At 46.0% G+C, this 288,358-nt stretch overlaps 7 protein-coding genes across 7 annotated transcripts; 4 read left to right on the top strand and 3 right to left on the bottom strand.

The window, feature by feature from the left end:
• The first annotated feature begins 52,785 nt into the window (after positions 1-52,785).
• Positions 52,786-87,531, top strand: LOC120844504 (kelch-like protein 42). Its single transcript, XM_040216308.1, has 3 exons — positions 52,786-52,939; positions 79,954-80,137; positions 87,318-87,531. Exons 1-3 carry the CDS (start codon positions 52,786-52,788, stop codon positions 87,529-87,531), a joined length of 552 nt encoding a protein of 183 aa, XP_040072242.1.
• Positions 87,532-91,207: 3,676 nt separating this feature from the next.
• LOC115330542 lies at positions 91,208-123,600 on the top strand. The gene is made up of 2 exons (XM_029992401.3): positions 91,208-91,360; positions 123,369-123,600. The coding sequence occupies exons 1-2, from the start codon at positions 91,222-91,224 to the stop codon at positions 123,581-123,583; spliced, it is 354 nt and encodes a 117-aa protein (XP_029848261.2). The 5' UTR covers positions 91,208-91,221; the 3' UTR covers positions 123,584-123,600.
• An 8,739-nt stretch (positions 123,601-132,339) lies between these two features.
• Positions 132,340-208,219, bottom strand: LOC8034379 (fasciculation and elongation protein zeta-2). The gene is made up of 8 exons (XM_029992402.4): positions 207,804-208,219; positions 177,304-177,412; positions 165,227-165,376; positions 161,485-161,590; positions 150,906-151,153; positions 148,107-148,182; positions 141,996-142,061; positions 132,340-138,967 (listed from the first exon to the last, which is right to left on the bottom strand). Exons 1-8 carry the CDS (start codon positions 208,139-208,141, stop codon positions 138,951-138,953), a joined length of 1,110 nt encoding a protein of 369 aa, XP_029848262.1. The 5' UTR covers positions 208,142-208,219; the 3' UTR covers positions 132,340-138,950.
• On the top strand, positions 155,338-157,344 carry LOC121837552 (tigger transposable element-derived protein 6-like). The gene has a single exon (XM_042293174.1). The coding sequence runs from the start codon at positions 155,672-155,674 to the stop codon at positions 157,208-157,210; it is 1,539 nt and encodes a 512-aa protein (XP_042149108.1). The 5' UTR covers positions 155,338-155,671; the 3' UTR covers positions 157,211-157,344.
• Positions 172,323-174,330, bottom strand: LOC121837553 (tigger transposable element-derived protein 6-like). The gene has a single exon (XM_042293175.1). The coding sequence runs from the start codon at positions 173,994-173,996 to the stop codon at positions 172,458-172,460; it is 1,539 nt and encodes a 512-aa protein (XP_042149109.1). The 5' UTR covers positions 173,997-174,330; the 3' UTR covers positions 172,323-172,457.
• A 32,652-nt stretch (positions 208,220-240,871) lies between the features above and the next one.
• On the top strand, positions 240,872-254,870 carry LOC115330541 (CB1 cannabinoid receptor-interacting protein 1). Its single transcript, XM_029992400.4, has 4 exons — positions 240,872-241,016; positions 246,938-247,035; positions 249,574-249,718; positions 252,213-254,870. The coding sequence occupies exons 1-4, from the start codon at positions 240,933-240,935 to the stop codon at positions 252,375-252,377; spliced, it is 492 nt and encodes a 163-aa protein (XP_029848260.2). The 5' UTR covers positions 240,872-240,932; the 3' UTR covers positions 252,378-254,870.
• A 9,832-nt stretch (positions 254,871-264,702) lies between these two features.
• On the bottom strand, positions 264,703-288,061 carry LOC8043350. The gene is made up of 2 exons (XM_029992403.4): positions 287,980-288,061; positions 264,703-266,172 (listed from the first exon to the last, which is right to left on the bottom strand). The coding sequence occupies exons 1-2, from the start codon at positions 288,059-288,061 to the stop codon at positions 264,821-264,823; spliced, it is 1,434 nt and encodes a 477-aa protein (XP_029848263.4). The 3' UTR covers positions 264,703-264,820.
• Between the last annotated feature and the right edge of the window lie 297 nt (positions 288,062-288,358).

Raw genomic sequence — 288,358 nt, 5'->3', positions numbered from 1 at the left:
GAATGTCTTGGCGCGGCCTATCAGGTGTATGCTTGTCACTCCCGCAGCACTTATCTCACATTATCAAACATTTTTTAAGCGAGTTCTTCTGCCCGAATATCCCCATTTGTCGTCACCTTTTTGAGTGCATTGCAAGCAGACTTGTACAGCACTCATTACAAGGAATCATCACTTGTAAATCAATCACTTTTTGGAATATTTTTGCGTTCTTATGATTACGCGTTTATGATGTAGTAATCTTACCAGCAGTGTGATTAGTTTTGGAAGCAATAAAATTGCTCGTAACCGTTACTATTTGTTGTCCTCCCCTTCCTAATCGGCTCTTTGTTTGCACGACCTTCTTCACGCGGGATCCCCGAACCAGTCTTCGATAGGGGGACGGCCTCTTAAAATGGTGGGGTTTGAGGGTGGCTAGCTTGTAACCCGATAATTCAAATTCAATAATGAGCAGTACAAAATGCCCGTTTTGAAACAGGCAGAAAGTTGTGTTTCTTTCAAATTTGAAGTAATCGGAAAAGTAACGGTTACTTATTCAGGTAACGGTCGCGGTTACTTTTCGTCTGAAGTAATCAAGGGATCTAATTAAATAGTTTTAACCACTAGTATAGTAATTGCAATCGATTACTCTTCTGGAGTAATGCATACAATACTTCTAGCAAACAGAGCCTTTTAGTTCCGAAAGGCGGTGAAAACCAAACTTAAAAATTAAAACTTGCAAAAAAAAAAAAAATATATATATATATATATATTCGCCTCTTCTTCCTTTTGTTAGTTCATTCATATTCACTGATGTGATGAACCATATTTTAGGCAAATCAATGACCGTCAATATTTCGCAAGAGGTCATGACTCTAAGCTCCAACCATATGCGGCACACACAACTGAGACGCGACATACACTCTAAAAAAAGTATGTGGGTCGACTTTCACGCACAACACTTGGAGAGCCAATCAGCGCAACTTAAGGAGCCAGCTCAGCAAATGACGATGCCGACACATATGTTTAGACCGAAAAATGCAGTCTGAGTTGTGAGATTAAGCAATGCAAGCGTGATGTTTTGCATTGCTTAATGTCACAACTCAGACTGTGTTTTTTGGTCTAAACATATGTTTCGGCATCGTCATTCGCTGAGCGGCCTCCTTAAGTTGCGCTGATTGGCTCTCCAAGTGTTGTGCGTGAAAGTCGACCCACATACTTTTTTTAGAGTGTACACTCCGAGAAGTTTGGGGCGACTACTTCCGCGCAAAGCCCTTGGGACAGCCAATCGCAGCAATCTACGAACGGAGCTCGGCAAGTGAAGAGGCTGAAATAATGTTCTGATCCAAAGACAGCCTGTACTGTGACGCTGAGCATGATTTTCTTGTGATTACGTCATGATTATAGTGTGGCAGCGTAGATTGTTATTTTTTCTAGGTGTAAAATATTTTCATTCCGGTTATTCCCGGAGCTCCCTCGGCAGATCTGAGCTCATGGCACTCCTAATGCATTACAAAAAAGTAGACGCACTAGATTTATTTTAGTGTCTACCAATGCTTTTGAGTGCTCTCGTGCAGAGCTGCTAAAGCTACTCGTGAAAAGTAATTAGGGTATACCTGAGCCGAAATGTAATTAAGTTGAAGGTAGAGTTACACACCTAAAATTGTAACTCGTTAAAGTTGCTGTTTTAAAAAATGCAACTAAGTTACATCGCACGTCCCTCAACCGAAACGCACAGAGGTTCAAAGCTGGCAGGCAGGTGAAAAGGAGGCATCCTTAAGCATTAGCAATGCGGCGGCTTCCATTTTACTAGGAGATGGAGGCACACCAAGATAGCCCGAATAAGCTGGTCCCTTTATAACACGTATAAAAAGGACAAGGCGCACGCCGACGCCGAGTGCCAAACGGCCGAACTAAACCAGAAACGTATAGTCACCGGCAAAACAGCCTCTCGAAAGAAGTCAACAAGATGGTTCGACACGTTTGACTCGCTGCAATTACTCTGTCACGGAAACGCGCCACAACAATAGACGGCTTTGGTATTGCGTATGCGGAGAGCAAATCGTCTGGTTCGTTTGCAAGGGTTGCTGTGACGTCAGAATGACGCCCAGTTCTGATTGGCTCTGATTGAAGGACAGTGGGTAGAGCTCAAAGCAAGCTGCCTTGAGGTCTACCCACTATCCTTCAGCCAGAGCCAATCAGAACTTGGCGTCATTCTGACTTCACAGCAACCCCTACAAAAGAAGCAGACGAACTTGCGCTCCGCATAGGAGCAAACGAGAGTACTGTGCGTTTGCGTTAGCATTGCGTGCTCCACGCTGCGCATGCGCGTCGTCGCCATGCGCCAATTCAAAACCGTAGTTCTGGATCCGCGCCCGCGCGCGCAGTGTGGAACGCGCAACGCTAACGCAGACGCACAGTTCTTTCTTTCGCTCGTATACGCACGCAATACTGTAACTCACTAATGGTTAACGCTAACGCTGCACGTACTGCGAGATGTTCACGAGGAACGTGACAAAAACCTCGCTCGCCTCATTGGAAGCGCTTTTTGTCGGGTGGCAGCGTGCGCCGCCCAGCTATGGTGCCTGGCGTCATTGCAACCCTTGCAAAGGACTGGTGAGTTTAGCGCGTCTAAAAAAGTGGTCCTTCGAGTTCCGCCTGATGGCGTCATAGAAGTGTCATGCTGTCGCCACTCGCGATCCTGGCGGCGTCCCAACAGCTGTGGTGGATGTGGCAGGTGACTGTTCTGCTGCAGTTCGCTCTCCAATGGGACAGTCCAGGGAAGCTTTGGCAGTCAGAAGTTGGGACGCCGTGACGACAGCGACACTCGCGTTCACTCGTGCTTTTCGCCAGCATTTCTACGCCCAACCGCCAGGGTCGCGACATGCAACAGCATGACACTTCGGCTTCTGTGACGTCATTTGTTGCCATTTTGGGACCACTTTTGATGTATAAGCAACATAGGACGCTAAACATCCTAGTCGGAGACGCGCTCCAGGCACCATAGCCTAGCGTAGCCTGACCTGGGTTGTGATTCCGCACGCTGTTACCTGGCTAAATTGAAAGACTTCCGTGAACGACGACGCCTTCACGCGAGGAGCGCGTTAAAATTTTCGGAAAGTAACTTTACCCAAGCAAAGTTACGAGTTAGGCAAAAATGTAACTAAGTTGCAGGTATAGTTACATTTTATTGTAACTCGAAAAGTATTTCGTTACAAAAATTGTAACCAATTACTGCAACCTAAATACTCGTAATTCATTTCTTCACAGCTTTAGAATGATGACACAAAACGCAATTTCACTTATGGTACTTATAAAAATGTCCCCGACTTCACTTTCGTGCAGAAGACGGAGACGGACAGTCACCGCTATTGGTTGATTGATTGATTGATTCATTCATTCATTCATTGACAGCCCGTCTTCCGGAGGAAAGTGAAGTCACAGACCTTATTAGAGTGTACCCATCAATTTACAGAATACTTTACTGGGACAATACATTCTACGCGGCTAATTTACATCAGACAGCGCGTCTAGGGCACCGAGAAATGGACAGAGACGGGAAGACTTATTGGTAAATCGAACAGCAAGATCTCCAGTTCCTTTACTTTTAAGGGTCATCAGTGCAGCGGTGCATCCATGGCGGACAAATTCAAGTCTCACTTGTTTTTAAATTCTAGTACAGCATTAGATCTACAGTGTTCAATGCAATTCAAGAACATGTGTATTTTGCCCACAGTCTCAATCGTTGTATTTTTGATCCCATGTAGCGAAACTGAAATATTATCATTTCTTAGTTCCCTAGCGAGTAATACTGTATATGTAGCCGAGGACGATGGTATCAAAGCCGAACCTCTAAAAGTTGCTGCAGGCTTATTTGGTTCCCCTTTATATAAACCATTGTGGCATATATGACTGATACACGTATAGTGCTTAATCTAGCGGAACGTTTACAGACCGCACTTTTAAAGATTGCTAGGGTAGTTGTTCTACATAACGGAGGCACTTATTGTGATAACATTAAAGGGCAACTCAACTCCATTTTTACAATTTTCGGGTTATGATATGTTTAGTCGAAGTCGGCGACCCTGAATCGCGAGATATAATTTGTTTTTCAGTAGTGTGTGTAGTTTTGTAGATATCGCGAATCCAAGTATCGCTTCGGCGGCACGGCGAAACCGAAACAACTGCATGGCTGAAGTAGCTTGGCAACACTGATATTAGTGGCGCGTCATCGACTTGACCTATACTCCGTTTCACCTTACGTTGCACCGCAGACAAGGCTAGAAGCGCGAGCTCAGAGCGTTGGGAGCTACTTTTAAAGCACGAGAGCTTGTGCCGCCGAGATGTGCCCTAGGGCAAGGAGCCCGCGCTTGTAGCCTTTCCTGCGGTACATCATAAGGTGAAACAGAGTATAGCTCTCGTCCCGCGCTTGCACAGACAATGTCGGCTCAGTCGCACGTGGAGTTTCAAAATACAAGGTAAGTTGCACGTTTCCTTTTTTACCGCTTCACTTTGTCAATATGCAGCAAATGTAGTAAGTTTCAGTGTGTATTTATAAATTTGCCGGCCGAAAAGCGAATCCGACTGCTATAAGTATGACGCGGTCAGTGCCGGCGCAGCATGACTGTGTTTGTTGCTCGCGTACCGAGAGAAAAAGAAATAATAGGAGATAGATGGACAGTTGTATCCATAAGCGGTCTAAGTCGTTAAAGCTAAGATGCCTTTATGTGCACGCTAGTTAGATCAGCCGGGACCTGCTGCGTCCGGCCGAACGTGCTGGAGCAGCCGGCGGACGGTACGCGAACAGCAACGGCACTGCATCGTTCCTCAAAGCCGCATGTTTCGTGGAGAAGCCCGCAATAATCAGCGGCCGCAGATCCCGTGTGTACTGAAGTAAAGTGCTGGAAGCGAGCTTCGCGTTGGAGCTCGGATTCAATGGTCTTCCGAAGTCTATCCGGCGAACGGCACCGACCCACACATTGTGCCTCTTCCGGTCTCTTGGGAACTGGTGGAACCGCAGCTCCGGGTTGCGCACCGGATTGTTGGTGCAACCCGCAGCACTACAAGTCGTGCTCGACATTGCCCAATGCGAGTCCGGCGAGTCTCTCCGGCTCCACGACACGCGAGTGAGCGAGCAGCACTACTTCGCTTTTTTCCGCGCTGTCGCGGAAGCAATGCTGAACTTAAATGAACTGCCTGGACGCTAATAAAAATAGGAGAACACAGGATAACGCGATAAGCACCTCTTGCCGTCAGCAGAATCGCAGAATGCCACGGGAAACGAAGCGCCCGCAGCGTCCGTACGAGAGCATAGGACTAAACGTACGTCATTGCCCAGTGTTGCTTCACGAGCTCACCCGATGCCAGCGTTGCTTACCCGCTTTCGGGCCGCTAGCCGAGACGGGAGAACCTTTTTAATATTGGTTTTAATCGGTAATGCCGCGTCGATTTGACGTGATATTTTGGGTTTGACCGTATTTTGACCCCCTAAAGCGATATTAGTCATTTCGATAGGGTCGACTTTTTGAGTGGAGTTGCCCTTTAACATTTACAGGCCCATATCTGTCCTTCCACTGATTTCTGAGCTGCTTGAACATGTCATAAAAAAACTCGGCTCAATAATTTGTTGACAAAAACAAACGTGTATTTCTAAATTCCTTCGACTCCATAAAAAACAAACTTTTGTTTTATAAGATCCAATATGAAATTACAGGCGCTGCGCTAGATTTGAACCCCAGCTGTTTATCAAGTCGTAGCAATATACATGCCAAACGACTACCGTTTCAAGCTTGAAACAATCACCCACGGGGTTCCACAAGGATCAATTTTCGAACCAATTTTTGTTTTATCATCTATATAAAAAGCATTATAAATATTCATCAAACTCCTGATAATTTGTATGCGGACGATACAAGCCTGCTCTTTTCTAAAAACAATTTGCATGATCTTGAAACTGCTGTTAACTTGTGGTTAAATGACCTATCATCCTGGCTCGGTTCAAATCAGCTACAGTTGAATGTTTCCAAAACTAATACGTAATATTTAAGCCGCAAAACAAACTCAATGACTGCGATATTTTCTTAAAATTTCGAAATTGCAGAATTGAGCGTGTCAGGCCTGTCTACAAATTTTTAGGTGTTATTTTTGAAGGACTTATCATGTACCCTCCACATAAATAAGATTCAGGCCAACAGTTCTCCATCCATTGGCATCTTATACAAACGTAGATTATTGATTCCAAGCTAGGTAATGCTTTAGTTAAATCACGCGTTCGTACATTTTTATCTTCATTATGGTTTATTAGATTGGGGTTTTACAACTGAAACAAATTTAAAAAAGGCGCTTTATAATGCAAAAAAAAGGTAGTACACTGCATTGAAAATCTCAATCCCGTAGACCATTCTGCTCCGTACTTTTAAAATTTACTTAACATAAACAGATGGTTCCATGCAAAGCTTTAGAGTTGTATATGGAATGACGTAATTAGGGACCAAGCATTATTTTTTTAGATGAAACTCCAGAGTATTACTGAATATAATACGAGACATGGATCTTATAAAATACCACGTTTATGAACAACCTACGAGTACTTAAAATTCGCATTTTTAATACCTCACTCTTTTAAACAATCATCCAGATAATATGAAAAAATACGAATTAGTGTTTCTAATACTAGCTTCAAAAAAGACATGTAAAGAGAAAACTACTGACTTTTGCGACAAAATAAATAGCTTTCCAATTTATTACCACGTAGCATTCTGTTCAGGATCGTCAATGTATTTTAGTGCTTTTCTTCAATCTAGCCACTGTATAAATACGACGTCTAATTTTCTTTTTTGTGTGTGAATGTTATAATAACATTAGTAGGCTGTTGGTTTCTACCAAAGTTTTCTTTTTATGTTTATTACTTGTGTTCAGTTTTCTACTGACACCTGACGCAATGTGTTAGCGTGACTGGGCCTCGTCAGGCAGTATGTATCTGCTTTTCGCCCTGTTCTGTGGAGACCTTCTGCCCAAATTAATAACAAACATACAAGCAAATACTTTCTCTACGGGCGTGGACAAGCCGCGTCCGAGTTAACGCATGCTCACCACGCTGTCCACACGCGTTTTCGTGCTGAGCCGAGGAAGAGGGCTCCCGCCGACGAACCGAGATACCGGATTCACCGAGGCAGCAGAGACGGCTGTCTCCGCTGCCTCGAAGGTTGTCCCCAACGGTAGATGGCGGCAGCCACCCTTCCCAGTTCGAAAGGGAAAACATTGTGGCTTCGCACGTCCAGCTCTTCTAACTATGCACAAGCGTAGTAAGCAATGTTGGGTAAGTTACTTTTAAAAAAGTAATTCGTTACAGTTACAGTTACTTTCAGAAAGAAGTAGCGAAGTTACCGTTACAATTACCGCAACAAAAGAGTAACTCGTGACAGTTACAGTTACTTTTAAAAAGTAACCACGTTACTTTTCAGTTATTTCTCTAGAAGACAAAAACATTTAGGAAAAACCAGAAAACACCCCTCACCAAGTTTTATTGCGTAACATTAAAAAGTATGCTTTTTACTCCATAGTGTAGCCTAGCAGTTGCTTCTGTTTCCCTTGTTTGAAGGCGAACACGAAACATGCGCAGTGCGGAGTAATGGCGCTAATCAAGACAAGAAAAAATATGCGCAGTACCCTCTGCGTCTATTGTTGTTTCACAATTGATACACCCGATTAAAAAGCGTTTGCACAAAAAAAAAATAAAAACCTCAACATGGATAGTGCTTGAAGTTACTATGATGCAAGTGTTCAGTCACAAAGTACAATCGCGTCCGTAAAGATAACTACCGTAGATTTTTTTTTTTTTCATCAAGTCTACACGTGGCTATATTCGGGTTGTCACTCGCGAGAATGAACGGATTCACAAGTTTGTGAAAAGGACAACTTGACATTTAAAATGTCGGAACAGACAATTTGGAAAGTGCAAGAAATAGCTAGATTGTACGCGTTCAATGATATATTATTAAAAAAAACTATAAAGCAACGACAGAAGTAACGTCGTTACTTTCATCGTTACCTCAGAAAAAATAATAGAACTACAGTTACAAGTTACATTTTGAAAAGGTAACTCGTTACAGTTAGCAGTTACAAAAAAGTAACGAAGTTACAGTAACGCGTTACTAGTATCGCGTTACTACTCATGACTGGTAGTAAGTATGCAAAAGAATGGCAGAGTAAGACGTACTCCCTTTTAAAGTATTCGAATTTACTTTGCCATTCAGATCCTCTCGAGAACCCGGCTCTCCGGAGACGCTGAACTGAAGCCTGAAAAACTGGAGCCACCAGACGAAACGGCGCCGCCGATGGAAGCCAAGTCGGAGGCCCAAACCATGGTTGAAGCCTTTCCTAGGATCGCCGCTTTCATGCTTCCAGATACCAAGGCGCCCACCAAGGGCAACGTGTCCTCGCCGGAAATCCAGTCCGACCTCCCTGGAACGAAGACACCGGTGCCCGACCTCGTGGCACTGTCGCCGCCCGTACCCACCTTCCTGGACGTCATCCTTCGACAGTACAGGTACGGTGCCTCCATCGCGTTTCCGCCTGGTGCCTCGAGCATCGTATTCCGCCCGTGCGCATCAAAAGGGGCCCGGAAGTAGCAGCAATTGAAGTCATAAGAGGCGGGGTCATGCTGTTGCGATCATGGCAGTCGGTAAATCAAGTTTCGGCAAAAAGCACGAGCGACCGTGAGTGTCGCTGTCGTCGTGGCGTCCCAACCCCTGGCTGCCGAAGATTCCGTGGACCGTTAAGCCGGAGAACGTCCTTAGCGAACAGGCGGCGTCTGCCACGTCCACTAGCGCTGCTGTGACACCGCCAGGTTCGCGACTGGCGACAGTACGACAAAAGCGCTGGGCGGATTTTATAAACAAGTACCGCCAAGCTGGTGCGTTCTGGGACGCACTTGAGCCAAAAATGGCGGAGCGTCGCCGCCAATCTAGTTTGGAGCGGCCGCGCGACGCCGGCATCTAGAGTAGACAAACGGCGGCGCGTCATCGGCCGCAACAGCAGATTAATGGGAGCGCGCGCGTCTGCATGTGGGATGTGCCATGAGCCAAAAATGGAGACGCGACGCCGGCATTTAAAAAAGCGCCCGCGGCACGACCAAACGACGGTGCATGGTACTTGGATAAGTTAAAATATTCAGCGCTTTACGGCATCAAATTTTTATGACGTCGTTGGGTGGGAATCGAGGGACCGCTTTTTTCAACGGGGTAAACACACCAGTAGGAGACGCGTTCCGGTCACTATGGTACAGGTATCCAGAAATTACCCAGTAACTTTAAGAGTCACTCACACCTTACAAAACGCAGGGCGTGGCGAGTCCTGGCAATCTTATTATCGCTGCGCAGACAACGATAATACGGCATTATCCAGTGAGAACTCAGAAGAAACAAATACGAAGCAAGACGTGTGAACACAATAGACCACAGCCTGCGTTTCCAAAAGGAATTTTCACAAGGGGACGGGGGGTGGGGGGGGGGGGTGATGCGTGACGTCATTGATCGCGGCGGAAACTGCGGGACTTCCTCCCCGACTAAAGCAATCGCAACAACGGCGGGGAGCCGAGAGGGATGTCAGTGTGATCACACGTTTGTAGCGGTCGCACTTGACAAACGGTGCTCGCATGCGCCTTGACGAGAGTAGAAAAATGGAGGCGAATACATGTGACGGCGATACGCGATGATGGCGGCAGCGCTGTTAGATACAGAAGACGGCGAACTGCTTCCTGATACAGGAGAGGTGCTTCTTGCATGGGTGGATGTTACACAAAGGACGTGGAATCAAAGACCACTTGAGCTAGAAGCGGCTCGAGGACGGCGTTGATGAATGTCGAAGGCTCTTTCGGGTGCCTCGGACGAGATGCAAAACAGCGCAAGCCACAGCATGTTAGGCGACCCCAATGCCGCCGCCGGTATCTCGCTGAGCAAAATCTGTCGAATTGCCAGACACGCGAACGAAACACCGCTAATTGCAAAAAAAAATATCCCACGTCCTTTGTGCAGCCCGAGTTTGATGCAGCCCGAGAAGAAGCTCCCTCAACCCCCTGGGTCGTCTACGTCATGTGCGCTTTGCGCAGAAGCGTGATGTTTTCACTACATGATGCCCATCCCGGGGAGCGAATGGTAATATTTCTCCCCCGTGTGACTACCCATTAAACGGGTACTGCAACAAAGTTCTATCGCCTATTGTCTAAATGTTAACCATGTTCTGGCCACACGCTCCACAGAGAAACCAATTTTTTGTTCAGAGGGACACCAAAACATTATTTTAATCGAATAAATAACTGACCAGGTTGCACCTGGTGGATGTTCCCAAAGCTACTTCGTATGTCGCTCTGTCTCCCTTCCCTCGAGGTGCTACAGCTCCACAACACCTCTCTTCCCGAGGTTTTGAGTGTGTCTGTTTAAAGGGGCCCTGCAATGACTTTTTGACTGGTTTTTAATTTGCACTGAACCTGAGCGTACTGAACGTAGTAACTTAATCCAACTTTTCTTTTCTCAAATTTCGCTTTATTTTAAAAGTTATAGGCAAATTAAAATTACAAAAACAAGCAAAAAATAACCTCCTTCATGACGTCCTTGGTCACTTGAGTGGTCGTGAACTAGAGGAGGGGTAGTGAGCTCATCGAGCGCACACGGCTGCCGCACTCCGTGTCGACGGCTCGAGAGGGCGCCACTAAAGCACGTGTCGGATAGGCTGTATGAAGCGGGCGGCCAGGGCAGCTCGTATTGCATTTGCAGCGCGACTAAACACTAATTCGGCCTAACATTTCATTGGCCACAAACGACAGCAAACACGGGGTAAAGATCAGTTCAGAACGGGAGCCACTTCGCGCTGACGCACCGCCAAATGGCCAAATCGCCAACAGGGCCCGCGCCGAAGGCCTTTGGAACGCTCGGAACCGGTCGGATTCTTGAGCCGGTATACGACCACAGCGCCGCCGCGTACATCCGGGACCTTTCTACGCTCCTCGTTTGTCGTAGCCTCATCCCACTAGCCTTTTCTAGTATGCGCCGTTTCTTTTCCGCCGCTTGGTGGCGGGTATGTCGACGGGTCATTTCTCGTTTCCGTACTTTCTAAACTGCATTTCTTTCTTTTCTGATCTAAAATAGTGAACAAAAACTACTTTCATACATAATTTAAACGGTTCGCGGCACGTATATTTTGTATCTCGACTAAAAAAAAGCTCTTAGCGGCTTTGACCTGTGACAAGCCCAGGACCAAAGACGTCACATTTTGCGTTCTTTCGGTATCGCGGGTCGCCCTCGTCGGTGGAAGAGGCTTCCGCGTCGTCCGGTTAAAATATGACGCACTAATATTTAGTTACTCTCTCCGTGCCCGCTGGCTTGCCCCAACCCCAAGAGACGTGGAGACCGCAAAAAAGGTAGACGCTTAAATATGATTGCAGGGCCCCCTTCCGCGAGTTCTCGCCGTGATGGAAGATAGTGCACCGTAAACACTTGCTGCTGAAAAACGTTCCCGGTGTGGGTGCAATAGTCCTGCTGGACTAGGGTGAGGAGCTGGGGTGGGGGGCGCTGGCTGACTGGCTGGCTAAGGAAGCGGGGGCTGGACGTGATTTTCCGTTTGGGGACTAGGTGTCTGCGTTTCAAAGGAAGGCCGCGGCGTGAGCGATCGGGACAGCCTCGTAGCTCCCGATGACAGATGGACAGGCGTAGGAGGCAGCCGGCGTCCCGGCTCCGGTGAAGGTGGGTGGGGGGAGGGGGGGGGGGGTGCTGGTATAGGAATGCTGCACCCCTACTGATCGAATAGACTGTAGCTGCTGTGTTCTTGACTCAGGGTTCCGTCTAAGGCCCTGGGGACCTCCCTGGGCAAGTAGTCCCTGTAGAGCTTGTGCCAAGGCGTCCTGCATTGTAGCTCTTTGCTGGCGGAGCGCACCGAGGATGACTTGTTGGCGCTCTGCACGATCCTCTTCCAAAGTGGCGCGAAGAGCGTCAGTCTGTTGGCTAATAGCATGCGATATGATCTCGTGGATCTCATCGTCGGAGCATTGACTCTGATTGGCGGGTGCCTTGGGGGCCATGGAATTGAGCGCGCCTTCCACAAGTTTGAATTGGGTCTACTCAGTTCTAGACTGAACTCTTCCTGGTTTAGGCTCCGACTCTTAACAAATAGTGCGGTACGCGGAACACTGTAACGGTTTGCTAAAAGTCCCTCAGCGACATGTTGCAGGCAGATAGGATCACGTTCGTCGCGGCTATTAAATAATCACTCCGCGTGTCACAAACGTGAAATATAAGTCAGCAAGCAGTTCGTTCGTATACGGAAGGACTGTGGAGCTTGATTGACGTCTGCTATGACAACCACGCAGATGTCCTCGCGAAAGACCGAGTGCACATTGCTTCTGTAAAATAGTGCGCATTGAAAATGCGTAATAAAAGAATGGAAATTTTAAATAAAGACTCCGGAAGTCAGGAGGAATTGCGACGCTGCGGTCATGCTCCACGGATGCGCTCGCGCTGCGATCGTTGAGCTTCTTCGCGTGGCTCGTATCGAGCCTACGAAAATGGCTGTGACATAGAGTGCCTTCATTCACACGCGCGCTTTTGCTTGAGTGGTGACATTTCAGCCATTTTTCCGCCCAATCGTTTTTTGTATGCATTTTGAAGTGCGCTCATTCAGGTGTCACTCAGCTCGAGCGCGTAGCTTTGGCTAATGCATAGACGTCATCGCAGACACTTCGCAAGAACTTTTGAAGGGAACGTTATGGAAGAAAAGGAGCTTCTAAAACAACCCTCAAGTCACGCACCGAGCAGAGCCGTGTATTGGTACCGAGTGCACAAGAGCGTCACGTGCTGGCACATTCAGGGCAACAATGGATGTCTTCACCCTGAGACAGACAGACATCTATGGTCCGTTGCAACCTAAAAACGAAGGGCGAGGGTAAGGCGGGCGGGGGAGGAGGAAGCAAAGCTGTATGTTGGGCTAGTTGGTATTGGTCTTGGGTTGCCAAAGGCATGGTAGCGCTTTTTTGGACGAGGACAAAAGAAAGAAAGGCACATTGATACTTTAGACCCATGTTGTTGTAAAAAAAACTATCTCCAAACTCCGGTCTAAAAACATGCTTTTCGTGCAAGGCTCGTCAAATTATGAGGCGCTGGAGAAATGCAGCCTTCTGTGTTAAGTCCTTATTTCGAACTCTTTTTGTTCGCCTTCCGCCCATTGAAAAGCATGCGGGAAGGGCCTTAGAACGCACCTGGTATCGCTGCGCCGCAGCGTTCTTCCGCATCAAAAAGTTCGTCTGCTTTCCTCGCCGTCCCCATGGCAACGAACACCGAAGGAATAGAAGCACGCACGGTACCGCCGCGTGAAGCTAGCAACAGCTGACGCCATTTTACGAACGCCGTCCGCTAGCCAAAGCCGAACGCGGTGTGTCAGATCAACCGCCTCCGCCGGTGCGCCGCCAGCAAAGACGACGAAGCTGAGACACGCCGACGGCGATCGAGCAAGCAACAACACCACGGGACGACTGCAACGGCGGCATTTATTTGGATCAAAGGCCGCCTTCGCCGGTGCGCCGCTAGCAAAGACGACGAAGCTGAGGCACGCCAACGGCGAATGGGCGAGCAACAGCACCGCGGGACGACTGCAACTGCGGCATTTATTTGGATCAAAGGCGCGAAATACGCAAGAACAATTTTTATTTGAATCATAACACCCGATATCCAAGTTGGGGACCACATACCTTTGCTGGGTCATTCGAGTGAACTTTTTACAGAGACACGGGGTGCCGCATTCAAAACACAGCTCCGTTTGCAAAATATGGGGGCCCTGAAAAGGACTGTTTAGACCGCTACCAGAACCTATAACTGACGTAACGAGCACTTGACGAGCGGTTGGCGCATAAGTCGTCTTTATGCATTTTTTTTTTATTTTTTTATACGTGGTGCACAGTAATCCCGCCCCATATTTTTATGGCGTCAGGAACGAAGCAAAACATTTCGAAACGTTGGGACAATTTTTTGACTTTTTGGTTGGCGTATTTCTTTATTCTTTACAGGAACGAAGCAGCATAGAAAGAGTACCCTTCAAACGACAATAATAATAATAATTAAAAACTGCCGGATCTCCGCTGGAGACTCCGAGGCACAGTGGAGTAGTCGTCACTATAAAAAATCTAAAGAAACAAAATAAATAGCCTAACGGTCGTCGGCTGCGTCATAAGGCCTCGCCAAGTGCGGAGTATAACGGTCTTGGCATACGGTATGTATTGTGCATTTGTTATTTTCTTTTCTTTTCTACCACGTCAAATTCTGACGCCAAGACTCTCTACCTCCTCCGTTCCAACGCGTTGTTTGTTAATATTTTAACAAATCAGCTTCAAATAAGGGTCGTGGCACCCTGTAGAGTAAGAAAAATAATAAAAAAGGAATATTCCAAGTAGCCAGAGCAGCACGGCTGCTCTGGCCGCTCTGGCCAGAGCAGCTCCTCTCATCAAAGACGCCGTCCGAAACTCCAACGGCTCCCTTCTTATTTTTTTTATTTTTATTTTTATTCACTTTGTTACTTCATTTTGTTGTTGGGTTCGACTGCTCCCTTCTCTGTGACGATGCCGTCCGTAGACATACGTTTGGCGTTGTTTTTTTGTTTTTTTTGTCACGCGATGGTGTGGTTTGACCGATCAACCAATGAGTTTGTTAGAATTGTGTCACGAGGTATAAAATGGCGGATGAAATAAATATAATAAATGCAAAGAAGCGCGCAGTTCCCCTTCGGCGCTTTATTCTTCCAGAGTCGAGCATCGCAGTGCCATGGCGTTCAACTTGTGCCGTCTTCTTTGCGCCATGAAAGACCCTCTTGAAGCAATTAATTTGCTTCAGCGCGTTGGCCTGCTCCTGGCTCCTGGGTTTTCGTGCGTGTCCAGAGTGCGAAGCTGCGATGACAAGCTGCAAGTCCGCGCTAGATCTGCGGATGGCTACACGGGTGGGGGGGTGCGGTGTGTGGATGACTCGAGAGGCGCCCAAGAGGAAGCCGGTCAAAGTTCAGTGCCGGGGTGAGGTCTCGGTACGGAGCGGTTCCTTCTTCGAAGGATCGCACGCACCTGACGCTTCTCCAACTCATGAAAATCATCCTCCGGATGCCAGAACCTACCGTGCGCCGTCATTCAGCGGGAGGCTGATATCGCAAGTAAGACAATAACTGATTGGGCGAGCCTTTGTCGGGAGGTTGTGGTAAATGCCGTCTTTAAGCATTCAGACATGATTGGTGGCGAAGGCGTGACTGTAGAACTAGACGAGAGTATGTTCGGTCGGCGCAAGTACCATCGCGGGTATTTAAGGCCTGGCCAGTTGGTTTTCGGCGGTGTGCCGCGTTGCAGCGGGTGCTGCTTTCTCGTTCCCGTGGCGACCCGTGACGCTAAAACCGTGCAAAGGCTAATAGCCGAGTGGGTCCGCCCTGGAACAAGAATAATCACCGATTGTTGGGCTGGCTATCGCAAGCTTGCAGATGACGCTCGCTTCACGTACCTCACCGTTAACCACAAGCTGCACTTTGTCGACGCGAACACTGGTGCGCACACCAATACGGTGGATTGCACCTGGGCCCACCTCAAAAACTCTCTTCCATCTGGACGGCGCGAGAGCCACCATTTCACTGGTCACCTTGCAAGGTTCATGTTTTGAAGGAGAGACAAGGCGCGCGGAAACACTAATAGATTCCAGTCGTTCGTCGCTGCGGCCGCCAAAATCTAGAGCCCCGACGCAGACAGGGCGAGGATTCTGACGGCCCCGGTGACTTCGAGTGATCCGCTGCGCTCGTCACCTGCCTGCATGCATAAAGACGACTTATGAGCCAACCGCTCGTCAAGTGCTCGTTACGTCAGTTATAGGTTCTGGTAGCGGTCTAAACGGTCCTTTTCAGGGCCCCCATATTTTGCAAACGGAGCTGTGTTTTGAATGCGGCACCCCGTGTCTCTGTAAAAAGTTCACAGGAAAGACCCAGCAAAGGTATGTGGTCCCCAACTTGGATATCGGGTGTTATGATTCAAATAAAAATTGTTCTTGCTTATTTCGCGCCTTTGATCCGAATAAATGCCGCAGTTGCAGTCGTCCCGCGGTGCTGTTGCTCGCCCATTCGCCGTCGGCGTGCCTCAGCTCCGTCGTCTTTGCTAGCGGCGCACCGGCGAAGGCGGCCTTTGATCCGAATAAATGCCGCCGCTGCAGTCGTCCCGCGGTGTTGTTGCTTGCTCGATCGCCGTCGGCGTGCCTCAGCTTCGTCGTCTTTGCTAGCCGCGCACCGGCGGAGGCGGTTGATCTGACACACCGCGTTCGGCTTTGGCTAGCAGACGGCGTTCGTAAAATGGCGTCAGCTGTTGCTGGCTTCACGCGGCGGTACCGTGCGTGCTTCTATTCATTCGGCGTTCGTTGCCATGGTGACGGCGAGGAAAGCAGACGAACTTTTTGATGCGGAAGAACGCTGCGGCGCAGCGATACCAGGTGCGTTCGAAGGCCCATCCCGCATGCTTTTCAATGGGCGGAAGGCGAACAAAAAGAGTTCGAAATAAGGACTTAACGCAGAATGCTGCATTTCTCCAGCGCCTCATTATTTGACGAGCCTTGCACGAAAAGCATGTTTTTTTGGCCATCCCGCGTCCTGTTTTTTTTACCCGTAACATGGGTCTAAAGTATCAAACTGCCGAAAGAAAGACAAGACAGACACGAGCGCTGGCTGCAACTATTTAATCAACATGGAAATGAGTCATATATACACGCTTCGATCCTATCAATCAACCAACCCCAGGCCTAGCTGCCACTTGCATGAACTGCACCTCCTTATCGAAGAGGTCGATAGATGCAACGCTGACACACCCCAGCCCTGCCCTTTTTATTTCGTCTGCTTCGATAATCTCTCTAACAGTTCTATTTTTATGTCTAGCGAGTACGGAGCATGAGTCAAACAAAAGTTTGCACCCGCAGTCATGGCAATGCATTGAAAGGTGGCCATCCCGATAGTTTTTGATGTTTAGACTATGTTCTCGGAGCCTATCGTTCAGGCATCTCCCAGTCTGACCCACATATTTCTTACCGCATGTTAAGGGAATCTGATATACAACACCCTCAACACAAACGACAAACGGATTTCTGTGCCTAATCAAACAACCCAATGAGGCTTTGCGGAAAGGGTTCGCCAAATGACTCAGCCTGGCTAGCTTCTCTGGCGCAGAAAAGACCACCTTAGTGTTTATGCGACTTGCTATTTTCTTTAGGTTATGCGCCGTCTTGTGCATATAAGGCACGACTGCAATCCTTGGTTTACTCCTGGCCTCTTCTGGACGGGTGTTGCCCTTAGCTCGAAGCCTCTTAAGGATCACCTCAGCTACCGACACCAGTACAGCCTCCGGGTAACCAGCCGCCAACAGACGTTCAGACTGCTCCTGGACACTCAAATGTGTCACATGGTGACATGACTTATGAATGGCGTTCTTGAAGCACAAATTAACCATCCCTCTCTTAACCAGTTTTGAGTGGGACGAATTAAAAGGCAGCAGGGGCTTGTTGGCTCTAGGTTGATACATCCAACATACATGATTCTCGACGAAAGTAAGCCTGATGTCGAGGAAACGAATGGCACCATCTACGGGCACTTCATGTGTAAGTTTCAGGGGATGAAGGGCATCACTAAACATAGTTAAAAGACTATCCACCACCGAATGGAAATGTGTCGAGTCACAGTTAAGAAATACTAAAAAATCATCAACAAATCTAAAACACTTCCTTACGCTAAAATCGCTCAGGCAGTCCGAAAGGACTCTGTCATGATACGCTAAAAAAATGTCACTTAAAATTGTCGCTAGACATGAGCCGATACAAATACCTTCCTTTTGAAGGTACGTGTCTTTGTTCCATTCCGCGAAAGTACACTTAAAATAAAACGAGAGTAGATCTAAAAAGTCATCCACCGTCACGCCCACAGCGTTTTGAAAAGCCACAACCCCATACCCCTGAATACAATCCTCAACGCAACTTCGTAGTTTATCATATGGTAAGGAGTAATAAAGATCTTTAATGTCCAATGAACATGCTAAAAAACCTACGTCAGCGTTCATCTTCAAAAAATCCACTACCTCGTCAGAGCCCCTGACTAAAAACGGGTCGTCAATGGTAAGGATCTTTAGTTTTTCTTGCAACCACAAGGCAATTGACTTTTGCCAAGTGCCATGCTCAGAAACTATGACCCTCAAAGGCCAGTCTTCCTTCTGTGTTTTCACACTGAACATAATCTGTAAACAACCACTTCTGCTATTTTCAACGCTTTTAGCCAAGCGGGTCAGGTTTAACCTATTACAAAGACGCTTCCCCTCTCCCTTCAGTTTTTTCAGAGGCACATTCTGCCGTAGATTGAACACAGAGGTGATGGCCTCGAGGGCTTTCCCTCCGAATTCCCCTTCCATTAAAACAACAAAACCCCCTTCTTTATCACCTCCGTGTTCAATCTACGGCAGGATGTGCCTCTGAAAAAACTGAAGGGAGAGGGGAAGCGTCTTTGTAATAGGTCAAACCTGACCCGCTTGGCTAAAAACGTTGAAAATAGCAGAAGTGGTTGTTTACAGATTATGTTCAGTGTGAAAACACATAAGGAAGACTGGCCTTTGAGGGTCATAGTTTCTGAGCATGGCACTTGGCAAAAGTCGATTGCCTTGTGGCTGCAAGAAAAACTAAAGATCCTTACCATTGACGACCCGTTTTTAGTCAGGGGCTCTGACGAGGTAGTGGATTTTTTGAAGATGAACGCGGACGTAGGTTTTTTAGCATGTTCAGTGGACATTAAAGATCTTTATTACTCCTTACCACATGACAAACTACGAAGTTGCGTTGAGGATTGTATTCAGGGGTATGGGGTTGTGGCTTTTCAAAACGCTGTGGGCGTGACGGTGGCTGACTTTTTAGATCTAATCTCGTTTTATCTTAAGTCTACTTTCGCGGAATGGAACAAAGACACGTACCTTCAAAAGGAAGGTATTTGTATCGGCTCATGTCTAGCGCCAATTTTAAGTGACATTTTTTTAGCGTATCACGACAGAGTCCTTTCGGACTGCCTGAACGATTTTAACGTAAGGAAGTGTTTTAGATTTGTTGATAATTTTTTAGTATTTTTTTAAACTGCGACTCGACACATTTCCATTCGGTGGTGGATAGTCTTTTAACTATGTTTAGTGATGCCCTTCATCCCCTGAAACTTACACGTGAAGTGCCCGTAGATGGTGTCATTCGTTTCCTCGACATCAGGCTTACTTTCGTCGAGAATCATATATGTTGGATGTATCAACCTAGAGCCAACAAGCCACTGCTGCCTTTTAATTCGTCCCAGTCAAAACTGGTTAAGAGAGGGATTGTTAATTTGTGCTTCAAGAACGCCCTTCATAAGTCATGTCACCATGTGCCACATTTGAGTGTCCAGGAGCAGTCTGAACGTCTGTTGGCGGCTGGTTACCCGGAGGCTGTACTGGTGTCAGTAGCTGAGGTGATCCTTAAGAGGCTTCGAGCTAAGGGCAACACCCGTCCAGAAGAGGCCAGGAGTAAACAAAGGATTGCGGTCGTGCCTTATATGCACGAGACGGCGCATAACCTAAAGAAAATAGCAAGCCGCATAAACACTAAGGTGGTCTTTTCTGCGCCAGAGAAGCTAGCCAGGCTGAGTCATTTGACGAACCCTTTCCGCAAAGCCTCGCTGGGTTGTGTGATTAGGCACAGAAATCCGTTAGTCGTTTGTGTTGAGGGTGTTGTATATCAGATTCCCTTAACATGCGGTAAGAAATATGTAGGTCAGACTGGGAGATGCCTGAACGATAGGCTCCGAGAACATAGTCTAAACATCAAAAACTATCGGGATGGCCACCTTTCAATGCATTGCCATGACTGCGGGTGCAAACCTTTGTTTGACTCATGCTCCGTACTCGCTAGACATAAAAATAGAACTGTTATAGAGATTATCGAAGCAGACGAAATAAAAAGGGCAGGGCTGGGGTGTGTCAGCGTGGCATCTATCGACCTTTTCGATAAGGAGGTGCCGTACATGCAAGTGGCGGCTAGGCCTGGGGTTGGTTGATTGATAGGATCGAAGCGTGTATATATGCCTCATTTCCATGTTGATTAAATAGTTGCAGTCAGCGCTGGTGTCTGTCTTGTCTTTCTTTCTTTTGTCCTCGTCCATAAAAGCGTTACCATGCCTTTGGAAACCCAAGACCAAAGGAGGAAGCAGACGGAGCGCTGGAGAAGAGAGGTGGAAACATCCTTCTCTCTTTAGCGTTCCGTCTGCTTCCTCCTCCCCGGCCCGTCTTACCCTCGCCCTCCGTTCTTAGGTTGCAACGCACTATAGGCACCCTATTGTAAAAGAACTTTCGGCGCACCACCGGCGCAGCGTCTAAGGTTGGGTTGTGCTGAAAGAGGGTTAAAAACTTCCCAATAGGACAAACACACCTTCACAGCGCCCTACCCCCCTACCAGCAATTTTATCAGTTTCCAATAACCTAAAGGAAGTACAGATGTGTCGACGGCCACGCGCACTGCTGCTCGAATTTTATTCGAACCCGATATTACTTACTATACGATGTACTGCGATTTCCGAACAAACATTTCTTCATAAAACAATTTCTTTTAGCGATGACCTTGTTCACTGATTTAAAGGGGTACGGAAGCGAAATTTCAGCACCTATTCCTTTGTGTTGACGTGGTCTCCTTTATGACAGCAAGTCACGAGCACCAGTCTTTTGACCGTAAACGCAAAAAAAAGCAATCTTAAAAGGGATACAACGACTTCCCAATACCACCTGGTAGTTAGGGAGTCGAGCTTCGTGTGAATGTCTCATGTCACGATCCCATCAGGAGCAGCGCCACGGCGCGGCGTGTCCGATGGAGGCGCCCGGGAACGAGCGGCGCCTGGCACACCTCTCAGTTCTAGTACACTACCGTACCTAGGATATTCCTATTTGGCGGGACTGTGACGCGTTGACGATAAAGCTGGCGCCACCTAGTGACGACGATTGTCCTTGCGGTACCCTTGGCTGTGCATGGGCCTGTGACGTAGCGAGCGTGACGTCACGGGCATTTATCCCGAAACACATCGCGCTGCCTCAGTGGCTGATCTTAAAGCGCTCGCCAGAATCCTTCGGTTGAAACGAAAAATTTAACCATCCGCTGAAAATACAAACGTGTGATTATCATTTGCGGATGTTATGGACCATATTTCACCCGTCTCGAAGTGTTGCGAGGATGTTTCAAGTTTTGATTGTGTACCATTCTAATGATCATCGGTTTTGCAGGAATGGAGAATTTTTTGTATTTTTACAGTAATCTGACTTTCTTCACCTTGTTTATATAGACCATTACATTTAGCACTCTCTGGGCGGCACCATTTTGTTCGACAGCAGCGCCCTCTCCATACGCCCGGGAAGTTCAGCGGGTTCGGCGGGGTAAAACGAGAGAGAGGGCACGTGCCCGACTCCGCTGGTAGACGACAAACCGAGAGGTTGCCATTCTCCATCTTTGGGCTGTGCCGGCGGGCTGTACGGAACATCAAACTCTCGCTCGTGGCTGCCGTTGTGAAGCGGTTCGCGTTCTTAGAATAATTATGGCTACTCCAATATCAGCCTGTTACTCTCTGTTGTTCTTTTTCGGTAAATGATCACTCGCATATCTTTTTTCCGTTACTTAAGTAGCAGTTGAGTCAGCTGGCAGTACTACCCTCAAATATTGCGTGTACTGCGGCAGGAGAGCACGCTTTTATTTAATATTTCAGACTTCCATTCATGATCGCTAGAGGCCTAGACCGGTACGAACTTTGTATAGTAAAAAAGGTACAGCAACCGGATTTACTTTTCGCCGCAGAGACCGGACAATCTGACACAGTTTTCCCTATTTTTTTTTTCTTTTTATTTGCACGCAGGTAACAGCGCAATAGACTACTTCCATAAAGCCCTGCATGCAACACGGCGCGCGTTGCACTCTGGGAACTAGTTGGCCAGGGAGGAGAGTGGCATGGTTTCGGTTTCGATCGACACGTCGACAAGAGATTATACGCAGAGCGTGGACAATAGACCCTTTCCGAAATTCAGTCTGGCCACTTTGATCACTATCATCATCATCTGAAAAATGGCATATGTGCCATCCCAATGGCGGCTTTCTATTTACTGACGAAGGAACATGTTGAAGATACTCCTAAGTTGAGGATTCGAGGCCTATACGTTCTAGACGTTAGCACGTTGCGAAACCGGAATTGAATGCAAGCGCTGCGTAAGTGTTCAGTTCTCTAATTCGAGCCCAGTGAACCTGTTAGTGGCACAAAATCAACTTCGAAACCCCTTGACTTATAAAACTTTATCAAGGCGTCTGTCTGGGTTGGCGCTTTGTTGCATCGTTGTGGGAATCGACACTGGAAGAGATGATCCAGAAAAACCTGTATAGCGAAAAGTTCATTCTTATCTGCCGTTGACATGCAAAAGTGACGGTGCCCGATAAAATACTGCAGGCTACGGGTTCATTGCCGCCATTCGTATGGCAAAAGTTAAACCGCCATTTCAGCCACCAGATGGCACTGAATTTCGGAAAGGGTCTATTAACGGCCGTTATCTCATGTTTTCTAATCCCGAGAGCGTCATTTGTGGTCTCTAAACTAACCTAAACGGCCAGACCTCGAAGCTTTAGCACAAGCCCGAGACGTATAGCTTGTTTTAATACATGCTTGTTGTATTTTTGTACTTGAGCCTTTCTGTTAGCGTTTCGAGGTATGTGGGCGAGCCAGTGCTGGGAATCTTGACGCTGCGAAGCTCGGGGATCTTGCTTGTGTACGAATTAACAAGCTGTAGCAACCAATAAGCATGCATACATCGAGCTCGCGCCTTTACATTAGTGTTGTTGATCAGGAAGTTTGTTTGTTTCGTGCCTCCATAGACGAAATATTACTTTTTGCAATTACTGTTTTCTTAATACGCCTGTGTACGCGAGGTAAAACTCGGAGGCGCCATTGAAAAGCTCAATTATAACACACCTCTTATCTCTTATCTGTACGGACCCGCAGCACTGCACGAAGCGAAGGGCCCCACCCACTTGCATTTCACTAATATTCAACATCGCGTATGCGCGTAAAGTTATCCTGCAATCATATAAGCACATTCGCACATACAAACAGTTTTAAGAAAGCAAAAGTCGAGCACTTGTGTGAAAAATGTCGCACCATTCGCCAGATGTACGCCGGACGGGCATGAACCCCTATGCGGTGCGCCAAACGAACGAAATTATTCAAGGTGCATTTGACGGTTGCTAATGGCCATAATATTTATTATGTGATTGCTTTCTTCCTGCCTGAGTATGCCGATATAATTTCAGACACAACGTTCAGGTACAGATCTTTGGCGTCAGTAAAAGCTCGTCCAAAAAGGCTTAGCGAGGAGTAGGGGACGCTTGTTAGGGCCTCCGTTGTAGCTAGCCGATCTCAGCGTTTGCGAAAACTTAATCTTCTATCAGCATAAAGTTTGAGTGGGAGATATATGATGACACGAGGAAGACATTATAGTAACTTTGGTGCAGTATTGAGGTCGAATTTATTGCGTTTCCTTAAAAGTTCATGCGTTAACGCTGGGCTCAACTTTGATACTCCTGTGAGGATGCGGCTTGCTTTTCGCCCAATGAAGTAAAAAGAAGCGGACGTTTGGCAAACAAAATACGTGTAATGCTCCAGGTGACCGAATTTCACTTGTAGTTCACTGATACTAGACGGGATTACTGACACGAGCTCAAAGATGCACTCGTGGGGTGAGGGGACTAAGCCACGTCTTACTACGTTTGCATTCGCACGCACAATATCCGGTGTTTCGGGAACCAAGGAAAGTACCCGGTCTTAGTTTTTGTATTGCTCGAGAATGAGTGTATTGTACATTCGTAAAAAAAGTCAGATAATCGAAAACGCAAGCAGCGCGTTCGGTCGCGGCGTGATAGCACGAGATGAATCTGCTCAGTCGAAACCGAAACTGAGTGGCCAACTAGTTCCCAGAGTGCACTGCGTGGCATTTTGCCGCAATGGGGCGCGTCGGTTTTGGAAGAAGTCCATTGGACCCTGTTAGTACTTTTATCTGGCATAGTATTACACGATAACTGGCATACCAAAATCTGCGCATCTGCGCTTGAAATTTCCAAAATGGCGCGATTTTAAACAGTTTGTACGCCAGCCGGATGCTAGGTACAGCCCACTCGGCGGAGCAGACGACATTCGGGTGAGAGGGGGAGGGCATTTTTTTTTTGTCTCTATGACCCTCTCTGCTATGACCCTAATGGAGCGGTCTATACCAAACAAATGTTTGGGATGTGAGAATAACAGAAGCTCAGTTTTATTACAATTAACGAGACGTTTTGTGGAGTGTTTGCTTTAAGGGAAAACAACGTTTTTAGTGTTATAGAACTTTTCGTTTTTTTAGAACGCACCTCTTAGGCGCCCGTTTCCGACTTGAGCGGCGTCGGCGTAACCGCAGGATCCCCCCCCCCCTCCCCTCCCGAGAACCTCGGGAGTGTCTCGGGTTTCTTCGGGAGGACCTCGGGTTCCTTCGGGAGGACCTCGGGTTCCTTCGGGAGGACCTCGGGAGGACCTCGGGTATCTTCAGGAGGACATCGGAAGGACCTCGGGTTTCTTCAGGAGGACCTCAGAAGGACCTCGGGTTCCTTCAGGAGGACTTCGGGTTCCTTCGGAAGGACCTCGGGAGGACCTCGGGTTTCTTCGGGAGGACCTCGAGAGGACGTCGAATACCTTCGGGAAGACCTCGGAAGGACCTCGAGTTCATTCGGGAGGACCTCGGGAGGACCTCAGGTGCCTTCGTGGAGGGAGAGGGGTCACGTGACACGCCCCCCCGGTCAACGTGACCCCCCCTCCCAAGGTACCCGCCCCCCCCCCCCGAAATCACGTGACCCCCCCCCCCCCCCCTGAGTACCCTTCCCTCCTCCTCAAGAGCTGCGCTCTAATTCGACGTTACAGGGAGTTGTAAACGACTTTCACTTTTAAAGCGCAGCTCTTAGGCGCCCGTTTACGGCTTGAGCAGCGTCGCCGTCGGCGTCGGCGTAACCATGAGGTCACGTGACCCCCCCAGGTCACTCGACCCCAAGGTCACGTGATCCCCCATGTCACGTGACACCCCCCCCCCCCCCCCCCCCCCCGGTCACGCGACACCCCCAGGTCTGAGGGTCGTCACGTAACCACCCCCCACCCCCCGAGATCACGTGACCCCCGTGAGGGAAAGAGGAGAAAGGAGGGGAGCAGGGAGGATGAGCAGGGGGGACGAATCCGAATTTTCATTGCTCCGAAAAATGATTTTAAAATACTTACCTCTTGTCCCTCGGCCGGCTTCGAACCGGAACCCTTTCGTTCAGGAGTAGCAGGCAGGATCACGAGGGAGGAGGGGTATACCCTCCCCTCAGTACCCTTCCCTCCTCCTCCTCAAGAGCTGCGCTCCAATTCGGCGTTACAGGGAGTTGTAAACAGCTTTCATTTTTTACCGATAATTAAAGTATTTTTAAACTGTTCATTTACCAAAAACTTGGGTTCTTGACGAATAATATAAGCCCTGTTTTTTAACGGATAGCCTTCTCTTATTTCGACCAAACAGAACCGTTTCCTTATTCTGACCAAAATTTTCCGGATATTTACTGTTATATTACAAACATTCTTGTTATTTTTACAGACTACAGTTCTCAGGCAAAAAGTAACGAATTAATTTTATCTAATTTGTCCCCCTAAAATAACAAAATGAAAGTCGTTTACAACTCCCTCTAACGCCGAATCGGAGCGCAGCTCTTGAGGAGGAGGAGGGGAGAGTACTGAGGGCAGGGTACATTCCTCCTCCCACCTCCTCCCTCGTGACCTCCCCAGGTCACGTGACCTCACAGTTACACCGACGGCGACGCCGCTCAAGCCGGAGACAGGCGCCTAAGAGCTGCGCTCTAAAGTTTACAGTTCTCAGGCACAAAGTAATGAAATCATTTTATTTAATTTGTCGCACTAAAATAAACAATCATTTAACCTAACCTCCCCTCCTCGCCTACAATGAATTCCAATGCCTGCCGCCTCTGCAGGCACCTGAAGCCCCACTGCCTACGAGAACTTCTGCCCTACCAGATCACGTGTCTGCTGAACATGAAAAACCTCGAGACTTGCTGGTAAGCGGCGTCCATACTCATTTTCCAATGTAGGCTGCCTCGTGCAGTCGTTAAACTTCGTTTCATCGTACGTCGAACCATGGCCGAGGGAAGGAGCCGATGGAGCCAGTCAAAAGGCGCTAGCTTGGCCATGCCGGAAAAGACAGGAAAACACTTCACATGGCGTCATTATGTCACATGACGTCACGGTGCTACGTAACCACGGAGTGTCATGTGATATGTCATGGAGTCACATTATTAATAATATCATTAGTTTATTTCACGTTGCTATTTTTCTAAAATTGGCGGAGGCTGAGGAGATTGAGAGGATGGATGAATTAAACGCTCTATCCTGGATCTCATCAACCTCCATGGATATAGAGAATATCCCAACATCTATCAGTAGTTCTAATCTTTGTTTAGATCTCTGTAAACGATGTATGTATCGTTGAAACGTTGTGCTATACTCTCTATTTTTCTATACACTGTACTACGGAATTCTTATTTTGGGCACGACAACAATATGAAATAACAATATTTTTAAGTCTGTAAACAAAAAGCTTTACGCATACTCGAAAGTTATAGAAGTGACGCGAGTGAATTGCGCACTCATCCACACTTTATTGAATACGATATCTTAAGAGCAAATTAAATATATTACTTTAAATTATTTCAGTTCATTTGTAAATGAAAGTTTATCAACGGCGAAACAGAAACATCATCGTACCAGTTGCATCACGTTAGAATAAGGACACCCTATATCCGAACTAATTACGGAAGGCAGAGTTTAAAATATCAAATAATTACCTTATTAAACAATGAACTCGATATGAATTATAAAAAATCTTTCCCAATATTTAAAAAAAAGAGTGCAGGGCATAGCTTATAGGCCGCAATATGCACTCTGAGTAAACCTAACTTACTTTACATTGTATACAAATGTCAGCAATGATTATTTGTTTTGTAGTCTACGTTATGTTCATTTTCAGTGCTAGTTCCTGCATTTTACGTGCGTAAATTGTATATGGCACACCTTGTTATATACTTCGTAATATCGTCTAGTTTCTGAGCACCTTTTTTATTGTTGTTTTTGTTCTTGTGGTGGCGTTCGGCGGAACACTGTTTTGTATATTGAACTCTAAGGGACCAGTGCCTCGTCAGGCTTCACAGCCTTTTGCACTAGCGCTTCTTTCGGTCACTGTGCGATAGAAAACAACACCAATAAAAATATATACTGTATATTACGACTTCTCCAACATTCTCGCTTTGGCCCTCATGTAGTCTATCGCTAGATGCCTTTGAGTTAAAGACCGGTGAAAAACAAAATATTGTCGCCTAAGGTCACGTGACACCAACTCATGGCATTATGCCGTTACGAGTCTCTGTGACCTCTCGGTGGCGCTGGAGTTAATTTGTGTCCCGTGATGTCACAGACCTTCGTGATGGTTCTTCGCGAAGGTTTCTAGTGACGGTTTGTAATGATTCTAGTGAAAAAGCCATTTGTATGAGAAATTTCTTTTGTCCAACAAACAGATATGAATCATACAAGGGATATAAGAATATATAAGAACCATATAAAACTATATAAAAACTATATAATATATATATGTAATAATAACATATAAGAACCGTATAAGAAACTTCTCATAAGTTCCTTATATAGTTCTTAAATGTTTTTTTATATATCTTATTAAGTTTTTATATGGTTCGTACATGTCTTCTTTGATTCCAATGTGTGTTTTGGACACAGAAATTTCTCATACACATGAGATTTTTCAATAGGGGACGGACCCATGATTATATAGTGTCCCTCGACGATTCCCCGTGTGACCGGATAGCGCTGTTCTTTCCTCAGCGAGATTCCCGTCTTTATGGCCGCCCTGGTGTGGCTCAACGTGGACTACGCGAACCGCTCGGCGCACGCAGCGGAGGTGATGAGCTGCGTCCGCTTCACACACATGACGAGCGAGGAACTGGTGCACTGCTTCTTCCCGCCGCTCAGGCCCGAAGTCATCGAGATACCGGCAGTCCGGAAGCATCTCACGGCAGGCTGCATGTGAGTGAGCGCCTTCTGACCCCACTCAAAGTACAGTCGCGATGGAAGGCCGGTTTAAGAATGTCCGACTGAGAGTGTTCGGCTGCGTTGCAGACTCTCGTGACCGTCGTTGAACAAGCGGCTTGCTAGAGCGTACATCATGGCTGCCTGATATAAGGGGAGTTCACGAGAAAAGAGAGCGACGTTTTTAACGCGATAATCGTTAAAGGGATGTTGAACCGAAATCTGGATTCCCCCAGACACGCGGCAAAAGCGTGCAACGGGATGCTACAAACACCAATACATCACTCACACAGCGATATCTCGAACGGATGACCGTATTTTTCAAGAAAAGGAGGCGCATTTGGCAGGAATGTTGACGTCATATTTCTCCGAGAAAGAGAGGGAACGGCCTCGCGTCTTCTCCGCCTCGCGGCCTTAAGGCAGCGAAGCGAAGAGAGGAGGAAACTAGGTATCTTGACGTCACGCGCCTCGTCGGCCTGGTTCAGTCTCGACTTCTTTTTTCCAAAAATACGGCCGTCCATTCGAGATATCGCTTTTCGAGTAGTGTTTCAGGGATTGTAGCGTCCCGCCTACATCTCCAGCATTGTTTGTTTTGTTTTTTTTTAAATCCAGATTGCGGTTCAGCATTCCTTTAAGTGTCATAGAAAAGCCGGCGTCGGCGTTGGTGTCGTTGTGACGGGAAACTCCTGATTGGTCGATAGGGTCATGACGTCACAGCCACATGATCTCGCGCAAAAATTTCAAGCAACCCACAATGCTCACGAGAAACGTGGCGTCACGCGTGGAATGAAAGTGATTAAATACGTGGCATGTAATGCGAATTAAAGGTCGCCGCATGTCTCAAATGATGTCACATATATAGTAATCCATGCCATAAAATTATTATAGTTTACGCCAGAGGTTCAACTGGCGCTAGTGTCTCTGCGACTTCCGTGATACAAATTGAAGCAGACAGCAATCAGTCTACTTTTGCGGCGCTCCTGTGCGTTCCTATGTGAAGACGCGCGTGCATTTTGTCCATTCGCCGGAAAATAACACGGAACACTTTGATTACCTGGGTCGTACCGATAATATCCAATTTGATTAGCATTGTAAAAGTGTAATTGCATTAGTTAGCGCATGTTTCTTCACCAGTGAACGATGTTTAACTTCGCTACATTTCAGTCCCAAACCTGTGTTCCGAAGCAGGTGTGTAAAAACAAGCGACGATCCAGAGCAAATTTACAATTGAAAGGAATATAGGGTGTGTTGAATGCTGGCCAGTATTCCGGTGACGCTTATATATTGATTATATGCCAGTCCTGTGACTATATGAAAATGACCTCGTCGTGCATGAGCGGATAAAAACATTCAAAACTTAAGAATAAAGTGCATCGGCTACGAAAGATGTCTTTACGTATTGTTTTCTCTGCCGGGCAGCTTTTATCGGGCACTTGTTCTCAGAGATTTCGAGCGTGCGGGTGATATTTCGAACGTCGAACTCGCGCTGAGCAGAAAGAATGAAGCGCTACTTACTTATTTAAAATCGGAATATATTACGTGGCCTTCAATTAATTTTAATCTTACGTGCACGGGGAGTTACTGATCCAGTGTTACTGTGTAGTTCTTACCGTCTCCCTTAATTTCCAGATGTCCTTCGTTCGTTTCGCATGTATATACCTCATGCTTGAAAAGCGCCGACGTCGTGTTCGCGCTAACGGTGTCCGACAGTGCACATAAATACACATACGAAGCGGTTTTCGTACCGTTTTTAATGCGATGAATTTGAAAGAAAAATGCGGTAACTGACTAGTTATTTCGTCGGCCTGACTGAGAAATGTTCCAAGCTACTTAGTACGTACGAGTTATTCGGGATATTTGCTCTTATGATCGAGCGCAGGGAGAAAATTCACTCACTTTTTCCCATACAAATGTATTACCGGAAGTCAATTTTCGACTGGTTACTGCCTGCTTCAATCTGCGTGAGCACACTAGCGCCACTTGAACCTCTAGCGTACATTATAATAACTATGATCCATGCGTCTTAAAGAAATATATGAAGAATTTTATGGGGGATTCCAATTTACCACCCTTATGCTGCGAGCCAGACACGCTACTGACTAGGGCATGTCGTCCGCACTTCCTGTTCACTAGAAGGAAGAGCTTGAGAAACGAATGAGAAGGCGATGCGAACGGGGCCCGATGGCGCTATCGAGTTCCACTCTTAAAGGCGAAGCTTTAGCGTCCTTTAAGTTTCCGGCCCGGGTAAATAAACTGCGCATCGCAGAAAGCTCGATTTCTTTGAGAATGCAACGGTAGCGAATGTAATAGAACGCCAAAGTTTGAGAACAAGACGTCACCCGGATCAAAAGATAATTGAGAAAAACCGAAAAACGAAATATCTCCAAGAGCCAACGTCCAACTAAGCCCTTCAAAACAAAAACAGAAAATGACATTGTGGGCGCCAGTATCATCTATTAAAAAAAAAAACACTTTCCAGCAAGAAAGAAAACATATATTTTCTTTTTTGCTCACAAGTGTTTTTCACTGATATCAATTCCACAAGTGTTCACAATGTCAGTTTTTCTTTGAACGACATTAGGCTTAGGTGGACGACGGCTCACAGAGAACTTTCGTTTTTCTCGTTCATATTTTGATCCAGGTAACGTCGTGTTCTCAAGCTTCCACGTTCTATCCAAACCGTAAGTGTCACATTCTCACGTTTTGAGCTTACTTCAAGGCATATGCGTTCATTTACCAGGACCAAAAGACACGGTTCTCTCTTCTCGGGAACTGCCTGTATGTTACCTAGCCTTTTCTTGAGCCTGCTTACGACAAAGGGAACACTGGCGCCATCTAGCAGGCAGTCCTGGAACAATCCTGAGCGGCGCAAATATTTACGCACCATAATTTCAGCGGGGGCTCGAAATAATGCGGACAATGTCGTAAGTGACCATTCCTCCTTGACAGAGCTAAGAATTCATCTCGCAAAAACTGCAAAAATGTTTAGTCTAGGAGAATCGGTGGGCGAGTATGGTATAGCGCACACCAGGTGAAGCGAAAGCTCGCGCTGCAGAACCCAGGGATTCTGGGTTCCATCTCCACCCCCTGCCTGTCTTAATTTGGATGAGCATCGTACCGGCGTGTGGTCGTGTATAAATATACCGCGTGCTGGACGTTGAAGGCCTTAAGCTAACTGTGGTACTGCACTGGAAAAACACATGGCACATCTTGGAGCTAATCGATTTCCCACTGTGTAAACCTACATGTGACACAATTAGCCTAGTGATATTTACCTCAATCGGAAGTGCTTCAGTAGCACCCGATAGATTGCGGCAGTGTGCCAGTGTGTTTTCTCGTAAGGGACAGGTTACCAAAAGTTGCAACGCAGATGAGCACACTCAAACGGAAATGTGTGAACCAGCTTTCACTGTTCCAGCAAGGCGGTGATTTCTTCTTCTTTCGGGTCCTCTATGAAAGCTCGATCATACACTGGCAATCAAGTAACTTTTTTTGTGCTATGGATCTGGGGGTAGAGATAGAGTGAAGTCTAACCCTCAGAGTTGCTGCTTTACATTACTTTAAAAAAATAAAAAAGGCTGCAACTTGCGCTACGCGCCCTTTTGACGTGAGAGTAGTCGACCCTTCGGAGATAAACGTAAACCGCTTGACAGCGTTAGCGCGAACGCAGTGATCAAAGCATGTGCAACTTTCAACGTGTGTAGGTTTATTGAAGAAACGTTGAAGTTTACCGACAAAATTCATGCCCCGGAGAGGCACATCCCAGAAAACTAGTACTTTCGAATGCAGCCTTTTAGTTTCCAGAGAAAAACAAGAACACACTGCCTCCCGTTTATTTGCGCAAACTGTGTCGTGCTTTCTACGTGCTCTCCCGATATACTGGGTCCGATAACGAAATTAAAACCCTTTTTAGAGCACAGCTCTTAGGGGCCCGTTTCCGGCTTGAGCGGCGTCGCCGTCGCCGTCGGCGTCGGCGTAACGGCGAGGTCACGTGACCCCCCCAAGGTCACGTGGCCCCTCAAGGTCACGCGACCCCCTAAGGCCAGGTGACCTCCCTGAGGTCACATGACCCCCTGAAGTCACGTGACCCCCCGAGGTCACGTGAACCCCTGAGGTCACGTGACCCCCTTAAGTCACGTGACCTCCTTGAAATCGCGTGACCACCCTGAGGTCACGTGACCACTCTGAGGTCATGTGACTCCCTCCCCAAAGTCACGTGACCTCCTGACGTCACACGACCCCCCGGGGGCCACGTGACCTCAAGGAGTCACCTATCCCTCAGTACGCTTCCATCCACCTCCCAAGAGCTGCGCTCTAACCGGCGTTACAGGGAATTGTAAACGGCTTTCATTTTTTTATCCGTATAATAAACTACGCATTGCAGAAGTATGAAACTTCGTGCGAACTTGGCGTTGGCGGTGGTGGCACAATATAAACTTCAAGAGCGTGGCGTTAACCAGATAAAAATAAATAAAAGGACAGGCAATGCAAGGAGACTCAAGCCCAATAATAAAAACCAAACTAAACCCTTGTGTTTGTTTCTTTGTTTGATTGATTTTAAAGAGGCGCGCACTTTCTGCGATAGTCTATTAATTGTCATAACTCATTCTATAGACTCTAAGCATCCTAAACGAACAAAAAACATTACATTCATGCGTGACCGATTTCTTTATTACAATCGCTATCGAATGGTCGACACCAGATGACGCCATCGGATGAGGAATAGCACAGCCCTAACCTCTACCGTGCGCCATCTGGGGTCAGCGATAGTCCTGAAGTAATCGATCTTTTGATGCCGATTTTATATAGAGAAATCAGCCACGCATGACTGCAATGTTCGTTGTTTTATGTTTATTGTCCACGGGTTGTTATGACCATAAATAGACCATCTCAGAAAGTGATTTGGAGCCCATTTAAGCTGTTGGTGACTCAGCGGAGCGCAAGTCGTCTGCGTCTTGCGCAGGAGTTCGGTGACGTCAGAACGACGACGCAGAGCTCTGATTTGCTCTGATTGAAAGGATAGTGGGTAGACTTCAATGCTAGATACCTTGAGGTCTACCCACTATATTTTTTTTTTTTTTTTCAATCAGCCAATAAGAGCTCGGTGTTCTGACATCATGGCAACCCCTGTGCAGGAAGCAGACGAACTTGCGCTCTTATTAGTACGGCTTTATGGGGTCCTACGAGTAACGGTGGCGTATGTGCGTTCCTACGAACGACGTGCTGCAGCTACCTCGTAGCCCGACTGGAAGAGTGCTGCTACCTGTTCCCCGAGTACGAAACTAAGCCCCGAGAATACAAGGGGCGTCACCTGTGTCACCTCTGGGTGAGTCGGTCTCTTTCACCCTATATATCTCGCGCATCACTATAAGTATGCGCGACGTCCTGCCGTGGCCACCCTGATTACGTTGCCTGGGACGCGTAGCACAGTCATGTGTTTACCGCGACTAAGAAAGTGGTCCTTCGATTTCCGCCTGATGACGTCATAGAAGTGAAATGCTGTCGCCGGTTGCGATCTTGGCGGTGTCCCAGCAGCGGTGGTGGATGTGGGCGACGCCTGTTCCGCCGCGGGTCGCTCTCCGGTGTGGAAGTCCACGGAAGCTTCGGCAGCCAGAAGTCGGGACACCGTGACGACAGCGACACTCGCGTTCGCTCGTGCTTTTCGCCAGCGTTTCTATAACCAACCGCCAGGATCGGGACACGCGAAAGCAGGGCAGTCCGGCTCCTGTCACGTCGTTGGTTGCCACCTCGGAACCATTTTTGACATATTACAAGCATAGGAGGCTAATCGCGACTCCAGCGACCTATAGGGAACGCCACTATCGGGCAAATAGGCCGGTCGAATCCAGGTCGTGCAGTGCCATGTGCCAGCTCAGCGCACAACGCTGGGGCACCAGCAAGTAAGCATTGAACTCAAAATAGTTCGCCCCGCTTTTCATCCTCCACGGTTCGAACCTGCGGCGATGTGTTGGGGTAAGCGAACTTCCAGAGGCTTGACTTTCTTCGAGGAAACGAGGAAAGGACTGCCCTTGGTCCTTCCAGGGTGCTGATCAACGTTGATAAATGCAGAATGTCTGGCTCACGCGGTTCCATAGGTCGCGTGCAGAGCAACCTGGATCACAAAGCGATACTACGGTTACGACACGGTCACCGGTAGAACTGTTCTGTCGCGCAAACCACCGACAACATGTAAACCCGGAAGCCAGAAAAGACGAGCAGAAATCGCGAAGGGACCTGTTCCGGCCAGTTCAGTGTTTTTCCGCTAGGTGCCGCTCGTTTTGCTGGAGTCGCGAAAACACACCAGTCGAAGAAGCGCTCCAGGCACCATATACACTGATGTTTTGACCAGAATCGTTTGCTTACGAAAGTTCCGAAAATAAATGTACACGACTGTGTCGCTATGTCGGGGTTTGAAATTTTGTCAACGCCTTATCAAGAAGTATCGTAATCATTTAGGTGTTTTTTTTTAAGTTACTATCCTGTTTTACAACTTAAGTTTCAACGCTGCCTCGCAAGTTATCGACAATAATATCCCGATTGCAAGTTAGTAACGTAACTGCTCAAAGTTGTACAAAGGATGTCTTCCTCGCTTTTTTCGGCGCTAATCTTGTTTCAGGAAACAAAACAAGCTTTTAGATAACTTTTATTTCCAGACTGTATTCAAAATATAAATATATAAAAATGCGTGTCATAGAGCACACAAATGGGGCTCTCAGAACTGGACTTTTTCAAGTATTGTTACGCACCAGATTGTTCTATGTTCAAGGCTTCCGCTTCAAGATGCCGTTCCTCATATTTCCACCAATTATCAGGACGCCTACCCACCAAAGTCAGCGATGGCGAAGCCATGCAACGGTTGCAGTGCCCTCTCGGAGAACTTTCAATGAATACTGCAATCAGATATGCTGAAATGGTCACGCAATCACAGGGGCTAAACATTTTCCTTCAGACAGCTTCAGACATTGAGACAGCGTGAACACTGGTGCGCGAAACGGCTCAACTATCTCATTGGCTAGACTGGTTAATGAAAGAAGATGATCAATGTCTCCTAAGCTTCCCGGGACAGTATACAGACAGCAGCGTTTGAAAGTGTATTGACGAAAACAGCGCACCGTCTACAATGTAAAAATAACTTCTAGTAAAGAAGGAAAAATGTAAGCTCCCTTAATGACTGTCAATACGTAGCTACCTAAAAGCGCCTAACCTCCTCAAGCTAGTAGTTACACTTAGTCAAGAAGAGAACGAAACGAACAAAAAGAGACGCGGTTAAATCCCCATATTCTTTTAACAAAATATTGCAGCATTAATGCATATCTCGCTCGGTAAAAAATGAATGTTAAAATCTTTATTTAACACAGGAACAATTTTAGACTGAATCCACAAGTAGATCCCGGGAGAACAATACCTATGGTCACCACAGCAGCAGGACAACTTTGGGGTTGGTGTCTCACTGTCATTGGCTGGCCCCAACGATCATGTGACCATAGCTGCAAGCAGTGGCGTTTTCGTAAGCAATCGCGGCATAATTGTCGGTAGACGAACGATTGCGCCAACATTTACAGACACACGCAAAAAAAAAAAAAGATTAAATCCTAGAACGCTTCTTTTTACCGAGAATTCTTCGATCAATGTGTCCATCCGTCCGTCCGTACCATTTGTCGCTGAATTTTGAGGATACATTTACATCACCTGATGTCATGGTGTGGCGTTACACCATGGCCTGAAGCCGTAAAGTCAGGTCACAAGACGTCGATGTCCCCAAAAAATTTAATAAACAACAGATTCTTCTTCACTATTCGAAACCACCGCTTGATGTCTTCTAACAATCGTAAACGATTGCTTTCATTTTATGTATGATGGTTATATTCGGAACTAAATGTTCCCCTTTCTACGTGTATGTCGATTCTGTCAGGTATGACCCAAGTGGCTGCAGCTTAGTTCTAGGAGCCGACGATGGCCCCTGGGTGCACTGCTAACCGTGTCTTGTTATGTTCTTCTGCGTCCCTCTTGCGCTTCGAGACAGCGTCTCCCGAACGCCCTGGAAGCGGAGGCGGACCTACTGCTGCACCTGAACATCCAGCGGGAGACGTACCTGCAGAGGCGCGTCCTGGGACCCGCAGCGGCCGACACGGAGCAGTTCAAGGTCACCCGGTTGTACGCCATCGCCAAGGGCCTCGTGCAACGGCACCGCTTCCTCGTGCTCCACTACCACGACCCGGTGAGGAGGGTCGACAAGCCTCCGATTCTAACCTAACCTAACCTAACCTAACCTGACCTAACCTAACCTAACCTAACCTAACATATCCCAACCTATCCTATCCTAACCTAACCTAACCTAACCTAACCTAACCTAACATATCCTAACCTATCCTATCCTAACCTAACCTAACCTAACCTAACCTAACACGGAACCTAATGTAACTTACCTGTATGCAGTCTTGTACATGTTATTCGACATAAGGAATCGATTACGATTACAACAGTTTTCGTTTAATTATTTGATTAGATTACTTGATTTTATTTTAGACGAAAAGTATTTGATCGTTAATTGAAAAGGCATAATTTACTTCTCCGATTACTTCAGATATTCAAAACGATAGATTTTATGCCGTTTTGAAAACGGTTTGTCTGTATTGTGCTTTTCATTATTGGTTTAGAATCCCCGAATTATGAACCATTATGCCCTTCATCAAATAAGTTTGGTAAACCAAGCTCCTCTCGGAGATTTCGTTTGAGTATTCCTTGATAGAAAACTTATCGAACAAAGGGCGCCATTAAAACAGGAAGGGGAAAAACCAAGGGTCGCGAGCAATTTTAATATTTCCAAAAGTAATCAGAGTACTGTTTCGATTTCATTCTAATAGTTATAATCAAATTATTACAAAGTTACTCCGAAAAGTTATCAAATACAAGTAGTTTTATTAGATATAAGGAGTATTATACAAGTCTGCCTTTAATTTGTAAGATGTAAGATGATGTAAAATCAAATAAAATTTTAGATTTTATTTTATCTAACCTAACCTAACATAACCTAACCTTAAGCCTAGCCTAACCTAACCTAATTAAATCTAACGCATTTTTAAGCTTGCCTAGCCTGACCTAACCTTAAACCAAGCCTAACCTGACCTAATTTAACCTAAACTTAACCTATCCTGGCCAGACCTGATCTGACCTAACCTAGCCCAACCTTAAACCCATCCCGAACAATTTTAAACCTAACCTAACCTAACCTGAGCTAACTAAACACTGGGTTCTTTGGCGATACTCCACAGTTACCCTCAACTTCCTGCTTTCAATTCCTTGGCAAATGGCAATCTGTTAACTTAAAAATGTACCAATAGTTCACAGTACTTTACTGTTCCTTTTTTCTTTTTTTTTTCTAATTGTTGACTTTGCTTTAAAATTCATTCACCACACCAATAGACATGGAGGAACTAGTCACTGAAATAAATGCCAAAACATTTTCTTACATTTTTTTTTATTTTTATGTTTCTTTTAAATTTTATTTTAGTGCTTACCACTTATTTTTTAATTGAATGTTTCTCTGGGCATAACTACAAAAGTGGCGGCAGGAGTAGGCACAGGTTCACTCTTTGTGCAGAAGAACTTGTTTTCAAGCGATTACCAAGACCGAGTAGCTTACGTTTAGGGTTTAGTAAGGTTAAATGAGATCAGGTAAGGCTAGGTTAAAGGAAGGCGTGAAATTGATGCTTTTGAAGCTCATTTCATCACTCGCTCAGCGGAACTCAAAGATGGTACCTGCCAGTGCTGTCGCGCCACGAAATATTATGGGAACATTTGAATGTTGATATTGGCATTGCCTTCATTTGCCAGTTTGGCAATAGGCAATTGGAATTTAAAAATACCATATGGCAATCCAGGAAGAGTAAAGCTTGAAAATTCTGAACGTAAGGTTGGTCTGGGTAGCTGAAACAAATTGTCGCATTATTGATAAGGAGACCGAACTATAGGGGGCGCTTTGTACAGCTTGTCTTCCCCACAGCTCGGTGTTTACCCAACACAAGGCCTGTGTACTGGATTCTTTACACAACGTAAAAAGCGTTAACAGTAAACGGAGTGACGTTGGCGACACGCGACAAGCCTGATCTCTGTTGACAGCGGTCGGCGGAAGATGCGAACTTGACCCACTTCGGCCTTGCTTTTTAGCAAGAGCTGGTCAGATGCATGGTGCATGCTGCATTGTTCAACCAGACCGGAGTGGCTACAAAAGAGCCCCTCCTCCTCGGGCAATGGGAGAGCAAGACTGTTTGAATGCCTCGTTCATATGCCCCTAGTACAAAACAGATGTTGAGGTTATTCCACTCCTCTTAGCTAAGACATTCGTATATCTGTGCCACCACATTGAAACCTCGCCATTTTTTCTGGGGCGCTTGCAACAAAAAAAAGTGTTATTATTATTATTATTATATTATTACTATTACTAATATTGTGCATGTGAAAACATGGAAGGTCCAATAGGAGCTATTCAAACACTTTGCTTGGTGTACACTGTGCACTTCAAATATATTTTGAGTGGGCTCAAATGTACTCTCGTTATTATAGCTGTAAATGGGCTTTTTTCTCGTGTAGTTCCCTGTGCGCATAAAGGCCAACACACTGTTTACGAACAAGCCCACACAACGCGTGAGCAGACGCGCAGTTCCCGCTCAGCGTGAAGGCACTGCGCGTGGGCAGAAACCAGATTCGCGTCAAGTAGACAATCTGCGCATGCGCCCTGCCCATAGCAGAACCACCGCAGGGGCGTGACATCAGCGTCACGTGTCGGTGTAGAGAGGGTATTTCATCAACGTCTGAAAACAATATTGTTTTTGTTTTTGTTTTTTGTTTTAAGGAAACTCGAAATGGACAGATGATTCCTTCGGCACAGCGTGGTTGACCGCGGCGGACGTCAGTGCACGAATGAGAATCGATAATTCGCAGTATAAAAAATTTTAAGTCCACACGTCAATGTATAGCATTGTGCCTTCTCCGGCACATTTCAAGATCTGCCGCCGGTCATCCACATACGCTGAAGCATTTTTAGAAGTTGCAAAACACAATTTGACTGCGCGCTCTGCCATGGCGAAGTGGGGGTGATAGAGTTAGCCACACCGAAACTAAAGCGAAACGGGGGGGGGGGGGGGGGGGGGGGGGGAAGGAGAGAGAGAGAGGGAGGGAGGGAGGGAGGGGAGGGGGAGAAGCGCCGAGAGTAATGTTGTTAACACATAGAATTGCACGCCACGGGATATTTTTTTTTATGTGATATCTCGATAACATATCCGGCTCATGTGCGCAAACTATGATCACCAAAAACAGCAGCAATGTAAATTGAAGCCGAGGCTCTCGCCCGCTAGTGCATAATGAAAATAAGAATCCCAAACTGCGGAACCACCGAGACGGCACGCCTTTTCGTGCAAGATTTACCTGTTTTGGCCTCGGTCCCCATAAAACATTCAGCCCGGTCGCACACTTCGGCTCGTAAAGACTACCTCCATTCCCGAGGCTACACTAACGCGGATTTTCTTGCTTTATCTTTGGAAAGAGCAATAGGGGGACCTCAGCTCGGAGCACGTGTAGCGAAAGATCAAGCTGCAGGATCCAGGGATCCTGGGTTCAATTCCCACCTTTGCCCGTTTCTGCTTGGATGAGCATCGTACCGGCGTGCGGTCGTGTGTCACTCCTGCGTGGCGCACGTTAAAGACCCCCAGGCTAGCAGTTGTACTGGAGTGACTAAATGACTCGGGTACAGCTGAGACACCAGACGACCATTAAAGATGACTAACTTCTGACTGTATAAACATCCATACAACACAATTATTACATCTTCGGTTAAAATCAGTTTTTTGGTAAGGGAATTCCTTTAAAAATTAATTCGTTACAGCGTCAGCTATTTTCAGAGAGGAAAAAAAATGTAGCGAGGTTACTGTCACGCTTACCACAACCGAAACTAACTCGTTACTGTTACAGTTACATTAAACAATGTAATGGCGTTGCTTCTTAGTTCGTTTTCAATAAAATGTCCGTTAAAAAGACGACGAAGGCGATTTCTGAATAGTTTTTAATGCTGTTTTACGACTCTTTAAGGACCTGGCGATATGCTCAATCTTTTCATGCAGCTCTATGAAGCTTATTATTTTGTATAAAATATATCAACAAAACAGGAAACTGACTTCTGGCTTTTTCGCCATACAAACTCTCTTAAAACGGAGGTGACGTCAAGAGTGAACTTTCGGTTTCGGTAGAATTTAGTGGTCATGAGCGGTTTGACAGCGTTGTACCGTGTTGCGATTGCGAGTAACCAGGACATTCCTGCTTGATATGCCGCTTGCCAAGCTGCTCCTTGAATTGGTCGCCACGCTTCACGCGTAGCAAGAATGACTCGTAGACTCTAGGGCGACTCAACGCAGTTAAACGCATTCAAACGCAACTGTGTGTATGAACTGTTTTTTCGACATCGTTCATTGCCAATCGCGTTACAAGCGGCGCTTTCGCATTACGAAGAACAATAATTTTCGCGACTCGCTGTTGCGTATGAAACATAACACTGTGATAGGCTTAACGCGGATGCCATCAAATTTACTAACCCAAGACATGACACAACTATGGTCATGCTCGAGGACGCTCGGCATAAAAGGGGCAGCATCTTGGGGCGTTTACCAATGACCTCGTGCCCGCATATTCAGGCACACTTCAGTACACCACAGACGCGAAAAGGTCTCGTTGAATAAAAGGATCGATAGATCTACAAGAAAGCTCGCGGATGGATAGACAAGGTCTGATAGAAGCTTTTTGACATGGACCCGGAGATGTACCGGAAACTTCAACGCGTCAGGCCTGGAACAGATATCGCAGCTCCCTTCACGCGGGGAACCAGGAATCGCGCGACAAAACAAACAAAACTGCAGAAAACCCAGGTTGGATTCCCGCGGGTGCCGGGCGATCTCTTTTCAAGGATTTGGCAACGTCGATGACGGACGCCCTGCACCGCAGCAGCAACATCAACAACTACAAGTACAACAAGTACAGCATCGACTACCATAGTCCGTTCACCCTTAAGCTGAGACTGCCGCCAACACCACAAGCACGAGAGCTCGAGGTCGCTGCTTTGAAGCGTTCTTCCGTGGAACGAGCACTCGCGCTAGAAATGCATGTCGCAAAGCGAGGAGCTGGGACTGGCTCGTGCTTGTAGCTTTGGCTGCAATCTAAGCTTAAGGGTGAACAGAGTACACAACGTCAACAACGGACGCCATCTGCAGTGGTGGGAAGAACCCCATAACAGCTCTCGCTGTAAAATCTTTTTTTTTTTTTTTTTTTTTTTTTTTTTTGACAATGCACGATTGAAAACGAGGACGAGAGGACTCCGTTTATTGACCAATCGACCGTGACAATTGATGTCACGGTCGACGTGACTCATAAACTGGGTTTTTGTTTCCCAGTCTCGGGCGTCGCTGTCATCAGGGCAAATCTGATTATTACTGTATTTGTTAAATTAATTTCTGCTGCGTGAAAGCGCAGTTTCAGGTTTAACTTTGTCAACATTACCTGGAAGACACCTGACATCTATTTCAATCGTTAAAGTGAACTTTCAAATTGTCTTTATGGTCCCTTTAAAATATTGTTTTTCGGATCACATTAACAGGTGGCTATACCCGCGTTGTGACTCGTGAAGAAATACGTATTCGCAAATTGACGCAAAGTGAACACGACACCCGGAATGTTGGAACACATCAACTGGAAAGGGAAAGAAATGGCAAGATTCTACTCGTTAAATTATACATTATTAATTAAGAGACAGTAAAACTAACAACAAAAGTAACGTCGTTACTTTAAACCTTACTTTAAAAGAAAATAGATAACTGCAGTTACAAGTTACGTTTCGAAAAGTAACACTTACAACTAAAAGTTAGCAAAAAGTAGCGAAGTCACAGTAACCCGTTACTCCCTAAATCTGGCCAAAATCGTATATACCGACTAAAAGTAGCTGTATTTTGGGTGCTGAATACCTGACAAAGCCTGCTTGCGGAAAACGTCTCGGTATCCGGTAATAGCGGCCGTCTTGGCGAGGAAATATAAACTGTAGCGGACTCCTAGTCTGGCTTTCACTGAGCTTGAGATTAGGTGTCTATCCAACAGAAGGCCCGGGGACTAGGTTCATTTTGCCACCTCTAATCGAGCGCGGGCCACAGTTTGAGCACGACTGCTGCGTCACTGTTCGTGTTCAATTGGTGCTTTGTTGACTGGACACGAGAGGCTGCCGCAGCATTCGGCCAGTTCAGCCCCGCGCGGAGTCAGAAGCACACACATACAAAATAATTCATTATGTTGCTGTCACCATGGCTTTAGTTCTCAATTCAGCTGCCAGAGAAACCACGGTTCTCAAATAGGGAGGTATCCACGGGACGCCATATCGACCGACGTTGTTCGCAGCGCATGTTCAGAACCTGCTTTCATTTATGTTCTGTCAAGAACATGCACGGCCTTTTGATTGCGAGCAATTTGAGGTCAGGCACGTTCAACGTGCATTCCTCCCAATCAGGATCGTCGTTCTTGTCAGACGAGGGACCAAAGCTAGTTTTTTCAGCATAGGCTGCGAACAGCGAACAATGATACGGCGTCCTGTGAATCGCCCTTAAAACCATTATCGCTATCCGTGTAAGGAGCATAGGGTGTGGGGAGTATTGACGATGACAAACTGATGGTGATGATGGTCATGATTATGATGATTATTATTTTTTTACCACTGCGAATCTAATGACGTTGCGACATCAGCCGATAATAGAACATCGAAGAGCAGACCACGAATTGCGTAAAAATAAAACCCTGCGATTCTTCAATAGTTCACTGAATCTTTTTATTGCTCCGCAGGCAATAGGATTACGGCATTGGCTGACAAGAACACCGAAAGAAAGATCATGTAGTGATACTCGTAAACGGACAAAGCCACGACCTGCGTTCTTAAGCTTGTGTACAAGCACGGTATCCGTCCCCTGCTGGACAAGGTGAACATTATTCAGCAGTTTCCCCAACCACAAACAACAAAGAAACTACGTGAGTTTTTAGGGCTCATTAACTTTTATCGACGATTCCTTCCAAACTGCTCTAGAACTCTCCAGCCACTCAACCGTTTTCTCACTAAAGATCCCAAGCAATCCATTCCACTCGAGTGGAACGAATCTGCACTCAACGCCTTCGAGACAATCAAGAAACAACTTGCCGAAGTCACAACTTTGGCCCATCAGAAACCTAACGCACCACTCTCCCTTGTCACTGACGCCTCCGATGGAACAGTTGGTGCCGTACTCCAACAGTTTACCGACTCCGGGTGGCAACCACTCTCCTTTTTCTCAAAGCAAATGGCACCCACCGAAACCCGGTATAGTACATTCGGGTGTATACTTTTAGCAATCTACCTGGGCGTTAAACACTTCCGCCATTTTCCGGAAGGACGTCAATTTGTTATCCTGACAGACCACGAACCCCTAACATATGCCCTAACATCAAACAGCTCCTCTTACACAGCAAGGGAAGTCCGACAGATGGCTTACATCTCGGAATACACTAGTGACATCCGTTTCATCAACGGCAAAGAAAACACCGTCGCCGACGCGCTATCCCAAATCGGTGTCAACACCTTTACAACTTAAAAGACAGCTATCAATTTCCAGGAATTGGCCGCCGCCCAACAGCTCGACGAGAAACTTCAGCACCTTCGCTCTTCGTCAACATCGCTGGTCCTCGAAGACATTGCAATTCCTGAATGCAACAAAACACTTCTCTGCGACACCTCCACTGGCCATCCTCGACCTTACGTGCCGACACCGTTTCGACAAGTCGTCTTTGACACCCTTCACTCACTCTCCCACCCAGGGATACGTGCGTCACAAAGCCTCATCTCAGCTCGATTCGTATGGCCAAGGATGAAGTCATACATTAGAAACTTCCCACGAGCATGCCAACAGTGCCAGCGAGCCAAAATCCATCGCCACACAGTGACACCCGTAGGCACATCCAACTTCCCGGTGCCCGATTCAACAACGTACACCTAGATATCGTGGAACCGCTGCCTCCGTCTCACGACTGTCGTTACCTGCTGACGTGCGTGGACAGGTTCACTCGCTGGCCAGAGGCAATGCCTATGAAAGACATGACCGCGGAGACTTTCGCCCACACATTTATTACCATGTGGGCGAGCCATTTTGGTGTGCCGGCGACGATAACAACCGATAGAGCAGACAGTTCGAAAGTCTTCTCTTCCAAAAACTGTCAACTCTTCTCGGTGCACACCACATCCGAACAACGGCATACCATCCCTCCTCCAACGGGCTCGTGGAAAGGTTTCACCGACAGATGAAAGCGGCACTCAGAGCGCACACGTCACTAAGCCCATGGACAGAAGTCCTACCAATGGTGCTGCTGGGCATCCGCACTGCATTGCGAGACGAACTGCGGCTCCCAGAGAAGCGCGAAAGAAGTGAAAGAAGTGCCCGCGCGATCATGGCCTCTCTCGGCGCTCGAGACAAGACAGACATCGAGGAACAACGGCACCCGCAAGATCGGCTCGTCACGTCTCAGATTTAGAATAATGTAAATAGTGTAAATAAATTAGTTGAAGCTTAATACACTTCAAATTGGTGACCCGGACGTGATCGCGCAAGCACTTCTTTCACTTCTTTCGCGCTTCGCTGGGAGCCGCTACAAGCTGTTTCTGACGTCGCTGACGACTTAAGAAACGGAGGAGGGGCTTCATTCTATGTTCACGCTCCGTGATTCGTTCCTCGGCCTTCTTATCAGATAATGTTGCAATCTCATTGGCTGCGAAGCAACGGTAAGACTCTTGGGACTAGGCATGACATGGTAATATTCAAAGTGCAAGCCTAATCGCTGGCAGCCTCGCCAGTGCGAAGTGTCACTGACAAGTGCGACGTAGGATCCGGGGCCTTGACTTCTAGTCGCACAGATTTTGCTTTTTCGGCTACGCCTCTTTACCCATAGTGCGAGGCTCGTGAAACAATAGAGCACTACTTTTTTTTAACTCTCTATTGATATTGCGCGCCAGCGCCACGATTATTTTGTGCAGCTATTCTCAGAACTGTGTATACCGCTCAACTATACCCAACTATACGCGATTACATCGCAGCGTGCGAACGCTTACGTTATTAGGGCTTTTGAATTTCGAGGCAAAATATTTATACGAAGCAATACCTAGTACAGATAAGTGACTTCCATTTTTAACGTGAAACGTTCTTTGGCTAGATGTTCGACATTTCGTGAAGCCCAGATAAAAGCGTGGCCGCAAGGCTCAACGCTGAATGGTTGACGGGTGGGAGCGGAGGAGAGAGGTGCTCGACGCTGATTGGTTAAAAGGGAGGTCGTGTAACCAGAGGGGTAGGCGAGGGCGAGTTTGACCGCCTATGCACAGTGAGGGAGAGGAGCTCGAAAAGTATAAAACACGCTGGAATATCGCCAGGCTTATCAGGTCCTATTCGCGGTAGAATCGCTTCATTTTAGAAACAATTCTCAAGTGTACACATGGTACGCGTTAAACTTGTTGATGAAGAGCAACCTGAAGTTAGGCGTCTAGCGTTTGGAAATTCAGAGTATCACAAAACGTTTGTGCTATAACGTTTCACCTATTCAACACAATTGCCTAGCAATTTTCCATCAAATTTTGTTTTCATATCAATTGCCTTTTTTTTTTTTAAGTATGCACCAACAACTCAAGGGCCACAATAACAACACATTCAAGTGCAGCTCATAGAGTAGACACGAGCACTGCCTGAATACTGAGCTTGGGCTAGTGGCAGTCACTGCCTGGACGAGCATTCGGGACGTGGTTCGTGTCAAATCGCCGCAATGTGGGGAAGAACCGAACCGTAACGTTGTCTGGCCTTCAGCATGTTCCATGTGCCTTGCCAACACCAGCGCGTGGTTATGATAAACATTTACGGCACCTAATCGCTAGCAAGTCAGGTGATCGTTCATTCTGCCTGTTGACATCTGAGGGGGTGAACGGAGCTCGTTCTTCTCTATATCTTTTTTATTTGTCCCTTTGATTGCATGAAATGAGAAACAAACGAATGTTTCGTGGGTTATGAACGGCAAAGATTAATTCTCTGAGGTATGTATTTAACGTCCACAGACGTTTGCACCGCATCTTTACGCTGCCAGTGATTATAATCAATATAAACAGGAAAGAAAGAGAGATAGTGAAAAAGAGTCGCTTGGCGATAGTTGGGCAGTTTCAGTTGCAACAATGCATCTATGCTTTTTCCACTCAGGCTGCATTACCGATGAGACGCAACACCGGTCCCACTCTCCGATCGTTAATTATAAAAAGGCCCATCACTTTACTCTTTTCACTGCCACTTCTCAAAGAGCGAACGCTACTGCCCCTTCAAGCCAATCGGAGCGACGGAGGCGAACAATGTGACAGCCCTTACCAAATACCTTACAGGAGTGAGAACGTAAATCATCAGCTAAAGAAGAAGGGGACGAGGAACGCTTCTCTTACTCGAATTCTCTTTCACGTGTCCCCAGACGTCGGTTTCGTCGCTTTCCGAGACTTAACCTGCCACTCCAAATGTTCAGCTTTCGTGGCTTCGACAGCACTGCGTGCAACTTAGACTCCGTTCCCCCTTAAGCTGAGACCACGCTGAAAGCTACGTGCCCGCCGGACCAATCAGCCGCCTCCCCTCTTATCACCTGACCCGGCTCTCCGCGCGTGGGTATGGCTGGGAGCGTGATGAAGTGGCGAAAGAGAGGCGTATGGCTGGTCTAACGAGGACGTAGCTTCCACCGCAGTCTCGGCTTAGTGGTGAACGGAGTAGAGATAGTCGGTAACTATACTGTGCCACACGTGACTTTGACCGCGTTGCGCTCAAATATATACCTTTTTTTTTACCCTATATCGCGTGGACGCTACCACCTTGATATCACGTGACGCTGCCACATTAGGTTGCTTCAACTTGTCGCTCCACCTCTCCCCTTCCCCGCGCCTTGGCGGATGCATAGTATTCGTGTTTCCGGTAGCGTTTCATCGCATCTCCCCTCCAACGCCCTGACTCGTTCACTGGGACCGTAGCCTTCTCCGTTGGCGAAATTTCGGAAAGACGGAATATAGTTTCTTTTGTAGTCCATTATTGGGAAAATGCGCTGAAATATTTCTGAGTGCCAACTAGCAAGTGGACAGGTGCTTTAAGTTGGACACTCGGCGACGAAGTCGGCGAAATCGGCCACTGACGCGAATGACCAATGCCAAGATCGAGTTTTACGCGGAGAAACCACCGCAGTTGGCGATTTTGCCAACTGTCTTGCAGAGTGTCCAACTTGGAGCACCTCTTCCCTAAACGCGATTTAGTGAGCGAATTCCCCACCCCCAGGAGAGTCCGCTTCATTAAGATAATGCATGATTTTGTTTCCTCTTTTGCGTTAACTTAAAGCACTCACTCGTAATTGGGCCGAATGCCGACTTAGCGGCGATTCCTCGCGCACCTCAAGAACTGCCCTCATTCACTGTTCTACCTGCTCCAAACATTTCACTATTAGACTCCGTTCCCCCTAAGCCTATACTGCGATGGGAGGAGCTACGTGCACCCGCCGGACAGGTCGGCCGCCTTCGCTTCGTCACCTGACCCGTCTCTCTGTGCGTGGGTATGGGCGGAAACGTGAACACGTGGCAAAAGAGACGATATATGACTGGTCCAACTAGAACCTAGTTTCCACCGCAGTTCAAGGGTGAACGTAACAAGCGCCGTCTCGACAAGGTTTTCGAGAGCTGTCATATTTCGTTGCATTCTGTCTCCAAACACGAGCTTCTTCCGTGTTTTTCGGTGTAAATCCCGATGCGTTCTTCGATTTGAGACAATGTTCGCGCACCAGTAACCGTAATGTTATATTAGATTACTGTTATCATTCACTTTTTGAATGAACCGTTGTTGTTGTTTTCCCCGTGACGTTTTACTCTGCTGTCCTTTTCAATCAGAATGTTCAAGGCCCGAGTCTCTGAATTAAAATTAACTGTCGGGCTAGTTGGTAATTTATTACAAAATTATAGCGCAAAATACTGCGTCAGGAAGGAACAATGGGGCAGGACAGAGCGCAATGTTAAGTCCATGGTTAGAAGTCTATGGTAAGAGTAAGAAACAAACACTCCGGGGAACGCCTTAAACCTATCTACAGGCAATGGCAACTTCAAAACGCGCTGCGTGGCGGATTCCGAACATCTTATTATCGCTCCATGGCCCATGAGAATGCAGCATTTTCCGATAAGAACGACTAAGGACCAATCAAGAAACAGGAAGTATGTAGGTAATATGCAACGCCCTGCATTTCTTAAACAGTCAGTGACTATAGCTTTTTGTTGTTGCCGTAGTTGCTTTTTCTCTCCTGATCATCATCCTTTTCAATTCTGGAACGGCGTCAAGTTCTGCGCAGTTTCAAACCCGCTCTACATTAATATATTTGAAATGTGATGAAAATATAAGAACGCGAAATTGCCTGTCGTTCTAATGGAAGCCATGAGTCTAGCAGTGTATAGATGTCAGCATCGTTGGGCGTCTGTTGGCATGTGGGGTGTAATAAAAAAGCGTGATCGCATGGAACCTAATATCTAGACAAGAAATAACTCTCAAATTTGCGTTTCATCCGGAAACAATTGACCCGGGAGAGATGTAGGCGGGACATATACGGTATGGAGCCTCTGCTTTCGGCGCCTTGAGCAATTCGGAGTTCCTTTGAATAGCGTCTCGCTGGGGTATATTTTTTTAAATTTCTTTTTGGATAATTATAATGCGACCTTCTAGCAGACTCAACTGACCTCGGGTCTTAGAAGGAATCTAACTCGCCATAGAAACCCGCAAACCTCAAAGATTACATAATTGCGCCACGAAAGAACCTTTTTTTTTTTTTTTAATCGTGAATTACGTAATTGGTCGATATCTATACGATCTTTTGGGAGTATTCTCAGGAACCTCGAGCGCAAACGTCCATTGTATTACAAGGTTCAGAAGAACGGGCTGAAGCAAAATCAATCAAAGTCTCAGTTTATAGGAGCACATAATGTAAAGAAAGATCCATTGGCGGATCCCTAAGGAATACGTTGGCATGCATGACCTTTGGAAACTCTAACGCTGACCCCTTCACTTTTACTGTTTTTGCTTTCTTTTTTGCTTCCTCTTTTTGGCTGCGCTGCGTTACGGGATCAGTGTTAGTGTTTACCAAAAGTAGGACGTGTGCGGCATTTCGCAAGGGCTAATGCATTCCCTAAAGGTCCGCCAATAAATTCTTCTTTATATTTTTTGTCGCCTACTTAGACCATCTCTAACACTTGGTTCAAACTCCATTTTGTGGAACAAACCGGGTCCTACGTGCTCCGCACACCCGCAAGTTCAGACTCGCCCCAGCATCCGCGCGCTCATTGGCTTCCGCCCTGTGACGTCACCTCCCTCTCTCCCTTCTCCTTCACTACTCTCCCCCTCTCCACGTGGCGCGTTTCTCTTTCCACTGTTTTTCCACAGACGGACGGCGTCAGCTTTTCCCCGTCATGTGGGTACTAATGCTAACGCATTAATATGGAAGTAAAACTGCAAGTTGACTTTATGCGTGGAATTTGATGTTTTCAGAGTTAATTTGTATATCTTCTAATTCGGGAGTGTTTTCTATTCTTTCCTGGGTTTAATTTCTTACATTGATTCGGTGTAGTATTTTGCTGTCGATCTTCAGTGTCTAATAATAAAGAAGAAATCGGTGATTATCGCGATTTTGGTTGAGCGGAAACAGGGGATGAGGATGGGAGGTCCCAATAACAAGCGCGTGACCCCAGTACTCGGAAAACTTCCCCCAGTCCCGATAGGGGAATGATAGGGGGAGTGGTTCCGGGATAGAAGCAGCCTGGTGGAAAGGTCAGTGGGGTCTGTGTTCGGGGTCAACCCCAACTAAAGCCGTAGAAATGTTTAGGTAGAGATTTTCATCTCGTGAAGCTGGTAAGTCTCGGGTTTTTCTTTTTCAAGAGCAGCTCTTGTTCGTGTTTCTTTCTTTTTCTTTTCCCCGGTTTTATGAGAAAACGGGCCTGGGGTTTAGCGGTGTTTACTCCAAAACCACGGAACCTCCAAAACGCCTATCAACATCCATCGGCGTCAAAAAATACATATGTGGGACCTGAAAAATGCCAATAAGCAACGGTCACGTCAAAAGTATAAATTGTTTAAAAATAAAAAAGGATAAACATTTGTCACTGTCAAAAATCGGTTAAAGCAAAAATGCAGATAAAGGGGCCGTTGGCGTCAAAAATGCAACATCGTGTAAAAACGAAAAACACCTATAAACAACCACTAGTGTCGAAAAATACAAAATCGGTTAAAATCGAAAAACATCATAAACAACCGTTCGTTTCAGCAACACAAAAATGGGTTAAGCCACAAAAACATATATAAACAACCGCTGGTGTCGAAAAATACAAAGTCGGCTAAAACCGGAATACACCGATTTCTGGATGTTTTTGCCCCTGCTAGAACTGCGTTCCTAGAAACCCTCTCCTGTTCCCAAAATTGCGACTGTTTACTATCGTGTATCTTAAAACCTGATTAAATCTCCAATGGCGAGAAAATATACTTAGGCCATCTATCGGGAAGCCGTGGAACGTTTCCAGTTTTCGTATCTTTCTTCTTTTTTTTCCTTTTTTTTTTTTTCGCGCATCATTTTTTTTTTTTTTAACTTTTGGCAATGTTAATAACCGGCCCTTTCTCATAGCTATTAAGTCCATTTGATCTCGCAAATGCTGCGAAACCTTAGCTCCAGTGAAATGCAGCTCCAGGGCAACCTCATAGATGGCGCCAGCTGCCAGCGTGTCATTGTGTTCAGAACCATATATTGGGAGAGTTTGGCCAATGGGCGGAGCGAAAGCCGCCGCCAGCGCCGAATACTGTCCCCGCGGTTAAAGCGTAAACTAAAAGGGTGACACAGCGTCGACCAATCAGCAGACTGCAACGTCACAATATTGAAAACGACATTTAAAGCGTGAAAGAGAAGCGTTCAATCTCGGCATCACGGTGACAGTTTGCTCTGGGCCGGCCTGGTAGAACAGCGAACAGCGACTGTCTGGAGAAAAAAAAAAACAGTGTAAAGACTGGAGCGCGCGAGCGTCTCAAGACGCGAATTGAGTCCCGCTCAGCTCGTGCGCTGGCTTCGGCAGTGCTTTCTTTCCCCCAATCTCAGCTGAGACGCTGCTTCTAGCAAGTCAGCCTTGGTATGGAGCGCTCGTTCGCTCATTCTGCCGTTGAATACGGGCGTGACGAAAACCTCGCATGCGCCAGGTTTTCAGTCACCGAGAGTTTTACCTTTTCATTCTAGCGACGCTAAGACGGCTTAAATTAGTCGTGTCGCATATTTAGAGCTCACGACGACCGCTAAGGCTGTTTCGAAACTTGTGGTTGGGTCCAAGATGCTCGCCTATTCAAACCAATGTATGGCCAAACTCTAACAATAAACGGCTCTGATTGTGTTCTCTTTTTACGTAAGAGATTACAATAACTTGGTCCTAAGAAAACGAAAGTGTATGAACAAAGTTTAAGACTTTAGCTTTTAGAATCTACATTATTTTTTCACCGACAATAGGGAGTTTTAGAATAGCGCACGCTAAAGCTTTGCGTGATCAAAGAATAGCGTCGTCGCCACTGCGCATGCTCCGAACGCAAACCAGGTTTTGCGCTTTGCCTGCGCAACTTTAGCGTGCGCTATTTCTCGGAAATAGCGTGCGTTCGTAAAGAGTCTTTGCGCTTCTCCAGTGAGGATTCGTGATGGCAAGTTGGCTAAAGCCAAGACGAGCAGTTAAAAAAATGGCGACTTCCAGAATTACGTCGGCGGCTGCTTTGGCGGCCTCGTGAGTGCGACGTCGTCGGCATCCTCAAGACTACGATTTTTAATACGGGACGACATTGCACTCGCTTTCGCAACGATAACAGGCAACTTGATGTTTGCGACGCGCGAACATTCTTCGGCGAAGGTACGATGTGCGAAGGTCAGTACACGAGACCTCTCTTGCCGAGGCGACGCAAACGGACACGACCGGTCAACCGCTCGCGTCGCATTCTCATCTTTAAACAAATCTAGAATGCTACTCTGAACCAAAAAGCTTGTTTGGTTGTTGTTTTTTTTTTTTGTTTTTTGTTTTTTCAAAAGGTACAGCATTTCGTGCGTGAAATAAAATTCCTGTCTGTATCATCTGGTGGCGTCGCAAGCCGAGCTGCTTGGGCTTTTGCGTCGCGACGTAGAAACGCTATATCTAAAACTCTCTTGCGTCGCGCGCGCTAATACAAGCGCTAAATTTAGCGCTAGCGTGCGCTAAAATTGCGTACCTTATTCTAAAACTCCCTAATCACCGTTTTAAGTGTCTGTCCAATACAAATCACCGAAATACACTGACGTTGTAAAAAAAAAAATTGTAAACGCCAAAAAACCTTTGCCGATTTTTTTAATATAAACATCGCAAAATCTATGGCCTAATTATAACTTTCCTTTTTACGTGACAATGTTCCCTCCCAAAACAAGGACCCGCGCGAACCGGCCACAAAGGCTTGCCTTCGGAAGTTCGGCATGCGGCGCTACTCGGTGCAGAAGAAGCTCAACTGGACTCAGTCGCCGTGGAGACAGTGCGCCTTCAACGACAAATTTACCATGGACGGAGACGAACCAATCATCGCCCTTCTCGGAGGACTGCAGAGTGGACTGCCCCAAATGGTGGCCACGGGTGAGCTTTGATTGGTTATCTTCGGAGCCTCGGTTTCCTCCAAAGAAGGGCATCCCAAATGCCTTTGCTATAGTGAAAAGCATCTCACTTCGCGAAGGACCAATCATCCTGGGGCCGACAGCGTTTGCGTTCTTAAAATGGCTAATGCGCCGCAGTTTTTTTTTTTTTTTTTTTTTTTTGAATGGGGAGAGAGGGCTGCCGCCATCCTTCGTCTTAGAAACCCGTCAAGGCAGCGGAGGCAGCCGTCTCTGCTGTCTTAGCGATTCCGGTATCTCGATGCGTTGACGAGAGCCCTGTCCCTCGGCGCCGCGCTAAAAGGGAAACATCATCCGGAATAATCAAAGTCTGTTCATTCGAATTTTGACGTCATCAAAGTGAGATCGAGCGAAGACGCATATTGAACGCGAGTGCTGCGTCACCATTCGACTGGGCCTTGTGCCCAATGAACGCGTCGGATTGGACGTTCGGCATCCAGCTCGGGTTCAATGGCCAAGTTGGCGTCATTCGACTGTGGTGATCTTCCACGGAGGAAGGGGAGGAGGTTCGCAGGTCTGGATCATTCTAGGTGGTATTGAAAAGTGAGTCAGCGCTGACAGCGCAATGCGCAGGCGTTGTCCCGGAGGCGCGGTTTCCACACCGCTAAGGGAGTATATTTGGCGCTGTATGCGCGTTTATTTAAACATGTAAACGCTTTCTCGTGCAGATGTATAGATGTCTGCCTCACGACATTTTTCTACCTTTCTTATTGATAGCCAATGCTTCCGACAATTCCCTAGCTGTTTAATCGGACCCCGCCCTTCCTGTGACTATAAGCTATGTGAAGATGGGCTGACACTTACACACCACTCGATGCGTAGGTAAATGCCCCCGTGACGTTGACCGATGCTCGTTGTCACGACGACCGCAATCTCTGGGAGGAACTCGAATCAAACAGCTATACCCGGTTCACCCCTAAGCTGGCATTGCGGTGGAAGTTTAGCGCTCGTCGGCGAACAATCGACCGCCTCCCTTTCGTGCTCAGACACCGCTCTCTGCCCCTGGGCACGGGGCGGGAGCGTGACCACGCGGTTGAAGGCAGGAGTACGACCGATCCAACGAGCACTTCGCTTCCACCGCACTGTCAGCTTAGGGGCGAACCATCAGACTAGGGAAGCGTCGGAAGCGTGCGATATCAATGAGGAATGGGTAGCAAAATGCGTTAGTCAGAAGTATTTATGTACAAACATGCGCATAAGAAAGAAATATAGCAATCTATGGACACGTGCCGCTTTCGTCGAGGTGTACGGTTGTATTGCTTCCTCTGATTTTATTGTATTAATAAACGTTATGTTTTTTGTTGTTTTTTTTTTTTTTTTTTTTTTGTTAAGTCCAAACGCAGCCAACACGACTAGATGGAAACAATCAAGCAAAACCTAGAGTGCATCGTGATGGAGCCCGTCGTCCATGCGCATTTGCTACTCTGGCTAAAACGATCACGCAAAGTAAATGACCCATAATCCTGCCTTTTTGTGTGTGTGTGTGTGTCTGTGTTTTTGTTGTTTTTTTTTGGCTTTGTTTTGAGCGTGACTGGTTAGACGTCGATAATGAACGCAGAATGACAACGATCGCCGAGACGATGCATTTTTGCAACTGCTTGATTTACTCCACCAGGTCGCTGAGTTGACTGCGTTCGGTTTAAAACAAAGTGTAGGTAATTGTTGTTGTTGTTGTTGTTGTTGTTGTTGTTTTGTTTTTTTTAAGTCCGCCATTTTCAGATTTATTATTCCTTCGCGAATTTTTCCAAGAAGCACAAATGGCTTTCGTCCGATTTCCGCGAGGGCAGCTGGAAACGGTGCGTACGTTCTATGTTTGGCGTCAGGTATTTCGTGCCACAGTGTCGGTGCTAGCGCTGCTTTCGCGGTGCTCCGACTCTCAAAGCTAGAGTAGCACGAGTGCACGCGAACGATACGCCAGACAAAGCCACGGGCGCTTACAGCAATTGCGAGAAGCTGCGATCTCCTTGATATTAGAGAGTTTTAGTAGGTCGTTCCGATACCCCCGATAGCCCCGATAACGATACTATGCATGCGCAAGGGAGGCGGTGGCGGAGTATCGGGTATCGTTATCGGAGTCATGGGAACGATCTACTAAAACTCTCTACTAATGAGTTTTAGAATAGGGGGCCCCAACGTTTGGGTTCCCCTAAGAAATCGGGAGACCCAAACGCAACAAGGTTGATGTTGACGGCTTGTAGAATAGCAGTTTCGCAAACGCAGCTCTATGCGCTTACGTTTCCCGCTTAGAGCACCAATGCGGCTAACCAGCGTAATAATCAAAAAAGAAAAATCTTTAAAAAAATACTTAAGACATGTGCGTTTAGCAAGAACTTTTTGTTTACAAATATTAGTAAAGGGAAATACCAATCAAGCCGGCTAAAACAAGACACAATCTAATATTCACTATAAATGTTGTGGGCTATATTCAGCGGAAACAATCCAATCTGTAGCACTCCAATTTGGCGCTCGTTCTCGGATTTTGCTTGGCATTCCTGTGCGCTTTAACCTCCTATCGCCGAAGATTTAGGCCTTCAGCTATGCCGAAATTAAGACGAACACGAGCGAGCAAACTCTGCGAGCAGCGGCTCTATATAGTTCTGAGCTGGAGCGACCTTGAAGCCTTAAATACTTCTTTTCAAGCTGCAGGCATCGTGACACGAACGAAATCCACTCGGAGATACGGAGTAGCAATACGTTGCCATGTCAACGGTTATCGCGTCTCTTTAGGCTTAGGAACTGCCAGAGTCAGGGACGATCTTTAAAATGGGGCGAGCCCACCGCTCATTCTTTGTGACTTGAGCGATATAATGCGAAGTAAAGCCGGTTGCACCATTCGTTGGCAATGAAACTGGCTAATACTGCAGCGACCATGACGAAGTTTGCTGCGAAGCGAGCGGACAGGGCGCCGCCATGTTTGCCGACGCAGCCCGGCCCCGAGCAAATAGGGGCCCCACGCTATTTCTCGAATTTCGCGTTAGGGGCGAGCGCCAACCCAAAACACCAAACGGAGTTTGGGTTCTGCGCGTGCGCAGTGGTGAGCCCCTATTTCCTTGGGCCTTCTATTCTAAAACTCTCTATTGTAACGCGAACTTGACGCGGAGTGTGGACGATTGGAAGCAAGGCGCCATGGCCGCCGCGATGTGTCAGCTCGTGCGGGAAAGCCCGTACGATTTCGAGCTGGCCGCCCAAACTTATCTTCACGCGCACGCTGCACGCACTTGCACACGTGGGAAACCAGTCGGGGCGCCGTGCTTGCAATAGGGAGTATTCATTGGCGGCCATATCTGTGCGCGCTGCCGCTGAGCGCGTGCTGACGGCGAGCTTCCGCAGTCCTTCTGGAGCGTGCATCTAGCACCATCAAGGTCGCCGGTCTTAGCAGGCTATTAATGTGAGCTCTTTCTGAGCAGAGCATCGGAACGACGCCATAAACTCACTCCTTGAAGAGGCAAGACCAGCTACGTACGAGGACTGGACCCGCCCCAGGCTCGAGCACCCGCAGCGCAAACACATTCTCGATTCCCTGATTAGTTTCGTTCGCTCATCGGAGATCGCCTGTTACATTTAGCCTCCTCCCCCTACCCTTCCCATAATCCCCTTCCCCCGTCACGATTGGATGACTTTATCAAGAAATCGTGATGTATGCCATTCCTTTAATAAATACGTTTTCTCACTCACTCATGCGCTCTAAACATCGCCCTCAAATATGGCGTCCAGTGAATACCTCCTATTGTCTATAGAACCGCGCTCTTCCAAGCCTGCCTTCCTGCACGGAGCTCGTGAGATAAAGAGGGCATTTAATACCTTCGCTAAACCTTCCTGACAATCACTTTTTTTTTACAAATATTTACGTATTTTATGTTATCTGACCCTTTACTTTAGTTTTGGAATAGCTCAAACAAAAAACACGTCCACTTTATAAAAAAAAAAGTGCCAATAATATTTTTGAGTTGTTTTTTATGTTAATATTTTTGTTTTCCTTTCACTAAGAAACCAATCCAAGAACTTGAGATATCTACTTCTCTTACTTTTTATTTCTCACTATCTCTCTCTTTCCTTCCTTTTTTCTCTCTTCCTCTTTTTCTCAGGCAGGTGGCAATTATGTTCTACATCGAGGGTGTAAAGCGCACTTGACTTCTTTTTTTTTTTCGACCGTCAATAGATTTCCCGCCTGAGAAAATTTCTAATTACGGTTGCCAGGCTACAGGATCAAACCTCTGCAAGCAAGCGTGCAACGCCAAGTGTTTTATATCTGTGTCACTTTTGCAGACTGTTTTTTTTTTTTTTTTTAGCAGTCGAAGGCAGTTTAAATTCCTTGCTATTCAACATCGTTATCTTAATAACTTGATTCGAATCTCATCCCCAATATCTTCGCAGTCATAGTCTAAAGTTATAGGCCGTGAAATGAATCACTTAATTCCTACTTATTATACCAGTTTTACTTATTCGTAGGCTAATCTCTTAGCCGATTGATCGATTGGACGTCGTGGTTTTTATATAGATTTGTCTCTGTGCAACCTAAAATCGAAATTTTATTCAGCGGCGGAGCTTCCTCTTTAATTAATATTAAAGTGCATTCTCTCTCCTCTTTAATTAAAATGCATTCTCGTATTGGCGTTGCGTTTTTTTAATCATGTATTTATTTAATTTATTGTACATTTAAAGGCTCAGCAGGGGATTACGTAATGGTGGAAGGATGGGGAGAGAGAGAGAGAACATTAAAAGGGAATAAGAACTAAGCACTCACTGCCCACTACTAGATATAATTGATCATAAATTGGCGAGTGACGGTGCTGAAAATAAGTGTAGACCCCCCTCCCCCCGTCCCCCCCCCCCCCCCCCCCCAAAAAAAAAAAAAACGCTGTCGGCGTTGCGTCACTGGCATGACATGTCGTTGGAGGCCCAGTGGGGCTCCGTAGATTGCAGGGATTGGCTCTCGTAAGCGAACTGCGGGGGAAGTAGACACTCCGGAATTTCTTAAGAGTGTAGCGGCGGGATTAGGTCGGCACGCAGCAATGTTCGTATCGCGAGCAACACATCACAAATAACAAAAAGGTGCGCTAAAACAATATCGCGAACAATTAAAGCGCGGCGATATCAAAACACAGCGATCGTGGCACGATACCTTAAAGGCGCACTCAAGTGAGTCCTTAGGTCGTCTATTTATGGTGACAACTCTATCTACGGACTCTACGCATAAAAGGAAAACGAAATTACAATTATGGGCGGCCGGTTTCCCTCTTAAAACTCTGATTAAAAAAAAGCGCTACACAACACTCCTTCTGTCCCTTGGAGCAGACACCAGGGGGCGCCGTCGGACAGTGCTTTCAAACAATAATTCCTGTTTTACGTCTCATGTACACCACGACGTTTTGAAGTTTTTCTCAAAATAGAATGCGTTGCGCGTTATGTTCTGTGGCGCATTGCGCGCTTCGAAAAAGCAATATTAGTAACGTTCGGAATCTCCTCGTAATTAACTATTTTCATTGATCATATTTAATGGAGGTGGTGGGTACCTGCGGATGGGCCCCACCATTTCCTAGAGAAAATAGTGTCCGTGTATTTCTGTTGCTGCGAGTTTACTAGCACGTCTTGCCATCTGAAACTGGTCACTTTTATTGACCGAAGACCAACAAACAATATGCCATAAAAAAATCTCATCTACAGTAAGCATTCGAGTGCCCTTTAGAACTCTCGGCTACTGGTGATGAAGAAGTAGAAATGTGTCGCTAAAATGAACGCGGGGAATGCCGGCATCGACCTATTGCATTCCTTCTTTTCTTTTTTTCTTTCAGGTCTGACAATGGTGAGAATGTACCCGCAGAAGGCTCCCTTCTTCAAGCGATTCGGCATCCTTCCCCGGCCCCTGTTTCATCTCAGCGCCATCGTCTTCAAGCGCACCGTCTTCGTAGTTGGTGAGCGGCCCGCGTGTTTCTCTTGGACATTTCAACGCGAGAGAAAAATTCCGCCGTGCGGGGATCTATGTGTACATAGGAAGCGAGCGAGTCTGCTCAGAGAATGTCCGCTGTATGTATCACATTCCTTTCAAACGATCGGTATACGCGTACGATGCTCTTCCAAACCTGTCTGACCAACAGGATTTGCAACGAAAAGTGCACAATGTTTTGAGTGTGCATCAAAGCTACGGGCTTCAAAATGTATCCAGGTTTCAGCGGCTTCCTTGCACCTATAAGAATGCTCCTGAATGTATCCTTTTCTTGCTTTCTTCTATTTTTACGTTATCTTATTTTTTCCTACTTCGGCCCAGAGAACAGAGAACCACATGAAGTGGGACCTACGCTCAAGGAGCCTGGACAATAGCAATACGACTTTCTTTCTAAAAATTCATCATTTATTTTGTACGCTAACTATTTTATGGGGAAAACAAATTTTATCCCACCATTCATTAACTCATGAAATGTTTCATAACTAGGCCATAGGCTTTCAGGTTATAACCCAAAAATACCGATAAACATTTCGTTGATGTCCAAAATACAAAATTTTTTAAAACAAAAAACACTGATTTTTATAAACTTTTGCAGCCATCTTTTAGGCTTGAATCTTTAGTTTTCATGATGGTCTCTCGCATATAATCACCATTTATAGCGTCGGTTCGAATCAAATAACCAGAAAACACCGATAAAAAAATAAACGCCGAAAACCATGATCCGATTTACTATTAAACAGTGTTGTGACAAATAAACGTATTTAAGATTAGATACAAAATACCCATTTAAAAATGTATTTAGAGTAGTGTTTAGGTTAATTTTACTATGAACAATCTTAAGTCACAGTACACAAAGTTCGAAAAAGAAATAAATTGCACTTGAAGATTAGTAGTTTGCAAGCTGGTAATATCAGAATAAAAAAGTCCAAAGGGGGTGCTCTACTTCTGATGACTTCGCTGAAAATCACATTCTGTTGTGATCTTTGTGACTTTCGAAAATCGACTTAACTGCTGCCAATCGAAGTTTACCTTAAAATCATTTGGGACATGCAACATAATGGGAGCCGAAAGATTTTAGGAACAGGGGGGACTCACGTACTGTTGGCATGGCAACTGGCGTGCTTTAGTTTGGCTGCAGCCTCGGCTCATGACGCATTCAGCAATAAGTTCGTAATATGCCTTGACGAGATTCGGCTTGACTTGACAGATAGTCCGGCATAGCATACCCCTGACAACCGAACTAGAAGTTGATCAGGCAGCCAGACTTGATGATGAGTACGCGAGTGAACGACAAACGTACACGCTCTGGAGAAACATCGGCTAGAGGACAGCAGCCTCTGTCGTTGATCAACAACAAAGAGCGAGTATTTTGCCACCCCTGCCAAGGGCGAGGAGGAGCACCTGTACCTTAAAACTGTAGAAAAAGAGTAGAAAAATCAAGAGGAAAATATACAAGTAACACAAGAGAATGACCACGAAACCGCTTTTAATCCTTCGCTCCACCTGGCCGAAGACTGGGTTGGAGAATTCTGAGAATTAACCAATGTCAGCATTCGGAAGGAGATAAAAGAAACGCTTTCGAACTAGCTTGGGAGCCAAAGTTAGGCCACAACAGGCACACAAGGGGCTTCAGGTGACTGCAGCTCAATAGTTCCAGCAGGACCTAGCTTCCTTGGCCGAGGGAGGGTTCGCGCTCACTCGAAAACGTGCTCCCGCATTTTCATACCAGAAGCTTCTGAACCGGCGGTTTTCGAAAATGGTCCATCGTGACCGTGCCGAGCGTTGGCGTCATAATCTTTCGCTGAAGGAACCACTCTAGCTTCAGACAAAAGGTGTGGAATCCGGGTGACATTCCACTTTTAAGAAAAAAGGGTGTCGAAAGGTGTATTCTTACACCCTTTGTCCCATATAATAAACCCCAGAATTTCAATTCGACGTACAGTGCCCTACAGTCGAACAGAGGGCCCGAAACTTTACGAGGGGCTTGATAGCCGTGTGGTACATTTTAAATAGCTAAAGTACGCATCAAAAACCATATAAAGAAAACACTGAGTTTTTACAGTAGGGCCAAGAAAACCCGGATTATTTTTTTCGTGTTCAGTAAAAGGTACATTAGCTATTTTCATAAGTTGTACCACACGGCTATCAAGCCTCTCGTATAATTTGGGGCCGTCTGTTCGACTGTAGGGCGCTGTACGTCGAATTGAAGTTTTGGGGTGTATTATATGTAGGGTGTGTACTTTCCGGTGTTTATTTGTGAGAAAAATCGGCGGATGTTTTTCGGTGTTTATTTATTTTCAAAAAACCGGTGTATTTCGGTGAAACGTCTCGCGACGAGGCTAAAATCGGTGAATATCGGTGAAAAAAAGCGATTGATCACAGACAGAGAGTTCCAGCTTTATTCACCTAGTTCATGCACTTCTTCTCTAGGAAGCAACTATTTCTCACACACAGTTATTATAGTAGATGCAAGCATACTTTCATGCTTGCATCTACACGCAAAGAACGTGCTGCCGTCATGGGAGCACGTTCCTTGCGGTTCGCAACCCGCAATTATGAAAACGCACGCTCCTGTGCGACACGGACGTTGGCAGTGTCTTCCAGGAACCACAGCAACCTCTGAATATATGGCTTGCACCGACATCACTTGGCCAGACACAATAAGGAAAAGGCACGTGAGAGCCTACCCTCCACTGTGTTAATTTTTTTCACAAAAGGGGGCCATGGGAGACACAATAAGGGAAAGGTGCATGAGAGCTTAGCTTCCACTGCGTTCACTAGACGCTTTTGACCCCCAGAAAGGAGGGCGGACTGACGCCACCTGCAAGCCATGTATAAACACGGGAAGAATGCAGGATCCACGAGGTAACACGTTTGACGAACCTCTATGGGGAAAGAGTTGCGCTAGGTCGGAAACTAGCAACGACCGGTGTTTTTCGGTTTTAAACAGGGCAAAAATATCCAACCACCGGTGTTTTTCGGTTTTAGCCGATTTTATATTTTCGTAACCGACGGATGTTTATCGGTGTTTTTCGGTTAAAACCGGAAAATACACACCCTAATTATATGGGACAAAGGGTGTAAGGATACACCTTTTGACACCCTTTTTTCTTGAGAGTGTACCAGCCCTTTGCAAGCTCCAAGTGCAACCTGAAATTCAAAAACAATTTGAAGAAGAAAAAAATAAAAAAGAGCGGACAAGAAGACACAAGAAGGCGGTCGTACTTGGGCAATCTATTTGGTCTTTTGTTGGCATTCGGAGACTGCGTTTTTCTTGTGCTTTCTGTCCTGTGTTTGGTCGCGTGCCGCCAAGTCTGAAATCGGCTCAGTTCGCCCCCAAGTCTGACGATCCCTACACTCTTTTTCACCTCAACTTGTGCACCGGCGAATTCTCCTCCAAGAGAATTGTATCAGTGCGCCAACCAACCAAAGTGCCGGGTGTCTTCACCCGGCACCCCCACTGGGAGGAGTCAGAGTGCATGTTGACAGTTGATTCAGCCAGCGGGTTGCCAGCAGGTTTGTGGCGTGCGTATTCGTAGCGGTCGCTCGCGGAGGAGCGGACGTCTCTCAACGATATCCACAAAGACAATACGCCGAATAATATAACAAAACGATAAAGTGGTAAAAGAAAATCGAACATGCAGAAGAACGCAATCGAATCGAGCACGTCGAGCATTCGATTCCCCGAATACAAGAAGATGACGTCACCGAGTTAACCGGACGCGTTCGTAAATTCAGCACTTCTATGACGTGGCGCAAAAGAAGTAGAGAAATAGACATTCAGGCTGCAAGTCTCGCGTCGTTTAAGTGGACAGTTTGACGGTACAATTATTTTATTTGAGAAAAGATGTTAGCCAAGTCGGGAGTGCTGCATTTATTTTTAACAAAGCAATTCCGTTTGTGAACGACTGGCTCTTCCGTGAACAAACGAACGCAGTCACTACGGAATCAGTCACCTCCGTAGCGACTGCGTGCGATTCGTATTTTAAAAAGAATCACACCAATAAATGTGGACATGTGGAAAATTATATCTCAAAACCTGCTACATTATAAACCCTATTTAAGATGACTAGATTATCACGATTACGACGCTCGCAAAGAACTTTTTCTTTATAAACATTCTTTGTGTCTATTTGTTTCAAAAATGGCGGAGGAACGCTTCGTGGCGGTGCGACGGTGACTGGCCAATGTGCGGCCTGTAAAGGTGGAGCCTCCGGTGCACAAGTTGAGGTGAAAAAGAGTATAGTCACGTAGATTGTTCCTACGACAAATCATTTTCGAAGGTTAAAAAATGTATTTGAGATACTGAGTTGAAAATAGTGAGAAAGTGGATCAAGATAGAGTATCAAATACTCTAGACAAAATGTATTTGCAAGATACCGAAATAATACCAAAGGGTTTTTGAAATGCCGTCTCTTGGGTAGAGCTAGTATTCAAGACAGGCACAAGTCTGAAATCAACACCGTAAAAGTTACGCGCCCAAGGACAGACATATTTATGAGAGTAGGTGCTGCTCCCATAAATATGTCTGTCCGTGCGTGCGTGCACCCAGACATCTTGGAAAGCGGCCCTGACACGGGGTCAACACTCTTCATTCACACCAGACCTACAGGGTGTGCGCATGTTACCAACACCGCGAGTCTCTTTGAACTTTGCATACCACGTTTTGATGATTCTCACATCAGTCAGATCTTGTCCTGACACATTGTGAACTGCCATTGACAAGTAACCGGCGATTTGATTTTGTGGTGCCATTAAGCACACTGCGTTGTTTTCTACGTTGATACCATGTTGAATCGGACAATCCCAACTCCACCCGTAAAGAAAATAAACAACAACAAAACAATGCTTGTAATGATGAAGGGTGTCCTCTTTTTTAGTCTTACAGAATTGTTTTGAAAAAGCCATGAAAGGTACTAAAACGCAATCTGTGCAGGTAAATTATACGGAAAGGGGCACATAATATATGTGATTAATTGCCACGAGAAGTCGGATAATTGGGTAAAATTTTTAATTCACTTTTTTATTACTAAAAATAGTCATTTAATTTCAATAAGAAACTTGCTGACTTTCATCGAAAATCACAAGTAAGTAAAGCTTAGAAAGATTTGGAGCGAGTAGAAAGCGGGACGTGTTGCAGTAAATTAGGTCACCACTCGTGCAATTGCTGCAAGGCTGGCGTTGCGAAAACGTGGATAAGAAGAAAAGGAAAAACACGCCAGGCGAGCGTTTGCATCGCCAGCCTTGCACCCGTTGCACCAGTGATAACTTTAGCGCAACGCCACGCTGCCCAAGAGCTCGGAGTCCTTCTGAAATTCTAATTTAGTTGTTTTCGATGACGCTCAGCTAGCTTCTAATGGGAACCATTTATTTATCTTCCCTAATTAAAAAGTTAATTATCTAAAATAGTTATTTAGGCGACTGCCGTGACGATTGGCCTTTTATATTATGTCCAACTGACCGTATAGCTCACCTACACAGATCGGATTAGTCTAGCTTTCCCAGCTTTTTGTTATGATTAATGTTTTGTATATATGATCATTCTTTCCTGGTCGTGGGGTGTGACGATGTTGTTATGCCCTACCAAAAAGAGTAAACAATTACATGCACAGGGAACTGCGTTACCTGTAACGTACCACCTGCAAGTTAAATCTCCAGGACGTTAAAAGCGGTCGACGATAGTTGCTTTTAAATGAAACTCGAATCAAGTTGTTGAATAGAATTACTTGAATTCTATGCTTTTAAGTTACTGAATAGTTGTGCACGGCATTCGTTTTCGTGGATATTTACGAATGTACGCGATAATGCCTTACGGGCGCTAAAACTTCCAGTGTCATTGCCGTTGCCTCTATTCGACACAAAAAAAAAAAAGTCACTTCGTCATATTACGCCTGTTCCACAGTGCGTTCAGTGCAAATGAAGTTGTTTGGGCTGTTTGAGCTGTTTAAGTCGTTTGAAAGTAATCAGATCATTTGATTTCATTAGTGTTCTTCTGAGGAATCAGATCATTTGATTTCATTAGTGGTCTTCGAGGGGCATTCAGAATTTACCGAGGCAAAATTATTTATGATGTACTCTCACTGCGGCAACCCCAATTGTACAAGAATTCGTGTTTATTTTTCAGATGTGAAATACCTGCTTTTCGGAATATCCGTAAACATTAAAGTCGCCCTTGAGAAAACCGTAGAACAGAGCTGTGCTTCTATGGGGAAATTATTAGATGAAAATAGCACAGTCCAATACTTCGACGGCCATGAAAGTTAACTCAGTGTACGTAAGCTAAATAGCTTTATTGTTGTTGCTTTTGTAGTTTACGCATACTAGTTTACATAAGCGCATGCTATATACAGGGTGTCACAAAAGAAAACTTGCACGCTCTTTTTTACCGCGAAAATAAACGAGGCATCGCCGAACGCTCATTCTCCGCCCAAAGGTAGAGCTAGAGGTCACAACCAGATGCCAAAGTTTCAGCCCGATCCGATAACTTAATCAAAAGTTATAAGTAATTTTCTGAAAAGTTCAATGGGAAAATGGAGCCCGTTTTTGCCCGTTTTCGGTTTCTGGTGCCATAGAGTCCCATGTGTTTGAAAAGTCCGTCGGCCGCCATTTTCCCATTGAAATTTTCAGAAAATCACTTATAACTTTTGATTAAGTTATCGGATCGGGCTGAAACTTTGGCATCTGGTTGTGACCTCTAGCTCTACCTTTGGGCGGAGAATGAGCGTTCGGCAATGCCTAGTTTATTTTTGCGGTAAAAAAGATTGTGTAAATTTTCTTTTGTGACACCCTGTAGATGAGAGCTTTCTTGAACCTGGTACAGTAAGTGGACTTTAAAAATAAATTAGAAGGCACCTGGCAGGGCAAATATAAAAATTCGTCACTCGGGGTTGTCGGCGTTAATTGCGTCAAGCATTTGTCTTCCTTGTTATCGTCTATTCGGCGCATTTCAAGATACCAACAAATTGAGCAAACTCGAGCCCAATTTATTATTTTGTATGTTTTTTTTTTTTAGCATTTACAACAACGTTTTTGGTTCCAAACGAGAAAGAGAAAGAAATAAAAAGAGGAAACACGGGGGATATAAAATCACCGTGATTTCTCTGACTGTTCGGAGCAGTAAAACTTCTAAGATGGGTAACGTTCGAAAAACAAGGGATAATGCGGTGCAAACAAATAGAAACATCGCATGAAGTAAAACAAAATAAAAATTTCTAACACTAATTTTTGTCTTTAATAGACCGATTTCACCAGCTAGTTTGAGTACGCCACCGCTGCCGATATGCATCGTGGGAGCTGTAGTCTTTCTGCACGCGCGACAACCCTGGTGAAGGTTTGCGCGAGCAGACCACGAGGCAGCGTGAGCTGTCGCGTGAACTGGCATCTACCTTCTATGAACTACAGTTAGGGCGGCGTCACGCATGCGTGGAACGCTTAGTGAGATCGGTCTCTCATCAAATCCTTACGTTTCATTGTATATTTCGTCTCATCTTAGCATGAACTAACTGCGAAGGCTGTTCAAGCGCAAGCAGCTAGCCTTGACTGCCTCAGCTGGTGCACTTCCTGCACGAGCGCTCGTGCAACCGCCGAGGCTTCATCCCTAGCAACTAGCTCACGCTTTTAGCATGCGCGGCAACAAATAGTCCATGCCAAGGTGAAACGAAGTATAGACACGTATTATTTAAAAAAAAAATGCACGTGGCAAGTAATATTGGCGGGCACCGCCATTTTTATTCGCCATATGCATTGAAAAATTATTATACTTTTTTTCTTTTTTTTTTTTTGCGACGTTTTACCGATTATTTGGCCCGCAGTATATAGAGTGCAGAAAACCTTTCCGCCATTTTCCTCCCGAAACAAAAGGCCAGAAATTTGCATACGTCATCACCCCGCAGTACTGAGAGACCCCAAGGCCAGGCGCAAAAAAGTAACTGAAGCCACCAAAAAAACGTATACTCTTAGAGTATATTCGGCACTTTGCATGCTTTTTTTTTTCGCGGAAGGTCGTAACGATATGAAAATGAGACTTCCGAATCTTTAAATTCACTGTCAGCAACTTCGGGAAATAGCAGTTTGGCTCCCTCCCGTGCAGTTTTAGCATTTTCGGAGGACAAAAAGACGTTTCTCAAATTTCAGACGAAGCTCAAGACAACCGGCAGCCATGATTTTAAGGACCAAGATGGCCGAAGTAGTCGTTACACATAAGCCTAGCTAATTTAGAGGTTCTAGACATAGCCGACTTCATAACCGTCCATCAAGCTGGCGCAGGGAAAGAGCAAAAACAGAAAGAATGCCTCGCGATCGGTCGAGGGCAGGCACTCTCGACTTCTCCGGCCCGTAATCTTGCGGGCTGGAGAAGCTTACGTAACAGTACACCTCGGGCAGGAGCGAGAGTGACTGGAAAGGGCAGAGGGACAGAACTGAGGATAAAAGAGCCCAGGTTTATTATCCTATTAGGGGGTATGCTCGCTCGGATCCTGTCAAAAGCAAGACGGCACTCCCATATGCTGTTGAACGGCGTTCTTTTCGACGCAACTCTGTAAGCTGAGAAGGAATGTTCCTTTTAAAAAAGGTTAAGCTCGCGAGGATAGTTGGGTAAGGTATCCGTGGTTAGGGAGAAGAAATGAAGGCGTGTCTTGCGAGGCCTGGTCGATACAGCAGGCAAGTGAGTTCCGTTGGAAACTCGAGAGAACTTTCTTTGAAAGAACAAACGTGGGGTTGGGTTTCAAGAGCGTTAACCTCGTTGTTTCTGCTGGACATTTTGCCTGGCAATCAGCATGATGAGAATTTGACGGGTTTTTGCTCTTGATGTTCGAGCTACCCGAGCAAAACTTACTTTGGAACATCCAGGCTTTTCTCTTGTCGGTATTCTCTCTATCATCTCCTCGTTCGGAATAGCTATTGAGCAAACGGCTAATGAAGATCATGCCAAAACCAACTCTAAACGTTTCCCGCGTTCTTCGGTACGTTAACGTCCCAAGTTGTAAATCTTGCAAGTCGAGCAGCAAGCCCAGAAATTCAGTATTTTTACCATGTTGCAACTCAACCCGAGACTGGGGTATGAAGTAGAAACTTATTTTTAACACCTATTTTAACGCTTTTAAGGCGACATCTTTGAGGAGTTCGTGTCGCAGAAAAGCCGGCAGTCAGGAAAAATTCTGATCCGTCGATAGTTTCATGACGTCAGAACTACACACCTTTTTCTCGCCAAGATGTCTGCCGAGGCGCTCGCGTGTGCGCGCTGCTCCCAGCCGATTCGTGGCCGGTCGCCATATTTGCCTTGTGCGTCTTGCAAAATGCGCTTTCATTGCAAGTGCATAAACGTTCAAGTTGATTAATACAATTTTTTCATGGAACCCGGGAACAGCAAGTACAAATGCAATCAGTGTATGAAGCGACATGATCCATCAACAGCGGAGCTTATCAGCGAGGCCGGCATCGCTATCACGCCCCCCGAGAATTCTGCGGCTTTTTTGGATTCAGCAGACGCAGTCAACGGTAATTCTTCTGCAAGTATTATCCAGTTGATTGAGTCAATGGCGAGTCGACTGGAAGAGCTTACAAGCGAAGTGCGGGAGCTTCGAGTGGAAAACATTTCGCTTCGTGACGCGGTGGGTGACATGCGGGATTGTGTCTGTGAGAGTGTAAAATTCCCAGCACTGCCCGATGGCAGCGACTGCCCAGCTCCATCCACGGGTAGCTTCGCATCAGCTGTTATCGCAAACACAAGTGCATCGCGTGCTGGCGTAGCGCTACCGATGTTCCGTGCTCGACAACAGTCTCCTGGTCGTCATCAACGTACGGTCGTGCACCGCTCATCCGACCCGGAGAGGCAGACGCAGAGGCCTCCAACCACAGTTGGCACAGCTAAGCAATCCGTGCTGAAGACCGCCCCGAGACCATCGGCAGTGACAGGTCTTTTTGTCTCCCGTCTGGCTGCGAGCACCGAAGCATCGGATGTGCAAGGACTTCTGGCAGGGCTTGTTGGGGACAAGACTGTCATGTGCACCAAACTGAAAACCAGGTATCCGACGTACAGCTCTTTCCATGTCTCTTTGAACAAGGACTTGTTTGAACTCTTGAACAAGCCTGAGGTGTGGCCTATTCGTTGCGTCTTCCGTCCATCTTATGGCAAGTTGTCGCCTTCACGGCACTTTGAAGATTCTAATATTGTCCAACCTACCCCCAACGATGGAGCGGAAAATTAACTTGTACTATCAAAATACGAGAGGTCTCAGTATCAAAAGTGAGGAATTTTTCGGTAATGCCCTTTCCTGTGACCATGACATTATTTGTCTGACGGAAACGTAGCTAAATGAATCTTGCACTAGCAGCTCTTATTTTCCAATTCAATTCTCAGCGTTTAGAACAGACAGAAACTACACTGAACGTGCTAAATATGGTGGTGGTGTTCTAATAGCGTGCAAGTCTGATTTTTATCCGATTAGGCGTACAGACCTTGAGACGTATAGGGAATGTGTCTGGGTGGAAATACCGGCATCGGATGGCTTAAACTACCTTGTTGGCTGTTATTATTTTCCGCCGAATTCCGACGTTTGTGTTTTCGTAGACCATTTTGCAGACCTAGACAACCGAATTCATTTTTCAAAGTACAAAGTACACGTTTACGGTGATTTTGACCTTCCAAAGGTCGACTGGTTAACCGGCTTTGCCCAAAGTGACTGCGCTATAGTACGAGATAAAGTACAGTGCCTGACCAATTTTATCTGTTTTAACGGGTTGCATCAGCACGATACGATAAGAAACTGTGCTGGAAATGTTTTAGATTTGATCATATCGAATGTACCCGTCTTCGACGTGAAAGAGACACGCGAGATGCTTGTCCCCAGTCGATTATTTTCACCCTCCGTTTACACTAAGTTTCTTTTTATCATTTCAAATACTACGTGAGCAGTCACTACCCAAGTTTATCTATACGCGTGGCGATTATCTCGGCCTATACAATCGTCTTCGTGGCTATGATTGGTCTTGCCTCTTTCACCTTACGGACGTTAATTCCTGTGTCGAATTGGTAACATCAACTGTCCAGCGGGCGATACAAGAATTCATACCTAAACAGTGTCCAAGGAAGTCAAAATTTCCTAAGTGGTTTTCATCTGTCCTGAAATATTATATGTGTAAAAAGTAGCATTACCACAAACTCTATAAAAGGTCAAATTGTGAATATTGGTATCAGAGGTTTTCAGTCTGCAGAGCAATAGTTAAGAAGCTTTATTCTCGAGATGAAGCTCGTTATCACAGTGGTTTAGAAAACAATTTTAAAAAAGAACCAAGTTGCTTTTGGAATTATGCTCGGGTCCAAAGTAAGGATAATGTCAGCACTTCTGTGTTAAAAATTGACGATAACATTTTATGCAAGCCACAAGAAGTAAGCTAAGCATTTGCTAATCACTTTAGTTCTTGCTTTTCGGAACGTGACAGTGTGCCTAATGATTTTGAATTTGAGGGTTTTGCTGACTCCTTAGCGTACCACAGTGCAACCGAGGATGAGGGGATGTGCTCGATACGGAAGCTCAAACCAAAACTTTCAACTGGCTGTGATGACATTCCTAATTTTATTATCAAAGGGTGTGCTGAAATATTTATACCTATCCTGACACATATATGTATTCTGTCCTTACAGTATGGGGTTTATCCTTCTCGGTGGAAAGTTTCAGTCGTAATACCAGTCTTCAAGTCAGGAAATCCTTGTAATGTCAATAATTTCCGCCCTGTCTCTCTTTTTTGTGGCTTCCCAAAGGTTTTTGAGATGGTGATGTATGAACGCTTGTACTCGTATTTTATACAAACAATTTCACCTTTGCAACACGGATTCCTCAGGGGCAGATCAGTGGAGACGAACTTAGCTACTTTCCTTGGTCATAGTGGTCTTGCAGCATGCAACCGTGGTCAGGTGGACACAGTCTACTTTGACATGACCAAGGACTTTGATAAGGTTGACCACCAGATACTGTTGTTGAAACTAAAAGAATACGGACTATGCACATTGTATTGCGCATGGTTTGAAAGTTACCTTTCAAATCGCCAAAATTACGTTAGATTTTTAAATTGTGTGTCGGAGACATTTGGATCTTTATCTGGCGTACCGCAAGGTTCTAACCTTAGACCACTCTTGTTTTTGATATTTGTTAACGATCTACCATCTTCTATCAGAAACTCGAAAGTGCTAATGTTCGCCGATGACTTTAAACTTTTCCGTGTTATTGACAATGTAAATGACTGTATTTAGATACAAAATGACATCCGCTCCGTTGAACATTGGTGCTTAAAAAATAAGCTTCAACTGAATCCAAAAACGACAGTAGTAATGTCCCTTACCAGGAAGAAGGGGAGCATAGTCTTCGAATACACTATCTTGAAGAGCGAGTGCTGTGGGTTGTCTATGTACAGGATCTTGGTGTCTTTGTGGACTCGAGATTAGATTTTCGCCTCCACGTGTCTCGCATTGTTGGCCAAGGACTTCGCCAACTGAGTGTAATTTCGCGGATGACGAAAAAATTTCGTCGCTTTGAGTGTCTTTTATGTCTGTATTGTGCATTGGTTAGATCACGCCTCGAGTTTGCGTATGTGGTTCGGAACCCTGTAACGATGTTACATAGTAATCTAATTGAAAACGTTCAGCGTAAGTTTATAAGAATCTTATACGACCGATATATCGGCTACCGCCGTTTCTACAATTACCATTCCCTGCTCACTGACCTCGGTCTAGTGCCTCTGCACGATAGACGAATTGCAAGAGACATGCATTTCCTGCGTCAAATTGTGCATGGTTCTCTTGATTGTGCCCAGCTACTGATGTCGCTGAGGTTCCGGGTACCGTCAGGGAGGACATCAAAATGCAGAGACACGTTTTATCCTGATGTGCGGGCCACTTGCCCAATGACACGTCTGCAAGAGACTCACGATGCCTTTTTTGGTGAAACAGACATTTTCGCCTGATTGTGTTTTTATCTTATACTTTTATGTACCTGTGTGCAGGACAGTGCTCTGCTGCTCAGGCCACTTGGCTGTTTGCAGGCACGCAAATAAACCCCATCTACCTATCTACCTCGCGCGGTAATTTCAAACAACCGACCACGGTCACGTGACGTCACGCGTGGAATTAAAGCGATTAAACATGACATGGGATGTGAGTGAAAAGCCTTCCGCATGCCTCGAACGACTTCACTTTGTCAAGTAAATCGTTTGCTTGAACGTAAGAATGTGAAGAATTTGTGGGCGAAGGCGGTATCCGAATTCACGACCTTTTGATCTCGAGCCAGACACGCTACCACTACGCCACCCACACACCCCGGCAGGGCTTGTGCAGGTGTGTCTGTTTCTATGTTTGGTTTTCGCGTTCCACTTTCAAAGGCAAAGCTTAAGCGTTCTCCTGCATTTTTTTTCCTGTTTTGCTTGCGTGAGTTTAACCAGTATTCAGTTCACATGTTGTAGCCATTCGGAAACAAGCTGTACTGCTTCCCCATTACAACATCTGTCGTCGCGTTTTCTGTGACTAAATCAACTTGTTGGATTAAAATCAAAGAGTCAATAACTTTGCAAAAAAAATTTATCGTAACTTATAATTTGGGTTACTATGCTAAGATGTGTCTAGTTATGTATTGAATCGATTTTGGGAGCAAATCAATGACTTTCGAAATTCCGCACTTAACCTTCATATTCTGTCTCAGCTTGCCCGGTAATTACACTAAAAAAAGTCGAGCGGATGATGAGAAATTGACGGGTTTTCGCTCTTGATTAAAAATATTGTCTAATTTTGAAATCGTAACGAGTCGGTTAAATTAACGCGTTTCAGCACCTTACGCGAGCCTGTTTTCCATTCGAAGCTATGGAATTCATGCACAATGCCTGACGTCACGGTGCCCCTTTGTTGGATTAAGAGGCAACAACGCACACACAGAAAACATGACGAACGCAGTGACGTAGTGCTTCAGACCCTGTTTGTTCGGCTACGTTCCAACGTAGCCAAACTTCGCTACGTTCCAACGTATGCTGAAACGGAATATAGAGGTGCTGCTCTAGTAGTGGAGAACATAGGAAACGCCGGTCATATCCTATGATTTTCACGCTCCTTGCTTCCTGAATCGCCTTTCGGTGTTCTGATTGGCTGACGCCGCAATCTCATTGACTGCGGAGCGAATATAATATAATATTCTCGCGACTCCCCAAGTCTCGCACGTTCCGCGATATCGCTAGTTTCCACCACTGTGCTGTGTTTTCAAGATTCTTACAATCACCACGTGACTTTCAACATAGGTATTGTATCCTCTCGCGCCTATCTGAAGGCTGCTCTCAATTAACAAAGAGCTCCTAGTGACTTAGTCCTAGCCCAACTGTTTATACAGCATGTACAATTGCGCTTTCAAGGCACTGCAGACGAGCCTCAAAAATCGATTTCTCAATAAATCACGCAGCAATTTTCTGCAGAGGTGCAAGCAGGTGGTGGAAGTTTACGGTGAAAAAAATCAAGGAATAAAATTTCCTCGTTCAGAAGTTCAAAAGGAAAAAAAAAAACAGAAGGATGCACACGTAGTGAGAGGGGCGGCCGACAGATGGCGCACGCCGCTTCGAGGGAGCGTTGGCCGAATCGGGTTCTTTTTGCGGTATCGTCTGCTATCGTAACTCCAATCGGCCGGCGCTCCCTTGACGCGGCATAGGTCATCTGTCGGCAGCACTTTTCACTAGGCGTGCGTCGTGTGCGAAGTGACGGCGCAAATTTCCGAAAACAAGTTGTTTTTGTTTTTTTCGAACGTGGCAAGTTGTTTTGTTTGTTCGTTTGTTTTTGTTTTCTTTAACCTTCTACCACAAGCTTGCACCTCTGTATTAAATCTCAGCGCGACACGTTGAAAAACCGATTTTTGTGGGCCGGCTGAACTGTCTTGAAAGTTTGTTCACACACAACAGAGAAAAAGGCCGTAGTCCTGGGATTTCTACGTTATAAACAGAAGGCCAACGCGGTGCGCAGATTGTACACGAAGACAGCATCACCGTTTGGCTAGGGTTCGTGTTCTCACTGACTGTACACAAAGACAGCGTCTCAAAAGTGAAACTTTGTCGTCTCTCATTGTTTCCCTGGGATTCTTTTACTTTTGATCGCTTCACGTATTTTTAGTCAGCCTCAGAGGTTTCAACAAAACGGTAAAGCTACACTAGCTCGCCTGTGCCATAGCTGTGTTGAATACGGTTTAAGAAATCTCAGGCGATATCGTTTTGCTCTGTTGCGGACAAGTTTAGCGTTTTCTGTTAACAGACCGAAGCTCGCAGCGCGTGGAGCGAAAGCTCGCGCTGCAAATCTCAGAGATCTCAGGTCCATACCCCACCCTGAACGGATGGGCATCGTACCGGCGTGCGGTCGATTACCACCACCGCGTGGTGCACGTTAAAGTCCCCAGGCTATCTGTTGTACTGCACTGACTAAATCTCTCATCCACAGCCAAGACACCAGAGGTCTACCTTCCGGCTGTCTAAACATACACACAACACAAATATGGCTAATTGCCAACAGTAATTTCAAAGCGTAACTTGAAGTAAATTAGTGATATTGATTTATGAATAACTAAATACGAGCACTGCCTAAATATTACACTCGTGGGAAACCGGTATCTGAATAGGTTTGCTCTTTATGTTTATACAGCCTTGATGGAAATGCGCCTCAACGGGTAATCGGTCTCTTAGCTGTAGATGAGAAATTTATCCAGTGCAGTACTGCACTAGCTAAATTTCTCACCGCTAACCTGGGGTTTTTAACGTGCATCACGCATTAGTGATCACACGAACGCGTGCCGGTACGAAACTCATCCAGATCGAAACGGGCGGGGGCGATGGGGATCGAACCCAGGAGCTTCCCAGTGCAAGCTTTCGCTCCACGCTCCGAGCTGAGACGTGTTAGCCCACTCGGCCACTCGGCCACTTCCTCCCCTTGGAAACCGGGATCTTCTTTAAAACCGATATTTAAACAAATGAAAGAGGCTTACGATTCTCTGTAATGCCTCGTACGGAGGGGAGGGTATGCCCCTCCTCCCCTCCCATTTAGCGGGATAATTTTTTCGCTAAATTTATTGGAGAACTTTTTCAGTTAAACATTTTTTGCTCCTTAATTTAGAGCGGAAATTTTCCCGCTAAATTTGGCAGGAAAATTTCCCCGCTAAATTTAGCGGAAAAATTGCCCGCTAAATTTAGTGGGGAAATATTCCAGCTGAATTAAAACGTCGTGTGACGTCACGAGGGTGACGTCTCACGTGACCCTCATGACGTCATAATGCAACGCGCGGTTACGCCGACGGCGAGCCCCTCAAACCGGAAACGGGCGCCTAAGAGCTGGGCTCTAAAATGCTATCACCGGCTTCTCAGTGGACATTCAGCGGGTTGGCTCTTTGTCAAGCAACCTTGTGCCCTGATTTCAAAGAGGTTTCTTGGCCGTACTGCCACTTCTTTTGTCCAGTATTTCTGCTGCGTTTTCAGCCGTCCCAACGGACGATTGCTGATTTTTATGTGATATTTTAGCGGCCGTAGCTTTTTAGTGGTCGTCGGGGATCGCGCACGAAGATTACTGACTCCCTACTCGTTCAAGCACGTCGTCATGCCGAAGGTAGGATTCACTGGCGGCCGTAGTTTAGTTCGTTCCTGTTCAGCACGAGCGCACGATTCGCTCCCACAAAGCTTTAGCAACGTGCACCGCACACCACCAATATTATAGTTATTTTCAAAAGACAATTGGGGGCTCGTGCTGAGCCTGCGTTCATCGTAGAGAAGTCGCTTTTCGGCCGGCAACCTTATGAACGCACATTAATACTTGCTACATCTATATTTGCTATATTTGATATCTGCAAAGCAAAGAAGTAAAACAGCCGTGGCATCTTATCTGATTGATCGGAACTGCTGAACCGACTAGGCCAGTCGTACATTTTCCGGTATTGCAGTATGAATTTTGCTCCACGCGATGGCCATGCAGTTCATCACAAGGGTTGTCATCATGCTCGAGCCGGTATAGTTTCGGTTTCACCGTAAACCCCCGAGACAAAATTTAGATGTAGGCCATCTACAAAACTACACGTACGAGGCATCGATAAAAAAAAAAAAGGAAAACACGACACCTAGTAATTCAGGGACACTTCCTTCACTAAAAACCGTCGCAACCCTAAAATCGAGAAAATGTACCGGAGTCCCTCTTTCGAAGTTTAGAGGGATACTAAATGGAAACTTGAAATATGCCGAGAGCGTCAAGTAATACTTCGAATGGTATCAGCTAAACCTGTAATTGACAATGGCACGGTTGTGTTTTAAGCGGGTGACTATATTGTTCGTTCTAAACGACGGAATTTCAGCGAGTGCTTCAAAATCAGCAATCGAAGAGGCCGATGCATCTTGGGAGATACGGTGCGGCCTTGAAAACGCCATGCCCTGACGGGCCAAGCGTACCGTACTTACAAGCTTTGCCACTTGGATGCGTCAACGAGTTACAATCTCACTTAGTGGAAGTACCCGAGGGCTGTAGCATATCCCGGAGCCGGCGGAGCGCCGGAGCTGGCGGTGCTGCCTCGAGTGTGTGATGGCCGACCAACGCGACGAAAGCGGTGAGTGTGAGGACGACGAAGACGCCGCTACATCACCAGTGGCCATGATGGCCGAGAAGCGATTCGAGATAGAGTTGTATTTGTATGAGCCTTGTCTTCGTCGTCCGCAAGAGGTACCAGAGCTTATTCACGGAACGATCTTACGACGAAACCTAAGAAGAAATTCGTACTCACAAAAGTATCGCAAGTTTTTTCGTAAGATACCATAAAATCCTGCGACCTCGTCTACGACGTAGAGTTCCAGAGGTTTACGCACTTTTTATCATCATATTCACATCGCCAGCAACATGGCTCGCTTACGTCATCGCGACGAAGAACGTGCATTTCAATGTGCTCTCTGCAAGCGTCCCGACTTCAAGCAGCGAGAGAAAAGAAAAAAAAAAAGTACTTGAAACTGAACGCGGCGGCGGAGACAAATGCTGGAACCACGAATACCCGAAAAAGCTGCAACGACAACGATCCCACCGACCAAGCGGCCGCCAAGGACTACGCTAAGCAAAAAGTCGTTTTAATTAAAATTGCTCTCTCTCTTTCTCTTTCCCTCTCTCGGAGCGCTAAGCTTAGCAAGGCACTCCGACGCAACGTTGCTCCGACGGCCCAGGATGAGACCATCTGCACACGACCGACTGGCTTGCTGAATGGAATATGCCCACGCGATATTTGTGGACCCTGCTCGTATGAATAGTTTGAACCCTGATCTCGATTTTGGGGTAAAGACGAGGGGAGCCTTTCCTCGTCGTCCCTAACTTGTTTTCATATGAAGCGGTGGCAAACACTCTCATCTGATCTCTATTTTTGGGGTAAAGACGAGGGGAGCCTTTCCTCGTCGTCCCTAACTTGTTTTCAGATGAAGCGGTGGCAAACACTCTCATCGAAAAGGAACACTTTCCTTGATCCTATCTTCTTTTTTTGTGTTAAAGGGCTCAAATAAACGCCATATGGATTGCCTCCGCAACTTGAGTGGGTACACTTTTTCTAGTATGTCTATTTTATTCCGACATGACGGTAGCCACCGCATGTCGAGCTAGAGCAGTTGTTGGGAGCTACTCAATGTCGGTCCAATCTTTCTCTGCCGACCGTCACGTCAGCACCGAGTTGCGATTGTCTAGAGGCCCAGCGGTTCATTAAATTGGTCGTAAAAGATGGTTCCCGAATCGGATAGTAAGAACGCGGCGCCAGTGCGGTTTTGCTCCCAGTGCGAACAGGTATTTACGTTGATCTGACTGACACTATTTTAGTTCAAACGTATCTTTCTGCGACATCAGCTCCCTCCCGCCTCCTCTAGGCCACGAAAAACGCCGCAGCGATTTGTTTACATGCGCGCCACTTTGCAGAGCCGTATGGTCGTCTCCTCAACGATGGTAGTTGTGTTGACTTCGTCGCGATCGAGTTCGTTGCAGTCGACCAAAGCGGCTCTCCTGTCATCAGAACAAGTGGGCATTCGGGCCCGTTTAAATCGACATTTCGTAGTGTCGATATTAGATCGCACGTACACAATCCCGAAACCACCTTAAACAAGCGTTGCCGGAAACACCACCCGATACTTAAGCGAATGGCAGAGTTCTTCATTAAAGCGCCTCGGTACTGTGTACGTCCAGGCCTAAGTAATCTCTATGAGTGAGCGCACTTCCCGTTGTGGCGCTGCTCTCGCTAACTTGTTTCCACCGAAGCTTCACAGATATCTACGGGGTGGTTTTTGGTTCCCGTTTTATTCAGTTTAAAATACGTTTTCTCGCGTTATCCTACGAAATAATGTTGCTGGCGAAGTTCTACTTTAAGCCACTTTATATTACTGAACGTGCAAGAAAAGCTATAAGAATATTGTAAAACAGAACGGAGCAGGTAGTAATGTAATCATATAATGGAAGATAATATAATGTAACGAAAATACAGGTTCTGCTGAACAGGTCAGCAGCCAGTACTGTAAACGACTTAATTTTCGCGAGGCCCTAATTTTCGCGAATTTCGCGAATCGAATACATTCGCGAAACATAGGTCCTGCGAACAATTCCGGTAAAATTTAAACACATTGGAATCTATATTGAGGTCCCACCGCGCCGCGAAGATTAGAACCCGCGAATTATTCCAAAATGTCAGCTTTTGCCCAAATTGCGGAATACTGAGCCCGCGAAAAAAGAGTCGTTCACGTACTTTATTAAGGCGTGTGCTGCTAATAATGTGTCCAATAGCGAAAAAACAGCACTCATTTACGTGCGTACTGTTTTGTCGTGTGCTGTTTTGGACACGTAGCACTTCTGTCGCTCCGCTGTTTTGACACCGTGCTGTTTTTTCGCGTGCTGTTTTGACGCGTGCTGTTCTGGCGCTGTGCTGTTCTGTCGCTGTGCTGTTCTGAACCAGTGCTGTTCTGAAGCAGTGCTGTTTTGACGCGTGTTGTTTTTTCGCGTGCTAGTTTTTTTTTTTTTTTCTGCTGTTCTGTTTCGTTCCCGGCTGAGGTGTCGTCACATTGAAGCAGCCTTTTTGAAGCTTTTGTGCCAAGGCGGCAAAAAAAAAAAAATAATAATTCGCTCAGGCTTCGCTCATTTTCCGTCAGGAGCACTGTCGATTTGGCGCGTCACTCAAGCGCGGTCCCCCGCAACGACTTTATAAAACATATGCGCGAATAAGGACGGCTCCTCGATCGGTTCCTATCGGTCTCTTACATGCTGCACCGTCTGACGGCGTTTCTCGAATATGCGGGGGAACCATCGCCACACCGGCTCAGTGGCGAGGCGGTGACGTTCCAGACTCCTCTCTCTTCTTCAATCAAATATAGCTCTACAGGATGTCTTATAGTGCTATACGGGCGTAAAAAAAAAATAGTGTATATACACCAATAATCTGAGACCGCCGAAACTTCTCACAAAGGTGTCTTTAGGTGATGTGTTTATCATAAATAAATTTCATGAGTTTTAGTTTAAGTAAAATATATTAAACCTAGAAAAACATTTATTTTTATATATGTACAAAAAGGAAAACGGCAAAAACCGTCAGGTTAAAACTTCTACTCACATGTGGTGCCACACACGCTCGGATTCGTTGAATCTTTTTTTGGCTATTCATCTCAAGGAAACTGCTCCATTTTTGGTTTATGCTGTACCATCTGTAAACTACAGCGTCAATTCCAGATGATTTTTACCGCTTTCCTTCCTGTAGATAGAGAAAATAACGTTTTTGAGACTTCATTTTTTCATAAAACCTACTTTGATAAAAAAAAAATTATTATGATAAATGCGCCACCAAAAGACATCTTTGTGAAAATGCGCAATGGACTCCGTTATTTGGTTTATTTATACTATTTTGTTTACGCCCATATCTACATGTGAGGGTTACAACCCGTCGGACATTAGACAGTGTGTCATAACGTCTGAGTATTTGCCTCCACCTGCCCGTTATTCCTTTTTCTGACTCGTCTGTTCCCAATTCTCTTTGATTTGTGTTGTCCAGGTGGCCTAGACCTCCGGCAGGCCTACCTGAAGCTCAAGCGGCCCTCCAAGTGTTGCTTCGCGTACAACCTCTCGACTCTGCAGTGGCGTAGGATAGCCAACCTGAAACTGGGACGCGTCTTCCACATGCTGGTCGCTCACGAAGGAATCATCTACGCCATTGGAGGACAAGGCAACGATGACGCGTAAGTTCTGGGGGCAGCAAGCATGGCTATATATAGCGTTGAGGCCTTCTCTGAGGTAGCTACGTATGAATGTCACGTCATATACACTTTGTTCGCAACTTTGTTTTTTCTTGCGCCTATCTTTAACAAAATTCTCACAAAATAGCGCTCTTGTTAACAGACGGCTGGTAGACGGCCCTGGTCAAAAAAAAAAAACTCATTTTGGTTTTGTCGGTATACATAAAATTAGGCAGATCATATTTAAGCCTCATGTTGCAGTAGAAGAAACTTCGTCATACTCACGAGCTAAACATATACTTTTCGTGTGGGCGTCGTCAAAATATTAGGAGCTAGAGAAAATGAGCCATCCGCGAGAAGTTGTTATTTCGAACTCCTTTGAAGTACTCACCTCATCTCTCCACTTCGCCGTCTCCCTTCGCATGGTAAAGCGTGTCTGGTGAGGTCAACATGGTAGAGTCCGTCCGCTGTGTCCAGTAAAGTCCGTCTGCTGGGGTCTCAAACAGCCCGTCTGCTATTGCCGCTCGGGGATGTACGCCTGCTATGGTCCGAAACAGCCGCAGGCTAGATTTCCTCTACAGTTAAACCGGGGTCACACTGCTTATACATCATACAAAATACCGGGTGATTCAAGGAGACGGCAGGCTCTTTAAATCGACCGGAAAATTCGGTTTCCTAACCTATCGCGCTACGACTTTGTGCAGCGTTGACCACAGATGGTGCTTTTTTTTTTCTTTTTTTTGTAAAATTTGCAAAGAGCGATCTTACTCGTGGTATGGTGGCTAGAGAGTTGGGTGTGTCGAGCGGCGGCCGACGCGCGGCACCAAAAGGAAATCTGTCGCCAGGAGGCGCCTCGGAAGCCCTGTATGCTATCCGACCGCGGCGTCAGCGGCACTTTGGCTGCGCTGGGGCCGAAATGCGCTGCGTGCGGACCTTTTCCCGGCCACTTGTCGGCTGTGTTTTTTTACAAAATTAATTGGTGTGGCATAATGAAAGTCTGATAAACCTGGATTCGATAGCCGACCCGATTTTGGAGCTTCGACGAAGGTAAATCCGCACTTGAAGTCGTTCTCTTCTCACCGCAACGCTCTCGGGGTAATATAAAAAATGGGGCAATTTTTTTTTATTATTATTTTCTCTCGCGTACTAACTATGTTTTCAAAATACGTGAAACGTCCGCCGAGGTATCAGCAGCCGTGACGAAATTTCACGTTGCAAGCCGCTATGTTACGTCTATCAAATGAATCAACGCTGAACGGCTCAGGCACTTTAACATTAAAATATGTGTGAGGACGCTGGATACTTCTGGAGCAATTCTTCTGTGATTCAAGAGCAGACATGGCTGGCGAGAAACAACGCAAAAAGTTGTCATGACACAAAGCAAACAATGCATTTTTGGCAATTTAAATGTTTATGCGACGTGGAAAACTAGCCATGAAATACAAAATCGATTTTAAAAGAGAGTGAGCGAAGTAACACAATATACATCATAGGGTGTTTATTTATAACAAAAATGGGCGGATGTTTATCGGCGTCTATTTATTTCACCAATACCGGTGCTTTTTGGTGAATTCTCTCATGCAGACGCTAAAAACGGGGATTGCGAATGCAAACCACCGCTGAAGACGAAAAACATTCCGAATTTTATTTACGTCTTTTACACAACCTCTTTCACACAGGATTATTGTTGTACATGCATGCATACATTCCTAGGCTCGTGTCTGTCACTGACGCCCGCTCCTTCCTCTTGACGACGCCAAAGGTCAGCGTTGGGTAAAATACATCTAAAAGATACATCAGGTAATTAAAGTAAAGAGTAAATGAGACGCGATGTACTTTAAGTAAATTTGTATGAAATACACTGGGAACAACATACTTGAAGTAAAGAATTAGAAGTACAGAGCGCGACACTGTTAGCGCGAACAAGCGATCGCCGGTTTTTCCAGTTTTTCTCTTTGAAACCAAGGGATGTCATCCAAGTTATTATTGATACGAAAAGAGCTTATTTAGTTCTATAATGTAAACGATAAAATTTCGTGCTCGCTAATACTATTTAGAAGTAAAATGCAAAATTGCGCCGATGTCGTGTTCGCGCTAACAGTGTCGCGATGTGTACAATGTACTTTCAATGTAAAGTACAAGTATTTTAACACAACCTTTCATGATGCCCTTTCATTCCCCTATACAGTGATTTTTTTTAATTGGTATGCATTGCCCAGGGGTATTCAAGGGTGCAATGCCCCAAAAACAGCGGCGAATATTTGATGAAGTCAAATAACCACAAAGTAGCTTTTTTTTTTTTTTTTTTTTTTTTGTTAGGAACGGAGCCGGCACCCTTTTCACTGGATTGTAGCACCCAAGGGGGTTAAATGTAATAGGACGGAGCATGACGTCAGCCCCCTAGCTCTCATAGAAAAATGTCCTCTCGTGTGCAAGCGAGCTGGTGATAATTAATCATAACGTGACACCTGAGATTTGGGTGCGAAAAAAATTAAGGAACTTTCAAGTAGAAGGAAAAGACAAAAGAGAATGTCTTAAAACATTGTGACGTCCTCCTCTGTTGTCTTTTACTTCGACTTTAAAATTTAATTTTTTCGCACCACAGTCTCAGGTGATACATTATGATTAATTTTGCTCTTCTGATATCTTAAACCTCGTTGCTTGCGCTGACCGACAGAGAAGTAGCGAGGGTTTAAAAAGCTACGGGAACGCCGCCCCCAGAACAAATGGAGCGATGCGTCGTCTGCTGCACGTTTCTGGTGAGAGTAGAATATCCCTCCCAGTATTTCTTCGGAGTTGACAAAGCGTCATTTCGTGATACAAATTTAACAAAACCAAATTCGGGGAATGTTCTTTGAAGTCGGGAATTGTACTTTCCTCGGAATGTAGCAGAACAAAAAGTACAGTACATACTCAAAGAATGTGCTTCAAGTAAAGTACAAGTTTCCTAAATCTAATTTAAGTAGTAATTTAAGTGCAATGTACTTAAGTGCATTGTAGTTTAAGTACAATATACTTAAAGTACTTCCCAACGCTTGCCGCAGACGTGTTCAGCAGGACGCTACGAGCCCCAAAACATCACTCATACAGCGATATCTCGAATGGATCGAGCGATACTTTAGAGAAGTATCGCTCGATGTACCGCTCGTCGAAGTGAAGTGCGCACACCACAGACTTTTCCTGAAGATGCGTGTCTCCCCTCGAAATATTCCTGTCCCACTGAGAGAAGAGGACTGGGCCCTTCGAGACGCTAAACAACGTGCGTTTTTCTTTTGCAGACCTGTAGCCTGTCGTGCATCCTGGAACGAAGCAGTGCTTCGCTCTCTGCTTTTTCTTTACGCCGGAGGTTGACGGGGCAATGTCCATGGTCTCCGCGTGTCACCTGACTGACGGGCATGCAGGAACGGTTGAAATAAATTCACACGAGCGCTGAAGAACAGATGAAAGCGGGCGTGAACTCGTCGCTACCCGCCTTGCCGCACGGAAATCAGTGCGCCAGCTGCGCGCGCCTAGCATACAGGCTGATTTGAGCGCCCCTGACGGTGATTTTTCAAACCGGCCGCGGCGATGCATGGGAGAGCCGGCGCGCTCGACACACCCAACTCTCTAGCCACCCTACCCGAGGATAAAGTAAAGAAAGAAAAAGGCTTAGCTCCTATGGAAACGCAGCGACGCCACCGGTGTTCAAACAACACGGCGCCGTTTCGCGCGGGACACAAGAGATGGCGCAACGAACGCCGCCAACGAACGAGCATGCGGCGCCGAGAGCCAGCGTCTTTAGCAGGCAACCTTTTCGACTCAAAAGCGGAGCGCGTTCCGCGAGCGGCGACAGTCGCACAAACAAAAACAGGCGCGGTAACAACAAGGAACTGCAGTTCCTTGTCTGCTAAATACGCCGGCTCTCGGCGTCGTCTGCTCGTTCGTTGGCGGCAGCTGGCGTCGCGACCGCTTGCGCCATCTCTTGTCTCCCGTGCGAAACGGCGCCGTGTTGTTTGAAGACCGGTGGCGTCGCTGCGTTTCCATAGGAGCTAAGCCTTTTCCTTTCTTTACTTTTTCCTCAGGTAAGTTCGCTCTTTGCAAATTTTACAAAAAAATGCACCATCTGTGGGCAACGCTGCACAAAGACGTAGCGCGATAGGTTAAGAAACCGAATTTTCCGGTCGATTTAAAGAGCCTGCCGTCTCCTTGAATCACCCGGTAGAGTCTGCATGCAGATTCGAACGCGAGTCATCGCGAGATTCATGCTTCGAATACCGCATGGCAATGAGTTCCAGGAGAAAACTTGGCACGCGGCATTCGAACCACGGGTATTGCGGTGACTCGTGGTTGCAGACTGCTTTTTGTATGATGGTATGAGCAGTGTGACCCCGGCTTTAGTAACAGATGGCATGTGGAAGATGCCGCGGCTGTAGCTGACTTCAGACGCCGCGTTCGAGTGTGCGTCTATTTACATTCGGTCATTATAGCAGAAATACATTATTCTGCGGTATAAGACGGTGGTGTGGCGAGATCAGGCGCGTATACTTGGTCTCTTCGCTCTTTTCGATGGGCGGAACGTGAGGAAAAATAATTCAATATAAGGGCATGAGCAGACGGTTGATTTTTTCCAGCGCCTAATATTCTGGCGAGCCTTACACAAAAATGTCTAAAAAACGAATGTGTTTTTTTTAGACGATTTCTGTGGAGTTCTGTAATGTTTTACTGTAACGGCCGCGTGTAACAGCCGGCTGGAAAAAAAAACGATACCGAAAAGTGTATACGCCCATAGGGAATTATATTGAAAGACTTCAGTCCCCGGCAGGGGATTTGATGCTTGAACTCACCTCCATGCGATTGCGAGACAAATGATTGCTAACTGAGCTACCTTTCTTTTTTTATTTATTTTTTATTGTTGATTGAGCTATTTAATGTCGGTGCTCGGAACGCGAAAAAGCGAACTCTTTGACGCGAAAGCTTGGTCGCGCGGGGTCGAGCGCTTTGTTGTTGAAACATTTTTTGTTCGTAAAGCAATGAAATGAGTCACCTTTTTGATTTAGTTTCACGGCGTGTGTCAGAAATGAGAGCGAATCTTCGATAGGTGGTGCCGTTCACACGCGCTTCTCTTCCTGCCTGGAAGGTCTATCCGACATTTTGTGCTTACCAGGTTTTCAAGCTTGTATACATTTTTTTTTTTTTTTTGTCATCTGACGGCTGGATTTTCTACCCTGGAACATGGCGCTAAAGTATGAAACAGACAAAATTCGATAGTGATATGCCCGACCAAAAGCATCGCTGTTCACCGCATTCAGCAGGAGTCGATACCCCGAAAGCGCCACAGTGTTTGGTGCCCCAGTAAGCTTCCGGTACAGCGATCGGGTATAATTTTTCTTCGGAGAAGTACCCGTAATACGTTTTTAAGAAACTGCGCGCATTGGAGAAAGTAGTACAAGTAACAAAATTATGCAAGATAAAAAGAAAAGAAGAAAACCGGAAGTGAGCAGGGGTCCGCCGGTAGCGGGCGGTAGCGAGCTTGTTTGCCAACCAACATTGGTGAATAGTCTTTTACTGTTTACCAACATGAACCGTCGCTAGCGTTCCAAGCGACTTCCTGTCGCTCCGTCTTTGCAAGTCTGTGGAGCTTGCTTATGTCACCAGAGCTAGAAAGCATAAATCCTACACGTACATCAAAGTTGGGGATATAACGAGGGCCCTCGGCTGTACAATTTAAAGTCTTAGAGGAGACAGGTTGGTTTACAAGAATATTCGAAAAGGTTTAACAGACCTCGCGCTTCTTCTTTCTTTTGGCGTTCACCTGGAGCACTGGTGGTTAAACGTTTCATCGACATTTCTTTTTATGAACCGGAAGTTCTATGGGACGTCAAGGACCGCCTGGTGGCGCTTGCCATAAAAAGGGTCTATAGTCGGCTTTCCGTAAATGTCCAAACAACCGGTCTATGAGCAGGTCAAACTGACCATTTCGGCTGTGATGGCATAAAAACGCGACGGCCCCTTGCTTCCGCCTTGCTTTCACACACGCCATCAAGCTTGCTAATGTAACTGACGATAAGTAGCCAAGTTCACAACAGGTGAGGTCACGAAGAGTCGAATCCTGGTCGTGACGGCACGGGTGGAGATTAAGAGGGCGCCAACAAAACACAACGGTGCTGATATTCACCGACATCAAGAACGCGGCAAAGGGGAATTTCAGCAGTCCCGTCTCTAGCGAACGCTTTGTACCATCGATAACGCTTCAGAGTGTCGGGAACCTCAAGCGTGCAGCCACAAACAAAGCCGAACAAAAGCCGAGGTGCGCTTGAACGGGTTCTACGAGTGAAGGGGAGACGTCTCTTTTTTCTCAGTTTTGCCTTGAACGCGTCCTCAGTTCTGCCTCGAGGGACCGCTCTTTAAACGCGGTAAACACACCAATTGGAGACGCGAGCGGCGCCTTCTTATGACTTCCGTCCGTTACGTCACGGCTACGGTTTGCATTTCCCTGACGTCAAGAGTTGTATTCCTGGCTATTTACCACCAATGGCGAACTACAAGTTAGGTGGCGTGTTTAAAAAGCACAAACGAAGCTTGGAGTCGTCGCATTCTTGAACCGACACCGTCAAAATTGACTCTCTGATATTGTTCTTATTTCCGTCAATAAAAACAAAATTAATGCAAATAAAGATGTCATAGTGAACATCAAACGCGAATGCCGACCACAGAGACCTTTTTTTTCGCGCACGTCGCCGATGTGGAGCGCAAGTTCGTCTGCTTCATGCACAGCGGTTGCGATGATGTCAGAACCCCGAGCTCTTATTGGCTGATTGAAAAATATAGTGGGTAGACATCAAGGCATTTAGAATTGAGGTCTCCCCACTATCCTTCCAATCAAAGACAATTAGAAGTAGGCCTCGTTCTGACGACACGGCAACCCCCGGGCAAGAAACGGACGACTTGCTCTCTAGATAGGGGACTAAACAAAGAGGTAGCAAAGGCCTATACGTCTTTGCGGCGCTCATCACACGCCAGACAAACGCCGAGTCATGGGGCTGTGGACGCATTTGCGGCGTCCGCTTCTTCCAAGCGCAGAGCTCCCGCGCATGCGCAAAACGCAATCCACAGCCCAGTACACAAAGATGGCGGCGCACAGGAGGCCATTACTGGAACGGTCCATAAGACCCATAAGAGGCACGCGCCCATTGAAATCTCCCAGGCTCCTGGGCTCCGTGGAATGCTACGACCCGGAGCAGGACTGGTGGCACGTGATCCAGGGCCACCTGTGCTGCCCGCGCATGGCGGCCGCAGCAGCCGTCACCAAGCAGGGTTCCGTCGTCATCGCCGGCGGCGCGACGAGGGCCGACCGTGCTTCCAAGAAGGTCTACCTCACCAGCGACGTCTGCATGCTCCACCTGCCGGACCTCACGTGAGAGCCGGGAAGTCCGGCCAGTCGGTCTCCCCTACTGGGCGTTTCAAAGCGCAACTCAACTCGCCGACGTCACGCTATGGTGCCTGCAACGTGTCTCCGACTGGTGTGTTTAGCATCCTGTCCTGCCCGTACATCAAAAGTGGTCCCTAGCTATGTGGCAATAAATGACGTCACAGGAGCCGGAGTGGCACGCTGTTGCATGTCGCGATCCTGGTGGTTAGACGTAGAAATGCTGGCGAAAAGCACGAGCGAACGCAAGTGTCACTCTTCTCATGGCGTCCCAACTTCTTGCTGCTAAAGCTTCCGTGGGCTGTCTCATTGGAGAGCGACCTGCAGCAAAACAGGCATCTGCCACATACACCGCCGCTGCTGGAACACCGTCAGGATCGCGACCGGCGACAGCATGACACGTCTATAACGTTACCGGGCAGAAATCGAAGCAGCACTTTTTTTAGACGCGGTAAACACACCAGTCGGAGACGCGTTGCAGGCACCATAGTCACGCGCCACTCAGGTGGCGCTGCTGTTGGCGCATGCGCAGACGCCTCACGCAAATCACACACCCGGTATGGACAAACACGGGAGTGTTTGTAAGCAGCGTGTTGATGTATGTGCCTAAAAAGTGGGGGAGAGGAGAAAACTAGAGCTCGCGGTGACGTCAGAACGCCGAGCTCTGGTTCGAATGATTAGTGGGTAGACATAAAGCTAGGTGCGCTTGTCTCCGCTCCACTCGTTGAACGCGTTCGAGTGCGAACCTAAACGCTGGACGCCGGCTTGCTGCGTTCTAACTTTTGCAACAATCGCACACCCGCAAGACGCGACCGTGAAGGCTGCGTTCTCGCCTTCCATCGTGCACGAGCCACGGTACAATACAAGCACCTGTCAGCGTCTGTGGATGTGCAGTAAAAAGCGACCGGGAGGACAGAAAAAAAAGAGCAGTTTTCCAGCTCTTCTGTTTTTGTTATTATTAATTCTTTTTTTTCTTTCTTGCATTTCATCCACGAGGAAGGTGGGTGAGCGTCATAACCCACAATTAAAACAAATGTCGGGAACATATAGGCAAGCTTGATGCGAGCCGCACGCCCGATTTCCTCCAGGCAAATGGCTCGGAAATTCTCACCTGTGTAGGTATCTTCTCGGTGTAGAAACCATGGTCCCAATCACGACGGTGGGACAATTTCGAGAGCAGCGGGGCCGCTTTTACGGCATCCAGCACCTTTATTCAGCATCAACACTCCCAAAGAAAGAAAAAAATGAAGCCAGATCGAGCAAAATAGCTGATGTGGGACGCTAGGCTCCCAAACCAGTTCCGCTACAAAAAAAAAAAAAAGCATCAGCAGATCGCTTCCGAAGGCCCCCGTATTTGCGGCAGTTGTTTGCTGCAAACAACTTCGGTTGAGGTTTTCGTCTAAACAGCTCCGTGAACTCAAAAACGACTCGCACTCTCGAAAACTGACGAACTCAAAGAAACAACTCAGATGCCGGCAGTCATGTTTGTTAACGTTTAAAACCAAAGCGGAAGAAGCAATCTCAGAATACATTTGAAAACAATAGTGCCCCTATTGGCGACGTGCGCGATCGAAAGCGTCGCTGTGGTCGGCTTTTTACGATTGGCCGAATGCTGACTATGACGTCAGCAAAGGGTGTCTCATCGACGGAAATAAGAGTAATGGAAGAACTTCGATTTTGGCGGTGTTGGCAGTGTTGGGTTTAGAACGCAATGATTTCAGGCTTCTACCATGCTCTTTACAAACGCCATGAAACTTGCTGTTCGCAAGATAATGACATCACGAGAGGGATCCATAGGAGGGCGCCACCAAAACATTTCGCCGCTAATAGTAATTATTTGTTTCGCAAAAAAAAAAAAAATATTGTCGATTCAAAGTACTTTTACGGCACGGAGATACGAATTTACAACCAACCTTTCACACGTCAATCGGCTCTCCAGCCAATGAGAGATGTAAGCACCGTGTGTGCACATGTGCACGAGGTGGGGATTCGTGGGCTGGGACCACCACCTAAATTGCATCTAGCGGTGTAAAGATTGCTTCAAATATATTTATTTTTCGTGGTAACTTTTTTAATACGCGTGTCCCATTTAGGATTTCTAAAAAACATTTTTTATATCAGTTTAATTTCCCTTGTTTGATTGGTTCATTCATACCATTTTTCTTTACGCGCCAATGGCGCTCCGAAACGTGCCGCACTATCCGGAGAGATACAGAGAGAGAGAGTGGAGGAGGAAGAGCTGAGAGCGCACGGTAACGCCCCTCCGTTTCTAAACACGTATGTATGAAAATAAAAATTATCATGAGTGTTTTTCTTTTTTTTTAATATATATCTTTTTTCAAAAGTTCAACATTGACGGCCGCCATTTCTGCAGCACGTAGCGCGTGACTGGATCCGAGTCCTCGCCGAACTCTGACGTAGCACTCGCGTCCAATACGAGCTGAGCCGAGTTCACGCCGAGCACTCACGCAGACTTCGTGCCCAATGCATGCTCATACGCGGACTTGAGCAGTGATGTGTTGCAAGTAACGGATTAATTGTTATCCATTACTTTTTTCATGTAATTTTGTAATAGTCCCATCTCACCAGTCAGTTTGCTCACGTCACCGCTGTCGCAATGCATCGAGCACGCGCGACAGCCTCGCCGAAGCTCTGCGCTGGTAGAGAACGAGAAGGCAAGAACCGCCTCGTTCACCTTTTTTTTTTTTTTTTTTGCGAATTAAAGTTTTGTCGGCGTCGCGCATGCGCCAAACGCTTTGAGAGATCGGTTTACTGTCACGTGACAATTTTGCGCCAGTAATTTGTAATCTAATTGCGTTACAAGGGATTACTTTAATTACTCGTTACTTTTCCTAAATATGAACATAATATAGAAACTGGAGCAACATGAGCACACAGTTCAGTAGCATAAAGAGAACAAGTTCAACAGAACAGAAAACATCGCGAAGAGAAGATTAACCAAAAAGAAAATATTATTTTTTGTATGACCGGTCACCAGAACCTCTAGAAAAACGTGCAACGCGTATACAAATATCCGAAAAACAAGAATCAAGAAGACAACGCCTAGTAGTCGTTGTCTAGGTAGACGCTGCTAGTAAGCACCGGCACCTCTAGCTTTTTCTGCAGAAGTTCGGCGAGTGTGGCTGCAGCTTTCGCTGCCTTGTCAGCATACAGGTAAACGGAGTGTCGCCTACATGTATTCTTTTAAATACGATGTTTTATTTTTACAAGGAGTACCGTAATGCGGGCGTGTGAGAAATGGAAAGTAGACTAACAAAACATTTTCGCAAATTAAAAAAAATATATATATTTATTTGCGTGCGGGCAAAGTAACATAAATGTAATTTGTAACGCAACGAGTAAAGTAATCGGTTACTTTGCAGCGAAAGTATTTTGTAACGGTAATCCATTACATTTGAGGCTTGGTCATTTGTAATTGTAGCCCATTACATTTTCCGAGTAGCGGCCGGCACGAGTCAGTTCCTAGGGTAGTGTACGTGCCCGAGCAATGCACGGGACAGACGATGGCTCGGGCTTTCGAAAAGGGTTCATTCGCGTCCCTTTTTTCCCGGACAGTAAAAGCATGGAGGGTTCGGGAGTGCCGTGCCCGAAACTGCCGTCTGCCCGACTCGGAGCCTCGGCGGCGATGCTCTCCGACGGCTCGTTTCTGCTGGTGGGGGGCATGACGGCGACGGAACCGAACGGCGACTTCCGCAGCGTCGACGAAGTGCTCTTGCTCAAAAGACCCGGCGAGGACTCGACCTGGATGACGTTGGACAACCTGCCCACCAGGAGACACGCCATGCTCACCGTCGTCGTCGGTACGTCAAGGGATTTCTGGAAGGGGGGGATCACAGCCACCGAAAGTTTAGGTGAAGATACATATCAAAAAACGGCATCTCGCAGAAAAAAAAAAAAAAAAGGAATTGTGATTGGGGTTTTTTGTGTGTTTTATTGTCCTATAAATATGCTTATTTTACGTATAAAAAAGGGATCGAATAAATGGTCGCGAAATTAGCCAAATACCCATTTGAGGGCCTCCCGGAGACCTGAAGAGGCACAAATATTATACATGTTCGTGTGTGCGGTTTGTGAAATTGTGAAGTCGAATACCATCACAATTAGTATGTTGAGAAGTATGACCAGCCATCTCCGTTCTGTCGCAATCTATTGTAGCTTTAATTTCTAAAAGAAAAAAGGTCTGAGAACATAATTAATATATATGTTTTTCCCCTGCCGGGGACGATTTCTGGCACTTGTACAACAACAATCGAACGCGTTCTCCTATTTTTGTAATTTTGGGGGATATTCGATCGCAGCGTGCGCACAAGAATTCTTTATATATATCTATATATATTGTACTATCACAATCAACTTTGGCATGCACAAGCTTTAGGATAACTAGAATGCAAGCATCAAGGTTTAATTAAAACGCATTATTTTATATTTAAGAAATTTTTGACAAAATATTCCTTGACCTTCTAAAAATGGCGTTTCTCTTTTTTTTTAGACTCCAACTATTTTAATATAAAAAATTAGCGTACGCACTATATTTGTTCATTGCACTAAATGGTTCAAAAGGAGCGAATTAGCCTTTCTTTTACTAGGCCATTTCAAGTGTGTTGTCATGCCCCATGTGTACGCAAGAACGTGTTTTCTTTTTTATGCGTATTGCATTTAGAATACGAGAAACAAGATATACCAGAACTTTCGCCAGACTCGCGAAAAACCAGGTCAAGCACTATACGACCGAAACTTTCATTCCGTTATCGCAAATATTTTTTTTCGTCTCCTTATCGCTCTTTATTTAGTCAACGAGCTGCGGTATTTGATAATAAGAACACCTGAAAAACGAATAAAAAATTTAAGAAGCGTGAACATTACAATCCTCGCCTTCCTCTTCTAAAAAAAAAAAAAAAAAAAAGCACCAGTTTTTTGCTTTGTTTTAACGCCGTGCGAAGTAGTTCTTAGTTGTCGCAAGAAGAAGCGATGCATTCGGTGTTTCAAACGTGTACGCCTTGATAAGATAACATGTATCTAAAATGCACCAACACACGTCCTAATTATTCACGTTAAAGGGAAAATTAGTAACACTCCGCGAGACGCCGTACTTTTTTTTTTTTTTTACTACGGTTCGTGACGTCAAAGACGAGTTCAGTACTACTGCAGTGCCTAAAATGCTTCTCCCAACCAAACAAATACATGCACAAAATTTGACGTTCGTGTTTATACGGCGTAATTGGGTCGGTCTGCCTTTGAAGCGCGGCGACACTCGTTTACGCTGTAGATGAGAAATTTAGCCGGTGCAGCACCACTACCAGTATGGGGTCTTTGACGTGCATCACGCACTAGAGGTATACACGACCGCACGTGTATCTCTAGCGCACGATGCTCATCCAAACGGGTAGGGCTGGGGGATTGAGCCCAGTACCCCTGGGTTCTCCAGCGCGAGCTTCCCCTCTACGTGCTCCAAGCTGGTGTGCGCTAGGCCACTCGGCCATTAATCCCCTTAACGCGTCTTTCACAGATGTGTCTCTCCTATCCGTTATATGACAGCGAGCCTATTGGTGACCTGCCGCCGCGTTTGAGGCTTCTCGCTTCCCCGATCCGCTCGCTACCCAGTCTCGTTTCCCGAAATACCCTCGACCGCGGACACCGAAAGCAGATGAGCGCATTACCATAAACCTCAAGGCGCCCACCCGTGTCTTCCGACCGCTTGGACTCGGAGCTCCAACAGCACTTTCTCACGGGCTCCGCGGAATCCCATTTCAATTCCTCCGGTCCCCATTCCGCGCCTCCTCGTCTTTTTCTACGCTCTGATAACAGCCACGCTGACAGTGCAGTGGGAACTATACGTGCTCGCCGGACAAATCAACCGCCTCTCTTTCGTCACCCGACTTCGCTCCCTGCATGAGGGCATCGGTCGGAGCGTCATCGTACGTGTGACTAATCCAAGTAGCTCTGGTTTCCACCGCGCTGTCGCTTTAGGGGAGAACCGAGTACGCCTTCTACTCCGTTCACCGTCGGCCCCCACATGCTCGATTGGGAATTCCACGCGACGGTGTGAGACGCCCCTCGGCGCCAGAACCAAGGTTGCCCGGACAGCGTTGACCGTTTTGTGTCCGCAGTTTGTTTATGCAGCACCGCCGCGGATCCCCGAGGACAGAGCAGAATGCCGAATCGATCGCTTGACGCGTTCGAATAGAGCGCAGCAATTTCCGTCAAGGGGTGCTCCGCTCTTGATCCATTTCCTGTTATCTTCCTCGAGCAGCCGCGTCACCAAGGTAGAAAACGTGTCTGGTAAAAGAGAGAAGGAAGCCAACATAAAATATATTAAAAAAATCGTAAGGATGCAGGCGAGCTGGTGAATATTAACCATGTGGAATTAACCTGAGACAGTGGTAGAGAAGAAACATCAAAACGTAGAAGGGACAAAAAATAGACAGTACGACGTCTCAAACTCAGTTAACTCGTTTATTTAGTGCACTTCCTTATATAGTCTCAATCTCAAGGCCATCTCCACCAACACAAAAGGTCATCTCCACCAACACAAAACACTTTTGTGTTTTGTGTTGGTGGAGATGACCTTGAGATTGAGACTATATAAGGAAGTGCACTAAATGAACGAGTTAGCTGAGTTTGAGACGTCGCCCAGTCTATTTTCTGTCCCTTCCATGTTTTGCTGTTTCTTCTCTACCCCAGTCTCAGGTTACTTCAACATGATTAATAATAATAATAATAATAATAATAATATATATATATATATAGTTATTGACGACATAATTACAATATTGTAACACTTGAAGCTGTGGTAAGGAAAATTAAGAAACTTCCCGGTCAAAGGAAAAGACTACATAGAAAACGTCTCGGCTGAGACGTTCTTTAGTTGATGTCTGTTCCTTTGACTTGCAAGTTTCCTAATAATCCGCATTACAGTCTCTGGTGATACATAACTATTAATGCTCGCCAGGTGGCCTCCACACTCAGTTTTCTTGTTTTTGTTTTGTCCCGTTAATTTAAGGATTACAGGGCGTGTCATGTTTCCAGTATTGCCATTATTGCTCCGCAGGAGAGTGCCATGTCAGCTGCTAAAATACCGAAGGACAAAATCACGATATGTTACGTTATTGTTATGCTCATGCTTTTTGGTATCGCGATTTTGTTCTTTGGTGTTTTCATCAGCTAACGCGGCAATCTAATTGGGTGCGAAGCGACAATATGATGTTCGGCACTTGTGACGCCCTGCTTTTTCTTAGAGGAACCATGAAACGATTTTTCTGCTTTCGCTAATTACTACTCAGAATCGCTCCCTAACGTTAATAACCAAAAAAACAATTGCCTTAGCTTCTCTTTCTATGCATTGGCTGTTGCCAAAAAAGATTTTTAGAAATATGAGCATCGTTCATTCCTTCAACACAGAGCCAGAACAAGCGGCCACGTGGCCCGGTTCCTATCCTATTCCGCCAACGTTAATAATAGCCACACGCTGGGGTCGGCAAAGTAGAAAACGCGTGCTGAGCTCCAGGCATTGTTAGAGTGCGGCTATTCTCGCCGCCACAGGGGTTGGACACTAGCCACAACCCGAGTGTCCGCCGAGGCATTGATTCTTACGAGCCAAAGTCGAGTGCTCACGCAGTTCTCGCGTCCAATCCACGAGCCGCGCTCGACTGTCGTCAGGCGGAGGGTTTCGATCCCACAATTATGTCATCAAGCTTTGCGAAGCAAGACTGAAATAAATAGTCCCTCTTTTCTTTTTACCCTAACAATGTCACCGCGACAAAGAAGCTACTGAAGCGGTGGCGGTCTGAGCGAGTACACTTGGGCCACATTAGGCGAAGTACGCCTCAGCAAAGTCATGAACATTCAAACCCAATAACGTTTCACGGCCCCTTCAACGTTGCCGGCGGCTATGACGACTACTCTCACAAAGGATAGATCCTGGGCCGCGAAAATCTAATTACCTTGGCACCGACAGGCTTTGCTAGTTGGAATAGCTGGACACGCGCTCAACCTCGGGATTTTCTTTCACTTTTGAATTGGAAGGGATGGCTGCCGCCGTCGTGGGAACCCGTCGAGACAGCGGAGACAACCGTCTCTGCTGCCTGGGCAAATCCGGTGTCTCAGTGCGTCAACGGCAGCCCTCTCCCTCGGCACAGCGCGACAGCGTGCACAGCTCGATGCTCATCTGTTCTCTCAGAAGCGGGCAGTGCCCACCAATATAGGGAAGGATTTGGTGCTGTAGACACGATTTCTAATGAAAATGAGCGAAGTAAATGTTTATTCTCCTGGTAAAGCATTTGCTTTATTCATCTCTACAACGTCATTTCTAAAGGTATCTTTCTCTCTCTCTCTCACACTCTCTTACTGTCTCTCTTTTTCTTTCTCTCTCGTCCTCTGTAGCGAGATTTTACAAGGCCCTTTCCGGTGCTCGTCAATCAGGCAAAAAATGTCGAGTCACTGAACTGTCAACGCGTGCGCAGTAGAAGTCTACACGGTTACGGGTCAGTCCGCGGGCCGGGCTCGGGCTTCACGGCCATATTCATGAAGAGCCAGGGTCGTGCACGGACCTTACATTCAATCTACAAGGCGGGCCAAAACGGGTAAAACCAAAAGTTCCTTTTTTTTCTTTTTTGTTCCTTTTACAGCAATTAATATTATTATTTTTTTTTGGGGGGGGGGGGGGGGGGGGTTTGGAGAGGTACCTTAGTGAAGAGACCCAGATACTGAAATCATGCCTGTGTGTGATTGTATATGTTTTTGTACGGTTTGGTGTGTGTGCAGCGAAAGCTCTTCTAGAGCAATAGCGGCTTGGCGTTCATTTTCGTCAACCGGCGGCACCGCCGTCGTACAGCTGCCTCTCCCCATCAACATGCACACGTACCAGCCTAGACAATGCGCACCCTCGCAGGAGTAAACTATCCGCACTTACGAGTGCGTGCATCCACAATATAGGTGAAGAGGTTCCCCTGAGGGATGCTTTTCCTAGACAATTTCTCGCAAACAAACCTAAAGGACTGCTTGGGAGAAGAGCGTGTTGGTTTAAGTCTTGGATGAGGAAAGAATAAAACGATTAAAACAGGGACAACACGACCACATCTTTCAACTAGCAACAGAGGAGTAAACTTTCAAAAGCGAGCAGCCGACTATAGCCAGTAGGATGACACAAAAATGACACAAATGATGATGGCACAAAAATCCTGGAAGGGGGGGGGGGGGGGGCGGGGGGGGGGGAGGGGGAGGCATGACAGCAGATTCGGCAGGGAAATCATAGAATCATTCGCCATGACCACAGCAAAAAAACAACGTGTCAAACCCTTCCCTCGTGCTGACGAAAACTGAGGTTGAACTTTTAAAATCCGAGATAACCCTACCACCCTGACTTGCACTTTGCGTTTCTTATCTTTCCTTCTCTCCCCCTTCTTTCCCCTACTCCTGCTGGGTATAGTCGGCTGCTCGCTTTTGAAAGTTTACTCGTCTGTTGCTAGTTGAAAGATGTGGGCGGGTTGTCCCTGTTTTAATCGTTTTATTCTTTCCTCATCCAAAACGTAAAAGACGGTTGTGTCTGGTTTTTTTCGGCTGTACGCAGCGAGTGGGCAATGCAGAACTTTCACCGTGTTTTGTACAAACCCGTTGCGATGTTTCCCTTCCTCTTCAACTTTGACACATCGTTTTGCTTACTGCTCCTTGCCATTTTTATTTTTTCGTCCTTTTCGATACACGGGTTTGGTCGCAAAAGAGGACGATGGGGTGACTTTTTTTATTGAGCTAAGGCCCGCAGATTTGTCCGACAATTAATAGCAGAAAAAAATGATGTTTGCTGCATCGATTATCGGGATCCGTAGTCAACATGTGTAGTAGTGGCAAGCCAGCTGCCATGCCGCACAATTTATGAGCTGTTCACACTGGGCGAAAATACAGTGGGCCTCAGCAATCAAAATTAGCATCGGGCCGGGCCAGGCCGGCTGTCGAAATTGGATAGCGGGCCGTCGGCGCACCCGGGTTCCTAAATATATCGGTCTGTGCAGACCTCCAATACGAAGTATCTGACGTTCTTGTTGTTGTTGTTTTTTTCCGCAGAAGAGAGCCACTACACATAATCAGAACGCATTCAAGAACCTTGTGGACAAAGATGGCAGCGATCAGGAGGGAATTATTGGAATGGTATTGAAAAACTGTAGACGTCACGGGCCCAATGAGCCAAAGAACGCGCCGGAGCGAGGCATGGGACAACGCAACTCCGCACTCGCTGTCATGCGTGGGTGAAAGGGGGCTGCCTCACTCTGACACTCTCATCAACTTCCTGGGCCAGTAGCTTTAGCCCTTTGCCAAGTCATTGTCAAACAGAGGCTGCAGCTACAAAACATCCCATCTTTACCTCAATGGTCCTCCGACATAACATGGCGGAGCCAGCATGCTTCTCCCACCATTTTTGTGTGTACAGCGTGTTGTTGTTGTTTTTTGACGCAAAAATAAACTACCCATCGCCGAACACTCATTTTCGGCCTAAATGCAGCACTGGCGGTTCGAACTAGATGCCAAATATTTTAAAACTAACCGTCACCTTCTTTAATAGTGATTTCATGAAATGTTCAATAGAAAACTGGGGCATGTTTCCGGAGCTGACGCCATTCGACTCCATGTACTCTCGGATTTCGTCGGCCACAATTTTCCCATTGATCCGAAAATCCGAACCCCTAGCGCTACTTTTGAGAGGAGACTGGGCGCTCGGCAACGGCTAGTTTATTTCTGCGATTAAAAAACCACAACACAGTCACTGATTTTCGGAGACACCATGTACTAAAAAAGCAAAAAAAAAAAAGAAGATTATTCCACGGCGTTAGTTGTGTACAAATTGTCATCGTCTCACAGTCGCCCGCAAGAAATTTCTATGGCTGCAATGTCTGGCGGGATTTATGCGCTGATTGTGCAACAAGATCGGATGAAACGCTGCGTGCGAGGCATCAGCGCAAACGAGCAAATGTGATCGTTTAACACTCCGCGAAAGTATTGCGTGTGCGACGCAACAACAGAGATTTCGCGTTGTGGCTTATAACTACAATGTAACTGTAACAAACGATTTATAAACCAGACCCTTGCGCTTCACTAAAGCGCTGCCGACACTTAAATTTCTGCGCGCTAAAGGTCAATCGAGACTTCCTTTTGTGGCTGCCGGTTACGACACATACGATTCCTCCGTTTCCTCGCTTTCATTCTCGTCGCATCGAGAAAGAAAGGAAGTTTCGCGCATCGTTCATAGTCCTCGCGAAGTAGTTCTTACAAGATTCGGTTGTCGAAAATGCAAGCAATGCTTTTTTTTCTAGGTTTTTGAGGTTATTGCGAGTATACATGCATATAGTATATCTTATGGATCTTGTGGAAAGTTGGGATGGATGTGTTCAGCTCCCGGCTGCCCCTCTACGAACGGTCTAGCTATTTTTAGATACGTCCGGCTGGGGCACTTTTTTTTATTTATCAAGGCGTAACCCTTATATGTGCCATCGTTCGGCCGACCTTCAGAGTCCTTGAGCGAAAACATATGCGAATTTTAATATTTCTCCGAAAAAATACCTTATTTTTTGTTATTTACTTCGAATATATTATACGGGGAAGGCGTGCGCGCGCTGCGCCCGCGTCTGCAGTAACTGCTCTAAAGCGAAAGCTTAAAACAAATGACATCTTGCACGCGCGTTCGTCAACGCCTTATTAACTGAACGCTTTACTTATTTACTGACTGAACGACATGTCTCATCGTTCAGTCAACCTTCAAGGTCCTTGAGCGAAAACACGTCAGCGACACCAAAGGTACGAAAATTTACGACACGAAAGGTACCAAACATTTACGTGGCATCTGCGAATTTTAATATTCCTCCGAAAAGACTTAACGCTCTTGTTCCTTGGCTGGTGTCGAACCAGCGACCTTTCGTTCAGTGGTCCGACGCAGTACCCCTCCACTGTGGCAAAGTTTTTTTTTTATTATTATTTCTTTATTCAGGAATACAGACACATACATACATGTATTAACACATTATTTACACTTTTTAAAATGAAGTAACCCAGCGCTTATGGGCGAACGGTGATTAAAATTCCTTCATGCGTGTGAGGCTATCAAACACTCGAATCCACTGAGGCGGGTATTCGCTCTGTTCGTAAGCACTCTTTACCTGTACAACATAATCAATAAAGAAAATACGCGCTGACCGGGGGAATAGACCCTTTCCGAAATTCTGCGCCATCTGGTGGCTGAAATGGCGGTTTAACTTTTGCCATACGAATGGCGGCAATGAACCCGAACCCGTATTTTATCGGGCACCGTCACTTTTGCATGTCAACGGCAGAAGAGAATAAACTTTTCGCTATACAGGTTTTTCTGGATCGTCTCATCCAGTCTCGATTCCCACAACGATGCAACCAGTCAGAACGAAGCGCCAACCCAGACAGACGCCAATTGGTTTCGAAGTCGATTTTGTGCCACTAACAGGTTCACTGGGCTCGAATTAGAGAAATGAACACTTACGCAGCGCTTGCATTTAATTCCGGTTTCGCAACGTGCTAACGTCTAGAATGTATAGGCCTCGAATCCTCAGCTTAGGAGTATCTTCAACATGTTCCTTCATCAGTAAATAGAAAGCCGCCATTGGTATGGCACATATGCCATTTTTCCGATGATAATAGTGATCAAAGTGGCCAGACTGAATTTCGGAAAGGGTCTATTGCTCTGCGTGTCTCACCGTCATCCGCGACTTCCGCGAGCTAAACAACCCAAGAAGCATAATCATGTCCAGCGAAAAGTTCTCGTTTGCCCCGATTGGTAGGAAACGAATAGAATGAGGTGTTAAAGGGATGCTGAACTGAAATCTGAATTCCCCAAAACACGCGGCAAAAGCGTGCAGCGGGATGCTACAAACACCAAAACATCACTCATACAGCGAAATCTCCAAACGGATGACCGTATTTAAAAAAAAAAAAAGAGGCGCATTTGGCAGGAATGTTGATTTCATGTTTCTCCGAGAAGGAGAGGGAACGGCCTCGCGTCTTCTCCGCCTCGCGGCCTTAAGGCAGCGAAGCGAAGAGAGGAGGAAACTAGGTATCTTGACGGTCACGCGCCTCGTCGGCCTGGTTCAATCTAGACTTTTTTTCTCAAAAATACGGCCGTCCATTTAAGATATCATCTTACTAGTAGTGTTGTAGGGATTGTAGCATCCGTCTACATCTCCAGCATTGTTTTTTTTTTTTTTTTTTTTTTTTTTTAATCCAAATTTTGGTTTACCATCCCTTTAAGCACAGGTCTTTTTTTTTTTTTTTTTAAAGTTCGTTGCAGGATATCCCAAAAGAACACTGCGTCCCAGCAATACAGAAAACTATGTTCGATGGTTTCGGGGACTTTGCACAGTGGGCAATTAACACCAGCTGGGACGATCATGCCTCGTTTGCCCATCCAAAGCTTGACAGGCAGGGTGTCACTATGGTATTCGGAAGAAACAGGTTTTGGCTGACGGAGGAATACACATCTTTTTTCACACGAAGTAGGACGTCTTGCCCTGGTTCATCAGCATAAAGAGATCTGCACAGCGGTGCCGGAAACAAATTATCGATAAGGTCGCGGTACAATTTTCTGCGCGAAACATTGAATAAATATTTGAGCGAGTACCTCACCGTCAGAAATTTAAAAGAATCAACCACTTCTTTTACGAAGCCTTGTTTGAAGCATCACCTGTATAAGTGGATTAGTCTGGTCTCGTAGAAAAAGGAAACGTGAGACCATCTGACGGAGAAACTGATGAAGCAGTGCGAGACCGCCCTTGGATATGCGTCGAAAGAGATTGTCTCTTCGCATTGCCTCTCCTGCGCTCTTCCACACAAACAATGCAAAAACGTGTTGAATTGTTTGTATATTCAATTGCGAGCAATTCGAAACTTTAAGCAAAAAACCACACTTTTACAGTCAAGAACATATTGCACACTGTGGACCTCGTAAAGATGGACATATCACGTGAATTCCATTTTGACGTGCGATCTTTCAGTTCGGCCGTAACATTATGCCAGTAAGTTGAAGGTTGTTTTAGGTGCTGAAAGGGAGCACCGAGGTACCTGCTGCAGGTGTACAACTCCACTGAACGCCTTCAAACTGGCGGGGCGTAGTGGCCCACTCGCCGTGCCATAAGCCATTACATTTCTCCCTGTTAATCACCGCACCAGTAGCGTCACAAAATGTTCTGCACAAATTTAAAGCATGCCCGACGCTCTTTGTATCTGTACAAAAAACCGCTACGTCGTCCGCGTACGCGAGGACTTTTACTTCTGTATTTCCCATGGCGCACCCACGTACTAGTTCACTCTGCAACATACTTAGTCACAAAGGCTCCAGGTACAAGGCAAACACGAGTGGGGACAAGGGGCAGCCCTGCCGCACTGAAGACAGCACCCGTATTTTGGGTGTTAAAACACTGTTCACCACCTGCTTCGTCGAACATCCTGCATACGCCATTCTTACCCCCTCTAGTACTATATTTCCCACATTCGCGTGAGCTAACATTTTTCAAAGAACATCGTGACGTACGCGGTCGAATGCTTTGTCTAGATCGATCTGAATTACTGCAACTTGATTCCTTTCCGACTTACAGAAGTCGAGAATAGTACGGGTTACCTGGATGTTAGTTTGGATGGTTCTTCCTTTGATGCCGCATGTTTGGTGTGTTCCCACCAATATAGAAATAACGCTTTAAAGTCTTTCAGTTAAAATCCTCGCATATATTTTATAATGCACGTTGCAGAGTGTGATCGGGCGGTATCCGCTAACGTGCTTTCGCTTCTCAACGTCGTCTGCCTTATGAATCAGTACTGTGTGCGTTTGAAGAAAAGAAGGTGGCAACGTTTTATTCTCGAAAGCTTCGCGAATTACCTCGAGCAGAAAAGGACGGAAATAATTTTTATATTTCTTGTAAAACTCTCCGCTGAGTCCGTCCGGTCCTGGCGTTTTGTGCATAGGCAAAGTATCAATAACGCGCTCTACCTCGCCTTCTGTGATTTGTCCGTCCAGCCATTCTTTCTCTTCTTGCGATAATTTTGGCGCGTTACGAAGCAAGTAATCGAGAGCAGCTTGGCTTTTTGGCTCTTTATCGCCCTCGAAGAGGCTCTGATAATGCCTCAAAAAAGTGTCCTGAATTACAGCCTTGTCATTGCTGATGAACTCCTTCGTGTTCAACAGCTAAACTTTCCGTCGCAGGCGCAAACTTTTTTTCCTCGCCCAAAGCGCGCCTTGTGGGCTGTTCCCCTACAAAAAACTTCTCAGATCGCGAACGTATGACCGCTCCACGATAACGTTCTTGCTGGAAACTGTTTAGCTTATCTTTAATATGCTTTAATTCTGCGGCGCATGACCCCGGGTGCTCGCTTTCGCTTCGCAGTAGTTCGAGCCAGTATCCGTGCACCTCTTTTTCCTCTTTCTTAGCCAAAAAAATTAATCTGAGAAGATCTTTCAATTGCGAGCTCTTTAACTTCTTGTTTAAAGTATTCCCATTTCTCTAAAAGGCTAAGCTATGTCCTCGCTGATAATGTTTCTGAGGCCTGTGTCACACGCTTGACGAAAATATCATCTTTGAGCAGTTTAACATTAATTTTCCACAGTTCCCAATTAAACTTCTTTCTAGGTTGCGTGGCGCTTCCCAAAGTAACCGTCACTAAGCTGTGGTCACTGAAAAATACTGGCTTCACGTTGTAGTCGGTTACCTCACTGACAGCTTCAACTGACACGTAAATGCCGTCCAAACGAGCGTGAGATGATGACTAGAAGTGAGTATAACGAAAGTTAGCTTTTGAACACATGAGTTGCCCGACATCTTCTAAGTTGAACACGTTTAGTATATTCTTCAGACCTTTCACGCTCCTATCTGTGTGCAGTCTGGGTAGAGTACTATCTTCGCTACTACATACGCAGTTAAAATCTCCGGCGAGCACGACTTGCTCACATTGCAAGTGCGTCTGCAATCTCGCGAAAAAACGAACTCTTTCATCGACCCGATTTGGGGCATACATACACAGTACCCGCCACTCAAAATTATGCAAGGTGAAGTCACATATTATAAATCGCCCTTGAGTGTCGGTTATTATACTTAATTCTTGGAATTGCACAGTCTTCGAGAAAAATTAAAAAAACAGCTCGCGGGAGAGGCCTACCGCGTGGCACACACACACACCTCGTATCGGTGATGAAAAGGCCTCAGAGCTCGTTCAACGTCGTTATCGTTCTCCATTTTGGTTTCTTGTATGCAAATAATATCTAGGTTTTCTTCGCCTATTAGGCGTTGCAGTTGATACTGTTTTTTGCATCAATTGAAACCGCGTAAAGTTCCTATGCGAATGGGGTGAGGTAGCTGTCATACTTCCAAGTTGCTGAGTCACGCAGCCGTTCGGTAGTTTGCTGCCAGGCTACGAAAGGAAAAAAAATTTTCTAAACCAGAGTTGGAAGCGTAGAGCTGCGCACTCACATTGAGTCGTTTCCCCTACGTTCTTTCGGGGAGGTGCGTGGTTTAAGGCATTCTTAGAACTCCTGAGATTCTACCTCTGTTCCACTGCAGCCTCCTCCGATGGAAATTCCTACTTACAGAAGAGAGGAATCTGCATAGGTTCCTGCGTTGCACCTGTTTTATGCGACGTGCATCTGTCACATTGTGATCAGGCTATTGCTAAGAATATATCAACCAACCAAGTCTCGCGTATCTTTCGATATGTCAACGATTACCTGGTCCTCCTCCCTTTTCGTCCCGATGATTGTGACAGTCATCCTATCGACAGTGTGCGTGCCACATTTCTGGAACAAGCTGAACAGCTCAACTTTACCATTGAGGTACCAACGGACGGCATCCTACAGTTTTTAGAACTGCAGATTACTTTCAACAAGAACCAGACCTGCTGGATGTACCACCCACGTTCTAAAAAACGGCTATTGTGCTATGACTCATCCCATTCCAAACTTGTAAAGCGAGGCATAGTGTCTAATTGCTTAAGCATGGCGCTAAACAAGTCATGTGAGCACAGAGCAAAATCAAGCTTCGATTTACAAGTGGCTCGTTTGAAAGCTTCGGGGTACCCCTTTCCAGTACTGACTGACATCGCCGAGAAGTTAATGACAACGAACAAAAGAAGAGAAAAAATAAAAGAGAAGAGACGGCGTCCGGCTGTGGTGCCTTACATCCACAAGATTTCGCACAACATGAAGAAGATAGCATCCACGTTTGAAGTCCAAGTCGTCCTATCGGCACCGGATAAATTAAAACGAATGTGGCCAAAAATCAACAATTTCAAGCAACAACATCATGAATGCAACATAAACCACAAGCACCAGTATGTCGACTGCAACAGCGGAGTGGTGTATGAGATCCCTTTCACATGTGGGAAAGTGTATATAGGACAGACTCGACGTTGCATAAACACACGACTGAGAGAACATGCCCTGACCCTGCAGTCAACACCTTCTGGACATTTAGCCATGCATGTGCGAGATTGCTCCTGCACACCTTTGCTTTCAAACACAAAAGTGATCAGACGTTTTAAAGGAAAGAGGAACAGGGAAATCTATGAAGCACAGACTATACAAGCCAATGGAGAAAAATGCGTCTCCGCACCATCTTTGCCGTTGACGGACAAAGAGGTTCAGTACTTGAACCACTATACATAATCACGTTTGCACGTGAGCGCGTGAGGTGGTGCACCGGGTGGGTCTATGCGCTCGCGCCGGTATGGCTTTGGCTGTGGTGCCTGTTGGATGTAAAAAGGTAAATAAGCTGTACCGGGCACTGATCGGCGGCCTCAGGACAATCACCCTTTCTTTTTTTTCTATTAATTTTTTATCCAATTTTTATTCTCAATTAGTCTCCCACGGTCCGGGGTTATTTTCTAAGCCTTCAGAATAGTATCGTATAGAGTTCAAAATCATTACCTTTGTTTAATTTTTACTAATTTCGTTTTGGTCTGCTGTGTTTTAATCTTTCTAGTCTAACAATCTTCTTAGAGCGCCCGGTCAGAAAAAGAGCTATTTTTTCTTCTTTTTTCAACTCCAGACACTTTCTTCACCTTCTTCTCTAACGTTGTATATAAAACTGTCAGTTGTGAGTTAGCGCCTGTCCTGTCCACTTCTTCGTCTGTCCTCGTCCTAGCGCTATTTGTAATTTAATTATGTATAACCAACTAGCCCGCCAGAATATTCTAATTCTTCTTGGGGCCCTGCACGCACCAGTGCCCTGTCCTCCGCTATGGCAGAGGGGTACCGCCTAGGGAGCCTTCATGTGCGCTGAACATGAAGGCACTCTAGTACCGCCGCATCCGTAAATCATGTGTTTGTTTGTTTGTTTGTTGTTGTTTTGTTTGTTTATTATGGGGTGTCGGGAAAGGGGGAAACCAGGAGATGTGGGCCTCAATTAACGGGCGAGTCGCTACCTGGTTGTTGGGGAAAAAGGATAGAAAGAGGGAAGATGAAGATTATCTTCCCTCTTTCTATCCTTTTTCCCCAACAACCAGGTAGCGACTACCCAACAACCAAGGGTGCAATCCCACCCTTGGTTAGTGTGATTCTGAACCAACAGATGGCGGTGGGATCGCCTTCCAGGCCTGTACGTCAATGCGAGAAATCGTGTGTGGTGGCGCTTCAATGCAGTTGGGTATTTTTCTATATCCTGAATAGACCCTTTCCGGAATTCAGACTGGCAACTTTTATCACTATCATCATCTGAAAAATGGCATATGTGCTATACTAATGGCGGCCTTCTGTTTACTAATGAAGGAAGAAGTTGAAGATACTGCTAAACAGATGATTCGAGCCGTACACATTCTTGATATTAGCGCGACGTGAAGCAGGAATTGGATGCAAGAGCTGCGTAAGCGTTCATTTCTAACTCTGACCTAGTCAATCTGTTAGTAGCACACACTCGGCGTCAAAGCCCCGAGATGTACGGAATTTCATCAAGGCGTCCATGTGGGCTGGCGCTTCTTTCTGACTGGTTGCATCTTTTTCGCCATCGACACTGAAAGAGATTAAAAAAAGAACTGGACAGTGACGCGCGCATTCTCAATTACCGTTGACTTGCGAATGTGACGGTGCACCATACAATACTGCAGACCACAGGTACAGTTATCACAGCTTCATTGCCGCCATTAGTACGGTAAAAGTTTAACTGCCATTTAAGTCAGCAGATGGCACTGAATTCCGGAAAGGGTCTATTTGACATCCCTAGTACTTCGCTTGTTTTTCTCTGAGCGAGCTTTTTTGGAACGCGCACGGCTGCGCCAGTTCTCGTGCAAGGGGGTATTTGCCTACGCTCCGAGCTCACGTCTCCAGCAAATGGGGGCAGAACAAAACGCGAAAATCTTCCTGAGCCAAATGGCGAGACACATGCATAACAAAACCACCGACGCGTTGAAAAATATAAAATTGCCTGTGCGCCGTTATCGAAGATTTCAGAGGCCAATTACACATATTTTAATGCGATCAGATTTATATTGACACGAATGAAGGTGACGAGAGGACGAACAGTGAACTGAAAAATAAAGGTTTAACCAACAAACTTGTGGCAAACAAAAAAAGTAAAAAAAAGAGCATCAAGGCAGCAGAAAAGCAAGCGGCGATTCGGCAGCGTAAGAGAGAGCGAGAGCGAGACTGACTCGACACCATATCGAAAGTTCGGCAAAGAAGGTTCGAGTGTCGCGTTCTCGGGGCAAGGATGAACTAGAACTTTCGAGAAAACAAGAAAGCAGGGCGAAAGTTACGTCTGGTGCAAGAATGAACGTGAACCTTCTAGAAGTCCATGACCGAGCTTTAAATTCTCGGCTGTGCGGGCGGCAATATGACGGGCCGGTCCTTTTATCGTGCATGTGTTTAGCTCCTTGTGGATTTCCGGGAAAACGTGATGACGTAAGAGACTTGGATTTCCAAAATTCTAGCTTGAGGAATTAACTACCTAAAAAATTAAAAAAATAAACTATTTTTTTTTTTGGGGGGGGGGGGGTGTCTCATTTAGGTAGCTGGGTGTTTCTGGTTATGACTTCTAGCGCTACCTTTGGTCTGAGAAGGAGCGTTCGGCGATGCGTAGTTTATTTTTGCAATAAAAGAAAACCTGCAATTTTTTTGTGACATCCTGTACCAGTTTTCCTTTGGTGATTTACCCGCGCAAGTAATGGTGTTCAAAAATGAAAACGATGCAAACAAGAAGAGTTTGACGTTGTATAAATATAGTGTAAGCACGCACATGGTACGCTGATTAAGAATGAAACAGCCCTACATTTTACACTAGCGTTGACCGTATCGAAAGTTAAGGGCGCATCAAAAGCTAAACCTTGTACACATATACTGTCTGTCTATGCTGGAAAAAGCGGTGGAAAAGCTGCATCGTGACGTCGCCGCTGGGAGGAGCCTAATCTCCATCGCCAACAAACTACATCGGAAAACAACTGCACCGTGACGGTGTCCGGTGACGTCGCCGAATAGTGGCGATTGAGTTGAAACAACATCGTTTTTTTCCCCCACGAAGAATTTCGGAGAATCGCCGAGTGGGCTATACTTCGTTTCAGCTTCGGTCCGAGCGCGGCCGATGTTATGAGCCGAAGGGCCAATCAAACACCGCAAAAAGCGCAGCGTCATGGCGTGCTCTCTGCGCTTGATAAGACTAGCTGGCGGAGGAGCACGCACAGAGAGACGGTGAATACCGGCTGGTCCTATCAACTGCAGAGGGCACACCATGACGTTGTGCCTCTTTCGCTGTTTGATTGGCCCTTCGGCTCATAACATCGCCCGCGCTCGGACCGAAGCTGAAACGAAGTATAGAGCACTCTAAAGCGCACACCAGCTCGGAGCACGTGGAGCGAAAGCTCGCGCTGCAGAACCCAGGGATCGTGGGTTCAATCCCCGCTCCTGCCCGTTTCGATCTGCTGGATGAGCATCTTACCGGCGTGCGGTCGTGTACTGCGTGATGCACGTTAAAAACCCCGGGCTAGCAGTCATACTGCACTGGCTAAATTGCTTATCTACAGTGGGTAACAATGTCCCCAAGTTCAGGCAGACTAACCTCCTGCTGTATGAACCACTAACGACAAATTTTACTTCTTGACTATATTTGACTGCGTTAGTGCAACTTCTCTCGTGCTGCACAAGAAAGAAAAAATGTTCCTTCGGGGGTCAAATTTTCGGTGAAGTAGGAAGCAAAAAAGAAGAAAAGAATATTTCCCTCAAGTTGAGTTCGTAGTAGAAGAGGGGGAAGAAGAAAATCAGTTGTTAGTCCCACGGTGTGTATGGTCTTTTCTTTATGTGTATGTTTATTCTAGTTCAGCTGGCCTGGCCTGAAGTAATTGCTTTAAAATAAAGCGTATCTCTCTCTCTCTCTCTCTCTCTCTGTGCCTGAAATATGAACGAACTAGCTCAACTGAAGCCTGCTACCGTTGCTTGCTTGGCTTTTCGCTCAGCCAAATCACTTATATGGGGTGCACTCAAATGAAAACACAATCGTGTTAATTCGTGTAAGAGTATTTAGAATATTTATCGATAACGCCGCTGAACTTGCATCGCTCGAAGAACCTCCTTTTCGTGAGCGCCTTCTCTGCTTGAGTTTGTTGGAAACACAGCCACTTCGAGCCGAGGCAATCGATGATAGCGTTGGTGACATCACCAAGTACGCGACTCACAGAGCACTGGAGAACACCAATTTTTTCGTTGCTCCCGATGGTTCCCTGGAAGCCGCCAGCGGCGTAAAAGCGTAGAGCTGCGAGGACTTGTTGTTAGACCGTCAGCACACGGGGCTCTTCACGACAACGCTGGAGCTTTCCGCAAACCTGGTCGCACAGCCAGCGAGTCACCCGTTTGGTCAGTTGGTATTCGCCCACAAACCTCGCATCGCTCGTCGCGAAAGCATCCCGGCGATCTCTAAGAACTCGATCCGCTGGCGAACCCAACAGTAGAGATGCATATGTTAGGGTCGCCAACTTTTACGATGCAGATCGATCTCTGGCTTCGTCTCGACCACTCAGTTAACTGCATCGTCAAAGTGCATCGTGACGACATTTTGACGTCACCGACAACTGCATCCTTTTACGAGCATAGCTCGAACTGCAAAGGGAAAAAACTACATTTCAACGTCATGTCACGTGACCCGAGAGAATAGCCAATCAGTGCCCAATGCAGTTTTCTGCATCATTTAGTTTGCGTTCCAGCATAGATAAACTGCTCAGGCAGATATATTTGAACGCTCTTAGTACTTTATTACCTTCAGATTTGGTGTAAGTTGTCTCCTGATTGCTGACAATAGAAATAACGAAACATTCTAACTCTGAGTTGATAGAAAAACTCCGCCTGCTGACAGCTGCCAATCATCTCAGCGCAAATTATGAGTATTCACTGCATGCCAAGGGTCGCATGCTTAGAACGAGTTTTTCCTAGGTTATTTCATACAATCGCAATTGTTCTTGACAAACAACAATGTTTACTCAGGAAGCGGTCACATGTGAAGCTTAGAATATTTTGTATTGATCGTGGCACACGTGGCAAGTTGTATATATATATATATATATATATATATATTGTTTTTACAATTTGCGAAATAGAATGTTCCTGGGTTACCTTGGTCTCTAATGCATGTAGCACATAAAAGAGTTCGAACTGAATCGCAGTGGGAAACAAGAACAATAATGATAAACAAGCGTGTAACCACGCGAAAACTGAGGGCATTGCACGTATACAGAAGGCAAGCTTTGTTTCACTAAATACATTATCAGTAAAGTATTTGGTTTTATTGTGCGAGCGAAGCGGAACGTACACGTGCGAGCATACTGCCCTGAACTACACTTCCAGTGAACAAGCGCACCATCAAAAGCATCGAGCTCGCTTTCATAGCTTTTGGTGCGCTCAAACCTTTGAAAACACAATTATAATAAATTCTATTATTTCATTTTTTTTATTAAGTGCGCTTATGATCTTTTTTTTTTTTTTTTGTCTTTTGCGTTCTCGTGCCATTTTCTTAGTTATATATATTTTTCCACAGGTCCGGCAACTATAGTCTGTTTCATCATAAGTAAGAGCCGCATAATAAAAAATGTAGGCAAAGAAAAAAGAAAAAAAGACCGCGAACACGCGGACACACATCAAAAATGCATTGTGACGGCGCATTCAAAATTTGACCTTAGTTTTTTTTTAACGTGCATTACGCAGTACACGTGATACACGGTTTTTTACAAGTACCGCCAACTATTGTTGTGAAAACGCGCAAGACACGTGCCACGAGCGGGTGCTCCGCCGCCATTCGCTTTCAAGGGCCAGTCACTTTAGTGCTGCGCCGCCATTTGCCTCCAAGGGCCGCTCGAGATACGGGCTTCGTGCACTGGCACCTTTGAGGTTATTTGAAAGACCAACGCAAACACATCGAGGGGATTTAGTCCCTACAGGTTCTTCAGCGTGAGCTCCGTGCTTTGAACGGAGCTCGCGCTCGAGCATATCTCCACGTCCTCTGATCTGCGGCCACAACACAGCCAACAATCCCCCACCGCACGTGGTTTAGCCTAGTGAGCTAAACCAAATCCGCTACGCTTAGAGTATCGGCCCTCTTTTCCCCGATATTGTTGTGGGCGCCATCATCTTGGTGGTTAGTAAAAAGCAAACGCAACTGCTGATCGTCATGATTCAAAAGTGCGACTTCCTCAGCATTAGTTTCGGTGGCAGAAAGTTCACGTAATATTGCTTTGCCTTGTCGCGAACTGTTTAAACATTTGTGGAGGACGGAAAAGCGTTTCCTGTGATTTCAGATAAAGCTTCAGATAACTGACAACTATCATTTTAAGCACCAAGATGTATATGAAGCCTAGCTTATTTAGTGGCTCCCCGACCGCATAGGCACAGAAAGGGAACGAACAGCTTGACCTCGCGCTCCAGGCGCTGGTTCAGCGGCTTCATCAATCCGTAGTGTTGGTTGCGCTTCGAACTATGGTAAAGCAAAGCAAATATTCAGATCTTAGGGTTTCACAAGTCAAACCAACAAAAATCATTTAACACGCCCAAATAAAAAAAAATTGTAGGTTTATTTTGACTAACTGGATACTTTCTGATGTGCAACCGAAATATCAGACTGGCATCCGTCGGGTTGCGGGCACCTCGGCCGATGTTTAAACCCGACAAATATGGATTAATGGGCCAGCACGTTGGCTCAGAGACGCTGAGACGGTTTATTGTTTTGTGTTTTGTTTCAATAACATTGACACCAGGGATGGGCAAAATACATGCAAATATGTATCGAAATATAAATACAATACACTTTGTCCAAAATGTATTTAATTACAAATCTAACTACATTTCCAAAAAAAAACATTTAAGTACAAGATACAAATACAACCAAATGTATTTGCTCTCCTCCAAATACTTTTGCAAATACATTCCTCAAAATTTGCGTCGGCGACTTCACACCTGCAATGGGTTTCTGGGTATCTCATTTTAATTTTGCATCTCACACTCGAAAGTTATTGTGCGAGGCTCTAGTAACGTAATAGAATTATAATAAAGAAAAGTATAATCAGCTTGGACGCAAAAGGTGAAGAAAGTACAAAGCTTCAAGCAGCTTTTTTTGTCGATTAGATTTTGGTACAGACCAACAAAGAACCGAGACGACCAAGACGCGCAGCACTAGCTAGAAATTTTTTTAATGCTGCAACTTGCACCAGTTACGAAAATTTGGACGACCCTCCCATTTAGAATGTTCCAGGCAAAAATATGGATGGAAACCTGGCTGGAAAGCATCACAAGTTGTTACAGGCACTTATTTAGCCAGTCTGCCTGTGAACGTCGATTCCGTAACCATTCTTGCCCTGGACTGGCACCGTCATCACAAAGTCACTAAATGCTTGTGCTTGATCGAGATACACTGCATTCGGTGCAGAATGTAGTTTTCTTCCTGCTCTGGACAGTGACAATAAATTTGAGGGATGTATTTTCGCCCACCAAATTGTATTTAATTACAATTGTATTTGAAATACCCACGTTTTAGTATTTAAATACAGGCGTCAAATACATTACCCAATTTGTAAATAAATACAAATGCAAAATACACGAAGTATTTGAAATACGTATTCAAATACTTGTATTTGAAATACTGCCCATTCCAGAATTTTGCCACTTAAAGGGCCCATGAAACGATTTTTGGGTTGGGATAAATTATTTTAGATTGTGATTTTACTAATAGCACATCGTTCAGTGGACCAAAAGAAAAAGGTAGAAAGTCAAAAGCCTGACTTTCAGTGCGAAAATTTGAAAACAGAGCGGACTATTTCGTACCTCCTCCCCCTCGCAACCTCTCTGCCTTTCCACTGTGATACATCCGCGGTCCCAAAAGCGCGTCAACGGGTCCAAACTGACGTCACACGCAACCGGACCTCGCTTATTCCCTTCACCCCTAAGCTGATATTGTGGTGGAAGCTACGCGCTTGCCGGACCAATCAGCCGCCTCCCTTTCATCACCTGACTTCATTCTCTGCAGCCACATTTGCACGCTCACGTGGCAAGTGCGGCTGGCCCAACGAGCACGTAGCTTCAACAGCACTGTCAGCTTCGGAATGAACGGGGTGGGGAAAGCAACTTTTGTCTGAATTTTGAGCGACGGGCTAATCTTCTAGGGGGAGAATGGATGTGTCCGGATTACACAAACGAGAGTGCGAGCAAAAGGGGACTCCCCCTTTTCGTCTTCTTTAACTGTTTGGTGGAATGCGCGATTTATGAGTTGAGGAGGAAAGTTAAACAGGAAAAAGTTGGAAAAGCGTTTCATGACCCCTTTAAGAGCCGCCGAGGTGGTTTTTGAAACAAAATATAGTCAAACCATTCCGACAAGCATAGTTTGATTCCGAAAATGATTTTTGCAAGTGATAAAAACATTAAAATGTTTTCGCATATGTGGCGGAATCTGAAATGGCAGAATGCATTTCATGGCGCCCATTTCATTTGGATCGCGTCGGACATGTGTACCGACGCACAGTAGAGCGCACAAAAGTAGCTGTGGTGCACCCGCAGCCTCGCGCTTGTTGTTCTGACATCTCTGGCTCCCTCACTGCGGGCATCCAGGCATCTGACACCCGGACACCTGGCGCTTTTTCTGTCTTTCACGTGGCGTTCCAAGCGGCACACAACGGAAAATGCACATCAAGCTTTTCTTGAACACGTGTCGCCATCTGTACTTTATCTTAAGAAACTACAATTTGCCGTGACTGAATGGGGAAAGTTTGAGGTCTTATAACATTCTTAACGTGTAATATATCAATATGGAAGTTCTGTAAAATGTAATATCGAAGGATGCTTCGTAATTTAATGCTTCGTTATTTTGATTAGCTGACGTTTATAGTGCCATAAAATAATACCATTCTAAACTTTATTTTTTATTTTAAAATATACATTATCTGCACAGTTCGTTGCTTACATTTTTAATTTATTACATCCAACCGAACGCTCACGTAAATTATCGTAGACGATGGGACGTTATAACTCGAGAAATCATTTCTTTTTCAATATTAGAGACGGTGGTCTATTAAAAGCTGAATGATTCACTGACAACTAAATATAATCGTAATATCGAGACATTAAAGTATTGTTGAAAAACAGCTCCTTAATTTGACATTAACTTTATAATTGTAAGATACATAGAAAGAAAGTTATAAGCCGTCAAAAAAGCACCAAAACGTCATGCACGGTAAGGTTTCACCTTAATGCATCGGCACTTGGGCTTTCGCCTTCAGGTCGTCTTATGGATAACATAAGAGACCCTGTAAATATTTTTAACGCGATCCAGTCGGATACTTTACACAGTACAAAACTAAAAAGTTATTCTTTCCACAACTAATGAAACAGTTTCACCATTGATAGTCCCTCTCACGTTGTAAAGCACCTGACAACCGTTTCGAGCACATATATTACACGACTGCTCCGTCAGCGTTAGCTGGGACTTGGGTTCTTGGTGATTGGACAAGATGCTCAGCAAAACAAATGCAAACTACTCGAACAAAAATTTACCTTATTTTTGATGCAATTACATTTCTGAAAAGCGTTTTCAAATACACAATTCCAATAAAAATAGCAATGTTTAAATATACGGAAGAACGTCAAATATACTGGAGCATTCAACTATAAGATGCAAATACATGCAAAACCGAAATATTTATCACCTTCAAATATTGTTTTTTTCAAAGGCATTTCATTCTAAAATTTTAACGCGGTAGGCTAAGGATCTCGTGTCGTAGTGAAGCCGGCGTTAGTGGCGTGACGAGACAATCGAGGACTCGGAAATTCTGATTGGTCGATAGGGTCATGACGTCACAGCCACATGAACTCGCGCGGGAATTCTAAACAATCCACAACGCTCACGTGAAACGCGACGTTACGCGTGGAATGGAAGTGATTAAGAAGCACGATACGTAATGCGAAATGAAGGTCGCCGGATGTCTCAAATGATTTCCCCTTATAAAGCAGAGCCTTATGCCAGAAGTTTGATTTATCTACCTTAAGAAAGAAAGTGCTATCGTCAAAGAATGTCAACCTTGAAGTTTTTTTCACAGCTAAAACTCACAAGAGTAGGAACCCGTTTAGGGCTATAGTTACGGAGAGGGATTCGTGGCGGGTGGAAGTGTGGGTTTTCTACGCAAACACTTGTCTGCTTTGGATCTGGGGGATCCTTTCCTGGTCAGGAATTCTGAAGAAACTTTAGAGTTTCTGCAAGGAGGAATCTTTAAGGGGACAACAGGTTTTCAATAGACGTGGAGGACCTTTTCTATTTAATCCCTCATGAACATCTTTTTGACGCTGTCAAACTTAGTATTGAGGCAAATGGAGGGGTCCCATTTTGCAATGCGTGCGGTCTCTCAGTCGAATGCTTTTTGGCGCTGCTGAACCACTACCTTAACTCCATTGTCGCTTCCTTCGAGGGAGAGCTGTGTGTGCCGAAACGTGGTATATTTATCGGTTCCGCTCTAGCACCGGTGCTGTGTGACATTTTTCTCACAAATTACGACAAGCGCATATCTGAAAAAATGCAACAGAAGAAACATGTAAAATTTTTTCGTTACGTAGACGATTGTGTGTGTGTCCCGCCCTGTAATTGCGGATGATCAAGCGATCGCGGTTCTTTTTTAAACTGTCCGCAAGCTGTGCTTTCGGCTTAAATTTCACCCAAGACACCGGTCTGTGATCGGCTGCATGCAGTTTTTGGATCTTGGGCTATATTTCGGTGCGGAGCATGCCTGCTGGGCGTATGAGCCCCGCTCCAAGAAAGGAATGTTGCCGTTCAGCTCGGCTCACTCCAAGTTGGTGAAAAGGGGCATTGCTTCATCCTGCCTAAAGGCCGCGCTAAAGAAATCTTACCCAGACCAGCCGAAAAACAGTTTTCATTTTCAACTCAGCAGTCTTGAGGCGGCAGGGTACCCCCATCATGTTCTTCGGGACGTTTCCGAGACCTTAGCAAAAAAGATGAAAAAAGACAAACGCGCAGTGTGCGAAAGGGCTCCCATGGAGGGTAGGCAGGCCTGTTGTCTTGCCTTACATTCACAAGATGTCCCACAATCTGAAGAAGGTGGCCCATCGCTTTGACATACCAGTCGTTTTTTTCTGCTCCGGACAAACTATCTTCGCTGCGTAAAAGGATAAGCAGATTGGGAAGGAATTGGTTGTGCCGCAAGAGTCCTGCAAAAAAGCGACATGTCACTAAGTTCCGCGAGTGCGCCACTAGTATGGTGCCTGGTGTTTTGCGTGTTATCCCGCCCACACATCAAAAGTGGTCCCAAAGTGGAAACAAATGACGTCACAGAAGCCGGAGTGCCATGCTGTTGCCTGTCGCGATCCTGGCGGTTGGCCATAGAAATGCTGGCAAAAAGCAAAAGCGAACGCGAGTGTAGTTGTGCGACACTCGTGTTCCAACTTCCTGCTGCAGTAGCTTCCGTTCCAACCAGGCGTCCCAACTTCCGGCTGCTGTAGCTTCCGTGGACTGTCGAAGTGAAGAGCGACCTGCAGCAGAACAGGCGTCTGCCACATTCACCACAGCTGTTGGAGCGCCGCCAGGATCGCGACCGGCGACAGCATAACGCTTTTATGACGTCATCAGGCGGAAATCGAGGGACCACTTTTTTGGCCGCGGTAAACACACCAGTCGGAGACGCGTTCCAGGCACCATAGCACTCGCGTCACGTACAAAATTTCCCCGTCCTGTGGTAATGTGTACGTTAACCAGATGGGGAGGTGCATCAATGATAGGGTCAGAGAGCGTGCTTTGGCGATCAGGCAGACCCCGTATGGCCATTTAGCGGTCATCTGTGATCGTTGCGATTGCGGGCCCAAGTCTGGGAAGTGGAGCCCCATTTTTGGTGACACCTGTGTGATGGGCTATTGCAAAACACAAACAGCCAGAGAAATTCACGAAGCCTTCCTGATTAGGTCCCACCACGACAATTCTTGTGGAAGCGCTCGCTCGAAGACCTTGTCTGATAAAGAATTCTACTATTTGAAGTACCAATGACGCTGGCATTTTACCGGCGGGGGGGGGGGGGGGGGTAGTACCATATCTTTGTGTTCTGCCAAGCGTGCCTGCTTTTAGAGCACAGCTGTTAGGGTCCCGTTCCCGGCTTGAGCGGCGTCGCCGTCGCCGTCGGCGTCACCAAGGTCACCCCAAGGTCACGTGACCCCCAAGGTCATCCCAAGGTCACGTGACCCCCAAGATCACCACAAGGTCACGTGACCTCCAAGGTCACGCGACCCCTCCCCTAGGGTCACGTGGCCCACAAGGTCATGTGACACCCGAAGTCACGTGACTCTCCAAGTCACTTGACCCCCCTCCCCCGAGGTCACGTGACCCCCGTCGATGTCACGTGACCCCCCGAGGTCACGTGGCCACTCCGAGGTCACGTGACCCCCTCAGGGTCACGTGAACCCCTCCCCCGAGGTCACGTGACCCCCCCGAAGTCACGTGACACCCCCCCGCAGTCACGTGACCACCCCCAAGTCACGTGACCCCACGCGACCTCCCCGATGACGTCATCGTCACTGATGACGTCACCGGCATCCGCATCGTCATCGTCATCATCACTGATGACGTCATCAGTGACGTCACTGATGACCTCACCGGCATCCGCATCGTCATCGTCATCATCAGTGATGACGTCACCGGCATCCGCATCGTCATCGGCATCATGGATGACGTCATCAGTGACGTCACTGGTGACATCACCGACATCCGCATCGTCATCGTCATCATCGCTGGTGACGTCATCGGAGTTCGCATCGTCATCGTGACTGATGACGTCATCAGTGACGTCACTGATGACATCATCAGCATCGTCACGTGACCCCCCAAGGTCACGTGACCCCCCCCCCAGGTCACTTCACCCCCCCCCCCCAGTACCCTTCCCTCCTCCTCCTCAAGAGCTGCGCTCTAATTCGGTGTTACAGAGAGTTGTAAACGGCTTTATTTTTTTTTTTCTGACGCAAAGTTTTATTTTATCGTTATCTTTCACACAAACGTCCTTCCGCCTTGGGGTCGTGGAAGTCGGGGATGAAACGCGCACAGTGTAGATCGTTCTTTTCCTCCTTTATATTTTTCACGGATGTTCTGTGAGCTCCGTACGGTTCGTGGTCAAGGTCACGTCAAGGTCACGGTACGTCTTCCCGACAGGGACGGCGCTAGGAGTTTCGAAGTGAAGAGACAGTGGGGAGGTGCACCAAATATCAGGGTCCTCGACTGCAGGCACACTTCCAAACAAGGCCAACACGTCGAGCACGGGGGGAAAATACCTTTCTCTCTGTCTCTCTTTGTCTCCCTCTCTCTCTTTAGGGGTTGTCTGCGAAAAATTTGTGCCCTGAAAGCTCCCAAACGCAGACGCCAAGCAGCCTTCCTCAAGGGTAGCGGATTATCCTTCCTCTCTAGCGGCCGCCTTTCCATCACTTTTCGTTTGATGGTTTCTTCGTGGTTCTGGGCTTGTCTTTTGGCATGTCTTTTTTGGCTTGCTTTGAGATGCTGTCGCCCACGGGCTCACTATAGTCAGTTACAGGTTAAGAAGGTAGCGGCAAATGCCCCTCAAAGGGAATCAGATATCCCTCCGCCACCTCCGTATCCAATAGCGTCCCACCGTTTGCGTGACGTCACGGCCAACGCGCGAGGAGGGTCTTGCCTTTCTGTACATATTTGCTTTATCTTTCGACTTTGACTTAGCATTGTGGAAGCCACGAGAGGGAGATTAGAGTTCTCCCCCACCGACGAAAACAAATACGACTTTCGGGGATTAGCTTCCCCCCCGATGGATACAAAGGCTGCTTTCAGGGGCTCGGTTCCCTCTCCGATGAATACAAAGGTCGCTTTCTTAAAAAGTGGGATCGGAGACAAGTGGGAATCCATTGAAGCGGAACAAGGAGCGTTTCCAGTGAACTCTTCTTTCGACTGCGGAGAGATTTGAAACGGGCGCATCACACTTGTGGGAGGAGCTTCTCCTACCTTCTTGACTTGTAACCGACTATAAAGGTATATTATTGGCACGGTGTGCTCATTGCCAAGGGAAGTGCGGAGGGGACGTACCGGGAGAGGACGTTCCAGGGGGGGGGGGGGGGGGGGGAGATGCAGCTTGTACAACGAGGTGACCAATTGCTTTTCTTCTCAACTGAGAGAGGAAGCAGATGCTCTGGGTACAGTGTAGTCTGGGTCTGAGCTTCTCCTGAAGACGCTCCGGACCTCCCCACGACCTTGCCTTAAGCATAAGCCCGCTTTCGTCCTCGCCTCCATCCCTCACTGGGGATCAGCGCCGCAGCGCGGAATACAGAAAGAAGCCGACGAGCGCCAGAAGGGGAGATGTTTCCTCTAATGGGCTTCATACTGTCTACGGTACGACTTCTCGTGGCGGAAAGCTAATAAAAGAAAGATAAACGGTACGAGCACTCTAAAGGCTGGAGGCTGCTTACACGGGGTCCTCAAGCCGACGCCGTAGGCATTGATTTGTATACAATGCCGTTTCAACTTAGGGTGGCGGGACATATTTTAGGAAAGGCGCCCGCTACCCCTTGTCTCCCCTTGGCGCCGTCTTTTCCAGTTAAACACGGCTTCTGTGGATTGACGGCAGAGCTTTTGCGCGGCTTTGCAGGAGCGAATATGTGTGTGTCGAACAGACTTGGGGAAAACGAGCCCTTTCAAAGATGCGAGTATACATAAATTAAATAGACATTGCCTATGACCGTTTGAGTGAACACCGACTCCCAAACATCCATGCTGCAGTCGCGATCGGCCTTTAGCCCAGTTGAGATTCGCCGACCTTACAACCACTCTGCCCCATCATATCTCTGCACCTGTTCTCTCGACATTGACGAATGAGCTAACTACCCAGAATCAAGTAAGTGTTCCTTTGATACAGAAAATATCCAGACGAAGTGCAATTGAATATAATTTAAAAGGATCCATTGCTGGTTTAAGGTCTTGCCTAAGTTCAAAAGTTAAAGTTGCCGAACTGCAACATGCTTTCAAAAATATTCAACAATTATTCGCTTTCGTTCTCTCAGGTTGCATCCAGAACACGTGAAAACACGAGTTTGGGTTGGCAATGCCGCGTGTGCTGCGCTCTGGACATTCCAAATATACGGCGAACAACCGACGAACTTGCATGGCAGCGTTCTTTTCGCTCGCTGCGTCAACAGTGTTTTGACGACGCGAGCAGCGTCGAAGCCACCGGGCCATTTTTGTCGCTTGTTTGCAACGTACTCGCTCCGCTGATTTAAGCCACTCTTCCCGTTGCCGCAGCAGTTCAGCACTAGCTCCAACCAGAATGTCTGCCAAGGCAATGTCTTTAAGCTGCCCTAAACCGACTGCTCACGTAGTGTCGGTCTGAAACCCATGTTTCGGAAAGGATAGTGTCACCAAAATTTTCGAGATACTTACCTCTAGCGTGGTCACCCGAAAGGTTTTAATTCAGAGTTCATCCCCGAAAGGTAAACCGATACAAAAGCTCTCAAGATCTATATTATGTTATCCGAGCTTAGTAAAAAGGATAACTCCACAAAAAAATATAAACACTCCTCCCCCCCCCCCCCCCCCCCCCCCCGCCGTTTTACACCGAGGAATTGCCCCCCTTAAAATGGAGGTCTGGATCCGCCCCTGCCTTATGCTGAGACCACGAGCTCCGCCTTCAGCGCGAGCTCGCTGCCTTCCGCAGTGCTTTGGTTGCGCGTGCCTGCGCGTTCATTTTGTGTTATCGAGGGCAGAAAGCTCGCGTCGAGGGCGCAGCTTCTATACTCTGTTTCATACTTAGCGCGCAACGCTGTCGAAGCTACTGGCGTGAGCGCATATGGCTTCATCTATGGTTTTATTTGCACGAGAACGCGTGCAAATGATCAACGAGATCAAGCCCCATGCTCGCGCCAGTAGCTTTGACAGCGTTGCACACAAAGTATGAAACAGAGTATAGTCTAAGCTTAAGGGTGAACGGAGTATAGACCTTTCCAAAAACGAGCGTGTGGCCGGTGCCATTTGGAGTGTTCGTGCGCATGGCGCGTGCTTTGCTCGCTTTCGAAAGCGACTAACACGCTCGTGCTGGGCTGTGAAGTTCGCACCTGATCTGTGATTTTGTAAACACTGAAAAGGTGCTGTTGCTTCTGCTCGCCTGTCCGCTCGCGCTCGCTAACGACCTATCCGTCGTGTCGAATATTCGGGTTGGCAGTCGGGGCCAATTTGTGCCATGACGGAAATTGCGGACCTCTAACGATGTCCGGTACGCGTGCGTGGCAAGGAGGAACAGCACGAGCTGACAAAGGATGAAGAGCGGGCGCCGTAAAAACGCTTCCGGTGCCGAATGTGTCACGAGAAATACGACTGCTCTTTCCGCCCATCTGTTCAGGAAGAAGGCCTACTAGGGTTTTTAATACTGTTTGCTTTTTCCTGTAAAGGTCAAGTGACTCAAATACGAACTCCGGATAAGTGTTTTATGAACATTCCAGGCTTATTGAGGGCACTATTCTCTAGAAAGTATAAACAACCCGCAAAAAATAAAAACAAAGTATCGGAATCAACGAAACATTTTATTCAAATAAACAGTTCAGTAAAAGTTCAAAAATCATTTCATGGACTTTTTGCCCCCCAGTTGTTTTTCTTCGCGCTCATTTTTGTACTCGGTAAGAAAAATCTAATCTGGCCCTCTGGCAATAACAGTCCGTGGTTCTTGCAGCATCTTCACTTTCGTTGTACTATAATTAAAACGATTGTAACAGGCCCTAGGTTTACCTAGAAAGGGGTACGCAAACGGAATGACGTAACAGCGAGCTCCCTACCTCTCGCTTTGAAGTCGTCCAGCGAGAAGCGCAATGCATATCGCGCTCGTGACGTCAAGATTTCCTGCACGACCAAAGGTACCGTAGTTTCGAGCGTTGCCGCTTGGTGGCGCCGACGAGTGACAATCTCGCCTAGTAGCAATATCCGAGAACTGTACGCCCTATGGCTTGCCCGTAAAGTCATTCGCGTTCATGCCGGTATTTTATGTGACGAGCGTTCAGTTTACAGCGTTAGTTTCACATCGCAGTAGTAGTAGCTCGAGAGAATCAGCAAGTATAACTAACCGTCAGAACCTGGAATGGGGAAACCGGCAAGCTATGTATATAAAGTATTCGCTGGGTGCCATATTTGAGCGCGTTATTTAGAGCGCATCCTTGAAGTGTGTGAAGGGAGGTTATGGGGAGTAGTGTGATTTGGTTGACCTGGTAGAGGTCCCCACATCCTCAGATCAAGCTCCTATCTATCGCCTGCGAAAAACGGAGATCTTGATGATGTGGAATGCATGTTGCGGAAGCACTGTGGAAGCTGTAACATATACAACGTAGTAAACGCGTAAAGGTACGTTTATACTCCAACGTAACGTCGACGGGCGCGGCGTAGCGCAGCGCACACAGATACTAATTGGTCGCAGAAATCGAGTTCCTGGCCGAAGGCTAATGAAAGGCGCGCGTTTTGCACTGCGTTCACTCCGCTCAACGTCGGAGTATAAACAGCCCCTTAGCGTTCCCCCCAAGATAAGTAACTCTACGAGCGAGTCAAACTGCCGCGAACTGACGCTGCTTCTTAGAAACTCAAGATCTAGCGGCACTCCAACGGAGCTTCACAGACCGCCACTAGATGCAATTTTAAAATATGTTAGTTCGTTATAAAATTAGTGTTGTTGTTTTTTTTGTTTTTTTTTTTCTTTTTTGTTGGCAGCCCAGAAACACTAGTTTAGTGTTGCTGGGCTGCCGGCACAACACAAACTATATCTAAACAAAGAAATGAGTGCAAACATCTCGTTTCTGTACCCCTTTAAGCTAGAGCATCGAAGGATGCGGACACGAGAGCGCGGCTTCGAAACTTGTTTTCGTAGAAGGAGCGTTCGCGCTTGAAACGTACGAGCAAGGAGCGTGGGCTACAGCTCTGAAGGATCATGAAATGGCTTAATAAATTTCAAAATCGCAACAAGGTCACTTGAAAACCTAAAAAAAACAAAGCTACTTGTTTCTGACGTATCCCAAAGGCGCGCAAATACACAGGATTTATATGTTCTCTGTTACGCCATGTCATGACGCCACAATATCACGTGACGTCAGATGACGTAATAGTGTCACGTGGTATTCCAACGTCACGGAATGGTGTCACCTCATTCCACGGTGCCATGTGACGTCAGGTCACGTTACACCATGACTCCTCGTTTGAACAAGGCTGCATGTGAGCCTAAAAGCTAACATTGTAACTGCTATGCCTTTAAAAAAAAAACTGATGCGGCGACATGAAGTTTCTTTTCCGGTGAATCAGTGCTTATATCTTTTGTTTTCATTCATGTGCAAACTAGACAAGACCATCTACGCGTTCGGTGGAATCACGGACCAGGGAGGCGAGGGAACGGTCCACCAGGACATCCTGGTCTTGAGACTGGGCCAGGACGACAAGGCGGACAGGGCCCCGTCTGGCTGGCAGCATTGGGGCACCCTGCCGGGATCCCTGGTCGGCATGGAGGCCGTTCTCTTCAGCGCCGGAGACGTCAACACGGGCCGGAGATACAAGTGACTCCTGGAGCACGCGAACATAACCCCACCATGTTATGGGCGTCATTAAAAGGATATCGTAATGAATTGCCACGCTGTCCTCTATCCATATCAGAAACTTTAATGCCCTGTCCACTGGAGCAACAAATGAAAACAGCCGACACTGACAAGCCTAAGCACGTCTAGTATGCAAGCGCAGGTTTGCAACTACTCATGTTTTCTTCACGAACACCGAGAGACTGCAAGCCTGGCAAAGGTACACAGCGCGACACTGTTACTACAAACAAGCAATCACGGCGTTAGTTTACCCTTACAATATAAAGGGTGTCATTAAATTTAGTAATGTATAAAATGTTCATTTAGGGCATCAACCTCAGGGACAATATTTTATGCCTGTCACTGCCTTTTCGAAATGAGATCCGAAAAAGTGCCGATGACGTGTTCGCGTTAACAATGTCGTCCGGCGTACCTTCGCGTGCGCGATGCACAGGCTTGAGTCTTATCGGTGTCGGTTGTTTCTGTCTGTTGTTACAGTGTATCGCGATGCTCGCCTTCCACACGCGCCAGACAGCTCATGAGTCATGACAACAAGATAAAGCTATTCGCGACTCCAGCAAAACGGACGACACCTAGCGGGAAAAACACTGAACTGGCCGGAACAGGTCCTTACGCGATTTCTGCTCGACCCATGTGGCTTCCGTGATTACATGTTGACGGCGGTTGCCATGATGAATCCGTTGTCGCGGTGACTCAGCTGTTATTAGGGACTTTAAGCAAACCATTACTGGTGTTCCGCGTACCGCACTACTGGAGCCTTCGAAGCATGCTTTCAAGCGCGCGCCTAAGTGATAGCGTGACCGCGAAGAGCGCACTTAAAAGCAGGCTTTAAAAGCTTCAAGAGTGCGGTAGGTGGAACATGGTAACGGTTTGCTAAAAGACCGTATACCGTCGTATCAGTGTGCTGCCTAGGTCGCAGTGAACGCAACCACAACCGTGTGAACCAGACAATGTGTTTTTACCAACGTTCATCAGCAGCACCGTAGAAGGACAGTAGGTCCTTCCATCGCTTCACTGAAGAAGGTCCAACCTCTGGAAGCCCGCTTACGCCAATACATCGCCGCGAGTTTTAAACGTAGGGAACACAAAATCAAAGCAAACCACTTTGAGGCTAATGCTTGCTTGCTAAAGCCGAGCTTTGTGCGTTTAGCTCGCACATGGCACGTCACGACCTTTTTAGACCACCATATTTGCCCGATAATGGCGACCCCTATTCGCGTCTCCAGCTCGATGCTCGCCCTCCCGCGGCGGAAACGGGAAGCGCTCTAGTGAGGGTCCCCCGGTTCTCCTGCTAAGCGGGCACGGCGGAACTGCTCGCGATCATGGCTCGCGAAATGTCCTTTCCGAATGCAAACAACACTCTTCACTGTCCCAACGTAGTGCTGCGGTCGGTATGGGATTGTACCTAACTAGAGAGTTTTAGTATTGCGCATAGAATGAGCATAGAAGCAAACGCAAGCGATGTGTGTTTGCGTTAAGGCCCGTTCACACTCTTGCGACCGAGTACGACCGAGTACGACTGAGAGAAACGAGGATCTCTTAAAACTTCTTAAATGTTTTTAGAATGAGGGAACACACTGGTATTGTGGCGCCATCTATGCGGTGACCCTGGAACTGCATTTCACAAGAGCGAATGTTTTGCGGGATTTCCGAGGTCAAATGTGCGTAATAACCATAGAAAGGCTCGTTTATAACATTGACAAAAGTTTTTTGAGCCAAGAAAGAAAGAATAATGCGCGAGAAATAAAAAAAAAAATATGCCGGACCGCCGAGTTTACACTGCTTCCCAATAGATGGCGCCAGTGTGTTCTCTGGTTTAAAAGGTTTTAAGGAACCTAGGTTTAAGAGGACGCAAGAGTGTGAACGGGCCTTTAGAGTTGCGTGCCCCACGTTGTACGTGCGCCTCATCGCCATGCGCCATCCAAGACCGCGATTTTGGGCTCCGCGCAAGCGCAGTGTGGGACGCACAAAGCCAACGCAAACGCACAGCGCTTGCGTTTTCTCGTTATCGGAATAGTAAAACTCGCTCCTGTTTCACCGGTTTCCAACGCCAACGAAACATGCTGCAGTGAGCAGACGAGCAAGCAGGTAGGCTTTCCTTCGAACTGGAAAGGCTGAGATTGCCAAACAACGGAACGTAAAAATGAAAGTAAATAAATGTTATGAAAAAATTGGTAACTAAAAAAAAATTTGGGGGGGGGGGGGGGGGGGGGCATTTGGTTTGGAAGGATACTGACGGTGACTTTGGATGTTTTGCCGATTGTCAACAGTCGCGACTTTGATAGCAAAATAAAAATATACCTTACCCAGAATTAATGTAATTTCACATGGATTTCTCACATTGGCTGGAATGTTTTCATTGATTTAGCCTATTTTATTACTTGGTAATTCAAAATGCCACGACTTTTGATTGTCATATTTATTCGCGCGTTTGAAATTAGATCATGACTTATAAGCAACAAATTATATTAGATCTTAAAAAATAATGTATTAAAATATCTTAATTTTAATATTATTATTATTAATACAAAACGCGGCAATGTATGCCCCGAATTAACGCCAAGATCAGAAAAATATCCATTTAACCTTAATAGTATTTCAGAACGTATAATTTTGTTTTCTTTTTAGCATATGAAATGTTCTGACATCATTATCAAGATGGACCTGTGGTTCTCAACCATCGTTGTTTCGCGGACCCCTTGTGGATCCGCGGAAATAATGGAGAACCCCGTTTGTGGTGAGAGGAGAGAGAAGGTATAGCTCAAATATGATAATGATTTAATAAATGGATATAACTAAGGGCTATAAAAAAAAACTTTGTCTCATCCTGCGATGTACTAAAGGCCAAAGCCACAGGCCGTCAGGTCCAATCCCGTTCCACACTATACTATGACACGCTTAGCATTGATTAGGGGTGGACGAATAATGCTCGAATCCAAAAGCGCCACATCATTTCTATAGCTTCGACGGTGCAAAGAGCCTATATGTCGTGGCTTTCTTTGCGATGTAAAATTGTTGAGTCACTCAGTGCTCTTCGATCCGAACCACTGTCCACCCGTCCCCTCATCAGTGTTCCAAGACGCGGGCACCGATTCGTGCATCGAAGTGAAATACCGCACAATATCAAAGTGGGTCGTGATTGGATCTGGCAGTCCGTAGCTTTTGCCTTTTGTCCATTGTAGGGTGAGACGAAGCATAGTGTAAAGTAGACCTCTCTAATTTACATACACATGAGAAACCTCGCCCGAAAACTGAAACATTACTTATCGACCCGGAAAAAAATACAACTTTTATTGCCGGGCTTGACTGATGAGACAGGGCTTCGCGACCCCTAGAATGTCTTTGCGGACCCCAAAGGGTCCACGGACCCCCATTTGAGAACCACTGAGATAAACAAACAGTCAAACACTGGATGTAATAAAGTCCTATATGCGTCACGCGTTGCTATAAATGGAAACACACACACACTTCAACGGTCTGACACTAATTCCGTCTTTGGGTTGTTGCAGTGTGTGTGTGTGTAAAACTTTTATTGAGCCTGCAGCAGTAGCCCTAGACTACCGGACGCGGCCTCGCGTCGTCGCTAGCACCCTCCGAGGACTTTGCCTCTCTAGGAGTGCCGCGATCTGCTGGACGGCCTGTAGTTGTACCTCGCAGTTGTCGCTTTCGGTGGCGTCTTTGAGTTCCGGTGGAAGGTCCGCCTCTTGGCTTGCTTCCCGTCTTCTTTTGGTGCAGTCCCACGCGATACGCGCAAGCGTTGCCCTGTCGCTTTTACATAACTTACACACGTCGTCCTGGAATAGGTCTGGGAGAATATGCTTCCCTATTACTGGAGTTAACATGCATCTTGTTTGTAATTGTCGAAATACCACCGCCTCCTTCCTCGTGAGGTTGGGGTGGGGTGCTGGTAGTAGCTGCCTGTCTAGCCTGAATGTCCTAAGCATTTCTCCATACTCACGAGGTTCGTAATGTGATGACTGGCCGCCGGCTCGGTCTCCCAACGCGCGAGCCATGGCGTCCGCCACCGCATTTCCCTCCTCGTGAGCAGGGTACCATTTAAGTGTTAGTTTCCCGCAACTCTTATTGACCATGTGTCCTCGCTGCGGCCTGACTAATTCGTCCTGCCATGAAGTTTCTTCGCGCCCTCATAGAGTCACTGAGCACCACTTTTACTGTTGGCAGGGAGGCCGCCAGTGCGATGCAGGGGCGGCGCCAGAATTTTTTTTCTGGGGGGGCGCTGCATGAATATACTGAATTCGGGGGGTGGGGGGTCTTGTTTTCGTTGTTTATGTTTACCTTTAAAAATATTTCTGCTGACGAGCAGAAATCTCACCTAAAGTATACTTACGCAATTGCGGAGGGCTTAGCGCTGAATATAGGCATCATCCAATAGACATTTAGATAGAACGTTTTCATTGGATATCATTTAATCCATATACTCTCTCTTGTCTACTGAAAATGCCCCTCTTTTGTTTCTTCTGTAATTAATCCCATTGAGTATAATAGGAACCTCATTATTTTTATGGCGTTTTGTTTGTCACTGTGAATATCCAGATTATTTAAAAAAAACATTGCAAACTCTAAATGAATGTGTCCTTTAAAAAAAATGTTATCTCAGACGTGCGCAAGTTCGTCAGCGGAAAAACCACGAGGAGGATCGCACTGCGTTTTCAAAACTCAAACTTGTTCGATTCACTCGCCTGGTCCTCTCGACTTCATTTCTATGCAGGAAACCCACGAATCTTGACATGACTTATGCGTGACTGAGGTTTCGTGCTTTCTAAAGCCAAATTCTTTGTCCAGAGCTTTTTTCCAGTAACTGCAGCCACAGCTGCCAAACGTGGATTTCTCCTTCGCTTCGGTAGAGAACATTCTACAGGGATATCAAAAAACGGAATCAACTTGGGTGCTGTATTCTAGCCAAGGAAATAACCAGTCAGACTGAAAGCTTACAGTCTTTTTTCTTTACTTTTTCGGTGGGAAAGAGTTCACTATTGGCTGCAGCGGCGACTCTGTCTTATACCTGGAAATGTCCAACTGACCTGAAAGATCGTCGTTTCCCTCCGATGCGGTCTCGTCTCGTCTCATGAAGAAGAAAACTCGTCGCTTTCACTGTTCCTTGTTCCGATGAAGGATGATGGACTTCGCTAGAAGCGCTGGGAAGGCCACCAGGAAGACTGTACGGCTGGGGATGATCCTTCCGCTGCTGCTCGATCTCCAGGTTTTCTGAACCTAAAGAGGGCGGTTCGGAAGGGTCGCCGTCCTGCTTCTTGACACGCTTGTTGGAAGACGAAAAAAAAAAAAAAAATCTGCGGTTGATCTTCTTTGCGATTTTGTGTCTCCTTTGGAGTCTTGAAATCGGGCTCAGCTGCACATGTTCGGTTCAGCAGCAGAATTGTTGGGGCACTTTTTTTGTGTCCGTCATCCTGGTAACATTTGGCACCGAGGCTGAAAACGTAGCAGAGCAAGGATGGCCCTTGAAAATGGTTTGTTATGTTGAGACCGGCAGGGCCAGTTTGGTCCAGGTGATAGATTATGGCCCCGCCCCTGGGACTGTCTTTGTATCCTTCTGAATACTTTCCAAAGATTCTACTGGGGAATCCCAACAGACAAACAGACAAACCGGCGTTGTTTCCTACGGCCTCGCTTAGAGTCCCGCTCACCTCTTTCCCCCTTGCTTTTGGCCTTTCGTATTCACTGTTTTGAGCAGCAGTGCACTCGATGCCGCCGCAGGGCAAGCGGTGCGTTCCGCGAGCACTATGGCCGCCGTGTAGCCTCTCCGATAGGTCGCGCGGCAATGGCACACACCCAAAAGAGGAAGAACCTTCACGTTTCCTAGAACAGATTACATTCCCCAGGAAGTGAGCGGAACAATCGAGGGCCCACTTACACAAAGACAATCCAATTGAAGGAAGGAAATTACGCTGGACGGTGGTATGATACCTACAAGGTTGAACTCCTGGATCTCGCAGCCGCGCTATTGAGTGTGGAAGCCAAGGCATTAGTAAAATCCTTCCAGACGAACAGCCGAACCGGCATCGTCTACCAAGCGAGGTCCCTCTCGCCTCTTTCCATCTCGCTTTCGGCTTTTCCTGCACTTGGTGCCGCCGCGGGGCGGTGTAATCCGCGAGCAACGTCAGCGCCGTGCCGCTGCTGAAGGTCAGGCGGCTATGGCACGCACCCAAAAGAGGGAGACGCGTCCGGATTTCGGGAATTCTTCACAAAAAACCAGAAAGCTTATTCTCGACAAAGGGGTCCTGCAGGGCCCGCTTCCACCGAAAGAAGTCAATCAAAGTAAGAAAAGTACGCTAGATGGGAGTGGTATGTCTCTTCCAAAACCGTTTCTTCTAAAAATAGTGTCGTGCTTCTCTATTCTTATATTTTATTTGCCTGCTTTGGGGGGAGGGGGGGAGGGGCTTCCAAGGACGTATGGCTGGCTTGAAAGGACGAATGCTCCGCGTCCATTGCTAAAGTGCCCGTAATGTGCGGCGTTAACTTTCCTTTTGGGAAACCACGACCTTCGCTTTGCGGACTGAACTCCACCCCCCCCCCCCCCCCCCCGACAGCTTTTTTGGGGGGGCAGGCAGAAATTTAAGGGGGGCGGCTGCCCACCCTTGCCCCCCTGTAGAGCCGCCCCTGGTGCGATGGCCACCTCCTCCGCTACGCGCAACCAGACTCACTGCGTCGCGCGATGACAGTTGGTTGCACTATCTTTTCGCGCGGCGCGGTGCCGTCGGGGCGGAGTTGCGCTCCGATAACAAACCGAAACTTAACCCCCCGTCGAATTTGTGCGGTTTTTCAGAAAGCCGTAAAATGCTTCGCGTGCCTTCTATCATTCTGCAATTTGTTGATTTAGTGGTTTTCCATGATGCTGAGCAATTTTCTAATTTAAACCATGCCCTTAAACACAATATTAAAAAAGTTAACTACGCAAAAATAATTAACAAGTTAATTATCCCGGACATTAATAGTTTTCTTAAATGAACCCCTGGCCCAGGACCACAACGCCACAAGCCTTTTTTCGTTGCGATGAGTAGTTTTCGCAGGAACGATTTGGCTTGCGTTTTCTGAAACACCCTGTATAACCTTCTGAAGCACTCTCTCCTCAGTAGGCATGGTCGATTTGCTGTGTGCTTATAGGTTTTTCTGCAGCTAGCACCTTCTGCTTAGCAGGCGTGCTGCGCTGTGTGCTTATATTGCCACGCACGTAGTCGGGCGAGCGCGTGAGTGGCCGAGTGGTTACCGCGCTTGACTTTCCGCACGAAAGTCAAACGCGGTAACCACTCGGCTACGCACGCGCTCGCTCGCCTACGCGCTTGGCAATACGCCCTTCTGGAGCACCCTTTGCTTAGTGGTCATGGTTGCTGTGCTGTATGCTTATGAGTCCTACTGAAGCACCTTCTGTTTAGTAGTCATGGTTGTGCTATGTGCTTATAAGCCCTTCTGAAGCATCCCCTGTTTAGTAGATATGGTTGATGCATGCTTATTACTTCTTTATAATGCGAAATGTTTTAGTGGAACACTTCAATTTTAAAAGTTTTGTCCATCTGTCTATGAATTTTTGCACCAATTTTAGCATTGAAATTGATATCACGTGACCTAAAGAGCAATCCAGTTTACTTGCTAAATTTAGTGGGAAAATTCATGTCGTCACGTAAATACGAATTGTCTCCCTGCTAAATTTAGCGGGAAAATTCATGTCACGTGAACTACACATTAATGCAGGCTCATCGCTAAATTTATTAAAACAAAAATTTACGTTACCTAGGTACCAATGTATTGTAGAAAAACTTGTAGTTCGGCTAGTTGGTGAACGTTAGCAATCATGGTGTAATACGCAAATAACAACAGACATAAGAGAGAAAATAGACATACAGGGCGCCACTCACAACTATATTTGAAAAGAGCAGAAGGAAAAGTATACATATGTCGTCATCTTCATCACGTCCACGCATGCGCTTGGCCATATGATATACGCTAGAACTCTCATTCACAAAAACTTATCAAATAATGTAATCTCGGCTTTATAAAACGCAATAGATGCGTCCCTTACGCATAAGAAAAAGGGGTACACAATGCGTAAGTGACACATCTATTGTGCTCTATAATGCCGAGATTACATTATTTGATAAGTTTTTGCGAATAGGAGTTTAAGCAAAGCGCGTGCGTAGACGTGATGAAGATGACGACATATGTATTATTTTCCTTCTGCACTCTTCAAATATAGTTTCGAGTGGCGCCATGTATGTCTGCCGCAGACATACACAAGAGAGACAGTTTCTCTCTTGTGTCCGTTGTTATTTGCGCCTTACACCATGATTTCTAAGTACCAATATGCAGTTTCCATGCTGGAACAATTCACGGCGCGCACCCGATGACATCAAGTGCGCGTACAATTGTACTGGATTTATACAACCGCGTTCGCAACCGAAATTTGCCAACGCGGATCCGCTTCCAGTGTGAATGAGCGGTGAATCTAGAAAGGAAACCGACGGCACGCGACGTGTACTCCAGTTTGATGTCATTTTACCTACACAATTGTTTCCCCGCTAAATTTAGCGAGGAAATTAGTAGGTTCTTTGTCACTCCGCAAAAGAAGTGCTTGATATCTTCGATACCCTTCCCTTCCTCGTATTACAGCAGAGGTGTTACGCACGGGATCGTACCCTAAAGCTTATTAAAGATTGTTAATCAATCAATCAATGACCACAAAAGCGCAAGCTTCTTTCCTTTGGGTTTTATTTCCAGGCCGTTTTGATCATCACGCACCACGGGCACACTACAAACTACAATTCTTTTGTTTTGCGTTTGTACTAGTAAACTAGTCGAGGTAACAGAAACCAACATGGTGGACAGGGTAAGTGTCTCTCGCAGACCGGGCAATCCCTTGCGAAGCCACGTATGCACACAAAGTATCTATACCTCCGACATTGTCCGCAGCGGAACAAAGCGGCAAGCTCCAAAGCCATTCCTCTGCGGCGCACGCTGGAACTCCTATATAATTACAATTGTGACCATAGGATGGGCAAACACTCACAAGTGTTTCTCCAACGAAGCCTAAGACAAGTTTCTTTTCTTCTTTGTTGTTGACTTTGCCAAGACATGCTGTACATACATAGTGAAGGGCTCAAGTCACAGAAGCAGAGGCAATAAATAATGTTTTGCAGGGAGCGGAACACCGACTATAGAAAGACAGTAGTACATGAGTAAGAGGGAGGGTACACTGAGACTAATACATGGTACAGAGGTAAATCCCTGCAAACATGCATTTATGTATAGTATTTGGTTTCTATGCTGCCTTGGGTACATTTCAGTACACCGACGTCGTGTTCTTCCTTTTCGTGCGGACGTTACATAGAGGCTAAATACACGGCATTACGTAAAGACGAGAAAACTACAAGGTGCATGCAGTCATAAGTCAAAGCCATCAGACATCCTTCCAAGCACACTCAGAAACCAAACTCCATCTGTGCATGACTCGCATTACGACATTCTGGATGTGGCAGCTCAGCCACCATCATAACAAGGGTTGCTCTAATCGAAAGCACAAGCTATGAATACATTGGAGGCTTAGCATAACACAGGTGTTGTTCCTTATCTTTAATTTTCTCTTGATACTTATCAAGACTGGGACTGATTTTTTATTTGGGGTTACCAAACTAATCTTTTGGATTATAGTCCGCATCATGTTGTGTCCAAGTTGTGTACATGCGACAGAAAAATAAACATCCAGTGAGTCCGTCGCATTTGACTTTACAGCTGCAAGCACAATATCCAACTCACGCTTCAGTCATCATCCCGAGAGAAAGAAGACCGCATCGTAAACTAGAACGGTCAGTTATGTACACCTGGCCTGACAATTCGGTGTTTCACAAAGTCGAATTCGACTGCCTGCATCAACAACTTGGTGCTTCACAAAGTCAAATTCGACAGCCCGCGTCAACAACTTGGAGCACAATGAATACATGAGGGGTGCAGTTCAGGAAACGTGTAACATCAATATGTACACCATGCTACAAATATCCAGGGATCTTTGTGCCCCCTAAGCATGAAACAACCATCAGATAACTGTGCTTAGAAGAGCTTAAAAAGAGTCTAAAGAGCATCAAAGATAACAGTAAAATCACCAAATAATGAAGCCATTGATCATGAAAACAGAAAAATTTGGATCAATGAGGAAGCCCAGATGGCTTTCTCAACAAAGTTGAAAGGAGTTATCTAACATTAGGACAGGAGATCATGCCTCGAATGATCAAACCAATGCAAAGTGCAAGAAAGATATATATATATATATTCAGTTTAGTCCCAACTATGTGATCAAGTGATTGGAGCTTTAAAATTGCCGACAAAACTATTCTTTTTTTCTTTTTTTTAATAGTGCATTTAAGTAGAAAAGATTACACTTGGAGAAGCCAAAACAATGTACGACATCTCTAAAAATTGGGTTGTGAAGTAGCTTAGGTTGAAGTAGTTTTCAATCACAGATGCAGTAGAGAAGAGAGTTTAAAGAAAAGATACGAGCATTGCACAATCAAGACGGCCCTTTGCGAGTGCTCTCGGCACTTCGAAATCCTCCATACTCTCGAGAAAAGGAGTGAGCCAGACTTGGCCATACACTCCTTTGCAATGAGTCAGCATACTTCTCGGAGCTTTAGTCAGCTTCTGACAGAAGCCACATTGGTTCACAAGGCCAAAATGCTGTTTACTTTTACATCGCACAGACATGTAACAAGGAATGTCTGCTGGGCATATGGGCTGTGACATCTATTGCATCCCCCCTGGAGAAATCTTTGCGTGCTGAAAATCAACACCATGTCCAAACCGTGGAACACAAGAGCATTACCGCATAATCTCTCTGCCATATTATGTTGCGTGTCTCCTTTTCCTCACTTCTTTTTTTTGTCGCCGTGGGAGGGGTCTTAAAACGCCCGCACAGTCCCACGTCGCGTTACAGCTGATTGTAGATTGCTGAGCTGTGACATTAACTGACTCTTCATTTGTAAAATTTACTTGAGAGCTGAGGACTGTGATGAGAGAGACAAAGTACAAAAATTAGTTAATGAAGCAATGATACTTCCCAGCATGGTTGACAAGCCACTGTAGTGGATCATCATTGCGGAATTAGTCTAAACTTTTTTAAATGAAAATTCAGCAAACCTGCCTTTTTGTAGCAGTTCCAGAAGGTCTTAACGTCAGGAATTTAAAACTACTGCTAGCTAAATTACTCAAAACTGATCTGAATTCTACAAATGCCTTCATTAGTGCAAAAATTTCAGTTTAGCTGACACACCCCAGTAAAAGAGCAACTTTCACTCAAGCTAATGTTTTAGCTTCAGGGTCAGCAAAACTAAAAAAAGCGATATCAATGCAAATGACACCCAAAACGTCTAGTCAAATTGAAAGCCAAGTCCCAATGACAGCAAACCAATCAGAACGAACCAGTGTGTGATGTCGTACAACCTCCCTCTTTGCACACTAATGATGATGATTACGACACTTCGCTTTCTTCATTTGTCACCCACATACTATGATTAGACCCAAGGGGATGTCTGGAGTTAAGGCATTTCCCAAATCGGGAAGCGCAACTGAAACTCGTCTAAGGCGGACATGTATTTTCAGCCTTAAATGTCATTGCATTTGTGTTTGCCAAGAAACTGAACGCTGCCAACTTTAACAGTTGGCATTGGGGATCAATGCCAGTTTGTACACTAATCTGCAAGCTCACGCTCAACTTTGGACAAATGGTTTCAATGTTAGAAATAACCTTTACAGCAGGGACATTAAAATAAAAGAACTGATATAAAAACGCATAAAAATTATTAAAAAAAGATCATGCCATAGGTCTCTCAAACAGAAAAGCTGGAAAAGCAAACAAATAAGACAAAAACAAATGGTATATTTGTGATCATGGTTCACGCACAGAAGAGACGCATGTTTCTTCATAATTCTCAGTTGGCACACGAAGACTTTGGTCAACCTATAGGTCCTAAACTGGAGCATAAGTAGTGAGAGGTATATTTCATTTTCACTTCTCCTGGAGACAGTAAGCAAGCTTTACATTAATTAATAAAGGTTGGACTTGGGTTTGGGCTAGTTGGTTGTAGTACATAGCTGAGTGTGCTGCCCTGCAAAGTTCTACAGAACGAACGCGCGACCAGGAAATGAAAGAAAATGAAATTGCACTGAAGGAAAAGGAAATCGAATTGCTTAAACACACCACAGCATAAGAAGGAGGACACCAGCACCAGCTTCAAGGTCCCATCTTGCACCATAAAAACGGAATGAAAATCAGAACAGGAAACAACACCACAAACATCGAAAGTCCACGCACCCTTATGAAGACATTTTTCATTATTTCACAGATTTTCATTTTTTTTTCCAAACTCACGCATGGGAAAACTCATGCAAGGAAAAAGATAAAAAAGAAAAGAATACAGTTGTTAGTCAACACCCATTCATGTACATTGTGTTTCTCCTCATCTCAATGTAACTCATTGTTTTCCTTTCATTTCCTGGTCCCGCGTTCGTTCTGTAGAACTTTGCAGCACAGCACTATTCAGCTATTTACGTTAACTGCACAAAGAGTGCGGAAGAAAACAGAGTATTAAATGCCTCCACCAGCGGTTCAACTAGGGTGACCACCTGTCCCGCGACTCGCGGGACTGTCCCGCATTGACGGCTTGTGTCCCGCGTCCCGCAAGACATTCCAAAAATGTTCAAAATGTCCCACATTTCACGGTATCGTAAAATTCACAATTTATATCATGGCACTGCCTAATAAAGGGGCACGGGGAAGCGTGGAGGCTGCTGGCCATCGTGTGAATTGCAATGGTGCGCTATTTACTATCCTAGCATTGCAGGAAGCGACCACCGTTCTTGCAGGAGAGAGACGCGCATGTGCTGTTGTGCCTCTCCCCCTGGTGGAAAAGTAGTGCAAGAGAAAATTGCTAGCCAAAATATGAAATATAAATTATTGTAGTTACTTTCAAATAAACTGTATCAGTGCAAAAGGTTTGATGTGAACTAAGAGGTAGCACCTGTCCTGTTGTCTTTGTGTCTTTTTGTCCTCGTTTTGTTCGCGCTTTTAACCTTTTAATTCAGTTCGGGCACACTCACTCAAACCCAAGTTTTAATAAAAACATAGGGTTCTAAATTTAAGTAAGGGTATGTTGGTAAAAGTATATCACCAGGAAACAATTAGCGGAAACAAGGTTTACTGTTTCTTCTTTACTTTCGATGCATTGACCTCTGTTGCAGTCAATTTTGATGTTTTACACTTAGACACATTTAATAACTTACTTGTCATTAAAATTTAAAAAAAAAAAAATTATGTATACTTCATTGGAAGTGAAACTTATTTGAGCTTAATGGCCACAATACAGTGTGCAGGTGCATACATTTTCTCCAATGTATCCTTCTTAGATGCCGCAGTTGTGATGTCACTGCCCCCCCCCCCCCCCCCCCCCCTTGGCCCCCCCTTCCGGTCAGCGTGTCCCGCATTTGACTATCAGAAAGGTGGTCACCCTAGGTTCGACGCTCGCACGTGCATAGATTACCGCCGGTCCTCATTCCACTCAAAGTTACTGGCCTATAGGGAATTTCACTGGTCGGCTTGGGGGGATCCAAAAGTGCACCGTGCTCGCACCTTTAAAGCGGTGAATGCTAGCATGCGCCCGCCTGCAAAACAAGGTACCAACAAACAAGCGCTTCAAAACCACTCTAAATCCACCAACAAATTTCCCCAATGAACTTTGGTGCCAAACCAGCAGTTAAGACTAACCCAGAAATAAAGACAAACACCAAGTTCCCATTTGTGGCAAAAACGAAATCAAAAAGTGATAAATGGCTCACTGCAGGAGAATGAACAGATACCATTATGGATGTAAAAATAGGTGTCACTAAAACTTCGTACAAAGCAACAAACAAGCAAACCAAAAAACCCTGGCAAACATAGAACAACCACGGCTCAACCTGTACACTCAAAATAGCTGTCTATGCATCTTAAAATACAAGCTTTAAAACAAGCTTCAAGATGAAAGAGATCTGTGAACTCCAGCAACAAGGATAACCTAATAAACAAGACCATCATTGTATAAGCAGCGGCCGCTGAGTGAGCTTCCCCTCCGATGCAATTAGGTGCATGTTGCATGATAGAGCATTTAGATCCGGGTCTACGCTGGCAAATTTGCCCAGTGCCTTCAAGGCTGGCAAGGCCTCAAATATGATGAGACAAGGGACACAGAAGCCAGATATAAGAAACGGCAAGTGTTCCCGCTAAACCAACATTTGCCAAAACTGTGCTTTTCTGTCAAATTCCCATTGTCCCTTTTTTTGGTCTTGAATTTGTTCTCAAAACGATAATCACTCAGCATTTCTGGGACTTAGAGCAAACACCATCTAAAATGTAGCCCCACTAAAATCTAGTTAATAATTACTCTAGTGACCCAACATGTGCTTTTCTCTACAATGGCTTTTTTTCGCAAACAGTTCATACTGACAATTCTAAAGGACAGAAACTAAATAACTATATCTGGATCAGAAATACAGTAATGCCTTTTCTGTTTGTGCGCATACATATAGGCCGACAGTAAACTAAAAATCTGTGTGCTTGAGTTCATGGGACCACAACCTATGAACGTCTAAAAAACGTTAGGTTTTACGGACGAATGAGGCAAGGTCAGTAATTGGTCTATTCCCTACATAAATCTCGCTCTACTGACGGCTCGGGAGGTAACGGAGTGTGGCAAATCTACAAAGACTTCAACAAGCAACTGCATTGCACAGAGCTGCCCGTAGATAACAAGCGCAGTCACAGCAAAACCTTGCCACTTGAGCACGTTTTGCAGAACAAAGACCATGGCAACTCGGCCACCATTACCTCACAGAGTTGGAAATCGCAAGCTGATGTTTGACTACTACTTGAGACGTAGCAACGTTTATCTAACGACAAGGTCATTCCTTCCATTTGTTCCTCTCCAAGAGGTGTTGAAGATCTCGACCTTCATACCTCCATCCCCTCTACCCGAAGGAACAAAAGACGGCGACGTGAACACGTGGGAACCAAGAGATGCCGAGAGACGCACATTCTCAGTCTCCCTGATCAAAAATTTGTACAAAACATTTGCTGACTGACTGGGGAGGGGGTGCCTCGAAACGAAAGCGAAAGCAATTCCAACAAAACAAGCTCCGCGGAAAAAAAAAAAAAAGAGAAAGAAAACAGGTGCCAAGATGACTTTCTCTTCTGCTCTTTCTCACGTCGCGAAGTGGGCGACTAAGAAAGGGTGGAAGCTGGACGTCTGTGACGGAGGGGTGTGTCCGCTCCGAATGCCTCTTTACGTGGGGCACAACACTGAAACGAAAGAAAAACAAACACAGGAGAGCGTCACATACAGTGCTGCCAACTCAAAAATCAGAACCATTAAAGTTCAGATGCAGGTCATGACGACATTTTAATTCAATTCACACTTTCAAGGGTACCCATGATGGGTTCCTCCAGCTCTTACAATTTTTTCACTTCTAAGTATAACTAGTTCTTCTGAATTAAGTACTATTCCTGAAGATCTGAGCCACTCGCTGATACATGACTATCAGCCAGAAGACAATCCCTGTACCCCATTTCGTCCTACGTCCGGCTGGGGCGGACGTTAGGAGCCGTCACAGCCAATCCGGCTCCATGATTGTAGCACGTGACTATGCTTTCTGTGTGTCACGGCACTTCCTCTCCAAGGTCACCGGAAACGTGCACCGCCTTGGATTGGCTCTGGTGGCTCACAGCACCCGCTGCGGCTGGTCGTAAGGTGAGATGGAGTATAGTATTCATAGGTCTGCAGGCTACTGCTTTATAGCATCACTGCCAAGACCGGGAGGAGTTTCTCCGCTGCCGTTCAAGGCAGACAGAGGTTTATCGAGGCTGAAGGTATAAGAAATCTTGGTGTAATGAATAAAAGAATCCTTAGAAAGGAGGTCTCCTTTTTGACTCAGACCACTTCCATGCACAGTACAAAGCTTACGTTTATGATTGTTGTACAGTAATTTCTCGTTATAACGAAATCGTTTTTATCAAAGTTCATTGTGGTCCCGACCGAAATGCATGTGTTTTTAACTGAATTATTCTAAGTGTATCAGCGGCCGACCACGCTCATTAAGAAGACCGCAGAGCCAAAAGCATGCAAGCCTACAGGAGGCGTACGGAGACACTTGCGTTTGCTCTCCCTTCTTCACCGAGGCGAACAGTAAACTGGGAAAACGGAAAACAAGAGAACACAGTAAACCGGTGGCGGAGGGCACAGCCGCACAGAGCGCCGCTTCCGATGCGATTGTGCCGACGCGGGAAGGGACCAGAGGGAGCTGTGTCCACGTTCCAACACTCACGGCGCCCGCAACCGACGCTGCCCGGCTCCTGTTGGCATCGGGACAAGGCAGCGATACAGCCCGAAGGAGATCAACCGGTCAGGAGCCCCCGACATGCGCGTCTGCGGCATACTACACGCATATGTGTGTCGTATGGGAGATAGGAAGTGTTTACCGAAAGGTTGAGGAAAGTGGCACGCCCAAGTCCGAAATTGCCAAAGAATTCAACATTCTGACATCAGCTGTTTGACAGCCGATTCTTATTCTGATTTTGCATAACAAGCAAGGCGAACTGGATGGGTTCGAGAAGCTTCTCTTGCAAGAGAAATCGCGTCCGTGACTTGAAGGTGAAGGATCACAATTTGCTTTGCGCACTTTGGATTTTTGCTTGCGAGCATGCTTGCTGAGCCAGCACACGATTCCCAGAGCTGGAACGATCTCTACAGGAGTGAGCGAAAACATGTTGGCAAAGCCACAGAGGATAACTTTGACTCGTTCGCACTTGTCGATGCAGACCTTCCCGTTGTTGCACCCTGCCACGGATGCTGCGATCAACTTTGCATGCTGCCAGGGTAAACATAAAGGGACTTTGGAGAGTCACCTCCGGAAATGCCGACGACTGCGGAGACGCGAAACACTCCATGGCTGTCGTTCCGTCAGTGCGTACTTGACCTTTGCGCTATTTATTTCTAAAATGCATACCCAACTAGCCCATCTTAATATTTTAGTACTCCATGGCTGCTTTGAAACAAAGTGGAGAGCAGTGGCGGTGACAGTGTTCGTGCGATGCCTGGAGCAGTTTGAGGAGAACTGATGCCCGGATGAAATTATCGGCAAACTCCACTTAATCATTTTTTAACTCGGTAAAGTTGCCATGAGATGTTCATAACCAAGGTATGTTTGATCAAATATATGGTCAGAGTGTTCCACAGTGTTCCCATCCACCTTCAAGGATGCTGGCACTGTTTTTTGGGCTCTATCACTTTTATTGAATTACTGCTCATATAAAAAATTTTAGCCATCCTGTTGACTTCATTATAACGAGGGATTACCGTATCTCCATCCTGTCACACAGTTTGTTTGGTTAGAAGAACCACCCTTAGGGAAGTGCTTTCTTTCTTTTGTATGCACAATTGAGAGAATTTTTCTTTGCATCCACATCATTTTGCATGCTTTGTATCAACGAACAGATGTAATTTCAAGTCGCACTGTGGTGACAGCATATTGTTAAATAACATATTGCTCTAGCAGAATGTATTGTAATATTTTCGTAACATTCACAAAGAACTTTGTATCCTGAAGTGTCTATTACACTCAAGAGATTAAATAATTGGACTCTTTTTTTTTTTCATTTGTTATGCTTTGGCAAAAGCATACGGTACCTGAGTGAGATTATATTTCTTGCGACTGCTGACCCACATCATACAAGGCTTACGGGATTTTGCAAGCTCTATCATTTGTATTGATAACAGACATAAAGAAGATTATTATTATTACCTATTATATTATTATTTCGAGCGCATCATTTTGCTGTTACCAGGTGCATGGCCTACCTGTCGATGACGCCTCCATCATTCTGATTTTTAGTGCAATACATGATGTCAATTCAAAAGCTTCAGTGGTCAAATGCTTTGCAGAAAGTTTGATTTTCCAGTAGAGATATCTGACCCGTCTGACGTCACTTGGAACTTCCAGCACCCCCCTTCCCCCCCCCCCCCCCCCCCCCTTTGCTTTTCTAAATCCTCGTGCAAACTTCACTGGTCCCAGTTCACATGGCAGACGCGGAAGACGCATTCGTACAGTCAAGCAACTAAACAGCTCAAAGCATGTTGCAATATCTTCTGCCATAATATCTCAGTAGCGTTGCGAGAGTGACTTTCACCGACGACAACTATTAGCTTCACTAGCACGTTCCTTCTTAGCCATCCCCCGATTCTCAAGTGTAAATAATCTCACTAAACACGCACATTTATAGGGCGTGGCCCTAACTAATGTTTACAAGGCAAAACACGTTACAACAACCTCACCTTTTAGGATGTAGTCCGTGAGCAGCGTTGGTACCGTTGGACTGTCGTCGTTGATCGCGTGCAGGACTGCGCCAGAAAAAAGTTAAACACACTCAGACATGTACATATTACTAGAAAAAAAGTAACTAAGGGCCATCAATCTTTTCCAATTCGATTAGTAACAGAGCATGCACGTTACTCGTTACCGAGTCCCAAAAAATATATACTAGAACTTCAGTACTTTCCAAGATGGGGTAACCCGTGGCATATGTAAAGCTAGAAAAAACTCGCGTTGCAAGAAAAAATTGTCAGGCTTAGGCATTCTGTAAAATATAATGAAGGCATAATAGCATTTGCTGGGGCTATTGACGAGCAGCACTTTCTATTAAAATTTCATAGGGTTTTGCAAATATTTAAATTTTTGCATAGTAGCTTTGAATACAATACGCTAGTCGATATTCACATCGAGGTCAACAGCGATATTCACATTTTTCAAAGTGTTAATGGTGGTGGGTTCACCCCGTTTAGCCGAGCAACGGTGCACTGCACTGCGGAGCAACACTAACAAAGCTCGCCGCCGCGAGTGTTGCTTCTCTGCAGTTCATCGGTGTTTGGTAAGAAGTGCGATCAACATTTTAGAAAAGTACAAATATTGTGGTTACGTGCTTGGCGGAAAGCGCACTTTCAAATCGGGATGGTGCACATGCGCTCCTGGTGTATTTCAAAAGAAAAAAAAAAACTTTGTGTATGCTGATATCCACAAAAAGTGAATTTTTCAAAATTAAACTGCGGCTATTATATGACAGTATGTCTTAGGCAGAGATGTCCTCACAACCTGCCTTCATCACTCGTGATTTTCTGTTTTCGAGAAGATTTAAAAAATCCCCTCGATCAAGTACTGGCGGCGTGTGCGAACTACAGGGGACGCTTCGCTAGCTATCATCATCATCATTTGCGACGCCTCGAGTAGGACAGACAGGGACAAACCGCGCAGATCTTGAATCCGTCGGCTCAACAGTTCGCTTCATGCGCCTTTCGGGTAAAGTGCGCCAACCTTTTTCACGCGTTGTGTTTATTTGGTGAAGCAATATTTATAGTAAGACATTTTACCAAAGCTTGAAACCGCGGCATGCATAGTCGTGCTAACAAACACTTTTGGCACTGAGGTGTCAAAGCACTCAGACGGCGGTATGCTGTTCTCTACCCCAGTACAAAAAGCTGGACAATTAAAATAATATATCCAGCACTTTATTCCACTACAACATCTACCACAGCAAACAGGGTGTATTTTTTATTACAATTCGGACAAAATAAAACTGAGAAAGGAATGTCTTAAGTTGAAGATAGGAAAGCAAAATTCGAGAATTTCTCGTGTATGTAGTAAACACTTCAGTGAAAGTGATCCTGTGTATCCTGCTGGCTCCAATGTGCTCTGTGAGTGCTAGTTTCTTATTAGTTCCAAGTTGATTCCTTTCTGGATTTCGTAAACCAGTTAACAAACATTTTCTTAAAATAACTAGCAGGAAGAAGCGGTGGCTGACTTCCGGAATTGTTTCAAATAAATCCTTGCTTATTCTCCTGGTCAACGCAAAACATACTACAGGTTTAATTCTAAGTCAAATATGTCGCATACTTGCTGTCCCAATGTAGGCATTGGACATTCCGAGGTCACATTCATAAATATAATTGGGTTAAAATAAACACAGCTTAGAAATGGACAAGCTTGGGAACAACCTTCACAAGTTCAGCTGGGTTTTTGTTTAAGCCTAGTGCAGTAGTGAAAGGCTTGGAGAAACTATTTGATATTCGATTAGAAAATATTTGAGCAAAAACCACTATTAGCTTCGAACTTGCCTCGGATTAAAAACCTGCTATTTGCACATGCCTAGAATTCAGCAAAGATATTCTCCCACAATATATAGCGGGAAAAATGGTGGCATCATGTCACATGAAAGTGTGACGTCATGTATTATTGCATCATCACATGACACCATGGCATCACGTAAGACTGCAATGTCACGCAACATTATGATCTCATGTGACATTGCGACCACATGCAGTGCGACACGAGCAAGCAAAGTCCGTGAAGGGTTCCCATACAAAGCTATTGCTTTAAAACAGAAAAAAACTGTTGGGAGATAAGACAGATGGACCTGCTTAATTTTACTTCTTTTGAAGCTTGCAAGAAGCAATTATGAGTGCAGTCAGAAAAAGTTGACAAGTTTAGTAATAAGTGGAGCTTTGCACTGTCCAACTTTGTTTGGTAGTTTGCTCGCTTGTCCACTTGGACTGTCTAAATCGTGATGCAGACAGAAACCAAGATGGGTGGAAGACAAGAATGATGTTGCGCAAGTTCCTTAGAAAAAAGTTACCAATACTGTAACCTGTTATACACCAGGTCCGAAAGAAATGACTCATTCTTGTTGAGAGAAGAGGAAAAGTACATGCGAGCTGGTGAATTGCAGAGAAAAGGTGTTGTTTATACAGTGTAGACCGCATATAACGTATGTCGAGGGAGTCGCGAAAATCCGCACTATAAGCGGTACCGCGTTATAACCAAAACATCAATTTTTCAGGCCAAAGTATACGCCATGAGACCACTTACCTTTGTAAAACAATTTATTTTATGTTAGATAAGAAATTAAGCTTAGTTTGATGAAAGTCTTTATTTCACCAGACTAGTACACTTCTCTCTCAAGTGTGTCACACATTTTGAAAGAAATTAGTGACTTTTGCCTAGCGCAGCCTTTTAACGGCGTCGCAGGATGCGGACGGACGTTGCGAGCGTTCAGGATTGCTAACCCTAATCACTTTTTTCCTGTGATGAAAACGCGTGAAAATTCGCATCCTTTATACGGCACGCGCATGAAATGATCCAAATAAGAAATCCGGGCGATGTTCGAAAACACAAATGCTTAGAAATCACCACTGCAGTCGAAGTAAACAAACACGACGACACGGGCGTTTCTGCCGTCTTGAGAGTGCCGCCACGACATCGCCGCACGAGCAGGTGGATCTTCCCTTCTAGTATGTGCTGGGTTATCATAGCGACACACAACGAAAATTCACAGTCAAGGATAGCGCTTTTACGCGGAACGATGAGCTTCAACCACGCCGTCTACGTCGACGATCACCACCGACGCCATGTTTGCAGATAGAAGAAGCTGGCCCGCGACCGGCATGCAACGCGCGCAAACACTTCTCCTCAACCTGCGATTGGTCTGTCGTTGCGGCTGTTTCCAACCTTTCCAACGCAGCGGGGGAAGTTGGGCTGGTTGGGTTCACTCCATCGTTGGCTCGCTCCAACGCCTTGCGTCGTGAACGGCACGTGCGTGCGTCTCTCCGTCGCTATGGCAACTGAAGCCTCTCTCTTCGCTTCTCCTTGCTTCTTCGAGAAACCTCCTTGCCACCCTTGCCCCCACAAGTGCCACTTGCAGCTAGCGCTGCTAGCGTCGTTATCTAGTGTCGCACAGGGAAGCGTGCTCGCTACGCGGGTCGGACGGCGCGGACGGCGGGCTGTTCCAGAAACCGCACTATAACCGGTATTTCCATTCGCGCGCCTGCATTTTTAGCGGTATGTAATTACAAGGAGTTCTATGGGAGGCGAACTGGTGGTTTAAAAAAGCCGCATTATACCCGGTTCTGCACTATAAGTGGTTATGTTGTAAGTGGTCTATACTGTAATATTCTTTTGGAATGTGGATTTTCATACATTGGTCAAACTGGATGTTGCGTTAACGAGCGACTCATGGAGCACAAAAGGTGTGTTCTCCTGCAGTCTCCAAATTCATAAATTGTAAAACACTTAGAACTTTGCACAATTGTCATCCGGATTGGACGGCCACCACGGTGATAAGCCGAGAGCGCAATCAGTTTTAACGCGTAATAAAAGAAACTCCTAGTATTGGTTCTGCTGGAAATTGTGTATGTAAGTGTCCCATCGATGGTGACTGACAAGCGGGTACAAACCTTACAAATGTAATGTTTTAGGGGCAAAACTCCTTAGGGCCTCGCCTTGTCCGTCCGACGTCCATGCTCACATCGATCTTGCTGGTGCTCGTGCTCCTGATCGTGCTCGTGAGCTCACGTGCTCACGAGCACGTGAGCACGTGCTCACGTGGTCGTGTAAGGCGAAAAAAAAGATGGAAAAAAAAAAGAAATGTTTGCACAGTCTACAGGATTCGAACCTGTGCGGGGAGACCCCAATAGATTTCTAGTCCATCGCTTCAACCACTCAGCCACGACTGCGGGACGAGTAGGGGGCTCTGAGATGTGGTAGTAACTCAAGAGCTGGGGATGTCATGGATGGAACGTTGCATGTAGCCGCTCAACGTCTATACAGGAGAGGGTGCTGTGGTCAAATGCGTATATAATCGCGTTAAACTTTGCAAGCATTGTCTCAACGTTTATAGATGAGAGGGCACTGCCGTCAAATGCTCAAATGCGTATATAACCACGTTCCATACCACACCTTCTCTTTCTGACATAGATGAAAACGAACGAAAGGCTCGGCATGCTACGGCTCAGCGTCTATGCAGACAAGCACCACCAGAGCTTCACCCCAATCAACATCATTGGTGGAGATGTGGTCTTTTTTTTTTTTCTCCTCATTTGGTTGTTTTTGGCATGTGTGAAAGCATCGAGGGCAGTTCTTCTTTTGTTCGCCCTTGCTGACAATCTGGGCTGAAAGTTCTTGACGTTGACTGCAGCGTATCCCATAAAAGGGTGTGGTTTTAGAATAAACCTTTAGCTGTGTTTGAGACATGTGTGTTATACTCTTTTTCGTGTCCTTCTTTTTTCCTTCTTCCAGTGTCTCAGGTTTCGTTATGTCTGTCATTCTTGTTCATAAAAAGTGGTGGAGTTGTTGCTTTGTGACCACAAAAGTAATGGGACACAAGCTGCTTGTCATACATTTGGAACAAGTGCAAACAGTTCTGCTCTGGACTATGCAGAGTCGAGTAAGACAGCTAAGCAAGAGTGTGCAACAAAATGGCAAAAACAAGATGCACATTCTCTTTCTGAGTAGGCAGCTTGTGGAGTGTGGCACCCATTCTACCCTAGCTGTTCGAAATTTTTTCAGAGTTAAATCATTCACTTTTTTTTTAATTAATTGGGGTCCATTCATTGGTTGCTCAATGATGCACTCATGCCGATTGAATACCGTCATAACCTCATATGCACAAAGATTTCCCAAAGAAAATGCCAAGTTGACTACATTTTCTGGAAGAGCATGGGGATGTTCAGGAATTATACCTTTTCTCTGCCCCTACAACCCCTCAGCTGTTGCATGCAATTGCAGTCAAGCACCTATTCTTAAAACTGGTCACATTTCTTAAAGCATCTGTTTCTGAAAGTTTAGGTTGCATGCTACTTTTACTTTCAATATAAAGCAGTCAAAACAAGTTTAAAAAATAAACACAAATACCTTTTCGTATGTTTATGATTAAAGGTTTCAAAATACCAATATTTAATGTACTAGAGCAGGGGTTCACGGAACCCCAGGAAGTTCCGAAAACTGCCGCGAAACCCCCCCCCCCCCCTCTATATTTGCCGACCGAGAAGCAACAGATGCGCAATTGTAGGCAATTTTGCTTGTGTTGCTTCCCATATATACCCACCATATCAATCACGATGTCAGTACAAAGTGAGATGAAGGCGCTTTGCATGGTCCTGCTGCGCAGCCTGCGGCATAGGGGGGGAGGAGGGTTGCAATTTGGGTGTTTGCGGAACCCATGAGACCAGCTCATGGAACCCCTGTGTTCCCCGGAACCCAGTTTGAGAACCTTTGTACTAGAGCAAAGTTAAAGATTACATAAGAACATGCGTAAAGCAATTATGAGCCCCTGTTGAAAATCTGGGTGAGGCACCACCTATGGCTGGTTCGCAAATTGAGCTTGCTGAAACATTGGTTAACACACATAAAAAATACTTGAACAGTACAAAGTAACCGACAGATTTTGGACTTGAAATAAAGTAGAAAGGACATTCATTGAAATGTGCTGAGATTAGATCACAACATAGTTTCAAAATAAAGTAACAAGTGCTTTCTAACATAATCTTTCTAGTCGCCACGTCACCCCCGCCCCTAAAGTTCCAACTAGTGTGCACTGCACACAGCAAAGACAAACTCACTTTTGATGAGGATCTGTAAGGAGGCATTACTAGGTGGACCCTTGTCCACGTTGTAGGGGATGACCGTTGTGAGGTACTGAAACAGAAAGGACACCGAGATGTAGCAAAAGAATTTGGCGAATTGCTGCCGTGACTGGAACGCACCATTGAATGACGAGTTTGTCACATCCAAATTTGTTTTTTCAATTTCTGCCTGGTGACAACGCTTTGCAATTTGGACTGGGCCACTGCACCATAGGTGAATATGGCAGGCACTTGTTCTGCTATAGATCGCTCTTTTACCAACCAGTTGATGTAAACTCTGTCAGCCACAGACAGGTTAGACCAAATGTTTTTGACAGGTTAGACAAAATGGTAGATTGCCGTTTTCAAGGAACTGAATAAATCGATTTCTTAACCGATTGCGCTGCAATTTAGTACACAGGTGTAAAATGATGGTACATTTTTTTGAGTAAAAATATGAAAAAATGAGTTAGCATGAGTAAAACATGACAAAAAAAATCACCTTTTTCCTTTGGGCTAGCCGGTTCATGGGAAACCATCAAATGACATGGCATTCATTTTGGCAAAATTACAAGAATAAGACGTAAGCCGAATTTACTCTCTTTATTTTCTGTCTGTTCTTCTGTCATGCCAGACAATCCAATGGCACACAATGCTATTTGATGACTTTACAAAGAAAAAAAAAAAAGAAGCTTTGCTAGACAATAATCTAAGGGAACAAAAGTTTCTTATTTTTTTTTTTCTGACTCAGGTGAGCTCACAATATTTTTTTACTGTCAAATAACAAATTCAGCAGCCACAGGCACCTCTGTGCGAAATGATAGCACGATATGTTAAGACCCCGATTTATGCAGACCCTTCAAAGGGCCAACACGCAATCAATTCCACCCTGTATGCTCTCGCATCTACAACCGATCACCAGGATTGCAGCAAAATGCAGCATCTCTCAGCGACTCCTGTGACATTATTTGTTGCCATTTTGGGGATGCTTCGGCACATAGGTGGTGGAAGACATAAGGACACCAGTGAGAGATATGTTCCAGGCACTGTAGTAATTAGTGCACACTGAAGAAAAAAAACTCATGCCCATCATACTGTGCTCTCTGCACAGCAGACACACTTCAGTTAGTCCAGATTCCACACTAGGGCTTCTCCATAGTAAGGAAGTTAGTTTGATCATGCAAAATCTTTCAGCATCTATATTACAGAGCATGGACCACCGACATGTTTGGTGATTTATTTAGTTTCGCAAGGTTGGTATCTTGAGGCAATTCTCCAAGAACTGGCACTAGGATCGTCAATTATTAAAGAGAGGCTTCGTTCAAGGTTTAACATGCTAGGACACATGAGATATAACGCATAAGTTTAGTGTGCAAACTCTCACAAAAACTAGAAAAAAAAAATCCTTTCCTAGATACTGCAGGTGAGTAGGCCAAATCAAAGAATCGTCCATTGAGTTGACAGTGGAAGATTTATACAGGTGAGAACATCCAGCACGGCGAACGCTGCGACACGATCGACCCGATAAAGTCCTACTGGCGTGCGCACAAGTAACCTCGGCCACTAGTGCCTCCGGCGTCCGAAAAGCGCAACTGAGGGGGAATAAAAAACTGTCTAATTTTTATGGCATTTAGGCATGCGCTCTTTCCGCTCGCTTGAACACGCTAACGCTAGCTTGAACACCGCGGCAGAAATTTGCAGAAAGTTGTCAGCGTCAACACATTCATAAACTGTTATTGTCGCCAATAAGGCACGAAACTAGGGTCAGTGACGAAGCAGTGTCTAAGCAACAAGCCCAGCGCAAGTGCCCAGTTCTACATAAAGTGGTGCACGCAGAAAACGACTTTAAAAACGAGCATGTTTCCCACAGAGAAGTTTGAGAACCCTGGCCCATGACGGGCTGCCATTAGCGGCATATTGAGGAGCCATCTGGCAGCGTCACTTGCAACTAAGGTGAGCAGGGGACTTTATCTGGCAGCTGCGACATGTGCGGTGTCCATACCTATATATATCTTGCACCGTGATTCAGTTCCACTCAAATGCAATTGCATCTCTGCCTATTGTGAATCAGTTTGTCTTATGCCAAAGGGTTTCCCAATCTCTCAGACTGACAAATGCAAAAAAGAGAGATTAATATTTCCAGCCCCGCTAAAAAATCGTATAAAAGTCGACCTCCTAAACTGAACTACTACCTGCATCCTATAATTATATACAGATTGAGCAAAGATATAGATTATTCTTTTATGTTATAGCTTTACCTGTGTGATAAAATATCTAGGCACAAATCACCAAGAAGAAAAAAGTAGAGGAGCTTCTCTCTCGAGAAACAGCTGGGCCACCTCCATCCTAAAAACAAACTGAACTTTGGCCAGAATGAAACATCACCAACCAAGACAACATGACCTTTGACCTCACTCCCTCAATCCAAAAAAGCCTGACCTTTAACTCCACTGCGAAACCTCCATCCACAAACATCTGACCCCTGACCCCACTGGGGCAACTCAATCCAAGAGAGCCTTCACCTTAGACCCCACTAAGGCATGTCCATGCAAAACAAACCTGACCTTTAAACCCCCTGCGACACCTCCACTCAAAGAAAACTTACGTATGATTGCACCCGATCACCTCCATCAAAGGAATCCTGACATTTCCCCCCTCCCCCCCCTTGGGCGCCTCCAACCCAAAAGCCCTGACCTCATACCCCACTAGGGGACCTCCATTAAAGAAAACCTGAACATTGACCCCACTGGCGTATCTACAACAAGAAACGGGGCAAGAGAGGGCGAGACCACCCACCTTTGGCTCCGGCCCGTTGTGCGAGGCAACCGAGGCAGGGCGCCCCTTGCGCCGGTCGATGTGGAAGTGTCGGCGCTTGTTCTGCACGCTTAGCAGGAGAGAGATGAAGCTGTTCTTGAGTTCCTTCTCAAACTCGAGCTCGTCCCTCAGGGCGAGCTCCTGGATCAGGGTCTCTGAGTGCTCACGGATCAGCCGCTCCAGCTCCACCAGCACCTCTGTCAGCTCGGGGGCCGACAGCGTCTTCAGCCCTGCACAAAACGGCAATCCTCCTCGCTGAAGGCTACGCGGGGCCCTTGCAGCAACACCTCCTCGGTGGCAGGGCCATAGTGCCAGTTGTTCTACGTCAGCCGCCGGAAGCCAGCGCGGGGCACTCGTCGGACACGAGTGCTATGTCAGAATTCGGCTGAGGACACGAGTCCCAGTCAAACACTGACTCAGCATTCGCGCCCAATCTCCACCCTGTGCTGGCCTCCTATAGGCAAAACAGAACCACGGTCTTTAGACCAACCACTTGTTGGTCTGGAAACTTTGTCGATTTCCGACCTACCACATCTTGTCGGCGCAAGCAGCGCTGATTCATGTAGGAATAAAGAAATGTAAAAAAAAGAAACTAAAAGTTTTAAAAAAGATTTGATAAACTTCGAAAATTCTTTTAGAGTAAGTGAAGCGCTCTTTGCATGGAATTTTAAAGTTGCTTTGAAGTAATGCGACCCTCAGGTCTCAAGTATAGATGGCATTTCCAATTATTCATCCACACCACGGGTCCACGAATTTTTATGAAAGAGTGGGCGCAACGAGCGGCTTTCCCCGTGGCGGCTTCTCCGGACCCACGCCTATCCGTTAGGTTCTCCGAGCGACCTGATTAACTGACTCATAAGTCGACAGAGTGCTTCTTGTGTTTCAATTTGTCCGTAGGTTGTTGTAAGCATTGAAGTATATTTTGTCCATAGGGAAAACGTTCCCATGGCGTGACAAAAAGACTCCAGACAAGGTAATCCATGGTAAAGCCACCGCTGCAGGCGGCAAAGCCACCTGCAACGGTGGCTTTGCCGCATCTCACGGCGCTACTGCAGGGAAGCCGACTCATTGATAGAGGAATGACCAGCACCACATTTTTAACCACACTTTAGTATGTTCAGGCTATTATAACAACACTGTAAACCAGGGGTCGGAAACTGGCGGCCCGCGAGGCAATATTATACAGCCCCCGGCATGCCTCCGAGAATGACCACACTCAAGGACGAGGTGTTTGGTTGCAAACGTTGTACAATTGGATGTAAGAACTCTGATCAAGATCAAAAGATTTACAAGATAAAGTGTGCTGGATCAGGTGGTCCCAAATAAAAAAAATTAAGTTGAAGAATGCGCTTGTAGCGAACGACTTTGTTCAGTTCTCTGCTGACCTCCCTGAGCTTTCAAATCTACAAAATCTCGAAGTGGCCTTCAACGAAGTGTTTGATACAGCACATACATATATGCAGACATACTTTTTCAAGATGAATACTGTGAAGCCAAATGTGGGTCTTGCGAATGACAGATAAGCACCTCTAAATTTTTTTTGTGGCTTTCAGTTAAGAGCTTAGTATGAATGTTCACATCAATACTGAAAACCCTATATCTTACTGAAAGGGGGCTGAATCACTCTTACGTTATGTGCGCCTGAATCAAGAGAAAATCTTGGCATATCACTTCAAATATGTAACAGTTTTTGGGGTTTTTTTTTTTCACTTCTATAAACTGATTTCTTTCCCTATCTCCGTTTCTCTGTTCGGCCCCTTCAGTCTCCGATTTGCGACGAATTGGCCCACTGTAACAAAAGGTTGCCGACCCTTGCCGTAAACAAAATGTGCAAGAGAATCTTATTCTGGTAAAGATGTATGGTCTTTGCATAGTTGGCGCATTATTCAGGTACTACAGATCCTTTTCCCGTATGCTAGATTTGAGGCGCCATGACTGACCTTCTGCTGCCTCACTGGGATGCCCAGCCACTGGTATGAGTAATAAAAAATTTACACAAAACCTGCTTTGGGCAGAACACTGCCGTGTCTTAAGAGGGGATGCTGGTCTTTATTGTGCTGAAATTTAGTATACTGATGTATTTCTCTGTGGTTATTTCAAATATGCGATTAATTTTGAGATAGCTTCACCAGATCCTGCGTTATCAATAAATTTTTAATTTTAACTGCACCGTATTTACTCACATAATGAACACACTTTTTTCCCCGAAAAATTGACACATATTTGGGGGGGGGGGCATTCATTACACGAGGAAATATTTTTGCATTTAAACACTTCTTGCAAATGTCATATTAGGTGCCAATATACAACGGCAAGGTACTGTGGCACGTCTCCGGTGATGAAGGCACACCCACGGCTGGTTGGGGGCACGCCACAATAACCATGCTTTAGAAATTGCAAACTTTTTTAGAGTGCTTTCAGGGTGCTCTTTGCCCAAGGAAAAGCGCCCTACGAAGCTCACTCAGCATGAAAAGCAAGGCGACCGTTTTTAGGCGATATATATTGCTAGTATCGGGCGGGCGCACTCAGGTATATCCGCGACTATGCGACTATGCGTATAAGAACTGGAACCAAGTCCAACCAACCGTGGACCCCAAGGCCCGCTCGCACGGATCAAGTTTCACTTACGGAGAGGCTACCAGACACTCTCAGCCTACAGCACAGACCTTTGTGTCGTTCTGTTGGGGATTAAATAAACGCATTTACCCAGAGTATGTGAAATTAGGCCTTACCACTTTCATGACACGCAATTCGAGACTTGCAGATCCGAAAATTGGAGGTGCATTGGTTTTGGGAGGGGGAAAAAAAGTCAAAATATTGATGCCCGTTGTGGGGGGTGCATTTATTATGCGAGTGCGTTTATTATGCGAGTAAATACGGTATGTCCTCTTTACGGGTCGTTGGCGTACAATTCTTTAGAATATATCAGAAATTTTTATAGAATAGACTACTTCCATAAAGCCCTGCACGCAACACGGCGCGCGTTGCACCCTGGGAACTAGTTGGCCAGGGAGGAGACTGGCATGGTTTCGCTTTCGATCGACACGTCGACAAGAGATCATACACAGAGCGTGGACTATAAACGGCCATTATCTCATGTTTCTGGTCCCGAGAGCGTCATTTGTGGTCTCTAAACTAACCTAAATGGCCAGACCTCGAAGCTTTAGCACAAGCCTGAGACGTATTCGCAACTCCAGCGCACCGCTCGCCCTCCCGCGGACGAACGGAGAAGCAGAGGAGCGAGGACGGCGGCGGCGGCGCGGAAACGGTGGCAGGGACTGTCGGCCTTGATGCGTGAAGTCGTTTTAACGAAAAAGGTGAGCGTGTTAAAAAAGGAATTCTTGTGCTCCGCCTTGCAACAGCCTTGCACGAAGGACCGGGATGTCTAATTTTATTAGGGACTTTTCGTGTATTGCATACGCTGCGGATTTCTGGTATTGTGCATGGCCGCCAGCTCAATCTGTACTCAAAGTGACGAGAAACGCTCCCACTAATAATGAAGAACTCTATAGTACGGTCTACGGAAAGTCTATTCTTTGCCATAACTAGGAGAAAACTTGTCGCGCAACGGTATGTCGAGCAACACAAATCGGGAAAGGGTTCGCGTTTTAAGGCTAATGCAAGGGACATGACCATTTAATCCAAGCACTTCAAAAAGACAGAATACCCGTACTTGCTTTCAGGTGATTACAAAGCAAATAAAGAAAGGCTAGAAGCATATTAAGTTGTTCTGTGTTAGGCAGCCGTTTGTGACGAGAGCTTAGAGCACGCAGTTTTGGCCAGAGGGACCGCAATGTTGCAAATAACGCGGTGCAAAAAATGTAGGGTATATTAAAATATTTATTTCCGATAAAGCGATAAATAAAACCCCTAAACACACCTGTTATGTTAATAGGCAGTTTTTGCAGAGCGTACGACACCCCTAAACATCGTTTGGGCGTACAGCGCACTGGTCGTGCAACCAGTGCTACCAACTTTCACGAGCGACTTTTTAGCCGAGCTGTGCAACTTCTTAAAATAACCCAAATAAGAGTGAATGACTGTAAAAAAATAATAATCGGGGTTTTCTTGGCCCTACTGCAAAACCTACCGTATTTACTCGCATATTGGTCGATACGTCGTATAGGTCGACCCCCTAACTTCGGGACCCCCGAAAAAAAAAAAAAGTTGAAAAATATAATACCGGGATTCGCGTATTGGTCGACCCCCCAGTTTTGATGAGGCGATTTTTGAAAAACAGGTCGACCTATACGCGAGTAAATACGGTAGTTTTTTTTCGGTACTCTTTGATGCGAACTTTAGCTGTTTAATATCTTATAATGCACCGTCATCAAGCCTCTGGTAAAAGTTGTGGCCGTCAGTTTGACGTCGATGGGCTGCACGGCGAACTGAAGTTTTGGAGTGTCGTATACAGTAAAAGCTCGATAATTCACACTTCATTAATTCGAAATTACCGATAATTCGAATCAGCCGCCATGGTCCGGCCACGCTGCATTGAGTTCTATGTGTAAATATTCCTCTAATTGGTTGGCAAATTTGTTCCGCCACCGATAATTCGAACCAAGCGCCACCGTGCGGAGGTATAGTAAACCGCAGTGAAGAGCTTTCCAAGCCAAGCGATAGATGGCGCGTCCGGCGCAGCGGCCGACCTAGCAACCCAGCTCGCCGGGCTGTCCTTGAGCTAGCATCTCCGTCGTCTCCGGCTAGGCCTTTCCGCCTCGCTTATTTTGTTTTTTTGCCGTTTCGCGATGTCGACGTCGGTTCGCGGAAAGTACCGCGCCAAAACACTGAAGGAAAAAGTTGAAATTCTTCGGGAGGTCGACGCCAAGAATGCAAGCAAGCAAGATATCGCAAAGAAGTTCGGAATTCCTCGAAGCACGTTGTCTACGTACATCCGGAATAAGAAGGCTATCGTGGATGCCTACGAGGTCGAAGCCTTCAGTGGCGACCGCAAAAGACTTCGCCCTGCCAAGTACCCGGATTTAGAGAAAGCTTTGGTGACTTGGATCAAAGATATGAGAAGTTTGAACCTTCCGCTAAGCGGCTCCGTCATAATGGCGAAGGCAGCCGACTTTGCACTGCGCTTGGAACACGACGACTTCGCCGCCTCCGAAGGGTGGTTTCACCGTTTTCGCGAGAGGCACGACCTTGTTTTTCGTGCAGTGTCTGGGGAAGGGCAAGATACCAACATGGAAACGTGCGCAACGTGGAAGAGTGGAGCGCTGCAAGACTACCTGCGCAGCTACTCGCCGTGTGACATTTTTAATGGGGACGAGACTGCCTTGTTTTTCAAACTCCTGCCAAACAAGACCATCACCTACAAGGGGGATAACTGCGCTGGCGGTAAGCGAAGCAAGGAACGCGTAACTGTCATGCTTGCAGCCAACATGACGGGGACGGAGAAGCTGCCTCTCTTTGTGATAGGCAAATCGGCAAAGCCTCGCTGCTTTAAAAACATACGCTCTCTGCCCACCGACTATGCGGCAAACAAGAAGGCTTGGATGACCGGCGCGTTGTTTGAGCAGTGGCTCAGAAAGCTAGACAAAAAGTTTGAGCTGCGCAATCGGCAAGTCTTGCTCCTTGTCGATAACTGTTCGGCCCACAATGTGGACATTGAGCTGAAGGCCATTCAGTTAGCTTTCCTACCACCCAACACGACCAGCATGCTGCAGCCCATGGACCAGGGCGTGATTAAAAACATGAAGACATTTTATAGACGCCACTTGCTCGAGCGCATGATTTTGTGCTCGGGAAACGAGAGCCCCTACAACATCACGCTCCTTACTGCGATGCACATGCTTGTGCATGCCTGGGATCAGGTGACAGCGGCAACGATCGCAAACTGCTTCCGTCACTGCGGTTTCGATATTGCAAGCTCAGAGGCGACAGCCGATTCGACGGCCACGGCCGATTCCGGACAGGACGGGGAAGACATTCCGGCGAGTGTACGCCAGGCGCTGCAAGACGTCGATTTCACGGATTACGTCGATGCAGACAAAAGCGCGATGGTGTGTGGTGCCTTGACTGACGAGGAGATAATCGCGCATGTCAGGGGCGGAGAACCCGCCATGGAGGATGATGATGGTGAAGAAGAAAACGAAGAAGCGCCTGTGCGTCCATGCGCGTCGGAAGTCATGGAGGCTCTCGACGTTGTCCGTCGCTTCTTTAGCTTTGAAGAAGACGGAGAAGATGCTTTCCGCCACGTTCAAGCTCTTGAAGGAAAAGTTATGACAGCTGTTTTCTTTAAAAAAAAGCAGAAAAAGATAAGCGACTTCTTTGCTCAATAAAGATGGCGGCCCCGAGCGGTTATGCGGCCTCTAGATTCCAAACGTGACCGCAATTCTTTGACTTTCGTTAGTTCGAATTTCTTTTAATTCGAATTTGTTTTGCGTCCCCGTGAAATTCGAATTAACGAGCTTTTACTGTATGTGCCAAAAAGTGTAAGGACTACAGTATTTTTTTTTTTTTTTAGAATGATGAGCACGGCAATGCTCCTGGCGCGCACTGAAAATTGTACTTCAAAGGCACAGAGCGAGCTTGCGGTTGTAATGCTACACCGCACGGTAGCCTGCGGTAAAAAAAACTTTCTATCAATAACTATAGAGCAGTTTGATTACGTGTTGCAATACACTAACACCGAGACGGCGAGCAGCGAGTTGTAAAGGGGTGTCTAAACAGGACAGTCCAAAACGCACGACTTCGACAAATCGTGAAAAATGAAGCGGGCGCGTCCGCTTCCATTTTCACGATTTGTCGGAGTCGTGCCTTTTGTAGTGTCCTGTTTGGACACCCCTTGAGCCTGTGACGCGAAGACACCAATACTGTGAACGCTGCTCTTCCGAAGCTTGACGGTCAGCGTTCTCGGCTCTTTTTTTAGAGAACTAATGGCCAGGCAAAGCCGCAAACATATCTTCATCGCACTAAAAAATATTCTGCCACAAACAGTAACGTGGCCGGTGCCTAAAACGCACTCGCTCACCCCAAAGCTTCGCAATTTGAGGTTTCTGCAACTTTTAAATAACAGCATGCTCGTTTTCCTAACGTGCATCAGCATCTACGTCACCTGTAATATGATCCCTTTATAACCGCTTCGCATTTGTAGACCAATAAATAATTTTTAGCGCGCTGAAGAGCGTCAGTGCGAGCAGGCGCGCGGGATATCCTGGAGAATCTATCCCTGTCTCTTCCGCCATCTTGGAACTACCGCCCTGCCACCTATAGGGCGTTGGAGTTGCGAATAGCTTGTCTTAACACAAGCTAGTTGTATTTTTGTACTTGAGCCTTCCCGTTAGCATTCCGATTGAGGTATGTGGACGAGCCAGTGCTGGGAATATCGAGGCTGCAAAGCTCGGGTATTTTGCTTGTGTACGAGTCAACAAGCTGTAGCAACCAATAAGTATGCATGCATCGGGCTCGCGCCTTTACATTAGTGTTCTTGATCAGGAAGTTTGTTTCGTGCGTCCATAGATGAAATATTACTTTTTGCAATTACTGTTTTTCTTAATATGCCTGAGTATGCGAGGTAAAACTCGGAGGCGCCATTGAAAAGCTTAATTTTAACACACTTCTTATCTCTTATCTGTACTGACCCGCAGCACTGCACGAAGTTAAGTCCCCACCCGCTTGCATTCCACTTATATTCAACATCGCGTATGCGCATAAAGTTATCCTGCAATCATATAGGCAAATTTGCACATACAGACCGTTTTAACAAAGCAAAGGTCGAGCACTTGTGTGAAGAATGTCGTACCGTTTGCCAGAAGTGCGCCGGACGGCCATGGACCCCTATGCGGTGCGCCAAACGAACGAATTCAAAGCGCTTTTGACGGTTGCTGATGTCCATAATAGTTGTTATGTGTCTGCTTTCTTCCTGCCTGAGTATGGCAAGATAATTTCCAACATACCCTTCAGACACGGATCTTGGGCATCAATAAAAGCTCGTTCAAATAGGCTTAGTCAGGAGTAGGGGACGCTTGTTAGGGCCTCCGTCGTAGTTAGCCGATCTCAGCGTTTGCGAAAACTTAATATTATATCAGCATAAAATTTGAGTAGGGGATACATGATGACACGAGAAAGACATCATAGTAACTTTTGTGCAGTAGTGAGGTCGAATTTATTGCGTTTCCTTAAAAGTTTATGCGTAAACGCTGCGCTCAACTTTGATACCCTGTGAGGATGCGGCTTGCTTTTCGCCCAATGAAGTAACAAGAAGCAGACGTTTGGCAAACAAAATATGTGTAAGGCTCCAGATGAACAAATTTCAGTTCTAGTTCACTGGTACTAGACGGGATTATTGAAATTGAGCTCAAACATGCACTCGTGGAGTGAGGTGACTAAGCCACGACTTACTATGTTTGCATACGCACGCACAATATCCGGTGTTTCGGGAACCAAGGAAAGTGCTCCGGGCTTCGTTTTGTATCGCTCGATCGAGAATGAGTGTATTGTACATCTGTGAAAAGTCAGATATTTGAAAACGCAAGCAGTACGTTCGGTCGCGGCATGATAGCATACGATGAAGCTGCTCAATCGAAACCGAAACTGAGTGGCCAACTAGTTCCCAGAGTGCACTGCATGGTATTTCGCCGCGATGGGGCGCGTCGGTTTTGGAAGAAGTTCATTGCATTTACCAAGACATGATTTGTGCAGTGATGCCATTTTTGTTGCTTTATATGCCAGGCAATAATTTTAATAATTAGTCTTAAAAAGATATACAGCCTCCCGTTTTGTGCAACTTGATTGCAAATGTCTTTTACCAATGTAATATCACCAAATCAGGCTTAAAGTAGCATCACCACACAAAAGATGTCTAGGTGGTAAAAATTTCTGATATATTCTGAAAAATTTTACGCTAACAGCCCGTAAAAAGGATCTAATTAAAATTACAAATATACTGATGACTCAGGATCTGTAAAGCTATCTGAAAACTAATTGCATCGTTGATATCACCACTAAGAAATACATCAGTACATTAAATTTCAGCACGATAAATTAAGTAAAAAAAAAAAAGATAAAGTCCAGCTTCCCCCTTAATGGTAACCTGTCACCCAATCACAGTAATATGAAGTGAATCGAAAGGAATGAAAGGAGATACAAATGGCAGGTCAGTTATGGCGGCGCTTGTTCACAGCTGCTGAAAGGCATCTATACAACAGTGCACAAACTGCACGTTTCAGAACTTCGCTCAGCTAGGTCTCCCAGAATACTTCGCGGTGTGCCATCTTTTTGTGTACACTTCCACACCTTTTGTTAATTTAAACCAAACGTCGGCTCAACTTTCCAAAACTAAAGGTTGTCAGCGAGAAAACCAGGGCCCCTTCTACACCCATTCTGTCTGGAATGACTTGCAAAGCTCAGTCCCACAAAACGCAAGACGTCTTTTCCCCGTGCTTTCGAAACCGTTTAAGCAAATGCATAGAAGACGTCAGAGAGCACATCACCTCAATGTTTATAAAAATGGTACATTCACAAAGACTTTGTGGGATCAAAGCAAGCCATATTTTGGCAATTTGCTGCTTCATTTCTGGACACAACTGCCCAATCGGCACAAGCCTCAATAACCAAACGGCACCTTTAAAAATGGATCTCCTCGGTAAAAAGGCACGCTGGCCCAAGTCTCGTAACGAGAAACCACGAGTTCCTAGTTTTACAGGGGAGATTATGCAGCTCTGCACCTAGAAGGCCAACCAAAACTATGAGCTCCGTATGACGCAACAATGCCCGAGCAGCGTCTTCGGAGAAAAAGTCTGTTGTCCAAAGAATTTTCGGTCGAAAACCGCGTGCCCGTGGTTTGGGCACCCTGCGGCTCAGTGCCAGGTAGGAGCATGACCCATCAGCTCCTATAAAGCAAGGTCATAGCGCCGGATTTTTTATGCCACCTGCCAGAGGGCAATGTGGTGTGTAGATTGGACGCGTCAGTGTTTGACTAAGACTTGAATTCTCGATGAATGACTATGAGCCCTAGCAAAACACTGATGCAGTACACATGATCAATTATTACTCCCCACACTCATGACCTTGCCATCTAAGAAATGTTCGTATGACCACCACACATGCTCGGTTAACCTTTCCTCATTCCTTTCCCAAATGCCAGAAACTGCCGCAGTGCCCGCTAAGATCGTTTGTGAAGAAACGAAGAGGCTACTGGTGACTCCAGCAAACTATAGGGGGCGCGCGCTGGTCAGGCACAACGGCGGACGAAAGGAGGTCGTTTTCGTCGTTCAGCACGCAGACCACCATCAATTTCTTGCAGTGCAGCGTAAAATGGGTGTTACATATAAAAGCAAAGTGATTTTAAGACGGTAGAAACCTTCTTCTAGTCAGTGCGTAAGAATGACACGGCAGAAGCAGAAAAATAATTACTGGAAACAATGTTTGTTTCTATACTGCCTACGAGAACCAAGCAGCGATTGCAGACGACAGAGCCGAAAGAACCTCCTCACTTAAGCTTCTTGGTGTTGCCGCTACGCAGCGTCGATTTCGCTGGAGGCGCCAATAGGTGGTTCTGACTTCATTTTAAAGGCGTCCCGTTTTCAACAACATTCCGCGCGATATCACTCACTTTCTCCGTAGACAAGGGAAGAGATGGCGTTCTTGGTGATGGCGTCGTCGTCTGCCTTCTCGGGGGACGAGTCCGCCGAGGGGACTTCTTCTGCAGGCACGTTCTCCTGGAAGGAGAGAACGGCCGACGTGTTGTGTGGAGGAAACGGCAAAGGCAATTCTGTGCTCCTCTCTGCTCGGCTGGCGAGCGTTCCCAGAAAAGTTTAAAGAAAGAATCCAATTCTCTTGAAGACGACTTTCAAGGTCAAGCTGAGACATCATTAAGGTCCTCAAATTTTTAAGAGCAATAGTGCACCTAAGATTGGGAAACCCAAATTAAAATGTATGGCTCCTGATCTTCTGTTGAGAAAAGAAAGGCTGCATTAAACGAGTCCCAACAAACACAGAGGTGTGCGAGTGACTGATGTGCATCCAGGAACATGGAAAAGGGTTCACCAAGCCGCAATGATGAAACACCCTCGTCCGTATGGTCTTTCTACGCTAGTTCTATTTCTCGCCTTAGAGTGTATCTCTCGGTCGTCACTCAATAGTTGCAGCTTAAACCAAGACTGCATAAGCATTCAGCTTAAAGGGGCACTTGAGTGGATTCTTAGATCATCTATTTCGGGCAGTGGTCTCAAACTCATTTGAGTGTGGGGGCCAGATATCCGACACCTGAAAGGTCGAGGGCCAACGTAAGACGCGCGGGGGAGGTTTTGTGTTTTTATGTTTTTTGTAAACTCAAGCTTGCCAGTGACATCTTTAGATTTGATTTGTTTATAAGACTACTTTGGGCCTTGACCTGATGTGATAAGAATAAAAATGACACCGCTCCACCAACATGCTGGCATTTCTAATAGAAACAGCACTGTTGTTCCTGTTACTCAATTCACCCAGGAATCAACCAAGCTCAACATGTCTCGAAAAACAAAGAGTTAATATGATAGTTGTTGTTTTCCTGGCGATTTTTACTACAACACTCAAACAAATACTTGTCTTTTAATAATCATATATTTTGAAGGCGAGAATCCCGAGCTCGTAGCTTTATCTTTGCCAGTTACCCCTGCTGATCGAGAGTTCCCGCAGCCGAAATGCGTCCTTCAACGAATAGCTTGAGCTTGCAGTCTAGTAGTGGAATTGTTGTACATTACAAAAAGCTGGGAAGCAAAATATTATGCGAAACAAAGGGCGTATGAACAAAGATAAATATAATCTATGTGAATACGTTAAAAGAGTAGGGCTAATTTTTGAAGGAAAATGAATCGGCGGGATGAGATCACAATGGCGCATGCCACTTTTAGCGCTTGAGAGATTGGGACCGGGACTCATAGCCGGTTTCCTGCGGGCCGCGTCCCAGCAAGTTGCAGGCCGCATGCAGCCCGCGGGCCACGTGTTTGAGACCCTTGATTTAGGGTGATAACTCCATCTATAGGCTCTAAGCATCCTAAAAAAAAATTACACTCATGAGATACAAATTTTACTATTAAAAATCTAATCGAAGATTGTGACATGCCCTTCTTTCTGTACCTTGGAGGAGACACCAAGGGGAAAACGCCAGGCGGCGTTTTCCAACAATATATGCTGTATTACTTCTCGTACACCCAAAGGTTTGACACACATATATATATATATATATACTATATATATATATATAGTGCACATGCGCGCCTATAAATAGTGATAATAGTAATGTTTGGAATCTCCATGCAATTAACTATTTTCATCGGCCAAATTTTATGAGGGCGGTGGGAACCAAGGATGCTCCCCCCCTTCCCCCTCCCCTCCCCCCTTAACCAAGAGGAAATAGTGCTGTGAATTTACTAAGACATCTTACCATCTAAAACTGGTCATTTTTACCGACTAAAGCCCAACGAACAATATGCCATCAAAAACAAGCTTCTACAAAAAATTTTCAGCCTTTCACTCTGGTGAAGAAGGAAGCCCAGCAAAGCTGTACTATGGTGGAAATGAAATAATGGCCAGCCGTAAGTCGGCAAGCGAGAGTCGAGAGGCTCGAAAGGTTGCCGCAATCATTTATAGATAACGGTAGCTGTCCAGAGTTTTGTGTTATCAAGTCATTTGAGGATGGACACGATCCTGGGGAAACTAGCCCTTAACAGCTCCGCTGTAAAAGCACCTCCCTTTAAAGGGGCACTAAAATTGATATTGAGTTGGTCTTTTCATGGCATAAACTGAATCTACGTGCCCCAAGCATCTCAAAATACCCAAAAATTAAATCATGCCTGGCTTTTCTTTCTTCACTGAAAAGCGATCAAACATTGTGGCACGCTCCTTTTTGTGATATATACCTCAGAAAAAAGGGTGTATTGGGATGTTTGGATGCCTTTTTATTAGGGATAAAGTTCACACATGATTGTAATTTTGGGTTTCTTAAGATGCTTAGGGTACATAAGTTGAGTTGGCATCATAAAAAGCCAATCCCCAAATCCACTTTAGTGCCCTCTTTAAGATTTCACACCCGCAGAACTCAGTTCCAAAGAACTTTGGTTGGGAAGGAAAAGAGAGAACAAGATCAGGGAGAGGGAATATGTGGGAATGGGCAAGAGAACAAAAAAAGAGAAGAAGGGACAGAATGTGGGAGATACAAAATGAAACATTGATGAATTTATCCTAAATATTAGTTGAAGGATTAAAGAAAGAAATAGTGAGTGGAAGTTCAATACTGACAATGTGACTTTAGTTTTTATCTTAGTATTTCTTCTCTAGCTTAAATCTTGGTATTGCTTGGCTACCATGATTGGTGCTTTTACTGATTTTATGAGGATGCTCCAGTGAATTCAACTGATGATGCTCCAGATGCATTTTTACTTATGACAATTTCTAAAGAGCAGAAACAGCCATATGAATTTGTACAATATGTTCTCTCATGCATGAAGTAAGAAATGCTTAATATATATACAAAAAAAAATTCAACTATGTATAGCCATCAAAGTGCACTATATATAAAACCCAAAGAATATCATAAATCCACATAAACCATACATAAAATTAAAATTTTTCTGAAAGCAGCAGTTCCGCTGACAATTAACAAAACTTCTTTATCTGCGGCTGGCATTGCTTCAGGACGAAATATTTTACAAAACTAACTAAATAAAAAATAGTTTTTCTTCTGCTGTCATAGTGTACATTAGAGAACACCGCTTGTTTCAATTGCATCTTTTTTAAATGCTTGTGATAAACAGATTTTTCAGTAAAGGCATTTTGGATACTGTGCAGTAGAAATTTGTATTGGCTTTTGATGATCTTCACAACAGGCCCTAATGTTGTTCTCTATGCTGCCAAGAGCATTTGGCACTTATCCAATGACGGGATTGGTCAGGGATGTGAATGCTTAGATCATGTATTATTTTATGTTGATTCTGAATACTTCAGCCCATCAGTAATCAGTGACATCAGGAAAGCTAAACAAGTTGTCTATAATCTGGATATCATAATAAATTTGTGCGCAGCATTACATAGAGTAATCCCAGGCGAAAATCGGTCCATTTCCAGCTGGATTATGAAACTGGAAATGAGGCAGTCCAGCTGGGTCCAGTCGGGTCCAGCTGGAATCCAGCTGGACTGCCTCATTTCCAGTTCCATAATCCAGCTGGAAGTGGACTGATTTTCGCCTGGGATGTATCTGTGCAAACCTGATTGGGAACCCCAAGGCCAAACTGACTCATCCATTTTCCATTCAAACACCAAACGGAGTGAACACAGTCTCCAGAAAGGTGGTTGTGCCGAGGTTGAGGAGAGCACACCTGCATAATCTCGTCAATCTCTTCGAGGACCTGTTCTGCGGTGAAGATGGGCTCCTGCTGGAGGCTGGACAGGATGAGGGCATGCAGGTCAAGGTCCTTGGCAAGGTCCTCCTCATCCGAACCCTCGGGGTCGTCCAGCCTCTCCGACTTCTGCGAGGGACCGAAGAAGCGGGCGGGACAACAAGGGAGAGGTCATAAGCTTACTAACATAACAGGAGGGGCCTCAAGAAAAAAGAAGGCAGGGCTCCTAGATGCCAGAACATCCAGCCCTGCCAGAGCCAGAGGTGTCCCGACCAAGGTCTTTCAACCCAGTTGAGACTCAATCCAGCTGGAACTACATAATGTAAATGGTCTCAGCTGAATCCAGTTGGACTAAGTCTATAGTTCCAGCTGGATCACACTGGAACCGTTTTCGTAATCTAGCTGCAGCTGAACTGATTTATGCTTTGGGACATTCTTAGTGCCCCTCTTCTCACTATGCTAAAAAAATGAAAGCCGTTTACAATTCCTTGTAACGCCGGTTAGAGTGCAGCTCTTGAGGAGGAAGATGGAAGCGTACTGAGGGATAGGTGACTCCTTGAGGTCACGTGACCTCAAGGGGGTCACGTGACTTCAGGGGGTCACGTGACCTCCGGGGGTCACGTGACCTGAGGGGGTCACGTGACCTAGGGGTGTCACGTGACCTAGGTGGGTCACGTGACCTCGGGGGGTCACGTGACCTCGCGGTTACGCCGACGGCGACGCCGACGCCGCTCAAGCCGGAAACAGGCCCCCAAGAGCTGCGCTCTAAAACAAAAGAACCACATAGTAGAGCACAAACTGTTATTAGAAAGACATTCATTATGTGGGTAAAAGAACTTGTTGTTAGGCTAGTTGGTGTTGACTGTATTAAACCATGGTTAAAAGCTCTAAAAAGAAGTACACAAGATAGAAGACAAACACGAACGCTACTCACAACTGCATTGGGAAAGGAAGATGGAAGTACATATATATATATATCTGATATACTTATCGTCACCCAGGCTACACATGCGCGAGATACACAAGAGCATAAACCCGTTTACATATATTTATCGAAAAAACGAATCTCAGCATTATACAATGCTATTGACGTGTCCCTGACGCACTGAGGTCCCTTCTTCTTGATGAAAAATGCCTCTTGCAGTTCACATGCTCTTTGAATTCCGCTTCTACCGAGAATCTTGTTATCGCCAAAGTGTGGCTCGCATTTGCAGGCCCTATAGTGCGCGGGCAAATGTGCCCCGTCATTTGTCTAAAACTTTTGTGTGTGCTCTCTTAAACGGTCATTCACGCACCTTCCCATTTGTCCAACATAGGATTTTCCACACGTTAGGGGGATTTCATACACGACCCCTGTGACACATTCGATGTACGGCCTGGCGTGCTTCGTGCCACATCCTCGCTCATTCCTGCTTTCTTTAGCAATTCGAGGGCAAAGCTGTTCAAGTTTCTTTGGCACTGAAAACACGAGAGGTACTATGTACCTGTTCGCAACCTTCCTGAGGTTTTGCGCCATTTTGTGTACATATGGTACAACCTCCGGCCTCATATTGCTCAGTGCCAACTGCGTCACTTTCTTGGTTGTGTGACCTTTTACTTTCTGTAGGGTGGCCTCTGTAGGGTGGAGGAGTGTGCCAGAGGCTACCCTACAGAAAGCAAACGGTCAAACAACCAGGAAAGTGATGCAGTTGGCACTGAGCAATATGAGGCCAGAGGCTGTACCATATGTACACAAAATGGCGCACAACCTCAAGAAGGTTGCAAACAGGTTGTGGGGTCTTGTCAGCCCCCCTCTCGTCGACAACCGGACGCCGGCGCCTGGAGACTCGTTTTCGGTCCCCTCCGTGGCAAGGACGGCGCCTTTGAGGTTTGGTTCCCGAGCGCCTCCTCTCTCGGGACCCATCTTGAAGACATTGGCGGTGTCGGCGGTGGACATCATAGGACCCCCCTCCCGGACCGCGTCGGCGCCCGGGGCCCTGCTCGTGCCGCGGCAGAGCCAGACGGGGAGCTCGAGGGAGAGACCGCCCACGATGGGAGACAAGCGGCCCCTGCCGGTCTGGTGCGTGGCGACGGCGGGAACGGGGGAAGCTCGGACGACGGCAAATAGAAAAGGGACCCATCTGGAAGACGTTGGCGGCGTTGGCGGTGGACATCCAGGACCCCCCCTCCCGGACAGCGTCGGCGCCCGAGGCCCTGCACGTGCTACGGCAGAGCCAGACGGGGAGCTCCAGCGAGAGACCGCCCAAGATGGGAAAGAAGAGGCTCCGGCCGGTCTGGTACGCGGTGACGGCGGGAACGGCGGGGGAAGTTGGGACGACGGACGACGGGAAATTGGCAAAGGGGACTCTTGCGCGGGAAACGGGCCACGACGGACGTTCGCGCTGGTGGCGACCGCGCCGCCGGCTCGGCGACGGCCCAGTGACATGGTCCGGACTTAGACCCCGGATTTGACCCTCGACGGCGACGTCCACGGGATGCGGTGTGGACTAGCACCGCACGGACGATCGGCATGCAGCATACAGTGGCGGCGCACCTCTTCCAGGCCTCCTCGATCACTTCTCCCGATCCCGAAACCCCCAGCAGAATGTGAGTGGAATAAACCCCTTCTGCCGAGAGCTATGCGTTTGCTGTGTCACGTTCATCCGGGGACAGGGGCCCGGGGAATCGGACGAGAACCCTACATAATTGGCGCCCAACGTGGGGCCTGATTTACATTCCGGCTAGAGTTCCGATTCCTGGCCTGTTTCCGGTTGGATGGGGGCATTGCTTCCGCACTCCTTTTGGGGGCGATCCTCGTTGTAGCAACGCCGCACGAGATCCGACATGATCGTTTGCTTGATGAGGAAGCGCGGACTTAGACGTTGTCTTTGCAGACAATCCTTTGTCCCAATCAACCAGGAGTTTATCCCCTGTGGCGAGGAGCGCCTTAATCCACTGTTTATCTGTGCCGTCGGATGCTGGCAGGTTTATTCTCCAGCCTCTTGATGCCGCGCAGGTGTTCATTGTGCGTGGATATTCCCGCCCTTTTTGAGGCCTGCAGTGTCGGGTGTTCCGTCGCCCCAACTGCCCCTCCGGCCGTCCACGTCCGATGGGTGAGATGTCAGCTCATTTATTAGGCGATGGGACGCGCGCAGCCGCCTTTGTTCGCGTGTCGTTGCAGTGCCTTGGATTGACTGTTTTCGACTGCTCGCGTCAGAGAGGGTTCGCTGTGGGAGTATCTCAATACTACTTGCATTGCGGACGGCGGTTGCACGGACTGCATCGAGAAATTATTCCCGAACTGCATTTTGTCCGAGGGGAGCCTAGCGCTTGAGTTTTACTGCACGCTCGCTCTCAGCTGGCCTTGTTTTGTGCTGTCGGCGCGGTTTTGAGTACCGTGCGTCCACAGCGTTTGGGTACAATATGTGCTCTTGTGGCTCCGACCGCACTGATGCAGTACCTTGCGGCCAGAGGTGATACCTTGGGACTAATCCTCCCAAGTGTTGCCGGATACGCGATGCCTGGTGTGAATGCATCGGAATTCCGAGAGCCACCGAGTTTCCGTGCCCACCTTATCAGTGGCTGTGTGTAATGCTCCGTGGGGTCCAGGTTGACGCGATTGTCACGTTCCGTTCGTCCCTGGCTGTAGAGTCGTGAGGGTGATCCCGCTTAATTGCGTGCAGTTTTTGCCGGACCCTCACACCGCCATATCGGAGTTTGCGCTTCGGGCGGAGATTACTCTCGAGTTGTTGTCCCCATGCCCGGAGAGGGGTCGGAAAAGTGCGTGCCCTGCGTTGCCGCTGGGCATGGTACAGGTTCTTCGCCGTGTTTGGAACGCGTTGGGACGCGAGGGCGTGCGGAGGGATAACGTGTTAGAGTAAAAGAGGGAAAGACGGTTAGGTGGGGAAAGAGCCGTTCTCGTGTAGTGAAGAGCCTCACGAAGGAGGTGGCGGTCTTGCGATAATGAGACGAGTTGTTGATAGTTTTATCCTGTACAGCTGCACGGGAGGCCCGGAAAAACGTACGGTTCACGTCGGCGGGTGCCCGGGAAGCCTAGAAATTATGGCAGCGGCATGGACGTCGGCGGCCTATAACTGTTGTGCGTTAGGTCAGCCCGTCGCTGTACAAACTGCAGCTTTTGCATGAATGACCAGCGGGTATTGGAAGCCAGCGGTAAATGCGGTAAACACTTCGACGCTGCGGAAACGGTTTATGCGAAGCAAACATAGTTTATTAACTCGTCCATTTCCAAGATCGGCCGTTTAGATTATATGACACTTTGCTGTCGCGCTTGTAGCGCGGAAGAGAAAAGGCGCGTGCGGGGTGCTCACATTGTTCGAACCTGGCCAGTCTTTTCAGTCGCAAGAAGACTTTTGAGTTATGCGGTGCTTTGACTTGGTCTGGGGTGGGCTTTGTGCCTACCCTGCTGCGTTCATCCAAGGACTCGTTGCTTGGATTGAGAATAGAAGAGTTGCGAGACGCGTAGATGAGGTACCTCCATTGCTCGATCCTGGCCGACCTTGACAGTCGCAAGAAGACTTTTCAGTCATGCGGTGTTGTGGCTTGGCCGGGGAAGAACTTGAATGTGCATCAATGCGTTGATCAAAACTCTCGAGCTTGTGCAGGGCCAGGACTCCATGGTGGTCACTCCACTACACTTCGGTGTGTACCCCCGTTGCACGCTCATCGCTCTTGTTTGGAGATTATCCCCGAACAGTGACGCGGCAACCTCTGGCACACGGCCTTGTAAGAAGGACGTCCAATAGACTTGCTACTGCTGGGCGCACCATCCGGCATATCAAAATGTTGTCCCCTTGTGCTGGCCTCAATGGCCGGTACCGCGGGGCACATGCCTCTCTGGGTGGCGGCTATCCAACCCGATGACGGCATGCCGCGTACCGTAGTAGTGGCTTGCTTGTCGCGTAAGAGTCGCGAACGATGTCTACGTGAATATGCGTAATGTTAATTGGTACTGTCAGCGGCAGGTTTTGTTCGTATGGTTATTGTGTATCGCACCTCGCGAATGGTGCAGGATTTGTAGCTGCTTGTGACGTGAAGAAGGTTATCTTTTGTATTGATGTTTTGTGTTTTCATCACAAGTGATCTTAGTTGTGTGGAAAGTGAATTCTGTTGTCGGAGAAGTGATTCTCTAGCGCTCTTAGATTATGTAACATTTAAGTAGAAAGCTATTGGGTTGTTTTGTATAAAAACAATGGTTGTCTAATAACTATAAACATTTCGACAATAGTTTAGTGTTGTTGTATGCTTCCTGAGCTGACGATAAGTTTTATCTTTTGGGGTACGTCTTTTAAACACGTAGCGTGACGACCTTGATGAGTGTATGCTTAATAGTTTTAGAACAGAGAGCTGCGTTTCTATCTTGTGGCATGCCCACTGAGCTGAAGATTTAGTTTCGTCACGCATGTACAATATTCAGTGCCGCGATTGGTTAGCGTTTGTTTTTCTGTCTGGAACACTGGGGTGGAAGGGACTTTCAATTTTGGTGTATTGTGTGCGACTTAGTGCCGGTGCGTGCTGTGAGCGGTGGTGCTCTGTGCCCGCTTCTGGACTGTACGCTGCCTGGTCGAGCTTCCCGGCGAATGAACTGTCCCCGCGGGCTTGCCTCGTTTGGCACCCTCGCCGCGATCATGAAGGGTGATCGCCATTATCGGCGACACTCAGCTGAGCTCCCGTGCGGTATTTGGGTCATCTCCGCAACCTCCACTTCTGACCTTCATGACCCCCGGGCCTTGGTTTGAGGGGGGGGATGGTGTGGGGTCTTGTCAGCCCCCCTCTCGTCGACAACCGGACGCCGGCGCCTGGAGACTCGTTTTCGGTCCCCTCCGTGGCAAGGACGGCGCCTTTGAGGTTTGGTTCCCGAGCGCCTCCTCTCTCGGGACCCATCTTGAAGACATTGGCGGTGTCGGCGGTGGACATCATAGGACCCCCCTCCCGGACCGCGTCGGCGCCCGGGGCCCTGCTCGAGCCGCGGCAGAGCCAGACGGGGAGCTCGAGGGAGAGACCGCCCACGATGGGAGACAAGCGGCCCCTGCCGGTCTGGTGCGTGGCGACGGCGGGAACGGGGGAAGCTCGGACGACGGCAAATAGAAAAGGGACCCATCTGGAAGACGTTGGCGGCGTTGGCGGTGGACATCCAGGACCCCCCCTCCCGGACAGCGTCGGCGCCCGAGGCCCTGCACGTGCTACGGCAGAGCCAGACGGGGAGCTCCAGCGAGAGACCGCCCAAGATGGGAAAGAAGAGGCTCCGGCCGGTCTGGTACGCGGTGACGGCGGGAACGGCGGGGGAAGTTGGGACGACGGACGACGGGAAATTGGCAAAGGGGACTCTTGCGCGGGAAACGGGCCACGACGGACGTTCGCGCTGGTGGCGACCGCGCCGCCGGCTCGGCGACGGCCCAGTGACATGGTCCGGACTTAGACCCCGGATTTGACCCTCGACGGCGACGTCCACGGGATGCGGTGTGGACTAGCACCGCACGGACGATCGGCATGCAGCATACAGTGGCGGCGCACCTCTTCCAGGCCTCCTCGATCACTTCTCCCGATCCCGAAACCCCCAGCAGAATGTGAGTGGAATAAACCCCTTCTGCCGAGAGCTATGCGTTTGCTGTGTCACGTTCATCCGGGGACAGGGGCCCGGGGAATCGGACGAGAACCCTACAAGGTACATAGTACCTCTCATGTTTTCAGCGCCAAAGAAACTCGGCCAGCTTTGCCCTCGAATTGCTAAAGAAAGCAGGAACGAGCGAGGGTGTGGCACGAAGCACGCCAGGCCGTACATCGAACGCCTCACAGGGGTCGTGTATGAAATCCCCCTAACGCATGGAAAATCTTACGTTGGACAAACGAGAAGATGCACGAATGACCGTTTAAGAGAGTACACACAAAAAATAAAGACAAATGACGGGGCACATTTGCCCGCGCACTGTAGGGCCTGCGAATGTGAGCCACGCTTCGGCGATACCAAGATTCTCTGTAGAAGCAGAATTCAAAGAGCACGCAAACTGCAAGAGGCATATTTTATCAAGAAGAGGGGACTCCAGTGCGTCAGCGTCACGTCAATAGCATTGTACAGTAAAAGCTCGTTAATTCGAATTTCACGGGGACGCAAAACAAATTCGAATTAAAAGAAATTCGAACTAACGAAAGTCAAAGAATTGCGGTCACGTTTGGAATCTAGAGGCCGCATAACCGCTCGGGGCCGCCATCTTTATTGAGCAAAGAAGTCGCTTATCTTTTTCTGCTTTTTTTTAAAGAAAACAGCTGTCATAACTTTTCCTTCAAGAGCTTGAACGTGGCGGAAAGCATCTTCTCCGTCTTCTTCAAAGCTAAAGAAGCGACGGACAACGTCGAGAGCCTCCATGACTTCCGACGCGCATGGACGCACAGGCGCTTCTTCGTTTTCTTCTTCACCATCATCATCCTCCATGGCGGGTTCTCCGCCCCTGACATGCGCGATTATCTCCTCGTCAGTCAAGGCACCACACACCATCGCGCTTTTGTCTGCATCGACGTAATCCGTGAAATCGACGTCTTGCAGCGCCTGGCGTACACTCGCCGGAATGTCTTCCCCGTCCTGTCCGGAATCGGCCGTGGCCGTCGAATCGGCTGTCGCCTCTGAGCTTGCAATATCGAAACCGCAGTGACGGAAGCAGTTTGCGATCGTTGCCGCTGTCACCTGATCCCAGGCATGCACAAGCATGTGCATCGCAGTAAGGAGCGTGATGTTGTAGGGGCTCTCGTTTCCCGAGCACAAAATCATGCGCTCGAGCAAGTGGCGTCTATAAAATGTCTTCATGTTTTTAATCACGCCCTGGTCCATGGGCTGCAGCATGCTGGTCGTGTTGGGTGGTAGGAAAGCTAACTGAATGGCCTTCAGCTCAATGTCCACATTGTGGGCCGAACAGTTATCGACAAGGAGCAAGACTTGCCGATTGCGCAGCTCAAACTTTTTGTCTAGCTTTCTGAGCCACTGCTCAAACAACGCGCCGGTCATCCAAGCCTTCTTGTTTGCCGCATAGTCGGTGGGCAGAGAGCGTATGTTTTTAAAGCAGCGAGGCTTTGCCGATTTGCCTATCACAAAGAGAGGCAGCTTCTCCGTCCCCGTCATGTTGGCTGCAAGCATGACAGTTACGCGTTCCTTGCTTCGCTTACCGCCAGCGCAGTTATCCCCCTTGTAGGTGATGGTCTTGTTTGGCAGGAGTTTGAAAAACAAGGCAGTCTCGTCCCCATTAAAAATGTCACACGGCGAGTAGCTGCGCAGGTAGTCTTGCAGCGCTCCACTCTTCCACGTTGCGCACGTTTCCATGTTGGTATCTTGCCCTTCCCCAGACACTGCACGAAAAACAAGGTCGTGCCTCTCGCGAAAACGGTGAAACCACCCTTCGGAGGCGGCGAAGTCGTCGTGTTCCAAGCGCAGTGCAAAGTCGGCTGCCTTCGCCATTATGACGGAGCCGCTTAGCGGAAGGTTCAAACTTCTCATATCTTTGATCCAAGTCACCAAAGCTTTCTCTAAATCCGGGTACTTGGCAGGGCGAAGTCTTTTGCGGTCGCCACTGAAGGCTTCGACCTCGTAGGCATCCACGATAGCCTTCTTATTCCGGATGTACGTAGACAACGTGCTTCGAGGAATTCCGAACTTCTTTGCGATATCTTGCTTGCTTGCATTCTTGGCGTCGACCTCCCGAAGAATTTCAACTTTTTCCTTCAGTGTTTTGGCGCGGTACTTTCCGCGAACCGACGTCGACATCGCGAAACGGCAAAAAAACAAAATAAGCGAGGCGGAAAGGCCTAGCCGGAGACGACGGAGATGCTAGCTCAAGGACAGCCCGGCGAGCTGGGTTGCTAGGTCGGCCGCTGCGCCGGACGCGCCATCTATCGCTTGGCTTGGAAAGCTCTTCACTGCGGTTTACTATACCTCCGCACGGTGGCGCTTGGTTCGAATTATCGGTGGCGGAACAAATTTGCCAACCAATTAGAGGAATATTTACACATAGAACTCAATGCAGCGTGGCCGGACCATGGCGGCTGATTCGAATTATCGGTAATTTCGAATTAATGAAGTGTGAATTATCGAGCTTTTACTGTATAATGCTGAGATTCGTTTTTTCGATAAATATATGTAAACGGGTTCATGCTCTTGTGATATATATATATATATATGTACTTCCATCCTCCTTCCCAATACAGTTGCGAGTAGCGCCCGTGTTTATCGTCTATCTTGTGTATGTGTTTTTAGCGCTTTTAAACATGGTTCAATACAGTCATTATGTGGGCTTCAAATACAGTGATAGTGTGAGTCTAAACTAATCAGGAACCAGTATACTGGAACTTATAGTGTAGCCCACTAATTCGCGACTCCAACTAACTATAGGTGGCACCACTCATTTTCCAAGATGGCGGGTTTAGTGAGGGTCAGAGATGCGTGCCACTGTTGAGCCTGTCTAGTGTGCTGGCTTCACTGAGTGACATAAATTATTTCTGGTAATACGAGGAAGCTAATGTTTTATGAGCGCAGGTCACCTCTTTAACCTGAAAACAAGAACAGTGTTTAGCGTATTAATTACGGAAGGATGCGCGTTTTAATTCTGGAGCGAAGCCGAAACTTACCTCTATTTTGGATTTAATTTCTCGACAGAGGTCTTAATTTCGGATTCTTTCATGACTCAAGATGTGTCTCACATCGTAATTATTTACTTAGAAAAGTTGTTCGCAGAAACTTTATTTTGTGACATACTGTTCGATCCAAGCTGATATTCGTAGTTGTTGACAAAAGCAGTGCTGATATCTGTGAGTTCTCGGAGCCTTTTTCTCACTCAGATAATTGTCATGGGAAATAATGACAATTATCCCAGCACAAGAATAAAAGAGAATAATTCCAATTTTTACAATATGTCCACGAAACGCATAAACTAATAAACGCTGCTCTCACTGCAACAACCCAAGACGGAATCCGAGTCTGACAGCTGAAGAGTCTGTGTGTTTTTATAGCACCGCGTGACGCGTAGGACTTCATTTTACATCCAGCCTTTAACTGTTTGTCTATCTTGATAACTATGTCAGAGTTTTTCATATGCTAAGAAGAAAACAGAATTATACCTTTCTGGATAGACTATTATGGTTAAATAGAGTATTCTCGTGATCTTGGCATTAATTAGAGGCATACATTGCCGCGACTTGTATTAATAATAATAATATTAAAATTCACATATTTGAATATGTAATTCTTCAAGCTCTACTATAATTTGCTGCTTATGATCTAATTTTAAACGCGCGAAGAAATATGACAATGAAAACTGTGCTAATTATCATCACTGGTTCCAATTGCTGCATTTTAATTACAAGTAAAATAAAAATAGTCTAAAATCAATGAAAACATTCTAGCTAATGTGTGAAATCCATGTAAAATTACATTAATTGTAGGTAAAAAATATTGTACTACCAAAGTCGCGACTTTTGACAATCGGCAAAACGTCCAAAGTCGCCGCCAATATACTTCCAGACCAAATGCCCAGAAGTTAAAAAAAAAACTATTTTTTAATTACCAGTTTTTTCATAACATTTATTTACTTTTGTATTTGCTCGCCGTCGTTTTGCCAATCTCAGCCTTTCCAGTTCGAAGGAACGCCTACCTGCTTGCACGTCTGCTCACTGCAGCCCGTTTCGTTGGTGTTGGAAACCGGTGAAACAGTAGTGAGTTTTAACATTGCGTATACGAGCGAACTCAAGCCCTGTGTGTTTGCGTTAGCTTTGTGCGTTCCACACTACGCGTGCGCGGAGCCCGAAATTGCGGTCTTGGATGGCGCACGGCGATGAGGCGCATGCACAACGTGGGGCACGCAACTCTAACGCAAATGCACACCGCTTGCGTTTGCTTCTATGCGCAATACTAAAACTCTCCAGTAAGGTACAATCCCATACTGGCTGCAGCACTACGTTAGGACAGTGAAGAGTGTTGTTTGCATTCGGAAATGACATTTCGCGAGCCATGATCGCAAGCAGTTCCGCCATGCCCGCTGGGCAGGAGAATCGGGGGACCCTCACTAGAGCGCTTCCCGTTTCCGTCGCGGGAGGGCAAGCATCGAGCTAAAGACGTGAATAGCCCCATCTGTCTTGGTCTGATAATGCAAATGTTTGATCCCAATGTTTCCATTGTTGGCTCTGTGGCTCCAAAGCACCGTATAAGATGGAGATATTCGAGCTGTGGCAAAGACCCGAAGGAAAAGCATCAGGAAAACATGAAAGAGGTGCCACAGCCAGTATCACTGTTGAAATATTCAAGGAACACCCTCAAGGAGGAAAGATGAACTGTTGAATCAGTGCTTCCTTTTCAGCAAAAGCTGCTGCTTCCCCCAGGTGCTCTAAGCAAGTGTAACCATGGAAAGGAGAAGGACCTCTTCAAAATAAAATAAAATATGCATAGATTCATGCAACGGCTTCACAAATATTTTAGCAGTGAAACTGCAGCTGTTATGCAAGCATAGGGTATGTGAAATATAAAAATGCACACAGTTATTTTTAGTTCCTTGACCATCTGCAAACACAACTTGGAGAACACAAAATTGACCCTGAGATCAGCCACAAATATGATGACTCTTTCATATAAAAAAAAAAGAATTATCTTTAAGAAAATTTAATGAGGTATGTTTCATCAGGCATGTTGTAAATGTTTAATTACAATACTACGACAACCAGTTTTGAAAGCTCTTTCCGTAGTAGACTCAGAAAAGATATCTGCAAGCTAACTTGCAGAAGGCACTGTAACAAAACCAAAGTTACGAAAAGGACTTTGCTGTGACCTGCATAATGCTCTTTCCACTTTGACAAATCCAAAGATAAATTCTTAAAAAACTTAAAAGGGCAGTTAACGAGACCTGCTCAGGAGATGTTGGAATACATTTTAGCGCTCAAAAACAAGGACAAAAAGACGAGAATCCGACAACACAGTGCGCAGAAGATGTTAATTGTTAAAACTTTACAACTAATTTCACGAACTGAAAATAACCTAATCGGAAATGAAGCAACGTGGCCACAGGATGGTGGAACTTGAGGCTCACCGCTCGCTCATTGAGATTCAGCGCTGGGAGTTGCAGTTTCCTGGCGTAGGACTTTGACCAATCGATAGGCAAGATGTTTCCGAAATTACCCGTGATGGTCCACCAGGTCCTGTGAGAAGAGTGAGAGAGGAGCGTGGCATCAAAAACACCGTATGTACAGCACAGCACCATTATTAAGCACTAAGAAACCACAGACACTCCCGTGAGTCGTCTCTCAAGTTCAAGGTAATAGAAAATTTACATGGATCTTAATACAGTTGAAACTCGAGTTAGCGAAGTCACCAGGACCCCCTAATTACTTCGTTAAATCGGGAACTTCGTAAAGTCGAGAAAGACATTCTTCGGGATAGGCTGCGCGGGGAATCCGAATTTGTTCGTTAAATCAAGAAACTCGTAAAATCGGGTTTCGTTAAATTGAGGTTCAACTGTACTATGAATACACTCGGGAGAAACGGAATGTGCACCGTGTATCGAGCTGCACTGGGCGTTTATTTACAAGCTTCTCTCAGCTTGATAGTTGCGCTAAATTTTACTAAATTCAGCAGAACTCAACGGAACAGTTGAGGTGTCCTAAAGATTTGGCAGGGAAATGCTTCCCACTAAATTTAGCATGTTACCCTTATGCATTGCACTTTTGCATTACACTCTTTGGGGGCTTTTTTTTAATAAATATGTCTACCTCGTGGTATGGTATGCACAGATATACAAAAAAGTGAAAGCTTGTATGCTAAGCACTTTTCAATCCACCAGCATGCATTCTAAGGAAGCTTTTTAGCATGCATAGGTAGTTCTGAGTTGAGCAGCAGTGTGAAGGAATGGTTGGTTTAACGACTTTTCAAATACAATTACTACTAATAATAATTATTATTATTCAGATTATATAATATTAATATTACGAAGGGAAAAGCTCCCAGTAGAGGCTTGACAAGCCCTTAGCCCCATACAATGACAGCTGCAGCATAAAAAAAAAGAACTAAATGTGTACAAAAAAATATTTCCAAAATACAATGTAAGCTTAAAAATTAGAATTGCAATAGACTATGCGAAATTGCTTGGTGGTCTCACAGCACTGAGAGTGGTGCCATTTCACTGCTGGCAAACGTCGTCGGTACTGATCGCAACACGGTGGAGGCATCGGAGACAACTGTATGGGCAGTGTGCAATGGCGTGACTGCCTGCACAGGCTTCCGAGAGTTTCGTCAGACAGTTGCGGTAGGTTGTTTAAACTGTTCGTCCACATTACCTGGTCATAAGGCAGAAAACACAGCTGCCATGCCATCGCACACTGCCCGTGCGATTGTTTCCGGTGCCTCCACCGTGCTTTGGTACCGACGACGCTTGCCAACATTAAAATGGCAACACTCTCAGTTTTGTCAGACCAAGCAATTTCGCATAAGATCTATTACAATTGCAACTTTTAATTTTTTTTCTGATTATTGCACATACAATTGCAAGTAAATGGCCCCAAAGTAGTTAATTACTATCAAACTTACTACTGCAGAAATAACAATTAAACAATTGTGCATCTAGTTTAGAAAGTTATGGAATTAGTCACAATTACTTTTGAAATTCTGTGACATTTATTAGTATCTTTTATACACACACAAAAAAAAAACATTTGTCCATTCCTTGCTCCTGGAGAGACTATTCCTCCCTGTTAAAGGATTCAGTCAAATGTTTTACCGTTCTCAGTGTTCTCTATCAAAACAACTCAGAAAGTAAAGTTCAATAAGAGCAAATAAGGAAGATGCAATGTGATTCCTCCACTTTCAGTAGCTCTAAGGAATAAGCTATTTCATTTCAAAATCAATGCAAAAGTGGCTCTGTTTGAAGTGCAGGTTTCTATTGCTGACACAAAAATTAATTAAATTACAACTCCAGTTGCTTTTCACCAAAACTAATTAAATTTGTACTCACCACTTTTAGTCAAAGTAATTAAATTACAGTTCCATCTATTTTAGTAGAAAGTGACCAATGACAATTAAAAGCAATTAACTAAATCTAATTAAATTGAAGTAATGGAATAACAATTCAAGTATGTGTGATGGAATCATTAGTGCCACACTGAATGTCCACTGAAGGTTGAGAAACCAAAACATGCTACCACTTGCCACATAGAGGTTTTGCTATAAGGGCTAGACCCAGACTTCAGCAAAATTTCATCTCTTTCTGATGAGGCTATGTTATTATTCGCTAAAACAATCATCTCTTATGAGGTTACGTTATTATTTGTTAAAAGCAATCTGTTCTATTAGTTCATATATGTGAGATATAACGAGCTGTAGCAGGAATCACACATAGCAATACAAACATGCTCAACATGGAAGGACTTACTGTCAAGGCTAGAAAAAAAAATTCAGCGAAAATTTTATATTTTATTAAGTTACATTTATGTTTGCCAAAAACTTTCAGCCTTTCCACTCTGGTGAAAAAGAAAGACCAGCGGAGCTGTACAATGGAAAGTAATGGCCGGCCGCAAGTCGGCAAGCCAGGTACGTGGAAAGGCTGCCGCCATCTATGAACGACGGCGGCAAACAGATACCTGGCCTGCCGCCGTCGCTCATAGATGGCGGTAGGTGTCCAGAAATCAGGTGTCTTCATTTATTTATTTATTTTTTTTTTATTTTTTTTTTTTTTGCGGGGGACACGATTTTGGGGAAACTAACCCTTAACAGCTCCGCTTTAAAAAAAAAGAAAATGGTCTCCAAACCCCAGTTTCCAGGCCAGATCCAGCCCGCGGAGGCGTTCCGGCCGGCCCGCAGATAGATGGCCGGGGTCTTTCGAGTGACGCACGGCCCGCCAACCCGCTGCTACAAACTCAAAAATAAACGCGCGTAAAAATAAATGACGCCGCGACGCGCATTAAATGCGCAAACAAAAATATCAGAAAGCATGAGAGCATGAAGCTATTTGCTTTGATATTAGGAAATGTTTTTCTGTCAAAGTAATTATGATTTCCTCGTAGGTGTTCTCTGTTTGCTTTTTGCCTTTATTGATTTTTTTTTCTCGTTTATTTAATTTCTTGTGTGTGCTTCTGCAACCGCTGAGGATGAGGACTAGTCAAGCTGCTTAGACAGCTTTTTTCCTCAGCTCACACCATATTTATATGGTAAATAAAGCTATTATTATTATTATTAAAGCTGCATCAAAATGCGGGTTCTCTCGTAAAAATGCGGGTTCTCTCGCCACCCTATTTATTTTGCACTACTCGCGTAGTTGCTCCATGCCTGCGTTACCAACCATGACAAAATTCCTTTGTGTTTTCATGTAGGTCGTGCTTAGTGTCTTGCTCAGATCCACCATTATTGATAGTCTCCTGCCGCGCGTGAATAAGCCCCTACGCGCTTTGATATCTGGGTCCCAACCATTTCGTGATCTCATAATCAGCAACATACTGCATAAAGAAAACTATACATATTCATCCACTTTACTTTTTTTTAGTTATTGCTTTAGTTTAAATTTTTGTATTTAAATACTTATCCAGGCTTATTTATTTGGTATTTGCTTATTTATATGGTATCTATTTTCCGGCCCTCGAGGTAGAGACAGGTCCCCAATCAGGCCCCTTAGCCAAAATGTTTAGAGAACCCTGATCTATACAGTTGAGATAATGAAAATTTAGCAGGAATTATACATCTTTACACAAACGTGGTCAGAAAGTAGCAAAAAAAGTGGCGCCCGCAATTAAGCAGACGAACCGGTATACAAGCGAATGGATCATTTTTACGCACTGAAAAGCAACTTTTCCTTTTTCATTTTTTATCACAAGAAGTTGCCTTACATTTATTTCAGATCGTTTCGCTGCAGCGCACGTGAGTCTATATATTTCTTCAGTAAAAATAAGAAAGCGATAGAACCGATGGAACAACTAAGTGCCCATGACAACCTGAAGCCCCATCGTTCATTCAGAGCCAGGCAGAGCGCGTCCACCGAAACAAAAACACAACCGAAAGCAAAAACCACACATAGAAAACCGGCGTCGTAAACAAACAGAGCTGGCAGACGATGCGCCAGCAGACGACGTATTGATCCAAACGTTCGCGAAAAAAATAAATAATAATAACAGAGGACCACTTTTGCCGAGGGCCTGCTAGACGGCGCCTCAGTCGGGCACTCTCGAACCGGGCTACCGGGTCGGCCGCCGAAATCCATTTCGCGTTCGTGTCGTCGTCACTTCGCAGACTCGGCGCAGACTCGGCAGTGTTCTGGGCGGTCCCTAGCGGTCGTAAACAAGCCGACGACCACGCGATCGATTCGCGGGGCGGAGAGCCATTTCCCGAACACCGCCAAAACACATGAAATGCGAAACGAAAAGCTGCACGTTTTGCTTCGTGAGCGCCAAAATTTGCAAGCCACGTAACTGCGTTCCTAATTCGAAAGGCTGTGTCACACTTCGGTGGGTTAGAACTTCCAGAGTGAGCGCAACACCAGCATGTAAAATGACGACGGTACGCAGTGCGGCCCAAATCATCGTGCGCAACGTGAAAGCATATCGGCCTCGTTGTACACGCCTCACCCACCTAAGTCAATCGGCTGTCACCCGGCCTTGCGGTCCCGCAGCCTGCGAGAGACAAACGCGTCTCCGGCTGACGTCCCTCCCCATCTGCACAGCATTTCACCTTGAACCGCAGGGAAACGCTACAAGTTATCCCAGCCAATCCATCGTGCCGTATCAGACGTCCAAAACCGGTTCCCTAAAACCCCCGAATAACGGCATCGCTGCAGCGGTCAAACTTTTCCGATATGGGAGGGAAGTCGGGTCGGATGTGAGACTAACCCTATTTTCAATACACCGCTGTTCCTCCAAGTGAACATATGGAGCTGAGTGCACTGTTTTCAGGTAGGATCATGGGAGGAACGCTTCGCCTCCCTCAGCTAGGACAAAGAGCAGACTGGCGAGAAGAGGACGAGGGAGAGGAGGAGGTGCACTACTGCAACTGCTCTGCAGCACAAATTCGCACTGAAAAGCATGTTTGTTTTTCTCTTTTCCGTTCTTTTTTTTTTTTGTTTTTTTGTTTTCAAATATTGTGATTGAGTCGCAATGCACCCAATGTAGCCATTTTCTCGCCCCGTCGTACGGCACTATTTCAGAAACCGTAGTTCTCATGCGCGCTGTAAACAGAACGTCAAAGCAACACTAATTTAATCGCATAATGACCGTAAGCCCAATGTTTGTGTTATTGCTTTCAAAAAATAGTACACGCTTCAAACATTTTTTTTTTCTCAAATTGATTTACAATTCTTGATTGGTGCGTGCAATTATCGATTGCCATGCACTAAAGCCGGGGTGGCCAGGGTGACGTAGGGATAGAGCTGTAGACAAAACTACAAAAGTTCAGAGAGCCGCAGGAAAAAAGAAAAGGGGGGACAGTTCTTTGCAAAGCGGACAAGTATAATTGTCGGCTACAACAAATAACTCCATACAGTAGAACTTTTTTTTTTCTTTAACCGCTCAGCAAGCATGAATGCATGGTTCGCTAGCCACCCACTGCCTCTGACGCCCGTTATTGGTATACGGCTCGAGGCCGCTAGTAGAGATATTTGTCCGGTACTGATTAACGATCGATACTTCAACCAACCTATATAGGGAGTATTCACTGGACGCCATATTTGCGGGTGCTATTTAGAGCGCTTGCTCAGAACGAGCTCGCATTACTAAGCTGCTGAGGCAGGCACTCTTGATGGTGCGGAATGCGCGCCGAAAAAGAACTGTGGAAGCTCGCCGTGAGCACGCGCTGTCGCAGTCGCGCACACAGCTATTGGCGACGTGCGCGACCGAAAGCGTCGCTGTAGTCGGCCTTCCACGATTGGCCCAAAAGCTGACTATGACGTTGGAAAGGGTATACCATCGTCGGAAATAAGAGGAACGAAAGAACTTTAATTTCGACGGTGTTGGCAGTGTTGCTTTGAGAGCGCAATGATTTCAGGCTTCCATCATGGTATTTACAAACACCATCGAACTTGTTGTTCGCAAGGTAATGACGTCACAAGGGGGAACCATAGGAGGGCGCCACCAAAACATCTCGCCGCTAATGGCCGCCAGTGGATGGAAAGGCCCTATTGCCATGTTATTTGTGCAGCAGCGCCGCGCTGCTACTCGAGCAAGTGGCTCGGTCTTTTCCGTTTCATTTGCACGCACTCTCGTGCGAAGGAAGCGCCAAACGAAACCACGCGCTTGCGCATGCAGTTTTGACAGCGCTGCGGTACCTAAGCCAGCCTAGGGTGCCTCAATGTCCTTCTGTTTAGGGTGATGTCACCCTTTGTAGTACCCGATGCCGACAGCACGCGCTCACGGGGAAAATACAAAGAAATCAACGAAAACAAAATGTCGCCATAATACAGTCAACGCCACAAACGCGTGCAGGGCCACGCTCTTTCACGCGCTTCTGAACAAAAAATACAAATAAACGTGTGGGACAAAATGGCGAGATGCCACCACCCTAAGCAAAGCGCACATGAAGGCACCCCAAGCCAGCCTCGATATCGTCGCCCGATAAAGCAGCCGCACCAACGCGCTTCGCTGGGCATGCCTTTCCTACCGAGGTGAAGTGACGCCTTTCAACCGCTTCCGGTTTCAGCAATACGCTTTTATCAGCGTCAAAGATTTCGGGAAAATTTACGTTTGCCCTAATAAATCGACATTTAACGAAGCCCGCCGAAGATCAGCCACGTGAGGGAGCCCTTTATTATCTTGTTTTACAACAGCGGAATGTTACTTCTTTTCCGCTAAAACGATGGGTGCACACAACGTTACTATATCAAAGTCAGTTGATTGACAAGCTTCAACCACTTGCGCCACTTCGTGGCACGTGCGCTCGGTTGCGTTTGTTACACTACCAGACCGCCCTATGGACAGATGTGACGGAACCAATGGAACGCTTAGATACACATTACCTGCGGTGGAAAGTAATTCTGTCGAGGTTTTTACGGTAAACACAAAGTTGACGCAAAAAAAGCGTGGTTCTCCGTTACCCGTGGAGGCGTTGTTGGCGCTAGTGACGATATCGAACGCTATGTGCCCGTACCTGCTCGCGGGAGCAACAAAAAAGAACCGTTTTCGAACGCCGCTCTTCCGTGGAGCTTGTCAACTGATAGCTCAAATAACGCTGGGTACGCGGCGGAAAGGCGGTCGCGCTGACGTGTAACTGGCACGAAAACGCCACACACAAAAGTATCAACACAAGCACGTGCAGGGTTGCCAGGTGTTTGAACACCTGGCAACCCTGCACCTGGCAACCCGCCAAACGTCGACGAGATATAGCCCAAAAATAGCCAAATGTCGATCCAGAAAAATAGCCCCAAAAAAACTTATCATTTGAAACGTTTATTTTGAGCAGGAAAGACACATAATACATTTGTATCCATCAAATGCCCCAGAAATGGCGTTCCTTGCACGTTAGGCGAACTTCCTGAAACGCTCAACTATCGGGGCATGGTGACCCCAATGACGTCACGGGAGAACTATGCAGAATGAAACACAAAGTATAGGTGCACGCCAATCAACAGACAACCTAAAGAATGCGCAGAACAGGTGCTGTTAAGGCCGCGAGAAATCGCGCCGTCACTTGTTAAGATGGAGGAATAACAGCACACGCATTCAGACAAAATTCGGAGGCTAAGGCGCGCAAAAAGCAGACGAATTTGTTTGCTGTCGCATAGTTATCAGGGTTAAGGGACTGAAGCGTCAAAATGTTCACGCAACTTACTCTAAAAATACATTTGAACCTATAAACCCAAGTGCTTTCAGGCATTTTGGTTCCAGCACAGGTCGGAAATTGCCCAGTGCACAGGTCAGAAATAGCCCAATGCACAGGTCAGAAATAGCCCAATACTAGCCAAATAGCCAACTACCTTTTTTTCCCGCCAAGTGCAAATAAAACTAGCCCAAATTTGGCTATTTATAGCCCAACCTGGCAACCCTGAGCACGTGACGCATCGTGCCTCCTGCTAAACCCTGCCACATTCGAAGATGCCGCCATCGGTCATCAGATGGCGCCACTGTCCATAGCGCGGTCGCCATGACGACCGGGTCATCGCCACCGCTGTGATCTGACCCCTCAGAGCGCTCGTAAAACAACGACGGACCAAGGCAAGTAACGGCCGGGGGACGACAGGCGCCCCTGTCTTGCGCAAGCCGGTTGGGGATTTTGCCTATTTGCGGAAAGGAACACCCGTGCCACACGGGCAACTTGAATGCCATCTACAACGAATGACATTCGTGTGATCGACGAATCGGCTCGCGATCTGTTGCGCGTGGAACGCCCCACGCTCGGAGTGTCGCGTTCTGATTGGCCGATCGTTCAAATGTCATTCGTTATAAATGGCATTCGAGTTGCCCGTGTGGCACGGGTATAACAGTTGGGCGAGTCGAACCATCATGGGAGAAAACTGAAAAACGAATTAGTCGTAGTTCTTTAGACAGCAGGAGTATATAGACATTTCCAATGTTTACAAATCCACAGCTCAGCGTGTGATCTCCACAGCTCAGCACGCGCGTGTGCGTCGCTCCGGAAAACGAGCAAAGCACGCGCCATACGCACGAACACTGGAAATGGCACCGACCATACGCTCTTTCTTTGAAAGGTCCATAGTTTGTCAGAGTACCGCGACATTGTTGCCCACTGTACATGAGAAATATAGCCAGCGCAGTACGACTGCTAGCCTGGAATCTTTGATGTGCATCACGCAGTAGTGACGCACCATTACATGCTCATACAGATCGAAACGGACAGGGGTGAGGATCGAACCCAGAATCCCCGAGTTTAGCAGCGCGAGCTTTCGCAACGATGAGTTTGGATAAAATTTAAACCGCACCATAAAAGACAAAAACAAAACAAGTGTTTCTCTTTCTTTTTTTCTTTTTAACCCGACTGCTTCATTTCGATTTAAATGCGATAGCCTTTAAAACGACGCTTGTGTGTGCAACGTCCTGCTTTGGAGGAGTGCTTTCTCTTCGGCACGCGGCAGCACTACGGCGAAGCAAAATCGTGGTTCTCGCTTCACTGCAGTGCATCGGTCAGCGTTGAGAAGCGCACTCAACGAAGCCACCTAACCCATCAGAACGAACGTAAGAAATATTGCGTGACTTACGAGCACTGTCAGCGTTTGATAAAGAGGTAAAGTCGAGTAGTACGTTAATTATGGTGGTATCCGAAAGTCCTCCAAATTCGGACAAGCCTAACGTAACGATCCGGCCGTGTATGGATGTGGGGGAGCGTCCGCTATTATATTTTCAGTATTAAAAAACTGAAATTCCGTTTTGGCGCAACGCGGGCGCAAATTCCTCCCATTCTGGCGAAATGTAGCAGGATGTAGCAGGGTAAGCACTTTGAGGCAGTTTGGTATAGTAATCACGTCTCTGCAAACTATGCTCCTGGAACGATCGGCGGAAAGCGAAAATGTCCCACAAGGAGCCACGGATTGTGCGTTCCGATAAGGACTTTCCTAGATGCGCCAGAAATATATTTTATTTCATGCCGATCTGCTTCATTGCATACCCCCAGTAAAAAAAAAAAAAACGTTTACATTTTAAATGCGAAAACTGCGTATTGGGTGAAAATGTTCGAGAATAGCGCTCGAAGAAGTCTGCACATCTTGATCGCTAGAACCTTTCCGGACCGGCCCCTCCCGGGATCATTTTTCCTTACCTATCAGTCTGAACCAGTCCTGGTGTCCTTATACTTCCGGTGCCATTACACCCGGGGTCGTTTGTTTCCCGGTAAAAATGTTTTCCTACTCCCTGTCAGAGCGGCCCCATTTTGTCTAGATGGAAATTCTTTTGAGGCGTTTTGTTTCGTCGGCATTTTCATCTCTGTTTTGCATTCAACTTCTTTTCTTGTTTTTTTTTTGTTTTCATTCTTTGTTTGGCGTTTTCTTTATGAACCTTCTGTCTAGCCTACTTCTCCCCTGGTAAAACGTAAGACACTATACCACTTTCGTACTTTCACGAAGCAACTCGCAAAATATACTTACAAGCAAACAAATTCGGCCGTTATACGTGCCAAACCAGCAAGGGCATCTGGTCCGGCCCAGCGGAGGGCCGAGGGTACGTCTATAGTTACACACCGCACGTCTGAAATACAAAGGCACGCTAAAATTGTATTAAGAGCATAGCTCATGTATCGAAAATATACTAAAAAAAAAAGATATCAAACCTTTTTCTCTTTTTTTTTTTTTTGGGGGGGGGGGGGGAGGGGGGGGTTGTATTAGTACAAAATTAGTGAACTTAATCCGTGTTGCCTTTTGCCGAAAGTCGCGAGGCCACGATTAATCCAATTCTCTGTCAACGTCACGCCACCGCGGTGTCGCTGCTGTCGGTACTGCGGATTAGAGAGAGGCCACAGATTCTGGAGGGTCTAAAGACTTAGGCTAGGTGGCGCAAGCTACCGCCCGTTACAAAGGGTATAGCCATTAACATCCATCCGGTTCACTTCAAACCACGGGGAGCGCTTGCAATTTCTTAGCGGACGCAGCTGCGCGCGGTGATTGGTCGCAAGGAGGACAGTGGGCGGAAAGGCGGAGGCGTTTGCAGACGATCAAAGCTTTCGACACCGCCTCGCAGCACTTACTGCGAAACAACGCGGACCACAAACCACGTGACCCCCACCGAGCAGTTGGGCACACTCTGGTAATGCAGGCTTTCTGGTACGCGAGCGCCGACGGTTTCCCTCTCATGGATTTGGTTTCTCCGCACGCGCAGTGCGCACACACCTGGTGTGAACAGACGCCGGCTTGCTTGCTTGTAAACTGTGTATCGGTCTATACGGAGAGCAAATTCGTCTGCTTCTTGCGCAGGAGTTGCGGTGACGTCAGCAAGACGCTAAGCTCTGATTGGCTCTGATTGAAGCATAGTGGGTAAACCTCAAAGCAAACTGCCCGGATGTCTACCCACTATCCTTCAATCGGAACCAATCAGAGCTCGGTGTTCTGACGTCACCACAACCCCTGCAAAAGAAGCAGACGAACTTGCACTCCGCATAGCCCGCGATCTATGCATGTCTAGAAATCGAAATGTTAAGTAACAGGGACTATCTATACAGGTGCAGACTATATACGATATTTTTTGTGCTTTCCTAGGTCGTTTATTGCGACAAAACGTAACGGATTTTGTGAATCAGGGTAAGTTAATGGTGGTTTAAGCACGATACAAGCTTATTCGTGAGCTAAGAAAGTAGGCATTCCTTAAGGTGTGGGAGGTGTATGAGCATTTTTACGTGCGGATCACGCATCAGGATATTGACTATCTAAGGAAAAACGTTTCCTTTTTTTTTTTTCAGTCGAATTTTGCGTTTGCGGATTGTGTACCACCAGGTGCAGAATATGGCACGAAAAACACGGAAGCCACAAAGCCCATGTTTGCGAAGCGGGCAAGCAGTCAGGTTTCGTCGACGGCGCCATGCTTCAGGCTAAGCCACCTAGGCGACGTCCAGTTTTAAACCGAACGCCGAGCGAAGAAGAACGGCCTCAGACGTCTCACTCTGACGGCGCCCTTGGAAATGTTTTGGTTAAAGCTTCAGAGCGACTCCGCAAGAGGAAGCATTTGCCAAACATAACTCTCGGGACGGACTCTCGCTATTTCCGTCAGCGTGCGTGTGCGTAACCTGGGAGAGAATATTCAGGCGCTGACGTCGGTCAAGACCGAGTGGTCAGCACTGCCGAGGGAAGCGTAGCAGTCTCGTTAAAAAAGGGATATTGGTGGCCCACTGTGTTAGCGCCGTGAAGAGGGGTAAAAAGACGGGAGCAGAACGCAGCAAATCGTAAACGCTCACCATCAACAGTCCCGATTTAAAAAAAAAAAAAAAAAAAAATGTTTTTTTTTAGAAAGAAAGAAGGCAGACGATGGACGTGTTCGTTTTGCCGCGGTGCGGGATGAAGGGCTCAAGTCGTTCGTATTGATACAATGCGCGACGCCGGTGTTTTCACGCAAAATAAAGCAAGAACTGTAGAACGGTATGCAGTTGGGCTAGTTGGTGATCCATGTTTGTGGGGGTAAAAGCGCTAAAAACAACGGACGAGTAAAAGAAACGAACACAGAGCGCTAAAGCAAGAACATTATGCGGACAGCAAGTCGTCTGCTTGTTGCGCAGGAGTTGCGGTGACGTCAGAACGACGCCAAACTCTTATTTGCCGATCGAAAAAAAAAAAAAAAAATAGTGGGTAGACCTTAAAGCACCCAGCGTTGAGATCTACCCGCTATCCTTCCAATCAAAGCCAATAAGAGCTCGGCATCGTTCTGACGTCACTGCAACTCCCGCACAAGAGGCAGACGAGCATCGCCGGCAATATGGTTCCATCGGGACCACCGATATCCGCGTCTGTTCCCCGCCGATTCGAACCGGCAGAAATGCGTGCGACCACCAAGATGGCGGAAGGGTAGTTACTCTTCACGCCACTGCGGTGGCGCTATCAGTCGTCGACACGGCGCAGACACTTCACTTCACGCGAATGTGGTTTCTGCGATCGCGCTCAGTGCCAACACGAGCTGTGGGCAAACGCTACCTCGTTGTTTCGTGAACTGAGTGTCGGATATAGCCGGTGACACGACAACAATGCTGTAGATCCTCAGCCCCTGTAGCGCGAGCTTTCTGCTTCTGATAACACTTCGTGACACGCTTAGTCAAAGTTCGGCGGAAGCCAACAAGCGCGTGAACCAAGTATAGTGCAAACTACTTACAGGCAAAATGGCGGATCACGTTCCCCAGCATGGCCGCGCGCGGCTAACCGGAAGTGAAGGGGCGCGTCGTGAGACCGCCCTACATCGTTTCGCGTCTGACCAACTCAAGCACGCCCCAATGTACGACCAATAGAACTTTCGCTAAATTACCCAAGCATCAAAGAGAATAGAGTCAAAGTACAGGCTAGCTGGTGGAAGTCAACCATTTTGTCGTTTACCCTGAGACTGGGGGGGGGGGTTTGAAGAGCAGAACAGAAAAAACAGACAGGTCTCAAACTCAGCTACACGTTTATTTCAACAACTTCCTCTTATATAGTTCTATAGTTCAACAATATAGTTCTATATTTCAACAACTTCCTCTTATATAGTTATATAGACCTGCGTTTACATTTGGAACGAGGTCTTTGTTGGGAGTATGGGAAGGAAAACCCAAAACCGGTTCTGTCAAAGAGTAGCTGTCACTCGAAAAATGTAAAAGCCGGGGTAGTCAGATCTTTGATTAGTAATGCTTTGGTGAGGTCATGCATGCATTTCGGACCGGAGGCGCTAAAAACCAGTGGGAAAGACTGGTAATGGCAGGATATGGGGAAGAGTACATCAAAAGGCAGATTGCCCTACAGTGCAGGGAGAAAAAGGGGAAGACACAAGAAATCAGGAAGAGGTACGCTGTGGTTCCGTATTTTCACGAGGTGTCCCACAATCTTAGAGCATGTGCAAAAAAATATGGCGTGGATGTCGTATTCAGCACGGATTTTAGGTTAGATAGATTGACACCTTTTGAAACGGCTCAGAGGGGCTGCCAGAAGGCGCATAGGGAAAAGTCGGTGCCGTGTAGCGTAGGCGTGGTGTATGAGGTTCCTTTGGCGTGTGGTTTTAAGTATGTAGGCCAAACCTCTCGGTTTTTAAACGATCGTTTAACAGAACACAAAAGGAATGTTAAAAATAATGCAGCAAATTCGGAGTTGGCGAAGCATCTGGAGGAGTGTAGAAACTGCACAACGGATTGGTCTGGAACGGATGTAGTTGTTAAGGAAAGCAACGATGTTAAAAGGGTGGTAAGAGAAACAATCAGGATTAGATCGTTGGGAAATTGCATTAGTCAACCTTCCATGCAAATAGGGAACCGCTACAAACAATTTTTACAGTTTTAAGTTTTTTTTTTTTTTTTTTTTTTTTTAGTTAGTTATTCTGAAAGGCTTCTTTGGTGCGTATTGTCTGTGGTGTGTACTGGTGTGTATTGTCTGTTTTCTACAATTTTGGAGGTGACCAGTTTTGAGTGGGATTTTTACCATGATGGAACTTAACCCGAGACTGGGGTAGAAACAGAAACTCAAAAGTAGAAGGGACAGAGACAAGTGAAGAAGAGAACGTCTCAAGAAACAGAAACTTAAAAGTAGAAGGGACAGAGACAAGTGAAGAAGAGAACGTCTCAAGGAATGAGACGTTCTCTTCACTTGTCTCTGTCCCTTCTACTTTTAAGTTTCTGTTTCTACCCCAGTCTCGGGTTAAGTTCCATCATGGTAAATATCCACCAGCTCGCCTGCACTTTAACCGTTTTTTCACTATTTGAGTGGGATGTTGTTGTGCGCTGTTGTCCTGTTTATTGTGAGGACACAAAAAAGTTGCTTGAGGCTTTGTGAGGCATATCTTCTGCTAGAACCTTTTCACTTGGAAACGTTGGGAGTGTCCGCTTCTTTTGTGATAGAGTGGAACCTGTAAAGTCACGGTGCAAAGGACAAGTCGTATGTGATTGGTTGTTGACGACGAAAACGAACTATATAAGAGGAGGTTGTTGAAATAAACGTGTAGCTGAGTTTGAGACCTGTCTGTTTTTTCTGTTCTTCTGCTCTTCAAAAAAAAAAAAACCAGTCTCAGGGTAAACGACGAAATGGTTATCAAAGAGAATGTTGGGAAGGCATAGGTACGCGCGCTACACGAGCTCGCCTTCCTTATAGAAAAGATTCGAAGTATAAATAACCCAAATAACGCGTTTGAGGAACGCGCGTGCGAAGTGCCATTGGTCTTACATGTTTGCTTTCGAACAGTTCCAGCTGCAGACGCCAGCACGCGCGGAGCGCGTGTACCTACGTTCCCGGCATTCTCTTTGATGCTCGGGTAAAAGGTCTATTCCACGGAAGAGAGACCATCTAACGCGCACACCTATGCTCGCACGGCACTGATTACAAGTAACCAAATTACTTGTCATCGATTACCCTTTGGAGTAATTTTGTAATCATCTCAATATTGCCGCGCGCGTATAATCCGATTACTTTTTGTAGTACTAAAATTACTTGAAACTGTTACCATACGTTCTGTTTCTTAGAGAGCGCGTTGGTATACACTTTTTTACGAAAGAGTTACACATAAAGGGCAAAACACGGACACCACAACTTCCGACTGTCCATGTTCTGTTTTTTTATGTAAACTCTTTCGTCAAAACTTTTTACTATTGTTTTCTTTCCTTTTCATTGCGCCCTTAGTTTGTACAAGTTTCCAGCCTATAGTCGGTGACAGGTCAAGAACGAAGTGGAAGCTCCTCCCACCTTTTCCTACTTTAGCAGAGCGAACGCTGGACACGCGCCCTCATCTCCAGCGTTCGTTCTGCTAAAGTAGGAGGCGGTGGGAGGAGCTTCCAGCGCTCGTTCTGCTAAAGTAGGAAGAGGTGGGAGGAGCTTCCAGCGTTCGCTCTGCTGAGGTGGGATGAGGTGGGAGGAGCCAATTGCGTTCGTTTTGCTAAAGTGGAAAGAGGTGGGAGGAGCTTCCAGCGTTCGCTCTGCTAAAGTAGGAAGAGGTGGGAGGAGCCACCAGCGTTCGTATTGCCGAAGTGGAAAGAGGTGGAAGGAGCTTCCACTCGACTCTAAACCTGTCGCCGACTGGGATTCTCGAACGAAGTGGCCGGCAGGTGGACGGTTTACTAAAAATGGTGGATCAAGAAGACAGGTAGCTCATAGTGGGGTGATATAGTGCAACACAAAAAAGTAAGGAAGACCCGTCTCCAAACAGGTCGAACAATCTGTCGTTCTGAAACTCTGAAGGGATCGGAAAGGTACCGGTTACTTTTTTCGAGTAAGGCCAATCAATTTTCTTCTCAAGTAATCGAATAATCCGATTCGATAAGTTTTTAAGCGCGAATAATTATAATTGTAATCGATTACTTTCTTTCTTTTTTTTTAGTAACGTAAAGGAGACTCAACGCACATTTTATTTTAGTTTACGCACGCGCGGAAGGGAAGAAAACTGTCGACTAAAATATATGAAAGAGAGGTAAGCACGAAGAACGCGACACGTTACCACCAAAAAAACCTATACTCGTTTTAATCACGAGGAAGTTTTGAGCAACGCTTATACGCCGCTCGAGGAGGTTCTTATAGAAGCTTTGGTTGTCGGAGGAAAAAGCAATGCTTTTGGCGTTCGACACGTGAAGGTCTGGATAACATATGTCTAATCTAAAATGCACCTACACATGTCCCGATTCTCCACATAAAGGGGGAAGTTAGTAATGCTCCTCAAAGAAACGGAATTTTTATTATTATTATTATTATTATTATTATTACTGTTCCGTCATTGTTCGGCTGCGACTCGTGTCGAATCAGCGCGTCGAAAGACTCGAGGCGTCGGGCTCGGACCCAATGGAGCTGGATGGATGGATGGATGAATCCGGCTGAGCCCTTTGGATCGGGCGGTAGCTTACGCCACCTAGCTATTTTGTTTTACCATTTAAGCTTAGAATATTTAAATGTGAAAACTATATTCACTCCCCACTTCAAAGAAAGTGAGGCTGTAAAACCTTCTTGCCATTAGTTAATAAGATAATACCTAGTTTTCTTTCGCTTTCTGCCATTAGTCACTTAATCTTTGCTTGGTAATCTCTACTGTCTTGAAATCCACTTTTCCTTCGCTGTCTCTAAAACCCAATGACTTTATTAAATATATGTTGTCTTCGTTAGGCATAGGGTGAAGCCCTTTACAGTAGAGTATCAAGTGCTCAGCCGTCTTGTCCTCCTCTCCACAACCAGCGCACACTGTATCCATTCCCCGGTACTTCGCTCTGTATGTTCTGGTTCGCAAAACACCTGTCCCTGCCTTAAACAACAATGAGCTTCCCCTAAAATTGTCATAAATGCTTTCTTTGTCAATAACTGTTTTGTTTAATCTATAGCTCTCCACAGCCGTCTTTGTCTGCATTCCCTGTAGCCACCGATCTCTTTCTGTGGCCTTAACTTTCTTCTTAACTGAGACCTGCTCTTCCATAACTCCACTATAGCCTAAAACCTTTCCTCTCAATTTCCTAGTGCGCTGTCTCCACTTTGTGTCTATACTCCTCATGTATAAATAGCTGAAAACCTTTCGTGCCCATTGCTCCCCATCCATCTGCCTCAACCGATCCTCAAATTCTCTCTTGCTCACAGCTTCCCTGCCCTCAAATGACGCCCATCCCATGTCTCCTTGTACTCCCTGGTTTGGCGTTTGGCAATGTGCCCCCAAAGCCAGCCTACCTACTCCGCGCTGTTTTATTTCTAGTCTTGCATGCACATCGGATTTCATGCATAGCAATGCGTTTCCAAATGTCAAGCCAGGCCACCATGACCCCTTTCCGAATCTCTCTCACCACCGCAAACCTGATGTAATTCCAAAGTGCTCTTTTTTCATTACAGCTGCATTTCTGTTGCCCTTACCTATTATATACTTTTCATGCTCACTAAGATATTCTGCACCATCACATATCCATACTCCTAGACAGGCACGTTGCCAGGATCTTGTTTCGAGGAGGAGGGGGGGGCCTCCCATGATAAAATGCTGTATGAGGGGGAGGAAAAGAGGAGGTCCCAGCAAAATGGAAGATTTCGGGCCCCCCCCCCCCCCCCCCCCCCTGGCTACGTGCCTGCTCCTAGATACTTCTATTTACTAGCTCTCTCAACTGTAATATTTCGTATCTTCAGCCTCTCAACTTCATCATTGTTAAAAATCATGACTAATGACTTGTCCCTACTGAATTCTAAACCTAATTCCTCTCCTTCCCTACCATAAATGCTAATTAATTCCTGCAACTCTGTCCTGTTGTTAACCATTAGTACGATAACATCCGCACACATCAATCCCGGTAAGGATTGCTGATTTTTTTGGCCTATAGCTTACTGTACGAAAGGTCGAATCCAAGCCCACTCTTCTCTAGTCTATCCTCCAATCCTCTCAGATACAACATAAACAGCAAAGGCGATAACGGGCAGCCCTGCCTGAGGCCTCGTCTTATCTCTATTCTCCCCCCTGCCTTTCCTTCCCATGTTATAATCACTTTATTATCTTTGCAAATGTCCCTTAATATTGCTGTTAGTCCTTCATCTAGGTTTAAGCTCTCCACTATGTCCCACAGGTTTTTTTGGTTCACATTGTCATAGGCACCCTTGATATCCAGAAATGCCAGCCAGAGCTGTCTGTTTTCTTTTTGCGCTATTTCTACACACTCTGTTAGAGAAAATATATTGTCCTCCAACCTTCTCCGTTTCCGAAACCCGTTCTGTAACTCGCCCAGTATGCCCTCGCAATCTACCCATTCCTCCAGTCTGTTCTTTATAATCTGCATTACCAACCTGTAAATCACTGGTGTCACGGTTATGGGACGATAATTCCTAATATCAGACTTATCTCCCTTTCCCCTATATATCATACTCATCCTACTAAGCCTCCATTCATCTGGAATATTTCCTTTTGTTATCATAGCGCTCACTACCTCCCTTAGTTTTGCCTTAGATTTAGGACCCAAATTCTTCACCAGCTTGATTGGGATACCATCTGTGCCTGTCGACGTGCCACTAGGGACTCTTCGTTCCGCCTTTTCCCATTCTCCTTGTCCGAAATCCGCGATGTCACACGCTGGACTGCTACTTCCTTTGGAGCTTTTTCGAGTAACGAGCGCCCTCTGAGGAGCTGTCTGCGAACTACAAATGAAAGGCAGCCCGACATGCCTCCGCCCGTCAGAACACATTGGCATCGTGCCGTTGTATCGGTTTTCAGTGCTTTTTATACCCCCCCCCCCCCCCCCCACCTTTACCAATACTAAAAGAAAAGAAAAATAGCGTTTAAATAGACCAGATACGCGCGAAGATAGATGCTGACAACATTGGTCGTACGGGGCGGTGCCCTGCGAATATGGCGACAGCGGGAAGATAGGGCTAGGGAGATTGTACACGTAGGCAGAAGCTTACTGGAAAAAGGTTCGCTCCCGAGTTGGCGCCTTGCTGGGCTGATGACGTTTAATCGCAAGCATCCGAGCGACGGACGCGAAGCACGTAACAGCCCTTTACCAAAGGTATACAGGGGCCGGAGCGTAACCCAAGCAGTTGGAGAAGAGAGGAAGGAGGCTCCTGGTATACCTTTACCAAAAGTAAACAGGAGCCACTCTCACCCCGACCCTCTTTTGTGCGTACCTAAAGTCGTTTTTGTCCCCTTGCAGATCAACCTGTCTCTCAAGATTAGTACAAAAGCGGCTTTCTCCCCTCCTTCGCACCCGTGGCTTCGACGGCACCGCACGCAACCAGTGCCTCCCTGCCACGCTCGTACCGCAGCCTTCGCCGTTTGCCGATCTACGGTCAAACTGGACTTCCTTACCGACCGGTTCCCAAGAGCCCGTGAGCCTCTAACCAATTGGTACGGCGCCAACGACGATGTCCCTCGTAGAAGAGAGAAACTCCGCTTACCAGGAATTGCCATCCTACCACAGTTTTATTCTTCTCGTTCTTTCCTCTCCCTTTCACGCAGAGTGCAAAAATTCGGAGGACCGGCGGTTTTTTAGCTACCCGAACTAAGTTACCTTCTCGGAGTTCCCGCGATTTACTCTTCCCGACATGCTATTAACTGTGTCTAAATACAGATATTTGGAAAACAACGAATGAAGCCGATGTCAACGTCAACATTCAGATTTTCCGCGCTTTCTAGCGGGGTGACGTCACATGTCCTAGAGCTTGTACGTCGAGCGGGCGGTCTAGAAAAACATAATATGTCGTGATTTTTCTTTTCATCTTTTTGTTTGGCTGGCATGGGTTCTGCCAGCATTTCACATCATCAAGCTTCTTCTAAAGCGTCGGGAAGAAGCTGTACTACCCCACAATCACAACGTCTGTCATCAAGTTTTCAGTTTTGTCACTAGGGCATCAGTCTAACGTAACAGCGAGAACTACGTTAAAAACTCAATACAGCAGAAAAAAGTATTTTGACCTCTTATTTTGGTTACTGGTCCAGATCTGCCTATTAATCTGTCGAATCAGCAGTGAGGCAAATCAGCGAGCATAAAATTTTCGCCGGAGCTGTTACGCCACGCACTGCGAGCCTTCCTCACGTAGACAACATCAATATCCGAAATACCTTTCCATCTCCAATAACTTCCCGTAACTTCACTGATAGGGGACGCTACACGCGCGACTACGAGGGCTATGTATTACTTTCCGCTCAAAGGAAAGCGCGCCCGGGCAGCAAAGAAACGACACGGGGAGAGCTCGCTGCCGTGGTGGTGCGCTCGACACGAGACGCGAAGCCCCATTCAGCTGGTCGCTCTCCGTATCGACAGTACAGTTCATTGGGAGCAATACTAACCCGCCGCCGCGTACAGGGTTACAGTGGAGACACAGTCCACTGCAGCCACGCTGTGGTAGTGCCCGGAGCTGAAGTATAGACTCAACACAACACTGTTAGTCTGGCTCTTATTTTACTCGACTTTAAATAAACGGCTTGTGGACAGAGCATCCTCTGTTCATCCGAAGGCTGGTTCACAGATACGCATCCGACTGCCACCGAGTGGGTGGCGGTCTATTCTAACCGCTTATCTCACTGGCACACTTGTGGTATCGGTAGCCCTGGAACGCACCTGAACAGCGTAATACCTTTATCATTTTTATGCACTATTCTTTCACCGTGAGCTTGAAATAATTATTCGACTATTTCTCGTATACGAAGACATGATATCCATAATAATGTAAAGCCTTAAATCTAGCTGCACAAAAAAAAAAAAAAAAAAAAAGGTTGGAAGAGTTTTAGGTTTACTCGACGGATGGCGTCAGTGTGTGTAAGCATCATCTTCAGTCAGAAGAAAAAAAAAAGAAAAAAAACACTGGCTAGGTGGCGCAAGTGCCGCCCGATTCAAAGAGTTCAGCCGCATCAATCCATTCATCCATACATCGTTAAGCAGAGGTACTAGAGGTCCTGTTATACAGAGTTTCCAACTGCTCAATCGTCGAGAGCTTTGATCGTCTGCAAACGCCTTTACGCCTGCTTTCCTCCTCGTCACGCCAAATCCTAGCGCATGCGCACTTGAGACCAATCTCCGCAGCAGGTAGGCGTCCGCCATTAAAGGGGCCCTGCAATGACTTTTTGACTGGTTTTAATTTGCACCGAACCTGAGCGCACTGAACGTAGTAACTTAATGAAACTGTTCTTTTCTCAAATTTCGCTTTATTTTAAAAGTTATAGGCGAATTAGAATTACAAAATTAAGCAAAAAATAACCTCCTTCATGAAGTCTTAGGTCCTGGCTTGAGTGGCCGTGAACTAGAGGAGGGGTAGTGAGCTCATCGAGCGTTTACGGTTGCCGCACTCCGGGTCGACGGCTCGAGAGGGCGCCACTAAAGCATGTGTTGGATAGGCTCTATGAAGCGGGCGGCCGGGTCGGCTCGCATTGCATTTGCTGCGCGATTAAAGACTATTTCGGCATAACACTTCATTGGCCACAAACGACAGCAAACACGGGGTAAAGATCAGTTCAGAACGGGAGCCACTTTGCGCTGCCATGCCGCCAAATGGCCAAATCGCCAGCAGGGCCCGCGCCGAAGGCCTTTGGAACGCTCGGAACCAGTCGGATCGTCGAGCCCGTATACGACCGCAGCGCCGCCGCGTACATCCGGGACTTTTCTGCGCTGGCCCTTCGTCGTAGCCTCATCTCACTAATTCTTTCTAGGGGTGTCGCGAACTTTTGTCGAACCAGATTTTTAGGTCGAACTTTCAGGTTTCGACTGGGTCGAACCGGTTCGACGAACCTTCGAACTTTTCACCGAATTCGACCGGTTCGACTTTGTGGACAGTGTGGCCAGACCTTGATACAAGCGTGTCTAGGTTTGGAGAATTTTTTTTTTATGAAAAGGGTTATTTTATTTTGAAAACAGTTGCAATTAAAAGAAACTAATTCTAATCAATGAAGAAGTTAATACCTTAATTTGTTTGTACTGTATTAACTGAAATAACCAATCAGCGCTGCCCTTAATTCATCCCTTAGCCATCACCATCCAATCCGAAGCCAACTGGCCAGCCTGTCGCGCATGCGCAGACGAGTCGAACCTCAGTACAAGGTTCGTCGAATTTTCCACTAAAAGTTTGAAAAAGTCGTACCTGGTCGAACTCGAACCTCGACTGGTTCGCGACACCCCTAGTTCTTTCTAGTGTGCGCCGTTCTTTCCGCCGCTTGGTGGCGGGTATGTTGACGGGTCTTTTCTTGTTTCCGTACTTTATAAGCTGTATTTGTTTCTTTTCTGATCTAAAATACTGAGCAAAAACTTCTTTTATAAATAATTGAACCGGTTCGCGCCACTTATATTTTGTATTTCGACTACGAAAAAGCTTTTAGCGGCTCTGACCAGTAGTAAGCCTAGGACCAACGACGTCACATTTTGCGCGCTTTCGGTACCGCAGGTCGCCCTCGTCGGTGGAGGTGGTTTCCGCGTCGTCCGGTTAATTATGACGCACTGATATTTAGTTACTCTCTCCGTGCCCGCTGGCTTGCCCGAACCCCAAGAGACGTGGAAACCGCAAAAAAGGTAGACGCTTAAATATGATTGCAGGGCCCCTTTAAATTGCAAATGCTCCCCATAGTTTGAGATACACCCTCTTTGCAATCTAGGCAAAAAAGCACTTGGTCATAGTCAAATGCAAAATTTGTGAATCAGCCTCGATAAGTTATGAGGACGTGACTGGCTGCGGCCAGGATGCATTGGTACGGGGTCACTCCCAGTTAGGTTTACATAATTATATATATGCATACGGTTTCGACGAGAACATCTGCCCCCTCCCCCATAACGAAACAACAACAAAAGAAGACGGCCTTGGCACTCGAGCGATCGATGTAAACCAATCTCAAGTTTGCCGCCGAGCACGAAACTTCCGCCAAAAAAAAAAGGCGGAAACCAGCGGGAAAACAGCAGCCAGAAGGCAACCCTGAAGTCGGGAAGGAAACGTCGTCTGCTTGGCACAGTGCCCGGATGAAGCTCCCCCACTTCAGCAGACGGCGGGGGCGAAAACGTATGGGCCGATGCCGCTACACCCACACCAAGGTCATTTAACCATCCAGCGCAAGGGACTGGGCACGGCAACACACCAGAAAAATAGAAAGAAACGAGGCCATGCAAGCGCGTGAAAAGAAAGCCAAGGTCCCGAACCCAATAAAAAAAGAACACAAAATAAGACATATTGCTGAACGTCTGAGTTTAGAGCAACCATTAGACGGCTCCAGCTAGCTTTTTGACATCAGTCGTCGAGCGAGAACTTGCGATCTTCATTGAGCGACGCCGCATACATACACAATAAATTCCTGGTCGGCACACAGTGGGCGCGCTAAGCCCGCGCTCATTTACTCCTATACTCCGACCGCTCCGAGTTTCATATTCCGAGAGCAGCAACTAAACGGCGTACAGGATGACGAACCCGGCATCTCGTGTATACGGGTAGCAGAATTCGAAATTATTTCGGAGATAAATTAACTAAGTCCTCTGCGGAACTGTAGGGAGTAAAGTAAAAGAGACGGCGATGAGGTAGAGTTTCCACGAACGTTTTAATATTTCTGAAAGGCTTGAAGACTCGCTTCGAGTACGTGTGCGGAAAGTTACCTTGGTCGATCTATTTATTAACCACGCATGCTACTCATATTTAAATTAAAGACAACCTCTTGAAGCAGCTTGTCGACGCAGGAAACCCTCAAACTTGTCACATATTGCGTGGTTCCGTCTTGCGGTGCGAGACGGAAGCCGTCGCTGTGCTACGCCGATACCGGCACACCGTCGCTCAATAGATAACACGTCAATTCGTTTTCAGACTAAATGCATGAACATGATGTTTCGGCTTTCCAGTCGAAGCATCTTGATTAGCTGGGTTAAGCATTCTAAGAAGGGCAGCGGTCCGACTGTCTTCTCATCTCAACAACTTTTCTGTCGCTGTGCTGTCGGCAAGCTACCGTTTGATGGATGAATTCGTTTTCAGGTGAGAGGCACGAACAAACCTTTCCCGCAACGCTAGCTGATGTTTCGGCTTTCCAATCTAAGTATCTTTATTCGCTGCGGCTGGGCTACGTATTTTAGAAAGGGCAGCGGTCCGACTGCCTTCTCGACAACTTTTCTGTCCCCGAGCTATCGGCACGCTCGTTCGATAGATCACTTCGGTTTCGGGCAAGACGCATGAACAAACCTTTTCCTCGAGGCTAACTGACGTTTCGTTTCCAATCGAAGTATCTTTATTCGCTGGGCTAAGTATTATAAAAGGGGCAGCGGTCCGAATGTTTCCTCATCTTGACAACGTTTTCTTTTGTCGCTATGCTATCGGCAAGCTACCGTTTGATGGAGGAATTCGTCTTCAGGCGAGGTGCACAAACAAATCTTTTAAGGAAAGTTAATAGCTGTCTTAGCTTTCTAATCAAATCGTTTTTACCTACTGGATTAGTTACGTTGATTAAATGATCAACGTAATTAATCACTCAGTTACGTTGGCTAGATTATCATCGCGTTCCGCCACTGCCAGCTTTGCGCCTGCTTCACGAGTGATAACTTTGGTGCGCCCCCGAGTTTCCCACAAGCTTCAAGTCGTTCTAAAAACGTTGATTAGTGGGTTTCGATGACGCTCTATAAGTTTCTAATTGGAACCATATGTCGATTTTCGTTAATTAAAAAGTTAATTAGCGAATTTTAATTAATTAGCCGACTTATCGCAAACATTATCCACTCACATAATGCCCCCCTGGCAGTATAACTCGATCAGCTGCAAAAATCGCAGAAGTACAACTTCCACGACTTTTTTTAAACAAAATTGTAAAGCTTAAAAAAAAAAAAAAGACCTGTATGTATTTAGTGTTCCATATCGTCCTCCATCTGTCTGGCAATGTAAACATGTTGCTCCATGTACCTGATACATTACTCAGTTACGTTAGTGCCAACAACTTTACCCTTTTTCTTAGGGGGGGGGGGGGGGGGCATTATAACATTATTTCAATACAAACATGACCTACTCCCAATGATTTATATTCTCTCGTTGAATCAAACGGTTTCAAATGCGTTGCTACGGGGGCGACAAGAATAATTGATAATGGCTCCCTCCACTTTGCTTGGCTCTTTTATTACGAATTGTTTTCGTAATGACATATATCTTCCTCCGGTGTAATTAGCTGCGACATCAGTGACCATTTGCCTACATTTCTTCTTACAAACAAGCATTGTCTGAATAAAAGGGGAAAGTGAGAAGGCTAAGTTACACACCATTACATTGCAGAGACTGGAGTTATTTAGGAACGCCATCGAAACCTCTAACTGGGATTTAGTCTATGCTAACGCTTCTCCCGACAAAACTGAAAAGGTGATTCTGGAAACATTCTAACAAATTTACAATAACAGCTTTCCTTACAAGTTCATGAAACCTGGCAAAAAGGCGAAAAAACTTTGGGTCTCCCAAGATTTATTAAAAAGAATTGAAATGAAAAACTATTTATATCATAGCTTTGTTAAGTTTAAAGAAAGTGATGACTTGGCGAAGTTTAAAGTATACCAAAACAAATTCAATGCCTTAACTAGTAAAGCTAATCTAGATTATCACAATAATATGTTCGGTAATATACAGAAACACGAGCCAGATATGGAAAAATATAAACCGTGTCTTGAAGCCACACGATCATAAAACCATGCTAAACAAAATTATTCATTGTGGGCAAGAACTGAATACCTTTATGGACTACTTAGTCAACCTAGCGAACACCACTAAATATGTAACAAACAGCGAAACCTTATGAAAGTACATTAGCGACAACATTCATTCGTTCTTTTTAAGTCCAACAGATGAGAGACAAGTAACGTCAGCGTTCCGCGGCATAAAAAAAAAACAGCAAAAGGGGAAGACGTAAATGACCTATACATACAATCAATAAAATTGGCTGCTGACATTTTATCTGCACCGTTGACGTTTTTGTTCAATCTCTGCATGTCTTCTGGAGTATTTCCTAAACTGGCAGAGGTTGCATTACTTTTTAAGAGCGGGGACAAAAATGTGTTGGGAAACTATAGGCCTGTATCCATACAATCTAATTTTTCAAGAGGTTTTGAGAAACAAAAATGTTCTCCTTAAGCTATCAGCATGTCTGGAACGTTACTTGCTATTAACAGAATACCAGTACGGCTTTAGAAAAGGAAGATTTGCGGAATAGGCTCTGCTGTCTCAGAAAGAATCAATAATTAATAATATGGAAAAGAAACTCCTTGCATTAGCAATATGCGTGGATTTTCCTAAAGCCTTGGATTTAGTGAATCACGAAATTCTTTTGAGAAAGCTACAACGCTACGGTATTTAATTTATAGAAGTCTTATCTCGCTGAGCGCAGACAATATGTTAAAATCAGTAGTTCAATATCATGCATCAAGCCGGTAAAAACAGGAGAACCTCAAGGAAGTGTATTAGACCCGCCAATATTTACTTATTCACAAATAAAATTTAGCGTTTTCTTAACGATTGCAAAGTTATAGCCTATGCTGATGATACTACCTTTCTCTTGAGGGCTCATACATGTAACGAGATGGAACTGCCAGCAAATCGTAAGCTCTCCAATCTTATCCTTTGGGCTCAAGTGAATAGATTACTAATTAGCTCGAGCAAAACTAAATGCATACTATTCCGTGCAAAAAACGTAACAGTTCCTCCTAATGTAAATAGCAATATAGCTGGCCAAGATATTGAAATTGTGAAAACGTTTAAAATATTGGGTGTACTCTTTACCGATACTTTGTCATGAAATGACCACGTAAACTGTATTTATCAGAAAGGCCGTAGGATTTTCATCTAGATATCGCTCAATTTTCACCCCGTTTGTTAAGCAGATCATCTATCACGGTCTTGTCCACTGATATTCCGTGTATTGCCATCTGGTATGGGGCACCACTTCTTTACAGAATATGAATACACTCCTAAACCTACAGAAAAAAGGCCTAAGAGTGGTCGCGAATGTATCGTATTTTTTGCACACATATCCATCTTTCCCCCGATTTAAGATTGTTAGAATAACAAACATGTATAACTTCCGCCTTCTAGCTTCCTACAATGCTGCAATAGAGTGAACGTAGCCATATTCTCCAAGTATCCAACCTACTTAGGAATACAAACATATATCGCACGCGTTTAAATGAAGGGTGGTATACACCCACCCCCAAGCGAACCATGGGCTATAGGATCCAGCAGGCACACTCTACCACTCTTACTAAATGCGTTTCATCACAGGAGACATTTTTCTTACAACTTTCCATCCTATGAATGTCAGTTATCTGCTATTGCTTTTCAGGTGCGTATTGTTAACTGGAGTACTAAGTAACAAGAATGCTCGATATTTTGTTAATTTTTGTTTTGTTTTGTACTTTGAGCTAAAAGTATGCTTCTGTGTACATATATATACACCTTTTGTTTGCATTGCTGTGTACTGATGTCAAATGTCAACTGCCATCTTAGAGCTGGGGCCTCTTCAAGCTGCACTTAATGCAGCTTTTTCTTCCAGCTGCCGTCTTGTGAAAGAAAATAAAGTATTGATTAATATACTGATTGGCGCGGCAGCTACTACCTGGAGCGCACGTTTGAAGAGCATCATCATCATCAATAACAGGTCCCAAGGGTTCAGTCCCCAGCCTCCATTTGTTCCAGGCTGTGCTACCAAACAAAGTTTCCATAGTCGAGTTGAACCGCGAAGGGCGTAAGATATGGTACGTGGCCTCCCTGTCTGCGTCTTAGGCTATAGAGCTGCAGGTCTTTGAAACCGCAGAGTGCCTAAACTCTTCGAGCGAAGACGTCATCAAACCAGTGTACATGGATACGGCTGGTCGCTGAGTGGTTGGCATTCCCCCAACCACAGTCAGGAAGATGTCGCTAACAATTGTATTGGCTTTCTCCTGGTAGTTCACCATACGACAGTGAATGAATGCGAAAATAATGCTAATGCTTGGTCTCTGACTAGTCTTAGAAAGGCTCAATAAAACAAGAAAACTGCTTGCGTGAAAAAGAGTAATGATAAAGGAGTAAAAACTCCCCAAACCCTTATTAAAACAAAAATCACAAACAAAAGCGTACGAGAGAGCCCGGTGAAAAACGGAAGTTGGAGGTCATAAATCCTTCAACAGCCCCCACTGGGAAAGCTTTCACATACACGCGAAAGAAACGCAGACAAACTCTCCTGACTCAAGTCGACTTCGGGCGTAAAAGTCGCATCCGGACAAACAAAACGAAAAATCATGCTGGCATGACAGCCACAAACCGCACATCAACAACACCGAGATAACAATAAAAGCTTTGGTTTGGAAAAACAGCAAGCACTTACTTTATTAGTGGGGACAAGCAAAGAAAGGAGCGCAAGAGGCGACATAAGGGAACAAACAGAACCATGCAGACGACAAACAGGCAAGCGCGGCGGAAGAGCAGACGACAAAACGGCCCCACAAAATACCAGACAATTTTTTCCCCCTCCTTTTCCTTGGTTTAAAAGAAGGGAATTTGTTCCGATCTGCCATAGTGCATACCCTCACCCGATATAATATGTCCGCTCATCATAATGTAACGACAGAAGGTTGACGGCAGGTTGTTAGGGCAGAACGGGCACTGGAGTCGCGCCAACATCCCACGGCTTCGTCGGTCTTTCGTGCGTCTAGCGGAAGGATGGGTGACTAGGACGAACGACCGCGATCACTCCGGGAATTCTCTGAAAGAGCTCCGTGACATCGGGCCAAGAGTTACTACATGCTTCGTAACTTAGCCCGCCACTCCCGTTCTTTGTTTTTGTGCCGTGCCGCCCATTCCGCTTCGTTCCGTAGAAGTGCGCCGACGAAGATAGTCTGCTTTTTCCGCACTAGTCCACTTTAATTCAGCGGAGTGGAGGAGATGCAGGCAACGCATGTCTGTAAATTTTATTTTAAAAATAATACAGATCGAACAATTATTTTTTTGAGTACTCGACTGAACACGTCATAATAATGCATGTATTTTATATAATAAAAACAAATGTCTTTTTTTTAATTATTTTTCTAAAGGTGGGGGAGAATTTCGATGTATGACACAAGCACGTAGCCAGCATTTTGTTTCGGGGGGAAAAGAAAACCGAACAAAATCTTTTTTTTTTTTTTTTTTTTTTTTTGGGGGGGGGGGGGGGGGTTATGGGCCGCCCCCTGGCTACGTGCCTGAAATGACAAACGATACCCAAGCACACAAGCAGGTTATAACCATTTTGGTCGTACGAGCAAAACTACACGAAATCACAATTTTCTTTTTCGCTTTAAAATTATTATTTATCATATTGATTAACGTAAAGATTATTCAACACCTGCCCAAAATGGCGATGATGCAATCTGATTACTACTATTAGTCTAGAGAAGCTTCTTACAAGCTGTGGCAATATGAAGCGCTCACAGTATCAGATATAAAATATTCGGCCATGTTGACAGGCGATTTCTTTCTACTACAAACATGCTCAAGCAAACAAAGTGACAACGAATACATCGCAACAAGAACAATTAGCAAGGTAGTATTAATCAGGAGGTATTACATGCACATCATTAAGCACACAAAAATGCAGTCGGGCATCGACTGGCATGAGCACAAAACACCGTACGACTACACATAAACAATAAGAAGGGAGTCAACGAGTCGTTTCTACAACAAAAAGAAAACCAGTATAACCAAATCGTGCTATCAAAGATCATTTTCTACATTCATGCCTAATTTCAGCCAGAAGGATTCAAACAAGACTAAACCAACAGCAGACAACGGATATAGTGCCAAAATACAGACCATTTCCAATATGCAGGAAAGCATACGCTCGAATACCGACTATATTAATTCCTAGGCCGACTGTAGGGGAGCCCCCATTGTCTTCTTAATGAAAAGCACTCGGCAAAGCACCATTTGAATGAGTCCTTATCAAACAATGGTAGAGGGAAAGCACACAAGAAAGCAATTGAGGGCCGGAAACGCTTATATTTATAGAACCCGCCCTACTTTCCAGGAAGGCTGGCGTGAAAATATATTCGCGAAGAACTCAAGCTACCCCTGAAATACAACACCCCTTGACTGATAGCGGCAGCTAGGTCACTCAAAGAAAAAAAAAATTTACTCCGTCGCAGCTGATTGCGACTGTCACCGAAAGCACATACGCTGAACATAGCTGAACCCATTTCCAAGCAGAAACTCGATCTCTTTGGAAGATATTTCAACTTTCGCTTTTCCATATATATATTTTTTTCTTTTCCTTTAAAAAAAACTGTGCAGGTGTGCGATTGTTTTTATGGTCGTCTAAATTATCTACGATCGTTAATTAGCAGATAGTGGAGTTCAGGGACAATTATGAGCTTTTCCCGTAAGCGTCTAGACCGTGAGTAGAAATGAATGACAAAATGAGGAGGGTCAAAATTTCACGATAGCTAACGCACGCCAGCGAGAAAAGCAACTTTATATAGTAAAAAGAAAAATAATAAAGAAATTGAATCAAGCGCTAATTGGCAGCGCGGTTTCGAGGAAGCGACAAATCGCTGGAGCGGCGCTCTCGAGACAGAAAAGATCGGTGGCGTACTCACTGGCATTCGCTCAAAATCTCTTCCTGCGTGCGAATTTGGACCGGCGCGAGCTTCTCGACGTTTTCATCGTAATCACAGAAACACTTTGTGATCTTGTCATCGAACGTGTTCACCAGGTCTTCGAGCGAGTTGGAGAACGTCTCGCTGAAATTGTCCACAAACGAGTTGTCGTTGGTCAGCGACTCGGACGTCGTGGGGCTAGACTTGGACGACAGCGTGCCGTCCTTGTTGGAATTTTCAACGTCTTCGGACGTCTGGAAATCGCTGAAATCGGACCAGTCTTCGGTCTTCGCCAACGGAGCTTCAGCTGTGAGCTCCGCCATCTTGACATCTCTCATCGCGCTCCCGTCTCGTCTCGTCGGCTGCGGTGGCTCCCGAGATGTTGCGGCAGACGACGACGACGACGGCGCCGCCGACGGGCTGCGGAGCACGACAGCGTTAGTTTCGGTTTCGGTTTGGTGGGGCTCTTTAATTTGGTGGTGTGTCGTCGGTTTCTCCGTTAAAATATTTTTTTTTTCTTATTATAATGAACGTATATATTTACGGAGAATCCCAATATCCTGAGTATTATATATATCAAATCGTATTTCTTTATTTTTTTTTTTTTTTATATGGTTAATACAGCGAACACGCTGCTTACCTCTTCTTATCGGCTGTCCTACTGCTATCCGTGCCCGTAGGTCGCTGCCTTGTTCTGCCAACCTGAAATAAATAAACAGACCAACATTTAGCTAAAAAAAAATAATCCTCCGATAAACAAAATTTAGGCATAAAACATTCATCAGAGGGATTGGAATTTCCAAATAAAATTATACTTTCTGCATACGCCTTTAGAAACGTGTGGGCGCTGATGTTTATGGGCCGGGACGCATGATTTCTTTTTTTTTTTCAATTGGTTGACAAACAAAGTAGCCAATTAATAACAAAATTCTTGACCAAATTGTATCCGCAGTTTCTGGGTCACGACCGTGCATATTTGCTAAGGTGCTTACACCACCACGTGACAGAAAATTATTCAAACCCGGTTCAACACACTTTAGGGTGGCGTGCAAACTGCCATACGTTAAGCGGAGTAAAAATAAACGATTTATCGAAAGAGGCCCATTTCAAGTTGTTTATAGTACAGTCATGCCTTCCCAGCCTGAAGCCATGCAAACGCGCGTGGCAGCAAGGTGCAGAACAGCTCAGAAGACAAAATCAAGGGAAAAAACAACAAACACAACACGCTGAGCTGTTTATAACAAATACAAAAGAAGAAACCGCCAACTTTCAACCCCCCCCCCCCTTTGTTTTCTTCCTATTCAGTGTGACTCTGTGAGAACATTATTTTTTGTTTCCCCAGGAACGCGTTCGTCAGCATACAAATGATGACACTAAACTCTCGGCAGCTACCGCCATCTATCGCTCATATATGGCGGCAACCTCTCCAGCATGTCCACCCTGGCTTGCTGACTTGCGGCCGGCCCTTACTTCATTCTGTACAGTTCGCTGGTCTTTCTTCTTTACCAGAGTGGAGAGGCTGAAAGTTTTTTTTTAAACCCTCTGCTGTGTAATATGTAATGTAAAATGTAATAAAAAAGAAGTCGTGCTATCACTTCAACAATTACAGCCGAGTCCGGATGGAACGTCCAGAAAATAAACTATATAAAAAAGACATCCTAGCTTTAAAAAATGTTTTTTTTTTTTGTTTCTTTGTTTTATTTTTTACACAGAAAGCTTCTTAGGCTGAGGATAATTGACGCAGCGCTTCCCCAAACTTAAAATGAAGAAGGCCTCAAAAACTGAAGCAGGTCCGGAGTTCACAAGTCCACAATTGAAGGCAGTTATTGGATCCAAGACCAAAAAACAACGTCATTTTAGCTTCGGAACAATTCCCTACTTGGAAGATACTCGGCCGGAACAAATAAGACTTGAGACAAGTCATGCTCGTCACACTGTAGGATGCATTGATGAATGGATGCATATAAACAAACCCTTTAAATCGGTTAGAGCGCCGTATTAATCGGATGGTGGCATGCCCCACCTAGACAGTTTTGCTGCAACAAGGTCGAGCGCCTTCGGCACTCACAAAGTATCAAACGATACTCTTGCGACGGGGAGTACAATAACACTGTATCCCCTCGAGGATTGGAATGACGCAAGAAGGACCCATCTTTGGATCCGGGGGTCCGGAGTGCAAGCACCTCAAGGAGGAAACCGCACCCAACCTTATACGTCTTCCGTGGGAGTGCAAACACTTCGCGACGGAACGGAGAAAAGCACTGGTGACGACGGGAAGATAACACAAGAACCTCGAGCAGTGGATTAGGACGGAATTGCGACGAAAATTACAGATTATAATTTCTAAAGTTGGCATTGTCTTACCCAGATAATACCCTCCTTTTAAGAGGGCCCTGCCACAGTGCAACTGTCCGCCGTAATATCACGGTCAAACATTTTAGTGAAAATCCCGAGACTGCGGTAACGACAGTGGACGACAAGGTTTAAAACGTACGTTTTAAACCATACGTTGCTTTTTTTTTCGTTTAGTTCGGCCCAAACAAGTTGGTATTTTGTTGCGCTAGTCCGGAAATGATTTCCCCCAAAACGTTCTTGCATTTCAATCACTTACCTAAGTGTTCATATATCACTGTACTAAATGTCGGGGGTGCAAAAGTCCCCGAAGAGAAACTCTATGGAGAAAAACTCGGAATCTTCGATCGGGTTCAATCTCTCCACAGCCACCACCGTCATCGAACGTTCGAAGATCTCTCCTGTTCTACTGACACCTCATAACCTATCCCAAGCTGCATTTGGATTTGTAATTCTTCCAATCCACTTCTCTGCTTGAAATAACGCGAAAATATGCACCATCCCTTTCAGTGCGCCCCACTGGGATCGAAAGTAGAGAACGCACCTCCTTTCACATGTTGTCTTCCGATGGGACGTGGAAACACGACATCTCACCGTTCCCATACGTTCCCTTTTCGAGCGGCGCGAGGGCTGTAGTGAATATGCTCGACCTGTACTCGCGGGGCGCCTGTATCCATGGTTTCACTGTACTGCTAAAGAATGATAGCTCACGTTGTTTGGAACACGAATTTCGAGACATTTCAGGACTCCAGAACCACGCTTATATTAGAAATTATGTGCAACGACAAATATTATTAGCTTCTGTCAAAAACAAACTAAAGTAAAACAGGTGAAATTTTCTCCGTGAGCGTTTCTTTGGTGATCTCCGTTCTGGTGGGCGTATCTCCGGTAAGCTCTCCTCGCTGATCCGTACTAGAGGACTTCCCTACGAGCGAACAAAAATGAAAGGAAACAAAAAGCGAAACCCGCGAGGCCACTCACCCAACCAGGCATGGCCGAAAGACGAATCTGTCTACGCGATCGCAATCGGTCGGGCAGAAGAAGGCAGCAATCTCTCCGGAAAAGCCAACAGCCTTCGGCGCTGAACGACTGAACGCTGTCCGAATGGCTCCTGGCCAGAGAGCGAGGCTGACGGGCGAGCGTGAGACACGTGATACGAAGGTCAAGTCAGGGTCAAGGCGAGCGAATGGGCCAGTCGAAGCTCGGAGGCATCGTAGACAGCTCTCGCGTGATCGGGACAAAGGAAACACCCGGTGGACTCCGCTGCGTGAACGGCCTACGAAAAGTCGTCGAAGGAACCGTCATTTTGTATACTAAAATATTAAGAAAAAAAAAAAAAAAACACAGGCGAGGCGGTGAATGACGTTTATAGTAAACCCGAGACAAAGGAAATTATATATATTTAAAAAAAATACGGACAGAACAACAAAGTTTTCGAATTGAGACTTCGTTGTTCTGCAACAACGGAGACTTCTTTACCTGTTCGTTTTTTTTTTTTTTTTTTTTTTTTTGATGGGGGGTTTTCTGTGGAGATCTTTCATATAATGCTGCAAATCTCTTTTTAGCAGCTACTGGTCATTTTGAAGTCAACGTTGTCGAGGAGGCCGATTGTATAAATATGACTATAAACATGAACCCCCCCCCCCCCAAAAAAAAAAAAAAAAATGTATCTGATTTGCGCAATAAAAGTATCAGAATTTATATAAATTATACAGGGCGCTTCTAAGCTTTTATTAGATAATAATAATAATTGGGGTTGTGTGGATATTTATACAGCGTGTAGTTGGTCAGCCATTCCAGAGTTGCGACGAGTCACTCGCTGTAGGTGAGCGATTTAGCTAGTGCAGTACAACAGCTAGCCTGGGGTCTTTAACGTGCGCAACGCAGTAGTGATACACGACCGCACGCCGATACGATGCTCATCCAAGTCGAAACGGACAGGGGTTGTTTTCTGAAATTTATTTAGCTGTTTTAGTCCGGGTGGGGGTTTCAAAAGTTCGCCAGCGGTGTCGAATAGTGTAGCTATCAAGCGGTATGTCGACAATTTTTTTTTTTTTTTAATATTCGTGTTTGAAGGATTTGATGTTTTCTGTTGGATTTCCTTTATTAAGAATCAAGCTCCGGAACTTATCTTCACCAGTGAAATTTGCACTTCTGGTTGTGTTCAATTTTTAGATTTAAAATTTTTCCAAACACTAGGAGCTATGCAAAGCTGCCCCGAAACCGGAGCTGCCATTTCAAAGTTGCCACCCGAAAGCAGTGAAAAGAGCAGTAGTATTCTCCCTCCTCAAAAATGCTTTGGGGTCAAGTCTTGTTTTCACTATGTTCATGAAAGTTTTACTTTTCAAATTTCACGACTGGTTACTTCAGTCTATAGTTCGTCTCTCCAGTTGAGTGGGTTGAGAAGTGTTCTCTTTAATTTCGGTTCCCTGAAATCCTATTTAAGCGTCTACCTTTTTTTGCGGTTTCCACGTCTCTTGTGGTTCGGGCAACCCAGCGGGCACGGAGAGAGTAACTAAATATCAGTGCATCAAATTTTAACTGGACGACGCGGAAACTGCCTCCCCTACGGGGGCGCCCCCAGCGTGGTGTCGAACGCGCGCAGCATGTGACGCATTAGTGACGTTTTTGGTCCTGACGTCATCCGAGGAGAGAGAGCTGCCCCGTTCCCGGGCAGCTTCTCTCGCATGACGAAAATAATCCCTGGAGAAGGGGAACAAGAGGGACAAAAGACGAACACAAATCTCCAAGTAAATCTAGGGGACTGGTGCGCGACTGAAAAAATCCGCCTGGTTCGGGTATCGAACCTTGGACTTCTTGATTTCCAGTGGAGCGCTCTACCAACCAGTGTTGCGGAGTTGCCACTCCGGAGTTGGAATGATTCCCGGAATCATTCCACATTTTCGCGACCCCGGAATGGAATGGGAATGGAATGGCGGCAACGTTGAGGGGAATGGAATGGGAATAGAATTAGATGTCTTTGGCCAGGAATGGAATGGGAATAGAGTAAGCCCGGTTCCTTACTTTTTTTTATTTTTTTTTTACGTTTAGCTATATTGAGTTAGTCAGCGAGGCAGTTGCTCAGAACTAAAATGAGCGGAAAACTGCGAACTCGTGTAAGGTCCTAACAGATTTATGCGCAAAAGAAAAAAAAAATGCAATACAAAAAACAAGCGTCAAAGCAAAGAACAGAGGGGGGATGGGGGGGGGGGGGGGGGGGCGGTGGCGCCTTTCACCAGTGAAGTTCAACACATATCCGAATGCGTCTGCGCCTGTAATATTGCACGGCTGGTACGTCATCAGCCGACGTGAACGTGACCTGCTCTGGTGATCCAATACCCAGGAAGGAGGCCAGACTTGGCCTCGCTGAGCGGACCCAGACTTCGTACACTTTCGACTCGTCTCGAGCGCGCTGTTTCTCGAAGAGGTCGCACCTTCTCCGGCCACCTCAGGTCGCAATCCACGAGGTCCCTGTTTGAATGATGCTAGGCGGAACTTGAAGACTGCCATTCGTGCGTTGGAGGCGGAGAGTCGGCAGGAAGGACCGTCACAACAGGGATGCCACCGTATAGATTTTTTAACCGTAACAGAAGATAATACATATGCTTCAGGATGCTTCAGGTGGTCCACTTTTCTCGAAAATTCCAAATGCAACTGCCTCCATGGTCTTCAACAAGGTCAGCTACAACGAAAGTATGTATTGTCCTTTCATACAGCAGCGTGGGTAAAGTTTAATGTTCAAGGCAACACAGATTCAAGACTACTGGTTCATCCCACCGTGACGTCATGCAGTGCTGACAGGGGCGCCCTTATTGGACAGGGAAGTGGTGATATTTCGATGGAATTTATTTTAGAGGTCGAAGTCTTTTCGCATCACTGGTCAGTCAGACAGGATGCCAGGGAAGGGACCGCGGTCAATCCTTGATGGAACGTTTTTTAAACCCATTGAGGACTCTTCGTCCGGAACCACTACCTTCAAGGCGAAGTGCCTGCGGAAAAGTAATTTCGGGACCAAAAAAAAGAAACTTCCACTTTAAACTTAAAGCCTCATCTCAGTTGGCGTCTCAAAGAAATTTGAAAAATGTATTGTATTATCAGTATTTATATTTGTGCCCTCCCTAAAATGTATTCTGGTATTTGTATTTCCAAAGACTTTTTGCCTCTTTTTAAAATGTATTTCCGATACGTATCGCGATACATTTTTACAGACATATTTGAGACTTGAGTCTCAGTATCTTAGCAACTGTTTTCATCTATCCCAGTATTTGTATTTCCAAATACATTTCTGAATATTTCTGCCCAACCCTGCAACGTAATGCAGCTGTCAAGTGACACGTTTAACGTTTAGGAATTGGCGGTATGGAATGGAGCGACTCAGCCATTCCAGGAGTGGGAATGGGCCTAGTGTCCCCATTCCTAGGAGTTGAAAGGAATGGAATTATCGCAAACTCTAATTCCCCGGAATGGAATTGGAACGGAATGGGGGTGCCCATTCCGCAACACTGCTACCAACTGAGCTAACCAGGTTTTAGACGTCAAAAAAGCAGGCAGCTTTTATCAGCTGCCACCAGTCTAACACCAACAAGGGTGAAAGGCTTGCATTTTAAGGTAATGATTATAACGCAATTTCATTTCATTTATTATACCGTAGGGGCCCCTGGGGGGCATTACATAAGGGGTGTAGCATAAAACACAATATAACACTTCAAGGGTTGAAATCAAATGTAGGGACAAATAGGTGGAAAGAACTGTTATTTTACAGTGCAATATCTTCATTATACAATCATATGCTTAGTAAGCTCTGCTAAAAACAAGGCATGATCAGTTATTGTTACAATGGACTCAGGTAGCACATTCCAATCCCGTATACACAAAAAAAGGGGAGAGTTTTTTAAAATGTTGGTTCTGGCAAAGGGCATTTCTATCTTCTGGCAATGATCACGGCGTAGGGAGACGTGACTGGCTGAAGAGAAGAATTCATGGTCAGTCCAGGGCTTCTAAAACAGGTTATGAAAAAAGGATAATATATCTACGGTGCGTCTAGTATTAAGAAGAGGTAGTGATAAAGATGCCTTAAGGGCAGAGATGCTCTTGGGTGAGTCGTCAGCAAGAATGAATCTAGTTGCGCGGTTTCGGATTGATTCTAACATGTCGGATAGGTAAGCCTGTTGGGGGTTTCAAATGGTAGAAGCGTATTCCATCTTAGATCTAACGAGGGTGCAATATGACAGCTGTTTGATTTTCGGTGAAGCTTGGCTAAGATGGCGTCTTAGAAAACCTTTAAAGTTTTTAGCACTGGAAGTTATGTGTTCAATATGGAGTTCTCCATGAGAGGTCAGAGCTTAAGTGCACGCCAAGGTATTTAAAAAATGAAACCTTTTCAATGGGCTAGAATATAAGTTGATAGGTGTAATTTACTGGATTACGGGATTGAGAAAAAGATACACATTTACATTTATTATGATTAATAGAAATAAGCCACTCGGCCCTCCAGGTTTCAATTAGGGATAGGTCTTCTTGTAATGTTAGGCAATCATCTTCACTGGAAATAGCGCGATAAACAACAAGACCGTCGGCACACAGACCAACACAGCTTCTCTGGTGATAACCGATATCATTTATATAAACAAGGAAGAGCAATGGGCCCAGTACAGTACCCTGTGGTACGCCTGAAATAACTGGTAAGGATTGTGAAGTTGTTTCACATAGACGTACGGATTGGGTAGTAGTCGTAAGAAAAGTTTCTGTTTAATTAACTATACACTTGCATTAATTTTTAAGTTTTGTAATTTTACGATAAGTCTGTAGTGTGGCACACGGTCGAAAGCTTTCGAAAAGTCTATAAAGAGAGCGTCTGTTTGTTTTCGTGAGTTAAGATTACTGTGGATATCGGTTACCAACTCGAAAATCTGTGTTGTGCATGATCGATTCCTACGAAATCCATGCTGGTTAGAAAATAATACATTATTGATATCCAGAAGCTGCATTATGGCTGTAAAAATAATATGTTCAAAGAGCTTACTACATACACTTGTTAAAGAAATAGGCCTGTAATTGCTCAGATCGTCAGATGACCCACTTAAAAATTGGAATGACGTCTGCATGTCTCCGGTCATTGGGAAGCATACCAGTAATAAGTGATTGGTTGAAAATTTTACCCACGTACAGGGACGAGACGTGTTTAGTAATTTTTAAAATATTACTGTTTATCCCGTCGCGACCAGGAGCAGAGCTGACTGGAAGTTGCTCTATTAATTTTGATATTCCTTCAGAAGAAATAGTCATTGACCCCATTTCGCCAAGTGCGTCCCGAGAAGCTAATTGCGGCATGGGGAACGTTTCGCGAGTGAAGACGCTACTAAAATATTTAATAAATATGTCACATACTTCATTTTCAGTCAGCTGCTTTCCAGTCGGATCTCAGATGATCGGACTTTTCTTTGAAGCAAGATTGATAATTTTCCAAAATCTCCGTGGATTTGAGATAAGAATGTTATACAGGTCGTTCTCAAACAAATTACGTTTCGCCGTTCTTATTTCACGTTTACAAGTTTTAGCGAATTCACGGAAGCGAGACCACGAGGCGTCATCATTATCTTTTCTTTTTGCCGACTGGAATAGCCTCTTTTTCTTCCTCAGCATTCTCTTCGCATTAAGTGTAAACCGTGGCGAACTGGGGTTAGAGGTTACCCGACATACCGGAACGTATCGAGAAATGAGGTTGTGAATAAGTTCTTTGAATATGCACCAGTTTTCTTCCACCGACCTTGTATTAAAGTGATGCTCAAAGTTTGGGAATGAATCCAACAACTCGGCGTTAATACTCACAGCGTTGGCTTTAGCGTAATTACGAATTGTTTTCTTTGACGTACGTTACAGGAACGGGAACGTCAATGGATAGGTTAATGTTGAAAAGAGAGTGGTCACTAAACAAACATAAATTGTTAACATCGCTTATGTATTCAGGGTGCGTAGTAAAAAATAAATCCAGGGACGCGTCTTCCCCTGATTGGTTCTTTAATAATTTGGTAAAAACGAAAACTATTCATAATATCAAGAAATTCACGACTTTCTTTCTGATTTGTACACGAGGGGTTGACGCTATCTAAAACCCAATGAATATCAGGAAAATTAAAATCCCCTGCTAGAATAATGACACCATTTGAATACACAAAAAATACCTTCTCAAGGCATTCGTTTAATCTAGGCACAAATGAACAATCAAAATTCGGGGGTCGATAACACACACCTATGATAAAATTCAAGTGCGTCATTTTCACTTTAATCCAAACGATCTCGATGCTCGTTTCAATATCAACTACAGATGATAATAAGTGGTCTCTAACAGCAATTCGGACGCCACCGCCTTTGTGAACCAATCTATCCTTGCGAAAGATAGAAAAACTGGAATTCAGGAGTTCGCCGTTCGACATGTCAAGTGACAGCCACGGTTCCGTGCCGAGGATGACTTGACTATTTCACATTTCGGCATTGCGCTACAAAAATTTGTAAACAGGAAAGAAAGTCTGGGTGCAACGCGCTTAGGGCGTGTGTTGCCGTGTGATAGGCTGATAGCAGTCAATCGGCGCGTACTTCATTAGATGTCACCTCGACAACGCGGCCTTCAACAAAGTCGTACACAAATATTTTTTGTCGGAGTACAATTTATCGATCCTCAACTTTGTTTCGATATTTTGTGACCATAGTTCTTTACCAAATGCCCACAGTTTAAAACGCGCTAGTCTAGTTCTTGGTGAGAAGTCCTCGTCGATCCAGATTTTATCGGGCCCATGATGCTTAAGTTTGGGGGCGTTGCTTAAGGTAGCAACCTTATCACGATAGTCAAGAAGCTTGATTATGACAGGTCGTCTGTAGTTAGGGTGGACGTGTCCGAGTCTGTGAATGCGCTCAAGAATGCCTACTTGAACACCAAGTACCTCCGAAAACAAATCTTTTACACGAGATTCCAGTTGGCTGTGAGTCTCATTTTCAGTTTCGCTTAACCCTCTAATATTTGAAGATTATGATTACGATGCAATGTTGGTGGAGCACTCCGCTGGAAATGGAGAGGTCCCAAGTTCGATGCCCGGACCAGGCGCATTTTTTCGGTCGCGCACCAGTCACCTAGCTGTGTTTGGAGATTGGGGTTTGTCCTTTGTCCCTCTTGTTCCCCTTCTCCAGGGATTATTCTCGCCATTGTTGTCCAGCTTGCTTGCACCTTTGCATTTAATTTCATTATAATCATAACCTTAAAATGCAAGCCTTTCACCCTTGTTGGTGTTAGAAGTGGCAGCTGATACAACCCGTTTGCTCTACTGACATCTAACTCCTGGTTAGCTTAGTTGGTAGAGAGCTCCACGCAGCGCCATGGGGTTAGCGGTCGTGGAAACTGACGAGCGCAGCGGCCAATGGGAGCCCCGTCGACGCGCGCCAGCCAGTGGAACCGAAGGAAACTATCAACCGTTTTCGCGCTTCAGACTGATGACGTCAGCTCGCTCCATGAGACAGTTAATGCTTTCGCATTAATAACCCCCTTCATAATGTCCTTGGTCCTCTGTACCCCATTTTCCCGCGTTGGAGGATTCCCCTTGCCGCGGTGACTGAGGAATGTGGGGAGGGAGGAGAAGACAGGGAAAGGAGGTGAGGCCGAGCAGAGAACCTGAACGGGAACAGGGCAGCTCTCTCTCTTTCTCCCCCCTCCCTTCCAACTAACGATGACCGTTCGGCCCCTGGCTGTAACTCCCATGTTAGTATTTCCTCTTTTGCAAGCCTTCTCTCTCGCAGCTCTCTCTCCGCGGCTGATGGAAGGACCAAAAACGTCACGATTTCGTCACATGCCGCGCGCGTTCGACACCGCGGGGTGCCCCCGTAGGAGAAGAAGGTTTCCGAGTCGTCGGCTTAAAATATGACGCAGTGATATTTAGGTACTCCATCCGTGTCCGCTGGGTTGCCCGAACCACAAAAAAACGTGAAAACTGCAAAAAAAAAAAAAAGGAAGCTTTAGGTACACCGTACACCTAAGCATTTCTTATGAGTTGTGAATGCGAAAGCATGCAAGCCGCTCCTCTGCTCCCTTTGTAGTCTGCTCGTCCGCTCCCTTTGTCGTCTGCTGCGTACTAGCGCGCGCGCGCTTCAGGATCTCGGAGGCCATGGCGCAGCGGCCAATAAGAGCCCCGTCGACGCGCGCCAGCCAATAGAACTGAAGGCGAATCGCTCCTATTGGGATCGCGGAAACAAGGAGCCATTTTCGCGCTTCAAACTGATGACGTCAGTTCGCTCCATGAGACAGTAAATGCTTTCGCATTAAAAGGTAGACACTTAGGCCTATTGCAGGGCCCCTTTAAGCTAAGACTAGTGGCCAGGCTAACACAAGTGTGAACGAGCAGGCACGCGCAACGAAATCACTGCGGAAGCCAGTGAGCTGTCGCTGAAGGCGGAGCTTCTAGTCTCAGCTCAAGAAGGAACGGAGTATACAACCTACTGTTCTAGGTTCTTGCCTAGTACGTGTGCATTCGTAGTCACGGCATCAGGATACGTTTCGAAGAGCGTGCAAATGAACCTCTGCTTCAATCGAGCGTGCTGTCTCTCAGCCTGAAGCGTTCTTTGTTTCGATGCACTCGCGATTGGTGTCACGGGGTAAAATTAGACCCCACAAAACGTCAGACTTCAAGAACAACATCCCTTCTACGCACGACAGACAACGGGCCGTAGATCGCGTTTGACCTTGGACCTGACCCTGACGGTCACGGTCCGTGCGTTTCTTAAAATTAGCCGCACCCTTACCCGTTGTTTTGACCGCAGCCCATTCACGCGTCTCGGCACGGGAGAGTCACGACAAGCAACGGAACGCCGCCATTTTTGTTTTTCTATATTTTCCGGTTCGCGCGCGCAGAGGATCGTGACTACCCTCACCTCTATATGCGGCTCGCTCATACCCCTGCGCGTCCGGGCGGGAAATATACGTTGCTTTGTCCGTCTGGCCGTTCATCCGGGTAAAACAACGGTGCCTCGAATGCGTCTCCAACCAGTGTGCTTAGCGTCTTATCCCGCCCATACATCAAAAGTGGTCCCGGACCCGAAGTGGCAGCGAATGACATCACAGAAGCCGGCGTGTGACGCTGTCGAATATCGCGCCACGATCACGGCCTGGGACAGCGTGAAACCTTTATGACGTCAGCAGTCGGAAATCGAGGGACCACTTTTTGGCACGGTGTGAACGTATTAGTCGGAGACGCGCGTTCCAGGCACAGTAACCCACGCGCATCACGTGACTGGAGCGACGAATCAAGTAGCGAATCGCGTAGTTGTATCCGAGTGGATCGCGTGATCGATGAAACTCAACAGGTGGTGGATCGAAAGTTGGCGACCGGAGATCGCTTTCCGTCACAGGAAACTGTCGCCGGTCACGCGATGCCTGACAGCGAATAAAACTTGGCACTGAAGGAATCGGTGAGAAGAACGGCAAAAAAGAACGACCTAAAAAAAAAAAAAAAGCGAGAGAAAAATAAAGGAAAAGGTTGCGGCGCCGTTGCTTTCAGTTTTTGCATGATGCAAACATATCGGTAGGCAGCTTTTTTCGGGTGTGGCTCAAGTAATTAGGTAGGTAAAACGCGCTTTTATTATCTTTCTTCATATATTTTCGTGTGCTGACACGAGCAGCTCAAACGTCATGTCAGGACGAAAAGAAAAAAAAAAAAAAACAGAAAAAAACTGCTTAGGCACCCGCCAAATCCCTGGTGAATGAAGAATCCACCCAGACATACACTCGTCTCTAGTAGTATTGACGGAGGTCAAGCCGCACGTACCCTCGTGGCACAGTTAAGTCACTCACGTAACATGGCTGTCGACATGTGGTCACGTGACCGTTCAGGACGCTCCGTCCGTGAAGTATTCTTTATCAAGAGCGCACCCCAAGCCAAAAAAGACAACGAGGGATTATCCGTTAGAAGGATAAACTGCAAAAGCAACTACTCTATACTTGTATTTACCTCAAACACCGTAGCAAAAAAAGAAAACAACAACAAAATAACTGCTTTTCGTGAAGAATTATTGATATACTGCTTTATATTGTCACGGGTGGTGACCAAAAACAATAAATAAACAAGAAGAAATAAACGTTTAATGTGGCGCACTTGTGCCAAAAATAAAAAAGGGTACAAAAGGTAATAACAGAGCGTCGCGGGCGTCGAAGTCGGCGTGACAGCAGAGTCGAACGCTGGGGCGAGACTGGCTCCGGCTTGCCCGCGGAGCCGCTTTTGCACACACGTTGGCTTCTGGAGCATTCGACGTAGAAGGTTCGACCCGTAGAACATTCTGACCTCGAATCAGCTAGATGGTTCTCGATTTCACCAGACCATCACATTACAGTGTTGACAAAAATGCATAGTCGCGGCCAGGAATCGAACCCTGGCCCTTCGCGTGGGAGGCAAGCGCGATAACCATTAGGCTACGCCCGTGCTGCCTAATTGGCGCGCGGCATTAGTCCCCCCCCCCCTTAAAAAGTGCATCGCCCCGATGCAACACAAAACAAAACAAAGCACATAAAAAGAACGGCAAACTAAAGAGTCACTTGAAACACATAAGGTCCACAGTCCTGTCGAGCGTAGTACGGCTTCAGGCGCACGACGTGGACGACTTCAGGTCGTGGTGGGCGGCGTGATGATGTTCTTGTTCCGTCGGGCATCACCTCGTAGTTCAGCTCGCCGAGGCGACGAAGTACCTTGTGTGGTCCAAAGTACCGTTTCAGCAGTTTCTCACAGAGGCCGCGGCGACGGATGGGCGTCCACACCCACACCCTGTCTCCGGGTTGGAAGTGAACGTCCTTGCGACGAAGGTTGTAGCGGCCCGCATCGACGCGTTGTTGGTATTGAATCATGAGTCGGGCGAGCTGGCGGACTTCTTCGGCGCGTTGAGCAACCGCCTGGGCGTCGTCGCTCTCGTTGTCAGATGGCTCATGGGGCAGCATTGCGTCCAGCATGCTCGTTACCTTCCGACCATGTACCAGCTGGAAAGGGGTGAATCCAGTGGTCTCCTGAACCGCCGTATTGTAAGCAAACGTGACGTAGAGCAACACCTCGTCCCACGTCTTGTGCTCTACGTCGACGTACATAGAGATCATACCGGCGATTGTCTTGTTGAGTCGCTCGGTCAGCCCGTTGGTCTGCGGGTGGTATGCAGTGGTTCGACGATGGCCGGTGCCACTGAGACGAAGGATCTCTTGCGTCAGCTGGGCCATGAACGAAGATCCGCGATCTGTAATCAGAACTTCGGGAGCGCCGTGCCGGGGGACGATGGACTCGATGAAAAACTTGGCGACTTCCACAGCAGTCCCTGAAGGAAGAGCTTTCGTTTCGGCGTACCGCGTGAGATAATCTGTGGCGACGATGATCCAGCGGTTCCCCGACATCGAAGGTGGAAAAGGACCAAGTAGATCCATTCCGATCTGCTGGAAGGGTGTAGTTGGAGGAGAAATGGGCTGCAGAAGTCCGGCCGGCCTCGTCGGCGGTTTCTTGCGTCGCTGGCACTCGTGGCATGATCGTGTGTACAGGTGGACGATCTTGGGGAGCTTCGGCCAGTAATACTTTTCACGAATACGGGCCAGTGTCCGGCTGTAACCAAGGTGTCCGGATGTCGGGTCGTCGTGGCAGGCTTGGAAGATCCCCTCTCGGAGGTCACTCGGGATTACCAGCAACCACGGTGTGTTGTTGTCGCCGAAGTTCTCTTTGTAGAGTACACCTTGTCGGATGGCGAAGGTCGGCAGTACTCGCGAGAAGACACGTGGCACGGTACTCCTGCCCCCTTCCAGGTGCTCGAATAATGCGCGCAGCTCAGGATCGTCCCGTTGACGTCGTGCCATATCATTGGTGTTCACTGCTCCTAGGAAGCACTCGTCGTCATTGTCGTCGCTGCAGCCGGAAGGGGTTTCGACGGGGGCTCTGGACAGGCAGTCGGCGTCGCTGTGCTTGCGGCCTGACTTATAGACCACTGTCATGTTGAACTCTTGTAGTCAAAGACTCCATCGAGCGAGGCGTCCTGACGGGTCCTTCAGGTTCGCAAGCCAGCAGAGCGAGTGGTGGTCCGTGACTACACGGAACGGGCTCCCGTACAAGTACGGACGAAACTTCGTTATAGCCCAGACGACCGCAAGGCATTCTTTCTCAGTCGTGGAGTAATTTTTCTCCGCCTTGGACAATGTCCGACTTGCGTAGGCGATGACTCGCTCGATGCCTTCTTGCACTTGGACTAGTACTGCGCCCAGTCCCACGTTACTTGCGTCCGTGTGAATTTCTGTTTCCGCATCCTGGTCGAAATGTCCAAGCACAGGAGGAGTCTGGAGTCGTCGTTTCAGCTCGTCGAATGCCTGCTGTTGCTCCTCGGCCCATTCGAACTTCTCGGCGTCTTTTGTGAGATTCGTAAGTGGTGCGGAAATCCTTGCGAAATCCCGAACGAAGCGTCGATAATAGGCAAAAAGTCCAAGGAATCTTCGCACGGCCTTCTTATCTGTCGGCGCTGGAAATGCCGCAACGGCGCGAGTCTTCTCGGGGTATGGGCGGACGCCTTCGTTACTAACCACGTGGCCAAGGAACTTCAGTTCGTCATAGGCGAACCGGCACTTTGACGGCTTGAGTGTGAGTCCGGCGGTCTGAATGGCTTGAAGAACAGCTCGGAGTCGTCTCAAGTGCTCGTCGAAGTCAGCTGAAAATACTACGACGTCGTCGAGGTAGACGAGACAACTCTGCCACTTCAGCCCTGCCAGTACGGCGTCCATGACACGCTGGAAAGTTGCTGGCGCCGTGCATAGTCCGAAGGGCATCACCTTGAACTCGTACAGTCCATCCGGCGTGACGAAGGCTGTCTTCTCTCGGTCCCGTTCGTCGACCTCGATCTGCCAGTAGCCGCTCTTCAGGTCCATCGATGAAAAGTATTAAGAGTGGCGCAGCCGGTCTAGAGTGTCGTCGATGCGGGGAAGTGGGTAGACGTCTTTCTTCGTAACCGTGTTGAGCTGCCGGTAGTCCACGCAGAACCGAAGAGTTCCGTCCGTTTTCTTAACCAGCACGACTGGAGTGGCCCATGGACTGCTTGAAGGTTGAATTATGTCGTCATTCAGCATCTCTTGAACTTGCTGATGGATCACTTCCCTTTCCTTAGCGGAGACTCTGTACGGCGATCGATGCACAGGGCGCGCGTCGTCCTCGGTAACGATGCGGTGCTTGGCAACCGCGGTCTCGCGCACCTTCGACGACGTCGCAAAGCAGTCGCGGTATTCGGCGAGGAGGTTAACCAGCTGACGCCGTTTAGGGTCCGGAAGCTTAGGGTCAATGTCGAGCTGCGCTGGTGACGTACTGTCTTGCTGGGGCGGCGAGGATTCGTCAGTAATCGCGGTGATTTCGGTGGGGTTTCGGAGTTTCTCGACGTGGCCCACGGCTGCACCTTTCGTGAGGTGTTGCGTATCGTTTCGGAAGTTCGTCACGAGGGCCACAGTCCGCCCATCCTGAAGTTCAGCTACTCCCCTTGCGACGCCTATGCCTCTTCCCAGGAGCAATTGGAGGCTTCCCTCGAGAAGAACTTCGCCACAGGAAGGTTCATCGATCTTGACAAGTACGAAAACACTCGACCGCGGTGGTAGGTTTACGTGGTTTGCGAGGACTCGGACCGTAGGTGACGTCGCTTGGGGTTCCTCCGCTGGTGGAGCAGGTTTTCGTAGCGTCAGCCGGTTTGTTCCGAGGTCGATGACGGCGCCATACTCGCAGAGAAAGTCCATTCCGAGGATAACGTCCCTCGAACAGTCTTGCAGAACGACGAACTTGACAGGGCACGTTTCACCGTGGATCTCGACGCGAGCAGTGCATCTCCCGACTGGTGTGATGAGATGTCCTCCGGCGGTTCGTATTTGGGGTTCTTCCCACGGCGTCATGACGTTTCGAAGGCGGCGGGAGAGCCTCCCACTCAAGACTGAGTAGTCTGCTCCGGTGTCCACGAGTGCCGATACGTCGTGGCCGTCGATGACGACGTTTAGGTTGTTGGACACCGTTTCAGGAGCGTCGTTTCGGTCTCCGGTAGCGTTCGAGTGGGGGCCCTCCGGCGTTCGTGGAGGATCTTGGCGTCGGTCGTCTTCGGCAACTCCACCTCCAGGGGTTGCCGCGCCTAGTTTCCCCGGTGAGGAGTGAGGGGTGACAAGCTTTCACGTCGGGGTCGGTGCATCGGCGAAGCTGGACGTCGCGGTGACGGCGACCGGAACTCTCGGCGGGACGCATGCTCGGGGGACTGGGGTCGTCGCAGGTAATCGTCGATCTCCCGAGGGCGTTCACCATACCGGGGGCGCGGGTCGCTTGGGTGGAATCCACGCAGCCCGAGTTGTCGGTATGGGCATCGGCGGTACACATGATCAGCTTCCCCGCAGTGGTAACACAGCGGGCGTCGGTCGGCCGTCCTCCAGACGTCTGTCTTCCTCGGCGCAGGTCGGTCTGGGTGAACGTGCGCCTGATCTTCCTGTCGTCGGGGATAGTGCGGCGTTGGGGCGTCTCTTCGGGGTGGCGCCGCGGCTTGGCGGGGAGCTTGCGGCGGTCGTCGGGCTATGGCAGCGTAGCTCAACGTCGGTTCCTCCGGTGCCACCGTGGTGACGGGAACCTCTGGTTGGAGCGCCCGTTGTACTTCCTCGCGCACAGCCTCGACAATGGAGAGCGTCGCTGGTCGACTTGCGGCTGGCAGCAACTGGCGGAGTTCCTCCCGGACAACCTCCCGGATAATTTCGCGGATGTCCGTACCAGGAGCGTTCTCGCCGCCAAGCAGCGCGGTTGCAGCGACACTTGGATGTCGCTGGTGGTGGGAAGCGCGCGCTTGGAGGGCGCGCTCGATGTTTGTCGCCTCGGTGACGAAGGCTTCGACGGTGCCCGGTGGGTTGCGCACGAGGCCTCCAAAGATATCTTCTCTCACCCCGCGCATGAGGACCCGCAGCTTCTTGTCGTCTGTGGCTCGTGGGTCGGCACGGGCGCTCAGGCGGAGGACATTTTCTACGAAGCTTGTGACGCTTTCGTCGGGGCCCTGCGTTCGAATTCGGAGGAGATCTTTTGCCTTCTCCCGTCGGTGTAGGGTGGCGAACGTCCGCTGCAACTCGGCCACACAGATGTCCCACGACGTAAGCGAAGCCTCGTGATTCTCGAACCAATACCTCGCAGTACCCTCCAGCGAAAAGTAGAGGTTCTGGAGGCACTGCTCCGCAGTCCATCCGTTGTGCCGCGCCACACGCTCGTAGTGCTTGGTCCAGTCTTCGACATCCTCATGGATCTCACCGTGGAAGGGAGTCGGCGTACGGGGGGCGGCGGGCAGGTAGACGACAGCAGGAGCGGCGGGGGTCGGCGACTGGTTGGCCATCGTCGGCTTCGTTGGCTGCTCGGTCCTGGGTCGCAAAGGTCCAAATACCGGGTGTAGGCCTTCGGTGCGACGACTGAACCAGATCTCGGTAGTGCCTTCGTTGGTTCTTCGTGGGCTTGGCGTCGGACTTTCACTGCGGTCCCTCGGAGGGGTACGCGGCAGGGGCATGCGTTACCCCGCACCTCCACCAAAATGTCACGGGTGGTGACCAAAAACAATAAATAAACAAGAAGAAATAAACGTTTAATGTGGCGAACTTGTGCCAAAAATAAAAAGGGTACAAAAGGTAATAACAGAGCGTCGCGGGCGTCGAAGTCGGCGTGACAGCAGAGTCGAACGCTGGGGCGAGACTGGCTCCGGCTTGCCCGCGGAGCCGCTTTTGTCCACACGTTGGCTTCTGGAGCATTCGACGTAGAAGGTTCGACCCGTAGAACATTCTGACCTCGAATCAGCTAGACGGTTCTCGATTTCACCAGAACATCACATTACAGTGTTGACAAAAATGCATAGTCGCGGCCAGGAATCGAACCCTGGCCCTTCGCGTGGGAGGCAAGCGCGATAACCATTAGGCTACGGCCGTGCTGCCTACGTGGCGCGCGGCAATATAGCGAACTTTTAATTTAGCTCGCGGTTATTTTATTAATACAAACAAGTTTCAAAAGTCCAAAAGCATAGTCTCTTCCTCTGCCAATCGATTCTTGTAAGAATTACATCCTGTAACGCAAGATGAAATTCTTAAAAACTTTTTTCCCTTGATGCAACAACGAGTATAGCTAATATTGCATAACTAGGAGTCATTTTACTATACTTGTTTGTACTTATTTACCATATTTTGTACCTACCCCCTCTCAAATGCCTTAGGCCCAGAGGCTATTGAAATAAACAAACATATAAATAAGCAAAGAAAATTTTTAGAAGATACCATGTTTAAAATTCCAAAAACCCCATCAGGCAACTTTGGCGGTGGCCATTTCTTGGGCACGAGATTGCAGAGTGTAAGCGAATTGGCCAAAGAAAGAAATCAGGCTTTTGGTTCTTAATTTCTAGGCTAGGTTGCGAAAGCTACCGCCCGTTATAAAGGGTACAGCCGTTAGCATCCATCCATAGGCACGAAGCGTGTGATTGAATCCGAATCGTCTCCGAACACTGATGCAGCACTCATTTTTCATACGAGCTGAGCCGATTTCACGTCGATCGCTGACGTAGCCGTGCTTGGCCAAACAATGGTGGGCTCGTATAGTCTTTCTTTTTTCTTTAGTATATACGCGTTCTATGCTTTCCGTCGTGCTTTGGCCCCGCGCGCGTTCTCAATGTGCACCAAACGCCGAAGAGTTGTCGAAAGCAAGAAACTCACGTTGCAGTTCTCATCCTGTCTGTAACTAGAGGAGAACCAATGGTGTGTTCTTATGGGAGCCAAGAAAAACGGAAATCGACGAAAGTATACATCACATTACATTATAATTAGGAACTTGTATATTGCCAAATGGATCGCTATAGTAAAACGCGGTGGCTTCGTGGGTTCGATTCCCTGCCGAGGCGCCCGCAGCCTGACGGAGGCTTCCTGAGTTGTGTTTTCGCTCCTACAGTATAGACCAAGACGCGCGTGGCTATCGGTTCTCACGCTCTACAGTCTGCTTCAATATGACTAGCCGTAGGGGTGTTGCGCACGGCTATTGTCATGTCACCTGGCATTTGTTACCCGAATAATAGCCGTGCTGTTTATGAACAAAGCCGGTGGGTCTACTTTCCCGTGGAGCACGGGGATAGCGAATCTAAACGATCGGCAGAAAAATGGCAACGATTTACGGGAGAGATAACGTTTTCACGCGAAAATTCTATCTGCTCAGATCGTATTTTTATAAACAATCGTGTTCACAACCTTGTTATTCGCCAATTTTTTTTTTTTTTTTTTTTTGCGGGACGTTTTGGTTGGCTGTATATGTGTTCTGCAGGAAAGAAGATGCAAGGACCTTGTTTATAAGAAGTACGGCTATTACTCGAGCAAATGCGGTATATATGCGGGTGTGGCAATAAACAAGAAACTTCTTGGTCTGGGCCCCAAGCTGGAAGTCTTGCGTTGATCCCGGCAGCAAACGCGACGGAGGAAAAAGGCGAAAAACTTCTTTCATTAGCACCTAGCCGCCTCAATGGCCCCGAAACAAAGCGCCGTTTTACTGATCCCTAGGTCGTGGGTTCGAATCCCGGCTATGAGGTGCCCGCAGCCTGACAGAGGATTGTTCCGGAAAATATCGCAGAAACTTTTTCATGTGCATGTGGCCGCCAGTGGCTCCGAGGCAAAGCGCCGTTTTACTGATTCTTAGGTGGTAGGTCCGAATCCCGGCCGAGGTGCCTGCAGCCTGACGGAGGCTAATTGCGGAAGAAGGCGCAAAACTTCTTCCGTGTGCATTTAGCCGCCTCAGTGGCTCCGAGGCAAAGCGCCGTTTTACTGATCTCTAGGTGGTGGGTTCGAATCCTGCCTGTGAGGTGCCCGCAGCCTGACAGAGACTCGTTGCGAGAAAAGTCGCAAAACCTCTTTTATGTGCATTTAGCCGCCTCGGTGGCTTCAAGGCAAAGCGCCGTTTTGCTGATCCCTAACCCTAGGTGGTGTGTTCGAATCCCGGCTGAGGTGCCGCACCGCAGCTTGACGGACGCTTATTGCGGAAAAGGGCGCCGTGTGACCGAGGTTTCAACCGCACATCCAATGATCCCCAGGTGGTCAAGGCGAAATTAATCTTCAATCCTCCACCGGGGCGTGTTCATCTTCAACTTTCCTGGACATCAACGCCTCGGCACATGAACTAACGTGAGAATTTCAGCTGAACACAAGTATCGCAATGTTCCCCGGAAATATTTTAGATGACAGTCATAAAATATCAATTAGCCGTAACTAACCCTTTGAACACCTTAGTTTTTATTCCACGGCTCTACATTTTTTTTCGTTAAATATTATGGGTTATAATTAAAAAACTGTCAATTTCTGCTTTTCTTGACAAAGGTTGTAATGTTCCCGAGGTCTGTAATTACTTGGTTATCATAAAACGCACATCAATTAGAATTTTGATATTTCCTTTAAGACTTTTTTTTCACGAATTATCCCAGAAAATTAACCATAAGTTCCCTTCTTTAATTAAGCACGTAACTCCCCCCCCCCCCCCCCCCCCTTTTCCAAAAGTTACTTCTATGTGCATTTCCGGATCACCAGAGTAATCTTTTGATTTTCCGACTGACAAAGATCGGCATTTATTAATCTAGTTCTTAAAGCGTTCGTGTTTTCCTGAAAGAAGGCAGCGCTGCAAAGGTACTGTATTTAAATAAGTAAACAGCGCCAATAGGCCTCACTGCTACGAAAGTTGTATGCTTAATAAAGACATCTTGAGCAGTTTTTTTTTTTTTTAACGGCTAGTTTTTTTTAGGATTGCGCGTTAATTAACGGCTACTGTTTACTGACTAAATTACCGAGACCGGAGAGGGAACATGTCCGACCAGCCTCATTCTATATAAACAGGACTAAATTAGCTTGGGTGGCATATTTGTGCCGGGGTTTGAACAATTAGAGTTGGTAAAACCGTTCGCCGCGTGGAGTTAGATGTTACCGAAATAAATAAGGCGTTTGTGCCCATGGTGCATTTTCAGAGTTGAAAGTAAGTGGCTCAACTATCACAAAATACCTGCCGGGTGTTTAGACTGTTTGGAATATATAACGAGTTAGATTTATACCCGGTGTTTCTGAGAAGTTTTCAAAATTACATAGAAATAGGATGGTTAAAAAAATATTTTCCGGGACAATTTGACAGCAACAGCTGAAGTCGGGGATGCAGAAAACACACCAATTTGATAAATAAGTGCCTAACGTTTACTCATTAACTTTTTAATTAGTGAAAGTAAAGACATGATTTCGATTAGAGACTTTGTGAGCGTCATTGAAAACTCCTAAATCAGTCAATCATGGAGGCTTGAAACACGTGGAAAGCGCGGAGGTGCACTAAAGTTCTCACTCCTGCAGCAGGCGGAAGACTGACTATGTAAAAACGCTGATTTGTTTTTAATATTATTATTATTATTATTATTATTATTATTACTCACTTTTCTGTTTCCACGTGCTCCAAGTCCCTCTGATATTGACTTATTTCGGGGTTTTCGATGACGCTCAACAATCTTTAATTGGAATCATGTTTATTTTAACTAATAAAAAAAATACCCGATCGAAAAGGTCATTTGAAATTTTTGATGGTCCATCAGACCTTCTTGATGGCCCATCAAACCTTCTTGATGGCCCATCAGACCTTCTTGATGGCCCATCAGACCTTCTTGATGGCCATCGGACCTTCTTGACGGCCCATTACACCTTCTTGATGGACCATCATACCTTCCTAATGGTTCAACAGACCTCGGTGGCCCAACAGACCTTCTTGATGGCTCATCAGACTTCATCGACGGCATCTGATGGACTACCAAATATTTTCTGATGGTGGCTCATGGACCGTTAAAGGCTTGTAATTATTAAATTGTAGTTACTTACTTTTCTAATTAGTGGCAATTTGTTCCCAAATATTGTTTTTCCATCAACCAGCCTATTTGTCAGGATTTTCAACAGTATTCGCAAAAACACCCTGTATACAACTCATTACGGTCAGTAACGTGTCCTAAAAGTATTAAAAAAAAGTTATTCTTTCAATAAAAAAAAAGTTCAATTATTTTTTGAGGACTTTGTACATATAGTACATTGCTACGTTGCTGTTTGGTTGCAGCAGGGAGATCTCATTGGAGGCAAGGAAAAAAATAATGCAATTCGTACGACTCGAAGCGAGAACTAGGAAAGGGCCCAGACATATTGTTGAAAGTGAGAAGAGTAAAATGATTAGGACAAATTAATAATTGAAGTTTTCGCAGCAGAAATAAAATAAAAATAGTCGAGTGGTCAATAACATAGCTCTCAACGGCTATTTATATAAGCCTGCGACAGTGTATCGTCATCAGGAAACGACCCGCTAGTTGAGGAATTTTGAAAATTTTGATCGCTCCACAGCAGGTGTGAGGCTTCACCACAGCATAAGCCTTAATGCGGCAAAGAGAGCTTTACAGTTCGCTCCATTCGTTTTTGCATAAACGAATTCCACGATTTTTCATTAACTAGGTGACGCACGCATAAAACAAAAGTAAGAAAGAAGCGCGTACAAATGTAATATTGGTTAACACTGTGTTATTTATGGCAGAAGATACGCCTAGCCACTATGCCAGCCCTCTGTCTTGTGTTTCTATCTATAGCGTGACTCACTCTAATCAGGTATTGTAAAAGCTTGGTCTGCTGGGCAAGTTGGTAGCGTTTGTCCTGTGTGCTTCTTCGTCTTTTTGTCCCGTCTCTTTTGCGCTATTTTTAATACTAATCAGGTACTTCCCATAGCAAATAAAAAACAGAACAAAAAAGGGTTCTCATCATAGCGGACGTTCTCGTCAAGAGAAGAACCGCATATTGATCCAGCGCACATAATTCGCCGCGTGTCACGAAAACATCGTTACTATCTCGACCGCAGTCGTGGAACCGGCGCCGAGACGAGTGCGTAAATGAGGGCTTCATGCGGGACATCATTTGAAACTGCTTCCGTGTATGAATTTGTCCATGATTGCCTTGGTAGAAATATATCGATTTTTTTCTTCATATCGCGTAAAAATTGATAGCTGAGTTTGTTGGTGCAAATGGCTACTGTGTGGAGAGGTGTTCGCTCTACTTATTTTAGTATACTTCGTTATGGTATATACAGAGACGCCACCATACTATACCTCCTCTCACAAACATCAAGAGTGAATACAAAAGGTATGGGGACGAGTGCGTGACTCCGTGAAGTGCTTCCTATGCAAGAGTTTTTGTACAAACAGAAGCATTTGGCTGAACTAATCTCACGTGCCTGTGTCATTGTTTTTACTGCAGACATTAGTGAGATGGAGAAAAAGTGCGCCGTGCTTGATTGGATTATAGTTTTAGACACATTGTTAGAACACAGACAGACGGCGAGCACCATGACGTTGTCGTTTTGGCGTTTCCCGATCGGCCCCATCGACTTGTGGAATCGGCTACGCTATTATGGTTAATCTAAGTATATAGTTGAATCAGTAGCGGAGATGTTATAGGTCAGGTCACTGACGAATCTGAACGTAGCGTTCGCTTTTTGTTTTATTTTAGAGTTCGCCACGAGCCCGGCTGTTTATCTGCGGAGTTTGACCCGATATGCTTAAAGCAGCTAGATTAAGCTTTCTATTCGCTTTCAGAGACCCCAACTTCCTCTGCGCACACGTATCGCCATTTCGGTCACCATTTGTCCCATTTCTTGACGTGCGAAAATGTCTGCCCCAAAACTCGCGCCTCCCTCCCTCTAACCCTCCATCTCCTGTCCCCTCTAAAGCACCGACATTCCATTTTTCAGGCTCCAGCATTTGACAGCACCCCTGTGTCTTCACTGTTTCACAACAACATTTATGAGTCGTACATCTAAATCTAATATTGTTAAACCGCCATTGTCATAAAGCACGCGCGATACACCGGAGGAGAAAAAAAAAGGCACTAAAGATTCGAACGTTAAGAGTCGCAGCCAGAGTACAGGAAACAATTCGTTTCATTTTCAAGGTCGGCCCAATACCGTCGTCTGCTACGCCCAAAGAATAGCAGAAGCGACACTGCTAAGCCTAATGCGCCTCTGCGATGTCACTATGAATAACTCACAACTGGCTGTCGAAAGGCTGCGGGAATCCACTGGATCGACTGAGAGTTCCAGCTGTGACATACGATGTACACGAATGGCGGCTCTTACCTGTCGTGGCGTCCGGGTGTGGCTGACGGGCTCCCTCGCCGACTCCGAGCAGCAAGCTCAGACTCCGCGTTCGAGAACGGGAGCAGGTGCCCCGAGGCGCCAGACAGTCGGACACCACCGCCCGAACCACGGTTCCGCCATTATCGAGCCGGGAAATCAATACTGGAAAGTTGGCAGGATCATCACGAGATGGCGCCAGTCACCTCGTGATCTAAAGAGCCTGTATTGCAGAGAGTGTCCAACTGCTCGATCAGGGTCACGTGATTCGTGGGCCGTGTTTGCCGTACGAGCTGCGAGGAGGTGGTCGAAAACCCTAATCGTCTGCAAGCATGTCCAGCCGCTCAAAACCTCTCCGGCCGTTACCCTCCTCGCCAAGCACCAGCGAACGTGTGAGCACCAGCACCCAATCAGCGTCAGGGGTGTCCGCCATAAAATTGCAAACAATCGCAAAGGTTTGAGTTGCTCCCTCTCTTACATATAGGCTCTCTAGGTTGGTTTTATAATACAGAGAGCAAGTCGTCTGGGGCTTCCAGCGCAGGAGTTGCGGTGACATCAGAACGACGCCGAGCTCTTATTGGCCGACTGAAAAAAAATTGTGGGTACATCTCAAGGCTAGATGCTTTGAGGTTTACCCACGATTTTTTTTCTTCAATCAGCCAATAAGAGCTTGGCGTTGTTCTGACGCAATTGCAACTCTTGCACAAGAAGCAGACGACTTGCTCTCCGCATAGAGAGAGAGAGAGAGTGAACTCTGTGGACATCTTGTTAGCTCACCATGTCTGCAAGCAGTAATTGTCTCCGCCGAAACTATGCGAAGCGTAATTTCGTCTGCTTCTTGAGCTATTTGTTCGCAATATCCGGGAGCATGACCCTTTAACGATGTCCTCTTGCTTTGTTGTGTCAATTTTTGCATCCCGAATGCCCGGCTAGTTTGTAACTTGTGCTCACAAGGAGACGATGTGATGAAAATCGCGCTGGGAGCCTTCTCAAGAAGGAAGCTACATAACGGTTTCGGGAACGAATTAATTTGTTGTCTTTCAATGTGTGCCTCAATGAGTCACCGAATGTTGCTTTCCGCCTTTTCGCCCATCACAATCTTTCCGAAGCTATTTTTTTTGTAAAGCATGTTACTTGTTCTTTTTGAAGGTGCGAAAAATATATGCCTAAAGCTTAAAAAAGTAATTAAGACATTTAACTAAAATTAGCGCTCAGAGTAATTAATTATATTACAAAATGACCTACAGAACAAGTAGCTAATTTCATTATTCAATTGAGCCAAAAGTAATGAAATTGATGTAATCGTAATACAGTAATTGTATTGCTCCCACCCCCGTCTACCATTGAAGATTCGAGCACTCCATTGTAAACATCTGTTCCTCTACCAAAGCAGAGTTACCATGGTTTAATCATTGTGCGTGGAATCGCAACACGCCGGTTGCGCTGTTGTAGATAGAAACGAAAAAGTGCTAAAGATGCCACGAGATTGTCAAGGTTAAAACAACCAAAACCTTTACCAGTATCGATGAATATTCCCAGCGCCAATTGCTTCTGTTTGTACGATGTAAAATTAGCTCCCTCTGTAATAACAGAGCGTATTTATTGGACGTACCTTTATAAGGTCGAATATGAAAGTCAGTTATTACTGAATAATAATTTTAAAAAAATGTGTAAACGATGTAAAGTGTTTCGAACTCCTTAAACAAAAATACATTGAAAGAACAACGACGGCTCTATAATTTGTCACCATATTTTGTCGCCTCCTTTGAGCAAACACTGAAACTGTCGGGAGTTTCGTATGCTTACGGTAGTTTCTCACGCAGCAATGTTAAGTTAAATATGTGTACCGAACATAGCTCCGCTAACGCCTCTTACCGATTTGACGGGTTTGTAGACCATCTATCACGTACAAGGTATACATAATGACTTTTGCTATCACACGAAGCCCTTCTAAGTCATCTCCTTGTTCTAGAGCAGAGGTCTCCAAACCCCGGACCTCTGAAGTCTTCCGACCGACCCGCGGCTGGCCGCGGTCATTCCAATGTAGCCTGGCCCCCGGCACGTTTCCGGCAGACCCACTGCTACAAACGCGAAAAACTTGTGCCTAAAAAAAACAAAAAGTATGGGGCCGCGACGTGTTTTAAATGCACAAACGAAGATACAATGAAGACCTACAGAAACTGCAACACAGAGCGGGTCCTCTCGATATATTATATCCATTGAACATTGTCATCACCAGCGTCACCATGCGTGGTCCCCTGCTTTTATGTCTCTTCGTGTACGTTCTGCTTAGTGACCTCTGTCGTAATTGTTGCATATTGTCAGCATTAGTTTCAACATTCTTCTTAGTCTTTTACTTTGCTAATGTGCTAAATTCCTATGTGCTTCGACTTAGGAGTGGGAATTTTCTTTGGCCACAACTGTCGTGTAATGTCATAATTAGCTAAATATTACCTTTCAAGTTCAAGTATGCATTCATCCACCCTCCTTGTCCTTGTTGTTTTCTTCTTCTCTTTTTTCTTTTTTTTTTTTTACAGCGGAGCTGTTAAGGGTTAGTTTCCCCAGGGTCGTGTCCCCCGCGAAGAAATAGACACCGAACCCTGGACACGTACCGCCATCTATGAGCGACGGCGGCAAGCAACGTTTCTGGTTGCCGCCGTCGCTCATAGATGGCGGCAGCCTTTCCACTCTGGCTTGCCGACTTGCGGCCGGCCATTACTTCCCATGGTACAGCTCCGCTGGTCTTCCTTCTTCACCAGAGTGGAAAGGCTGAAAGTTTTAATACTTCTTCTAACATTCATTTTTGTGTTTAGATGCTCATCTAGGTGTTTTTGTTTTTTTTTCTCGTTTATAATTACTATTGCTTTTCCGGCCCTCGAGTCGCTTACGCCCTGAATATCCATGGAGACGGAAGATCCAACCAGATCTGAATGTCCACTGGGACTGGATATCCAATGCGGCAAGAGTGGAGACGTAAAATGCTACTGTATGCTGTGCAGTGTGGCAAGTCAGAACCCGAAGGAACAGTGTTGGAACAGTGTTCGCGGTCCAGCAGATATGTTTCTCGTGAGACTTTGCTATCTGTGAATGAACGGGCGGTAAGAGAAAACGTCACTGAAATAAATAAGTGTACCTGAGAATATTCTCGCAACTTCGTGACGGATTCCATTTGTGTCATACCGATATCTAACTCCCCGATTCCTTTTCCACATCCCAACATCTGACCTCGAATCACAATAACGGATGCAAATGTATCAATAAGGACGTTTAATCTCCCTCTCTCTCTCTTTCATTAGCAAAATAGTGAATAATGATAATAATAATAATAGTCTTTATTAATCAAAATCAATTAATAGTACAAAATGTCAGGTCTGCCGAAGCCGGTTAGGGCTTATGTGGCTTATGTGTAGCTTGCAGTGGAAGCGCATATTCCACAACGAAAAATACAACACAAATCAGCGACTGGTACTTAAAATTCAGAATGTATATTTCTATCATTAAACAGTCTCTTGACATTCTTTTTTAAGGTGATGATTCGATCTGGAAAGAAACATAAAGTCAGGTAACGCATTGAATATTCTGGGAACATAAAATGCCCTATGCTTTCCCCATAGCGACTATATATATGTACGTGGGACTTCAAAGCGAGAATTACACCTTGTTATACGTCGTGCAATTCTTTGAATGATAAAGTCCGTGTTCCAAAAGAAGTGCTGAACGACAGTTTGTAAAAGAGGTGAATGAAAACAAGGTAACTGAGGCGAGGCGAAGATATTGTCACTTGAACATAGCAATAAATTGTGACACACTTTTCAACATTCCCTTCAAAATACCATCGATTCTATCGTGGGATTGCAGGGAACAATTAAAAAAAGAGAGTAGTGCCGTATCTGAGCACACGCCAGAGAATGCAATATCAACTTTCTCACTGCAAACGGAAGAAACATTTTTAAATTGCAAAGTTGGCATGAAACACTTCGGAGGCGCTTCGCAACAAAAGCCATATGCGTATTCCATGACAAATCGGAAGAATTAACATACTGAACAGAAGTGCAGCAACAAGAAACAATAGTATATATCATGCGACGAGAAGACTTCGAGGCAATCTTCTAAACTGAGCTATTAGCACGCGTCTGGATAAGTTTTGTTGCCAATGTGACACATGACTAGAAAGTTCACACAAGTATTTTTTTTTTAATATTTAACCTGTCTTTATTGAAAGAGCTCTCTCTAATTAAATATCCATTGACTTAGAAAAGAATGGGTTGGGAAATGGGGTGGAGTTGAGAGCATTTGGAAGTCTGAGCTTATAATCCGTATCACCGGGAAGGTCAGCTGCAATTCACGCGGCACTGGAATGGCCGTGATGGCACTTAGTGCTCTCTGCGGCTCATGGTAAGGTGAAACAAAGTATACAGTATAGACGCTTTGCAGCAGCTGTGCATGGACGCCGCCATAACTGACCTTCAGTTTTTGTTTCCTCTTTTTTCGTTTATTTCACTTCATCATTACCACAGCAGGACAGGTTATTGCCATATTAGATTCAACTGTGTCCTTTTCTAAAGCATCGGCCTTTGCAGAGGATTGTCAACTACCGTTTCAGTTGCTCGGCATCTCGGTAAGACAAAAGAAGGTCAGTATAACGGCGGCTGTAATTTGGCGCGTGTGCAAAGCGTCTATACTGTATCTTGCAGGGTATAAGTCTCATTTTTTTCTTCTTCAAAATTTTGGTCGGTCGATTTTATACAGTTATTGGCACGTTATTGCTATAAAGTACCAGTGTTACAGTTGCAGTTACACGGGATAAAAAAGTAACCCTGTTACAGTTAAAGTTACAGAAAGGAAAGAATAACCTGTAACCGTTACAGCTGATTTCAAAATTAACACTGCCACACTGTCATTATCTTACAAAACGGATCAGAAAGCATTCAAAGGGAACTTCAGTTAATATTCTTCAAAGTAGTATAGATTTTTGGGAAAAGTGCAGAGAGTTTTAGTAGACCGTTCCGATGACTTCGATAACGATACCCGATACTCCGCCACCGCCCTTGCGCATGCATCGTAGCGTTATCGCGAATACACCGTATAGTTATCAGGCGTATCAAAACAATCTCCTAAAACTCTCTCTTTCTAATGTGTTGTTCACGGTCAGTGGCGCCTTTACCGAACAGCAAGTGTATTCACAACAGTCTTGATGTAGATATGCCAAGTATGGGATTTTTTTTTATCGTACGAATATAACTATATTATTTTCCACACCAATACATCTTTCTTGCATTTTTTTTAAAATGTTTGACGGCTTACGCATGTCTCGACATGTCTCGCCCTCCCCAGTGGGTCGGCTGTTTGGGGTTGTTGGAGGATTTCGAAGGTGTTTCGATGCCTCCTCTCCCAGACTTTCGTGCCTTTGCTGAGGGACCTTGGCTCGGCTCTGTTGAGACGGCGGACAGGAGCACTAGCGAAACTACGAAGGTGTGAAGTTTTTTTCATGAATGGGTTTGGCGTGGCGCCAGGTAGGCTCCGGCCGGTTGCACTGGCGAAGTTACGAAGGTTTCTTTTCGTGTCCGTTGCCAATCTAATCCGTACTAATGAGCGTGTGGATCCCCCCCTATCCAGTCAACGTTTGGCGCAGATCTTCTTCGGTTCAGATGGTGAAAACAGAACGATAATATCTCCCAAAGATATATATATATATATATATATATATATATATATATATATATATATATATATATATATATATATATATATTAAAACTTGGGTTTGGGCTAGTTGGTCCATTACTGAATAAAAGGTTAAAAAGCGCGAACAAACGAGGACAATAAAGAAACACGGACGACAGGACAGGCGCTTCAGAAGAAATATGTTGCAGCGCCTGTCCTGTCGTTCGTGTTTCTTTATTGTCCTCGTTTGTTCGCGCTTTTTAACCTTTTATTCAATATATATATATATATATATATATATATATATATATATATATATATATATATATATATATATATATATATATATATATATATATATATATATAAAAGAAGCAAATGTAAAGTTTATCGGTCTTGCTTTACAAACCCTCTTTTTTTCCCCCTGACATTTAGGGCTTTTTTCCAAGCGGTAAAGAAACTATACAACAGGGAAAGATATGGGAGGTGGATGAAGTATAGGAAAATATAGCTTGTGGTGTTATCAATGGAAGTAAAAAAAAATGAAAGCCGTTTACAACTCCCTGTAACGCCGAATTAAAGCGCAGCTCTTGAGGAGGAAAAGGGAAGGGTACTGAGGGGAGGGTATACCCCTCCTCCCTCCGTGACCCCCCCAGGTCACGTGACCTATGGGGGGGGGGGGGGTCACGTGACCTTACGGTTATGCCGACGGCGTCGCTGCGGGCAGGCTTGCTGCGAGCTAGAAGTTTGTGGATCCGGTGTGTCTAACCCAAAACAAAACTTCAACACAGGAGGCCTCAAGTGGAATACAACAAATCGACCTACTCTAGCGACATAGTGAGTATATATGTACCTGGTGCTTGAATAAAATTCAGAAATTTTAATTTAGAAAATGGCTGATAACGGAGTCTGCGAATGAATGGCAAACATTACTGGGAACGCGCTCCATTTTCTAGCTTAATTTTTTGAAAATCGCTCATAACTTTTTAATTGGATAACGACAGGCTCTCAAACTTACATCTGCTCCGGATTACTAGTTCTACATCTGGGCAAAGGCAAAATGTTTGGCCATTATATTTTTTTTCTTCTTTTTGCGTTGAAAGAAACGCTTTTTTCCCCATACATCCGTCATATTTCTTTAAATACAATACAATCTTCAGGACGCAATGACACACTGTCTTAGATAAATTAGTCAAACCGGTCATTTTACAAAATACGAAGCGTATTTTGTTCTATATTATTATCCGATACCCCGCAGAAAGTTTAATGTCCCATATCCTGCGAACCGAAATAACATTACTGAAAAAAGTGGATCCCTGTTTTGAAACCGCCCGTTTTTCGTTCTTTGTTGCGGTGGAATGGCAAGTTTACTCCAATCAGTCAACCATTGTCACTACGCTAAATATAGAAGAAAAAAAAATCAGAATTATGGCCATAAGTTTTATTTTTGGCGTTTTAGCTTTAATGGTATGTCGCAACGGCCTCTTGAATTTTAGATTTCCCGACACTTGGACGTTGCCGACGCAAAATGGCAGCACGCTGACACCGAAGCCTCCGCCCCCGACCAAAAACAACCAAACCAAAAATCAATTCCAGCGGTTCTAACCTCTCTAACCCCAGGCACGCCGCGCACCTATGCCGCCGATTATCCGGCGCTGCGCCGCCGACGCAGCCGACGCCGACCGAAAACGACCGCCACGCCGCTAACGTTGGCCGAGACAGCCGAGATCTCTCTCGATCGCATCGCGCACAGCGTATTCGTCCTGGTTTCGCTCCGCAGCCACCAGAGAGCAGCACCAGTTCCATTCGCACCTCTTCTTATCGTACCTCTAGCGGCTGCTCCGAAGTAGTGAAAGCAAATAGAGAAATAATAAACATCTTCTGTCATATTCAACACCTTCGATCGTTCGTCCGTCCGTCTCGGCCCCCCGGAAAAGAACCCGATGGGTGACGACGCATGTCGCAGCTTCAAGACAGTTTTGTCTCTTCAGCGAGAAGGGAACAACGACAACGATGTGCACTACAAGGTAGGTGCGCTTCTCCACTGAACGCCGCCGGTGATCTGAAGCTACGGTGCTCGCTTGTTCTCGAGCTCGAAAACGCCCCAGTCACGCGAGCGGCGAGCATGCAAAACAGGAGGGATCGCAGCGACGATTTGAATCGCTGCATGACTGCACGTAGCGCGCATCACCTTCGTTGCACTCCTTCGTGCGTTATTGGCTCATGACGGGTACGAAGTTCGCGCGTAGATGCGGGGGGAAACTTCCACCAGCCGACGAAGCTCAGAGGTCGGTTGTTGATTTTGGGATCGTCTTAAGTGTTCACTGGCTTTGGAAAACACCATTGACGTCGCAATTGACGGCTTTTCGTTATCGATCCAACGCAGTGCGTTGGTAGCAGAACCGGTTGAGAAACGACACCATGTCGGCTGCTTCAAGTACGTTGCATTTGCGGGTACGGTTCTTGACCGCCGGCTATTGAAGCTGGGATCACTTGGGGTACCGAAGTACGCTGGGTTAATGCGTGTATCTCTTTGCCGGCATGTAAGTGTATTCGGGACGGTTGAAAAACAAGTGTGTACACCGACGACTGTTGGCTGTGTTGTAACTCGATCCTAGCGTATGTCAAGCGGAAAGGAGACAAGGTTGAGTCGCCTCCACGTTCAAACATTTCATTCTAATTACTACCACCATTGTAGAGTCTGCATTCCGACTGTACACACAGTGCAAACATACGGTTGGTAAAGTTTTGGCGCGATAAATAAATCCGAAATAACCTTCTCGGTTGATAAGCGGGAAAATTGCGTCGTCTGCTGCGGCTGACCGGAGCCGCTGTCTGCTTTGAACTTTTAGCAGACGGCTTTCAGGTATAACGAAGTAATTGGAGGTTATAGAGCGCTTTCTATATTTTTTATTGTTGTCTTTTTTATCTGTTTACATACTCTTGTGTGTGCGCAAGGAAAGCAAATAGATCTGCTGAACAGGTTTATGTCTTATTTGCACACATTACCATAACTGAAGTGCCTTTAATGGAGCTATAAGACAGTTTGGCTAACTAGTACTAAATTTTACCTTTGATAGACTATAAAATATATGCTGCATTTGATGGTTCTGCACATTCATTTATGCATTAAAATAGAGAAAAGCTTGATTTTTGTTTACACTTCCAGCTCTCACTGAAATAGGTCTGTCAGTTCCATATGTCCTGCAGCTGCACCTGTCCTGATGGGATTTGTGTCCATCAGTTTTCTTCGGTACCATTTGCCAACAGTGACACTTGTTAAGGCAGCCCTGTCGAGCCGCACCTGCATACGCATCATTTGCCCTTCTCTGAAAGACCGGAAAACTCTCCGAGAAACCCAGTCAAATGTAAACTTGCCGTTAATTGAAGGACATTTAATTGACAATTTTTTGATCGTGTAATCTTGTTGCTAATTTCATAGACAAGTTATGGACAGCATACAAAGAAGCATACAATCAAGACGTGTGTAAATGGAGCATAAAACATAACTTCATTTATCATATATAAATTTTTACAACAATAATGAGCCGCCTGATAAAGCATATGTCGAGCAGGTTTTTTCAAACACTTGTGAATTGTCTCATGATTGGTTAAAGCCCGACCTACAAAAAGTTTTTTCACGAGGCATGAAAATCCTTCTCACCCCCATCCCATTTTTCCTCTCCCACTGCTATCATGAGGGGGGGGGAGAGGGGGGGGTTTCTGCATCTTGGGGCTTGATAAGCTGGGATAAGCAACCATCTTATCCAACCCCAAGTTGGAGCAACAAAAAAAGTCCCCCGCCCCCTCCCCTACCCGAATTTCATGATAGCAGTGGGAGAAGGAAAAAGTGGGAGGGTGGTGGGAAGGATTTTGCTACCCTGCGGAAAATGCTTTATTTGCCAATGAGATTTTTCTCACATAGAAATGTTGCTACAGAACCCTCGATTAGTGACAATATTACTGTAAAAAAAAAATGTATATATATATATATATATATATTCAAGTATTTGAAATACGTATTTCAAATACTTTGTGTATTTTGCATTTGTATTTAATTACAAATTGGGTAATGTATTTGACATGTGTATTTAAATACTAAAACTAATTTGTACAAAAAAATACAAATACAATTGTAATTAAATACATTTTTGGGGGCGAAAATACATCCCTCAAATTTATTGTCACGACTCATTTAGCTCATCCTAAGACATGTCCAGAGCAGGAAGAAAACTACGTTCTGCACCGAACGCGGTGTCTCTCAATCAAGCACAAGCGTTTAGTGACTTTGTGATTACGGTGCTAGTCCAGGGCAAGAATAGTGACGAAATCGACGTTCACGGGCAGACTGGCTAAATAAGGGCCTGTGACAACTTGTGATGCTTTCCAGCCCTGATTTCCATCCATATTTTTGCCTGGAACATTCTAAATGTGCGGGTCGTCCACATTTTCGTAACTGGTGCGAGTTGCAACAATAAAAAATTCTCTGGCTAGTGCTGCGCGTCTTGGTCGTCTCAGTTCTTTGTTGGTCTATACCAAAATGTAATCGACAAAAAAAGCTGCTTGAAGCTCTGTAGTTTTTTCACCTATTACATCCAAGCTGATTAAATTTTTTTAATTATATTTCTATTACGTTACTAGAGCCTTGCACACTAACTTTCGAGTGTGCGATGCAAAATTAAAATGAGATACCCAGAAACCCGTTGCAGGTGCCCTGAAGTCGCTGATGCAAATTTTGAGGAATGCATTTGGAAAAGTATTTGGAGGAGACTAAATACATTTGTTTGTATTTGCATCTTGTACTTAAATGCTTTTTTGGAAATGTAATTAGATTTGTAATTAAATACATTTTTGACGAAGTATTTTGTATTTCAATACATATTTGCATGTATTTTGCCCGTCTCTGTATAAATATACATATATATATATATATATATATCTGTTGAGTAACTCAGAATACAGAGTGTGTCTTATGACTTTCAAAGCATCCACCTTTTTTTTTCTGTAAGCTTGAAAATTTTCAATGGATACTGTGATTTATTTTATTGTACAGGAAGTTCCAAGGGTCTAGTCGGTCATAAAATTCATATAATTAAGCCAATGAGTATGGTGCAACAGAGCTTTGCACAGATGTGTTGATTTATTTTATTATACGGAAAGTTCCAGGGGTCAGTCGGTCAGAAAATTCATATAATTAAGCCAATGAGTGTGGTGCAACAAAGCTTTGCACAGATGTGTTGATTTATTTTATTATACGGAAAGTTCCAGGGGTCAGTCGGTCAGAAAATTCATATAATTAAGCCAATGAGTATGGTGCAACAGAGCTTTGCACAGATGTGTTGATTTATTTTATTATACGGAAAGTTCCAGGGGTCAGTCGGTCAGAAAATTCATATAATTAAGCCAATGAGTGTGGTGCAACAAAGCTTTGCACAGATGTGATGATTTATTTTATTATACAGAAAGTTCCAGGGGTCAGTCGGTCAGAAAATTCATATAATTAAGCCAATGAGTATGGTGCAACAAAGCTTTGCACAGATGTGTTGATTTATTTTATTATACAGAAAGTTCCAGGGGTCAGTCGGGTCAGAAAATTCATATAATTAAGCCAATGAGTATGGTGCCAGAAAGCTTTGCACAGATGTGTTGATTTATTTTATTATACAGGAAGTTCCAGGTGTCAGTCGGTCAGAAAATTCATATAATTAAGCCAATGAGTATGGTGCAACAAAGCTTTGCACAGATGTGTTGATTTATTTTATTATACAGAAAGTTCCAGGGGTCAGTCGGGTCAGAAAATTCATATAATTAAGCCAATGAGTATGGTGCCAGAAAGCTTTGCACAGATGTGTTGATTTATTTTATTATACAGGAAGTTCCAGGTGTCAGTCGGTCAGAAAATTCATATAATTAAGCCAATGAGTATGGTGCAACAAAGCTTTGCACAGATGTGTTGATTTATTTCATTATACAGAAAGTTCCAGGAGTCTAGTTGGTCATAAAATTCATATAATTAATCCAACGAGTATGGTGCAACAAAGCTTTGCACAAATGTGTCTTTACATAGTGCATTTGTCAAGCTCATATTTTTTTGTTTTTGTAGGTTTCTAGAAAAAACACAAGAAAAGGAAAAAACTTGTTATTTCCTATGCGTGGAAAAAAACAAAAACAGAAGCGATCCGTCGGGCTGACGCTGCTACTCATATATGGCACTGCACGGTATGAAACCTCGAAAGCTTCTTGGAAATGAACTCCTAAGGCAAGTTCAGCAGATATGTGGTATCATATATGCGAGTAAGAGCGTCAACCAGATAATTCGTTTCCTTTTCTTCCCATTGCATGAATATGTAAAGTATTCCTTCTCTTGCATTTTTTTTCCAAGAAACTGCACTTATGAAGTTTTAGTATGATAAATGGACCCCCTAAAGACACCTTTGCGAAAAGTTCCACCGCACTCCGGTCATTGGCTTATTTATACGGCTTTCTATTACAACTGAATGGCACTCTAGAACTCCTTGTACTGTCGATTTCGTGAACCATACACATTAGGTTTTTGAAGTTGTATTTTTTCAACAAGACTGACTAAATATTTGTATTTATGGCTTCATTACATGTGGTCATGTGAATCAAGAATTAAGGATACCTAAATAAAAACATTAGCATGAAATACCGCGCAAGCGCCCACTTCGTTCAAGTGCCCACTTGGGAATTCTACAAACTTAGGAATTCTGTAAATTACACGTTAACCCATTCGCTCCCGCTTGCGTCGCGCACTGCCGGGCCGTCCGTACCGCACATTTCCCCCTAAAACGGCCACACTAGGCATAACTGTTTTGCTTGTATAATAAGGTTTTACAGTAAAACTCAGTGCAGAAAACATGTTTATTTACATGCTTAAGATGTTCGTTGAAGTCTTTCGATCAATAGGCCCTCACAGATTCTTCCTTGGATGAAAGATCTTGAAGCACTCCATCCTCGGTCGCTTAGGCCTCGCACAACCAGTGCACTCTTGTCCTGATTCGGACTCAGAAGTGCTGTCGGAATCGCTCCCGTCGTCGACAGAAGGCTCCAAAAACTCACTATCCTGACCAGACGTCCCGTTATCATCGCTGTCGAAGAGGATATCTACGATTTCATCGTCAGATAGGCCACACCGCACACTGGACGCTGCCATCTTCTCCAAGCAGGCAGCGATCGAGTGGGAAAGACGACACACAAAAGAACAAGCTCAAACAAACACAGTGGACAGAACGACCCTCGCCATCTGTTGGCAATGTATCTAACTGCACTACCTCAAGTCTACATAGCGCGCCATCTATGAATGGCTCTTTAAAACAGAAATTCATGCAGACCGGCAAATCGCCGGCTTTGGCAGTATGGCCCCTGACAGCACACCTGGCGATTCGCTGGCTTTGGTAGCGAATGGGTTAAGCGCTTGATTTGACCGTACACACGCCCATGTCTAGAGGAACCCAGTTTTCATTACAAGTTGGGGGGGCACTTCTCAGGTATTTTACAGTACTTCCCTATGAATGTGTGTCAAGCTAAGTACAGAAATATCATTCTTGGCTGTGGGGTCATTTATTTTGATGAAACAATGAAGTGAGGCAGCATCAATCATCCTAATCTTCTTAGACAAAAAAAAAAAAAAAGAATTGTTTATTGTGTAGTTGCATTTGTGTAGAAACTTGTAAGGCACGCAGTGAGGCAAATTAAATTTGTGACCCACTAAGTTGAGATTACAATTTAAAGATATATCAGTCTGTGCATCCACTAAGGTATGTATACGGTGAAAGCAAGTGTGCCTCCTAAATTGTGACGCAGCTATCACCTGCTCGATATTTTGTGTTGTCTTGCTAAACATTTGTCTCTCTGTTTAGTCTGGAGCATGCTACTGTTTTGTGTGATTTCAATGTGCAGGCTAACGTTGACGAACTGAATATTTCAGGTGGATGGCACGCGATTTGGATCTGAGAGCACTCTCAAGTTGAACGTTGAGACGGCCTACGTCCTGACAGTATGTTTTCGGCCGCCGCAGACGTTGGAGTGAGCATGCATTCGTGATATTCTCTTATTTGTGCGTGCATAATGTTTGCAATAACAGTCAAGTGGAGGAGCAATGAGCATTAAATATTTAACTCCATATAGTGGTTAGCATGAGAGACTTAGCCTGGATTAAGAAAAAGATACATATAGGGCGGTCCCAAGTTCAGAAAAACAGGTACGTTTTGGTTAACTTTTTTTTTCTTTTCTAAAATCTTTTTTTTTTCTTCGGTAATGATCTCAGTGTTACCAGCTGAGTGTGCGGACCAGAAAAGGAGTTCTTCATGGTGCAACGATTTACTTAAAGTTCAGTTTGTTAAAGGACACATGAAATAACAGCAATCCTGGTGACTCTGGCTTGCTGCAATGTGGGCAAAGCTTGTTTGAAGCTCTGATAACCTTGGAAGGATAAGCGGTAACTGAGGCAGAGATTTAAAGGGATACTACAACGAAATTTCGGTGCTCATTTTTTGGTCTATATGTGTTCAAAGGAGCAGCATCACATCGAACATACCAATATCTTGTTAAAAAAAGTCACGAAAAGGAATTTTAAAACGAATTAAACGATTAGCAAAGAGCACCTGGTGGATGTCGCTAACACCTCGCTTGTAATGCCTGTCTGGGAACCTTGACAGCTAGTGACGGAGGTTGTCTCGTCTCCGGCCACGACGAAAGAAGAGGGGGAGGAGAAACTCCCCTCTTCCCGAGAATGCCTTTTGTGTGTCGCAGAAGTCGCTATTGTCCCCCTACAAGATTACAGAAGATTAACCCGTCACTCAAAATTCGTACAAAAGCAGCCGCTTCGGTGGCTGGAACGACTAGGCCATCCTCTCGACGTCAGCCTCGCCGTAGCTTTGCTCTTCCTGAGACGACCTACGTCACGATTGCGTTGGATGTCACGTGGTCTCCGCTGGGCCTTCTCCGAGCGCTTGCCAGAGTGGGCCGTTTATAACGAAAAATACAGCCACCCGGCTCAAAATACAAACGTGTGATTGTCATTTACGGATATTGTGGATCATATTCAACCTATTTTTTAACACGACGGGAATATTTCAAATTTCGTTGAAGTATCCCTTTAGGGGCAGAGGAATGGCAGGGGAGGTCAGCTTTAACCACATATAGGTTATGTGAGTGAGAAGTAAGAGAAGAATGTTCATTTGACTATAGTTTGCAGTGTTTTTCTTCTGGGTAGGCCAGGGCAGGAGTGTTAAGGTGTGAAGAAGCAAACCTTTCGTACTGTAATATCCTGAAAGATGGGCGACTCTTGAGGAGGCTAAATAAGGTGGAGTATTGTCGGGGGGGGAGAGGGGAGGGGAAGGAAGGGGGCTTACCCGCGGTGTACTTAAAAAAATTAAACAAGGTAAGAAAATGTACTCGAAACAATTAAAAAAAAAAAAAAAATCATCATTCAACAATTTTGTGGCTTCAGAGTTGAACTTGCCACAATCCTTAGTACTTAGTACCTTTGATATTTATATTTGATATTTTTACGGAATGACGCATTTACTTAAACATTTGATTCCCCAGGATGTGTTGTGGCATGTATTCCTTGACTATGCCTCTGGCAGCGATGCTGTTTTATTTTTGTTTCTATAAGACAAATGCTACCACAGTGAATGCCTCTTGGCTGTTGACAGGCACAAAATAAACTCTCTTCTTTTATATATGTAACCCTGTGTTTTTTTTTTTTCAACCTTTGAATTTGTTAGCTGTATATGCTTCTTTTTATGCAAGCCCTATAGGCACTTTTAAAGGTGTAATAAATAAATGAAATGGGTTGGCATTTTGACCACTGATGCCTACCTCAGCTTCCCTCGACACCATGAAAATCATATTCTTGCGTGCATAGTGGAGTTAGCCTTGGGCAAAGCTATCACACGCAGGAACTGGGTTTGAACCCTGCTCGACCTGGTTATTTCTTTGGGCTAGAAACTCCTCCAAGTTTCTAGCCCATTCTTGGCTGTCACCATTTGCTCTGACTCAAAACATTCCTGAATGTGTATCACATGCATAATGGTAGCGGTGATGAGCCACTTCGGAAAACTCATTCTTTTGTCGCCATCACAACTAATGTATGGTTATTTTTTGTTTTAATTTATCTTAATTTATAGCGTAAATTCACCTCGTTAAAAGTTTCTTTTCAGTTTTACATGCCTCTGCTGTTTCTAGTCGTGACAATTTTGTCTGAAAGCAAAAATAGAAAATCTTTTTATTCATTTGCCACCTAAGTTGTCATAGGAGTGGACTCTACTCTCGTCCGAATTCAAATGCTTGACCCAGTGCACAAATTGCCCGACTCCAATTCCAGTGGTGGGCTCTCTTTTGGTGCTCTTTAAGACGAGAAATATAAAACTGAAAACGGCCATCGTTCAGTTGGAGCCACCCCTCAGAATGTGCAAAAGTAACTTTTTTTTTTCTGTAGAAGGTAGAAGAGCAAGCAGTTGTTGTATCCTATATTGTGTTGCAACTGTCAGTAGTGCCAAGGCATGTTTCAAGCCATTTTTTGTTTTTCTTTTCCCACGTCTGACGATGGTTCTGCAGCCAGGTGGCCCTGATGGGTTCCCACTTCTCCCCCAAGGAGAAGTCTCGTGATCTCGGTTCCTCCACCTACTGCCTGACCTGGTCTAGCCTGGGGATGACTGTCACGAAGCACGGCAAGCGAGACAAAATTCCTCTTGTGCTTCAGGTGAGTGCAGACCAGGGTGACCTGAAGCACACCTGAAAAGAGAATTTTTAACTTGACGTCGATCTTGGCTCGAAGAAAGAACGACAGGACATGTGGAAATGTAAATACTTTCTGAGTACTCTCTGTTGCTGTTCACATCGCCGGATTGAAGCGGTGAAAATGCGTACTGCATCAGTAATGGTGGTAGTAGTGCATTTAATGTGTGAGTAGGGGAAGACTAAGCTGATCTGGAGTCTTCCAGCATGTCTGAGACAAGCAGGCTGAAGAATGATGGTACAAAAAGGTAGAACGTAGAAAGAATAGATTCTTTTCAAAACCCCATCAACCTCCACTGGAGGTCGCCATTTCTTGGGCATGAAGTGTGTGTTTTGATGTGAGTTCACGCCGGATGCTTGCGCAGTCCTCGCGTCCAACACATAGTCGGAGTAGGTGATCGGGAAGTGTAAGCGTTATGTCCCTGCTCCTTTACTCCTACCTCGACGCTCCAAGTTTCATACAGCAACTAGACTGAGCTTAGCGTCGTTCAATAGATAGCACGTCAATTGGTTTCCAGTCGAGATACACGAACAAACTATTTCTACAATGCCAACTGATGTTTTGGCTTTCCAATTGAAGTATCTTTATTTGGTGAACTAGGCATCCTAAAAGGTCAGCAGTCCGACTATCTTCTCATCTCGACAACTTTTCTGTCACTGTGCTACCGGCACGCTACCGTTCGATAGATGAATTCACTTTCAGGCAAGATGCACGAAACAACCCTTTTCCGGAACGCTAACTGCTGTGCATATCAAATCGTTTTTACCTGCTGGATTAAATACCATTCATTTGAAAAGGTGCGGCAGTTTGACTACTGTTTACGCAACGCCATGGAGCGAAAAGAAGTCACTCGCGCTCCGAGGAAAACTTGGTGCATGAAGAGCGTGGTCGAGTGTCAGTCTTTGGCGACGCTCCTGTCTCTTTCATGAACGGAGCACCAAACGCTCGCTCTTCGGAGCACGGACTTAAAGGGATGGTGAACCGAAATTTGGATTTCAGAAAAAACAATGCATGAGATGTAGGCGGGACGCTACAATCCCTACAACACTACTCGTAAGGCGATATCTCAAATGGACGGCCGTATTTTCGGAAAAAGAGGTCGAGATTGAAGCAGGCAGACGAGGCGCGTGACGTCAAGATACCTTGTTCCCTCCTCTCTTCGCTTCGCTCCCTCAAGGCGGCGAGGTGGAGAAGACACGAGGCCGTTCTCTCTCCTTCTCGGAGAAACATGACGTCAACATTTCTGCCAAATGTGCCTCCTTTTCTTGAAAAATACGGTCATCCGTTCGAGATATCGGTGTATGAGGAAGTTTTGGTGTTTGTAGCATCCTGTTGCACGCTTTGGCCGTTGTGTTTTGGGGAATCCAGATTTCGGTTCAGCATCCCTTTAATGCGACCAGTGGTGGACTCGGTTAAATTACTCAGCAGCTACTATATGACATGCACATTTGAAAAGGCTCACTAGAATGGTGTGTTCCTCCTTCTTGTCCGTGTAATATTCGCGCTGTTCTTCAAAATAAAAAGGCTCTTTTGGAGTAGAACGATGGAAGAATTCTGATGCCTCAACTTTGTTGGCACATGGTACCGTCTCTAGATATGTTTATGAGAGTGCTCTGTCCAAAAAAGGTTGAGAGTGCTACAAAAAGCTGCTGAATATTTACTTGTGCTGAAATCCACCATGGCACAACATTCTTAGGCAACACAGTTCAGTTGTTGACAGAATTTGAGCTCAGTATTTCGTGGAGTAAAACTGTAAATCCAGAACTGAGTTTTTAGGTGCCTACCTAAAAGATTTTGTCTTGCCATGGGTTAACATTAGGCTTTGTGCGTGCTTCTTTTCTTTTCTCATCTGAGAGCTCGCAGTCTGTTTGGCTCCCCATAGCGGTGGCAATAAAGACAGGCAAAAGCCATGGCACGGCTGCAAACAACCAATGCTAGGATGTCCGTTCCCTTGTGAAACAGAGATGTGACTTCCGAAATTCATAGCCTGTAAGCATACTTAATTCCGTGACAAAGTTTTTAATTTCATGTTAGGTTGGGACTTAGACAACATGGCTTGAAATATGCTAACTTTCTTAATGAGTTGAAATCTTGATGCTTACTGTTTCTGCTGTTGCGGCTTTTTGGCTGATGTTTTCAATTGCGTGAAGGAACAGCTGACACTTGACAAAATATGGGCCGTGAACTGCCTTGTGCTCCTCGAGATTGGGCGGTCCCTCTACGAATCAGCCTCCGAGTGTTTATTAGCTCCCTAGGGTACTGTCATTGGAGGGGTTAAGAACACGAATTGGGCACTAAAGGGCTAAAGAGCTGAAGTTGTTCTGAAAGGACATCGTCATAAAAAAAAAACAGTGCCAGTGGTGCAACCTCGTTTCCTCAAACAGAATTCGCACATTCCACCGACCCGTGCCTGCTGCCTCCTAATCCGCCCTTCGGTCGGTTTCGTCCTTTTTCTTAGATCCGCAATGTCGGAGAGCTGCTGGTCAACCTGCAGGCCAAGTTCTACCGGGAGAAAGACCGCGACCACTCGACGTGGGGCAAAGTGCTGCATCAGATCGACCTTGACTGCCAGGTCAGCACCGCATCCGGCAACCTCATCGTGGGCAAGGAGAGCTTCCGGTAATCCCCCCGGCATTTCCTGACGCTCCTGCGCCGGAACGCCAAGCGTTCTGGTGTGGGCCTTTTAGGTGTCAGGCCTTCTAGGTGCCGGGCCTTTTAGGTGCCGGGCCTTAGGCCTACAGGTCGTAATGGTTTGGTATGCTCCGGTGGTAGTGACCTGTTATGCAGCAGTCGTATTATAGTTGCTGGCAGGGTGAGAACGGCAGTGCGTGCACTCTCGAGACTCCCGACACGCCGAAACTTTATCGAAGGCAGGAAGCTTGCGCTGGAGGCGTGGCAACTGAAACTCTGTTTTGTCGTTCTCGTCCTGTCGGTGATCAGTGACTATAGCCTGTTCAACGCTGGCCGTATGTGTCGATCGTAACGGAGTGTTTTTTACAGACGTTGATTGATTATGCGCCAACTGTATCGACTCTTTTTCCAAGTCATTGTGTGTCGTGCACAAGAGACTCGTTTCATACCGGCCATGGGGACCCATCACGTGGCGGCCATCGTGGCTGTCTAGTACCTGCCACATCGAGTCATTACGTGCTAGTCACGATGGCCTGCCTCATACCTGTCATGGCAACTCATGTATTGATTGTAATGTTCCGTGCTGTACTGGCCACAAGGACGTAGGTATTTGTTACGCGGCAGGTTGCCTGTGCCATAAGCGCTCCTTCTGTTCCGGCCATAACGGTACGTCCGATACCGGTCATGAGGACCCGTTACGCGCTGGTCGTAATATCCTACTTGGAAGGTGCTGCTCAGAGATGGAGCCGCTTACGTTACCGCATTTGATCTTCCTTTACGGCTTGTCAAAAAATGGGGTGTTTTCTGCCATAGGTGATTGTCAATGTTCATCACCATTGCCATAGTGACCCCAGTGCCGCCACCTCTCATCAGTGACAACTGGTTTGTACGTATTTTTTTAATGACATAGTAAGTCAGCAAATTTATTGTTTGCCATTGCTCTCTCTAACTCACTTTTTTCATGCCATAAGTTTTGTGTTTAACCAAGCTATGGTTTTATTGGGGGAAGTTTCGCGAATAGGCTTGCTTATGTTGCACTGCGTTGAAAATGAAGAGGGTGGGGGGGGGAGTCAAGTCACTAGATTAGTCTGGCCACCCGGTGAGTTTTGATCAGTGCTGGCACAAAGTGTTCTCACCTGGTATTCGCACAGAATAATTGGTTTACATGGAGTGTTGAAACTTATTGCGGGACTATAGATCGCCCTCAACTCAAGCCTGCTATATTGCGCACGGTTTTCAAGCTTCGCAGTTGACAGAATTGCGCTTGGCGCCTTGTCTCGGTGTTTGCGGTCGGCTCTGTGACAAGCATTTCCGAAACGGCGACCAATTATGCATCCCACCTTTTGAATTAGTCGGAGAGTTTCCTGGTGCATCCTTGTAGCTCCTGCTTCTTGAATTTGCGTATTTGCCTTTTTCTTTGCCGTGAGCCACTTCATCTTTGGCACAGTCGTGGAAGCAGGTTTGTCGAGCGAAATGTCAAATTTGTCGCATGTATGTTCAGACAGCATGAGGTTAGTCTGCTGGTTTGCACATTTGTGTACAAGTTTGACTGACTGCATGGCAACTGGTTCTTGGTGCCTATAATGAGATAGAGTTCCTGTATAGGCTTCCTACAGGAGCCAAAGTTGTGCGTCGGTTTTCCACGCCGTCGCGCCACTATTCGCCATGATCGTTCATGTGAGGAGCGAAAAATCTTGCGCCGTGCAGGAAATCCACTGATACGGTCAATTTGCTGGTGTTGCACGTTCCCTAGTGTGTGTACCTCTGCTTTTGCCTTCTCCTTCTTTCCTGTTTTTCATGCACTTCGGCGCGCGTGGCTTGCGTGGTGCGCGTTGCGCAGCTTTTTGTCAAATTCAGCCACGTGACGAGCAAAGAATCCCTGGCCATGCAGGAAAGCCGGCGCTTTTTCCACTTGCCGAGGATGAACGCGCAACTCTGGCTCCTGTAGGGAGCCTGTACAGGAGCTCTACAATGAGATAACGGACGGCACCAGCGATCAGGTAGCCCTGGAACAATTCCGATCCACATACATGTACTAAATTTTATGCATCATTCTTTCACTGCGGGCTTGAAATAATTATGACAATGTTATGCGGAGAGCAAGTCGTCTGCTTCTTGGGGAGGAGTTGTGATGACGTCAGAACGATTGGCTTGAAAGGATAGGGGGTAGACCTCAATGCTACCCACTATTTTTTTTGATCAGCCAATAAGAGCTCGGCATTCTGACATCATCGCTACCCCTGTGCAAGAAGCAGACGCTTGTGCTCCGCATAAGCAAATACTGCAAAGCTTTTGGTCTAGTTATACATAGATCGCAAATGTTCCAGGCTTTCTTGATGGATGCTGCCAGCATGCCTGTTTTCTCTTGTTGCAAGCAGTCACAAGTGGTGCCAACACCAATTTTTTTTCCAAACTCAACTTGGTTCGTTGTTCTTGCTCACGTACAGACTTTTAAAGGGATACTGAACCAAAGAATTTAGTGCCCATAATAAGTGGCGCACGTTCTTTCCACCAGCCAGCAGCCGCCGGTGTGCGCGAGCACACGCAACAAACATGACGTCACGGACCTCCATTCGCGGTTGAGATGACAGTGAAATGCATGGGCTTCGGACTAAAGGAGAATAAAGACAGGCTTTTCATCTCTACAAGTGAAAATTACGTGCTTGTTAGACCAATTCATTGCTTACTTTTTACACCAGGCACCACTGTGTAGATGAAAAACTTGTCTTTATTCTCCTTTGGTCCGAAGCCCATACATTTCACTGTCATCTCAACCACGAATGGAGGTCTGTGACGTCATTTTTGTTGCCTGTGCTCGCGCACACCGGCGGCTGCTGGCTCGTGGAAAGAACGTGCGCCACTTATTATGGACACCAAATTCCTTGGTTCAGTATCCCTTTAAGGTTTGTTCCAACTCAGTTCTTTCATTTCCCACGAGGAACAGCCACTGATATCTGAATCTTAGCTGCCATTCGTTCCGCAGGTGCGACATCGATGAGAATCGTAGAGCTCGGATCACTGGCGTTTATTAATTTGAGCCCGCTACGAAGGGCTTTGGGTAACTTTTAAAAAAGGTTAACTCTGAATGCTCTGGATAGAAGGACGCCGTGGATCTGTGCCGGGACTTTCTTTGATGGACGGTTGTACAAAGTGGGCTTGCTGCATCTGCCAAACTATTCAAAACAATCTAAGTGTTAAGTGCAAGATTTGTGTGAGGTGCATTGAGCCTCTTCTAGGGTACTAGGGACAGGCAACCTTAAGTGTCTTGAAGGGGTCCCACCATCGCCCTTAAAGAATGTTTGAGGTAAGGAAACAGTAACATTATTAAATTCAAAGAGTAGTCAAATGACTCCTTTTTGAACTTTGACTAATATAATTGTGGTCATAGACGTTGGAAAGACCCCCAATATTGAGTTAAAAATAGCAGTCATGAGTGGACAGTGTACTTATTTATGGCATTACAATTTATAGACCAAGAGCCAGAGTAGCTCCAGTCCCCGAGAAACTTTCTGTATAAGAAAGAACTTTCAACAAAAACGCATGACGGTTTCTTCGAAAGGGTATTTTGCCTTCGGTTCTTCATTTATCCTGGATGCCATGGTTTTCAAGCAAACGGCTGTGACACATCCCATACGAAGTTGAGACTCGAGAGCTAAGGACATGCTAAAAATTGCAATAGGAATGACATGCCATTATGGCACACAAGGGAATAGAAGTGTAACGGCGGCAGAAGTGAGAAAGATGCGTGCGGACACAGAACATTTTTTGGGTGGGGTGGTGCAACCCATAAACCCGGGTTCGCCTGGCCCTGGTCTATAAGAGTCATTGGCACAATCCTGAGAAATCCTGAAAGGGACTCTGGAAGAATCCTAAAAGGTTTGCTGAAAATTCAAACGAAAGTGGGATATGTATCCCGGCAAAGTTTGGCATTCTTGCTGACTGACCGGTAGATTGTCCAACCCCTCAACTTCACATGCAAACAGAATGCTTGGGGTGAGACGTAAACACGTCGAGGGTAGCTTGACTTTCGAGACATCACTCTAGCTTATTTTTTTGCGTAACTCGCATCATACTTTAATGCATTCCAGCAGCTTTGTTTGAAACCAAGCTGGCATTGTTGAGGTAACCATTGCAGCAAACATTGTTCATGCAAAAAATACACTCTAACTGCACTGGGCACTTTGCACTGTTCACTGTCATGACCTATTTCTGGTCTTTGACTCAATCAATTTGCTTTGCTCTACAGGGTTTTGCCCTGGGAAGGGTATTTTTAGTAATTTTGTTAGCCGCTCACGGCACTCAACCTGTAATACTAGTTTGTTGATGGCAAAAAAAAAAAAAAAATGTCTGTCCGAAATGCTATGGCAGCTGTTTTACTAGAGAGGTTGGAAGATGTGTGTTTTTGTCACCTCTGACATCTCTCGTGGGTTGTTGCTGATTTTAATTTTAGATTTTTATGGAGGAATTTTTTTGCTAAAGTGCATTGTCTTGTCAAAACTGGCTGCAACGTTTCTGACCTTGCCACCTGTCATTTTGAGACTTTAAGGATTGAGCACTCATGAAACAAAGCAGACGGGCATAAGTGACACATACAGAGGAAGGCTGAGTGTAGTATATTAACTTTGACATTATTTGGGTGCTGTAAAAGGAAGAGTTATTTGCAAATCCAAGGGTTTTTGTTTTTTCCTGTGGCAGTGAGAATATTTGCACGATTTTATATAAAGTTGTTTTATTGTTCACCCACTCACTGTGACAGGTTGTCTCGGTCGTCAAGTTGTTCTTTTGTTGAATGATGTTTTTTTAATTGTCCGATGAAGTGTTTGCAGACTACTTTCTTGCAAGACACTGGACAACCATTGATCCTGTGTTTGACGCTAGCGGGCATTCATACCAGAAGATGGGGGTGCAATATTATGGGTTTGTTTACGACAGAGGTATTGTTAGAAACTTTGTTGTAGCTGGATTTCACTAATGGCTCAGCTTACGATCGTTGCATAATTGTATCCTGCTTGTTTTATTTGAGGTAAGCATAAATATGATTTCATCTATATTTCTATCATAGACACGCAAACGTATAAGTGTGACCTGCAGTTAGAAATCGAGGGAAATGTGTATACCTTCTCAAGCTATAGACCCTTGATAATTATACTGTACTGTGCCATTGATCTCCAGTGGAGCACAGACATATATTTGTGGCTCTGGCTGCATTGACATTCGATCCTTACTTGTTTTTGTTTCATTCTTTAGTTCTGGATTACCTGAACAAAGCAAAATATAAGAAAAATTATTGTCATTTGGGCCATATTTGTTGACATTTTTTGGTCAGTTTTGACCTTTCGAGCAAAATATTTTCTTGCAGGGACTGAGCATTTTAAATGCTCAGTTGCTGTAGGCTGCTTCACTTGCCATATCTCTCTGCTGGCCCTCGAGGCACACCAGCCGTTAAAGGCTGCTGCTAGTTCATTCTCTTGTGTTCAAGTGCTATCGCTCGCTAAGTTACTCGCCCCCTAGAGCTTAAATTAGGTCTTTAAATTAAAATAACTATAGGTGCCAGCCCTATGCAATGTCTTGTGACCGCACTGCATCCAACTTTTTTTTTTCTGGCACCATGACAGTAACTTTTGAAGAGCAAAGGTTTTTAGCATGTCTAGCAGCTGTCGTAGGTCACATTTTAATTCTATGTACATTTATATCCTGTGTGTCTAATAAAGAAAGTGGTGTTTATTTAAGGACTTCACGAAACCTGTTTAGATTCAATCGCCACCTGATTGGGATAACGTCCTAGACATAACCCAAGGGCTCTGACATCTTTTCCGGTTTTCTGGTGGTCATAACAGTAACTGCCACTCCTGACTAATTAGTTGGTCATGCAATATACTCATTATGTTTAGGGCTGTCTTTTGATGCCGAACTGCAATACTGCCTATGAGCAGTACTCTTGTGACAATGACAATTTCGTTTGTTGGGTCTGATGTGCTGTGTGCATCCAAACCTTGTGCTTGATCTTTGGAGAGGAGATTGAGGTGGAAATTGATATTCCTTCAATTGTACTAACAAGTTGTCTAGTCAGATGTGGTCTTTGTGGTGAATATGGCATATTTATAAAGTTCTGTACGTGCCATCATGCATAGTTTGTATATGTTTAATGGTTTTTCTGGTTCTTCTTCTCTCATGTTTGTGTGAAGTGTTTGGGTGCAACATATGCTCTATTTATTAGACCTATGTTTAACACCTTGTATGTGTCTCGAAGTACCCTTGCCTGACTGACCGGTGTTTAAAATTTTATGAATGAGTAGTCTCACACTATTGGCAGCTCTTCATATGCAGCATTCTATCTATTTCTGGGTACTACAAAAGATGCTTTAACCATATTGAAGCAAATCTGCAGGCCAGTTCAATTAGGAGGAGATTTTGGCTCCGTCTCAAAGTGCCGCATTTAGAAACTCGGTAACATGAAACCGCAAACAGAGTTACGAACACTTGCCTTTAGATTGCGTGTATGGCTGTGTCTTCCGCAGTTTTGACCGATTTTACATCCGAACCCTCACGCATGGAGGCAAAAAAACCTGCCTGTCTGTGATAGCAAAGACTGTCCTTACACCTCCCGAATCAGCCATTTACAGAGCAGGACAGGTAATAAAGGTCCTTCTAGGTCTTTTACTGTTCCTTCATCATATCATGTGTGACACAACATGTAACAGCCAAGGTTAAACTAGTCTGTGACACTATTTCACATGTGCCCGTACATCATAGAGTCCTTAGTATAATTCCATATTGTCATCTTTAGTAAACAAATTCATATTTGGGTCCATGTTGACTGGTCGAGATTTTTGCAGATGTCCTGTGTTTGTCACTTTCATTGACTGCTGGTACTAGTGAAGTCATGTGTTAAACATTTTGCAGTAGTACAGTAGGATATTTGCATAAGGGGTTTCTGCTGTTTTGTGCTATCATCTGTGCCATGACAGACCTGGTCTTTAGAAAAGTATGTGGGGTGCACATGGTGTAATTACTTTTTTTAATGGCTTAATTGGATGAGCTGCTGACTTTTGTTTTTTCCCCGACGTCTTGCGGTGAGACTCCAGCACTGGTGTAAATCCGAGTCCAACAGGCATTCTCAAATATCATGTGCTTTGGCCTAACTGCATTGAAATGCTTTTACACCCCCGGAAATTGTTTCTGGACTGCAGAACGTTAATAGGCATTAGGCAACCAGCAGATGGCAGTGTAATAAATAATAAATTACTGTTTCTTGTTGTTATTTTTTTACTGGAAACTTTGTTTGAACAATAATTGACCCCAGGTGGACTGTAATGTCAGCAAGGCCCTTTGTCTCCTGCAGACAGTCTCTCTTAGTATGGTTGATGCTTTCATGGCTGAGACATTTCTCTGAGTAAACAGTTAAAAACACAGTACAAGTGTCTGCTTTAGAAAGGGCATTCTTCTTTGGGCTACTGTGAATATATTTTTTTGTGCAAAACATGCACTCTCATCCACCTGAACCTATGCAGGAACTTCTAAAATGCAGTGCCCAGTTCAGCCTGTGCCATGATGTGATTCGCTGACATAGCAGTCTAAATTGGATTTGCCCTGCAACAAAGCTTCATGTGTCTGTTTATATGCAAGAGCAATACCAATGTTATTCAACCTTCAAGAAACTACTTGAAATCAGCATGACAATGAACCATGATCTTTGCTCTTTACAAAAACAGTGCTTTGTTGGCTCGCAGCTTTCGTGTTAAAGCTGTTGCTTGGAGTTTGAGGTGTGACTAAAAACCATGTCAATAGTTCTGTACCTTGAGGTACTATTCTGAGTGTTTCAAGATACTGGTTTTTGTTCAGTGGCACAGTTGTGCATTCTGTAGCCTTTGGTCGGTTGGTTGTTGATCGGACAGCAATAAGACTCATTGGTGTTTGTTGTGAGCTATGCAAAAGTCACCGTGATAAATTGTAAGTACCATTAAGTCTTGAATAAAAATGCCTCTCATTACAAGATGCACCTCCTGCCTCCATACCCTTTTTGCTGGATAGATGCTGAGAAATGGATAGCTAGGAGCAACAGCACAAAGTTAATGCGAAGTAACAGATAGGCAAAATATTAATCTTATATATTGTGAGTATGTAGCAGCATGACACTCTTCAGTTATTCCCAGACGTCTGGTTTGCTAATCTTAAAGGAATCGTGGACCCATTTGCAAATGTCACCTTGAATTTATAGTTGAGTGCTTTTTTCTGCATTGCTTGTAGGCTCTGCAGAGAAGAAAGAGTTTTTTAATGTAGGAAAGGATAGTTAGGGAGGGGGGGGGGGGAGTACCACACTATGATACTATTACTATTAATTTTAGAGACTGCACTGCTTGTAGTCGACATGATCATTGTCCTGAACTTAATTTCTAAAGTTATATGTGAACAGGCTTTTCGCTGCGAGCGCTGTCAACCAAGTGTCTTGTACAAACGGGGTGCCGATTCGGAGACACATTAAAACTTGACAAGAAATTTTACCACATTTTTTTATTATATCTGGTGCGGAACCGCTCTGAGTAACTTCACCAGCAATGCGGCTCAATGAAACCTGTTTTGCAAAACAGATAACTTCATATCTGGCAATTCCTTGAAACTTTGCCAAAGATAGTATTTTTTGGACTTGGTTGAAGTGAAGAAGTCAAGGTTTTGCATTCATTTGATGGCTTCCTTGACGAAAAGGCTTGGCTCTTCATCTGTTTCTGTAATTTGAACACTTAGTTTTCTCCAAGGAACAATATTCACATGGCATAAACTCAATTTTGTGTGGTAGGGGTACAAACTACACAGCATGATATTCTGGTTTCTTAAGTAGCTAGCAAACATGAATACCCGTTTGAGTACTTTGACATATATGATATTTTAAAACTCGATTATCAATGCTATTGATATGTGTTTGCGCCCTACACTCCTCTATAATTTATGTTAATGTTTGCCATGGCTATGGAAATTATATTAAGAAAATTGAGGTTTTATTCTTGCCACATTATCATGGTTTTGGATATGTATTTTTCAACATGACAGATGCATGCAAACTGTTCTATTATATACATACTTCTGAAAAAACAAGCATCTGCATGTAGTTACTATAATTTGCAACTGTTGCTGTGCTTTGGAGAGTAATGCAGACTTGTAAACATATGGTATGCCCTGACTGCGCAATGGACCCATCATAAGGAAACAATTTCTGGAACGGCATCACAGGAGGTCACTTGGCTGCAAAAATCAGCTACATGGGGAGATGGCATGCAGTTTGGTCAGATGAAAAGGTGTTTGTGGCATGTACCACACTAACTTTGAGAGGGTAATCTGAATTGGTTAAATGTATGTCAAATACTGCTATGAGCACCGACATAGTGGATTGTGTGTATCATACCATAGTTAAGCACTATAGTAAATTGCATTGGGCAGGCTGTTTCACATGTCCGTCATGTCTTTACATACTTCATCTGTTTGGCAGTCTGGGGTAATATTGTGAAAAGGTTAACCACGAACATATGATAAAAGAATAAGGTTGCTATGGCAATTTTGCCTTCTGCATAGGTGACCGAATTCCTACCCACTAAACTGACTAGTTTTTGCTACGTTGATATAAACTTTTTTTACAGCATTTTTTTTCACGTTTTACAATTTTTATAATTGAACAGCGAAAAGGTACCCGGACTAGTGGGATACTGACATATTGTCTATTGGCACACACGTCGTCTAGCTATGGATGGATATTACAAGCTGAGATTCAGAGTCTACCTTGAGTCTCATTGCCTCTTTCTTTCTTTTCCCCGTATATTTGCGTCAGCAGAGGCTTTGATAGTTGTGCAATACCACTCTCGCAACCGGCTGACTAGCATTCGTGAGTAAAACTTAACAGCTCTACGAACTTGCACATACCCACGATTGAGCGTGACGCCAAAGCTGGATAGCTCGAAGTAACCATCGTAGTAAGTCACTCAATACCGGCACCTTAAAGGCCGGTTCGCATATTTGCATTTGAGAGCGATCCCTTGCAACCGCCTTACGACGATAGGACACACTGGTGCCATCTATAATGCTTTATTTGCGAGGTGATCAAATTTTTGCACTATCGTGAGCAATTGTCTCTTATAATATCGTCAGAATCGTCTGAAGCACACGGTGAAAGAAATGGCGCATAATATATACGCAGATCGGAATTGATCCAGCGCAACTCGACAGATGGCGCCAGTGTTCTCTCGTCGTAAGCGGCGACGGGGTGTTACAGCGCAGACTGCCGCACTCCCCCCTTCACCTCCTTTCTCCTCGATAGCACCGACCAAGTCTCGAAACTCTCGCGAACCTTCTAGGGTCTCGCCCTCACTCGTCCCAGCCAGCGCCCTGAGAACTCGAGCCGTCGTTAGTTTCCCCTCGAATTTGAATTCGAGGGGAAACTCTGTTTGAATAACGCAAAGTTCGAATTACCGGCAGTTTCCTTCCTAGAAACTCAAAAGACGGGACCTGCATGTTAGTTTGAATTATCCGCCAGAATGAATTAAGAGAGTTTGAATTAACGGGATTCCACTGTACATCGTTCACAAAAGATAGTCTAGAGACACTGTCCGAGGCGTATTGTATGGCGTTCACATTGGTCGTGCAAAAACTGTATGCAGACATGTTGGAAGCAGACATATGTATGAGGTAAACTTGCCTCGAATATGCTTGGAGCGTTTGTGCAGATAATTTGTCACCCTGTCTGCGGTGTATATCGTGCGAGGAGCAGTACGGCTGGGGCTGCCCTCATCTTCACCACCGATCTGTCTGGACTTTCCATCGGGTTTCTATAAATGGCCGCGTTCGCCCTGCCACACTCTACTGCCCCATTCGCGCTCGTGACTTCCCTTGGCTGAAACTTTTCGTGCTCACCGGGTGATCCTAAATAGAGACACCTTTCGAAAGTCCCGTGCCGATTATTAGAAGGTCAGAACCACTGCACTATGGCGGAACAACTGACATCGTGAAACGCGTGCGGGTCATTCCATAGGGGATGGCGAACGTCGGAACGCGGCCGGCGCTAGTAGCCGACGAGCAAATCAAACAACGTCGAAAGTGCAACGTCACCGCTCTCGTCACCTTTTTCTGTGGGTGTGTTTCTGTCTTTCTAATCCAACCAAATGCGTAAAGCGTGCCGTCACTTTGCAGTCGTGGTCCGCCATTGTGCAGGGATACCACAGCTGCCAACAGAGGGCAGTCTTTCGAGAGGTGTCTGTAAGTGATCTCGAGTACGCAATTATTGTTATGCCTCGGTCTGCCGCGTAGCTGATTTTCGCAGCGTGCCGACATCCCGCGCCCTTTCATTGCATCTTTTTGGCACAATGCAATTGAGGCCTGGGAGTATACTGAACATGTTTACGGTACATTTGTTGCTACAAATCAACGCTATCCAGGATATTTTAAAATGAAAAAAAAAAAGGACATCGATCACTTCAGCGATCTTAAGTTGGCGGCAATGATGAGATAATCAGTATATATGTTTCATGTATGCAAGCACTGAGGCGTTAACAAACCTGACAAGACTCACGGCGATGTTGACGCTTAGAAGCACCCGCATTTCTCCAGTGAACAAAATGCATATCATCATGAAACAGAAAATCCAACTTATCTTGAATGCAGACTGCGGATTGCACAAACGTCAGCCCCTCACTTAATATCGTATCAGAACGGTTCCACACTACGCACAGAACTGTTCACAGTTAACGAACTCCCGACAGTTTAAAATCATTGGCACTGTAGAAAAGTATATGTATGATTAAATAGACACCATACCGAGAAAAATCTAACGTTCCCTTTCACGAGAAAAAAAAAGCATAAATGCACATTTTCTTGTACTCGAGTAAAAGATTGATTACACAACGTATGTTATCACAATCACATATATCGCCGTACTCGGACATATATGCAGAGTCACCTTTGCACCTAAACAGCTAGTCCTGAACACAACTTTTGTAAACTTCGTGAAAGCCTACTGACCCACTAAGACATAACACACATCTGATAAGGAAGGAGATATACATATGAAAAAAAAAACTTTTGTGAAAACAACCTGCAGCACAAACACAGGTCTCATCATTTTACCAAAAGGTCTCCAATTCTCTCGCAAGGCCGTTATTCACAGTATAAAGAGTGGCGTTTGTGATAACAGTTACATTATTCGCCGTACCATGACAGACATTACGCAGCTCTTCACTGCAGTATGATATGTACCGCGCCACAGTGTATCGTGCTCCATCATATCCACGGTACCAGGCAGCCTTATGACTTCTTGGATTGTGTTTCGGATTGTGCTCCTGCTTTCAACAAAGAGAACTGCCATCTCACTCGCTTTCAACGTTCTCGGGAGGCCAACCCTCTCAGAGTTCAACACCTTTGTAGCATCGTAGACCCGCGCTTCTCTCTTGCGGTCGTTCAGGCTATGGTATCCGGAATGGCAGTGTACCTCACTGACGGTGGGTCCCTCAGGAGCAGGGCCTCCTTGGGGAAGTGCACACAGTGCCGGATGCACCACACGACACCGACGATGGTGAAGATGGTGATGGACGTCCCGAAGAAGATGATGGAGCCGAAGATGCCGGAGTTCCTTTGGTGCCACTTGGCGTGCCCGGGATCCATACCCGGAAAGGCGGAATCGTTGATCTCGTCCTTGCTGATGCTGCTGGCTGTTGGCAATGCTTGGTTGGACGGGGAGGAGAGAATTGCACTGGTCGTTTGGCCCGTAGTGATTCGAGTCGGAGTTGTTACTGTCGTCGTGATGGCAAGCGGTGACGTTGCGGTTCTTGAGGTGGCATTTGCATGCGGCACTCTCGTCGCCGTGGTCGGTGTCTTTGTCTTCGGGGGAATGGACGTTGTCGGAGGCCGAATTGTCGAGGAGGTTTCAGCCTTCGAAGCGGTCACAAGCTTCACGCAATGAGCTGCTGCTGCAGAAAAGTTGCTGCTGCTGCAGTTCAGCTGTGAGAAGAGCAGACAGGGGATACTGCTCAGCTCTGTCCATGCGAGAATGGGGTGACCCGGTGTATTACTGTGATGAACTTTATTGTTGAGCCATACCCCTGAGGTAATGTTGAACGCCCAGAGTTGAGACTCGAAATTGAGTTCCCTCCATAGCCACAGCGTGCTGTTGTCCGCCCACGCGTAAGACTTGCTGAGGGAGGATGGATAGCCTGGACTTCCCTGCGACCATCGTAGCACGCTTGTCCAGTTCTGGTAGGAGGACGACCTCGAGGCCTTCCAGAGCACCGTGTCATTCTTTAAGGTGGTACCATTGTGGTACTTGTCCGTAACTATGTAAACGTGATCCCCTTGGTACCACGTGTGGGTGTGCGATTTCTTGGTCGGCATAACGGGCAACTTTGAAGCGTTACTTGCGTTCAGTTGTCCATCTTTGAGGAACCTCAGTATCGTACCGGTCTTCAAGCTGATGGAATGGACCTCGTCGTTGGTGCACCAGATCAGGAAAGAGCCCTGCGTCGAGTTCTTGTGATGACTGCTGGTGACGTTGTACCACTTGAAACCTTCGAGGGTATGTACAAGGGCGTGGCTGCCGTTGGAGAGCACTACGTAGAACGGGTTGGAACAGACCACTCGCCAGGAACTGTTTAGAGTCTCCGGTACCGTCGTGTGCTTCCACGTCCTCGAGCCATGTGGCAGCGACCACAGCGTTGTCGAACTCAGCAGGTGAGTGGTTCCTTCTGTAGACCTCCAGCCAGACATTGGAATGGCAAGGCACGGAACTACGGGTCCTGGCTCTGGTTTGGCTTTGACTGCAACATAAACCAGATAAAATTTATCAGTAACGATACAAGAACATAACAATTCATTGCTGAACGAAAACGGGGATAGTATGATTTCAAAGCACACAGTGCCTGTGAGTTCAGTTAGTAGAGCACTCCACTGAAAATGGAGAGATCCCTGGTTCGATATCAGGACCAGGCACATTCTTTCAGTCGCGCACTAGCCACCTAGCTCTGTTTGGAGATTTGTGCTTGTCCTTTGTCCCCCTTGTTTTCCTCTCCAGGGATTATTCTAGTGACAAAAGTTTAAAATTGTGATTTAGTATGTTCAATTCAACGAGAGCAAGAACATATGAACTGCTACCAATTGTTTTCGTCTTGCCTTATTTGACCAGACGGCCTGAACATCGAAGTTTCCTCCACTAAACTTCGATGTTACGGCCGAGAAGCATAGGTGAGAAGGTATACATTGCAAATTTGCACGGGCCCAATTGGACAGTACCACATTTAAAACATAATCACAAATATTTGATGTCCTTGATTTTGATAACATTGTGCTGCGGGCCGATGGTGTCAATAAATTAAAACAGCTGCTCAGACATCCTGGAGTTCGTGTTTGAACCGAAATGAGCGGTGGTGTGACGGCTGGATAAGTGAGGCCTTGTCTCTTTCAAAATGAAATGCAACTTATCGGACAATAAAAAAAAAAAAAAAGGTCGCCGTTTTTTTGTTTTTTTTTTTGCCTGTTTTGCAAATTAGTTGAGGCGACAGCCGATGCGCTTCGTGCTCTGCTGCACACTCCTTGCCACTGTCCGCAGCATCTCACACGTGGCACTGAAAAGAGCGAGAGGGTACCGGAGTTGCTCGCCGTCGCCTCCAAGGTAGCCTCTGTCGTCTGTTAGAACCGGTTGTACCTAGCGTTCCCGACATTCCTTTCGGCGCCGCGGACGGAGCTGCACGCCTTCCAAAAGGCCTATTAGAACCCAAGGTGCGGAAAAAAGATTCCTAAATAAATAAGCGTGGAATTCGTGTCGATATAGCTGTCACGTGACACTGGCGTCACATGGCCATGCAACACGTGGTGCGACATTACATGACACTAGGGAGTTTTCGTAGATCGTTTTCGCCGTCCCGCAAGGGCCCTCCGCAACCCGCTACGATAGCGGGAACTCCACAGTCAAGGCTATCGGCGCGCAGGCGCAGTAGCAACTTCTTCGTTGCGGAACGGTTAGCGGAGGGGGCAACGCGGTCTACGAAAACTCCCTACTAACATCACAAGGTCACGTAACACGTGATGTGACGTCACATTACATTATGACATGACATTGTCATGTAACACGTAATGTGACGCTACAATTTCTTCACGCTACACCGTGAAGTCCCACGGTCATGTAGAGCGTGATATGACGTTACCTGTCACTAACATCATAAGATCATGTAACACTTGATGTGACGGAGCATGGTCATGTAACACTGTGACGTCCCAATTTCCCAACGTGACACTCTGACGTCACATGTTCATGTAACACGTGGTGAAATGTCACAATTTACCCGCTAAACCTACGCAGGAAATGCTTTGCGTAACGGCACAGTATCACGTGACACTGCGATTATCCGCTAAATGTAGCGGGAAGCGTTTCCCGCTTAACTTGGCGGACCACACCGTACACGCACCGAGATCTGTGCTCCAAAACTTCGCCATGTTGGCTGTCAGCGTAAGAGCAAAGATGCGTAAACATCGCCTGCACCGTCTCAGTTGTCACATGCGGTTAGCGAGAGCGATGCGCCAACGACGGCCGACACCGTTATAATCGATATACCACACAGCAGCGATACAGCGGTAAGGGCCCGGGGGAGTCGAGCAGCCCAGTCGTGCGTGTCGTCTGATGAGTGCCGACGACTGCCGCTCCCAATCACAGTCGGTCGCAGATTACGGGCGCGGTTGCCGAGGGACTCTCTAGACGGGATCGCTGGCCGTTCCTAATGTCCCTGGCAGACTTGCACGTGACGCGCTACTTGTATATCTAGCTACTTTCTTTCGGTAACGAAGTGACTGCTTAGTTACTTCTCAAGAGAAGCAAGAACTAACGTATTTACGTTACTTTCTGGTATAACGGTACTCAGTTACCTATTGGGAGGGAGCGTGTACAACCATAGCCTCCTCTATTCTCACAAAGCCTGGCAGTTTGACGACGGAGACGTAGATTGCCCCGTCGCAGATCTGGAGAGCGAGGTACTGGTAGCACAGAGCATTTCTCAGGGAGTCTGGTATTCAGCGCCCAGCTTTTGAAGCAGCGAGGACCAGAAACATGCTTTTCAAACCCGACGAGAAAAGAAGCGGTAGCGCAAGGAACGCGAGGAGCACGAGCGGACATTCCATCGCTAGGGAGAAGTGCGTTTCGGCGTCTCGCCGCAGCGGGGCGCCCGTCACGTGGCTCTCCTCTCATTCGTTGCCTGCCGCTTTATCTTTTCAGTTTCGGCGGCCGCGTCTCGTAGTGATCTGCCAGGCTTTGTCAGTGTGGAGAAGGCTATGGTACAACACCATACATGTACCCAACCTAGTTCTTACCCCCGCCCGCTCCTGTGAGTTTCAAGGCGAAGAAACTAGATCAACAATAAAAGATATGTGCAGAAGGAACGTCACGACAGCCGCCACTGTTGTTCCTGATCGAGTGTTCGAAAAGCGAGAAATTATATGTATGACTAATATAAAAAAGCCTACTGCTTAAAGGGATACTACAATGAAATTTCGGCGCTCATTTTTTGGTCTATATGTGTTCAAAGGAGCAGCATCACATCGAACATACCAATATCTTGTTATAAACGTCACGAAAAGGAATTTTGAAACGAATTAAACGATTAGCAAAGAGCACCTGGTGGATGTCGCTAACGCCTCGCTTGTAATGCCCGTCTAAAAACCTTGACAGCTAGTGACGGAGGTTGTCTCGCCTACGGCTACGACGAGAGAAGAGGGAAAAGAGGAACTCCCCTCTTCCCGAGAATGCCTTTTGTGTGTCGCAGAAGTCGCTATTGTCCCCCTAGAAGATTATAGAAGATTAACCTGTCACTCAAAATTCGTACAAAAGCAGCCACTTCGGTGGCTGGAACGACTAGGCCATCCTCTCGACGTCAGCCTCGCCGTAGCTTTGCTCGTCCTGAGACGACCTACGTCACGATTGCGTTGGATGTCACGTGGTCTCCTGGGCCTTCTCCGAGCGCTTGCCAGAGTGGGCCGTTTATAACGAAAAATACAGCCACCAGGCTCAAAATACAAACGTGCGATTGTCATTTACAGATATTGTGGATCATATTCAACCTATTTTTGAACACGACGGGAATATTTCAAATTTCGTTGAAGTATCCCTTTAAACAAAACAAAAAAATTGACACATTTTGAGTAATAAGAAGTAAGGCGTTATTTTCGAGCTGGGGTAATGCGCCCATTTTAACTCTCAGTAACGAGTAATGAAGTTGGCTATTCTTTAAGCAAGTAACTAGTAACGATATTTAGTTATTTTATTTTAATAAGCTGTACATGTCATGGTCCCTGGTACAGGCTGAGCAGCGGTTCCACAAGTAGCGACAAACCCGCTCGCATGGAGAAGCTTATCTCGCGGGAAAAACGTGCCGCCCTCCAGTTAATTAGGGCACGACGTCACGACGACCGAGGCGCTGCAGTCGGTGCACGCGCTGATCGTTTTACGCGAATCTCGTTTCTGCGCAGCCGCAGTGCCCACAACTGGTGTGGGCAAATGCCGACCTGTTTGTAGGATGGATGGATGGATGTTAATGGCTATACCCTTTGTAACATGCGGTAGCTTGCGCCACCTAGCCGAAGTGCGTGACAGTGCAGGATAGTAAACCTGCGCTACCATGCGCGCCTCTCATTTAGGAACTTCGCTCTCGAACAGTTTCGACGGTAGTCCTTCAAAGCGGTTCGTTTAATCTTACGCTTACGAAAGCGGTGAAAACTGGCCATGTTGGTTGAGGGTTATTATAGGGCTTCCAGTTTTCTCTACTTGACGAATCGGAGCGCGCGGTGACCCTACAAGTATAAGCGGAAAGCAATAAAAAGGACGGGTGTTTCGTACGGTCGTCGTCCTTTCTGCTGCTTTCCTTTTGTTATTGTACCGGTCTTCTGCATTTACCGAGAAAAAAAAAAAAGCACAGATAAATAAATGCACCTAATATTTCGACGATAATGTGAAAAAAAAACAACATGGACACAAAAAATTCGACCGACCGTCTTTGTATTGTTATCCTATGGATGGCGCGTTTTCGGATAAATCCGAGGAACTCCGAAAAATACTCGCCGATAAAATTTTCGTTGATTCAGGTTTATCCGAAAAACTCAGAATTTCAGAATCCAAAAGTCAGAAAAGAAAACAGTATCTTAAAAATAATTTTTTTTTTATAACGCAGAATTATTGGTATTGAGTTTTCTTTCGAATATCAGATCATTGACAAAACTAGGTGAACTGCTTATCTCGTCAAGGTCCGATCAAGACAACGGGCCACTCTACTCCTGGGTCACGATAAAATTCGCCCTGTTCGGGACTTCGGGTTTCCAATATGAACCGTACTATTTTTGCTTCTTACGGGGAGCAGGGGTTGTGTTTTTATAACAGCAAAGGTTATGAACACTTAGATTTTAGAGGAAAACGGGGGGGGGGGGGGGGGGGGGGGTGACTGAAATTTCTATCGCCCTCGCTTCGCCACTTTCGTGCAACCGTGAGGTGGAGTGTTGGAATTATATCAGAAGAAAACTTCTCAGCCACTTCGTCTGCGAGTTTCTATATTTCAAAGTATCAACGTCCATTGAAGTTCCACGTGTTTGGAAGTTTTTGTCGTGGTACATCATGCTATAAGTTATAACCAATGCCGAGGACGCTAACCCCAAATTCAGCTGAAGAAATATAATTTGATACTAGAGAATTTTTACGAATTTAGGGCACAGCTTTTAAAGATTGTGAACAAAACAAAATTCAACTCAAAATAAAAAAAAAAAAAAATAAATAAAATCAGAAAACTATTTGGCGAAAAATAAACTCTGAAGACACGGAATCTCAGCTCTGACCAAGCAGCACAGCATTACTCCAAACACGGGATTAATGTGGGTCTACCTTAGGAGTCTCACGGGGAACCAAGTGGAATTTGCAACAGCAGATTGGTGGGGCCCTGCTCTACAGGGCGGGTCCGAAGGGCCGGGATACCGCACCACAAGCCAATCGCTGCAGGCGACGAGGTTCCGGTCTTTTGGTCCCTTGGTCCCGGTCCCGCCGTATGAATTATACCCTTGGACAGCCGCCTCTTGTACCTCAATTCGTCCCTGCAGAAAAAAAACCTTTCGAAAGCGTGATAAAAATAAAAACGTACTTTAAAAACTGTGATAACAAATACTTTACTAAGCCAATACAATCTACTCCGCAGGTCTGCATTATACAAAGCGCCTATAGCGACAAATCCTCCCCTATCGGCGTATACCGACAGCGTCTGAGGAAACGCATGCGCATCGCGCTTGCTGCGTTTTCGCGCATGCGCCGCGGGAGAGTTGAACAGTTGTCTTCGCTGTCTTGAAGGCCGTCCACGACGACAGATGGCGGCAGCTACTTCCCCAATTCAAAGGGGGAAAGCCCTATATAGACTGCGCGGGTCCAGCCGCTCTAGCTACGCAAAAGCTGATGTCTGCATGCCATTGGATTTTCTCGGAGTATTCCGTATTTGGTAATAACATCAAAATAAAAAAAAATGTCCCCACCCTCCCCCTTACCCAAAAAAAAAAAAATCAGCAGAGACATTTAAGACTGCTTACGCGTAGGAACTCGAAAGCATTCATACACGCAGCACGCTACGTCTTCCTTCAGCAGACGGCGGTCCGGCGGTGATGTCACGCTCCCCCACTGCGCAGGCGCGGCGCACCCGCCCGCTCCGGGGCTTCCGTGGCGAAGCATCTGCGTTGCTGTGCTTTTCTTTGTTTTTAATTTCTGAGGCTCGTCCGCTTTGACCTTGAGCGGTCCCGTCGTCTTCCGTGACGAAGCATCTGATATGACGCGTCGCAGCCAATGAGAATTTAGGTGCCGTTCGCGTTGGACAGACAACGCCGGCTTCGCTCCAAGAAACAATTAATGCTTTCACATAAAAAAAAAAAAAAAAGAAACGTGCAGCGTTTGCTGTGACACCGAAATGATCGCTGGGATCATCCTGTACAAAACCGGTTGTAGCAGACCACCTTGAAGAGCGACGGAGGGAAGGCAGCGAGGGGGCGAGAGCAGACAAGCGTACAGGCGGTTCCCATATAATTCATCACGCGCTCTGCGCGCGGCTTTTTTCTATTTTACTTGAATTTTTTTTTGTTTGATCTCTTCTTTGGATCCTGGCAGGGTGGAAAATCGAACAAATACAAAAGGCCTACACCTAATCAAAAGACAACGCGGAAACAAATGCACTTACATTATGTCGATTAGTAATATTGTAAGGAAACCCGTTCCCTACTATTGTCCATTCAAAGAAAGAATCTTAAACTAGTAATGTTCAGTTGGGAGGGTAATATGGTCAGTGGGTGTATTGCTCGGGTGGAACAATCACTTGAAAAAACAAGTGATGTATTCACCCATGTTAATTTTATAGTGCCCGTTGACTAGTTGAAGTAAATATCGATGTTTATACGAACGGCTTTTTTCTTGAGCTGAGATGTACCCGACACGTTGAGTAAGCTCAGGAATAGACTTTGCTTTCAGCATGGAAATCCCCAAAAAGAGGAATAATAATAATAATAATAATAAAAAAAACTGCACACTCCCCCCCCCCCCCCCCCCCCCCCCGAAAAAAAAAATATATATATTGGGTTTTACTGAATTAAAGTGAATAAAAGAGAAATTTCAAACTAAAACGAGTCTGCCACTACACGACGTCACGACGAGGCGTTCGCGTCCTCCGACTCGCCCACTCCCGAATTTTTGAACGTGACCTTCGCCTTTTTTTTTCCCTTTGACTTTCCCACTTATACGCGTGCATGTTTTGGGGAAATCAGGTCTTTGTTCTATCTGGCGGTCGCCACGTTTCCCGGCGACAAGGACAAACACATTAACCCCTCCGCTTCTTGTCCGCTGTCCCCTCGAAGTGGCGGCCGGCAAGGGAACCAAATGACCTGCGAACACACCACCGAGGGACAGGGAAGGGAAGGGGTAAGGAGAGGGGGTCGGGTCGTGCGTAGTGCCATTGTCAAGCGCCTGAGCTATTTTTAGAGGGGCCTCGGAAGAGAAGCCCTTGACAAGTCAGTGCGTCGTCTGCACTCTGCTCACGCCTAAGCTGGCATTGCGGGGGAAGCAACGGGCTTGTTGGAACGAGTTGTGCGTCTACCTTTCACCGCGTGACCATGCTTCCGCTGTACCATAGCCTCCTCTATACTCACAAAGCCTGGCAGTTCGGTGACGGAGCCATACAGCACCCGGTCACAGATTTGGAGCGCTAGGATCTGGTAGCACAGAGCATCAAAGAGCCATTTTTCGGGGAACCTGGACGTCAGCGCACAGCTTTTTGCAGCGGGGAGGACCCGAAACACACTTGTTCGCTCGGGAGAAGTGTGTTTCTGCGTCTCGCCGCAGCGGGGCGCCAGTCACCTGGAACTCCTCTCATCCGTTGTCTGCCGCTCAACCTGTCCCATTTCGGCGGCCGCTTCTCGTGGCGATCTGCCAGGCTTTGTCAGCATATAGGAGGTTATGGTTGTACCTATCAAGAAGGATATATAGACTCGCTGGAGCGGAGGCTGCTTATACCTAGCAATGGGATGGAGTGCAGCCCGAACGAGGGATGAACCCTAGTGAGATCGTTCTTGAAATTCTGCGCGAAATGCAGTATTTAAGGAGCGATCGTTTAGATTTGTTTCGAGGATATTAAACAGTCGTTTCGGGGAGTGAAGAACCCCTGTTTTGTTTTATAAATCTCACCTGTTAAATTTAAAAGAGAAACTGACTGGGTATACACGTCACGTGCCGTCCATTTTCCCGCTAACTTTAGCGGAGAAACTATATCGATCTATGAGTCTTGTGAGTCAGGTCACCTGACATCGAATTTCCCGCCGAATTTAGCGGGGGAACCGAAATGGTGTATAGATCACGTGTCCACATTGTTCCAGCTAAATGTAGCTGGAAATGCACGAACGGACTGACGGAGAGGCAGACAAATTTTTGGTATCAAAGGATTTGATAGAAGCAAATAAAGGCAGTTAATGAAACACAAAAACAAGTTAAAACAGATAGGATCATGTAAGCGCACATATACGTCTTATATCATTTATGTAAGTTCTGACGTGTTTATTGAATGAATCGTGTATGAAATGTTCGCTTCACCATTAGCGAAGCCCCATCTCATCTGCACGGCGTACGGCCATCTTGCTCTGGGCAAGCCGGCTTCACTTGAAGGGTGCCACCGCCGCTCCAGCAGGTCTTCTATAGCCTCTTTGGTACACCCACGCGCCCAGTGCGGGGTCAGGCGATGAAAGGGAGGCGAATGATTGTTCCGGCGAACGCGTTAGCTTCCACCCCACTGTCGGCTTAGGGGGCCCCCGTCCAAGGTTTCGCCTATAGGCCTCCCGGATCCCCGAAAGTCTGTCCAGTGGTCCGTTGCGCAATGAGGCATTGCGCCTGAGCGCGCGTGGATCATTTTCGAGAAGAGGGGAGGGGGGGTGGGGGGGGGGGGGGGGGGGGGGGCACGCCGGAAAGCGGGATCGGTTGATGGAGAATTGGGCGACCGTCGAAAGGACCGTATTAGCGCGTGAAGGGAAAACGACGGCGCGGGTGCTGGTAATGAATGAAGCGTTCGCTTTATTTGGTGTATAGCTGTATGCTGTGACCTTTGCTCCAGGAGGAAATAGATATATCCTCGTTTTCACCTCATGAACCGTAGTAAAAAAAAAAAAAAAAAAGATGTCTGGCGCCCCACGCGTAGGATTACTGATTTTCCCCGTTATGTGGATAAATGAGATATATGTAGGTGCATTTTAGATTACATATATGTTATCAAGCGTCCGGCGTTTTTTTCCTCGCATTATAATGCGTTCGATGACTACAATGGAGACCAAGGCAGCTAACTTTAGGTCTACCCACTAATCGTTCGAATCAGGGCCGGCTTGCTAGAACAGCGTCTCAGCTGAGACCGGGTGAAGGAAAGCATTGCAAAGGCAGGGGCGCGCTAGCGTCTTGAAATGCGTTTTGAGTCCCGTTCAGCTCGTGCGCCGGCGTTGGCAGTACTTTCTTTTCCCCATTCTCAGCTGGGACGCGGTTTCTGGCAAGCCGGCCCAAGTCAGCATCTCAGGATAGGAACGCCTCAGCGCTTGCGAGTCGGGATTCAAAGATGGCGGAAAGAGAAGGCCATGGCCTCGGCGGCCGTTGGAATCGGACGGCACCGCCACTAGTCGACCTGTGCTATGAAATCGGTTGTGGTTTAGCACGGACATTTTGTTCGAGAACATATTTCAGCGTAGTTGTTATTGTGAAACTATTCGTTAACAACGACTTCTCGACGTTTGTGAAGATGGGCACACGAGTGTACAGGTGCCGGGATATGTAGTACGTTTCACTCGAAACATTTCAGTCGTCTTCCAACTGCTTCAACAAGAAGTCGACGTGCCGTGCACGTGGCGTGTCTTTGTTTCAGGAATGTTCTGTACAGATTGACAGGATGATTTCTTTCGTAACATTCATAGGTGAGATATACCATAATTTCAGCTTTATTTGTGGTGTAGATGCAAGTAGCTTTTGACGAAAAGCTCTCTGATCTGCGTGCATTCACGCAGAAAATTCATTTCCGTTGCGTTGTTGCCCCGACTTACTTAAAAGCAGATGCCACGACAGATGCTATTGGAGATGACTATGTTTCGTACCAGAAGAGATGTTTAGAGTCTACGTCGAACTGATTGCTGCCAGACAGGGATAAGTTGATGTTGTATGACTTGTATATAAGCTCACAGAGGCGATAAATTTGCCATGCCAATGTATATACAACCCAGTCTCATGACTACATTACTGGCTGACCAGGAATCTTCATCCTTTGTTGCATGCATGGGACGAAGGACACAACAGTTTTATCCCGTTTATGTTGCGGTTTGAGATCAAAAACTTTTATTGTGAGAGAAATTTTCAAACTTGGAATTAGCAGATGTATAACAAGATTTATATTAGGCAATTCTAGCTGCAAAAAGAGGTCGACCCCCTTCAGAATAAATTCCAATGCTCGTATAAATTTATTGTCCAAACAACAACTTTAGGCCAAAAGGAAGATCGGATCACTAGTTTTTGCTTTTAAATACACTGCTGGGTCAGTTTTAGGCAAGAATCCTGTTATTACATGCATTTAATACGTCGACATTGTTGGTATTTATACAGCGACATATGGCCGTATTTGCACGTGTATATAGTGATAAATGAAAGTATTTGCCCACTTACATGGCGATATGTGGCCGTATTTGCTGCCATATATGGCGGTATGTGGCCATATTTGACTCACTATATTATCATATGACCATATATGATAATATATCGTCAACTCTGAAAGCAGATGGTTCATCTGCTTTCAGAGGTTCATACATCCAGCCTCCTCGTCATGCCTCATCCCGCGTAGACCATTCCTTCAAAGTACGCCCCATTTTTGCTCGCACCAACCTATTCAAAAACTCCCCTCTCCTCCTCGCTGTCTCCGATTTGAACAGCCTAACCAGCGATAGTGTATCGATCACCTCAGCTCAGATGTTTTCCAACGCCCTAACCAACGTATAACGATGTATGTAGTTTTTGCTTACCTAATTTTCACTAAGCATTTTTTTTTGTCTTTTCTGTTATTATATGTTACGCCAACGTCATCTTTTTGTCACAAAGTGCACTACCTTTGTTTATGATTGCCCCCCCCCCCCACCTATGTAATACCCGAAAGGGTTTTTAGGGTAAATAAATAAATAAATATATAAAATATATCAGGGCCATATCAGACGTTTTCGTACGGGTACAGTTATTTGTAATGCCGTTTTCAATCATTCTTCATCGTGTAATGTTTGGCAAGTATCAGTCATAAATAATCCATCGTGCGGGGATAATTACATCATTCACCATTTTCGTGCTTTAAAGTAAAGCCTGTTTATCTTGAGGCCTCGTTATGCACTCAGCCTGTTCTTGCAATTTGCATCAATGATTTTGTGCAACAATACTCTGTCAGTCTAAGAAAATCAGCTTCCCATCTCAAATGTTTTGCCCGGTTGGCATTTAAGAAAATGGACACGCTTGCATCGATAATACCTCGTTGTTATGACGGTAAATCCACGCGTGTTGCCTTCTCTTCCCCGCTCTAGCGCGGCGCCTATGGCCTTCTTTTTCGGCCATGCGGAAAAAGCACTGAGGCCTTCCTATAGTCTAGTCATAGTCTCCGATATACTGAGAAGACCTGGCAGACTGCCACAAGACGCGGCCGCCGCAATGGAAGAGGTGGAGCGGCAGACGACGGAAGAGAGGAGAGCTACGTGACTGGCGCCCCGCTGCGGCGAGACGCCGAAACACAATTCTTCCGAGCGAACAAGTGTGTTTCGGGTCCTCGCCGCTGCAAAAGCTGTGCGTTGACGTCCAGGTTCCCCGAGAATTGGCTCTTTGATGCTCTGCGCTACCAGATCCTCACGCTCCAAATCTGCGACCGGGCACTCTATGGCTTCGTTGTCGAACTGCCAGGCTTTGTGAGTATATAGGAGGTTATTGTCTAGGAGGTGTTTCCCAAGCTCGGCATTCTGATTTCCTCGCACGCACTCTTCTCCTTCTCTCTCTCAGTTTCTCGGCGCATAGAAGTCTCGAAACCTCGCTGGAAAGCGTAAAGCAGTCGAACTATGGTACCTGGAACGCGTCTCCGACTAGTGTGTTCACCGCGTTCATAAAAGTGGTCCTTTGGTTTCCGCCTGGTGACGTCATAAAAGTGCCATGCTGTCGCCGGTTGCGATCCTGGCGGTGTTCCCGCAGCGGTGGTGGACGTAGCAGACGCCTGTTCTGCTGCAGGTCGCTCTCCGGTGAGGCTGTCCGCGGAAGCTTCGGGAGCCAGAAGTTGGGACGCCGTGACGAGAGCGACACCCGCGTTCACTCGTGCTTTTCGCCAGCATTTCTACGTCCAACCGCCAGGATCGCGACATCCGATAGCATCACAGTCCGGTTTTTGTGACGTCATTTGTTGCCACCTCGGAACGACTTTTGAGTAGTGGGCAGTGTAAGGATCGACGAGAGCTCCGCGGGTGGGCCGTTAGCACCAGGGAGATTTGGCTGGGGGAAAAGCGCTGTTGTAAACACTTCCCTTGGCGGGCGACCTCGAGAGACAGGCGTACTTTACGACGCGAGGTTCGGAACGCGCGTTTTCTGCCGAGAGAATCGGAGCGTGCGTTCCGGGCCGGAAAAGTAAAGTTACACCACCACCGCCACCAGAGCGCAGTGGCTCTGGCCGGCGCTGTTTACATGGCGCGTTTACATCGGTTTAGTCGTTCTCGCCCGAGTGTGGGGGGTCGCGGCAGAACGGCAACGTCAGACCGCCTGTGGCAGAATGAATTGCGGGATTGCTCACTTAGTCGGCGCTATCCACACTGGGGTCGGTTGTCCGCTTTGCCATGCGAGAAATGGTTTTGCTTGCATCCGAACCAGCCCGACCTTTGACCGTGAGATGTACGCAGACCGCGGGTTCCCACCCGGGAATACAAGCAATTCCCAAGTGGCGAGAAAGTGAGCCGATTGGTTGGCGGTGGGAAACGCCTGTCTCACAACGCGTCGAGGATTCGCCGGTCCACAAAAAGGGGACGGACCAACGAGTAACTTGGATTAGAAACTCAGCAAGTGAGTTCAGTTCGTGCTGGGGCTCGAGAGCTGTCGCTCCGTAATCGAGTCAGGTCGTGGGATTCCGAGGGACTTTTGTCCCCGTAATCGGGACGTAATCCCACGAGCCAGCCAACTCCCGAGCTTGGAGAAGCTAACACCCGACCACCTCCTTCCCAACCCCGTACAGGGGAAGTTACCATTTCGCAGTATCGTATTTCTTTGTATTTTCATTCGCTTCAAAAGTATTAAATTGTTTTGTTTAAAAGTAATTCCCAAAGTCAACTGAATTAGTCGTCGACGGCCAAGGGAAGCAACTTCGTCTCCGGCAAGACCCGCCCAGCTTCCCACAACGAAGCCCGTCACCCCATCCGGACCTGGCAGTCCGGACGGCGCAAGGTGACCAGAGGAACGAAAGAACCCGTACTGGCAGGATAGGATACGTATAAACACACCAGTCAGAGCCGCGTTCCAGGCACCATGGTCGAACCACGGAGCGTTTGCACTCTATTAACGGACGCGTCTCGCGCAGATTGGTCGCATGCGCGCATGCGCCGTGTGTTTGCGTGGCGAGAGGGAAAGTGGGTGGAGCCGCTTACGAACGACTGGCGCTTTCCTCACCTCCTCGCAGCTCGCATTGCAAGCGGGGCTCATAAACCACGTGACCGCGACAGAGCAGTTGGAATCACTCTGCAGTCCAGGCACACCAAGCTCCGCTCACGCAGGCGGTGCCCGTTTCGAAATACCCAGATGGGACGCAGTATGGGAAATATTCCCTGGCGGCATAACTGTGCGCGTGACTGCCGAGCACGTGCGGAAGGCAAGCTTCCACGGTTCTTTCGCAACGCGCGTTCCACGCCATCAAGATTGCCGTTCTTGGCAGCCTACGAATGTGAGCTCGTTCCGAGCGTGCGGTCTAATCAGCGCCCTCAAATATGGCGGCCAGGGAGTACTCCCTATTGGCGACGTGCGCAATCGAAAGCGTCGCGGTGGTTGGCCGAACGCTGACTATGACGTCAGCAAAGGAATTCTCATCGACGGAAATAAGAGGAACGTAAGAACTTCAATTTTGACGGTGTTGGCTGTGTTGGCATCAAAGCGCTTCGATTTCAAGCTTCCACCATGTTCACCACAAACACCATCGGACTTGTTCGCAAAGTAATGACGTCACGAGAGGGAAGCATATGAGGGCGCCACCAAAACATCTCGGCACTAATAGGGACTTTTACCAAACCGTTACCCTGTTCCGCGTATACCGCACTACTGCGGGACGCGCGCTTAAAAGCACGCGGTATACGCGGAACAGGGTAACGGTTTGCTAAAAGTTCCTATAGAGTGTATTCCCTGGCCGCCTTATTTGAGGGCGCTGATGCCATCGCGTGCTCGAAACGAGCTCACATTCATAGGCTGCCAAGATCGGCGATCTTGATGATGTAAAATGGTGTGGAACACGGTAATGGATTGTCCCAACAGGGAGCTTTCGCAGATCGTCTCTTCCGTTTCCACCAACCTAGGGAAATCGATCTGCAATACCTCATGACGCGCTGTCCCCAGTGTCGCGCTGCGCTTCGGTAATTGCGCGTGATTCCCGGGTCTGTGCTAACATGCGCTGCTGGAATCTATTACGAAATTTGTTACATATGTGTATTTATTGTGGTCCAACGCTTTCTTCCCTCAAATACACTCGACTCGATTTCTTCGAGGAAAGCGCCAGATGTGGTTGGCTTTAAAGTAAAACGGACAATAGCAGAGGCGAAGCTAGGCTTTGGTGACTGTTAAGTTTTTGCACTTTTCTTTCATCGAATGATCCTTAGTTTTGCTTAGGAAGGTATGTTCTTGCGGCGTTTGTAACCTTTCTATAATAAGTGAAGTGAGTTTTTTTTTCTTTTTTTTTTTCAGACACACGGGCTTGGGTAACGGATCAGAAGGCAGCCCTGCTCTGCCTGACGAGACGACCTAATCACCGCTCTTTACCGGCAAACGCGGGATTTTATTTTTAGATAAAAAATTAGGGAGAACGTTTGCACTTAGCACCTAGACGTTACGAGTTCAGTTTTCTCTCTTACTGATGTCGACAGGGTTTAGCGTAACAACCAGACCAATTCGTGCTAGCTGTCTGCTGGCTGGGGTCTTACAGACCCCAGCTTAGAGGCCAGCACAAGTCGCTGACAATTTAAGAAACGGAGGGCGTGATTTCGTTTTCGTTCGTTTACGTTTCTTAAATTGTCGCTACTGTAGATAAAACTCAAATTAAAGAAAAAAAATGGAGCGAAAAGACGGAAGACATGTTGAAGGAGCACACACAAACATACACACACACGCACACACACACACAGTGCTGTTTTACCCCTGCACGATACAGCGAGTAAATAGACGCTTTGAAGCAGCTGTGCATGGGCGCCGCCATGACACCGACCTTCAGTTTTTGTTTTCTTTTATTCCGTAAACTCCACTTCATCATTACGACAGCGGGAGAGGTCACTGCGATCCTATACACTCCTTGGTCCTTCTCTACAGCAATTTGCCTTTCTGGAGGCTCGTCAACGCCAGCTTCGGTAACTCGGCATCTCGCTAAGACCGTAGAAGGTCAGAAATGGCGGCTGTAATCTTGCGCGTGGGCAGGGGCGTCTATACTTTTACGGTGGAGGCGTGGGGGAGGCAACACGTGAAGACGAACTTTCTTTCCGCCGCACAAGACTTTCCTACCCCAAATCTGGCATTTGAGACAGAGGGTAACTAAATATATCTCAAAACATCGAAAAAAAAATCGCGGTTTCTTGTTGTGTTATGCAAATGAACTTCTGCGACGGTCGAGGCGCTGCACACTTTGCTGCACACAGTTACACTGCCCTGTTTTAAATGAGCGGACTTACGCTCCGCTAAATTTAGCGGATAATGTTCATGTGACACTGTGGCGTCACTTGGCGCCATGGCATCACCTAGCACTATGATATCACGTGACGTCGTGACATCGCCTGACATTATGGTCTCGTGCGGTGCCATGTCATCAAGTAATACTAAACCCCCTCTTAATTTAGCGGAGATATTCTTTTTTTCTTCTGCAAAATGTATAGCGAAACATTTCTCCGCTAAATTTAGCGGGGGCGTCGCACTGCGCGTGCGCAGAACGTGTGCGCTTGCGCAGTGCAATGTCCCGAGCTGCTTGAAAGAACCCAGTAGCACAGAGTTTTTTTTGTTTTTATTTTGTTTTGCTGCAAGAAATATCTAAAGAGAGGTCTGGAATAGGTGGATTCTAAAACTACTGTATCTATAAATTACTATTGACGCAAAAAAAAAAAAACCAAATAGGCAAGATTTGTTCTTGATTGTTCAGTGCTGATTCAAAATAAACTTTGGTAAGCAAACAAACCACGATCTGGGCTTCTCCCGCCCGACCCAGCCTGATCTAACTTGGATGAAAGTTTAATCTAAGTTAAATCGGGCTGGATCGGACGGGTCAGAGAGGGCAACCGATGTTTACACTTGGATTAGGACAGCTCGCTCACCCGGATTAAGGGAAACGGGATTACGTCCGCACTCCGATCGATATGGAGCAATTAGGGTGCAACGTACCCCGCTGATCCATCCTACCAAGCATGCGGATCGTTGGCATCAAGGACTTTTGTAAAGGGGGCTTTTCCTCCATGAGAGGGGCACCGATGGAAAGCGAGCTTGGGAGGGGGTCGTTCCGTTGCGGAGCTCCCGCGAACAAAGAGTCACATTTTGTGCACGGAGTTCGTTGGAGGAAATTAAAATTTTGTTTTGGCACGCACGAATAAACCACGCCTCGCAGAAAGTTGAAACTCGGTGAAAATGTGACGCTACAGCGGTGGTGATATAAAACATAAGTTTGAAGTCGCGGCGTTACCGGGAATAAAAGATAAAACAGAAACAGAAGCCTAATATGCGTCAAACCAAAATACAACAATGTTAGACCCTGTGGCGTTTATTTCAATGAAAAGCTTGTAAGCAACGAAGAAAACAAGATCTACCTTTTTTTCTGACAAGTGTGTTGTTTTTTTTCTACTGAAATAAATGTTAAAAGTTTATAGTTTTTTTTTTTTTTTTTTTTTTTTTGGGGGGGGGGGGGGGACTGTTGGCGAATTTTAGATTTAGGTGGATTTCGGCTCATAGATATATTTTTTTCTGTTTTATTATGTGTTTAAGTTATCGTCACGTTCCCAAACTTTTGCATTCCACTACCACGGCTAGTGCAACATTCTAACGGAATTTCAGCTTTCTGCAAAGCCTAATTTATTTATGAACAAAAAAAAAAGTTTTATTTACGTGCCCTGTAGTTTAAACTTTATTTATTATTAGAAAGGATAGGTTCTTATAAATTAAAGCCGCCAACTTCTATGACATTGACGGACCTCATACGATGTATTGTATTGAATAAACTAATATACAAGGAGTTAAAAAAAAAAAAAAAAAAAACCAGAACAGTGTTTTGGGCTCAGGTAAATAAACTGTGCATCGCAGAAAACTCAAACTACGCGAGAATGTGTCTCTAGTGGTCGGCATAGAACGCGAAAGTTTGAGAGCATCACGTTACCTGGATGGAAAGATAATTGAGAAAAACTAAACTTTTCTTTGAGCCGACGTCCACCTAAGCCTGCTACCCTCAAAGCAAGAAATGACACTGTGGGCACATGTAGCATCTACTTCAGTGAAAAAAACAACAAAAAACTTGTCATCAAAAAAGCAAATATTGTCCTTTTTCTCGCTGAGAACTGCTTTCCAGCGATATAAATCCCACAAGCATCCACAATGTTGATTTCTGCTTTGACAATATTAAGCTTAGGTGGTGGCTGTCGGCTCGTAAAGAAATGTCGTCTTCATCAATTATCCTCTGTTTCTACTAAAGTCACGTTTTGAAACTTTCCCGTTCTATGCTAACCGACAGCGTCACATTCTCACGGAGTGCGAGCTTTCTGCGATGCATAGTTTATTTACTCAGGCCGAAAAACACGGTTCTCTTTTTTTGTGGAGCGTATTGGTAATTGCCCGAGGTTTGTGTTGAGTTCATCGATACCCACAGTGCAGCAAAACGTTAAAGGTGAAACATGTTTGGAATAAATTACGAGAAAAAAAATATCTGAAAAGCTGATAATGTCGGACTTCTATAATTTTAATACCGTTAAAAATAAATCAATTTAAAGAAAAATATGTCTTTCAATCTGAACTGTGCTTTTTACACTGATACATGCGCGAGGAGGGCTGTGAAAACGGTGCAAGTCAGAAACATGTGGGTTGGAATCTCGCGATGTAGACACAGTCGTCATAATTGTTTTTAAAACCCACTCTTCATTGTTTACGCAAGTAACACTAGTTTTTCTGGTTTTGCATCTAATCAATAATTACCGCATAGTGACTTTACAGGAGCACGACTATCCCAAAACGCCTGTGATTTGTTGGTAGCGTCCCCAAATGGTCAATAACAACAAAAAAAAAAAAAAAAAAAGAAGAAGAAAAAAGAAAGCCGAGTGGTTTTTGGCGTCGATTAAGGCACCAGTCTTTTAGGAAACGTGGGTTTGAATCCCACCGCTTCCAATCGTTCCTTTTGACGCAATGAATGTTAATCTCTCCAAACAATGCATACCTTTTCTTTTAAAGGCCGGCGAAGTGTGAGATCGATCATTTGATTCGTTCAAATCAACTGGCGTTCAGGCATTCACGATCATAAATAAGTATTGAATGGTTCCGGTCATTAAATGGGTTTAGTTATTGAATCTCATCATGCCAGATTGTATGCGAAATGACAGGAAAGAATATAAAGCAAATATAGTATGATATTCGCGCTATGTATCAATTACATTCTGTAAAATGTTAATTGTTACGACATACCATTTTATGATGCGAGTTATTTAATAGTTATTTAAATTTGTTTGTTGCTGACTCACCCACTAGCTCGGGGTAAAGTCATTGCCGATTAAAGTATGATCAGTGACAGATCAAGGATTAATTGGCAAGTGCGCCTTTCAGGGGAATATTACTCTCTAAGATAAAACACACTGCTAGATTACTTTAAGTTTTTGAATGCTTTACGAACGAAACTTCAGTCCAAGTTCCTTATCAGCTATAATTCCGTCAGATTGTCATTATTATAAGCTTCCTGGTTCTTTATTGTTTTGTTTACAACCCTGGATTATGTTGCTTTCTTAAGATGAAAGAAGTGACTTCAGGCACGGTCCTAGCAGTACTTCTCTTAGGGAACTATACTTTGAGCTACACAGCGGTCGTAGTGTGAAATGCCAATCCGTTTCTTTTATGCTCTCCGATCGCTTTTTTCTCGCCTGATATTGTGCGATCACTTGTTGTACCATTTTTTGCTCGTCTGTCTGTTTAACTACCCTTTGTCGTGTTTTTCTAACCATGTGATCGTGAGTTACCAAGTAGCACAGTTCTTTGAACGAAACATTGGTTTCTGTTTGACTATTTAAAGCCCTTAAAGCCCCCCCCCCCCCCCCCCCCAAAAAAAAAAAAAAAAAAAAAAAAAGCCAAGGTGTAATCAAATTTGACATTCTTTGACTAAAGTTTGTGGTATTTTGGCCCTAAAATGCGAAAGAAGTACCTTAGCTAATCTTCTCTGCCTGGCTGTTTCGTTATCGCCTGGCTTCTTTGAACCTTAATCACCAAACGGGTGCCAGAGTTAGGCGTTACTGTCATGTTTGTTCGGTGGTGACCTTGCATTGTTGGGTGTAATTTCTCGAGCAAATGCGAGAATTAGGCTTCACGGTTGGTTGCTTGGTTGTCACGTGACATCTTTTGCTTATGTCTGGCATTGTTTGTCGAACCCAGTGACGGATTCAGAGGGAGGGAAGTTGCGAATGTCCTGAACACCCAATCTAGAAACGCCCGCACCTGCCCCTGTATTCGAACAACAGAAAAGTGAGACCTGGTATTTCTCCGACTTGGGACCAAAGAAAATCTACGTCGGTGTTAACCAACGCCTTGGAACAAAAACCTGATTAGGTCACAGCTAGGCCCCTAGGATTCTCGGCAAAGTTACGATCTTCTATGACGTGCTGCCTGGGTACCGATAGTAAAACTATTGTGCATGGAACCCGTCTCTGACTGCTGTATTAGCGTCCAATTCCACCCATACACAGATTGGGCTCCAGAAGTGGCAAGAAATGACGTCACTAAATCTAGCGTGCCATGTTATCGGATGTCACGATCTTGGTGGTAGTTCATAGAAATGCCGGCGGAAATCACGAGCGATCGCAGGTGTCGCTGTCGTCGCGGCGTCCCAACCCCTGTCTGCCGATGCATCCGTGGTCTGTCAAGCTGAAGAAGAACAGCCGTCTGCCACATTTAACACTGCCGCCGTGACACCACCAGGATCACGGCTGACGACAACAATAACACTTGTATGACGTCACCAGGTGGAAATTGAGGAACCACCTTTGAGGACGCGACAACCACACAAGTTGGAGACGGTTTCCGGTCACCTTTGTAAAATCCTTACTCGCGCCTTCATAGAACGTCAGGACCTCCATAACACTCGACAATCTACGTCGAGGAATGAAATGGTTGGGTGCAGCGTAGCAGGAGCGGCATAACTGTGATTTTTGTTTGCCACTCAGTAAAGTTTGCTGGGAGGAAGGCTTATCACTGATGAAATCTGTATAGTTGTTAATTAAGCCTGGTGAATATGGCTGGTTATGAACGCATGGGACACTTTAGCCATTGCCTCTCAGATAACAAGCCGAGACTGCTAGATTTTCTACTTCACCTAGTGGAGGTCAGTGCAGAGCTCAGATCGGAGACGAGTGCTGCGTTGGCGTTCTCTTGGGGCGCGCCTTTTCTCTGATTGGATGCGAGTCCCATGCCAAACGCTGACGCCAGCATTCGTGTTCTTCGATAGGGGACAAAAAAAAATTCGCTCACGTGGGGTTCAAATATGACGTCATCATGCATACGTGATTTTCAGGCGAGTCAGGAGTTTGATGTCTCATTAGGCCGTGTTAACTTGCAACAGCGACTCAATGTGATACGAAGAAAATTGTAGTTTAAGACTGCATCGTTAAGTCTGAAGTAAGTTAATAAATTACCGAACGCGCTATAAATTACATGGGAAATATGAAACTGGAATTACAAGCGCGGTAATATTTAAATGTGGCGTTTTGAGCAATCATTCTTCATCGAAATTAATTTTTTTTTTCTTCAGGAAGGCTAAAATTCTTTTATCGAGGCGATAATAAAATATGCTTGGGTGCTTGCCATTTTTGTGGACTAAAAAGGGCTGATATGGTATTAAAAAAAAAAGAAAACGAACGACAAAGAAGGTTAGATCTAAAAAAAAAAAAAGCCGCCAGTGCAATTTAATAATTCATTTTGATATCATACCAAACAAGATTTCCAGAGAGATAGTCGTGTTAGTCAGAAAAGAATTCCACAAAGACGCACACAGCTCTGAAGCTAACCTGAGCATATATAAATATGGTAAAAAAAAAAAAATCATACTTTTCAGGCTAATTATTTCGAATTCAAAACAGTTGATCCGGTTAAATTCTTTATATAAGAACGGACCACGCAATGTTTCGCCGCTCCGCAGATATAAGCTAACGCTCTTGAAAACATTGCGCGAGCTAACGCCACGAGAATGATCGCCTTACGCTTCGTAATCAGCCCTTTCATAAGAACTGCGTAATTCGGAGTAAGGTCAAAGGCTAATCCCCTATTGAAAAAAAAAAAAAAAAAAGAGAACCTCTATTTTTTGAGATCAGGTCAAGAGGCTGCTATAAAACAAAGAAAGAGAGAGATATTTTATATTTGAGGTAAGCGAAGAAATAATTGATAATCCATTTTTGCTTTTCAATTGCCTTATATGTAACCCCGGTAAAAATAAAAAAAGGCAAAATCACACGCACAAACAGACCCACACGCACAGACGAAGGATGCAGATGTGGTTGAGAGCCGAGGGAAGCAACGGGATAATGGATAATCCATCTTTTTCTCCCGCCGTCTTATACGAACGGAGAAGGGCTTGAAATAAGGGACGGCTTACCCGTGGCGTTGGGTTCCCCAGCTCGCGCAGCCTGCACGAAGATGCACAGTGCGGACAGGCCGAGCAGGAGCGAAGTCGCCATGTTTCGCGTGTTATGAAAGCGTTACAAACCCCCGGAGCTCTCGGTCTCGGTGAGGGGATCACTGAGAAGCCAGGCGACGACGGCGGGATCGAGCGCTGCGGAAACGCCGCTGCGGCCGTCGCCTGGAAACCAAAGTTCTTTTCATGTTCAGCTTTTCTTGTTTTGAGAGAGAGAGAGATGGAGAGAGAGAGAGAAAGAGGGGGGAGGCGGAGTAGGGGTTCGTCAAACTTCCACGAGATGGCGTGCGATGACCGGGAGCGATTTTGGATTCTCGGATCTCGTGGGTTGCGCGACGTA

The sequence above is a fragment of the Ixodes scapularis genome, unplaced genomic scaffold (genome assembly GCF_016920785.2).
Source record: "Ixodes scapularis isolate PalLabHiFi unplaced genomic scaffold, ASM1692078v2 PGA_scaffold4__175_contigs__length_147842914, whole genome shotgun sequence".
Lineage (NCBI taxonomy): Eukaryota > Metazoa > Arthropoda > Arachnida > Ixodida > Ixodidae > Ixodes > Ixodes scapularis.
This window is presented reverse-complemented; position numbering and strand designations above follow the sequence as displayed.

Bases quoted from the DNA above. Each gene is read 5' to 3' on its own strand.
- LOC120844504 (XM_040216308.1), top strand. From the start codon at position 52,786: ATGCGGCGCTACTCGGTGCAGAAGAAGCTCAACTGGACTCAGTCGCCG. The intron at 52,940-79,953 runs GTGAGCTTTGAT...TGTGTTGTCCAG, and splicing joins GCCCCAAATGGTGGCCACGG to GTGGCCTAGACCTCCGGCAG. The intron at 80,138-87,317 runs GTAAGTTCTGGG...GAAATCTCCCAG, and splicing joins GGACAAGGCAACGATGACGC to GCTCCTGGGCTCCGTGGAAT.
- LOC115330542 (XM_029992401.3), top strand. From the start codon at position 91,222: ATGACGGCGACGGAACCGAACGGCGACTTCCGCAGCGTCGACGAAGTG. The intron at 91,361-123,368 runs GTACGTCAAGGG...TGTGCAAACTAG, and splicing joins CATGCTCACCGTCGTCGTCG to ACAAGACCATCTACGCGTTC.
- LOC121837552 (XM_042293174.1), top strand. From the start codon at position 155,672: ATGTCGACGTCGGTTCGCGGAAAGTACCGCGCCAAAACACTGAAGGAA.
- LOC121837553 (XM_042293175.1), bottom strand. From the start codon at position 173,996: ATGTCGACGTCGGTTCGCGGAAAGTACCGCGCCAAAACACTGAAGGAA.
- LOC8034379 (XM_029992402.4), bottom strand. From the start codon at position 208,141: ATGAGAGATGTCAAGATGGCGGAGCTCACAGCTGAAGCTCCGTTGGCG. The intron at 165,377-177,303 runs GTGAGCCTCAAG...GGTCCCTCGCAG, and splicing joins TGAATCTCAATGAGCGAGCG to AAGTCGGAGAGGCTGGACGA. The intron at 148,183-150,905 runs GTGGGTGGTCTC...TTTCTGTTTCAG, and splicing joins ACAACGGGCCGGAGCCAAAG to TACCTCACAACGGTCATCCC.
- LOC115330541 (XM_029992400.4), top strand. From the start codon at position 240,933: ATGGGTGACGACGCATGTCGCAGCTTCAAGACAGTTTTGTCTCTTCAG. The intron at 241,017-246,937 runs GTAGGTGCGCTT...TGAATATTTCAG, and splicing joins ACAACGATGTGCACTACAAG to GTGGATGGCACGCGATTTGG. The intron at 247,036-249,573 runs GTGAGCATGCAT...ATGGTTCTGCAG, and splicing joins CGGCCGCCGCAGACGTTGGA to CCAGGTGGCCCTGATGGGTT.
- LOC8043350 (XM_029992403.4), bottom strand. From the start codon at position 288,061: ATGGCGACTTCGCTCCTGCTCGGCCTGTCCGCACTGTGCATCTTCGTG. The intron at 266,173-287,979 runs GTAAGCCGTCCC...TTTATGTTGCAG, and splicing joins TGGGGAACCCAACGCCACGG to TCAAAGCCAAACCAGAGCCA.